Here is a 243,793-nt window from a genome sequence, read left to right as displayed (position 1 = left end):
TTGCCATTGATGGACCCATCCTCCATTAAATTTATCTAGTTCTTTTTCAACCTTATTGTAGTCATGGCCTTCACAACATCCTCTGGCAAGGAGTTCCACAGGTTGACTGTGCATTGTGTGAAGAAATACTTCCTTTTGTTTGTTTTAAACCTGCTGCCTATTAATTTCATTGGGTGACCCCTAGTTCTTGTGTTATGTGAAGGAATAAATAACACTTCCTTAATCACTTTCTCCACACCAGTCATGATTTTATAGACCTCTATAATATCCTCCTTTAGTCATCTCTTTTCCATGATTAAAAGTCCCAGTCTTATTAATTTCTACTCATATGGAAGCTAATCATTTTTGTTGCCCTTCTTTGTATCTTTTCCAATTCCAATATATCTTTTCTGAGATTGGGGCGACCAGATCCGCATGCAGTGTTCAAGGTGTGGGCGTACCATAGCTTTATATAAAGACATTATGATATTTTCTGTCTTATTATCTATCCCAGGAGTGGGCAAACTATGGCCTGTGGGTTGGATCCAACCCGTCAGGGCTTTGGATCCGGACCATGGGATTGCTGGCCCCGCGCCGCTGCTGGAAGAGGCCGGCACCACATCTCCGTGCACTGCCCTCACCTCCAGGCACTGCCCCCGCAGCTCTCATTGGCCGGGAACGGGGAACAGTGACCAATGGGACCTTCAGGGGAGGTACCTGCGGAGCCCTCTGCCCCCCCCCACCAGGGGCCACAGGGATGTGGGGCCGGCTGTGCCGTGGGGCTAGGGCAGGCAAGGAGCCTGTCTTAGACCTGCTGCCACCCTGGAACCACTCCAGATAAGCAGCCCTGGGCTGGAACCCACACTCCAAACTCCTCCTGCCCCCGCAACCCAACTGCCTGCCCTGAGCCCCCTGCTGCACTCCACATCCCCTCCTGCACCCCAACCCCCTGCCCTGAGCCCCCTTGTACACCCTGCACCCCTTCTGTGCCCCAACCTTCTGCCCTAAGCCCCTTCCTGCACACCCCACACTCCCTCGCACACCCCAACCCCCTGCCCTATATTCATGGGCCTGCATGCAATTTCCCCACCCAGCTGTGGCCCTCGGGCCAAAAAGTTTGCTCACCCCTGATCTATCCCTTTCTTAATGATTCACAACATTCTGTTAGCTTTTTTGATTGCCACTGCAAACTGAGAGGATATTTTCATAAAACTATCCACAGTGACTACAAGATCTGTTTCTTGAGTGGTAACAACTAATTTAGATGCCATCATTGTATATGTATAGTTAGGATTATGTTTTCCAATGTGCATTACTTTGCATTTATCAATATTAAATTTCATCCACCATTGTGTTGCCCAGTCACCCAGTTTTCTAAGATCCTTTTGTAACTCTTCACAATTTGCTTTGGACTTAGCTATCTTGAGTGGTTTTTTATATTAGCTGCAAATTTTGCCACCTCATGGACAAGGCATGACTTGCATAATTTCTGCAATGGTAAGTTTTGTTTTTTTTAAAATACATTGTAGTGACAGGTATTTCTAATGCAATAGTTTGTTCAACAGAAGGCTGGTTCTCTCTAAAGAGACAGTTTTAAAAAAAACATTAAAAAAAACAAATGAGATTTATCTGTGTTGAGGAGATCCCAATAGCAGCAGCATGGTTAAGATTGAACTGAGTTTTGAAGTTAAATGGCTTTAACCACCACTTTCGTTTTTGATAAAGACAAAAATGTTCATCACTGAATTTATACCATTTACTCTTGGGGTATGGATTTGACTATCTGAACAGTATGGAATTAATTCATTTCACATTTTTGGAGTTCAAAGCATTCCAAGAGAAAACTCCTTTTGAAAATTTTCCAAGGGCTGTCCGAATTTTCCGAGGGCTGTCCAACTTTTTTCCAAATTCCCCCAGCTCCACCATGGAGAAAGTCAGAGAGCTGAAGGAACATATTTATAGATGTTCACAGCATCTTATCCATGAGCTAGTTTTGAAATAGATCCAATAAGGAATTCATACAGATTTTTCATGATAAGTGTTTTGTATTTACATTATAGAAACTGATGATAAAAATATTCATCACAGAAGGAAGGTTTTACATATTTAATATATTATGGCCCATGTCCTGGATTATTTCTTGAGCAGAGAGCACTGGAAGCACCTCCACAAGGGAATCCCAAGTTCTATTATGTAGGCACCTTTACAAAAGTTTTACTCATTGAGAACATTAAGCATATATATGCACATATACACACAATTTATGTATCTCTACACATAAATATATGTGACCTCTTACACCTATTTTAGAAAATACCACTGAGGGGTATTAATATAATATCTGAAAGGTGTTGACTTTACTGAACTAAAACCATATCCAGGGGTCTAGGATTCAAAGAAATTAGATGAGGAATAGAAGGTTAAATTAACTCCTATGTGTAAGGTGTGCAGAAGATTCTGTACGATTAGCAACCCACAGTAGGGTTGCATCATGTCTGGGCACTGGGGGCCTGTGCATTCTGCAGAGGGTGTCGTTGGGATTTATACATAGGTTATTAAAACATATCTAAAATAATATTACATATTATAATAATGCTATTAGTATGTGCCTCATGGCTAATTTATCTTAATATAATTAAACAATTCAAAAGACAAGAGCAACCCTAGTCAGGACTGCGGTGCAGTCAGTAATCTGTTCCACGCTTGTCTAATCTGAGCCAGGGCTTAGATGCACCCTGGTGTACTAACACGCTGCAGAATATGGGGACAACAGTTTTGGTGTTTCGTTAACACGCAACCACATCTGGACCTGGGTCAAAATAAAAACTATTTAACTTACCAAACAGAATACCAAGGGGTTACATACATTTATTTTTTTCCATATAACAACTGATTAGTTTTGAAAAAATTCCCATTTTTAATATTTTTAATTCCACCTTTCATTTTAAAAAATCACTAAAAGGACAACCCACAAAAATACAATCTGTATCTGCTCTATATTTACAGATAACTGGTCACTATTAAGGCACAGCTTTAAAACTAACATTTTAATCTAGCAAGTCAAATATTTTGTGCATAATACAACACTGACAACACTGTATATTGCATTGTCATATTCCCTTCATGGAATTAAAAGAAGTGAGAAAAATGTTTTCCAGTGTGTGTGTTTTGTGTGCAGCCCTACTGAAAATAATGTTCTTACTGGGAAATTTTTCTTCACTTTGGTAATAGATGATATAAGCACTGCTCAGCAAAAGACCACATCAACTTAATATTGTAAGAATTTCAGCTTTCAGATGTAATACTGTCAAACTGCATGTTACGTATTTATGAAAAAAATGAAAGAATGCGACGTGGAGTTTTTGCGGAAGTAAAGTGTTTGAATTTAAAAAATTACACAAACTAAGCAGGCAAATGTCTAAGTGGATTTGCTAAAGGTTTAATCTACTTTTAAAATATTATGTAAAACTAAGCACACAAGTTCATATAAGACTTGATTTTCAAACCTAGGTCTTGCAAGCCCACGAGTGCTCAACTTTAAACAAGTAAGTAATCTCATGTCAATGGGACGACTCACAAGTATAAAAATAAGCAGAAGAATAATTATTCCCAGGATCAGCGCTTTATGCTTCCATAGTTGTTTGATAAAGTTGAACGTGCCTGAATTATACACACAAGTATCCAATATGTTCATAGACTTTGGGCACAACTTTGTTGCTTACAGCTCTGCGTTTGCAAACTGCATTGTCCTGCAATATTAAACACTGGAAGAGTTAGCTGCTATTTTATTTGCAGTGAAAGTTATTCCACTATACACCATTAAGTGGATATGGCTGAACCCCATACTGAGCAGTTAATTTTTGCTAATTGCAACAGGTCGTTTTATTACTGCTTCATCATCTAAGTCCTCAAAGCAATTACCTCTTAAAAATTCCCTTTGTGTGCAAATTTCTCATAAAACTGATTTTTTTCCTCACCTCAGAAGATGTATACATAGAAAGTGTCAAAACTATTTCTCACCCCATTTTTGCATAAAAACCAACTACTGTAAATGGTTATTCTGATGCCTTCTGTTAAGAGCACTTGACACTGGTTTATGTCCATCTTAAAAGGCTTGTACACTGAACATAAATAAGACATTACAGTACAAGTAAGTCACAATATTTCCTAAGGGAATGCTTTTCAACAAATTAATGTTTGGAAACTTCATATTTCATTGCAGAAAAAGAGGCACTTTATGATTTCCTTCATTATATGAGATCCCTTCATCAATCCATAACAAGACATCTGAAAAGACACAGAAATAGTATTGCCAGACTTTCACAGTATGAGAACGCAATAGTTAGCTCTAGCCATTTATAACATGGACTCTTTGTTGAATATAACTTCTTTCAGAAATAGTTCATCTTGGAGTTTTAAATACTTCCATAGCTGACCATCACAAATCTAAATTAAACAAAAGAGATGCTATTACAGCTATTTCATGAATGTTGCTTAATTGCTGCATGCATAGTCATGTAAGTAATATGCTTCACATAATAAATGGCAACAGTGCTGTCTTGTCAAATTAGATTAGTTGTCCATTTAATCAAACTGGTGGCCCAGAGCTCTAGTTTGATGAATGCCTTTCATTTTCTACCATAAATCTTTAGTCGATCTCAGTTTAAACTGATGCATATTGTAGGTGTATAGAATCTAAAAAGAAAAGTTTTATATAAATAAATGTCCTTTAGTGGCAGTATACTAAAAATAGCCCTTTGCTTTGAAAGAACCATTAAAATCAGTTTCAGCATTACAGGCAGCAGTTAAATATGACGACTGCAAAGGGTTAATATTGCAAGGTCCATTTTGGTCTTTCATTGCATCTGTTACAGTGAACTCGTTTCATTGTAAGCAGATCTAGGCTGCTTCATAAGGAGATAATAGGACTGGTCCACTTGCAAGTGGTTTGATTTTAGAACATTTCCTCAGATATCTATAGAAAAAAAATCTACATAAAGACTGATTCCTAGTACCATTATAGTGAGGAGACTTGAGGAGGAGGAGACTATTGCAGGATCACCTGACAAAATTTGATAAGTGCCAACACAATATTTTATATGGAAATGAAAGAGAAAATAAATTCCCACAGGATAAGAAAACAGAACATGTAAAGTGCAGAAAGACCTCAATAATTATTTTAAGCGGTACCAGAAAATTCCATCTTGATAAAACCAAAAGTTATGCTCTCTGGCATCCCAGCTCTTCATTTTTCCTTCATTCAACAAAGTAAAAATTCAGTGCATACATTATAGTTATAGGTAATAAAATACTAAACAAAGAACCCTATATTATTATTATTATTGCAAATGCTGTCCAATCTACAAGAGTAAAACATAATCCACATTTGGTGTTCTGAAAAATGATAGACAAGTGTCTTCTCTCTCTCTCTCTCTTTCTTTTTTTTTTGGCACAAGTACTTGTGCAGAAAAAATGCTTTGGTCCTTGATACCGCAACTCCCAAAGTGCAGAGGGTGGTGTGCAGTGAAAGCTGTCCACAGGATTGGCAAGTCCATCTTTACAATTCACTTTGTGAGCCACAATTTAGTGCTACCAGCGACCACTGACACTAGCAATGTCCGAGTGATACTGACGTGGCAGTCTTCCACTAGCTCCACCTTCCAGGAATGAGGCACGTACATTTGATGGATCAAATAGTTTTCTTCGGTTTTTATTCAGTTCTAGATGGAAAACAGCAGATTCGGATTTTAATATTTGGAGATGATTCAGGAGCAAAGCTACTCTGAATAATGCAATTTCATTATTACATTAGAAGAGGGGAACCATAGCTCCAACTGAAAACTGCAAAGGGAGTTTAGAGAAGCAGACATTACCCCAGTTAGTATTTGGTCAGGACACTAAGAATGCCGTGAAATTCTATCAATAATTATTGTTCAGGCTAAACACAGGGTACTAATTGTCATAATTTTCTGCAATTCTGAATTCAACGATGGTGCCATGCTAGTGCTTTGATGCAGAGGAGGGCCATATTTATTTCCGAGCAAGTTAAGTTTGAAATTAATCCTCTTATTTGAGGGGTTTCTAGGATTAAGCATAATGCCTGAAAAGATAATGTTTTGCCAAAATCTTTTGTATACCAATTCTAAACAAAAAGGCAAAACCATCCTAAAAATGATGAAATGATGCCAGCTGGAGTGCTTGAAAAAATCCTGTTCAAAGCCTGCAAATTCTTCACAAAAAGGAATGCCTTACGAGCACATCACACACTGAGCAGCATTGTGCACAACGTTATATAATCTGATGTGACAGACCATGATGTATACTAACTATAAATAACTGAAATTGGACATAATTATTTCCCCAGAGCACATTGGTCATTTTTTAACACATTACTAATGTTTTTATAATAATGACCTGCCACCTCCAATAAAACATAGGCGTAGGGGCTGTTATTCAGATCTATGTGTAAACCTCTCAGTAGAGCAGAGATGGGCAAACTACGGCCCGCGGGACCCTCTTGCCTGGCCCCTGAGGTCCTGGCCCCTCCCCTGCTGTCTCCCCTCCCCCACAGCCTCACCACTCCGTGCCACCAGCACAATGCTCGGGGCGGCGAGCTCCTGGTGCAGCACAGCTGCAGAGCCTGGCCTGACCCGGTGCTCTGTGCTGCACGGTGCATGGCTACCTCCAGCCACTGGTGCTCCAGGCAGCACGGTAAGGGGGCAGGGAGCGGTGGGGGTTGGATAGAGGGTGGGGAGTTCGGGGGGGACGTGGACAGGGGTCAGGGCAGTCAAAGGTGGGAAACGGGGGGGGGGGGGGGGTTGAATGGGGGTAGGGGTCCCGGGGGGGGTCAGGAAGGAAGGGGGTTTGGATGGGGCAGCGGGGGGGCAGTCAGCGACAGGGGTTTCCAGGGCAGTCAAGGGACAGGGAGAAGGGGGGGCTGAATGGGGGCAGGGGTCCTGGGGGGGGCAGTCAGGAAGGAGAGGAGGGGTTGGATGGGGTGGGAGGGCAGTCAGGAGCAGGAGTCTGGGGAGGGGCCATCAGGGAACGGGGGGTTTGGATGGGGCAGGAGTCTGGTGTGTGTGTGTGGGGGGCATGTCAGGAGGCAAGAAGCATGGGACGGTGAGATCCGGCACAGGGGCCAAGACATGCCTGGCTGTTTGGTGAGGCACAGCCTCCCCTAACCAGCCCTCCATACAATTTCCAAAACCCGATGCGGCCCTCAGGCCAAAAAGTTTGCCCGCCCCTGCAGTAGAGTCATCACTCATAGAAAGCACTTTTCCCAGTGCTTATTATTAAGATTATGTTAGTTAATGAAAATAGTGAACAATTTTCTCCATTACAGGTATAATCTTCGCTGCCAGTGATTCAGACAGACTTCTGATGAGTTCTACTGTTCATCTAAATACATTACTCATTTACCCTCTTTAAGCCATAATTTGAAATGCATTCATGAATGACATCAGCAAATTACGAAAAAAAAATCTGTCATGCTCCAGAAAATATCAGAATAAAACTTACAATCTTGGACTTAAAAAGATTCACTGTAAGGAAAACATAATTCTATGCAATATATGACATGAAATTTTATGCCATTCCAGATCCTTGAACAAGTTCAAGTTGGTCATTGCTATCCTATTGTGTATCTTCAAAAGTGGTACTTTGATTTTCCTTTATTGTAGTAAGATATAAAAGAAATTTTAATTACAGCTGGCTGGAAAAAAATCCAGCAAACCATTTTTTCCACCAGAATTTGTCCATTTGTTGAAATGGAAATGTTTCGTACAGATTGTTCAACTCAGCTGAAGTTCCAACAGACATTAGGACAGACCTGTCAGGCAGGTTTCCATCGCATACGTGCCTGTTTACCTACCAGCTCGCTTTCCTGGCTCCTCAGCAGCCAGCCTGGTGAGCTGATAGGGAATGAGAGCATGGAAGTCTTGGCTCTCAATCTTACTCTTGCTTGGTAGGCAGAGTTCCCATGATCCCTAGGTTCAGGACAGTGTGCCAGATGGACTGTCTTGGAGTCAGTGTTCCCAAGCTCTATTCCCTTTTGCAGGGAATTTTGAAAATTTTCTTTGAACTCCTTTGCAAAATGGAATTGCCTTTGTCTGCCCAGCTCTAAGTTTAATAGTACAATAGTAATAGTATTTAAATAGTAAAATAGTATTAAATAGAACAATACAACACTATGCAGCTGGAATCCCATTTGATGTGTGGAAGCTATACAGTCCTTACAGTCTCTCAAAATTTAAAAACTGCCTTTTTATTACGAGGAGTGGCTGGTAAGATCTGCTTTCTGTGGGTCAGATTCTCTGTCTGATACAGTTCCTTTAAGCTGCTCTAATGACCATTCAAACCAAAACAATTCAACTGACCAAAGGGAAAAAGTACAGTATATTTTTAGTACATTTTTAAATCATGACATTTATAATCATGTATATGTTAAATGCTTTTTATTCACCTGAGATTGCAAGCAGCATTTTCCGTCTGGCACCAAAAGTAGTAATTCCTAGCTCTTTCAAATCTTGATCTGTGAGGGTAAGGAAGGTCTGAAGATCAATCTATGAACAAAAACAAAGCAAATTAAAATGGGTAATTCACACAAACCCACAATCTATAGGCAACCATTTTTCTTCCTGTATTGAGAATTACTCCCCACAAAATATTAGCCATAAGCGTGGTGCAAGTAGCCTCTAAAAACAACGTTTCCTTTAACTTTTTTTTTTTTACATTTATTCTACAAACTCATTTTATTATGCCTATAACACCAACAACTACCAAATTCCAATCAATGACAGTTGGTTAAAGTTAAAATGGCAGAAAAATGAGGAAAAAATGGAAATAGGCATCAGATGTGTCATATATGTAGCAACCCTTGACTCCACAGATACCTTCTTGTTTTAGTACTCTTATTTAAGACACAGAGACTAAAAAGTAAAGGTATCATTTTTATAGAAGCATGTAAGATTATGTTGGTTAATGATACTTAATTGCACATTAAGAGTCTATTTTTCCCAAATTACTGTAAATGTAAATGGGAATCTTAGATCTAATCATCGATCTCTATGGAAGGAAAGTTAATATTAACAATTATGTTTGAAATAAACAGCAGTAACCATAACAGAATGTGTGCTAGCAGACCGTTGGTGAGTGTCCCCTTTAAGTGAATTCAAGGACATGGCCTTTCACAACACACCTGGTGTTTGCACAAATATCCTTATTAACAAACATCATGCTTAATATGTTATTAATATGTCAAGATAATTCAGTGGAAACCTGTTTAGTTAGGATTGAGTTATGGTTACTTAGTTACAAAGGACTGAGAATGGTCATTTCTAAATTCAAGGACTGAACAGCTTTGATAGAATGGTCAGTGAAAATACTGCAGCTAGGAGAGACAGCGATTTCACTCAGGAGATAGACAAAGGGTTGTAAAATATACAGCAAAAACTAAGATGCCTCTTAAAAAGACTGACCTCTTGTTGTTGGAATACATCAGTGTATTTGCCCAAACCGAGTTTACTGAACAGCTCAGGCAGATCAGACCCCTTAAACAAACTGTTCAGGTTACAGCCATTGCTTCCGGTCAGCGAGGAAATGCAATCCATGTAATTACTGCTGCTGAGATAATGTTCAGCTGAAAGGCAAAAAGGATGTACACTTGACGTTTCAATCACTTGAAACAGCATGTTTTAATTAAATGTTTTAACCGCCAAATTACCTCAAATTCTATTGTTTAGTGGAATATTCCATTCAGTTGTTTAATAGAACAGCAATCTGTAGAAACCAGCTGAATTTCAAATGAACTTTTTGTTAATGAAACTCTAGTGGCTGTTTTCAGAATATACCTTATTATTATTGATTAGGGCATGTAGGAGAATGAAAAGGACACAGGCTTCACCTTAATTAACTTTAATGGGGATGGGGCTCAGAGCTTAATATACATAAAGGCAGAGGGAGAATCAGGACTCTGTTCCCCCCCTCCCCAGTCTATCGAATGCTGGAGAAGGCAACTGCACATGCGCCTCCTCCCTGACTCCACGGCCCCCTATTCAAATGCAGGCAGCTCCTTTAGGTTTGACTGGGGATGGAATCCTGTGGCTTCTTCTGCTAAAGAGAGCCATGTGATCGAGCAACTACTCCACTTGTTTGTTTGTTTGTTTGTTTGTTTGTTAAAATAGTAGTTTTGGGAATATTTGGACTACCTGACTAAATATCACATCTCTCAAAACTACATTAAAAATCCATGAAGGTTGCTAAGTCAAGCACTCAAAACTTAGTAAATACCACAATTACAGTTGTACAAACTTAATGTGGTTCCCTTTGTGTACATGAATTATGATACAGTCTTTACATGCTAACATGCCATTTTTTCTACTCCTGCCTCATTCAGTGCACAGACTGGTCAGCTTTTTAATATTTCTTTTTGCTCTCATTATTCAGCATGCGGTCCATGGTGTCCCATCCAAATCCTACATTGAATGCGGAATTATTAATTTCTACCTGGGCTTTTCTATGATGGTTTCATTGTACCATCTTAGTGCTTTACAGACATTACCCCATGAGATGAAGTGGTTATATTATCCTCATTTTACACACAAGAAATAGGCAATGAAGACCCGAAGTGTGAACTAATTTTGCATGCCCAATTTGAGAAGCCTAATGCCTGATTTTTCAGCACAATTTTTAGTACTTTAAATGTTCAAAACACAGCTCTTCTCAACTTTAGCTGCTCCTGTGAGTGCTCAGCACTTCTGCAAATCAGAGCCTCAGGTGTCTCAAACTAGATAACCAGAAAATGAGAAAGACAAAATGGCCACATGCAGAAAATTGGGCAAGTCATGTAAACCAGAATTTTTATATTGTCACTTTGTTGCTCTCATTTTCTGGCTATCTAATTTCAGACACCTGAGATCTGATTTGCAGACATGCTGAGCACTCGAAACTGCAACCAAAGGGGACTGGAGCTGAGTTCTGAACATAACGGGTTATGAAAATTCCATCACGTGGAACTGTACTGACCCCCATATGGGTCATGAGCAGGGAGATCCACAGCATAGTCCTCTGCCACTTAAGCTGATATGAGTAACAGGAAGCAGTAGAAGGCTGTTATCTTCTATGTGGGCCTCCTACTAGAGGGCAATGAGACACATTGCCAGTGGCTTTCACAGCTATTTGCTAGATAGCAGAGGAATGATGAGACTCAAGAATCCTGTGTTCAGTTGTAAGTTCTGTAGGGAATATGTTAGTAATTATAGATCCTTCTGCCCAGGCCCTGCAGTACCTTCCTGGTTCTCTTCTGCTCTTATACCCTTACCTACCTGCTTGCGTCCATGGCCCCCACTATCCTGTCTCTGCTTACAGGTTCTATCCCCTTCTTTGCACCAACTTGGCTCCTGCCTCTATTCATCCCCTATGCTCCTACCTCTTTTAGTCTCTCACTTCCCACAGCTCCTGAGGCAAACGCCTGGCATGGAGAATTTCAGCCTGAACAATTTAAATTTGGCAAAGTTATAAACAATTGAAAACAAGGTCCATTAGTACCAGTGTTGCCTGTAACAAAGGAGCTGGAGCCATATGGTGCAGACTGTAGCACATAGTAGTATAGCTCACAAGCAAAGTGTGCAATCACATCCCCTTGCATTACCATAGTTATTTTTATATGCCATTAATTTCACTGAGCTGTTATCTCCGCAGGCCACAGGCCCTGCCCCCAGGACTGATGTTAGAGTGAGGAGAGTGAGATTAAATGACTCCCTCAGCTAGACTGGCTGCTGCCTCCTGAGGACTTACCTGGCTATAAAAAGTAGAACGCTTTAGCGCTCAGTGATTTGTTGTTTTCTTTTCTAAAATACATTAACGGTTCAGTAGATAAGGTAAACCTTGGAACCTTAGATAATTTTACTGGATAGGCCCAAGTTTTTGAAGAAGATTTGTACAATGTGTCAAAATTCTTCAATTCTATTAGTAAAAGTGAAGGATTAAAATTACATTTCAAGTTTGTAGATCTCAAACAGCACAATCTAGGACACACAGTTATTGTACCCTTTTTGTCACATATTGACCATAAAAGGCTTATCAGCCAAGTGTGGGGAAGAAAGGTTATTTTTTTTAATCAAAACAAAAAGTAGTACATTTTTGCAGATGTTTTAGGCTCTGAGAAAGAAGCTACTGCTTCTATGGACTGAGCAGCTTTTAGACTTTAAAGGCTACTGTCTTATTAAAGTTTAAGAAAGGATTAAAATGCATTTATTTTATAATTTTGATTACACTAGGACCTCCCTGTGTAAACAACTGACTTCAAGACACTACGGGGACTTGAAACTGAAGATAAGCTATTAAGCTTATTTTTATTATGTTCACTGTAGAAATACCATATGCAGTAATTCATCACTGCGTTAATACCATGTCAATGATTAAAAATGCTAGGAAAGAGCAACAACATTTCCCTCTTTAAGTTAAACTATTTTTTCTAAAAACGTGCAATTCTTACTGAATGTATCTGGGATTTAGGCTTTTTAGCACTGATTAAGAAAAACCATAATACAAAAATAGTTAAAACAAAGAACAGCAGAATATTTCTGTCCTCATCAACCCCACCCCGAAACACTAATGAAACCTATTATAAATCTAAATCTCCCATTCTTCACTTTCTTGCTCCACCCCTTCCTCTCTCCTGGCAAAAAAAAAAATAAGATCAATCTATTAATAAAAGACTGAGACTAGTTGCAAACTGCTTTTGAGTGTAAAACAATTTTCATAGAAAACTGGTTTAAAATCTGTTTAAAAAAATCTTTAAGATTTGCAGGCTGGATCCAAGGAAACAGGTGGCCAGTGTAACCTGCCAGGCCCTACCAAATGTATTGGTGGCCCTACTTAAAAATCAATATAATTATGCCTTAAAATTCATCAAAGGATGGCAGCTGGAAGAAGTCATAACTTTTGTCAGGAAGCCTCCATCAGATTCAGCTAGTATTTTGCAGTATCTGGAGAACACAGCAGAATCATGAGCGTCCAAGGATGAGCTCTTTTAAACTCTGTTTTCACAGAAACTTTCACAGAAAAGAAGATAGCAAGGCGCTTAAAAAAAAAAGTGGCTATACTGTATTATTTACCTTCAACGTTTTACATTTGAATTGCTTTTTTTTTTTTTTTTTTACATTTTGTGTGGTATTATACAGATTTTTATTTACTTTGTACTTTTTCAAACATAAAATTTTTTTAACACAATTAAGTATTTTCAATTCCTTAAGGTAAATACTTAACATTAGTTTTAAAAATTCAGGACCCCAGAATTAAATCAAAATTTAATCTCCCAAATCCCATGATTATATTCCCTGATGAAATGCATTGACAAGATATTACTTACTTGATTTGTTTTGTTTCCGCTTGGGGCTGCCAATTGACGAGACAAATTCACTATGAGCTGAGGGACCGATACCATTACGATCTCTCCAGTTATCAGATTCACTACTACTTCCCAAATGTTCCCGACTGCTGGAACGTGAGAGAGACATTGATGAACCCTGCAAGAGACCACAAGGAAAATTACTGCAGAAACAGATTTCAGAGTAGCAGCCGTGTTAGTCTGTATTCGCAAAAAGAAAAGGAGGACTTGTGGCACCTTAGAGACTAACCAATTTATTAGAGCATAAGCTTTCGTGAGCTACAGCTCACTTCCTCAGATGCATATCGTGGAAACTGCAGCAGGCTTTATATATACACAGAGAATATGAAACAATACCTATTCCCACCCCACTGTCCTGCTGGTGGGGTGGGAATAGGTATTGTTTCATATTCTCTGTGTATATATAAAGCCTGCTGCAGTTTCCACGATATGCATCTGAGGAAGTGAGCTGTAGCTCACGAAAGCTTATGCTCTAATAAATTGGTTAGTCTCTAAGGTGCCACAAGTCCTCCTTTTCTTTTTGCAGAAACAGAGGTGTTTAACTGTCAAATTGCAGTGTGTTTCTCTGAAGCAGCCCAGTTAAACACAACAGCTTTTCAACAATTTTAAATATGCTGCCTGCAGTTAAATATGAACCAACTAATTATTACAATTTATGCATTTAGACAGAACTGCTGTTTTTGTAATAAGTTTAAGCAGAAGTTACTTTTTAAAAAACACTAGCTTCATATCAAAATGCTCTAAATTCTTAACCTTTTGTCACAAAAATTTTTCTATGGTCTCTTCCTCTCACACAGCTATCTACCTAGCATCTCGAAGTAACATACAAGTAGCCCACATTACCTCAGTACTAATTGCAGTCTATACATTAAATTTGATTGTTTACATTAATAAGTCAGAAATTACCAACATTAACCACAAAAAGAAAAAGAGTACTTGTGGCACCTTAGAGACTAACACATTTATTTGAGCATAAGCTTTCGTGAGCTACAGCTCACTTCATCGGATGAATTCAGTGGAAAATACAGTGGGGAGATTGCATCCGATGAAGTGAGCTGCAGGTCAATAAAGCTTATGCTCAAATAAATGTGTTAGTCTCTAAGGTGCCACAAGTCCTCCTGTTCTTTTTGCGGATACAGACTAACACGGCTGCTACTCTGAAACCAACATTAACCAGACAGTAGAATCTGAGATGCTGCAGTTAATTCCTGTTACAGTATCTGGAATTGGATGGTATAAGGGCTGGTAAAGGCTGACGTTTTTGTGTTTGTTTTGTTTTACAGTAGCCAGAGTATACATGAACTATGCATGGGGTGAAGCCTGACTGGGGAAAAGGATACATTTCCACAAAGCTCCAGATGAAACCTTCTCTCTTGAGTTTATCTTTTATAGAGCTTCTCAGACAATAAACAGTGTGATGAGTGAATGAGTTAATTGGAACTGTAGATGAGAACAAGACCAAAGCAAAGAGTACATGTGACAAGTTACTATTGTGCAGTCTCACTCCTGTAAGCCTTCCAAACTAGCACTATTTTGCTTATTTCCACCAGCTTCACCAACCCTTTCTAACAAACAGTAGGAAGGATAGCAGGAGTTTAATAGAGCTGTTCCTTAATACATTTTAAATGACAGAGGATAACTGCCATCACTGGAAAGAAAAGAACTATTTTCCAGGTGGACAAATTAGGTTGGTGGACAGTGTGCTGAATATGGAGTGAAAGAAGGGACAGAATCCAAGTCTGTTTTAAAAGAAAATAAAGGACTATCTACAATATGTCTGACCAAGGTGGCGATTACAAGTTGTGATACAATAAAATGTGAGCTAGCAATGCTGGGAAATAAAACACAAAGTAAAATATCACAGGGAGAAACAAATGTGTCCAGTGAGCTTAGTTTGCAAATAGATTTCCCAAACGTTAGCACTGGATATCAAGACAATTGCTATTTACTGAAGAGCAGTTCTTCAGCATATCCCTTCTGGGCCACATCAAGAATGAAAATGTAAGGGGTAAAGTGACCAGCAGTGCTTTCTGATATGAATAACAAAGTCTTGAAAACTGCCAAAGGGAAGCAGGGAATATATTACAAGAGATGTAGGATTTTTATTTTCCCCAGATGTTTGCATAACAGCACATACCAAAATGGGAACTGGAGTCATTGTAAAAATAAGAGTTTAGCAGTTGAAAGAGCTGAGGATGTGGTTTGTGCCTGGTCAGACTCCAAGTGACTAAGGCCCAAAACCTTTTTCTTCTGGAATAATGTGTCTGCTAATAAACTTGTAGAAACAGTGAGCGTATAATGGTTTGGAGAAAATGGGAAACAGCTTAACAAATATACAAAGACAAATCAGTTGGATAGCTGAGAAGTAACGTTAGCAGTATATTTTATCAGAAAATTGGCACTGAGTTTTGCTTTACATTTTTCTTCTTCTGTGTTTCTGGCTTACACATTCAATACTGCAAACCTACCACATATATCTGAAAGACATATGTTAACTTTATGCATGCCAAAGGGGAAGCTCCATGCCACACCTTTATTGTGGTTTAATATGTGTACTGCGCCCAAAGTAGTATAGGAGGGTGCCTCCCAGGTCAAAGTCTCTGCCCAAGGAGCCCACCTACCTAGAATTTAGACAACATGAATGAGGGTGGAAATAAAGAAGAGGTAGGCTTTGGTAGGTCTGGACAGGGTTACAACAGCATAATGCAATGGAAAACAATGTCAGAATTACTACAAATAATGGAGTTTAAGCAGAGGACAGGGCCTTCTCTGACTTTAGGCTTCTAGTAAGCCCTCTGTGAAGTTTACAGCTGCTCTTTCCCAGCAGAGTCCCTAAGGGATGAGGTGCCACTCTCCTTGCACAGGAGTGAATCCCAGTGCAGCAACTCCCAGGGACAAAAGGAAGTTTGAACTGCACCCCCTGTAGTCACAAACGTCACTCTACTGACCAGCAGCAAGCTATATTACAGTTTACTTTCATACTAAAGGAATGTTTTGTTTTTTTCCTCATGAAACATAGCAACCAACCTAGGCTAGATTTCAACGAGTGGTGTAAGATACTGCTTCCCTTTTCTGATGCATTGAACCAAATCATCCCACTCCTGTGTTGTTCTTAATTTGTTCCACAAGAGCAATTGTTGGGAACAGATTTTTTTTAAAAACTGAAGATTAACAATGGAATTCCCATTATTCTATGGATGGACTTGATATTCCCAGCATTCCCAGATACAAGGAGCTTTTTGCTGGAAGAGATTATGCGGTATCTTCAAGCACTAATGCTGTTAAGAATCTTATTTACAAGATTGCCTTTTACAAACATATAAACATTGAAATTTAAGACATGCCTATGCAATTTACTGAAAACATATTTAAAATGTTCTGTAATTTTACATACTTCATACGTAGTGGTCATAGACGGCTTGTATGATACATGATTAGCTCTTCTTAGTTCCTTGATTGTTTCTGCAGGCATAGATTTGGAGAATCCTAGGCCACTCCATGTATTTGTTGGAGTTCTCACTTCTGTTACAACAGGCTTCTTTAACATAGCTTAAAAAATATGAAGAAAAAGACATTTATAAGCATTAAGCTCAGTGCATTGACAGATAAATGCATCTTTCAGGCCAAATACTGACATTCTGGACACAAATGGATCACATTAACCCACAGAACAGTACATTCTCAGCATCTCAGATCCCCAGTGGGGCCTGATTCCCACCCTTTCTTAAACCACTGTAAGACAGCAGTAAGTCTATTGAAGCTAGAGAGTAGTAAACACTGTACGGAAGGAAGTGAAGAGAATCAGGTCCATGATGTTTAAAGAAAAAAGCAACCATTTTCCAAATGAGTTGCAATGTGCTTGTTAAAATTAGTCTGATACTAATTTATCCCCAAGGTTATTACAAATACCAGAAGGTTTCAGATCTATAGAGTTACTAGCAGTCTATAAACTACTAATAATGTAACTACCATATAACTTCTGAATTTGTACTAATAATATTCTATAAACTAGTATCAAAATATCCACAAAATACATTTGACAGAAATACATTGAGTTCATTGTACTTATGAACTTTTCATTTTAGCTAAAAACATATAAAAACTGCAAAACTGAACCTCAGAAAAATCATTTGACCAGTGTACTGACAAATAGATGCATGTTAGAAGTCACTGTTTCTTCACATACCTTTGGTTGCTAATAGCTTCTTTTGTTCATAGTCAAATGCCTAAAAATTAAAGAGACAGAAAATGTCTTAATTGCTGCTCTAAGTAAATGTCATTCCTGTGCACAGCTCTTTCTAAAAACAAATATTCTGATCATGGTCCATGAATTCATCTAGGAAGAACGTTAAGCACCGCACAATAATGTAACAGTAGTCCAATGAAAGCCTGACATACATAAAACATTCATTCAAAACTAGCTAATTAGTACTGTAAATTATTCTCTCCCACTTTCATGTGAGTTGTAGCAGTATGTGAAGTCTGCATAGGTAGCGTTTTTACAAGGCATTACTTGAGATTTTTTTTTGAATTGTCTGTTGACGAAGTATTTAAAACTCTAGAGGAAACAAGTCAGAATTATAATAGGAAAACAATAATTAAACAAGTACACTAAGTAGTAATTTTCTGCACAAAGTTCTCTGGACTATACCCTTTGCAGATTAGATTCTTTTCCATCTTCATTTTAAATTCTCTTATTCAGATGAATATCTTGATGTAGTACAGGAAAACATGTCATTATACTGCTCATTATAATAAGAGTAATAAAAATGTTTCTAATTTTTGGATGCTAATTCTTTAGTAAATTACACTTGTTCTTTCCATTACAGAGCAGTAAATCTGTTCACACAAATATGCATTACAAAAGGTATTATTTTGCAGAGTCTGATTAGTAAGGGGATATCTGATGTTGTGCAGGGCTTTGGAATGATCCAAAGATATTTTTTCCCCTTGGAAGACTAGAACTTTGGTCATGGTAAAGGTGAACGCTTTGAATCTCAACCAGTGATTGACTATCTATTTGCCACAGAGGCCTATGTAAAGGGCTCATCTATAGAGAGAAATTTACCAGAAGAACTATACTGGTATGACAACACTGCTAACTTTATGCCAGTATAACCCCTGTGCGGACACAATTATTCTGGTATAAGACAGCTTTTTTCCATTTTGCCTTATACCACTTTCAAAGTGAAATAAACTAAACTGGAAAAAGACACTCTTATTCTGGAATAAGGGTGTCCACACAGGGAGTTACACAAGCATAACTATAACAGTATAATTATACCAATATAGCTCTGCTGGTGACCCTGTGTAGACAAAACACATGTACAATGACCCTGTGTAGACAAAAGCCACAGGCAAGACTTCACTAACAGACAAAGAAACAAATGCATGTTGACATGTCTTATGAAAAGTCTCAAGTAGCACTTCTATGAACAACATGTCTCTTCTCAAAGCCATAACATTTTTACATGCGTGTCCACACACACACAGCAAACAAGAGAGATTTAGCTTAGATATTAGGAAAATCTTTCTAACTGTCAAGATAGTTAATTATTGGAACAGATTATCTTGTGAGGTTGTACAATCCCTGTAACTGGATGTTTTAAAGAACAGGTTAGACAAGCATCTGTAGAGATGGTCTACATATACTTAATTCTTACTCAGCAAGGGATATGTACTAGATGACCTCCTCTTCATGTCTCTTCCAGACCCACATTTCTATGAAATTAAGTTTATTCCCTGCTTATATTTGTATTACATTTATTCTTTTCTTTCATCAGAATTTTTAAAAGAATGTTCAGGAGATTTTTGTGTTTGAATAGCAGGTTTTGTTGCTCTTTAATACTTCCTTTGGAGTGCATATACATGAATGTGATTGGATAAATCCAATTAGATAGGAAAGTTCTATAAAAGTCACAAATGTATTTGATTGCCTACTTGAGAAGGCTGCATAATTCTCTCCATCAAATCATGTCACAAAATATCTAAAATCCACACACGCCCAAAAAAGCCTAGAAACCTCCACAAGGAAAGTCTAAAGAACATTTTATACACATACAGTTTTTTGCTATTATCAGGCAATGCCTCTTATAATCAACTGGTAACTGGATTCAGCCTAAAAGAACTGAGAGAAGGGTTGGAGAGAAGAAAGATAACTTCAACTTCTGCCTCTTCTCATATTCCTAGATACAGTTTAATTTGTCTTTATCTAACATTAGATGTAAGCTCATATTTATGCTTTACATTATCAGTTTGCAAATGCACCATGCTGTGGGAGGAAATTGAAGGGGGTAACACTGTTCAATGCTTTTGTCTACAATCCAAACATTGACAAAGTCATGTAGCCAGGAAAGCCAGTCACTTCATTGCATTGGACATTTATCAATGGTAACAATGCATTAGATTTGGGTGTATCAATAGGTACCTGCATATTTACATATGACGACTGTGGAACAAGGCGCACTCTTTCAGAATTCTGTTGGGCAGCTGCTGCCCTCTCCGCTGCTCGTTCACTACCAGGAGCTTTTTTATCGGCAACGGGACTTTCAGAAGCACTCAGCTCAGAATCAGAAAGCAATCTCTCTGTGGTGCTGAAAAAGTAAAGGCAGTTGTTCTTCAGAATTATCTGTAATGGTTTCAATCACTACTCTTTGTTTTAAACAATGAGCATTCAGTGCAATGAATAAATGAACTACTCTCGCTAGAAAGTTGATAGTAAATCTGAAGAAAAACCAGTACACAAACATTACATTTTTAAGAAACTTTTTCTAAGGCATCAACTGTTCTTTTCAGACACACGTGTTGCTGTGTTAACTAAAGATAATGTGTCTTCACGCTCACTTCTTTATTTTCCATGGCTACATGTTTTTCTGGGATTTCATTAATAGTTTCCCCAGCAGATTCCATTTTTTCTCCAATTCAGATATTTTTGTTGATCTAACTCACCCTCAGTAGAATCAAAATTAAACTTGAAATTCCCTGAATTGCCAAAAAGAGAGAGTTTCAAGTGAAGCCTTAGAAAATGCTCCAAGTTCCGCCTTCTTCCTAGAAAACCGAAATGTCTTGCAGCTTATGGTCAATAAAGTGAATTGCGATAGGAAGCAAGGCAAGGGAAAACCACCTCTTTATAACTTCAGTCCCACTTACTTACAAAAGCATCTGGTATTATCAACTTTTCTCTACAAACTTCAGCTGTAGTCTTCCACTTACTTTGAGGAACACAAAAGCAATTGTACTTTAGATTTCTAAAGAATGCCTAATAAGAAAAGTACCCCAGATAGACTGCCTGGCTTCTGAATACTAAAACAAACAAACATTTATATTTAAAATTAGTAAGTCTAGATACTTGAATTTGATCAGGAGGAATTGTCCAGGAAGTTCCAAAGCTGTGTAACTAGAATGAGATATATATACTGAGACTACTGGGTGGAGGCAACTATCATTATAAATCAAAATAAATAAGCTGAGAAAATTAAAATTTAGGCTGAATGAGGGAATTATTTCGAGGGCTGTCAAGTGATTTAAAAAATTTATCGCAATGAATTGCACTGTTAATAATAGCTATCATTTACTTAAATATTTTTGGATGTTTTCTACATTGTCAAAATATATTGATTTCAATTACAATACAGAATATAAAGTGTACAGTGCTCACTTCATATTTATTTTTATTACAAATATTTGCACTGTAAAAAAACAAAATAGTATTTTTCAATTCACCTTATACAAGTACTGTAGTGCAATCTCTTTATCATGAAAGTTGAACTTACAAATGTAGAATTATGTACAAAAACCCCTGCATTAAAAAAATAAAACAATGTAAAACTTTAGAGCATACAAGTCCAATCAGTCCTACTTCTTGTTCAGCCAATCTCACAGACTAACAACTTTGGTTACAATTAGCAGGAGATAATGCTGCCCGCTTCTTGTTTACAATGTCACCTAAAAGGGAGAAAGGGCACTTGCATGGCACTGTTGCAGCTGGTATCGCAAAATATTTACATGCCAGATGCGCTAAAGATTCATATATCCCTTGATGCTTGAACCACCATTCCAGAAGAAATGCATCCATGCTGATGACAGGTTCTGCTCGATAACGATCCAAAGCAGTATGGGCTGACACATGTTCATTTTCATCATCTGAATCAGATGCCAGCAGAAGGTTGATTTTCTTTTTCGGTGGTTTGGGTTTTGTAGTTTCCGCACCAGAGTGTTGCTCTTTTAAGACTTCTGAAAGCATGGTCCTCACCCATCTCAGATTTTGAAAAGCACTTCAGATTCTTAAATCTTGGGTTGAGTGCTCTAGCTATCTTTAGAAATTTCACATTGGTATCTTTTTTGCATTTTGTCAAATTTACAGTGAAAGTGTTCATAAAATGAACAACATGTGCTGGGTCATCATCTGAGACTGTTATAACAGGAAATATATGGCAGAATGCAGATAAAACACAGCAGGAGACATACAATTCTCCCCTGAGGAGTTCAGTCACAAATTTTATTAATGCATTATTTTTTTAACGAGTGTCATCAGAATGGAAGCATGTCCTCTGGAACAATGGCTGAAGCATGAAGAGGCAAAAAATCTTTAATGCATTGGACATGTAAATATCTTGCAATGCCAGCTACAACATGTCCATGTGAACACCTGTTCTCACTTTCAGGTGACATTGTAATTAAGAAGTGGGCAGCATTATCTCCCATAAATTTAAACAAACTTGTTTCTCTTACCGAGTGGTTGAAAAAGAAGTAGGACTGAGTGGACTTGTAGGCTCTAAAGCAGTGCTTCTCAAGCTATCTGATGTGGGGGATCAGCAATTTTTTTCCCCAATGGGCGGGCAGACCGGCAGCCAATGGCTCGCGGACTGGCACCAGTCCGCAGACCACCATTTTGAGTAGCACTGCAAAAAAGTTTTACATTGCTTTGTTTTTGAGTGCAGTGATGTAACAAAAAAATACCCACCTACATTTGTAAGTTGCACTTTCACGATAAAGAGATTGCACTACAGTACTTATATGAGGTGAATTGAAAAATACTATTTCTTTTATCATTTTTACAGTGCAAATATTTGTAATAAAAATAATACAAAATGAGCACTGTATACTTTATATTCTGTGTTGTAACTGAAATCAATATAATTTGAAAAGCAGAAAAACATCCAAAAATATTTAATAAATTTCTATTGGTATTCTATTGTTTAACAGTGTGATTAATTTTTTTGAGTCAATTGCGTGAGTTAACTGCGATTAATCGGCAGCCCTAATTATTTCCTAACTGTGACGTCTATTATGACTAGATTCTAAAGAGAAGTGTTTGAAAACCCATTTAAGTAATTTAAAAATACACTGGAGAAAACACTAAACAATATACGGGTACTAAGGAATATTCCTGCATTGGAAAAATTATTCAAAAGATTTTTTCCATTGTTAATTTTCTGTTTTTAAACTTTGTCTTTATTCAAGCTTTTAAAATGTAACAGTATTTCCTGACGATTATTTTTTACTAAGAAAACAAATCTCAAGCACGGTATTTGTCACAGCAAATTAAAAAGTGAGCTATGAAAATCTATTGGTATTACAAAACACACACAAAATATTACAGAACTAAATGTACAAAAAGCTCCTCAGAGAAGCCAGTCTTCAAGAAAGCAAGGACTTCTGGTAGGCAGATGGAGAGGGAGGAATTCTTAGATGTCAAAAATGTTTACAATATCAACAACTTAAAGGGACTGTTATAAAACAAATAGTTTATTAAATTAAATATAGTTAAAAAATAAATCTGATTTAAACCAATTCTCCAATATTCATCAATGAATGAACCATGCATCTCAGCCCAAAGAACATGCTAAATATTATAGTCCATCTCTAAATTCTATGATTCTATACTCGTGAATGTAACATACTGTAAGTGAGAGTTTTTGGTTCCTTGCAGTAATTCTACTGTTTGCCTCTTAGTACAGGACTGTTTGGAAGAACTCATCATTTGCTTCAGATCACTGGCATTTGCTGAATGTGATGGACTTCTTGGCATGCCCACTTCTACAAAAGCATCATTGCAGCCTACAAGACCAAGAAAAAAGAGCTGTAAAATAAAACCCTTTCATATACCAATACCATTGCTGTACAGTATATTTAGAAAATCAGTAGCAATAATTTGCATAGAATTAAAACTATTTCACATGGAAAGGCATATAAAGGGCTAGCATTTAAAGATGTACTAATGTTCTCAAAGTTAGAAAGCACACAACTATACTTCATATATGCATAAAGAATTAGGAGCATACATTCACATAGTATGTGTACTATAAAACTAAGGGATATGTTTTCCAGTTACCTAAGGTTGAAAGTCACTAGTGATTTTGGATGACTTCAGTTTCTGGGACCAGTCTGAAACACCTTAAGGGGAATGATTTTCAGAAGCTGGATACTCACCACTTTCTAAAAATCCAGAAAGTTTTAAGGTATTTTGAGCTGGGCAATCAAAAATTGAGGCACCCAAAAATCACCAGTTACTATTTAAAATCTTAGCCCAAATGTCAAGTTGAAAATTTCTCCACTGGAAACTAGTACTGCTTTTGCAATGAACAACACACAAATATCTTGGGTTTAAATTCTCACTACTCAAATATTTTTCTTTTTTACTGGTGTATATACATTTTAAGTCAAGTCATTATTAGGATGACCATGAACCTAACAAAAGAGAACAGACTAGCTTTGCGTGACCTCAGTATTCACTGGAGAGAAATGTAGCCTGTCGCCACAATCTTGTTTAATAGCTTTTTTTTAAAGAGTGGATTTTTTTTTTAAATGGAAAGTTACTAAATTAATTTAGTAAGAACTAAAGAACTAAATTAATCAATTAAATCATTGAAACAGGAACAGCCAACTGGCCAGGATCTCTTGGGTCATCAAATCCAGTCTCTGTCCCCCACCACTATCACAAGTAACCCTGCCCTATAATCCTTGTCATGAATTTATCAAACTCTACCTTAACACTAATTAGGTTGTTCACCCCCCTACTACTATTGGAATTCTGTTCCAGAACCTCACTCCACTGATGGTTAGAAACTTTTTAATTTCTAGCCTAAATTTATTTATGGCCAGTTTATACATATTTATTCTTGTGCCAATATTTTCCATTAGCTGAAATAGCTATTCTCCCTTCCTAATGTTGCCCTCTTGAAGTATTTGGAAAGGGAAGTCATATCCCCTACCAGCCTTTGTTTTGCTAGGCTAAACAAGACAAGCTCTTTTATTCTCCTCTCTTAAGGTAGGCTCTCCACTCCCCGATCATCCCAGTAGCCCTGCACGTGTTCCAGTCTGAACTTATCCTTCTTGAACAGGCTTGACTGGAATCGTATGCAGCATTTCAAATGAGGTTTTACCAGACGCTCACACACAAAAAGTTCCATGATTCAATGTCTGTTAGGCCTAGTCTACAGAACAGTTTTAGTAATGGTAGAACTATGTAGGTTAAGGGGGTGAGTTTTTAACTGCTATGGTTATATCTGTGCATGGATGCACTTATACGACTACAAATGTGCTTACACTGACAGAGCTTATTCCCCTTCCCACATGGGAATAAACTATATATGGTGTAAGCCAATTTATACCAGTCTAGCTGCATCCACTCTAGCTTTAACTACCAGTATAGTTAAAGTGGTGCAACTATTATGTGCAGACAATACGTAATCCATTGGACAACATGTATTTGGGGAGGGGGCATGCTTTTCTCCAATGTGGCTGAGAATAAAATGCTGGCTCAAAAATTAATCTTACCTTTCACAATTTGTCTCTAAAATGCACAAACACTGTCAAACTAATACCATTACCAGCCAGAAGAACACAGGTCAAATGCTAAAACTTACCTTCCGCTGTATTTGACTTGGTGGTCACTTGTTCTGAGGTGCTATGACTATTTGTCTGCCTTGATGAATCACTGTGGTTTGTGCTCAACACATTTTCTCCTAGTGATGAGGCAGATAGTGCAGCATACTTGATATTTGATGTCTGAAATTATGAGAAGAACACGTTTAAATAAATCTTGGTTTCTGATTTATTTAAGGCAGGCGGAAGATTCTTATTTGGATCTAGGTGGGATAATTTGGCTTAATGTTTTTCAAGTTACATTTTATGAGCATTTTAATTACAATTTGAAATAAATGATCTTAAAGAGTCACAATGGCTGAAAGCAAAGTTTTTTTCCTAGAGTTTTTTCAGAGGAAGCTCATTGCAAACCGAGATCATCTTGTCCAGACCGAACATCACGCCACTTACCTTTACATGACCGTTTAAAGAAGTTGAACCCTTTTTGTTCTCAGATTGCATGCCATTGACATGAATGTCAACGGGAGTCAAGCCAGGGGGGGGTGATGGAGTGTTCTGACTATAATTAGGCACTCCAGATAGTAGAATACTAGTTAAAGCGGCTTGGGCAGTAGATGGTATCATCAGATGTGGTATAGCAGAAAAACCTGTAACAAAAATGAAGCCATATTCTGGTTCACTGACATATTGAGTACATCAGGCTGAATAAAAGCTGAATTTTATATAAAACCTTTGAATTACAATTATGTTGAAAATGACCAACCAAACCCAATTACTTAGTGCACGATCCAACACTTTGGATAAGATGTTTTCCCCATTTTTTTTTAAAAAACCTTCAAAGTTGCATGTGACATTATAAAAACATAGAATCATAGAATATCAGGGTTGGAACGGACCTCAGGAGGTCATCTAGTCCAACCCCCTGCTCAAAAGCAGGACCCATACCCAATTAAATCATCCCAGCCAGGGCTTTGTCAACCCTGACCTTAAAAACTTTTAAGGAAGGAGATTCCACCACCTCCCTAGGCAACGCATTCCAGTGTTTCACCACCCTCCTAGTGAAAAAGTTTTTCCTAATATCCAACCTAAACCTCCCACACTGCAACTTGAGACCATTACTCCTTGTCCTGTCCTCTTCCACCACTGAGAATAGTCTAGAACCATCCTCTCTGGAACTACCTCTCAGGTAGTTGAAAGCAGCTAGCAAATCCCCCCTCATTCTTCTCTTCTGCAGACTAAACAATCCCAGTTCCCTCAGCCTCTCCTCATAACTCATGTGTTCCCGACCCCTAATCATTTTTGTTGCCCTTTGCTGGACTCTCTCCAATTTATCCACAGCCTTCTTGTAGTGTGGGGCCCAAAACTGGACACAGTACTCCAGATTAGGCCTCACCAATGTCGAATAGAGGGAAACGATCACGTCCCTCGATCTGCTCGCTATGCCCCTACTTATACATCCCAAAATGCCATTGGCCTTCTTGGCAACAAGGGCACACTGCTGGCTCATATCCAGCTTCTCGTCCACTGTCACCCCTAGGTCCTTTTCCGCAGAACTGCTGCCTAGCCATTCGGTCCCTAGTCTGTAGCTGTGCATTGGGTTCTTCCATCCTAAGTGCAGGACCCTGCACTTATCCTTATTGAACCTCATCAGATTTCTTTTGGCCCAATCCTCCAATTCGTCTAGGTCCCTCTGTATCCTATCCCTGCCCTCCAGCGTATCTACCACTTCTCCCAGTTTAGTATCAACATAACATAATTATGGTAGTTTAAAAATCTTCATAGTATTTGGATATTTATGCATTTATAAGAAAATAGAAGAAAAGAATTATTCAGTGTAAGAGACTTTAAAGAATGAATGGGTCTGTCTTTTTCGGTTTTCTTTCTAGTGAAAAATTAAGAACTAATTTCATTTCTATTTAACTTCTACTGACCTGTGGCACTTGTGTTGGCAAGAGATGTTGCCCATAACGTAGGGCTGGGTGTGCCTGAACTTGGGCTCTGTAGAGGACTAACAGAACTATTAAGGGCATTCAAGAGAGAGTTTGGAGCAGCAGAGGTGTTGACAGATAAGGCAGTAGGACCTAAAAGACCTGTCAAAACAATTATATCCATTATGCATTTGTTTATATAGGAATTGTAAAGAACATTTTTTAAAGGTTATATTAAGTGTTGGTGTTGATTTTTAAAATACTTAAAAAGATTACAGTGCTATTTCTGCTGAGAGAGCATACACACAAATTAGGACAGGGATTTTTGAAGCATGCACATGCAAATAGGGCAAGGGGAATCACCAAAACCCAGTGGCTGCTAGGACCTGCAGGAGTAATCTAAACAAAAGGAAGGCAAATGTCTGCTCCTTCTATCAATCTGGCTCCCACCACTACAGTACTTAAGTGCCTCTGCCTGCTGCTGCTGCTCATACAGCCACCAAAAGCAGCTTCTCACTCTTTCCTTTCATGTCTCTCTGCTGTTTCTGGGAAGCATTGCTTAAGGGTGATGAGGAGGTAACAGCTACTTTACAGCCCTCCTCACAGCCAGCTCTTCACTGTCTTTAAGCTGTGCCTTCCTTGGAACACAGGGTGGTGCAAACGTGGAGGAGGAAGGAGAGAGGAAGGGGCCATACCCATGCTGCCTCCCTCCATCAGCAAACCTCATCACCCCTAAAAAAACATAACCATATCCAATATCCACAATTTATCCACAAAACTCCCCACATTTTGTAAATTTGTAAAAGGCTGGTATCATGGCATCAAAATGTAAACAGATGGCACAAGCCAAGACTCCAAGACACAAGCATGGATTCTAGGATGCAACCATAAAGGATTGCTGGATTGTGAGTCAAAAGAAAATAAGACTTGTTTGACCCCTTTCCTGTCAGTGATGGTCATGCATGGAGAAGGTTTGAGAACCCAAGTACGGGGGAAAAAAACATAATACATAAGCTTATACATATTTTTGGTGAACAAAGATCAAGCAGTTATAGCTTTTAAACACAAAAAGCTAATTTTCCTGGATTATTTATGGCACAATAATTCTCTTCTAGAAAGAGATGGAAAATATAAACACTCCTGGCTTAGGTTTTATACTGACAGACAAGTGCCAACAACATATGAGTGAAGAAATAGTTGTTTGCAGTGTTGTTGTAGCTGTGTCAGTCCCAGCATATTAGAGACATACGGTGGGTGAGGTAATATCTTGTATTGGACCAAGTGAAGTTGGTAACATAAAAGATATTACCTCATCCACCTTATCTCTGAAGAAACAGTGTCATTCAATATTTAGTTACTACAGTCAGAAACAAATATTACTAATACCTAAGGCTAATCTTTAACTAATGTTAAATGGCAGACTACTTACATGTAGTCAAGGAGTCTTTTCCCTGTTCACCGCTTAAGTTTCTATTTGACAAGTCATAATACCTCCAGGAGTAAGGGGGTTCATTTGGATAAGGGTTTCTCTCAAAGCCATAAATGGGGTGCCACACTTGACTTATAATCTCTCTCACGTTATTACCCTACCTGAAAAGGAGTACCTCCCTTTACCCATTCAACTTAATGTATAAAGAGTTTAGTTTTCAAATGTCTAAACTTCTCCATCTTTCAGAGGATACACTGAAATTATTCCCACTATCCATTACTAAAATATTGGAGGTTGTTTGTAATGACAAATACTTCTGAAATGTCAGGGGTGGGCCTTGAATTTCCCAACATCTAATGCTACTCATAATTGAAAAGTATAGCTGGTCCTGTACTTCCCAATATGTGTGAACTGTGTTTCAAACATTATAAAGCAAGAGTAAAGTATATACCAAGTCCAGTGAGTCCTAACCCTGCTGAGGGCAAGATGTCCAAACCAGGACACGAGAGGCCAACAGGGCATGAGATTGTAGATGGATTTGTTGCTATGGTGACTCCATTACTTTCAAGTCCCAGGAGACGTTTCCTTGCCTCATACATATTTAAGGCATTTCGTTCGACACTTTTTACAATCACAGACTGCAAAAAAGAAATGAAACATTGATATGAAGGTGTAATATAATTTCAAGAAATTATACAATCTTACAATAATGCTTCAGAGCCACAGGCTTGGTCTACACTGAAAAGTTATGTCAGCAGAGCTATGCTGGTCAGAGATATGAAAAACCACAACAGTGACCGACGTAGCTTTGCTGACATAACCCCCAGCGTAGGTGCCGGTATGTCAATGGAAGAGGGCTTCTGTCGACATAGCTAACTTTGTTTGGGGAGGTGGCTGTTCCTACACAGATAGATAACCCCTTCTCTGTCAGTGCTGGCTGCTTCTACACTATGGGGCTATGCCAGAACAATTATGCCAGTATAATCTACAAACAGTGTAGACACCCCCCCCAGTAAAGTCATAACACAACTTAAAATAGCAGAAACACAATATCCATTAGTGCTTTTTCAGGCATTCAGCAGTTTGTGGCAAGGTTAGAACATTTTTCTTAATGTTTTTGTTCATCTTTAAAAGTGAAAACAGTCTTCCCCAGGAATATTGTTCATTTTTTTAATTAAATGAAGCTAATAAAGTTAGGAAGCATAATTATGGCCTGACTAGGATGATGGACTGGCTCTTTCTAACAGCTACTGTAAGCGTCCAAGCTCTATAGAGGGTAGCCAAGAGAGATGGTTGTTAGATATAGGAGTCTCATGTTTGCTTCCCATTACATTTACAAGAAACATGCTTCATGCAACAAACAAAAAACATGTGTCTCTTCTATTTGCACTAAATGCTATCTATTGAAGTCAGTATAGGAGCCTAGGAGTATGAAATGAAAATGATTATTCCCTTTTATTGACTTGAAATGTTCCTACATTTAGAATGAAAGCTGCTGATACAATGGAACATTCACCTGACATTTTACAGTTTGTCGTCAAGCATTTATACATAATGGATTGATTGGACAAGGATCTGAAACTGATGAACTGGGTAGGTTTAAGGACAGGTGTCCTCAGTTTAAAAGGACAGGTGTCCTTAATTCAATCATTACGCGCTGTATAAAATGATATGAACCAAGACTTCTCTTTTGCCAATCAGAATAGGCCTAGAGATTGTTAAAAATAACAGGGAGTTGTGTGACTTAAGATTTAATCCTGTAAACCAACTCAAGAGCAATTTTAGTTGTGACTACTTCCGTTATCTTCTATGAAGGGTTTGCAGGATCAGTCACTTAGACAAATCAAAAAGAAAAGGAGTACTTGTGGCACTTTAGAGACTAACAAATTTATTTGAGCATAAGCTTTCGTGAGCTACAGCTCACAAATCAGATGATCCAAATTTTGTCAAATATTTAATACAAAAAAAACCTGCTGTAGAACAGAGCTAGTATAGTATGGAACACTCAACCTGAAGACATTTTTGTAATTCACTGAAAAAAGGCATTTTGATTAGAAACTACTCAGCTTAAAGCTAATGAGCCAAATTCTGCTCTTAATGTGTACAGCTTCACTGAAATCAAAAGGGGGCACCTCTTTGAACAGAACAGAATTTGGTCGTGTCACCAGTGAAGTACCAAAGTGAAGAAAAGACAAAACAGTGAATGGCTCCTTTAAATGCAATATCCAGGAATGAAGTGATCAATATTTCATATAGTGTTATGGGGGTTTTGTGTACAGAGAACATACCTCATAGTTTACAAAAAATAGGTTAGGTTTTCACCAACCTTGCTTGGTTGTTTTGGCTTTGGTTTAATGCTGATGAAGACATCTAATTGTTCCATTAGCTGAGTTATAATCTGTGGTTCTATTTCAATTTCTTCCTTCATATCAAACATCAGCACAAGAGGAAGGCAACCCTGGAAAGTTAAATTCAAATGATAAAGTACCCTTGTACCAAATACAACATCGGCTAAAACACAACAGTCAACATTTCCTTCCTATGTAGCTCAAGATCTTAGCAGATATGACTGAAATAGTAAGAATGAAATTCTACAAGATCAGTATTACCTCCTACAACTCCAACACTCAGAGAGCTTTCAGAGTAGCAGCCATGTTAGTCTGTATCCGCCAAAAGAACAGGTGTAGTTGTGGCATCTTAGAGACTAACCAATTTATTTGAGCATAAGCTTTTGTGGGCTACAGCCCACTTCATCGGATGCACAGAATGGAACATATAGTAAGAAGATATTTAATTATCCCCCTATAGTTGGTATGGCTACTTCCACCTTTTCATGTTCTCTGTATCTATCATCTTCTTACTATATGTTCCATTCTATGCATCCAATGAAGTGGGCTGTAGCTCACAAAAGCTTATGCTCAAATAAATTTGTTAGTCTCTACGGTGCCACAAGTACTTCTTTTCTTGTTCCTCAGAGGATGTGACCCTTTGTTGAGTAAGAATCTCACCACAGAGTGAACAAAGATTAACTCATGGGTTATATACATTCACTATCCAAAATTATAGGATGTTGGAAGGATCGACTTTTGAAAGTATGTACTGTCTAATTGCCACAAACTATTGTCAAGAGAAGAGTTAGCAGTACCATTATTTGGTCATATTGTTAATCTTCAAATCATATTTGGGGTGAGGGGATAAAAGAATGTTATAACTGTGAAAAAGAAAATCCCTCTGGATTGTAAAATCTTTAATAAAATTTCCCTTTGCCTCACCACTGAGTAGCTAAATCTGTATTTTCAGAGATTAAGCTGCAACACTTCTGCAATTCAAGAGGTTTTAAAATACAACAACACTGAGAAGAAAACAATTATCATGTAGAGAGTAGCAAATGCGTGCTGCATACTGTGCAAAAAAGGAAAGAAAACATGATTTGTCACCCCAACAATATCAGTTCTGCATAATCAAACATTTATATTTTCTTTCCAAAGGGTTTCAAAGTCTCCATAGACTGTACAAGAATCACTTCATCCACCAAGCAATGCAACCAGGAAAATAGCAGCAGTTCAACATAGTAAAATTACACTACTCAGCAGTTTAGAGCAGAAAGTGAAGGCGGAAGCAGGAAGCCAAGCCACTTATTTAGGTGTATAAATACGGAGAGCTCTTTCTGAAAATCTCGGCCATAGTATTTTGTCATATTTGACTCTTTTGCTTTACTACCTTTGCACTTCCCTACCAAACTACTTATACTCCATTCCCTTCATTTCCCTAAAACCTAGCCCTTCATTTATGAAAATATTATTTTGGTACCTGGTAGGTGCCCAGCACTTTTGAAACATCTGACTACTCACATAGGTGCTTGAATATGGACTTTGCAGCCCTGAATTTAGGCACCTATTTTTTTTAAAAAAACCCTGGCATATGTTTAATTTTTTTAAAGAGATTATATTCAGATAACTAACAACGTATAAAAGAAAATACCCTCCAAGTTCACCAAAGTTCAAAAGGGATATCGGGAGAAATGAAAAGCAGATAAGAGTGCTTCAAAATAATAATCCAAGATTGTCAAAAGTTACAGGTTGGTCCATATAACTAATTGAAGCTTAAGCTAACAGAAAACTACACTATTTTAGGGGACCAACTTTGGGAAGACTATGAAAAACAGATTGACTTCAGAAAGTCAACTTGGCTGAAGAAGCCATAGTCATGAATAACACATTCAAATCAATAATCCCCACTATAACCCATTTTGTTGTGGTAAGAAAAATGCTGAGCACATGTCATACTTGGATTTTCCAACAGTTTTTGTAAAGCCAAAAATGTAATTATTCAATAAGCATTTGAATAAACAAATTCAACTAAAAGTCAAGAAAACAAAACAGCCCAAAATTGAAATTTTACAATCTGGAAGTAAGTTTTAATAAGCGTGAAACATGATTTGGTGGCTGGACTATAGTTTTGTTATGTTTATAACACCTGGGGGATGGTATTGGAAAAAAGGAAAGAAAGCAAATATGCCCAACCAGAAGGAAGCCAATGCTAAATGGGAAGGCTTCCCCCCCAAAAAAGCAGGTTTTTTCATGGACCAGAGTGTTCTTTGAGGGACATTAAAGAAACAAAACTAACTTTTCAATATGAAAAATAAATTAATACTCTAATGTTATGAGCAAATGGATCATAAATAAAATTATTTTATGCAGTCATTGAAATTAAGTTTCTTGATCTACTGATTAGTGATACTAAATACTGAGAAAAAGACAGATGAATAGGAAAAACCAAACAAACCCCCCAGAAGACAACATGCTGAGCTTTTAACTGTTGACTTCTTTAAAAAAAACCAAAACAACTCTGTCAACTCAAGATAGCAATAAGTTTTTATTTTGAGTCACAATATAAACTTGCTTTTCTTTTATGGTTTGCCATTTACCAGTTTCTCATATGGACATTATCTTAACAGCCATATTTGGACACTATAGGTTCATGAAGATCAAAATGTGTAAGCTAGTGGCAAAGTGATATAGTTCTCTGATTAGCACACATCTGGAATGTGGAAGGTTTTCCAAGTCAGAATTTAAGGGCACCTGCAATTTATATATCAATATAAATCATGGCCTTTTCGGTGAGTAAATTTGTGTACAACTTGTGTTAATGTCAGGTTTATATTAACATTTACATTTAAGAATAATGCAAATTAACTTTTAATACACAAAATGTATGCATCTTATAAAAAGGAATGTAATACATGTTATTAAAATCTTGTTTGCCATGTTTGTGTCACATTAAATAATTAGTACATTGGACACATATGGGAATCAATATAAATAATTAGTTTACATCCACAATATTAGTTTCTCAATTTCATTTTGTGAGTGGTGAATTGCTTTTAAAAGTTATAAATATTACTGTGTAGTTTATCTAATCTTTATAGCCTAAAAGAAACATACATATCACCTACCCCAAAGGGTTGAGCATATTGATCTCTTCGTGGCTTTTGGAAGCTCATCCATCAGCCCGCACCGCTTCCCGCAGCCCCCATTGGCCTGCATTGGCGAACCGCAGCCTGTGGGAGCTGTGATCGGCCAAACCTGTGGATGCGGCAGGTAAACAAACCGGCCTGGCCCGCCAGGGGGCTTAACTTGGCATGTCAAAGGTTGCCGATCCCTTACAGTATCATGCACTTCAGAAGTTCACAGGAAGCTTGCTTAGGCTACCTATTTTGTCTTTGTTGATTTTAGGGAGCCATGTAAAGTTTGCTTATAGAAATTGTCAAGCTCAGAGAAGTGGCTACATGGGAAAACAGTTCACACTGTTGTATATTTTGCCATCAAATGATTTTTGTAATAATGGATGAGATAGTTTCATTGTCTAGCTCAGAGACAACATCAGCACCTATTTGGCCTGCTTCCAGGAAACATGGAAGCAGCCAATATTAAATCTGACTATAGCTAGACAGCTTCTGGTACCACAGAAGTCTCAAAAATATAGAAATTTGAGTCCACTGAAAGGAGCCAAAAAACACTGTGTTGAAATTTATTTTAGAAGATCCAAGGAATGAATGCAGCTATTTATGCCACGCAGCTGACCAGGTTAAATAAAGTAATTAAAAACTTTTAAGTTAGTAAATATCTCTTGCTACTAATTTTTAATCTCTCTCTCTCTCTATATATATAAAATGTGTGTGTATTTTTTTATATATATATATATATATATATATATATATACACATACATACACACATATTTTGTTAGTTTCTCCTTTTAAAAATATGTTCAGTTTTGTCATATCACCTAGCAAATATAGGGACTCTAGCATACTATTAAAAATGTCCATTTATTTTTTGTAACGCTTGCTTTTAAAAACATGTTATAGCTACAAAATTGGAACCATGAGTAAATATTTCAAAACATATGGAACAATGCCAGGTTGGACAAACTAAATCTCAATTTGTTCCTCAGTTTAGGTCAGTATACTTCTTAAGGGCTATAGATTTCCTGTAGCTCTGAGCACACAGAAATTAGTGGTGTTTTACCACCAGAAAGTTGAATTTTGCAATATTCTAAAAACCTTTCAATAGTTTCTGATGTTTCTTTCCTCCATGCAGCAAGGGTATTTGAAAATTTATATGTTATTCTTATTTATGTTTTGGGGCACTACTGTCTCCCCTATCTTCTTCAGCTTGAATGACAATGGGAGTAGCATACTTTGAAGCTCACTGATGATATACATAGAATAGCTGTCTCTCAATATTTATAAGCATGTCTGTTCAGGAATCAATACACTATTTTGATTATATTATTTATAATACAGACAACCATGTACACACATACACACACTCTCCCTCTGGAGGCTCTCTCAGTTCAGATGGAGTATGTATGTTGGGATGGTAAAGGAAGGACAAATAGCTCAAAACAGTACAGACATGGGGTTTTAGAAGTCAGTAATATAAGGGCTTGCAATACTTATGTGTCTAATACAAACTTAATTTTTTATTTTTATTCATTAATTGTATATATTTATCTAGTGCAATGAGGTTACATCTACAAGTGATATTCCTACGTTTTCTGTATGTTAGTCTTGATCATATGTTGATCTTGATCATTGGACAAATGACCAGGGAAGAGTATAAAAATGTTCCTCGGGCATGTAGGAATGAAATCAGGAGGGCCAAATCGCACCTGGAGCTGCAGCTAGCAAGAGATGTTAAGAGTAACAAGAAGGGTTTCTTCAGCTATGTTGGCAACAAGAAGAAAGCCAAAGAAAGTGTGGGCCCCTTACTGAATGAGGGAGGCAACCTAGTGACAGAGGATGTGGAAAAAGCTAATGTACTCAATGCTTTTTTTGCCTCTGTCTTCACGAACAAGGTCAGCTCCCAGACTGCTGCGCTGGGCAACACAGCATGGGGAGTAGGTGGCCAGCCCTCTGTGGAGAAAGAAGTGGTTAGGGACTATTTAGAAAAGCTGGACGTGCACAAGTCCATGGGGCCGGATGCGTTGCATCCGAGAGTGCTAAAGGAGTTGGTGGCTGTGATTGCAGAGCCATTGGCCATTATCTTTGAAAACTCACAGCGATCGGGGGAAGTCCCGGATGACTGGAAAAAGGCTAATGTAGTGCCCATCTTTAAAAAAGGGAAGGAGGAGGATCCTGGGAACTACAGGCCAGTCAGCCTCACCTCAGTCCCTGGAAAAATCATGGAGCATGTCCTCAAGGAATCAATCCTGAAGCACTTACACAAGAGGAAAGTGATCAGGAACAGTCAGCATGGATTCACCAAGGGAAGGTCATGCCTGACTAATCTAATCGCCTTCTATGATGAGATTACTGGTTCTGTGGATGAAGGGAAAGCAGTGGATGTATTGTTTATTGACTTTAGCAAAGCTTTTGACACGGTCTCCCACAGTATTCTTGTCAGTAAGTTAAAGAAGTATGGGCTGGATGAATGCACTATAAGGTGGGTAGAAAGTTGGCTAGATTGTCGGGCTCAACAGGTAGTGATCAATGGCTCCATGTCTAGATGGCAGCCACTATCAAGTGGAGTGCCCCAAGGGTCGGTCCTGGGCCCGGTTTTGTTCAATATCTTCATAAATGATCTGGAGGATGGTGTGGATTGCACTCTCAGCAAATTTGCGAATGATACTAAACTAGGAGGAGTGTAGATACGGTGGCAGGTAGGGATAGGATACAGAGGGACCTAGACAAATTGGAGGATTGGGCCAAAAGAAATCTGATGAGGTTCAACAAGGATAAGTGCAGGGTCCTGCACTTAGGACGGAAGAATCCAATGCACCGCTACAGACTAGGGACCAAATGGCTAGGCAGCAGTTCTGCGGAAAAGGACCTAGGGGTGACAGTGGACGAGAAGCTGGATATGAGTCAACAGTGTGCCCTTGTTGCCAAGAAGGCCAATGGCATTTTGGGATGTATAAGTAGGGGCATAGCGAGCAGATCGAGGGACGTGATCGTTTCCCTCTATTCGACATTGGTGAGGCCTAATCTGGAGTACTGTGTCCAGTTTTGGGCCCCACACTACAAGAAGGATGTGGATAAATTGGAGAGAGTCCAGCAAAGGGCAACAAAAATGATTAGGGGTCGGGAACACATGACTTATGAGGAGAGGCTGAGGTAACTGGGATTGTTTAGTCTGCAGAAGAGAAAAATGAGGGCAGATTTGATAGCTGCTTTCAACTACCTGAGAGGTGGTTCCAAAGAGGATGGTTCTAGACTGTTCTCAGTGGTAGAAGATGACAGGACAAGGAGTAATGGTCTCAAGTTGCAGTGTGGGAGGTTTAGGTTGGCTATTAGGAAAAACTTTTTCACTAGGAGGGTGGTGAAACACTGGAATGAGTTACCTAGGGAGGTGGTAGAATCTCCTTCCTTAGAATTTTTTAAGGTCAGGCTTGACAAAGCCCTGGCTGGGATGATTTAATTGGGGATTGGTCCTGCTTTGAGCAGGGGGTTGGACTAGATGACCTCCTGAGGTCCCTTCCAACCCTGATATTCTATGATATGGTAATTTTCTTTGTCACATGAGATAACAAACAAACTCCAATCATAATGCACCCAGTCTTGGCAGTCACAGCTCTAGATCATACCCCATACCTCTCCTAGAAGTCTCTATTAAACTCAGAAACTGTGACTAACGTAAAGATAAAGAATACTATACTACAGATTATGTTTACTATTAAAAGCTTAACATTCAAACCTTAAAACAAACTCACTAGTGATAGCTATAACTAATTGTAAAACTTGAAAACATTATGCAAAAAGTGGCTAAAGAGATTGTTATGATGTGGCTAGTTGAATCAGTTATTTCTTTTAAAAAAACCTAACCCATTTTATTCTCAGTGAGGTTTAACACAAATATGCCACTTGCAGAAATAATGATCAGTTACTAAACACCTTAACCAAATGTCTATTAATTACTTGAAATCCTCTTGTGTCACCGTATCAGAGTCCTAAGCCCCAACTGTCACTGTTATGAGACTAATACTGTTGTTCTTAGTATTACAAGACCACCTACAGGCCGCAGTCAGCCGCACTAGCGGCTCATTAAGATTGTACCTGTAAAAACAAAACAAATATCCCCCCCAATATGGTTAGCCTTGTTAAAGAAATAGTACTGCTAATTAGAACTGGCCAAAGCTCAGGGAGATTTGGTTTGCAAGGGATATTGTTATTCACAATATTGCTTTTGTTCTGATTTGGAAAAAAAACGGCAAATTTCTGGTGAACCAGAGATCCTCAATAATTTTGTTTAAAGAACACTGAAATATGTTGTTCCTGAAACAAAATAGAAAATTAACATTCCTGTCAATTTCACTTCGCTGCTCCATAACAGTGAGCCTGACTGGGTTCTCAGGATTGCTAGCCCTGAGAGTTCCAGCTCCAGACAGGGCTCTCCCAAGGATGCTGCTATGGAGCTTAGCAGCCCCAAGAATCCTTGCAGTAACCAGGGCTCCTGTTGTGGAGTAAAAAGTCCGCCACCTGCAGACTCCTGGCTCCAGGGGGTGGTAGGCTCCATGCCTCAGTGACAGGAGCTTGCCATCCCCCTGAGCTGCAAGGGAAGCCTGTCTATTTCTTTATGTGTAATGGATTCAGAAAAACACATTTTGGTCCAGCAAATTGGCATTTTCCAAAGAAACTGTTTCACTGGAAAATTTCTGACAGTTCTACTGCTAATGTAGTCCACAAAACTAAAGAATGTAGAACCTGCTAGGACGTAAGCAAGTGTCTCCAAGGTATCTGATCATCTCCTACTTCCAAGGAAACCTGCCCTAAAAAAGATCATTTGGTCCACCCATATGCCAAGCAACCTCTCTCACTGGCTCCAGAAAAGCTGCTCACTTATCACACTAACAAAACAATGGGAAAAAAAGAGGTGGTTGGACATTAATGGAAGAAAAGAACTGCTTATCTCAATTTCTGCCTTCTAATCGGTAACATCACCATCATAACCAATTTTAATTATGTCATTCATATTGGCAATGCATCTTTTATCATGATAGATAAATAACACATTTATTAAGAAAATCAGATAGAAGACAACTACAATTCATAGAAACCATTTCATAAGACACACTGTCAGAAGATGAGCGCTAATCTCAATCAGTATTCTGTTATGTAAATAAATATTATTTCTTCTGCTCCAGCACAGAAAGTCATTTGCATTTAAATCATAAATACACAAGAACTGGTGGTATTTTCTTTTAGTTATTTGACATTTTTCATACAGATGTCACTGAAATATTTACCATGAGATATTGTCTGGCAAGACAGACTGACTCAATAGTGCCCTGGAGGTAGACAGTAGATTTCTTTTGTGGGTTACTGGGGTCAGGGAAGTGGATCTGAGCACCAGTTCTCTGCATGATATGTTTGATGTTACTGCCATTTCGACCCATCATAAAGAGATGATGCTGTGCTGCAATATCTAGCTGCGTGCTCACAGGGATTGCAGAGGCCAGACTACCAGCCAGGTGTTCCAGAAGCATGGCTGTTCCTTCCTACAGACAAATAGGAGAAAATATATTATAGAGAAACAACCAAAACTGCATAGCGGTGAATACAAAATAAGAATTTCATCAGATTACATTTGATGTAGACACCACACATTTCATATTCCAGAATAAGTAAGCAGCAACATACAAAGGATTTACTAATGTTAAAAAAAAAAGCAATTTACTATTCTGTTTGAAATCAAGTTAACTTGTAATTCAGAAAGAGTTGGACTGTAGCTAACTTATCTTGAACTGCATCTGAACTCCACTGAACTCAAAGGAAGTTAGGTGTTTTGGAAAATCCCATGGGTACCTATCTGGATCTTTAGGCACCTAAATACCTTAAAAAAATCTAGCCTTTAATGTCTTGGCCTCAGTCCTGCCCCTGGTTCCACACAGGGGGAACCTGTGCCCACATGCAGTCATACTGAAGTCAATAGGGGTATATCTGAACAAATCTAGTTGCAAGATTTGACCCTTGTTTAGGTCTATGAAGCCCTAATTGACTTGAAACCTACCTACTTGACACCACCTTCTCTCTCTGTGCCATACTGCCACAGCATCCACAGAAGTACTCAAGCTGGAGCTCCCTTGCTTTTAGCTTAAAAGTCTGTTAACAACATGTCCTGAGTGATTGGCCCCTTCTATGTCTTTTGAATTCACTGTTTCCCCCTTTGTCTGAAATAGCCCAAATTTGTTGGCCTTTAGGGTATATTGCAAGTCTACCTATTTAACCAGGCATTTGGGGAGGGTTCAGGTATGTGGGGGTTAGGATTTGGTTTGTTCATTGGTTTACATTTTTTGCTTACTTGCTGTTTCTGGTGGTAGGTGAGATTGGCCCCTGCTCTGGTATAGCAGTTTTTAATTTTGGCTTGTGATATTAATAATTTCTCAGAGCGCCTAAAGCCTGACTAAGGTCTCTGATATATTTAAAATTTAAACTGAAGTAAACATATAAAATTAGGTTTCAAACTGAAAATGTTCTTCTGTACATACACAAATCCTATTTTATAAAAAAACCCAACACCCTAAAACATTTAAGATCAGTGCATCCAAATTGTTAAAAGCTATAATAATAAATGCCTTCCTGATCAACCAGGGTATTGCAACAAGACACCATTTAAGCAACTAAGTTTTTACACATTTAGGATATCTGGAATAACTTTCGTGAAATGTATTACCTTCACAGCACTAGTATTATTCTGTGACCCTCTGACAATGACAGTAGCACCGTACATTCGAGAACGTTGTTTAAAGGAAACTGAAATGTTATAAGTCTGTGATATATGCTGAATTGTGGGAGAATTGGGATCTGGGATGGGTTGGAGAATTCCAGCTATGGGTAATTCAAACATAAGTACCAACGGAAGCAGCTCCTAGAGTGAGATTGAGAAAAAAAAAATCACAGCATGTATTCGAAGCACAATCACATTTACTCAGCCTACCACAACTTTAATAAAAATTCAGAATTTTCTGTCACTCTGCTGTGATAACATTTAGAATATCTACAATCCCCCTGAGCTTTCTTTACAGAAACTTAAGTTTGGTGACATCATCCAAGGCAAGTTATTTGCTATCAGAAACAAAGAGAAAAAATTCATTACCTTGTTGGGGAAAAAGTGTGAATGTCATACTTGGTTAGAAAAATTGCAAAAATGCCACAGGTTTTTTTGCAAAGAAAGAAAGTAAAAAACAAAAACAAAAAAAAACCCATGGCATTCCCACACTCTTCTATAGTTACATACATATATTGAGCTACATTTGTGAAAATTCATGCAGGGATCTTGCTCCATAGTGGGATGGCTGGGGTTAGAAAAACAATGACTTTTTATGGAAAAGTCCTATAAGTCATGGTTTCTGTCACAACCATCATAGCCATCAAACATACAGCCTTAATGTATGTATAAGTATAGAACATTAAAACGTCCATAATGTGCCATATGGTTCAAAATACAGTTGTGTGAGATACATATAAAATCAAAAGAGATTGAGTATTATGATGGGGGAAATGAGTAGAGAATGCAATTGGTGGGGATGGATTTATTTTGCTACAGTCCATCACATTAGCTTTTTCTCCTACATATAACAGTTAAAATTCAATCAAAGGCAACTAAATTACCTCTGCAGAGGGAGAATTTACTACATAATTCTTAGTAAAAGGACTGCAAGATCAAATCTGGTTTATATAGCTGACACTAAATTCAGGCTTTAAATCAGTTTAGGTAACATAAGGTGACTAAACGAGAGTCACTTCAGTGTTTTGTAGTTTGTCCACATGAATGCTAACATTCTTAATATATTTTAACACATGTGTACATACAACTCATGAGCCCTTTATGTTTATTTTGTTTTATTATTTAAGATCTGCTAATTAAAAAGATTAAACAAATAAATGAATGTTCATCATGAATATTGCTGACATTTTCTTGCAATTTTGCGTTTTATGATATGATCTGCATAGGGACCACAACACAGAGCCAGTCAATCCTAGAATACTCAGAACTGAACCATCATTTCCCACTCCTATCCCTCAACTTCTTCTATCTCCAGTGTCTTTGAGATGTGAGTTACGGAAATACAAAGTTACCCAGGAAATACAAAGTTACCCGTATTCTAACTCTGGCAGACTCCACTCCAGCTGGCTGTCCTGCAATAGACACCTGAAAAAGTCAGAACACAGACAACATAGTATCAAGTTTTCATATAAAGTATCTGAAAAATTCTCCAAATATTTGTTATTTTTGATATGTATTGTACTTCTGTTGGTGTCTAAGGCATTTTTTAAAACAGTAGTTGAAAACTGAATCCCTCCAGTAAAGGGTTACTTTTGTATACTGATTTTTATGCTACAAAACTCTTACAATATTCTGAAAACTTCGAACAAATAATGGAAGAAACTATAATCAAAATTCAACATAGCCATAGACTTTTAAAAGACCTAAAAGTCACAATATTACAAAAAAAAAATTTCAAAAACAGACTCCAATGAGAGACTGCTGAATTGGAATTAATTTGCAAACTGGACACCATTAAATTAGGCTTGAATAAAGACTGGGAGTATATGGGTCATTACACAAAGTAAAACTATTTCCCCATGTTTATTTTTCCTGCCTACTGTTCCTCACATGTTCTTGTCAACTGCTGGAAATGGCCCATCTTGATCATCACTACAAAAGGGTTCTTCCTTCCACCCCGCTGGTAATAGCTCACCTTAACTGATCACTCTCGTTATAGTGTGTATGGTAACACCCATTGTTTCATGTTCTCTGTGTGTGTGTACACTGTATTTTCCACTGTATGCCTCAGATGAAGTGGGTTTTAGCCCACGAAAGCTCATGCTCAAATAAATTTGTTAGTCTCTAAGGTGCCACAAGTACTCCTCATCCTGCAACTGTATATTAGTCCTTAAGGTTGATATTGAACATGTAATATATATTTTTTTAAATGACATCCTAAGTTGCCACTGGAAGTTTTATTGAACATGCCACTTAAAAAAAGCCTGAATAAATTATTAGTATGCTACAATGACAGACTGAAAAGTAAAAATGATCTTTAAATTTGGTATTATAGAACAGCAAGGTTCTTTTTGATGTATTATAATTCAATGATCAACCTTCACTCTAATAACCACTATAAAGTTGAACTGCTTTCATCAGATATTTTTATTTGACATCTACAAACTTTAGTTTCTAAATAACTTTTAACATGCCAAAAACACCTAGAAATTTTAAAAATAAACAAACATCAGTAATCCAGATGCCCTGCTTCTCTACCACGTTCTTATACTGAATGATTGTCCTCTGAATATTTGAAAGAATTTGATAAACACAGGGACAATTGTCCCTATCTATTCATAAAGGAGAACCTTTTGCAAAAACAGATTTTCTTTCAGTCCACCTAGAATAATCCACTGATTTCCACATCCGATTTAGATATGAAGAGTTAATTTCCATAACCATCAATGTATACAAGCCAGGCAAAAAATAATTATATAATACCTTAAAAATGAAATAAGCAGCTTATATTAATAAGCATATATACTCAGTCTTTAAAGCCAGAATGGGACCATCATGATCATCTACTACTTTGCCTTGTCCCCTCAGAGTCAGTGACTCTTGTTCTTCTTCTCTGTACAGAGTGCAGCTGCCCTCCTGGCTCCTGCCTCTGCTAGGCCCAGATAAAGTCACTCAGAGACCCTTGGTTCTGAAACCACTGGTGCTTTTATTTACAAGTTTGTGCTCCTACCACCTTCTCACTCTACATCTCTGGGTTCCTTGTGTCTGAACCCAGGAGGGAAGGGCTTTCTCCCTGCCTGCACTCCCTCATTCTCCTCTGTCCCACCATGCCAGCTTCCTTCCTCCCAGCCTCTTATATAGCCCTCAGCTAATTGGGCTGGCAGCTGGCCCTCATTCCCCAATTAGGGCAGGTTCTTACCAGCCAGCTCCTCTTTATTCACCTAAATGGGGCTGGCATGGCAGGGGGCTGATTCGGCAGTCTTTCTAATCAGCATCCGATCAGTCTCCAAGCATTCTTGTCACGCGCATCTTCCAAGCTGACATCGACCTTCTTCATCATCCCCCCAAACCACCCTTTTCTGTGTCTTTCTCATGGTCTTTGTACTGTGATGACTAGCTATTGTACTTTCTGTTCAGCTTATCCCTTATCTCACACCATCCAGCCATCTCAGTAGATACTCCCTCAGCTTTCCTGTGATGAGGGCTTCTCGTATCATAGCTTGTATCATTTCATTGCATAATCTATCAGCTCTTGTCTTACCCAGAATCCATCTGAACATTCTCATTTTGGCAGTGGAAGAGGTTGTTCTTCTCTTCCTGATTGGCTAGCATTCTGACTAAAATGTCACAGCGGGCCTAATCATGATCTTACACATTTTGGTCTTTAGTTTATTTGGCATATTCTTATAGCAGAAAATTCCTGTCTACTCCCTTCATTTATACCACATGCTCTTCATGTGGGTCTGTGACAGAGCGCTGAAGCCTAACAGATGGAACAGCACTCTGATCACTGTGGCCTCAATTAGTTCCCTCCGGTTATGGTTGACTGAGTAAATAGGAAGGCTGGATGAGTTAAGGAACTAATTGGCTCATCAGATGACTAGCTTGATAAAAGGCAGGAGCAAAGTGTTGGGAAGTAAGGGGCAGGGAGGGAGAACTGGGCTAGCTGGCTGTGCCCAGTCTGAAGGAGATCCGAAGAAAGGGAGATCTCTTTTCCTCCCAGGGCACTGATAAACAGAGCTGAAGGAAATTAGGTCATAAGTATTAGATCTGTTGTATTGTACTGTACAGGAGTTGCTGGAGGGGACCTGAATAAATTATACAAAGAGGACACAAAAGAAGAGAGTCTGAGTGGTTTCTGTGGTGACCAAGGATGAGGAAGAATCTATGCCCCATTACAAGCTCCTAATCTCTGCATGCACATTCCCATCATGGCTCAACAACGGACTGAGGCTTCTAAATTGTTGAACAGATTAACTCTATACCACCTAATTTTACTGGCTTCTCATTGTCCCTCTCAAATGAAGCATCACATATTCTGTCTTTTGTTGGCTGATTCGTAAGCCATTTTTGTCTAATGCAGCCCTTCAGGGGCCTCCTTCTAAACCCCTTTCCAGTGTGTTATCTTCATGGAACAACATGCTATCTGCAGAAAGCAGGCTTTGTGGAGCCTCTCTCCTAATCTCCTACATTAAGGTGCACATTCTAATCACAAACATGAATAGTGATCCTTGATGTAGACCTACTCTCCCAGAGAATGACTCACTGTAGCCACAGTTGCTTCTCACTGCTGTTCTGCTACCCTCACACCTGTCCATGGTAGTCTGAAGATGCGTCTCCAGCAGATTGTCTGACTGCAGGCACCACCATAACAATTCTCTAGAAATATATACTGTAAAAATATAAATAAAATATGAAATACTTACTTGGTTGCTCTTTTCTGCTTGGTTATTTCTATTTGAGTCTGGAAAATGGATGTGACATCCTGTTTCTTCCATCACTTTTTTAATGTTATTGCCGCCTTTGCCAATCACATGAGAATGTTCTGTATGTGAAACATCCATCTTCAGGGTGACTCGATTACTCTAGAGGCCAAAACATCTATTTATTACTGGATTTTTCAGTGTGGAATAGTTAAACATTACTATTTTGCAGTAAATTACATTTATACAACTATATTATAGACAGTTAGGTCACCAGAATATTTTGACAATGGCTTATTGTCGACTGAATTAAGACTTGTTTAATACTGGAACTTTATATTTAATTGCTAAACCATGAATATTTTCTTTTCTTCCTGATAAGGAAATCAGTGTGGACCCAAATACATTAGACTCCTATAATACCTGTTTCACAAATGGCAAAACACTTTTAAAGAAAGGTGGATGAGAGTTGCACTAGACTAAGAAACATCAACAGAAGTATTGATGTGTGTCAGTTTACTCAAGGTAAGGTGTACTTTTTAGTTTTCAAACTTCCAGATTAAGAGTTAGAAAAATGGTGTTTTAATTCTCTTAAATTAAAACCTAGCTTTCAGATTTCAGGATTCTTATTATATGATTCTTTTTTGGTTGAATCTATAATTCTGCCATTTAAAATAAGGCATAAAGTAGTCTGATGCAAATAATTTTTTAAAGTCTAAATGCAAAGACAGGTCTCATTCTCGAGTAAGCAAAGTGTCTTAATGAAATAGTATGTTTTACTCTGAAGACCTCAGATTGGTGAACTCTAGGTCACCAGACATCTAGACAGAAATGACTGCCACCACACAGGAGAAGCCCATAACTAGAACAGTGCAAGTCTGGTGGTGCAGGAGGGGAGATTTAAGAAGTAGCTGGCCTCATACAGTATCTAGCTCCAGTTTATGTGGCTCAGACTATTAAAACTAACATTTTAAAAATAGAATATAACACAATAATAAATTCATGGTTTTTAAAAAGTGTTTAAAACAAGAATTGTTTTCTGGCCTTTCTGTGCAGCTGGACCACTGTTAAACATATATATTGGGGGGTATCAGGGTTATCCATTTGGCCTGGGGAGCATAAAAGAGGAAGACAAACTGGAGGTAGGGGGAAATCTGAGGAGTACAAGGTTCATTCCACAGCAGTTTAAAGTCTACTAGGTGTTCAGTGAACTAAAATCAATCCTTTGCTACAAATTCACATGCAGTATACTGTGCTACAGAAAGGTGGTATGTGCTAACAAATTAGCAATGTGAAACAGCTAGGTACACTCTTATTGGCCAATTCTCAAAGGGAGTTATTTCCCAACTTCTTTTTTGCTCAAAATATCAGAACAGCTATTTCTGATGCAACTGGTTGGAAATTGTAACTTACACAAACACACACTTCTCCCTCCCCAGGCAAAATGGGGAACTCCTTGTCTCCCAGGTGGGTCCCCACCTCCTGCTTCCCTGCTATATGGAAGAATGAATGTGTTTGAGCATGTAAAGCTGAGTTAATGGATTTTAGGTGTGGTCTTGAGATCAGCAGTCTTTCTCAAGCTACTGTGTGTATGTCTTTCTCATACTCCCACCAGACCCTGGCCTTCTATCCCACACTCTGACCAGCTAAAGTGAATCTTTCTCCTGACCTTGGCATGTGGTTCCCTGCTTGTCTCCCATCATGACCATACACAATTCAACACTCGAGCCCATATCTCATGGAAACCACTTTTAATAATTGAAATAATTTCAACACAAGGCCTCACCCAAAACTAATCAAAGGTTTGATGAGACCATCAAACTATACTAAAAATGGAGTTTCTGAGGCAAGTCATTTGAGAGTTACGACAGACAAACATAAAAAGGTAGGAAAGTGTTCAAATAGTGAGATCACCTCATGCTTTGAACCCTCACTTCTCCCAAGTACGTCTTCATATTTGCTTCATGCCATTGGTGTTGAGACTTAAGAAGAAGGTGACCCACTTAAAAGTCACCATGACTCAAAATGAGTGCCAATTCTAATAGGTACAATATAAGGAAATTTTCAACTCTACAATGAGCATCCAGCCTTTATATTTAGCTTTCATAAACCTATTTGGACTCGCTTTAAAATTGACAGAGGTAAGATAATGATCTCCACTGGACTTGTAATTTTAAACAGGATACGCAATTCTCTCCAGTATACTTGTGGTCACAGACCTGGGCCTAAAAGTCCCCAAATACCTATCTATCTCCTGGACCATCATGAAATGTTAAGCCCTACCGCATGTTTCAGTACAGAAAAGTCTTTGAAAAGATTTGCGGATAAGATTATCTCCATAAAATTAAAAATTACCCTACGAAATGAAAAGTTCTCGATCAGTTTGAGGTCAAGGCTTAACTCAACAGCCTATGTCCCACTACTAGGTTTGAAACGCTAGCAGCAGCACTGAGGATAAGGGAGAAAGAGGGGATTTAGACAAAGATGTCAAAACTGTCTTGCTGAATCTGTGCATTTTGAACCTGAATAATAAACTGACTCTTCTTTTTGGACTCAGTGAGATTAGTTTAGCTTTTTCTTTTGAGCATTACCTTGCATTTTTAATATCAATTCCACTTTCGAAATAACCTTTTAGTTCTCAGTTTGTTTTTCTGTTATATTAGTGTTTGTCCTACACCTAAGCATTTACATATAGAATGCTTAGATCACCAGAACATCTGAGTGCAGAGAGAATGACTTGTCAATTTATAATTTTGTCAAACACTTGATCTGTGAACATAAGAGACTCCCCCAGCCACTTATTTAGTAAGCCTCATTGTAGTCAAATTTCTGACACTCAACATTTCTGAAATATCATAAAATTAGGAAAACACACTATGCTTTCCACAATTCTGTACTACAAAATTGGCCACACAATCTACTACTTGCAGTGGAGTTTGACTGTATTTTTTTAAAAGAGAAAACTCAGTTCAAGTTTTTAGCCAATATGATAAGGAAAATCTCCCCCCAAACGTGAATGGAACGGAATCAGAAACAGTGTCGTCTTCTTAAGTCTGCACAAAACTGAAAAACAGTTTCAAACAGAAGTGTATTGAATTCAGTATCAACACACACACACCCCCCCCACCCAAGGGACACTTTACTAATCATATTATTCATTTTAATGTAAAATTTTAATAAAAGCATCTGCTTTTAAATTAACTCTAAGTTGCTGCAGAATTCAGCGTCACTATGGCATGGACATAGGGGCCTGCACACAGGATTTCGGCCCAGGACTCAATTTTTAAACTAATTTTCTTCTTACTTTTGTGTCCAAGACAGACATGATCTTCTCCTTAGCTTCTTTAACATTTTCTTTTTTTCCAGAGACTTTAATATGGGGATCTAAATAAAGAGAAAAAAAGATCAACAAACAAGGGACATGGGGAAAAATCTATCAAAATACTTACTCTTTCATGATCAAGCATTAAACAAATAACCTACTTTTAAATTTTAAAAAAAGCTTTTCATTGTTCCTTTTAAAAAGAAACAGCTACTTTAGATATGTTAAACTTTAGAGGTGTACTAGAGTACCAAACTCTTTTGGCATTGGCTAAATTACTCCAGCATGCTAATAATCAATTCATTCACTCTTCCCACGTGATTTATTGTGCTCCGTAATATCATAGTAATAAACTCAGTTTTAAAAAAATGCAAAATTACATATTACCACTGTGATATTACAAAGCAATCTACTGCAGTGTAGACATGTAACAAAACTACCAAAAACTTCTCTTGCTGAATGCTAGTAATGGGCAACCCATAGCCATTTGATGTCACAGTGTTTTTTTATATGCCAGTTTATGCTTCTTCTACACAGAACCTAATCTGTGGATGCTTACCAACTCTTAATTATGCAATTAACGTAGTTATGAGATCTCTATACTGTTGTTGTCAGCTTTACACTTAATCGCAAAGCATTGGAATGGACATAAAAAGCTCCTTCCCTTGGACCATTAGTAACAATTCATGCATGAACAAAATATATTTTACACATTTAGGAGGCATTCAATACTGAGTATCACCTTACTGAAGTTTTTGCTTAATCAGACCTAAAGTACTGGATGTAAAAACTTAGGTATTGACCATAAGAGTTTTTAATCATCAATGAAATATGAGATGATGATGTATCCCCAAAGAGTTATCAAGCAAAGTACAATGACAATTAAACAAAACCAGGGGGTTAAATTCTGAAACTCTTAATCAGTCAAAATGGTCATTGGAGAATCTGGCTCAAGGAAGTTAAACAGGACTTGGAACTAACCCCAGTGTCCATTAACTGAAAAGGACACCTTAAGTAGAAGAGCAGCACCATCTGGTGTCTGGAAATGTGAACTACCATAATCCAATATTCCCAAACAGAAATGGGCCCAAACCAAACCACCCTGAATTTTCAGGTGTTAGATCTGGATTTTGTAGTTTGGATCCAGTCTTGTCTCTTTTCTCCTAAAAATGAGACTGTATGCCTATTCACAGTGTAGTGTGGCCCTTCCCCCCATAGTGGAATTTGCACTTGCTCAAGGAACTTCTAAATCCACTGCTGCACAATGCATACTAATGTGATTACACCTGGTACTGCATTTTAACAAAAGCCATCCAACATTTTGTAATATGTATGGGCATTCAAATTTTCAGTGGGAGGGGAGAAACAGATATATCAACAGAATAAACCTACGTTTCTTCTATCTCCAGATATTTAAAACAGTCAATCATAACATCCTTTATTTTCAACTGAGTACAAAAGGTTTACAACTCAAAAGAGACAATTTGCAATGCTTGGATACTGTTATGTTCCAAAACAAGAGAGAGCAGGTTTTATCTCAACAAGTTTTGAAAAAGTTCAACTGAGGAGAAAGGAACTCTGGAGGCATAGATAATTTGCTGCCAAATTGCACAGAAATCACAAAAATGCAACATTTTGAGTTCTAATCAGACTTAAACAGGCATAGTTTTGTTTTATAATGGAAAACAGTCACAAGAATGTGGTGTGCACTCGTGGCATTTACAGAAGCTCAGAAATCCTGCTGTTCCAGACTTTCCACAACGGTGGTACTGAGCACCTCATCAATTTTTTAAAGGGCATTTTCTTTATTTTTTTCTCTTGTTTTATGTTTGGCATAACCCAAGTGGTTCAAATATATTTTAGCTCAAAATGTCTGAAAAAGCTGCTACAAGCAATGATTCTTAGAAGCAGAGATCCCAGCACATTATGAATGCTACAAGTATCCGCTTAGAGATGACATAAAAGGATACTTGTATGTTACTGAAAAGTGGATAAATAATTTTTAACAATATATTTCAACACACTTCTGATCAATGACAGAAGGTACTTGAGGCCACCATCTTGGTATCTCCTGAAACCTTGTGAAACCCAGATGAGCTAGTACTGTTCAACTGACAGTAAACAGAGACAGGCAGACACAGTACTAACGTCGAAAAATTAGGTGAGGATAGATTGGGGGAGGGGGGATCTCCATTTTTCATTTCCTTTGGCTTTTTAGATTTTGTTGGTGTTCTCAGACTCACAAATTTCTCAAGTTTATTATACTTTCAGCCTTTATTTTTGTACCCTAAAAAGAATAAAAACAAAGTATGTTACAGAATGTACTTAATTTTCTTCCAAAAAACAAGAAAACTCAACTAAGCCACCATTAGAGATTTTGAAACTCAATACCATTTTCACAGTCTATAAAATCTGTCAAGATTACAGTCTTAATCTCCTTTACAAGATTTTCCCACAATGACAATATAAGATTAAGAATGAGCATATGTTGCTAGTCTATAGAATTCACCCTTTCAGACTCAGCCCTCTCTTTCTTTCCATCAGGGAAGGGCACTTTATGGGAATGTCTTGCACCTGACTGCTGTAATTCTAATTCTTGTAACTATCATTCCTGAGACAGTTGTATAGGTACTGAAACTAAGAAGTTCAGTGAAAACCAATATCTGCCCTGTAACATTGAATCATTGAATACTGAAAAAAGTGGCAAGCTGAATTATCCAGGAACTGCTCAGGTAATTCATTCATAGATTCTGAGAGTTTAAACTCAGAACAGAGAAGATCATTAGATCTTCACCTAGTCTAGCCCCCTGTATATCACAGGTGATTAAATTTCACCGAGTTACTCCTGTATTGAGCCCAGTAATTTCTACTGATTACTGGATATCTTCCACAAAGACATCCAAGTCTTGATTTGAAGACAACAAGAAATGGAGAATCTATAAATTCCCTTGGTAGTTTGTCTAATCTAATGGTGAATCTCACTATTAAAAATGTGTGCCTATTTTCTAATTTGAATTTGTCAGTCTTCAGCTTTCAGTCACTGGTTCTTATTATTCCTTTCTTTGTTTGATTAAAGCGCTGCAATACCTGGTATTTTCTTCCCATGAACGTACTTAGTAATCAAATTTCCTGCCAATCTTTTTGATAAAATAAACAGATTGAGCTCTAAGTCTCTCACTGTGAGGAATCCAGCCCCTGAATAGTATTTATGGCTCTTTTCTGTACCCTCCCTAAATGTTCAACATCCTTTTTAAAATGTGGACATGAGAACTGGATGTAGTATTCCAGCACCATCACCAATGCTGTAAATAGAGGTAAAATCACCTTACTATTCTCCTGTATACACACCCAAGGATCTTATCAGCCCTATTTGCAACAGCACTGCATTTGGAATTCATGTTCAGTTGTTTATCCACTATGACCCCAAAATCAGTTTGAGTCACTGCTTTCTAGGGTACAGTTTCCCATTCTGTAGATTCGGTGTGCATTCCTTGTCCCTAGATGTATAACTTTGCATATTACTGTAGTAAAACTGATGTTTGAAGAGACCCAGCTTACCAAGCAATCCGGATCACTCTCTCTGACTGCCCTATCACCATCATTTTTACTGCTCTGCCAGCCTGCGTCATCTGTAAATTTTAATCAACAGTGATTTCTTCCAGATTGTTGGCAAAAATATTGAGTAGTGCGAAGTCTAGTTACGAAGTTGACACACATTGAAACAGTGGTGACACCAAACAAAAATACTGAACGAATTATTGCTTTTGGGGGAATGAGGGGAGGCAGGCAGAGTGCAACAAACAAGTACACAACGGTGAGTTAGTTAATGGTAGGAAAAGGAGTAAAGGCAAATAAGAATCGCTTTTGCAACGCCTTTGAGGAAACAAGAATTAAAGAGGAAATAAGCCCGTTAGTGAAGGAGGAGGGAGAATGAAACTAATGACTCCAATGGCAAATTTAACTTTTTTAAAAAGTGTCTTCAACAATAGAAATGAAGTTTGAATTGTCATTGCTGAAGAGCAGGTGAGGGAAAACTTGGATATTTTGAAAATATATATATCAGACAGTCCTAACAACAAGGTGGATGAGGTAATGTCTTTAATTGAACCAATTCTGTTGGTGGAAGATATAAGCTTTTGAGCTTCACAGATCTCAAGTGTGGAAAAGGTAACTAGAGTCTCACAGCTAAATACAAGGTGTGAAAGATTGTTAAACATAAGGGGTTAACACGTAGAAAGAAACCACTTAAAAATGAAGTGGGCAAATAATACCTCTACAGTCATAGGACAAAGGAGGGGTAATAGAGTCCATCACCCACATCTACCACATCCCCACCAAGAGTCATAAGAAAAAAGAATCATCTGACTGGCCACTTCCCAGTGGACAAAACCACACACTTGATTATGACATCAGTTACCTCCTGAAAACAATCGCCAGTGAAATCCTTAAACAGCACATCCACCACAATCTCTCCACCACTGAGAGGACAGCTATACAATCCCTGAAATCCAACCACTAGATACTGATCAAACCAGCAGACGAATGGGGTGCCATCACAGTTCTCAACCATGACGACTACATCAACAAAGCCAACCAACAACTCGCTGACAACACCCACTATAAAGAACTCAAAGAAGACGTGCCCGCCCCCCCACAACAATTCACACAAGAATTTAAGGATATCACGAAATCGTTCCCCAAACAACTCCAAGAGAAACTCTCATTTCCCACGTACTCACCCCACATACCTTCTACATACTTCCTAAGATATACAAACAAGAGAACCCAGGCAAACACACCATATCCGACCATGGCATTCTTCATGAAGGAATATCAGGACTCATAGAAACAATCCTCAAACCACTGACCAAACAAAGGGTCAGTTTCCTCCGGGACTCAACCAACTTCCTCCAGAAACTCAACAATATTAACGTTCTCCCTCAGAACATTATCCTTGCTACCATGGAGGTCATGTTCCAATACACCAATTTCCCTCAACATAACAGCATCACTGCATGCCTCAAATACCTACAAGATAATGGACAACACTCACATATTTACCTTCAACTATCCATTTCATTCTCACCCGTAACAACCACATCCTGAAAGAAATCTTTCACAAACCCCCTCTTGTGGCCTTCATTGCTCCCTCCCCACAACCTCACCAAACTTATCGTCAGAAGCAAGGTCCTTACAGACTAAGACTCACCAATGCAAAATGGCACCAGACTCTGCCAAAACAGATGCAAATCCTGCAGACATATCTCCACTGCTATGACGATCCATGCCTATCACAGAGTGTGCTGTACTCGGATCCGATGAAGTGAGCTGTAGCTCACGAAAGCTCATGCTCAAATAAATTGGTTAGTCTCTAAGGTGCCACAAGTACTCCTTTTCATTTTAAGTGGTTTCTTCCAACATCTGTCACACCTAATATTTAGGTGAGACACTCTAGTTACCTTTTTCAGACCTGAAGAGCTCTGTGAACCTCAAAAGCCTGTCTCATCCACCAACAGAAGTTGGTCCAATAAAAGATATTACCTCGCCCACTTTGTGTCTCGTATCCAGGGACCAACATGGCTACAACAGCACTGCAAACAAGTCCTGACAGCATGGATTCTGTGGTGTTAATGGAATTCAGCTCACAAGTTTACCCACTACTGAATTATTTTTCTTTTAAGAGAGTCCTGAAGAACTGGAAAAATTCTTCTGATTAAGGCCTATTCTACACTAGAAAATTAGGTCAGCATATCTCTGTTGCTCAGTGCCATGAAAAATCCACACTCCTGAGTTGCATAGTTAAGCAGACCTAAGTCCTCACATAGACAGACTGATGGAAGAATTCTTCTGTCAACCTAGCTCAGGGGTAGGCAAACTTTTTGGCCTGAGGGCCACATATGTGTATGGAAATTGTATGGCGGGCCATGAATGCTCATGAAATTGGGACTGGGGTGCAGGACGGGGTGAAGGCTCTGGAGTGGGGCCAGAAATGAGGAGTTGAGGTGCTGGAGGGCACTCCGGGCTGGGGCAGAGGTTGGGGGGAGGTGAGGGCTCTGACTGGGGGTGCAGGAGGTGCTCTGGGATGGGATAGAGGGGTTCGGAGGGTAGGAGGGCGATCAGGGCTCCGGCTGGAACAGCAGGCTCTGGGGTGGGGCTGGGGATGAGGTGTTTGGGGGTGATGAGGAGGGGATTCCGGGCTGGGACTGAGGGGTTTGGAGGGCGGGAGAGGGATCAGGGCAGGGGGTTGGAGTGCAGGAGGTGATCAGGGGTGCAGGCTCTGGGCAGTGCTTACTTCGAGCAGCTCCTGGAAGCAGTGGCATGTCCCCTCTCTCCGGCTCCTACGCAGAGGCACGGCCAGGTGGCTCTGGGCTCTGCCCCATTCACAGGGGTCGCTCCCGCTGGCTGCAGTTCCCAGCCAATGGGAGCTGTAGGGGCATCAATGATTTCCAGATCTAATGTGCTCAGTTTAAAAATTAATTTAAAAAACTGTCTCTCTCCATGCTAGTCCCAAACTCAAATTGTGAACTAAAATCAAGCTGGATTCTTTGCTTCTCATTCTTCATCACTACTATTGTTGATGAAATTCTTCCCTCATCATAAGTCTGCAATTCCAGTGTCTTCCAATTATTCTCTCAGTGACACCTGTGTAATCTCATTAGTTACACCTGTACAAAGCTACTGAAAGCGAGTTATTGAAACCTGGGAAAGAATGCTCTTGATTACGTACAAGGCAGAACAGAATCCAGTTCACATGTCTACTGCTATTTTTTGCTCTGCATTGCTAACAAAAAGCTTATTTTTACTAAATAAAGCCAACAGATATGAACAAGTAGAAGAAGTGAAGCTGCTGAATAAGAATATACTGTTCTTGCACAGTCACTTCACAGCATGCAATCCACATTCCTGAGACACATAGCTTTGACAACCTAATCCACAGTGTAGACAGCGCTAGGTTGATGGAAGTATTCTTCCATCAGCCTAGCTACTGCCCCTCAGAGACATGGAATAACTACGTCAATGGGAGAACACCTCCCATCATCAGTAGTGTCTGCACTAAAGAGCTGCAGCTGTGCTGCTGTAGTGGTTTGAGACACTCTCAAATATAACAGTAACATGTCTAAGAGTACCATATCTTTGCCCCTTTCACCATAATATAATAAAACTCATATCCAAAAATTAAAATGCACAACAGAGGTTTGCTACAATATCATTACCATACCAACCATGTAAAAAACACAACCAAACTACAAATCCAATCACATTAAATATGCTAGCTACAGGGGCTGTTTTAAAAATACGGATTAAAATTATATCTCCAACAGAAAAGTAACTTTTTTGAATATGTTACTGTAATTGTCAGTCTAGCAAGTGGAAAAATATTCCACTAGACTTCAGTGGAGTCAGGATTTCACCCCCAATTTCATCCTTCTATGTGGCTGTGCACATTTTATAGAAAACTCCCAAAACTGGACCATTTGCCCATTGGGACTGCTTTCAGAACTGCTCTATCACTGAATGGGAGTGAAAAAGAAGCATTTTTTCCTGAACAAAAAAATAGCATATGATAACAGATATGTTAAATGATTACTTCACACTCTCTCTCTCACACACACCTCCCCCTGTAGCCTTCAAATTGTTACCAATGAATACATGGTTTACTACACACTTTGTACAAAGCATTAATTACAAATTCAGTTGCTCTGCCTTTCTAAATGCTTTGGCAACTGCTGCCATCAACTAGGAGCCAATTCCTTTAAATCCTTGTTCCAAAGGAGTTGTTACTTTTTGGCACTACAAATATAAGATTGTCCATCAATTATAGATGACAAGGGATTCCCATTTGTTGTAGAAATTATGTCAGATACAGACTGCTGAATATAAACTGATTTTCATACAATAATTCACTAATTGTGATTCCTTTATTCATCCAATGGCTATAAAGCCCAGATTTAAATGTATATCAAAAAACAATCTTAACCTTAGAAAAAAATCTTAATTCATTGGACAAAGCTATGAATTATAGACACACAGAGTAATTTTTCTGTCAGGTGTAAGTGTACAACAGATGGAATTAGTATATTTGTAATGGTATACAACGTGCACAGGCATAATAAAGCCTTCACTGGATATCTGTAGATTCAACAGATCCTGATCCATCAAAGCACTTATGCGAAGTTGGATCAGGGCTATACCAATGATGCTGGTGTGTCCTGAGAAATGGATTGGTGCCCTACAGGAACATACGATTGTGACAGGATCCCCACGGTACAACCTGGAACTGGGGTACTGCTGTGTCCCCTTAACTCTCCAGCCTGGGCAGTCTCTCACAATGCTTTGCTAGTGACAAGCAGCAAACCCCTCCAGGCACTTATCACTCAGCGCAACAGTATGTGGAGCACCACAACCAGCTAGATTGCCTGAATCCTCCCAGAATCACTCATGAATCTCACAGAGAAAGGCACCAGCCAATTCTCCCCCGCTCCCCAGTCTTCTACCCGAGAGCTGTACCGTCTTGCCCTCGTCAGAAGCCTGATCACCCAGTCTGCCCCTCTCTCAATGCAGAGAGGACATACACCAGCCTTTGTAAACGGAGTTGAGATTTCCCAAGCACTACAACCAAAACACGCTCTTATGTAAAATATAAAACAGATTTATTACTACAGAAAGATAGATGAATATGGGGGCTACAGGGTGCTACTTTGAGATACAGTTTTTCACAATTATTCAAAAGAATTTCTATCACAAGGAACATCAATTGTGGGGATCCTACATTCTTATTGAAAAGGATCTCAGTTTAGACAATATGTTGCATGTTTTTGAGTATAAAGCTTTTAATCACATTGGAGTTAAGCAACCCAGTGTTATGATTCACACACTTGATGATTTTATGAGAAAAGCTTACCAGCTGCATGGAGATAATCTTAAACATAAGATACACGTTACAAAGCTGGGAAAGATTTTTCTTATGAAGTGTTCGATAATTGTAGTAAGACTTCCACCCTTTCCAAAATAAAGTAAAATGGGGCTTTCACTATGAACTATTTTAGGGGGGCTATTTTTCTTTCTGTCGAAAGTACTTAAAGGGTTAATCTAACGTCAGCAGCAGTTTTCCCTCCTGAAGAATGGGGGGTTTATGTCTAACAGAACTGCATATATTATTCAGTGAGCAGTCAAATTTATCACATGAAATAGTAGGAAGCTCCAGTAACATGAATGTAAGGATCACCTCAGGAAGTTGTTCACAACATTCTTCAGTTTGTTGCATTCCCTATTTGAAGTGGGTTGCTGTTGCTCCCACCCACCATTCTCTCCCCCTCCCCCCTTGCAGCTCTATGGGGATGGGTGGGGTTCATGTGCTCTTGTAGTTGAGCTGAGTCCAGGAGAATGTGACGTCTGGGCTAGCACTCTTCTGCCTGGCCCTGCAGCCTTGTATTTATGAGCCACTGCAATGGCTGGCTGTACTGGGGCATCTGTGGGAACAACATTGAAAGGATTTGCCCACAGATTGTTCATTAATGAGCACGGAACAGGGAGAATAGCAAAGTGGGCACAATTTACAGTGCTACACAAGTACAGACAAGAGTGTACAAGGCAAGTCAAGGCATTCCAACTGCCCCAGGCTCCCTCAGGGTTCAGAGAGCAGTGCTGGGAACTGGACCCAGCTACCTCCATCTCCCCTTAATCTACTTCAAGCAGGTGGGATTTGGAAAGCCCTAGCCCCTTCAGAACTCTTTTCCTCAAGCAGTCAGCAACAGTCACAGACAAGAAATAAGGTCCAAGTCAGGGCCCTCCTGCTGCCCTTTATCCCATTTGTAGACCATTGTAGCCTCCTGACACTTGTACTCAGCTCTGAAACTTGCACTTTGGGTACTGTTTTTTTTTTATTTGCTCCATTTGCTTCATTTGACATGGGGTTTTGTTTCCCACCTCTCCGACCATTAAGAAGCCTTTAATTGTCCAATACATTAATACTATCTATTGTGCTTGTTCTTCCTCCCCTTCTACTCCAACTTCCTCAGTTTACTTCTTTCTTTGCTCATTCCCATAATCCCTAGACTCCTTCTCACCAATCCTCTCCCCAATTCAGCCCCAGCAAGAGCCCAATCCAACAAAAGAACACAAACAAAACGCTTCACCCCTAAGACTAAGTTTCAATATATAAACAGAATAGCCTGCATGCACATCCCACATCCCTCCAGCTGAAGGGCAACCAGTTCCAGGAGCACCTATCACTACAAAGGTTCTTTCAGGGCAGCACTCCAAAGCCCTCGGCTCCCTCAGGGGTGCAGTACTAGCAAAAAATATCATACTGTTTCTCCTGCTCTACAGATACCAGAATCTATATGCTTTCAACAGAATAATGGTCCTTCCAGGACTCCAGTACCCATTAACAACAAGGTAATGATCTTATCTGAATCCTCATGTCTGTATTGCACCACTCTGCCTCCTGTTGTCTTCTCCATCCACAATGTTTCTCCTTTTTCCCATACATTTCCTCTTTCCTTCCATCCTCTCCTGCTTTGACATTACTCCTCCTCTATCACCCTTCTTACCTCATCTATATTCTCCCTTTAAAAAATACATTTAAAATTAATTTAATTAAAGTAAAATCTCTCTCTTGCTAATATTAAAGGCTCACACATGACAGACTTAACTCCCTAAGCTTTTTTGTAACCTTTGTACTCTCACCTTCTTGTATCCTATCTTAGGCCTGGTCTACACCAGAAAGCTTCGCACTGGTGTAGCTACACAGGTATAGCTATACTAGCAAACCCTCCTAGTACAGATGCAGATTACATTGTCAAAAAAGTGCTTTGGGCAGTATATCTTATGCCAGTTCAGCAACTGAATAAACTATTCCAGCAAAAGTATTTTTATGCCAGCAAACCACAGCTTCTGCCAATATAGAAACATCACAAATAATCACACCCCTAACTGACTAAAGTTTCTAACATAGATTTACATTTAGATTGCAAGCTCTTCAGAGCAAGGATTATGTATCATTTGTTTAGAGAAGAAACACTGAATGCTTTAAAAATAACATGTAGCTTAGTCATGACTATATGAGACTTGGAGGAACTCCGGAAGGTCCTGAAAAGCTAGACAATTGGGCTGCAAATGGTAGATGAAATTCAGTATTGAGAAATTCAAAGTAGTTTTCATTGTTTACATACAATTTGAACTACATATGCACATGTAGCTATTTAGGAAGAAACACTTAGGCATTCTCGAGGACAAAAACATCTTTCCAATGAAAACATCTGCTCAGTGATCAACAGTGGTCCAAACCAAACAGTATATTAAGGAGTATGAAGAACAAGACCATACTGAAAACAAACACTATTATGTAAATGGAAGGTATGCCCTCACCAGGAATGCTACTCAGTTATTATTTAAACATTTAATCTGCAGTAGCACCCAAAGACCACAGACAAAACTGAAGTTCTTCTTGTGTTTGTACAGTGCCTAACACAGAACATGGATGTCTCTATCCCACAGAATCATCCCATCTCATAAGAGCATACCAGAAATGGGATACAAATAATAGAAGAAAATATAAATATAAGAAAAAAGGAACATCAATGAAATTGAAAGGCAAGACATTTCAAAGGAAAAGTCTTTAAAAGTTAAAAAAAAAACAACCTGAATACAATATAGAGTTATCCCCGGATCTCACTGCCACAAGACATGACTGATTGGTGCCAAGTGCTTAATACAGTGGTTCTCAACAGGATTAGACATTTATATGGATGAGAACATCCATGGTTACATAAAATGTATATAGAGTGTAAAGAACACTCATGATTCACAGCAAAGGTCACCAAATAACTGATAAGAGTTAGGAAAAAGCATGCCTTTTGGGCAGCTTAGTCCATACTTATTCATTATGGGATTTCTTGACCCTTCCTCTAAAGCATTTGGTACTGGCCACTGTTGTTGGCCCTGATATCCGAGTCTATGCGCCACTGGTCTGATTCACTAGTTTCTATGTTAATATTTGCAATGTGGAATTCAACTAGCCAGAGATGTGGGACAACAAGCCGCCTTCATTTTCTCTCTTCTCCTCACTATTCCAATCCCCCAAATTGGTCTGGTGCCTTCCCAAGCTGAGAAACAGGAGCCTCAGGACCTTTCTGTGTTAGTGTTCTACTTTTCCCAAACACTATAGCACATTTTTTTTCTATTTTTAAAACAGTTCTATTATTCAAACTGAGGACTTATTCTCATTTACACTAAAGCTCCTTTATCCCACTCTGCACTGTAAAGTAGCCTTAGTGTAAATGGCAATAAGGCCCTGACTTTTTAAAACAGAATATACAATATAAAATCTTAGAAAAGAAGGCTGGTCTTGTGGTTAAGACACTGAAATGTGACTCGGGGGTTCTGCCTCTGACACAGATTTCCTGTGTGACCTCTGACAAATTGCTTAATCACATGGTGTCTTCGATCACAATCTGTTTAACCCCCTTCCCCTCCACCCCCGCCCAAAATAGAAGAACGCAGGCCTACCTCAGGGATATTGTGAGGAAAAATTCATTAATGTCTGTGAAGCACTCAATCTATGGTGACGGAGGATTTGCAAGTCTCTAGACAAATGTGATTACAATTTTTCGAGTTACACAGTTAAATTAAAAGTAAGGCTCACAGCTTTCAGATAGAAAAAGGTCCATTTATTGTGACTGAAGATTATGAAATGTACTACGTGAAGAACTCTAAACTCCAAGCAGGTGCCTGAGTGGATAAGAAAAATTAAATTTTGAAGGGCTGCATCCTACTCTCTCTCTCCCCTCATGTCTTTGGTATCTCCCTGCTTTCCCTCTTACTTGTCTCTCCTGCCAGAACATCCTCAGAAGAATATTTGTGCTGCTCCTGCAGGGAGCATCACAATGAAGCTGGGAAGGAAAAATAAATCCTTTTCCATTTGCTTCTGCCAGCATTTCATGGAAAACAGTGTAGGTGCAACCCCTCAATAAAGGATTTCCTTGCTTGGTCATTTGACCACCCTAAGAACATTAAACTCTGGAAGACATTGCATTACAACAATCCTGCACCCACTGAAGTCTGCTGTTTCCCGCCATTACACTATACACTGATCAGAGTATCATTCAGGTTCTTGCAAAGGAGACTGACTAGAACAACAGGAGAAATTGCTAAATACTGGACAAAATGCATTGTGGCATTTAGATTTGGGTAGCTAGTTGTCTAAAAATGATTTGGTGTTTGTCAAAACTTTCAACGTAGAAGTCACGTTAGATTTTTTTTTTTTTAAATGAATATTCAAAGAGCACACAAAATAATGTGGCTGTTTAATGTGATCATATTACTGAAAACAGTAACTGCATAATCAGCCCCTGTAAAAAGAGTAATAATTTTATTATAAAATATATTAGCAAATCCTACGTTCAGACCTGTCAATAGGCATGGAAATATCAAGGCAAAGCAACAAATTAGAGAAAAGTTTAGAATTCCAAAAAAGAATCAAAAAGACAGCCAGAAATATTAAGCAAGCTTAAACTGATTACCTGTATATTTTAGTATTTTTGGAGAGAAAACTATTGATGACTGGATTTCTGGATCCAGTGACAAGGAAAATGAAGTTGAAAAGACTTCTCTTAAAACACAGGCAGAGGTAAGACAAGAAATAGTTAACAGAACCTAAGACAACGGAAAGTAATATAAAAAGACAGTCAAAATGGCCAGATTTGAGGGGAGAAGAATGCGGCCAAGGTGGAGAAGGAGAAAACCTGAAAAGAAGAAAGAAGAATCAATTAATTGCAATCATTAAAGGGTTAGATTTTTAATTTCAATTTCTTTAGTTTATATAATTTTCAATTCAGAACAGTTTTTTAGCATAATGTTTAAAAAGCTCAAATTATTTATTACAACGTTTTTCCACAAATAATATTGACGGGGATACTTTATAATTGCATTAAGACCCTTGAGGGCATATGCCATGCTGAAATACTCCCACTTCTTGGATGATTACTCCTTTGCCTTGTGCCTGACAAACCACGCAAAGTGAGGCGATATCTTAGTACGATAAAAACCCTGTCATGTCTTGTTATCTAAGAATGGGAACAATGAATTCCAAATTCTTTACTTAAGGGTCAGTTGTCACCATATACCTCAAAACACAGGACTACAATGCAGGAAAGAGAAAATGTGAAGAAAAGATAACATTGCTATGGGATAAATTTAATAGAAAACAACATATTTAAAAAAACCAGCATTTTTAAGTAATGGAGAATGTCCCTTATGCAACTCACAATGGTTGTTATTTTCCATTACAGCCTTTTTCTTGGTGGATTATTTTTTGAACTCAAGATTTTGAGGTTTAAGCCTGCAAACTATTTTAATTTTAAATTTTATGTTTGCATTTGCAAAAAATCAGTGTAGCTGTATCTTGTTTAAAAAAAAAATCGGTAAAAATCAGTCACCTCCTATGACACCTCCTAAGCCGGGGTGGCCAACCTGAGCCTGTGAAGAAGTCAGAATTTACCAATATGCACTGCCAAGGAGCCACAGTAACATGTCAGCAGCTCCCGTCAGCAACCCCACCAGCCCCCAGTGTCTCCCACCTACCTGCAGCACCGCCAATCAGCACCTAACCCTCCATCCCTGCGCCTCCTGCCCTCCACGATCAGCTGTTTTGTGGTGTGCAGGAGGTGCAACAGACTTGGGGAAGGGGCGGGGGCCTTGGGAAACAGAGTGGCCTGGGGCAGAGCCAGGGGTTGAGCAGTGAGCACCCTGTAGCACATTGGAAAGTTGGCGCCTATGCAAGGAGCCGCATATTAACCTCCGAAGAGCGGCATGTGGCTCCGGAGCCCCAGGTTGGCCACCCTTGGTCTAAGTGACGTAGACCCCAACGGCTTCATAGCTGCTCCCATTATCTATCCCAAGAGCATTTAGTTTGAATCTTTATGCTTCCGACTCTGTTGCTATGCTTCCTATTGTCTTATTACTCCAGCGAACTGCATTCCAGTGTTTCTTCACTGCAAGGCATGACCAATACAGCTGAGCTTTGCTGACTGAATGATTATAATTAACCCTGTGTTAGTGCACAGAAAACAGGCTTTGGGAGAAATCATGAAGCAGAGAATATTGAAACCAATACAACTTAAGCTGTAACAAAACCAGACAGAACATGAAAAATATTAAAGTGGGAAATTCTTGGGTCTTCATTAGGCAGTTGGGTGGTTAATGCTACAGACGGACAATTTTTTGGTTTTATTTGAAAAAAAAACAACAATTTTCTTTGCCCTAATAGGCTTCCACTGGGCTTGGGACAGATATTTTTCAAAGTTTTATTTTCCCTTCCTGGAGATCTGCTTTTTCAATTTTATTATCCTTGAATTATCTGGTTAAAAAAAAAAAGTTGGATAGTAATTTTTTTTTGGAGCCTGCTTTTACCTATGCAGCCCAAAAAAGCCATTTCCTTAAGTAGACAATCTTGGATAAAAAAAGCTGAAAGCAAAATTCTATTCTAGATCTAGTCAAGTAGAAAAGGCTTTAAAATTCAATCCTCACAGCAAGCCACAGCAAAGTATCGCCAGTGGTTTTTGTTTCATCTCCAATATATGAATTCTGTTAAGCACATATTTATTATTCATTGGTTAAACAACAACAAAAATTATTTGACAGGCAGAAGATATACTATCTTCTGCACCGGTGGATAAATGAGGATCTAGATAACTTGTTCTAGAAACATGGTATCTATAGTCAGGCACTCAGGGTATGTCTACACTACAATTAAAAACCCATGGCTGGCCCATGCCAGCTGACTCAGCCTCATGTGGCTGGAGCTAAGGGGTTGTTTAATTGAGGTGAAGACATTCGGGCTTGGGCTGGGGCCCATGTTCTAGGACCCTGCGAGGTAGGAGGGTCCCAGAGCTTGGGCTGCAGCCTGAGCCGGAACGTCTACACCGCAATTAAACAACCCCTTTGTCTGAACCCCGGACCAGCTGTGGGTTTTTAATTGTAGGGTAGACGTACCCTTAGATACCACAGAATACGCTCCGGGGAGAAAGTCCATGATACATACCTTAACTCACTTAAAACAGCCTTCACAAAAAGGAGGTCACTCCACCACAGAAGTAAATCACAATATGGAACAGACCACCCAAATAACCCAAGAAAACCTGTTTCAGTACAGAATTAAAACTGCACATCCCTGGTTATCACCTTGCATCCAATACTGGAACTCATATGGAGTATTAACAAACAATTACAACCCATACTCAATGGGAAACACATCCTGAAAAAGTATCTTTCCAGAACCCGGTCTTCTGTCTTTTAAACAACCCCCCAGCTTCTCCAAACTCATCATGAGAAGCAGGCTCCCTGAAGACCAAGCCACACTAAGTCAAAGAGGCACCAGACCCCTCAAAATCTGTAGAAAATATCTCCGCTGCCACAATGACAACCTCCCCCCTCAACATACCTTTCAAGATCCATGCCGATCACAATATGTGCTATACCTCATCCAATCCACTAAATGCCCCCAGTAACAACTATATGGGTGAAATGAAATCATTACGCTGTTCATTGAACTCACACAGAAAAAATGGTAAAAGCCAAAACCACTACAAAAGCAATCACGCTATATCTTACCTCTGAGTCCTCATCTGCAACATCTTCAAAAGATGAGCCTGGGTGGGAGCTCACATTTATTACTCTGCTAGATACTAAAAATCATGGACTGAATACCTACTAACCTCCGCATCTTTTTTTCTCCCTTTTCCCACCATAAGCAGAGAGATGTTAACAGTCCTCTTCACCTTGAAACACGTGTTAACTACTTACAAGGTGGAGCAGATTGTTTAACGTATTTAGCTGTGACACTCTGGGATGTCTACACAGCAAAGAAAAACTTGCAGCTGTCCAGTGCCAGCTGACTCAGGGGCTGCGGAGCTGTTTCATTCTTGTGTAAATTTCTGGGCTTGGGCTGGAGCCCAAGCTCTGGGACCCTTCCACCCCAGAGGGAAATGAAAAGCCCCACAGCCTGAGCTCCGCAAGCCTGCTGGCACAGGCCAACCACGTGTTTTTCTTTGCTGTATAGACATACCCTCGGAGTATGTTTCCCAGACCTGAAGAAAAGCTTTGTGTAAGCTCAAAAGCTTGCATCTCTCACTAACAGAAATTGGTTCAATAAACTGTATTACCTCACATACCTGACAAAGCATACATCTAAATACCAGTATTATAGTGTGCTTTTCAATAAAAAGAAGACTTGATTTTGTCCCCTTATGTGCAAGGACTACGATCATGACAATTGCAATGTTACTTATCACTAGATTTAAAAAAAAAATCTAAGTGATTGGTATGTAGAGCAGAAGGTAATCCTGCATCTTGGCAGGGGTTAGACTACATGACTCTTCCAGTCCTTTCTATCTCTATGATTCTAAAAAAAGCTCAAACTTGATTTTCTCTGCTGTAATGCGCAAGAGTATCATCTTTTATAAAAGACTTCCTCAAAAGTCCAGTGAGAAAACTAGGCAAAACCCCATTTTTAAGCTATTTTTGCCATCTTTAGGGCAAGGAAAGTTATAACATGTGCTCCTGCTTCTGTTTAACATTGTACTGCAGTAAACCTCTTGGCTCATTACAGATACCTATCCCAACTCAAATGAGCTGAAGAGAAATAATCTAGTCAGCATAAGGCACTACATTAACCACCACTTCAATATCTAGCAAGTAGAGGGCTTCATAAATGCCAAGAGTACAGGAAGAGGATGCAACCCCATGAAGTCAGGAGACTTAGCAGAGAACCAAAGGCTTTGTGTGAGCAGTAAGCTGAGTAGCAGACAGCTCAACAGCTGGGTCAAGAAGCAGCTTGTTGCCTCTTGCGGCCAGGGGCTAGTAGCAGCAGAAAAATACAGGGCGGCAAGCAGGAGATGTGGGACAACTGCATGTATGAACAGCAGCAAAGAGGAGTCCATGGACAGAAGAATGGAGATCTGTCTAGAAGTCCTGCACCTCAGAGACTCATTACTTCCAGAAAGATAGAGTGGAGCTAATATTCCAGGCATTAGGGGCCTGAGGGGTCCCATGAGACATGGTTATCCTTAGACATTGTATTGGACTGCTCTTAGGGGCAGTTAGCAAGTGTTAGCTGAGCTTCCCTAGCATGCCCGAGTATTCACCCCATGGCAGTCCTAATAAAGTATCCTTGAAAGTGTTAATGGGGCCTCACCAAGGCCTAGAGTCATGGATCCTAGTGCGTGGAATGCCTACATTGTTTGCCTTTGAACTCCTGGTACACACAGAATACTATCAGACATCTAGAAGCAACTGATGTAGCACACAACTTGCAGAAGCACCCTGCAGTGGAGTCCATTATGGTATCATAACTGCTAACAGCAGATGAGCCAAAACCAATAATCAGTAATGTAATACCAGTCTTTTTGGAAGACTGTTTGGATTATTGTCTGGAAGAAAAACCAATCAACATGCTTCAATACAGGGAACACTTGTTCAGGAATTGACTAAATCTTTTGCTTCTGAACCTAGCAGAAACCAATTACATCACAGGTTTCAGAGTAGCAGCCATGTTAGTCTGTATCCACAAAAAGAAAAGGAGGACTTGTGGCACCTTAGAGACTAAAAAATAAATTTGTTAGTCTCTAAGGTGCCACAAGTCCTCCTTTTCTTTTTGGAATTACATCACAGATGATTGGCATTGGTTCCACATAAAAAGCCAATTTTTTTAAAAAAAATTGAATTCCTGGGTTTGTTTTGTTACATAGGTTGCTTTATGTTGGGTTTACTATTTTAAGAATTCTATATGAATTATGTATTCTAAAGTTAAGTGTCTAAAGTTTTTGAATAGTCACTTTGATACAAAGAAATAAAAAACTAAAATAATTACTGTCATGTGTATCTGATACTTCACGGAGCAGTACTACCTTTTATGTCAGAGGCTGCTGACTGTCTCCTTCACCTCCACTAGAGAGAGACCAAATTTTAAGATCAGCCTTGAGAAAAAACAGAATAACCTGTTTCCTCAAAATTAAAAAGTTGAATAAGAGCACTGCCTTCCAGACTAGCCCAATAGACAGAGAGATGTGGAAATAAACTACGTTCATATGATTGCACCATCACAAAAATAATCTACAATGTAATACAAAGAACTAAATTCAATTCATTAGCTTGTATTTTCCACATATGTCACAAATACATTTTCTGGAAGGCAGGAGATGGATAATATTTGACACCAAGTCCCAAGCATCTGGAGCTGGTTATTGGCAGAGAGTGTTGCAATAACTACAATTAAGGTTGCACAAGCATTTTCCTTTTTGTAGGTCATGTTTAGTTGTTTATAATGTTTAATCATTTGGGCTGAAATTTGACTGTTCTGTGCTCAGTCCAGAAGTGAGGTTTATGCATGAGTAAGTATTTAAGGAGGCATTTTCGAGAATAAAAGTAGTGGAAGGGAAATGTACGTTTTCCTGGTATAAAGAGCATTTTACAATCTGCTTATTGAATAGGTGTAGCCTCTCCTGGTTGGAGACAGAAACTTGAAATCTGGTAAGAAGATAGTCCATAGGCTACAGATGCGTTTCTCAGGCTTTGTCTGGACTAGAATTTAAAGGTGTGTTAGCTAACGTGTTTGTTAACTGGAGCCTAAGCTTTAATTTGACCAACTCGGAACAATAGACACTGCCTTTCCTTTACCAAACTCTTAGATACAATGTGACTTTAAAGTCTTGTCCAGGCAAAGCCTTGGGGAGCCTTGTTCATGATTCTTGAAGGCCACAAAGGCTACTCAAAGGAAACCTGCACATGCACACTGATTTTTGCATTGTATTCTCAATGGTTTGCCAGTGTTACACTGGTTGAATGCGTGAGCACAGTTTAGGAAAATTCAGCCTCATTCCCCACTATGAGCAATGGCATATACTAGTAAGCAGACCCCTGAAGAAGTCCTACCTTCTTTTAATATGAAGTGCAAATGTTGTATATCGGGGTCCCAGTAAAGTGCATGCCTGAATACCTTGTTAGCTGGGTACACTGCTCAGTGAGTTTTGCCCTGAAGAGTCTGTTGAACAGTTCAGCTGAAGAACAGAAACTCTGACCTCATTCTCCCTTTGTTTTCCCTTACAAGGAGAGGGTGGGAAGCCCAGATCAGAGCTACAGTTCCCAGTTCTGCCTGGCAGGTGCGAGGGGAGTGAAGATCCCACCTTGACTTCCAATCCCAGCTTGAGGGGACTGAAATAAGATCCATGAAGTTTTACTTATTTTGCTTTACAACCTTAACATTCCTTTCAAGTAGGTTTTCGCTTGGAATACATTAATGCAGAAGAGATACTTAGCCATGCTTTGACTGATGTAGTGAGAAGAAATTAACAATTTACAGAGACTACACAATGAAGAGTTTAAAAGATAATACTGTATAGTAAAGCAGCCAAGAGATAAAATTACTGAAATTAATTTCAATTTTTAGTACATGCTCATAAGCTGTTTTTCGATGTGTATATAGTTAATTATCAGTTGTGTTCATCAGTACCATGCTTTTGCACTACATATATGGTGTCTATCACTAATAGCCATAAAGCTAATTTTTCATTAAATAATTCCAAAAAAATCATCATCTCACTTAAATTTCATAACTGTCTGCTTATCCCCATCAAAAATGACTAGCTAGGTATGTGTAATACTGGCTATTATATAGTGTTATATACATGAAAAGTTCTGGACCTCAGCCCTGCAGAAAAATAGTCCTTAAATGTTTGACAATAGATAGGCACACATCTGTTTCTTTCAAATAGATATTTAGACAAGGCCAATACCAAAAATGGAGGACCCTAGCAAGGTACAGGTGAGTAGCCTGGTGGGAGGCTCAGAAGGTCACCTACTAAGGTAGGGGAAGTCTTGGGAGCTAAGTCTGTCCCAATCCCTGCCATTTTGCTCCAAGCAGGGTGCTCTCCTGTAATATACTCTCATTCCTGGCTTTGCCCATGTGTTTTACCAATAGGAAATGCATTTTCAACACAACCACTTTTTTTAAGCATATATATATATATATATAAAGTAAAGCATATGTGCATGTACAGTATATATGGCAATTGACTTGGTAAGTGATTTTGATACATTAAAACAGTTTCCCAAGTATACTTGTAGATTTGGCCAAGTACTGCAATTTCAGTCTAATAAGTATTATGTCAAACTTTAACATGAATAAAGAACAAAACTAGGAATAGAGTGTGTGTGTATATATATACACACACACACACACACGCTATACATACGCACATGCTAAATTTACTTATGCTTTTAGGATTTGCTTCAGCATACCAGTATGCAGATTTGACATCACCATGTAAAAGTCAACTGATTTCACAAGATATATATATATTTTGGAGAGCAGAATTTAAATTTAGTATCAAAAGTTCTATACTCTACTCTTTCTTCCCTTTATACACCGCATAAAAACAAAAAAACCCCAACCATTAAAGCTTTTCCTTAGGCTACACTGTTGGCCAGCATATACTATATTATGTATAATTTAAAACTTTTTGGACCTTGTATTTGGCAGAGACAATATATGATTTAGATGTTTTTGTTTCACTCAGCTATATCAGTACTCAATTACCTACTCCTACATTTCCTAAACGTTCTTGAACTTTTGCCTAAAGTTAGATAAATCATCTTGATCCCTGTTCATTAATTACACAGTGATTTCCTTCCATCCTGAATTTTACAGCCCTTGCATCTTGTCTGTTTATATTCAGCCAGAATTTTCGCTGTGACCAACTGCACCTTTCGGTTAAAAACAAAAACAAAACCCACCAAGAGTGGGTCAACAGCATTCATGGGGTGGGGGTATCAAAGCTTAATGTAATTTGCAAATTTTAAAAACCTCTTACAACTTCGGCTTGTCTGCTGATTCTGCACATATGAGAATGTGAGCACTGAGGAGTACTACTATAATATGGCACTAAAAGAAACCTATGGTCTGCTACAGTCATGTAGGAGCATTGAAAAACTATAACAATACAATAATTTCTGGTAAAAGAAAAGAGAACATGGTTTCCTAGGTCTTACTGTATAGCAGACATTCATCTCCAAGTCTGGATTCATCTGGATTCTCTCAGTAGCAGTTCTGCTCCCTGTACCTATTAGAAGTACAGCAAACTAACACGTCAGTTTTCTGGTTACCTGCACGTTTATCCATTGGCTAGAGCTCAGCAAGGGTTATGATGACCAAATCTGGTTGCAGGGTGCCATGTTTTTTCCAATCACCTTTACTTCTGATTTTGGAGAATCAACTTTGAAAAATGTATTTTGAACTACAATGAGCATTTCAAAATATTACCAGTTATAGATGGTTTTTAAATTACCGTTAGTTCAAAAGGTTAAGAAACTACAATTTACACAGAGGAAAATATAGGAAAATCTCTTTAGAAGAGACAAACTTAAAAATTATGCTGCTGTCTGAAAGTGGTTTATTTTACTATTGTTATTAGCAATACCTTAAATTACTATAATAAAAGTGGAAAATATTTCTCTATTGTTTCAGTTTGCTTACTTTGCACAGTTAATAGCAGGGGTCTCAAACTCAATTTACCTTAAGGCCAGTGCCAGTCCTCAAATCCGCCCAACGGGCCAATAATGTCACTGAAGATGGTGTTCAGAAAAGAAAATGTTTATATTGTATTTTTTATTTTGAATTTCTTAGAACTAATAAGACTGTCATACAACTTTATACAATTCTTCATCTGCCAGAGAGTTTTTAGTGTTTGCCAGACACCTGGCAACGCTTCAGTTCTGTCAGTTTGTTGATGTTTGGTGACTGAGCAGTTGAAACCTTCAGGACTGCAGCAAGATGTGCATCAGATAGTTGTGTTCAGTATTTTGACTTGTTTACATTCATTGTGGAAAAAAAGTGATGCTGCCTCCATGGCTGACTCTGCCTGGGAACTAATGATGGTATCTCTGTCCCTCTCTCCCAGTAGTGTGTCTGCCTGCATCTCTCCTCCGCGGGCCGCAGTGGGGAGGTTCTTGGGCCGAAGATGGCACGCGGGCTGGGACTTTGAGACCCCTGGTTAATAGCATTTTTTTTTTAAAAGGAAATACAGTTGTAAAAAAATCACAAAATTTGGAAGGGGACCACAGCATGTATGGTACCTGAAAATGCTTTAAACACATTTATTGAGACTGTCTAGATTTCAAGTTGATGGTCTCTCTTTGACAGTAATTCCCATAACTTAACTTTGGACATTTTAAAATTTAAACTCAGGGCATGGAGTCTCAGAACTACAATCACTTTGTGCTAAGTTAAATGGTACTGCTGTGAAAGCTTAGAAGGCATTTGCGTGCACCTAGGAGTTTGGAGAGTTTGTGTAGGAGAGGAATTACGTGCCTTAAATGCTGTATTGTCTAGTCTATGTAGTTTCTTATATTGCCTCATCATCACTATTAATGAGTGTAAGGTGCTCAGTAGCAGATTATCATCATCCCCATTAACAGAAGCACAGGGTAGATTAAGTGATTTGACCAAGGTCATGCAGAATCTGTGGCTCATCAGGAAAGAAATCAGGTCTCCTGCACCCCAATGGCCTAGCCACTAGAACATTATTTCCACCTTAAACTTTACATTTTTGGGGTTTCACTATTAGTCTCTCTAATGCACAATGTGCTATTTTCATTACACTGCATTTGTGCTCTGTGCTGTGCTTGCAAGGGCTTGGAGCAGAGTCAAGTGATTATTTGCATGATCATCAACATGAATTGTTCTGAACTCAGTTGGAGCCAGAGCCTCAAGTGCCACAGCAAACGTGTGTCTTCTAAATGTGAATCCTGTCCACAAGACACATTAAATGTAGACAGACTAAACCTGACATAAGTGTCCTTCTCAAAATGAATTATTTCCACCAGCACTTCCTTCTTTTTTCCCCCCCTTTTGCACTTCTGGAACAGCACATTTTATAATTTAGCTCATCTCAGAGAAGCTGATTGGTTACTGTGAATCAGTTTCAGCAATACCATTTTCTTAAATTGCTGTAGTGTATGCTTGAGAGTCTCAGAATTAAGTCTGGTCTTCCTACTAAAACTTAGGTCTACCTACTTAAAAATTTCATGGCCAGTGCACTGCAGTTCTGTCTGTCAAGCTACTGCCTCTCAAGGAGGTGGATTTACTACCACAGTGGAAAACCCCTTCCATCACTGTAGTACGTATCTTCACAACAGCGGCGCAGCTGCGGCCATGCTGCTGTAGCACGTGCAGTGTAGACATGTCTTCAGTTCAAGAGAATTTTAATGGGGGAGAATGGGTAAGACCAGTTCCTGGCTGTGTATGTGGAAGAATCCAATTGCAGATGGTGAGAGACTTAGGGATAGTCTACACTAGCAACATTAAAGCTCCTGCGCAGCAGCACTTCAACGTGGCTTGTGCAGTTGCGGCATAGTGCTGGGAGAGAGCTCGCCCAGCGCTCTAAATAACCACCTCCATGAGGGGTGTGGCTCCCAGCACTGGGGCACTGTTTACACTGGCGCTTCACAGCGCTGAAACTAGCTGTGCTCAGGGGGGTGTTTTTTCACACCCCTGAGTGAGAAAGTTGCAGCCCTGTTAAGTGCCAGAGTAGACAAGCCCAAGTCAGTTTGGGGAAAGCATGTGCTTACAACTGTATAGTAAGAGATCCTGCAGCAGCTGAAAGCCCCAGTTGCTAACAGAATTAACACTGGACAGTTGAGCTCAGCCTTGACTTGGCCAGGTTGCAGCCATCCTTCATGCTTCTTTCACCGGACCCTGTTTCCCAAGTACCTTAACCACAACGGTGTTTGTGCGTCACTCAAAGTTTTAGTTTCTACAATTTTAATGCCAAACTCTCTCTGGGTGTTAAGCCCCTCGTTCATTTCTGTTACAGAAAGTCTAAGTTTGCATTTCAGCTCTCCCCAGATTCCCCCTCCCGCCCCAATCTCCTGGCCTGAGAAACTAATAATTCAGTGCCATTCTTTCAAAAGCGAAGTTAGCTCTGCCCCATAGAATACAAGGAAAGCTGTCCAGTCCCCCTTTCCCGCTTAAATACAGGGTGACCAGACAAGAAATGTGAAAAATCGGAACAGGAGGTGGGGGGTAATAGGCGCCTATATAAGACAAAGTGCCAAATATCGGGACTGTCCCTATAAAATTGGGACATCTGGTCATCCTGCTTAAATAGCACAATGATCAGCTATAGCTCGTATAAATTCTCAAACATTCTGCTTTCTCTGGTTTCTCTGCCACGTTCTTAACTATAACTTGTTCATCTGCATTATTTCCCTGGAGTTCATCTCTACACGTCATTTAGAACCACACTGCTCTATACTATTTTCTTATAACTACATTTTCCCTGATTACTTACAAATAATCATAATGTATGACAGAAAAATAAGGGCTCATGGTGCTAGGTGTTGTATATACACAAACAGTGCCCTGTAACACAGTTTGCGGTGTAACAGGAGACAAGATGCAAGGAGTGAATGAAACAAATCAGAAGAAATAGGACTGTTCATTTCTGAAAGTAGTCACTTAATTGTCTCCTTCCCACTGCACCGTTATGTGTAAGGGAATTAAATGCTATCCTTTCAAATACCAGCCAAGGGTCACCTATGTAGAGGCTCAGGCAGCAGGCCCACTGAAGATTCATTTAACTTACGTTACCCGCTCCTAGCACGAATACATTTTGTGGATGGATGCACATCTGACTGCTCAGGACAGAAGTAAATCAGCATGGATTGGAGGGGCCAAGTCTTAAATCTTGGGCTCATCTTTCCTGTTTATTTCTTTTCATTTATGCTTTGCAAAATAGAGAGGGGGTTACCTATGCCTGTGGCAACTCTTCCAAAAAACAAAGCAACAAAAGCTTGTGATGGCAACACAACTGCTGTTTAATTTTTAAAACATATTAGGCTTTTTTGCAGACTAAAACATTGCTCTGATAGTTTCTTATTTAGAGAGAGACTTAACAAAAAGCAGATGTAGCTTATAATACAAAGGCTGCAATACATACTGTAATTCATCTGGCATTCCAAACAATAAACATGATGTCAGCGGGAGACTTGCTTTAAATTTTGATCTGCATTAGAGTAAGTACTGATGGCCTTAGTGACGCGTCGAGGAAAATATTTAGGGTTTTCAAACAGCTATTACAGAAAACAGAAGTTAAGATAGAAAATACTATATAATATGTAGTAGTTTGTAGGTCACCTCAAAACTTTGTTTTTTTTTAGATGAAATGGAAAGTGAACATTTGGAGCAATGATAATTGAAGTTAAAGTAGAGGGACAGAATCTTTGTTTACCCCCAAAAATGTGCACACACACTGCAGTAGACTTTTTCCAGCATTATGCCTCAGCTCTGACGTGAAGGACCACCCACTCCAGACAGAGATGAGATATTCTTTTTGCTCCCTGCAGTTTGGGGCATGTACACTGCAGAAGTTGTCAACCTTTGGCAAATTATGAGTAAAATATAGTAAACTGTAGAAGATTTTGGACTTCCTTCAGACAGAGAATACATCCACTTTAAAAAGACTTTTCTGCTTTACTAAAGAGATCCTAAGAGACTAAAGCATAACTTGGCTTTCTTCTTTTAAGTTCTACACCAATACTTAGAAGTAAAAACCTTCTGAAGTTAAATGTAAAGACTTGCCACTAAATATTTAAGCCAAAAGCCCACCATTTTTTCTTGTGGTAAGTAACTCCTAAATCACTGTGACCGTAAAATGAGAGGGGAAAAAAATCTCTATTTTCTCTCAATTTTTACAGTTCCACTGTTTCCCCAATATAGTCAGGTCTACTTCCCTGTGTGTGGCACACAGTAAAAAGATATAGAAGAAAAACATTTAAAAATAGGAACCAGTGACTGTAAAAAACACAACACTGGGAAGATGACTCAGGGGCATGGGTTCTCTGAGGGAAATTCTACTTTTAACTCACTTTGTGACACTGACCAGATTTCAAGATGATGGCTTTCTTTTAAAACACTGAACCTGCTGCAAAGGCTACAAACATATTTGCATATTGCCTGTCAGACAGAAAAAACATTTAACCATGCCAGTTATTTTTATATGCTTTGTACGAACAAAACATCATGCCTCCATGTCTTCCACCTGTCCCTCTTCCATTCCATGCAAAGATTACCAACCACAAATAATGTATTTGATATTTCTCCACCACTCACTGCTACATAACTTAATTTTTTTTTAAATAGTGTCCCTTTTTATTTTGCAGTTTACACAACTCTTGCATTGTCTGCATGACTTCTGTTTTCCTGCAAATGACTTCCCTTCCTATATTTCTTCTCTCAATCTTTTCCTCCCTAATTTTCTGTCCCCTTTTCATTTCACTCATTTCCATACCCACATTCTCCAAGTTTTCATTCCTGGCCTTCTTTCCCAGCTCTTTCCCCATATCACCCATGTTAATTTTTTTATGTCCCCTTTTTTATGTACTCCACTAAAGAGCACCTTAGGCAGTCATTTGCACCTGAGCCCCGTGAGTGCAATGTAAGAGTAAAATGATTCTAAATCAGAATTCGCCATTCACTCATTGTTGGCAGAATGACTATACAAGGCGCAAAACATGAAAAGTCATTCCCCAATCTCCCTTTTTTAATCCCTTTTCTTCATTACTGCACCCACCCTCCACATACTCTGTTCTCTCTAATCTTTCTCCCTTGCTCTTTCTTTGCCCTTGAGACTCTCCTTTCATATATAAATTTTCAAACTCTGCATTCTCTACATCCCCAGCCACTCTCAAACCATCTGTCTCCCTCTTAGCCATTGATCCTGTGCCTCTGTCCATCCCCGTTCAGACAGTTAACCCGATGCCTCCTCTAAATCCTCCCAAACAAATAATCCTGCACAGTTCTGCCCCACCTCAACAAATAGGTACTACAGTTCTCCCCGAAATAAGTCGATGAATGGCTCCTCACTCTTTGGCTCAGCAAATTCATAATGTGCATTGCAGGGTCTTTTCTAGGACGAGGACAGTGTGTATATTGGCCCTGCTTTAGCTCAGTGGAATACACCTATCCTCATCCACTCTGCAAGCTTCCTTTTGCACTCACAGCACAGCAGAGAAGCACCCAGTGCAACAGTCAAAATCTCCATCTCTCTCTGCTCCTGCACCTCTTTTCCTTGCAAGGCAGCAAGCAGCCAATGGGAGCACTGCTGAACAGCTGCTCAAAGTGCTCCTGACTCACAAAGGCAGTTGCACATGTGCTCTGTAGGAGCGTGAACAAGGATTTGTGGGCACTGCTTTACTGTAGTGAGGAACCCGGCAGGACCAGGACTAGGCACACACACAGTCTGAGTAAAATTCCTATTACTTGCTTACACATATCTGAGCACTGTTTGTGAGATAGCTGACAGTAGAACTGTGAAGTAGTACCGATACATATGGTTTGAGCTGTTTGAGAAGGGGGGTGGGGGGATAAAGAAACAAAAACAGCATCGAGAAAAAGATTCCCAACCTGTTAATTTTTTCTATGACAGTCCAGACACTTGTGTCATCGTTACTCCCAGCCAGCAGATGGCAACAGAACACTAAGGCCAACAGTTTCAAACATGGCTGAATAACTTTAGGCTCCTAAATAGTAGTGGCCTGGTCACCCAAAGGTGCTGAGCAATTGCAGCTTCCACTGAAGTCAACAGCAGCTGTACTTGTGATAGTTAGGCCATGTCAGCAGAAGTTATTGAAGAACAGTCTGGGATTCTTGCAGAGTCGACAACTGAAGGGTTAACTGCAGAGACTGATCACTTGAGAATGTCTTCCCTTTACTGATATCCTATTTAAACCACCAGTGCACTAAAGTATTTTTTTTAAATACATCAGCTGAACAGAAGTATCATCTTTCTTCAAACCTACTGTTATCCTGCCTTTACTTTCTTGTAATTTTTCTTAACCTATTCATAACTTCAACCACTGGAATTACCTATTCTGTTTTTTGCTTAAATGCTTAATTAACATGTTGCTATTCTCACCCTATAACTCATTTTACTTTTTAACCCTTCCTACAATAGCTTTTGTAGTTACTTTTTAAAATCTCATTTGTTGTTCTCCTTTGGAACGAGCCAAAAAAAGTCTTACTGGGAAAGATCAAGACGACTGTTCTCCCTTCCAGAGCACAAGTGCTCTTGTGCTCCCTCTCTGTCCCTGTAGATATATTTATAATTTATTTCCCTTTCCTCCAATCTCTATTCTACCTGGGTTACAAAAAATTTCATTTGACGGATATTTCTCAATTTATTTTTTAGGTAATCACTGAAAGTAGAATTCAGTTATAATTTCCTCTTTATTCTTAGCATCTTATGTTTCCTATCTTTCACCCTTAAACAAAAACAAACTAATTATTACATGGCAATCCTTGGTATAAATCTATAGTGCACCAGTTTGCCAAGCAGACACACTTGTGATCATTGCTATAGCACAAAGTCCCTGAGTACAGCTTAGTGTACTACTGGTTCGAAGGGCAGTACATGATGCCATATTCAGGACTTTTCACTTCAGTGTAGCAGTGACCACACGGGACATTACTGAGTGGCAAGCTTGGGCACTATAGATTTATACTCTGGATTGCTGTTCAGTAACTTGCATGTAGACATGCTCTCAGTGTGCAGAGCGCTATGTTCTAATATGTCCAAGGTAACAAATGTCTAACTCAGCTGTCACATACAATCATTTACAAAAGTAAAAACTGAAGGCAAATACTGGTTAAATACAAGTTTAAAACGGTGATAAAGGGTCTTCAAGGCTCCTGGTAAATTCAGGGGTCAGCATAACAAGCTAAAAGATTCTAGAAAATGGGAAGCAATGTAGGCAACCACCAATTTCTCAGCAGATCAGCAGAATTGTTAAAGTGGCTATTCTAGCATTCATTGTGCTTCCTAAACATGGTCAAGGAAAATTTTGCTGTAATTAGAATAAAACTGGATTTCAAAAGTTATGATAATGTTTTTAATGTAATTTTTAAGAGGGGGTTATGGTATCTTCCCTCAAGACATCACAACACCGAGAGAGAGAGTAAGAGAGACGTTTCTCCTTACAGCTCCTAAGATAAAGGGAATTAATGTCATGACATCACACATCACATGAAATTTCTTTCCAAAGAAGAAAAATACTGCTTCAGTGATTGGGCTTCCCAGTCTGCCATAACTTATCTGTGGGATAATTCCTTCTGTTGATAGACAGCCTGTCAACAACTGCTTAGCACACATATTGTACTCCGGTCTTCCAACAGCATACCACATTGGTTTGTGGGAGTGCCAACACTACCCTGGTTGGGAGCCACAGCCCATTATGCCTGTAATGCAGCCCCTGACTGAGAAGGACTACATAGCTGTTTTCTGGAAGTATTATGCCATTTTCAGCTGCAATTTTTCTTACCTACGCTGTTTGGTCTTAGCTCATGTAAACTGAGGAAACCTGTCTTCAAGACCAAAGGAAGGCAAACCAGGGAGGCTGCTTTGATCTCCTGTATAGACTCCATTCTTTGATCTACTATTTCAAAAACAGTTTCTAATATTTCATGATTAAGGCAACTTGACTACATCTGAAGCAGCTTCTCTAACTTTCTAAAGCCAATGCTTTAGACAGCAGGAGCAGTGCTGTACTTTGAAGTTATGGATGTAGTTTCTTTCACCAATGTAAATTTGCTGTAGGTATCATGTCAAAAGAAAGGCTTTCTGAAACCTAAGCATTCTGAAGTTCAAATATTCAGCCTAATGTCTTTTACAGGAGCTCATATAATCTACTGGTCAGAACAAAGAAAAGAAAGTGAACATCCTGGTTTCCAACTTCGAATCTAGGTCAGTCATTTTTGATTATGCAAAGTAACTTAACTTTTCTGGGCCTCATTCAACCTTGCTCAAAAACTGGGAAAAAAGCAAGTGTTCACTGAACAGCAGATGCTGCTTCTGAGCAGAGTTTTTCAGTATGAATAAATTACATTTTAAAAGTTTATATTTCTTTGTGAAGTGGCCACATCCATATTTCTCAATAGTTAAGTCTGCTTTTACAATTCTGCAACTGACAGCATGCCCAGAGTGCACAGAATGGACAGAAGAGGTTACTCACCTTGGGCAGTAACTGCAGTTTTTCGAGATGTGTCCCCCTATGGGTGCACTACTTCAGGTGCACATGCACCTCTTGATCCAAGATTTTTCCACTGGCAGTGCCCATTCAGCCCGAGCATGTGCCCTATGCCTCCTCATGTTGGACACTGAGGATATAGAGGGATGTGTGGGTAAACCACCCTGAGTTCCTTCTTCAGCCAAAGGTCTCCACAGAGAACAGTCTGAAGCAGAGGAGAACGAAGGACAGATAGTGGATCACCATAAGGGGAACACATCTCTAGGAACTGCAGTTACTGCACAAGGTGAATAACCTTTCATCCTTCTTTGAGTACTGTCCCTATAAGTGCTCCACTTCAGGTGACTTCCAAGAAGTTTATCCAAAGGGAGGAGGGAGCTCCAGAGACTGGGTCCAGAACTGAAGATATGCTGTAGTATCCAGAGACACACTGGATCTGACAGAATGGATTAAAGTGTAGTGCTTCGAAAATGTATGTGCTGAAACCTATGTAGTGGGTGTTTGTGACACAGTTTTAGTGGGATCTCGGAGCACCTTGTTGATGTGTAACGCCACCCTGGAGAATGATGCTGACTGGAGGATATCCAACAGCTTGTGCTGTGAATCCCTGACCTCTCTGAGTGGAATTTGTAGAGTATAAGCTACCCTTTCTTTATGAGGTCTTAAAATTGCCAAAAATCATCAGCAATCGAAGGTGATGGAGACATAACTGCTTCATCTAGAGATGAGGATGAAATGGGTGTTTGGGGGTGGCATCTTCATCTTCCCTGGCTTCCTGATCCTCAAACGTCTCCTCTTGTGGGGAGAGTGGGGTAGGAGAGAGAGGTAAGGAGCTGATTGGGGAGGAAAGGACTGAATAACCCTAGTCTCCCTTTGAGACAGTACCAGTAGCCTGGAGTATTGCTGTAGGTAAGCAGCCCAAGAATCCCAGTGTAGTCATTGTGGGGGCCCATATGGAAATGGGTTTGGCATGCAAGGTTGCTTCCACCACCCTTGGTGATGGTCGTGATCTTCCCTGTGACTGTCAAAGAATGAGTTCCTCACAGGATATGTTGGGGAACCCTGGACTGGAATAGAAGAGACTGACTGGAAGTCCCCTTCATCCTCCTCAACATCATTCAATGAGGAGCCCCCACAGAAAAAGATGGAGAGTCCTGAAGTATCAGAGGACAGCAGCAGCCTGGGACAGGTTTCAGTACCAAAAGACGCTTGATATCCATGAGGAGTGGGGATTCCAGCTCATCTGTTATGGACAGGTCCCTCATGCAGCTAAACTCTGGTGGTACTGAGTAGGGACCATCGCTACCAATGCAGTAACTGAAGCTGACAGTACCATCAATGGCAGGCATACTGACACAGGCGTCAATGTAATCTAGCACCCTTGCTTGGTACTGAGGGTGCTGAATGGGTAGGTGCCAATAGCAGGACCAAGCCGGACAGCACCAAACCAGGGTGCTTACGCTTGCCATCCTTATCCCTGGTAGAGAGTACCAAAGCTCTGTTGGAGCCATGTTTCTCCCGTGAGCTCTGGAACTTTCCAGCTCTGCTGGTACCGGAGGAGGAGTCCTTCAACTCAAACAGTACCAAGCCAAGAGGTCAAGGCTTTAGAGACCAAAGATCTTGCGGGGATGTGGACTTTTTCAGAGCAGGCTCCTTCAGACGCGAGTCCATACTCCTCTTTTTGGGAGCCCTCTCAGAAGCCTCCAACAACCTCCTCTTCTTAGGGGAAGCCTGTGACAAGGTGTAAGGAGCCCTGAACGTGCCCAGAGTCAGATATATGGCAGGAGGAGGCTCCTGACCTGACTCAGACACTGGTCAAGCAAGCGCTCCACCATTAACAGTCTAAGCTTAATCTCCCTTGTCTTCCAAGCCCTTGACTTGAGGACTAGGCAGATGCGTGACTCCCCCAGACAATGGACACACTCAGAGTGGCCATTGCTCACAGGCAGAGTTTCTTGGCAGGAGAGGCAATGTCTGAAGCCTGGCAAGCCAAGCATGCTCTGCCAGGAAGACAAGGCTCCCCAAGGAGAAAAAGAGAAGAAAAAAACCCCTATCCTTTCACTACTAGAGCTTACAATTAACTACACTAACTATAGGAAGAATACAAAATAGCTGAGGTGGGCACACTAGAGCTCCATGTCAGGCAAAGGCAGAGAGAGGGAACAGAGGGCTATTCATCCGTGCATCCCTATACAGCCTTGGTGTCCGGCCCAAGTTGGCACAGAATGCATGCTTGGGCCAACCGGGAACTCCTATAGGGGAAAAAAAATCTCCCATCAAGGGCTCAAGAGGTTCATGCGCACCTGAAGTGAAGCACCCATAGGGTGCTACTCAAAGGAGAAGTTGGGATTACAAAAATTGATATGATACAAGATGTGTTATATTTTTAACACCTCTGGAGATAGTAGCCACTAAAATCAGGTCTTAGTGGAAGTGAAAAGAGGAAATGCATGTTTAATTTTTTTTTTTAATTCTGATTCAAAAGGGCTAGAAAAAGATGGTATAATCACTGAAAATGTTCTGTTTCACAGAGATATGCAGTAGTTTTTTTTCCCTTGGGGATTCATTACATAGCATGCCACAAATTGTGCCTGTTTGTATTTGGCCATTTACCAAACAGGCCAGGATGCTTTCAGTATTCAATCCCAGTCATCCTAGGGCAGCTTGGTGCTGCCTACAATCTTCTCTCTCCATTTCATAAAACATATTGTTTGTTTTAATCAGCTCCCCACCCTTCTCCCTCTCACATCTACTACTTATTTTCCATTTATCTCCATACCATGTCTTCCCACATTCTATGCCTGCCTAATTCTATTATTTTTGCTTAGCTTTCCTCATTTCTCAAAAGCAGCATCTACTTTCCATTCACTCTCTCCTCTCTTGCTTTTCCTGTGCTTCACTGCTGAATCACTTTTTCCTCTCTTCTGAAGTCTCTTTCCTCTTACCAGCCTCAGAATTCCCCAGCACCTTTCAATGTGTGTTCCTTTTATTTCACTCCAACAGGTCTCCTCCCATTACCACCTGATCATATGCATATAAGGAATGTATCATCCCGCAGGCCTGATTTTCCCATCAGACACTCCCACTGATTACGCATGGGTTCATTCTGGTTCAGTCAGTTTCCTTCCTGGCAAAAGCATACTACCTCAGCCGTTTGAAAAGCAGTTATGCAGACTGAATGCAGGTTATGTCAGAATTATTAACTACATTTACCACAAAACAATAAATCATCATTTCCTTGCACCCAAAAACCTGCTTGTGATCATGTTTGTGTGTGTTCCTTAGCCCTGTGGATTCGGTTCTCTTTTTTGGCTTGTTTTACAGGAAAAGTTCATCCCACAAGAGAGAGTAAGACTCCAGTGCAGTTCATATCAATTTAGGATGCATTCATCAAAACTTCAGATAATTTTGCTTCCGAAAATCTATTCAGTGTGTGGTAATTTACATGGTATTCTCCCCTTTATTTTTATTGCTTTGTTCAGAGGATCATTTGATTAAAATCAGATTTTCCAGATGCAAGTCACTGAAGTGTCTATTTGTATTGATACTGGCTTATATGCTGATCTCTTGCCTTTGGTTCAGAGGTAGTGATAATTTCTGGGTTTCTATTCTATAACTAGGCAAAGTTATCATTTTTGTTCTTTACACAGCATCCATTTAGGCTAGGGACTAAAAATTAGAGTATTTTTCAATGAGTAAGACCATGAATTCAGCGTTGTTCTTCTCATAGAACACTGCAGAGTGATTTCCTCAACTTTTTTTTGTTGAAGTTACTCACATTTTAAATATTTTACATTATTTTACATATTTTAATTGTATTCCAATTCCAAACCGTTTGAGTATTTATTACGCTATAATTGAAATAGGATCTGTTTTGATTAGTTGCCACAGATCACAAGTCACATGGTATTGCTTCTGTTCCCTATTAGATGAGTTTAACCCCTATAATCAATAGAAAAATTTGAGGAAATCACTGAGGCTTTGAGTCTCTCTGTGGGAGGTAGATATTTTGACAGTGACAGTAGAAAAGCAGGAGTACAGAATTTTAGAATACTATAGACCTTTTCATTTACGGGCCATGTAGGCCTTGCCCTCATTCCTATAAAGTGCATAAGTTAAATACTGTCTTTTTAGATTCACAAGTAGTAATTGTGTGCACGTGCACTTTGTCTTAGTTGTGAAGAATGTGATGAAATATATATGTCTGGCTTGTTTAACCAAATCGCTACCATAGCTCTAGTAATCTATTGTGGGACCTCTGTTCTCCAGCTGTGTCAAGCAGTGTCCCCTCCAATACAAAATATAACAAGCATATTATATTTACGAACCTGGAAATTTATTATTACTAACTATAGTCAGTAACGAAGCAGATGACCAGGGGTATGACTCAAACAATGGTTTGTTTAAAACTTACTTTCTGTGAACACTCATGCATTTGAGTTTGCGTGAAAATTACAATTTTAAAACAAATGTTCACATGAAAAATATGATGAGATTTGTGGCAGAGTTTCTGAACTTCAAAATCCAGATTGAGAGTTCAAACCTAGCCTTACCTTCTTTGATCTGGACATGTGGAAATGTACTCAAATACATTCAGTGTGAAAATGGACAGTGTGAAAACAGGACATTGCCCATACATGGTAATACATAAAACTTAACTGCTGCTTCATAATTTTAGTAGGCCAACTCACTTCATATTAAATTATAAATTGACAAGTATTTCTGTTAAAAAGCATAAAACTAGTGAGATATTTTTATTAATTTTTCTTCAAAAATTACAGCAAATAAAATGAAGTTTGTGACTTATGTTACACCATGTTCAAGATGTGACCAAGTGTAAAACACAAAATATATTATACCACCTTTTTTTTACAAGCTATGTACTGATTCATTGCAGGGGTCATGTGTCCATAGTGCTTAGTTGAATTAACCTGAAAAATTATTGGCCATGTGAAAAACTAAGCAAAAATTTGTTCTGTATACGTAAGCATCTCCAACAATAAAGGACCAATAAAGCTCAGATGACAGTAACCACTTAACTTCAAATTTCTAACTCATATATTCACTAAAAAATCAAAATCGATTAAAGTTGATAGTACTGTGATTTAGATTTACACCAAACAAAAATTGTTAACTGTTAAAACAAAAATACAATACCAATGTCTGTTTACCTAGAAGCTGCTGAGTACTCAAACTCTAAATCCAGCAAAGCACTTATTTATTATTTTTATTCTGGTAGTAGCTAACGGCTACAACTAGGATCAGCAGCCCATTGTGCTGGGCATTGTGCATACAAGACTGGAAACTAGAGATGGCCAGGAAACCTAATTTTAGTTCTGGGAAAATTTCCAGCTTTTTCAGAAATATTTTCATCTCAAATCTGTATAATATACAAACTTGAACATTTTTGTGGAACTGAAATTCCACAATATTTATTTCAGAAACATCAAAACATAGTGTTTCCAAAATGAAAAATGCTCTCTGGGATCCCCGGCAGCCCACTAGGTAAGTCGCAGTAGAGCTGGGACCTTGGAAGCGACACTGAACTTGATATAATTCTTGTCATTTTCACTGCTGCCCATCACTGCACAGCAGTGTGAAACTGACCAGACTCTTGTTAACTTGACAATAAAATGATGGTCAGTTTTACCATTGCTATTCAGAGATGAGCAGCATTGAAACTGACAAGAACTATGTCAAGTTCAGTCCACAGCTACAAGGACCTCCAGTGTCCCTGACTCCATGGCAGGCAGCCAGCGAGCCTGGTAGGCTGCAGGGAGGACACAAGCCCTGGGAATGTTGACTCCCAACCTCCCAGGCTCCTGGCTCAGCAGGCTGCTGAGGAGCTGGGCAGTGAGCTGGCAGGAGACCACGAACAAACCATTCATGCAAAACATTTTGATTTTAACAAATCAGAAAATTGACAAAAAATGTTTTCAGAATTGTTCCAAACAGCACTAGAGAAGATGGTCCCATTGCAGAATCTAAAAAGACAACCACTATAACAAAGAAAAATACTTAAGCACATGCTCAAATAAGTCCCATTTATATCAATGGAATATAGACTTGCTTCAAGTTAAACAATGTGCTTAAGTGCTTTGCTGGATTAGAAGCAGAGTGCTCACCACCTTGCAGGATCGAGTCCCAAAACAATGCACATCTTATAAAATGAATGTTTCAAAAAGCCATTCTATACCAGCATTTACCACTCAGTGATTGACGTTTTTGGAAAATGGTTGGCTTTTTAAATTTGTTACCTTTTTATCAGTGTGGAAACCCAAGAAATTATAATTGTACCAGTAAAGAAAACCCAACGCTTAAAATTGTAAGTTGAATTTACACACTAAAGAACATGAACAATTATTTTAAGAAACCCACAGAAGTCTGCACCACCTCTTCTAACTGAGTTTTCGGTTTTATGCCTAACTGGCAAGATTTTTTTCTTCATGTGGTATTAGATTCTTTCAAGAGACGCCATAAACTGTGCCTGTTCTCGTCTATTCGTATACATACAAAAATATTACTGATTTAATAAAAAGTTTAATGTTTACATAATTTTAATGATAATTAAATACAAAATTATCAGACCATAAGACACCTTAAAATCAGAATGAATCCTTTTTTTGGTTTTTGTGAAGGGGGGACCCAAAAGAGAGCTGTAAAGGAATTTTGTTTCATGCATAATCTACAGCAAAACTGACACAGAATACCTACAGCAACAGTTCTGTTGTCATGGGGACCAATAAGGAAAAACCATTTAAATGCCAGGATTTTAAAAAACCCTTGCTGAACTGCTATAAAGTCAGATCTACACTTTATACCTTGGGAACCAAAACTAAACAGCTTTAAAAAATTCTGCTGACAAAAGAACACAGGCCTCAATAAACCAGTAGTCTTGAATTCCCCTTCCATTAGCGAGTTCTGACACCAGGGCATGCCAGGCTAGAGGATTCTGCTGCCTAGCAGGTAGCCATGGAGACTAAGAGACACACGTTAAGTATGCAGTAAAGCAAGAGAGATAAGACCACAACTGCAGTTTAGACTGTTTTCACAGCTGCTGACTCCTTGTTTTATTTCACTTATGTTAAAAGTAGTTAACAACATCCTTCCCTTTAGGTATGTTTGGAAATTGTACAACTGGAGCACAAAAATGTCAACATTAATAAATTATGGAATAAGATCTTAGACATATGGAAATCAAAAATCATGGGACATACCAATCTCATATGAAGTGGTCTCATTTTTAACTTTCTGTGATCCAATTTCACATAGCAATTGGAGGAACATGTGGAGTTAGTTTAAAAGTACCCTACAACAGCTGTATGCAGGCTTACATGTAATTAGTTGGTGGGCTCTGTTATAGCAGACAGATGCCTACTGCCCTAAAACAACACTCAAATTAATACTAATTGGAATCCTTAATGGCAGTCTCATTCAAAAGGACTGAATGTGTGTGGAGACTGACAACTTTCAACTTTATCCTATAAAGATGGTCCCTGCAGAAAAGAGAAGATATCTTATTGGGGTGATCTGGAGAAGCTTAAAATGATGTTTGAATTAATCTGTTCAGCAGATAGAGGACTTCCGTCTCTAGTTTTATCAGTTCTCACAACCACTATTTGCTTATAATTTTGAAAAGTTAAATTAGAGTACATAGTGTTACAAAACACAAAAAAACTATGTTAAAAGAACACTAGGGGTGCAAAGTCAAGTACTCAGAAGTTAGGAAAATCCAGAATTAAGCCTGTGCAACATTAATTTGGCCCCCTTGTGTATGTATATTGTAATACGCTCTTTAAGTAGATTTTCTCCACAGGACTCTTACCTCATTTAGTGCACAAGAAGGACCTACCCTGTGGAAGAATCAGAATTATGTAGAAAAGGAGGCTGTGGTCTATAAGACCTCTGTCTCATTTGTTGCAGAAGTGGGAAGTGAATGAGGCAGGGGCAAAACTGCAGGAAGAGAAAGGACGATCTCATGGTTAAGACTGCTAAATGATGTTCTTGAGAATTGGATTCTATCCCTGCCTCTGTCACAGAGTTCTTATATGATGCAAAGTAAGTCGCTTAAAACAAACTTTTCCAGAGATGGTCATTAATTGTGTCCCTAAAATGGGGATGAAGCCACCCCCTACATCAGAGATCTCGATAAATTAATATTTATGAAAAACAGATATTCTAGTGATGAGTGCCACAGAAAAGCCCAGGAGGAAATTAATAATTCTATTCTTGTAACTGGGTTTGAATAGTGTGCAGTAAATATAACATAGGACAACACATTGAACAATGGGGAAAAATATACCCTACAGGTGCACATTTATTGAGTACCATCCATTTTGTACACAGAATGAGGCAGGGGCTCTCTGGAAAAAATTAAGGGAAGAACTAAGGTCACACAAGTTGTGACGTGACTGATTATGCCCGGTGACAACTGAATCTTCTGAGATTTTAACTGTTTGGTCTCTCCTGAGCAAGCGTGAACTGTGATTTTTCACTTATACTTCGTCAAAATTTGGATGGATTTTCACAAGAACAGGAAGAGGCACGTTTCTGACATTAAGCCTCTGCTCCAAAGCATGAACTGTAGGGTTGCCAACCCTCCAGGATTGGCCTGGAGTCTCCAGGTATTAAAGAGTGTGTCATATGATGAAATCTCCAGGAATACATCCATCCAAAATTTGCAACCCTAAGTCCTAACGCATTTCAAAGAAAGTCTCAAATTTATTTAATTTTTACACAACCAGCAAAATGGATTTTTCCTTAACCTTGTCCTAGAAAAACAGCCAAACCATTGTGACTAAATTTTCCAGAAAGAAATTCAGCCTGAGAAGATGCCCAGCATATAAAATTTCAGCCCAAATGGTTAACGTTTGCCAAAGTTCTAAGAAACTGAAATTCGGATTTTAAAATGGAATACCTCAGGTTACTTTAATTGTAGCCCATGCTTCCAGCCCCACTTATAGTAATCAGTAAAATGATCAACGTGGAGTGTGGAGAGTTTCATGCATAATTCCCTTACCAGAATGAAGAAGTCAAGGCAAGAGTTGACTTGGACCATAGTTTCTTCTTTGGACATGGCAACTTGATTCATAACTCATTGTTTTGTGTCCAAAAAAGTTAGTTAATTGTGCAATATCATAAATACTTAAAAGCACTTTTGAGACTATGTAATGTATAAATATTCTGTTAGACAATTTGCCATCCTGTGGTCTTGCATAGCGACAAAACTGTATTGGAATGCCATGTCTTGCAAAATTTAAGATCATGAAATTATGTGATTTTCCATCCCAAAGAGGGCAGTCACATGTGCATAACAGAATAAATCTATTTTTATTCTTTACAGCCATCTAGAAGAGCTAAAAGGAGTCCAGCCACATCAACCAGAGTGAGCATTACACAAAACCACCAGATTTTGAAAAGCTGAAAAATCTACATAGTGCTAAGACTAGCTTGTGTTCACATCCAGCAAGTCATTCAATTGTTATAGATTAGCTGGGAAAGCACTGAAATCAGAGTTAAAGACATAATATCCAGTTCCTCAATAAGCAACGAGCCCAGACGAAGCAGGGAGCCACAAAGAAGCCAATCTTGGCAGCATTTCTGCACAGGAATCCCCTCTCCCGCATTCGAGGACAGTACACTCGATGTCTAGAGCCCAAAGGGACCAGAATGCACGACAGCAACTACACAAGCTGTCTGACAATGCCCCCTTCATCCTGGCCACACCCCTTGCCCTAGGAGCTGGGTAAACTGGCTCTAAGTCCATCCCAGGGAAAATGCCAGGTAGCTGATTACATATAAACCCAAGACGTGATGAAGATAAATGCAATTATTTATCACATGTTATCATACACTTCTGAATACCTTTTATCACCACCTTATTCCTCTCTGCTAGAACTACGTGTGACAATGCAAACTTTTGAGCAGCTTCAAACACCTTTGAGGTTTTATTTTTGGAAAAAGTATAAACACCTTCCCTCCTGGTTTTCCAAATACGCAATTTTCTTCTACCAAAAAAGTAAATTATTAAGATGCAGGATGATCAATATTCCATCCTGGAGAAGTTTCAGAAATCTGAAATGAAACACTAGTGATAAAAAAAATACAATTAAAACATTTCTAAAACACTTTTTTCGTAAGAAGTGTGTCAAATAAAAACATAATGGGGTCATGTAGCTGAAAGTTTTACTGGTACTGTTTGAGTAATGCATGAATAATTCTGCTATCCCAAACTCAGAAAGAGAAAAAAATTATGCCATATTATTCCTTTGTGTGTTTTGAACACGCTACATTATCTAAAATTTTTAGAAATATTTGCATGTTCTTAAAATTTTCATTGACTAGTTTTGTAACCTTCTATCTGTAAAGCTAGTGTATTAGTTACTTATGACCAACTGTTCTAACCCTAAGAAAAGACAAATTAAAAATAAAATTATAAAAGCAAATCACTGTTAAAAATACCTAAAATATGTAATGCAAACATTAACTGCAAAGTACAAAAATGAAGGATGTTCAAGGGCTTAGATACAAGTACTGTGTACCCCCATCATAAAGCAGGGGTGCTGTCCTTTCCTGTGGTATCAAGCTCCTCTTTCCTAGTTTTGACGGATCATGAGATACTGAAGTGGACACCAAACTAGTGCAGGACTGAATATTGCTCACCCTAGCAGCAGGTCAATGTAATTTTGGTATCAAATTCCACATTTGGGGAGGAAACATTTTTTGACCTGAGGTTTTTTTTGTTTTTTTTGAAGTTGCAACTTGGGAGGTTAGAATAAGGGTTAGTAAGCAGAGTCCTAGTCAAAGGTGAATTGTAAATGCAGTTTATCACATGGCTATCACCACCACAGCTAAGCAACGATTAAATATTTGTACTGGATACAACAGCTTGTTGGATGTTTCACATAATAGTAACCAAGAATACCTTCCCGTCCCAGAAGAAACTGATCTACGATGTAGAGATGATTCAACAAGACGAGGGAGATTAAAAAATGGGGGACAGAGAAGATAGGAGGAGATTACACAAACAAGCCTCCATACTTATAACCTTAAATTAGTAATTTTAAAAAACTTTGAATTTTAGTCAGTGCATTTCTTGTAAGCTTCACTTATATCACACACACGAACATCTCGTCAACACCGTAGAAATATCATGGACAATATAAAAATCACATACTGGTTTGGCTGGCATACACTGGAATGCTCCAGTCTCAGTTGAATTTAAGATCTGGCTATTTTATCTAAATTTAGTGAGCTATATGTCCCATATTTCCTGATTTTGATTCTACAAGATAAAACACATTCCTTGATAATAAGTGCCTAGTAGCTACCCGTGCTAAAAAGTATACAAACCATATCAGCTTGTAAGGATAAAAGAAACAACTGATTTAACAAGTGACTTCATTTATGCATTTCTTGTCCCATGCTTTTAACCAAAAAGGCTTTTATATTTAAAAAGGGATCAGTAAAACAGTTTTTCAAAAGTTCTCAATAGTCTCTCTTGTTCCATGACCTGCTAAATTAAGTGGAACCAGCACAAATCCTAACTGGCAAACACCACTTAGTTTTCTCTTACACTCAGACTGGACTGTTGATGTTTGTTGTTACTTTAAATCATAAACCTTTTCAAACCCAGTGGTGGACCAAATGATAAGCCTACTATGGATTTAATCACCACTTATAAATATCCAAAGATAAGAAAAAATTTGGTGTCTAAGGTTTAGAAAATGTATGTTTCAGGGATATTATTCACTGATCAGCTGACAGTCATATGTATAAAAAAAATGTTGGTCTTTTATAGGAACTAGCTTTAAACTTTGGTAGTTTGATTAGTAGTTCCATTCAGCCTTACCCAAAAATCTACCAGGAAACAGCACTGACGATTAAAACTTCATCATGTATTTGTATAAAAAGAAAAGGAGTACTAGTGGCACCTTAGAGACTAACTAATTTATTTGAGCATTATTATTTGAGTATAACGTTTGCTAACGAAAAAGTGCAAAATATTGAATACACTTTTGCAAGGTATTTAAGGCTTCCTAGTATTAAACAGTACCAGAGGGTTTTTTCCCCCACAGTAACTATATTGTCTTTAACTAGAGATTTATATGATGCAACAGCTTACGTGACTGTAAAAGTTGAAACCATGTGGCAAAATACGAAGTGAAAGAAGTTGGAAAAGTAGTCCTATATTCAGTTAACTTCCAGTCCAAAAGGAATGGAAGACATTCTAAAGAGAGTTGCCAACATTTTCCAAAGTGTCTATCTACAGATATCTGTGGATCATTTTTGTGGACTGGATGTGGATACAAATTTTGTTTCTAGAGGCCTGCAAATCTGCGGATATCTGCTTTATATCTGAAGATGAGGATATCCTCTGACCATTTTTACGGATTGGATGTGGACACAAATTTTGTAACCATGCAGGGCTCTAGAGATGTATTCTCTGTAACAGTAACTTGTAGGTCTCTCACACACATACTAAAACAAAACAAAAACAAAAACAAAAAGACTGTAAGATGCAGTTCAGAAATGCTCATATTACCCCCACCTTAACTCAAACATACCTGATGATGTATTGCAACCAGAAAGCACAACAAGCCTTTTAGCTTGCATGGCTATGCAGTCCAGCACTGCTGAATATCACAAGTCTTGCAGTGTTTGATGTTCTTCTTAAAGCTCTAGACCTTTTGCTACATGAATTCAGAAGAATCTCAGCTTTCATTTAAAAAGTTAATTTCTAGACCTCCTGGTTGAAGGTATGAACCCTAAAAGTGCACATCCCAGAAGACAAATAAAAAGCTCAAACATACTGTTTTAAAAATCTCATTAATCCAGTCTCATGATTTTTGAATGCTTGAGGCTGGCAATAATAGACTAATCAAACACTGTTCCAGTACATTTTTTTTTTTACATAAATTGGCAGTTAGAAAGAATTACAGCACTTCAGCCAAATAAGTCAGTTTGTTATCATTAACAAGTTAATCAATCAAGAGGTAAATCTTGTGTTATGCCACCGTCATATATGTCTGGCTATGTAAACTGAAATGATGTGACAAATATCCTAACTTCAGCATTATTGATATTTCCAAGGAAAACAGCAGAGACTTTGCTAGGCAGTTTCCATATGGCTAGAGTGTCTGGAATGTTTCCATATAGGCTCCTTCCTTGGTGACAATAAACTGAAATTCTAGTATTCTTGCTCTACAATATCATCATCTAATCTTCACAGGCAGACAAAATGTCTGCCTGGCATTTATAAGTCAAGCAAATTATGGATGCCCAAATTTGCACAAAAGACCTCGTACAGAAGTAAATTGCATTCTCTATTATTGCTGGATGGACATCTTTCTGTACTGTGCAAGATGGCTGTTTTCATCTACTTCTTGCTAGGAGGTTGTGGCCTTTTCTTTTTGCTACAGTTAATGCTTTTATTACTTCAAGATTAAACACCATTCAGTTGAGGCTGCACCTGAAGTCTTTTAAAAACTAAACCACTGACAACATATATGTTAAGCAGAGTATCTAGCCTGGTGTGGAGAAAGTAAACAAGGAACTGTTATTTACTCCTTCTCATAACACATAGGACTAGAGGTCACCAAATGAAATTAATAGGCAGCAGGTTTAAAACAAACAAAAGGAAGTATTTCTTCACAAAATGCAGAGTCGACCTGTGGAACTCTTTGCCAGAGGATATTGTGAAGGCCAAGACCTTAACAGGGTTCAAAAAAGAACTAGAAATGTTCATGGAGGATAGGTCCATCAATGGCTATTAGACAGGATGGAAAGGGATGTAAAACCATGCTCTGAAGTATCCCTAGCTTCTGTTTGCCAGAAGCTGGGAATGGGGACAGGGGATAGATCACTTGATGATTACCTGTTCTGTTCGTTCCCTCGGAAGCACCTGGCATTGGCCACTTTTGGAAGACAGGATACTGGTCTAGATTGGCCATTGGTCTGACCCGGTACAGCCGTTCTTATGTTCTAAACATATTCAACCAGTGTACAGTGATCTGTACTGGTTGGCTGTGGCTGAGTGGAGTTTCAGATATTAGTATTGACCTACAAATTCCCAAATTGCCTGGGACCTTCAGAAACTGCATCTCCCCACTGCCACAATTCCACAGATGAAATCCATGGAGGCACCTGATCAGGACCCCCACTTGGTATAAGAGAGAGGGGGCTGCCTATAGAAGGTTTTCAGTTCTCTCACTTGGATTTCTTTTTTTAAATATACTTGACAACCCTATAAATGATGATGGGAGCGTCCATATCCTACACTGAATTAATTGTTGCACATCTCATGTCTTGCTCCAGAGATCAAGTGTATCACATTTGTGATGTGCTAAACTTCACTGATCCAGAGAACCGCATTCTTTGGAATCTCTCATCAAACTGGTTCCTGCATGGAAGTGTAATTAGCAAATTTCTAACATGGTAACCATGTTATCACTCGTGCTCATGCTATTGAGAAATCAATGTAAATAAAAAATTCCATTTACAGAATTCCTATCAAATAATTAAGTGTTTCTGTAACTTCTGTCATGGTTTCTCATGCAAGTTTTCAACACCTCTGCCCTCTGCTAAGCCACATACAGTTCATGTGAAACAAACAGAACACTACAGAGGTATACAGTCTAACAGGGGGCCTATCCCAGTACCCCTTCACTGGTATCTTTGCAGCCCTCCCCAGACTCGGTCTCTAGAGAGTCCCACAACCCCTTCTGGGTTAGCCTTCAAATAGTTCCTCGACTCCGATATGGGGCTGGGTTCCCAGGGCTTCCTCCGTAGAGACTCTTCACCCTTTCTGGCCCCAGCTCTCCAGCTGGGCCAGTTAACAGTTCCGTTCCCCTTCCAGGGGTTGTCATAAATATAAAGGGAAGGGTAAACACCTTTAAAATCCCTCCTGGCCAGAGGAAAAATCCTTTCACCTGTAAAGGGTTAAGAAGCTGGGATAACCTTGCTGGCACCTGACCAATGAGGAGACAAGATACTTTCAAAAGTTGGGAGGAGGGAGAAAAACAAAGGGTCTGGATCTGTCTGTGTGATGCTTTTACCAGGGACAGAACAGTAATGGAGTCTTAGAACATAGTAAGTAATCTAGCCAGATATGCGTTAGATGATGATTTCTTTAAATGGCTGAGAAATTAAGTTGTGCTGAATAGAATGAATATTCCTGTCTGTGTGTCTTTTTGTAACTTAAGGTTTTGCCTAGAGGGATTCTCTACGTTTTGAATCTAATTACCCTGTAAGGTATTTACCAGCCTGATTTTACAGAGGTGATTCTTTTTACTGTTTCTTCTATTAAAATGTTTCTTTTCAAGAACTGAATGCTTTTTTCATTGTTTTAAGATCTAAGGGTTTGGGTCTGTGGTCACCTATGCAAATTGGTGAAGATTTTTACCAAACCTTCCCCAGGAGTGGGGTGCAAGGGTTGGGAGGATTTTGGGGGGAAAGACGTTTCCAAACAATGTTTTCCCAATAAACCCAGATAAACGTTTGGTGGTGGCAGTGGAAGTCCAAGGGCAAAGAGTAAAATAGTTTGTACCTTGGGGAAGTTTTAACCTAAGCTGGTAAAAAGGAAGCTTGGGGGGTTTTCATGCAGGTACCCACATCTGTAGCCTAGAGTTCAGGGTGGGGAAGGAACCTTGACAGGGGTGTATCCCAGTTCAACATTCAGACTACTTCCCGAAGGGCCCACCTTGATTATCACTACAAAAAGCCCTCCCCCCCGCTCTCCTGCTGGTAATAGCTCACCTTAAGTGATCACTCTGGTTACAGTGTGTATGGTAACACCCATTGTTTCGTGTTCTCTATGTATATAAATCTCCTCACTGTATTTTCCACTGAATGCATCCGATGAAGTGAGCTGTAGCTCACAAAAGCTTATGCTCAAATAAATTTGTTAGTCTCTAAGGTGCCACAAGTACTCCTTTTCTTTTTGCGAATACAGACTAACACGGCTGCTACTCTGAAACCTATAAATGCATTGCATATGGTATGTTCTGTACAATGCACGAAGAAGTAATCTGCAAGTAATCAGTGTTAAATTTAGCTATAAATAGACCATGCTAACTCCTTTTTACCCCCTTTTGAAAAAAATAGTAAACTTTTAATCTTAGAACAGCATAAAAATTGGAAAGTTGTTTTACAAATATTTTCACCCAGTTTCCAATTACATAGTACAACTGAGTCTTTAATTGGAAAATAATCTTCAATTTTAGTATATTTTCTTGTATCTTTTTTCTACTATTATACTCTTCAAACCACCACCACGTTGGGGCTCCCAGCTGTAAAATGATAATGCCCTCACATGACTGAAATGCAGTTCAGTCCCCTACACAAAGGAGGATCAGATCATGTTTAATTGCCAGGGAACTATTGTGTTGTAACTGGGTTTCCCCAACAGATGAGAATCTCCAGGGATGTGAAACAGAAAATTATTGGGGAGAGGAGGAGAGGAACAGCAAACTGAGGCAATTTGCCTTCTCTTTAAAGCAATAAATAGCCTAGTGATCTGATCAAGGCCGGTATGGAACTTTTAAAATTAACCACGGAGTACTGAGGTACCTTCTTTTTAAATAAAAGTTTTCCCAATGACCATAGAAAAAAGTTATTTTCTCTGTGATTTGTATTTATCAGAATCATTCTTATTATAAACAGTAAATCTCATTGATACCAAGAGATTTGCAGTGTTACAAACTGGACACAGATGTTTGTATAATGTTAGGGTCCCAGACTACTTAAATATTCCCTAGAGACATTTCTCATTGTGGCAAAATTTTCCTACACATCTGTTGCCACCTCACAGTCCTGTTTATCTAATTTTTTAAAAATAGAACTATCGCCAGACACCTTTTGTTGTGAACCTATTAGGTCTCAGCAGAGTTTGGCTGGTCCGTACTTTGAAAGGGGAACCAAGGAACACGCAGCAGAAAGTAGAGTTGGTGAATCAGTTGTTGGCTCTTTTCCGAGTCAGTTCTGAGGGAAGTTGAGATTCACTCCAGTTACCCACTAAAAAAACCCTATATTGCATAATGAGAAGGGATGCATTTTTTTCTTTTAAGAAATGATGTAATTTGTTAGTGGAACACGTGAGTAAGTTAAGAGGTGTTTGCACATGTGACGTTTAAAAACTGGCCAAGCTATCATGCTAAACTGCTGTTATGGAAGCCAGGCTTTTATATATGAAACTTCATTACAAACAGAATATCAAAAATATTAAAAATCACCAGTTTTGATATAATTGAAAATTCCTTGTTGTTTACAGTCTCTCTTTTTACATACAGTGATTGAAAAAATGATTAAGTACTTATTAGGAAAAAATACCTAGGAGAACTTTTCTGAACTACATTAAATTAGAGTTCAGCTATATTTGAAAATTATATCACAACAGCAGATGGTCAATTCACTCATATGCATTCAGATGTTTGCATATGTATAAAAAATCTCTTTGGAATAACTCAAATGAGAAGTTCTCGTTCAATATTTGAATTTAAGGGTTACAGAATTCAAACAAACCCTATTCCCTCCATTCATTCTAAATTCTAACTTATCAAGTTTCATGCAAATCAGACTTTAATTTTACAGTGTATTGCTTCTTCTATGATGAAAGAACTTTCCTGCATTTTAATATGAATTTTTCCTTGAAAAGCCAAGGGCCTGCTCACCTGACTTTTTGGGGACATCAGGGCATAAATGATGTTGAATTAATCTGTTCTGTGCATAAGCAAGAAGAAGAAATGTCTATGCTTGCTATTGTCAGGGCAATAACCAATCGAATCCTGTTCTGTACAGCTAATAATGGCAGTAGTATTTTTCTTAACTTGGCTAGAGTTGCTACTATACCTCTTAACAGATCAAAATCAAGTCAGCAACAAAAATGGCCATACTATATTTGGTCTGGGTCTTCCCTATGTGACCTTTAATCAATATAACCACAGAATGAAATCATCAGGCTAGTCAGCTGTCTAAGAGCTCTCTCTACAGTATCTAAGATTTAGGCCCTGAATGAAGAAAAAAAATCATCTACTAAAACTCAAACAACTGCAGGGATAGGAATGCCAGCATTGTTAACCCACAGTGATTCATTTCCCTCACTTATACCATCAGTGCAATTGTATTTTAGGTCCTCTCTTCCTCCTCATGTACTCCTCCAATACTTTACTTCATCAGACATACTACTTCTTGTGAGTGCTTCTTTCCTGACATCTCCTCTGCCTATGCACTAGGGCAATGGGTCTCAACCAGAGCCGAGCAGGTTTCAGGTGCTAGTCTAAACACCAGGCATGCCTAGAGTAACTACGTAGGGAAGAAAGCTGAAGCCCCACTGTGCAGGACTGCAGCCCAAGCCCCTGAGCACGACCATCCAGGACTGATGTCGAACCCTGGAGCAAATTAGCTTTGTGGGGCCCCCTGTGGTGTGGGGGCCCAGGCAATTGCCCTGCTTGCTACCCCTTAATGCTGGCCCTGACTTTTATATGCAGAAAAACAGTTGTGGCCCAGCTGGGCCATGGAGTTTTTATAGCCTGTTCAGTGGGCCTCAGAAAGAAAAAGGGTGAGAACCGCTGCACTAGGGTATACAAGTTTGCAGAAACCTTCTAATATTCTTAGGGTAGAAATCCACGTTATATTTACTATATCCCTCCACAAATAACTACCCAAGGCCTGCCCCTTTCTTCACAGAAACATGGCAGCAGCAGTTCTTTACGTACATTGGATTTAGGGTCATATGAGTCTTCCTTAATTCTTTTCCTCTTCGGAAAAGAGAACAACACTGGTGGTGGTGAGGAGAGAGGGCATTTTTGTTTTACTTCACTTTCTTTTTACATGAATTTTTCATTAACTGCTGGATTGACAACTGTGCCCGGGTTAACAAATTAGTTGTTTATCCATTAAACATACACAGCTCAAGCTGTAATAGTGCAAGCTTTCCTGAACTACACTTGTGCTTGGAGGGAAGTTCAATCACAAGATGTATTTAGTACTTTGGCTCTCTGCTTAGAATGCTAATGGAAGTGGTGGAGTTTGGGACTCACTCACTTCTAGAGAGTGAAGTCTTCAGTAGAGAAAATAAGTGGGGGAATAGGCAGAAATGAGAACAGGTAGGGGAAATAAGACACAGAAAGAGGACCAGAAACATTTTTCAAGATTTTTTTAAAAAAAATAAATGGCAGCATAAAAGTTTTGGAAAAATGGGGAAGATCTCAAATTAAAGGATGAAGGGGAATGAAACAGGAGGCGGCGAGAAGGCAGATACAGACTGAGAAAAGAAGCCATGGCAAGCTAAACAGAAGAAAGATGAGTGTGTGTATAATCTGAAGCTAAAGAAAAACTAGAGACTGAGATCTGTAGAAAAAGTGGAGGTGTTAGGCACATGCAACTCTTGCAATCGCAGGGGGCCCTGAGGCAGCAAGGGCTCCCTTGAAAGCCAGATCCAGCCTGCCAAGCATCAGCTGCTCCATCCTGCTCAACACTGAAAACAACGTCCTCCACACAGCATGACCTCACACATCGCGTACGGGAGATGCCAGTGGTAGGAGCTACTAGGGAACAACCACCACCACTGTGTGAAAGAAAAGTGTAGGGGGGCAAGGGGGAAATGGTAAGAAAATATTCACCAAATAAGGGAGAAAAAAAAGACTAGGAGTAACATTTTCAAACCCACTTCAGTGATTCAGGAGCCTAAGGGTTCATCTATATGGATAGTTACTGAGTGGCAAGCCAGGTTTGAATTTATACCACACCAGTCTGCCACACAGCAACATACCCCATGAATATTGCTACAGCATGCTAAAAATCCTAGTGTGCAGCTTGATGTACTACGCTTTCAAATAGTTGTGAGCTAAAGCTGAACTCTGGGAATTTCAGTACACTGCAGCAGTGTCCACACAGGACGTTACCGCATGGCGAGTTGGTGCACTGTAAATTCATACCCATACCATGCAGACAATACCTAAGTCTCATTTTCAAAAGTGATTTGGGCACTTAGAATCCCAAGTGTCACTGAAAGTCTTGGAACTTAGGCTCCAAAGTGCCTCAGTCACTTTTGAAAATAGGATATGGGTGCTTTTGAAAAATCTTATCCTAGAATTAAATATAAATCAACAACTCATATCACTCTTCACAATTACATTCACAAAGCATTCTTAAGGATGTATAAAATTACTTTTTCATTATTTTGAAGTTATGGAAGTGTGCTCTTAATTACGAATCTCATAATGCGGAGAAGAACTTTACACAATTTCAAATTCTCTTGCAAATTTGGCAGCACGGATGAAACAGTAGTGTGCTTGAATTACAAGAATCCAACTAAAATCACAATTTGCCTACTTAATGGATTTTGAACAAAGGAATTTAAATGACCATAAAAAAGTGGAAACACTCAAAAAGTCTATTTTCTGCTGCTGACACACAGGCAACTCCCTCTAACATTAATGGAAGTTTGTGTGCACATCAGTAAGAGTGCCAGTTCCAACAATTCAAATCATGGTGATATCCTCTGGCAAAAATCATGGTATTAGATTAATAATTGTGGCATATAATTAAATAATCTTTTGGGGCCATTATGGGAAGTTCTTGCCTCAACTTGGGAGTGACTTCAACTTTGAAAGTTTATATTCATACGATGTAAACACAAAAATGGAGGCTGGTCTCCCTATTGGATAGAAGGTTTAGAAATCCACTTTCCTCTCTTAAGTAACCACTAGGGTAGGGGAGCACGGTTAGAAGGCTGAACTGAAAGTAGGGTCTTTGGTGATCAGCAAGAGCTCTGGGCAGTGGGATGAGCTGGGGCAGGGCAAGAATGGAGAGAGGGAGCTGGCAGTAATATGGTCAGTGGGAGAGAGTAACTGATGAGCTGGCATAGCAGTTAGGGGAGTGAGGAGTACTCAGATCCCTCCCTGCACCCTGACTCTCCCCATACTCCCCCACTTTCTCTCATCACTTTTTCCCACTGGCTCACTGTTACCTGCCCCTTGACTCCTTAGTAAGAGGCATCTTCCTCCACCCTCATAGTGAGTGAGATTGACTAGTGAGATTGACTAGTCTCACCAGGTCAGAGGTTTAGATGCCCAAGCCCTACTGAATGTACTCTTCTTCAAGGCTCTTGCAAAAGTCACACTCAGAAAAGAAGCTTTGGTGTTCCTGTGTCACAAAGGACCACAAAGCTGGGGTGAAATTGCCAGTCTTGAAGAAGTCATGAGACTTGGAATGATCAAATTGTGATCATCAAAAATAAGTGCTTAGACTTTAAAAAAAAACAAAAAAAACCCCACAACCCACCAATCACATTACAGTTTCTTTATGAGTGCAGGATTTGTTCAGATACAAATAAAGTCACAAAAGAATTAGGGGAATGAAAAAGTAAAGAGAAGCGTTAAGAGCGTGGGTGAAATCCCATATTATGTATATAAATTAAGTTATTACCACTCAGGATTTAGAGTCCCAGCCTGAGTGGCACTGCTGAATCCAAGAATGGACTTCTTAAAAAAAAAAAAAAAAAAAGGGCACTTCTACAGAATACCACCGCATTAACGAAGGCAGGGAAAGCAGTAATACCTTCACAGATCTTTAACCACGCAATTAATAAAAACCTGAAACTTGTGAAATACCTGCTTCAAGAAAAGTAACTTGGTCTTAAGTACAAGAGCACATTTTTAGCTTCCTTGACTTAGACAAAACAATGTTCAAGAATACATCAGATTCTACCTCTATCATTCACTATCCCCAAAAATGTGCAAATAGAACATATGAATATACAAGAAAAAATTCTGCCCATTATATCCCCTAGTAGTGAGGGACTATGCAGCATCCTATCATTACGAATGTCTGTCACTCATTTCTCATTCTCTCTCAAAAACTTACAAATAACTACTTTTACGTGACAAAATCTGAACACATGGTTTCCCTCAAAACTTATTTTAATGTTTGGAAAATTTATATTTGTTTGGAAAACAAACACACACATGCATTTCAAAATGTTTTATCCTCAGCTCCTCTTCATAACAACACACACTAAAGCATCTGTTACTTGTTAGAGCAGGAAATTCCTCTGTTTTGATTTTATAGAACAGTTGAGAGTCAGTAATTAACTTGTGAATTCTGGCTTTTGTGAAGTCATACAGGATATTTTAACAAAATTGCTAAAAACAGGATCTTCAGTAGTTCCTTACATTCTGAACAGATGGAAGGTCCAAAAGTAAAATATTCTGTGAATCAATTATTTAGGGGGGTGTATATCAAGTTAGCTGTCATGTATTATTAAATTACCATCCTTAGTAATAATCATCTCATATGTAGCACTTTCTGACCATGGATCGCAAAGCTTTATCATCATTTCACAGCCTAAGAAGAAAGAGGTTAAGTGACTTACCCTTTTTCAGATCACTTAACCTTTGTGCATTGGTTTATCCCACATCACAATTTTCCTGCAGTACCAGAAAATATAACTGGGTCTCCTGACTCCTACTGCCATGCCCTATCTACTGAATCACGATGCATCCTATTATGTACACTTTGCATGACAAGTTTTAATGCTCATGTCTAATATATTAACAAGACGATATACAACCAGTCATTCCTGGAATAGCATTAATAACTGCTGATCATAAAAGCCAGATGATACAACATTAGTGAAAAAATACTGTCGTAAACCATAAATTGTTTTCATGCTAGATTGAAAAGCACGCAATATATGAACATTCAATAAGGAATTTGGATGTTTTCCTGATTATAGGGGTTTTTTTTTTTTAGATCACTAACAAAAGGCCACAAAATACATCCACCAAGTACTATCCTACCAAAATTTCAGGCCATCTTTACTAGTAAAAGTTACTAATTTGGTGATGGTGAAACATCGTCCTAGGATTTAGAGCATAAGATGCCCTGAACCACATTTATCTCCATTCAAAGTACTAAAAGTTTTCTGCCTGTCAGTCGCTGGATCAATAATTCTTTTCTATAAGCCTTACTTCTGTTCCTCCCCAACAAAGTGACTGCTAATTAGGTACTCATTTCCCAGTCAAGAAGATGGGCTACAGTCAGGTCTCAGAACATTGAGTCCGTTCACAGACAGTTGGCTGGTTACACTGTGCTGACTTTCCTTCTCTGTTGCAGCTGCTAAATTTTATGAAATGAAGTCAAGATACATCAAACACTTTGCCAGTATTATTTTCCGCATAAACAATTGCTGTGGCTGCAAATGGGCAGTTTATTCAAATGTAAATGGGATGGGAAACAGTGTGGACTATTAAAATGTGGGCCATCCTATCTAAAATTTAGGAACACAAGGGATATGATCTCTCCCTACATATTGTTGTAATGTACTATCTTGTGTGTATGTACACAACCTCCCACGTATACAATGACTGATCAGAGGATACAAGTCTTTAGCCCTGATGCTGCTCACAACCTGTAGCCCAAAACCCACACTAACCATTTTTAATGGTGTATCACATTGCAAAAATGTCTCATTTGCAATCTACCACCACCCTACGTTTCTTCTGGCATTAAGATTTTCCAAGTTTCTCATTCTCATTATGTGTGCATGCTTTGGACTATATTTCCTCAGTTGTATTAGTTTGCATTTTTCCAAGCTAGATTTCATTGTTATTTTCTGCTCATGTTTCTAATCTCTATGACCCTTTGTATTTCTCTTCTCTCAATGGCATTCAACCTTACTTCGAATTTAATGTCATAAGCAAACTTCATTAATGTACATTTTATTTCTTCTCCTAGTTCATTAATCAAGATGTTCAAGTCACCTACACTTAGCACTGTTCCCCATGTTATTATTTCGTATGGCTATTATCTGTGACTGTTTCCCTGTTCGATTGTGTGATATTACCCTATATGAATGAAGAGAGCTAAATCAAAGTTGTAAAGGGGTTGTTGAGCAGCCATGCAGGAAAGGCGCAATGACACAGATATGACAGCCTCTCAGTTACCCAGCTTCAACGGAGTTAAAATAACTGGACCATCAACTGGTGAGAGAATATATGGTACCTGGCTCCCATCAAGGCAGCAAGGACTTTTTGTTCTTTACTAAGCCTGGGATGAAAAAACTCAAAAGGCTCACAGACCTTAGAAAAAGGAGAATTTGGGGTAAGCTGAGAGTTGCTGGCCAGGAGGCGAGAGTGAAAAGGCTGAGAGTCAAACATTCAGAGATTAGGGACAAGGCGGAAGCATCTTAGGATGTTCCTCCCAACTCAGAGATGGAGAATAAGCCTGATATGCCTGAGATGTCTGTGGATGGAGAGGTTACGCTTAGGTAAGGAAGCATGTGTGCTTATTTTAGAATCAACTCCTCAAAGCACTGTGAACCTACCTGTTGTGCAAAATAAATCAGGCTTTGTTTTGAAGAAACTGTTTCCGTCTCACTGCAAATGTATGCTATTACAGGCTCCTGAAGAGAAACGCTTGCAGGGTCTAACCCGTTACACTTATGGAATTGTTACAGTTGGTAGCCAGGAGACTGTACCCAGGTCCTAGTTTGAAAATGGGTGAATTGCAGAATTCCACCCAGACAGGTAAAGGGCCTGATACATAATACCTGTAGGGCTCCACCCCAAGAAGGGACAGCAGTGCAGTTAGCTTGGTAACCATGACAACCCCAAACACAACCCAGAACTCAATACACTGCTATTGCTCTATCCTTTGTTTATGGCTTTCAGCCAGATTTCCACATAACGGTGTGGCTATCCAAGCAGATATGAATTAATTTTGCATGAAAGACTTCATAAGATATGACCCAATATCAAATATTTTATTAAAATCCAAACAGTATTACACGTACTGCTTTCCCTTTACTTTTTTTTTTTTTTAATTCTGTTATAAGAACTCCCTCTCTCCCTTCTTGTTTACAGCTCAGGCTATAGCAGGATCCAGGTGGAGAACAGGTCTTCATGGAGACTTTGCTTTTTACCACTGATTGTAAGCATTCTTTTCCTACCTATGTGATCCTCACCTGTCTGACTACCACTAAATAAATTTCTCCCTTATGCTTTCTATCTAGCTATTCTTTCCTCAAGCAGTATGCATTTCTAAACACATAGATGTGCTTTCTGTCTCCAGGCAGCATATGGGGAAAGGGGAAAAACTCTCTTAGGCTGGGTCTCTCTGGCTCGTAAAAAAATAGAGCCTGCACAATTATGAACAGACCTTTTCGTTCTCTCATGAGTTCTTCCCCTGTTTAAAAGGTTAAGGTAATATGACCATTTTGGTTTATGAAATGAAAGTTTAAGAGTCTACCATGTATCAGAGATTTTAAGAAGTTTGCAAGTGTGAGTGCCTAACTCCATTTTCTGATATCTTCTACTTTGCCACCATCAATTGCTTTTTGTGGTTATTTTATGTTTAACTAATTGTTTGCAACACTGAAAAAGTCCATCTGGATATTCTTATTCTTCCTTTTGACAAATATTTCCTTTACATTTCAAATAGATTTACGGACAATCCATCTTGGCTTTCTCATGTTTATCTTCATCTGTGCACCAGTGTCAACCAAAATACCCTCAGCACTGTGAAAGAGTTTTAATTCAAGTATTGCTTCAATAAGAAATCAGGTGACACACACACTCATCATTCCGACAACAGTTTGATTCCTTGAACTACTGATCTTAAACACAATCAGTATCCAGTTCCATAAAAAAACAGTCACACTGCTTATATTGTATTAATTTGGACTTTACAACTTTGTCTAAATTTGTAGACATAGCCATGATTACATTGACAGCCAGTCAAAAGCTTTGAACACATTTAGAGTTCTAGACTACTTTGTAATTTAAAATAGATTGCTACACAATGTCAGCTAAACTTCTAAAGCATACAAGACAATTCAAATGAGTAGAGAATCAACACTTACCCAAAAAAAATAAAAATATTATAAGAAATCACCTCATCTGTGATTAAATTAAATGCTGTTACTTCAGTGCTGTCTTTCACAAAAAAAATTTCAATCTTTTTAAAATATGAAAGTAAAACAAGCAAATATACCTTTTTTTGACTTTGCGCCAATCTTCAGCTTGGATGGCCAAGCAATCTGTGTGTTTGTTTCTTCCATAATCTATTAAAAGAAGAAAAAAAATAAAGTTAATTTAAAATGCAACTTTCCCCCCATCATTCTGTATGTATCCTCTAGTGTTCCTTTTTTGGTTAGATCATATTCATCTTTTTTACACATGCCCTAGTAAATACATTTGAAAAGTATAGTTAATTATAAGGGTATTCTGAGGAGGGTTTGTGTGTTTGTGAGGACAGGAGGTGGATGTCTCGTGATTCAAGACAGCCTAAAAGGTTGGAAGTAGGAATCAAGGAAGTCACACTTCAGTGGCCTCATCCAGCTGCCATTGGAGTCAAAAGAATGACCCCACTGACTTCAGTGGGAGTTTGATCAGGCCCATAGTGACAATTTCTTGGCTTTAAAATTAAATGAAAAAAATCTATTTTCTTCATTCAAGTATAAAAATATTTTTACATTTTATCAGGCTCATTTTGAATGCTTAAAGACTAAATTACTTCTGCTTGCATTCAGAATATATTGCCTAAGTTTGTTTCACTATTCATTAGTTATTTTAAATTTGAAGAAGAAATTTTATCCCTAGAACAGTTTATAGTCCAAAAAAATCTTTTGCGTATTGGATTTAGTAGCTCATGCATCCTTTTAAAGTGCTAGAATTCCTATTTTTCTGAAGTCAGCTGATGTGGCATGCAACTTGCCTATAAAATGTTCACACACTGAACATTAACAGAAAAATACAAGTTATCTTGCAAAAAAATTCCAATTCTTTGGGCCACATCCTCATCTGATGTGACTGCACTCACTTCAAAGGAACAACATCAATTTACTCCAGTAGAGGATTAGGCTATGTATTGTTCAGTAAGTGATTTGCTATTGTGCTCTCATGTCTTACTATTTAATAATATGTAATATTTCATATGGTTTTAATGGCTTTCTTTTCAATTATACTAATAGAAATATTTTTATAACTCAAACAATGCAACTTTACAGTAAGTGGTTTGAATACTTTTTTATACAAAAAGAATTTTTTAAAGTACTTATTTATTGAGCAAGATGTTTTGACAAGAAAAAATTCCAATCAGCAATTGGAAAAAAAATGCCAAACAGTACAACTGAATCAATCTTGGCATTGTCCACAATGAATATATATATATAAATTAAATTCCCAAAATAAATAACCAGACCACTGCAAAAAGGAAAACTAATATATTAAGAGAACCAGAAAACATTCCAACATTCATTGGTTCCGAATAGTAGTCACGTCCAGGACAGACACACTAATTTAAGAATTCCTAAGTGTATACTCTCTGCTGCCCAAATCAATAATAGAATTCCTCTACAGTCACAATTTCTAGATTAGCACACCATATGGAAAAAGTGAAGATGTTAGCCAGGACTCACTGTACTACACTTTGTATGTGTTTCAGCAACTATGGGATAATAAAATTCAGCTGGAGGACGACATTTCCAACAGAGTGAAATTCTATCAGGAATATATACATATTTCTGAGCAGACTCCAGTCCAGATGTGAAGAAATCCGCTGGTAAAAAATCTGAGTTATAGATCAACCAAAACTCTCACTCACATTGACTTCATGTGTATGCATTTCACTCCACAAAGGAAAGACTGAAGCACATAGCCATTTGAAATTTCAGTTGTTTGAAATCTCACTCATTATTTGAAGTGGTCATCACTTTTGGAACTACCAAAGAATGTACAAGTTTAAAAAAAAATGAACTAGCAGACCCTTTAAAAACATAGGCAAGTCTACTCAAGTAGAGAAGGGGAAACAATGATACTGTGCTATGCTCTTCCAGTCCCTCCCGATCTAGTGGAAGCCATTCTCTAGACGGACGATAAAATTCGGGATCTGAAGCCGAAGAGAGTCTAGAAAGGCCAACCACATTCTGCCACCTTCTCTTCAAAGGCAAATCAGCACTAACTTATATGAGTTCTGTTCAGTGTCCCTGTCTACCAACGGAGGGCTCTGCAGAGAGCGACCATCATGGGAGCCTCTGACAGCACAGCTGCACTGCAGACAATGTTAAAGCCGCTTAACTCGGAGTCAATGTAGAGACAAAAGGCCTCCATACAGACAGTGATGGCCAAGCCCTGTGCTTTTGGGGGGCAAGGAGGAAGGAGAACTTTACTCATCACAACAAAAAAAATCAGAAAAGTTTATTAATAAATTCATTTTTCAGTCCCTTAGATGAGTTATTTCAGGAAACTGGAGCCCATGACCACTGTGATGCAAGAACCTCATAATGCCAACTGGCAAGGGGGTGTAGAGTGGTTATAGGAATTTCCTTAATCTGGTATGTACATTCTGGTTCACCTAAGAATGTTATGTGAGGTCTCAAACAAAAGCTGGCATCACATCGGTCATCCAATATCACTGTGAAATGTATGTAAGGAGTCAGTATATGTTTTTTAAATCTGTATCGGGAGGTTGGTCACCAGCAAAAATAGGTTTTCTGTCAGACACAGTACGTTTATCCATCTATCTGTTTACATGTAAATTGAGTGTTCTCATTCACAATGGTTCTATCAATGGTCTGAACTGAAAGCAAATGAGAGATTACAAAAAAATAGTTCAGAAAGAATTTAACAAGAAGAAAAACACGGGGGGGAGGAGGGAAGAGGTAAACTTCAAAAATTTCTTCGATTATATTTGGGAGGCAAAGACGACATGGGCATCCCTCACTTAGGTAGTGAATGGACATCGGATTTGCTTCATGAAAGTGGGATCTCAGCCAGGCTTGGTCGAAAACACTGGAAACAGTTTTGGGTGAGAAACCTCTTTAGTTTAGTCTCTAGCAAGCCTGTTATGATTTTATAGTATTTGTTTCCAATACTATTACTCACTATCTCTTGAATCTTTCTTTGATAAGTTTATTCTTGTTTTCACTATATATGATTAGCTGGGAGGAAAGAGTTAAAAAGACACTAAAACAAGGAGGGTGGGATGCTAAAGAGAAAGATCAGCTATACAAGTGGCTGCCAGTGGGAGAAAAAAACTCATTGGAATAAACGCTACACACCACTATTCCCTTGTCTTCTCAATAAAAATTTGGAATCCTGTGTTTGGAACAATATCAGGAGGAAAATCCCTGTATATCTTTATGTCAGACTGTCATAACTATAAAGGGAAGGGTAACCACCTTTAAATCCCTCCTGGCCAGAGGCAAAACCCTTTCACCTGTAATGGGTTAAGAAGCTAAGATAACCTCGCTGGCACCTGACCAAAATGACCAATGAGACGACAAGATATTTTCCATGCTTGAGGGTGGGGGGCACGCGAAGCAAAGGGTCGGTCTGTCTGTGTGATGCTTTTGCTGGGAACAGATCAGGAATGCAGCTCAGAGCTCCTGTAAAAGGTTAGTAAGTAATCTAGCTAGAAATTAATTAGATTTTCTTTTGTTTAATGGCTGGTAAAATAGGCTGTGCTGAATGGAATGTATATTCCTGTTTTTGTGTCTTTTTGTAACTTAAAGGTTTTGCCTAGAGGGATCCTCTATGTTTTGAATCTGATTACCCTGTAAGGTATTTACCATCCTGATTTTACAGAGGTGATTCTTTTACCTTTTCTTTAATTAAAATTCTTCTTTTAAGAACGTGACTGCTTTTTCATTCTTCTTAAGATCCAAGGGTTTGGGTCTGTGTTCACCTATACAAATTGGTGAGATTTTTATCAAGCCTTCCCCAAGAGAGGGGGTGTAGGGTTTGGGGGGGAAGACTTCTCCAAGTGGGCTCTTTCCCTGTTCTTTGTTTAACAAGCTTGGTGGTGGCAGCATAGAGTCCAAGGACAAGGCAAAGTTTGTACCTTGGGAAGTTTTTAACTTAAGCTGGTAGGAAAAAGCTTAGGGGGTCTTTCATGCAGGTCCCCACGTCTGTACCCTAGAGTTCAGAGTGGGGAAGGAACCCTGACATGGTGGCAGAGCAGTGGGATCATTTTGAGATTTATTTTGAACTGGAAGCACAGCAGGATTTTAAAAGGTTTTGTAAATTCTATGTCTCTGCCTGGGGGGACAGAGCAGTAGGCATAACAAAAGGGATCTTTCTTTTTTGAGCTGGAGTTTTCTCTACCTAAAGGCAGAGTAGTTAACCTCCTGCAGGGAAATTCACAAGTTTTTCACAGACCTGAAGAGGTTTTTGTTTGTTTGATTTTTTAAGCTAACAGCAGCTGGAGGCTTTTTCTGTCTATTTGCCTGGAGACAGAGGTTTTTTAAAAGGATTTTTCTGTAGGCCGAGAATAGCTATCAGAGAACACAGGTATCAGATTACAGCACAGCAAAATTTTACAAGCCAGGTTTTTTGTTTGTTTCTTTTGTGGTTTTCTTTCTAATTCTCAGGTGTAAAGTTAGTTAAAAACAGAGAGGCTAAGATGACAGAAACCAAGGGACAACACAAACTGGAGTTAACCAGACTGGAGGCAGCAAACGAGGCAGAAAAAGCCCTAGAGGCTGCCCACAGGAGAGCTATGGAGGCAAAGGAAAAAAAGAGTGGAAGCATACACTGGTGATAAAGAGAGCAAAGGCTCAGCAGAATATATCGGATAACCCTAACAATCCTTACCCAACAATCTACAAATGGGAGTGACTATGTCCACAGTATGATGAATCCAGTGATATTGCTGAATATTTTCTCACCTTTGAGAGACTGTGCACACTCCAAAAAATTCCTGAAGCTCACAAGATGACCACATTGATAGCAAAATTGACTGGAAGAGCTCTGAACATATTCAATAAGATGCCTATTGATAAGACTTCTGACTATAATAAATTCAAGGATTTGGTTTTAAAGCAATTTCAGAAACTTCACCTGAAACTTACAGAGTAAAATTTAGAGCCCTTAAGAGAGGACCTGGACTAAGTAATGTGGCTTATCTAAACCAGATGAAGGGTCTGTTAGATAAATGGGTCAAAGGAAGGGGTGTAAACTAGCTTTGAGGGAATGTGTAATTTGATAGCTCAGGAGCAATTCCTGAATATGTACAGGGAAGAAATAAAACAGTGTTTATGGGATAAAAAAATGGACTCAGCAGAAAGTCTTGCTTCTTATGCTGATCAATACGAGCAGTCCCAGATCGGCCAGAGAGGCAGGGCACACCGGAACAAAACGGGTGGCAGGAGAAGAGAGAAACAACCCTGGTCGCAGCTGGAGCGGATACCAGAAGGACACCCTCAGGCCACACCCTACTACTGGGGGCAGCCCAAGGCCCCAACTACACACCAAGGAACATGCTTATTTATTGTACAGTTTTATCTCTTTCTTCGTTTTTGCAGCAATACACTCGTTCAGTTTCATATTTATTTTAGTCTTGTGAACTATTTTTACTACCTAAAAAGCTTCCTGTTTTCATTCGTTTCTTTCCAGAAATGACTGTGGGTTACTCCTAACAATCAGCTTTAAAAGAATTTAAATTACATTTCTTGATGTAATCATCCTGTAATCAAAAGTAAATTTCAAACACATACACCAGTCACCTACTTTAGTACAATTTAGTTCTTACAATCTGGAGAGTGAAACTGAGGTTGCATAAAAACAAATTATGAACGTTACATATTTTATGTTCTTTTGCTTTAATTTCTTTTAACTGAATTCTATAATAGAACTGCAAGAGCCTTACAGAATTTTAGAAAAAGGAAAGATGAAGATTTACTATTTATCAAGCATAAAGTAGTTAAATTCAGACTGATCCTAGAATTATGCCATAGTGAAATTCTGCCTCTTACATTACATTCTTTTGTTTTGGTTTCATGGTTGTCTCATATTTTAGAAGCTAAAATGCTAGCCATCTAGTGATACTTTTTTCTGAAACAAACTGAGAAGCAATCCACAAAAGCTCAGTCGCATGTGGCAATCAAAAGACAAGGTGGTTGAGGTAATATCTTTTATTGGACTGCTTCTACTAGTGAAGGAGACAAGCTTTTGAGTGGCACAGTTTTTCTTCTGGTCTTGGAAAGTCACAGCTAAAACAGGGTGGAACAGATTATTTAGCATAAATATTTAACACGTTCTAAGGGATCATTCAAAGTTAAGTGGCCAGTTAACACCTCTGCAGTCACAGGACCAAAAAAAAGAGGGGTTAGTAGGTTACAGATTGTTGTAATAAACCATAGATCCAGTGTCTTTCGTAAGATCAGGATTTTTACCGTTTATTATGCAAAGTTATGAATCTAAGGTATCAGACTCATCTTTGGAAGGTGTTGTGCAGGTTCCCTGTGAGGATAAGGCTTGAGAAGTTAAATATGGAGTGACCACTTTGTAAAAAGTGTTTGCCGCTGGGTGATATTGTATTTTTGTTTTATTTTTGTGTGAGAGTTCATTTGGGAGCACAGTGATTGTCAGGTTTCACCCACATAGTTGTTATTGGAGCACTTAGGCATGAGAACACTGCTGAAGCTGATTGTTGTGTCCAGGAAGTTAATGCTGGTGCAGGACTGTCCTCGGGAGAGGCTGATGGATGTGGCAATGGAAGGCTTTTATTGGGCAGGGATCAATATAGAGCTGCACACTACGCTGAAAACAAGCAAGAGAGAAGCAGGAATAGATTTCTAATTTAACCAGATCAGCCAAACACGGGCAAGTAATACATAATATGGGTATTTACTTGCATTTTAATTACACAAGTATTTAAATTACTAAACATATAGGGTCAAATTCAATACTTGTGTAAGCAAGTGCAACTCTAGAGAGGTCAATGGGTGTTTCACCCACTTACTACAAAGATGAATTGTTTTGGAAAAGTGTGGGTAGGGGAAGAGGATTCCTGCTTATCCGAATTATGTAAATTGGAAAACTGTCTGAGCCCCAAGCAGGGTAATTGTGCAGGCTGCAGGCAATTTGGTTGCAGGGCTACAGCTCTGCTTAGATTTCTTGCCTGTCAGATGATCAATTATTATGCCAAATAAACCAGGAAAGTGGTTTTCTTCAGGACAGTGTAAGAATTGATTGATTGGATGGGGCTTCACCAGGGGATGGAACAGATAATAGAAAACCTGGTCGGCTGGAAGAAGGATACCTCTGGACTGAGGACAAAGAGGTGCCTGAGCCCACCTGGATGCTGGACAGACCCAGATGGAGGGTTCTGAGACTTTCTATGCTTGAGGCCCTGAGAACTTCCTGTGCTGTGTTCAAACATACAATAAGCCCTTACATTTTACACTGGCTGAGCGTCAGGGGTTTCATTACTCCCTCGGGGTGTTGAGGCCCTGGGAGTCCAGAGCACGTAGACTCCCTGAGGGGGCTTACGGAGAGAGACAGGTGTGCTGCAGGCTCAGAGGTGCAGCCCCAGAAGGTGGAGGGGCCAAAGGGCATAACTCCAAAGAGCTAGAGCAACCATGGGGGAGGGCTGTCACATCAGAGGGGGCTAACTCCCAGGGACCAAGTGGAGCAGAGAGAGCATGGATCCTGTGAGTCTGTGACGACAACCCTGGCAGCTGAGAGCTGTGGGGCCCCCAATACCCCAGGGTGCCATGGAGGTTTCTGAAAGTCACAGAATCTGTGATCTGCATGACAAAATCTTATCCTTCTTGCGAACATAAGAAATAAGGGAACATTTCATGAAATTGAAAGGCCACAAATTTAAAACTGATAAAAGAACGTTTTTTAAAAAAAACACAAAAACAAAAAAAGCCACGGCAGACAGCCCTTGGAAGTTATTACACCAATATGTCACTGAGACTGGGAACTCAGCAGGATTCAAAACAGTATTTTGCATTTATGAGGCTGAAAAGAACATCTAGAGTTACAGTAGTAGGAATGAAGGAAAAAAAACCCCTGCCCTAGAAGTTTGGAAGAGATATAAACCCTCATATATCTGTCAGAATATAAGACAGCATTGGAATGGGGTTAGAAAGAAGTTTTCATTATGGGCAGGTTACTCCATAACTGCCCACATCAGAGTTTGTTGCACATTGCCTTTGGAGTATCAGGTGGTGGCCACTGTCAAAGACAGGTTACTGGATAAGAAGGACCACAGGTCTGTTATGGAAATTCCTATGTTCCTAAATTTGAAACCTAAGATTTCCTCTTCCTTCCCATCATCCCAAAGAAGGCCTCAGAGCCCAGCTTCCTCAGAATTGTCCCAGGATCATTTTCTCTTTTAAAGGTTGGGAATTATAGGACACTGACAAGCAGAATCCACCATTGCAAGACTCCACTCTACTCAACTGCTACTGCAAAGCATCCACTACTTAAAGGAAAACTCAAGGTTGATGGTCCAAAAATATATTGAAAGTAACTCACTGCATTTCTCATTGAAGAAAAATTATTATATTTGGTTCCTAAACTTGACTGACACCAGTGCAAACCATAATCACAGAGCACTTGATTTCTTTGCAAGCATGAGGATTTCCCACACTGTACTCCATTCCTGTGAGCAGAATCAGTAAGAAAGCTAAGAAAGCTGAATTGATCACAAAAAGCTAGAAAATTTAACCGTAATCTGATGAGCCTTTAAATCTTCTGCTCAGAAAACAAAGAAACACAGATTTGTTCAGATGGATAACAGAGTCTAGTACTTTGAGAAAGAATAGAAGAAGTTTTACTTAATAGCCCTATAATTTTAGTTGCAATCAGCAGAATTCAAGAAAATTTAAATAAATTCTTGGCAGAAATTTAGACAGCACTTAATGATGAAATAAAAAGTTGTTGGCCAAGATGTACAAAAGTGACTAGTAATCTTGAGATACCTAAAACTCAGACCCCTTAAAGATATTAAGTTGGGAGCCCAAGAAATGTAGTCCTCAAACACTAAATACTTTTTAAAATCTTATCCATAAAACAAAAAAAAAACCTTTAGTATATAGAAAAACACAGTAAAATAAAATATATTACTAAACAAGCAAAAGACAGAATTGAAAAATTTACAAAGCCATCAGAATAGTACATTGTAGTTTCACTGAAATTACAGTATTTGATTTGCTAAATATTTTGTATACAACTTCCACTGTTTCCTTTCAATTAACCTGGTCTCTCCCTGAATTACTACTGTCCTCTGAACATTGCCTCAAACAGTGGCGATTAAGCACTTTAGAAATCTCTTTATAGAAATCTCTATAAAGAAATCTCTATAAAGAAAGGAAAATGCAAAAAAGTGAAAAAAGGAGAGGATGTCTGCTTAACAACAGAGAATCTCACACATATTTGGAGTGGGCATAGATGATTATATACATCTACTCCATATATAAATTATATTAGACACAAGTTCAGGGTCTCAATAAGATTACTAAACATGAATCACCACTAGACACTAAAATATTCCTATTAGAACTCTTGGTGGACAACCCACAGTTTCTTAAGTTTAGGTAGGTAAGACCATACCAAGCTAGACATCCTATACACAGTTGTTTGAAGAAAGGCAATCACTTATTTTGGTATACCCTTACTTGGGACATTAACTGTATAAAAGTTCAAATCAGAAAGAGCAAAAAATATAGGGGTTTGTGTAGTAGTCCAACTATATTTTACTGAGTTTCCAGTAGCTAAACCTAATCTCCATTCATCCTTTGTTCATTGATTCAGGATTATGTCAGGTTTCAGAGTAACAGCCGTGTTAGTCTGTATTCACAAAAAGAAAAGGAGTACTTGTGGCACCTTAGAGACTAACCAATTTATTTGAGCATAAGCTTTCGTGAGCTACTTATGAAGTGAGCTGTAGCTCACGAAAGCTTATGCTCAAATAAATTGGTTAGTCTCTAAGGTGCCACAAGTACTCCTTTTCTTTTTTCAGGATTACATGTTGTTCAATATTCTTTTGTCAAGTATAGGCTTGCACCGTTTCCTGATATTAAGGATTCAGAGAAAATGTATCTTCTCTAAAGTTCTCATGCTTTCAATTATATGTATTTTAACTATGGAAAATTCAGTAATAAAGGGTTTTTTTAAAAAAACCTCAAATCATTAGGCCAAACAACATAAAACAGAAAAATCCTGCATCAAGACTGATCAAAGCCAGTTGTGTAATGAATCACTGTTTCTGTCACTCTCTCTGTCCTAACTAAGATCTGAAACAATTTTAACCACATAATGCAACCTCGGCGGAAGCAGCTAACTTCATCCCTGATGAGCCTATGATAGAATATCCAAGTCTGTGCTTTCTGATTCCCAGATATCTGCTCCGTGACTCTGAAATAAATACTGCAGTGGTTTCCCCATTCCTCAACTTCATCTTCCCTTTACCATTTTATTTTAAAAGAAAAATATAAATTTATCAATCTGTTGAAATTCATCGCCTCAATGGAAAGATTTTTTTTTATTAAAACATCTGCAGGGCATGTAGCCATACATCTATTGTCTACATGTTCAACTGACCACCAAGATTATTTTGTCCGGCCCTTCCTGGAAGGACACTGGCATCTACGCACCATGTAATTGCTGGTCTGGTCAATGGAAGCATGGCTCCAAAGAGAATGCCTTTTTCAGTTTTGAGGAGGAAGAGGGGAGACATTTCAAAGTGGGTAAGAGGCCCCCATGTATCTTCCCAACAGTAGTGTTTTCTAACAAAGATTAACCTTTTTTTAGCATAGTTGATATTTATTCTCAGGGTAATCCATTTCTACATTCATAAAGTCCTTATCTGCTCATACCACCACCATTTACGTAGAGTTTTCATTCAAGTGCTTCACAATAATTCCAACATACCCCTTTGTACAACTGATATAATTATTAAGACACAGGAAGTTAAGAGACTTGCATAAGATTACATAGAAAATCAGCAGCAGAGCCAAAGTCCAGTAACAGCAAAACAGCGTAGGAAAGAGCAATAAGTGACATCTTTATGGCCTTTAAAAACTAGGCAACTATGTTTTTTCATAAACAAATACTTTTACTGGAAGGGTTATTTTACTGTTATCCTAAATATTAGGTCTTTGTATGCAAGTCTGAAACACTGTCATCAAACAGGTGCATATTAACATTTGTAGGTGAAGAAATACAACCAAATAATCTACTTTATTTAGATAGCTTGGCACAATATGTATAATAAAACAAAGGTTCTTACTATTAACATTTGTAATTCCCTGTATACATGTTAAACGTCCAAAGATTCATTAGTTATATCTTTTTCCTTTCAAAAAGGTACATTTAAAACTTGTCATGAACAAAGCATTCCTAGTAGGTGCTGGTTAGCCTCTGCTGGAGCACAGTGACCAATTTTGATCAACAATGTATACAAAGGATGTAGAGGAACTGGAAAGGCTCCAGAGATGAGTGACAACAACGATCCAAGGGATGGAACACAAGCCATAGGAACAAAGACTGAAGGAACTGGGTATATTTAGTTTGGAAAAGAGGAGATTAAGGGGAGACAGGATAGTAGTCTTCAAATACTTGAAAGGCTTTTATCAAAAACGGAGAAAAGTTGTTCTCTTGCCAATGGGTTCAAACTACAGCATAGCAGATTTACATTAAATCTTAGAAAAAACTTTCTAACTGTAAGAACAGGAGGAGAATGGAACAGAACATATAATACCTGCATATAAAATACTTCATATCCCTGCTGATTGGTTTTTATGCCACTCATGTGGGGATGGTCATAACCTGTGGTTCTAAAGCAACATCAATGAACATCAACAATCAACATCAACAGAAATGGATGCAGGGTGGATGTTCTTGGCAACCACCACAGCTCAGGTGAGAAATCTATGATATAATACTATTTCTATGTCTGTGATGACTGTAGCATGGCCAAATAGCATGAAGTTTCACACTTCAAATGCTCATCTGTGGTGAAAAAGGTAAGATCAGGTCCTCATTAACTTCCTTAGGCCTGGTCTACACTACAGGATTAGGTTGATGCAACCTCCATCGTCTCGACCTGGCTGCGGAAATGTCTTCACTTAAATTTGGCTCCCCCCAACGTAAGTGCCATGCTATGCATATTTAATAACACAACCCTCCCCCCGAGTGGAATAGAGTCACAGTTGATTAAATTAGGTCGACGCAATGTCAGCACCAACACGATGTTGCTTATGTCAATTGTTAGTGGCTTTCAGGAGTTGTCCCACAATGCCTCACACTGACAATACAATCAATTCAAGCACTCCTAGTTAGGATGTACACTGCCAACACAAGGAGTCAAATGTGTACACACAAACAATTTAATAACTGCAATGGCTGCACACTGACATAAGTTAGTTTGACATAATTTTGTAGTGTAGACATGGCCTTATTGTAGTATAGCCACAAAATAGCCCACAATACACTGGCAACCAACACCACCTTCCAACATGGTGAAATAAACAAAAGAAAGCTGAAATACTTTCATCAAGCAATACTTCATCAGAATTTGTAGTTTGAAGCCAATGTGACTTGTGCCCCTAAATCACTGTGGTACTTTTAACAATATTAATCATAGGTGCCTAAATATGGACTTAGGAACTCATAACAAAACTTTCACCTATGTGCGTAAAAATTCACATGAATCCATTAAAGTATTGAAAATTTAAATAAATTTTCATTGTTAACACTGAAGCAATTTGCTTCAAAATGACAAAGATGACACCATAGAAATATTTAATAAAAATACTCATGCTTTTCTTATGCTGCAAAAAAATGCACACAATTAATTTAAGCACTACTCTAAGCCCAACAGGACTATTCATCTGAGTAAAGTTGCATCCCTGTTTAATTGTTTGAAAATTAAAGACCCTATTTCTGAAATGCTGTGTAGTGGGTTGTTTGTTTTTTTTTTGGTTGGTTGGTTGGTTTTATGCCTAACAGTTTTGTAAAATTCTAGTAAGACCTTACCTGGAGTGGCAATTTTAAAAAAGCAACATTTATAATTTAGTTCATTATCCATTTATAATCTAAAATTACAATATCACACATTGCAAAAAGTCATTTTACAAAACCTCAGCCTGATTTAAAATTAATGGTAAAAATACCCAAGTGATTAAAACGATGACTACAAACACTCCAACCTCACAGTCAATTAAATTTTATTCAATACTGAGTGCACCTAACATTGTTTACACACTATTAAACTATCTTAAGAGATCAGCCAAATTTGACTTAACTGTTTCCACATAGGCAGATCCTTCATACCAGCACTGATTGGCAATGCTTCTGATATCACCAGCTGTCTATTGTAGAATGTTGACAGGAGGACGCAGTAAGAATCAAAAGGTAAATCATGCAAATTAAGAATTTGGCGTAGCATCTAAATAGAAGTTAGGACATTCAGGTGCCTGTGGATTTTATAGCACTTAGTCTTAATCACCTTTAAAGATGAGGGATTTGGATTTTGCTTTTAGTTGTGTTTCAGTTTTTAACAATCCATTAGTGACAAAATAAAAATACGTAGCATAGAACTTTGTGGAACAGAACACAAATTCTGCTTATTAAACTATTTTATCCAACAATATATTAAACATTCAGTTCAAACACTAGAGCTGATCCGATTTCATGCCAGAATCATAAAATTTAAACTAAGAAAGCAGTTACTAAAGGTTACGTTATTTCAGTAAAGAAATATTTGTTTAGTTCACCTAGCAACTATTGGCAATTTTGAAAGGACATTTATATATTCAGTTGTCTGCCAACTTGCCAATATGCTTTTGATTGTAAAGTAACTTTTCATGTTTATAGTAAGCTATCAACCACCTTACTTTATTCTTGTACCATTTTTATTTACCCCTCTCTACTGTTAAAATGAACCCATTTGTTTTCCTTACATCCCAATAAATGGGTCTACATATAAATTAAATGTTTTTTGATTACAATGCATTTTTGTATTCTCTCTTTATACATATCTGTGTGTAACTGCAGTACCGCTCCTACGGTATCTGCATATTTCACATCTCTAAAAATCAATAATTAAAAATAATTCTATTATTTTCCCTTAAAGCCCTCAAGACTTGGCTGCAATGTTGTGTCTTTACACTGCTGTATAAAAATGTTTAGTCCAAGTAAGCTGAACTGATTTAACCTGTATTTTATTTTGAGATATGTCTACACTGCAATTAAAAACCCCCAGCAGGCCCATGCCAGCTGACTAGGGCTCAGGCTCAGGGGCTGTTTAATGGCAGCATAGACATTCGGGCTTGGGCTGAAGCTATAAAATCCTGTGAGAGGGGAGGGTCCTAGAGCCCAGACTTCACCCCAAACCTAAACATCTGCCCCTTCTACCCAGAGTGGTATGGGTAAGTCTTGTCTTCATGGGTGAAAGGGTTTCTTGTTTGTCCATCGCGTTACTGCCATCAGCTTAATACCACTGAATGACTGAAAAGCCCTGGCAAGATGGAAGCAAACATGCCTGAAGCCATGTTAGCTGGCCATGTTGTAGGCTAGGCTCCCTCCTCGGTTTCCATCTTCTAAATTAGAGGTAGTAGGTTTTGAGAAAGGATGTAAGGAGGATTGGGAGATTTACAGTGGAAGATAAAGAAGGAAATACTAGACCAATGTGAGGAAAGGATGCAGAAGGGGCAAACAGACAGATTGGTTTGAAGAAAGATCTTGGGAAGAGAGGGGAATAAAAGGAGACAAAGCCAGAGAGCCAGGAGTGAGTCAAGTTGTGGACGAATTTTAAAGGACAAAATCATGAGCTTGAGTTTTTATGCTAGAGACAGAAGAGGCAATGGAGAGACTGTAGGGCAGGCTGAATACAGTCACAGTGCTAGGTAAGAAATTATTTTTCAGAGGAATTTTGGATGGATTGGAGGTGGGGAAAATGGGTATCTGGCAATTCCAAATCTAAAACCAGCGACTGGAGCCCTGGGTCCTTTAAATCGCTCCTGAGCCCCAAGGCTCCCGGCTGGTTCTGCAGCTGGTAGCTCCGAGGGTGATTCAAAGGCCCTGGGGCCTTTAAATCAGCAAACCAGTCACTATCAAGCCTCCTTCAGGGTTTTTCCTCCAAATTAGTCAGTCATCAAAAATATAGAAGCACACATTTTCCTTCCTTTCTCAAGGAGTCTTTAGTAACCTACCCTCCACATATTTAATTTTGAGGATGGATATCTACCTGTAATAGCTAAGGCTCCATCCAAAATGAAGGAAAGTTTTATGCTTTGGATCTGCAAGGCATAACCTGCTCCTATTGTAAAGCAGAAAGAACAACAACTCCTGTTCCCACTGTCATCCACCACCCTAAAAAGCACACGACAGACATTCCAAAAAATGTGAGTTCCCTAGCTACAAACCAAGATCGTCATGGGACATACAATCAGTATAGTCAGGCCTGGGTAATAGGAGCAGAAGTGTCCTCTCCTCACTGCTAAAGTATCAGGGGAAGAGGATCTTCAACTCACCCCAAAACCTTTTTACCTACATTGGAGATAGGGCAGCAACCACTTTAAATACAGTACATGGGAAGGAGGGACAACCACTCAGTGCCACCTGAAGAGACCTGGTGTTTGAGAAGCCACATCAGTGGTATGAGAACAAAGATTCTGAGATCTGGTGGGGAAATATAAATGTAAGAATTACAGAGGAGCCAGTAAAACTCAGTCCAGAACTCAGCCCAAATCTGTGTTCTTTTTATAAAACTGGCCTGAGTTTTAGGGTCAGTAAGTGAACTCCCATTTCAAACCTAAGTTGACTTGAGTTTCTTTAGTAATGTTTTGCACAGCTCTTCTTATAGCCCTCCACATGAATATCGTTTTATATTTTTCTTTGCTTAAAAGGTGCTTTAAATAACTTTACAAGGAAGATTATTTTCACAAGCAACCAAATGCCCATTTAGTTTTACTGTGATAATTCTACATATTTCAGCAAGTCATTTGGGGGCAATGTGAGTTATATTTATTCTGCAAAGATCACAAACAAGCTAATTCTAAAGAGAAAAGCACTGCTATTTTATCTTTTACACACACCATCTCTCCACGACCCTCACCAGAGGAATACAGATGATCTGCAACTCCTAAAACAGAAGAAAGCCATTTTTTATCAGTGAAAGTGCTGAATACCTCCATTTGATATAGGAAATGTGATGTTATTGTAGCCATGTATAATCACCATAATAAAATCACCATTTTATAGTTACATTATAAACCCATATTAGAGGTGTTTTATCTGCAGCATAAAGTGTTTGCCTCCACATTTTAAGTATTATTTTGTCTCTCTAGGGAAAGAAAATTCAGAGTTCTAAGCATCAGTTATACTAGGTGGTCCCAAAGCATCCCCAAACTTTGCAAAGCTGAACCAAATTTACAAATTAATGCTTTTGTGTAGAAGAAACATACAATCTCCCAAATGGTGAAAAGGCAGAGTGACAAAGCACAAGTTAAGTGTTACATTATAAAATATAAAAGTGTGGATCCAATGATCCTCTGATAAAATTTTTAAAGCAATGACCCACAGAAAGAGTTAACTTTATGACAAAGATCCAGCTTTTCCCAGATGCCCCCCACATACCCCAACATAATCCAGGAAATCATCTTAGATAAATATTGTCCAATCTTTATTCAAGCTCCATTGGATTAGCAAATAAGCTGCTGTATCACTTGAAGTTCTATGAAAATTCTTGAGACACTCTACAAAGCCTTAGACACAAGAGAAAAGATTTAGCTCCCAATTCTGCAAATGCCTCTGCAGGAAGACCTCTGCATCACATATAGGGCACTAATGAAGATGGGGTTTCACTCAGGTGCAAGGGCCGTATGAATGCATGTCTTGCAGGGTTGAGGTCTTATTTCCCAAGTTATACTTAATTGTGATGCATACCAAACTATGAATCCCTCTGTTCATTCCCTTCCTTCATGGGCCATAGGGAGAACAAGATTGCCTGCATTGTCCTCAACACGTTCATAACAGTAGCAGCGCTGAATTAAGATAAAGACTATAATCAAACCTCATGCTTAAGGGCTTCAGCCTGCAGGAGTCAGAAAGAAATTTTTGCCCTGAGGTACAATTTTCTTAATGTTGTCTAGAGTGCTTTCCCCTCAACCCCTTTCCCTGAAGTGTCAGACTGGCAACGGTTGGACACAGTATTACAGATAATCCTCTTTCTTAATTCCTGGTTGGTGTCTCTTGTTCACGTGCTGAGGGTCACACTGACCTCCAATTAGGTCAAGAAGAAATTCCCCCCCAGGACAGAATTGCAGGGGCCTTTGGGGTTTTGTGAATTCCTCTGTAGCAAGGCGTGTGGTTCACTGGCTGGAATCAGGGCAACATCTCCCCTAATCAATTCCTTGCCACTGCAGGGGCTTAAGGAGTTAATACACCTTGGTCTCCCTTGCCCTCAACCTGTGGCACTGAATTCAGTCTTCTGAGGACTGCAATGTTTTAGTCTAACTAAAGCCTTTGGGCTCAGTATAAGGGTATCAGGATGCAATTTAGTGGCCTGTGTATACAAGGCAGACGAGATACCCTAATGGTCCCTTCTGGCCTTTAACTGCATGTAACTATGAAACTACTGGTTTGTGAGGAATTTATACACGAATACAGTAGAAGCTCAGAGTTACAAACACCACATTTACTAACTGACCGGTCAACCACACACCTCATTTGGAATTGAAGTACACAATCAGGCAGGAGCAGAAACCAAAAAGAAATAAGCAAGTACAACACAGTACTGTGTTAAATGTAAACTAAAAAAAAATAAAGGGAAAGTTTAAAAACTAAGGTTTGACAAGGTAAGGACACTCACTCTGTTCTGGTTTCATTTAAATTAAGATGGTTAAAAGCAACATTTTGTTTCTGTATAGTAATGTTTCAAAGCTGGACTAAGTCTATATACCGTTGTAAACTTTTGAAAGAACAACCATAACATTTTGTTCAGCGTCACAAACACTTCAGAGTTATGAACAATCTCGACTCCTGAGGTGTTTGTAACTCTGAGGGTCTACGGTATCTAGGATTTTTTTTTTTTAAATCTCAATCTATGTGAAGGACAATATTTAAATAAGCTACAGGCTACTCTATATGGCCTTTGATATGAACACGAATGAATATTAGCATAGCTTTAAAATAATGCTTTCTGAATACTTTTGAGGCAAAGCGTTTGCTTCAGTATTGTAGAAGCCAGACACAGATTTTCTTCAATCAGACCATTTGGCTTGTGTGCATACTAAAATAAGTTACTTATCCATTTTAAATTCTACAAACACAATGCCCATGGCATGTTAAACTGACAGTTTTCAGATGCCTGGCTCATCCACATCCACGTATTTAAGTTAACCATTATTTAAAAATGTGTAACATTTTCAGGATGAGCACTTCTATACTATTTCTAATTGAATTCAAAGCAAATACTGAGAATGTTTTCCCCTAAACTTCTCACCACAAATAAGAAACTATCATTTTGAAAATCTGAACTTTTAGTCCAGCGATTTTAAAGTGCACTGATGTAAGAGACTTGATGAAAGTAGCTTTATTCTACTATTGAAGCAAAAAGTGTCAATATGATGAAGGGGGGTAATTTTTTTCTATGTAATTTGGGATATCTGCCATTTGTTTTATGGGAGTAGTTACAATGTGATATTTCAGGGCACGATATAGCAGTACTTACGGAAATGATAATGAAAGACAACCAAGTTTCACTACATTGTTTAAACTGGTTATAGTTCTGATTTAAAAATAGAGTAAAAAATGGGAAATGCAGCAAAGAAAGTGAACCTATATCCATGGCTTTTAATTAAAAATATTAGACAGACTCATGAGTTGCAAGAATAAAAATAGGCAGATCATAAAATTAACCAAAGCAGGTGTTTTATATAGTACTTATTTTTTAAGGGCATCAATCACCATAATCCTTAAAAATGTCTACTAACAAGATCAGGGTATATAGGCAAAGAGAAATATAGTGTGATAGTCACACACAACACAAAGAAAACCAGAATCTTTGCTACGTCAAATTTTCTCAAAACTGTGGCATTCATTCAGAGCTCAGTTATATTACCAGGGATTAAGAAGAGATTATATTGGTCTAAACTAGATAGTGAAACTGATTAAATACCGGGCAATAACTGGAATCATCAACAATTATTGGACTGATCATGTGTCACAAAGTTAACTTACTTTCTATATTAAAATCAAAAAGATATCAAACAGGTTGCTTACACAACTTGAATACAAACTTTCAGATTATAAAATGTTCATCCCAATTACGGATTTATAAAATTATGTAACAGCACAGCAAAGAGAAATGAAGAAAGTTTCTCTGATACTACATTTGCTTAGTAGCACGCTCCCTTATTGTTAGGCTTCACATTATCTGAAGTGTATGCAGAGGAATGCTCCCAAATCCTGGACAATACAGACATCATATTTTAGGGGAGTAGGTACCCAAAGGTAGATGTTAATTTGTATCCAATTTTTAATATATCAGATAAGGAAGGAAGGAAGAGTACAAAAACTTCCGGGGTAGAGTTTACTTAAGAGGCCCATTTGCTTTGGTCAGATCCCTCCTTGTTTTAAATTTGCATTAACACAGACTATTTTTCTATCAAGTGTAATAAAGGGCAGTCTTCAATGTAGTTGTACTATTGTGAAAAAAAGAGTGCCCTCTCTAGTGAACTGTTGCTGTATGAGGAAAAATGTTGTGATACACCTGTTGTACAATGCTTCAAAATACAATTTCAGCACAAGGTTCAGAGATCCTGGTAGGTCCTAGAACAGAGGTGGGCAAACTACGGCCCATGGGACCTTCCTGCCTGGCCTCTGAGTTCCTGGCCCGGGAGGCTAGCCCCCATCCCCTGCAGCCTCAGCTTACTGGGCCACTGCCCAATGCTCTGGGCAGTGGGGCTGTGATCTCCTGGGGCAGTGCAGCCTGACCTGACCCAGTGCTCTGTGCTGCGCGGTGGCGTGGCTGGCTCCAGCCAGGCAGCGCGGCTGTAGCACCGCCAGCCACCGGTGCTCCAGGCAGCACGGTAAGGGGGCAGGAGGGGTTGGATAGAGGACAGGGGTGTGGATAGGGGTCAGGGCAGTCAGAGGGTGGGGAACAGGAGGGTTGAATAGGGGCAGAGGTCCTTGGGGGCAGTCAGGAAGGTGAGGGGGAGTTGGATGGGGTGGAGGGGGGCAGTCAAGGACAGAGGTTCCAGAGGCTGTGAGGGGACAGGGAGAATGGGTGGCTGGATGGGGCAGGAGTCCCGGGGGGGGCATCAAGGGGCAAGAAGCAGTGGGGGTTGGATAGGGGTCAGGGACTAGGCCACACCCGGCTGTTTGGAGAGGCACAGCCTCTCCTAACCAGCCCTCCATACAATTTTGGAAACCCAATGGAAACCCAGGCCAAAAAGTTTGCCCGCCCCTGTCCTAGAACCTACTCTATTTTGCAGTGAAACAACTTTGTATCCACTTCTCCAATGGATTTGCAGCTTTTCTTTTTTAAAAAATATATGTTACTATCCACATTAACATTGCTTTTTAACACTTAGGTTTAAATTTTTTCTGCCCTTTCCACTATGGCTTATAGATATTATCTCTAAAGAAAGCTAGTTCTTTCCACATTCTGTTTCCTAATTAAATACATTTTTAAAAATCATAAGATAAAGGTAATAAGATGACTCCTTCAGTGTGAACTGGTATGTTCAAAACAGATGATCACATTTGAAAAAATGTTTTACACATGAACTAAATACACACTAATTTTTATAAGACCATTATACGAGTAACAGTACTATTTTACAAGACAAAAACCAAAAAACATTATATTAATTTCCGTATCTTCTGTTGAGGCCCAAATCATCTATGGAAAGGTTTTTTTGGACCTTATTCCTCTACCATATTCCTATCCACTCCCTTCCCATTTTTTCTATGAGGCAAGAAAACCTACAGAGTGCAAATCTCAGCCTCCTGCTTCACAAAGTGGCCCTGGCTCTCGCTGGGATAGGATTCTCACAGCACAGACCTTGCAAAGGGAGCTGGTTAGGCTGCCTCCTAAGGACCCCCCTGAAGTCCTGGCACAGAAGAGACAGCTCCATCCCTGGAGTAACACTCTATGCTGTGGCCCAAAAGACAACCCTAGGAGGCTTTGAGGCAAAGCTCCACGACTGTCTGTGTAATGCCAGTGGCAATAAAGCCCAAACATTTGGAGGGCACAAAGTTATCTTAAGTGACCTAAACACTTTTCCTGGACTGAGTGTGTTTTGCTGCATCAAAGGCACAGCAAAAATAAATCTCAAGCACAATCTCTATTTAAGGTAGGATCGTTAGAGCAGGGGCCATATTTTAACACGTGTTTGTATAATGCTTACCACAATAGGGCCCCAATCCTGAGTGGGGTGTTCCTGTAAATTTAATACTTTAGTAGAACCTTTGTGAAAAAATATTCCCTTTAAAGGGTTTAGGCACTGAAAACTGAATATAACCATCAAGAACTTAAATTAAATCATCTTATATTTATTCTCAACATTCATTATGTCTAATAAGGTTTGAGCAATCTTGTGATCATGTATCATATTGGGTATCTGTGATGCTCTGTACCTCGAGGGAACACCCTACACTCCCATGTTCATCTTTTTAAAATGATTTTGCCATGCTCTCTCTTCCACCTACATCTACATACACCACCACCACGCGACAAACGCTGATTAAAGGAGAGAGTCTGACTGAAAAATAACCAGCCAGCCTGTGGTGAGAAGCATCTAAGTTTTTAAGGACACTGAAAGTGTTAAGATCAGCTTAGAATGAGTTTTGCTTTCATTTCATTTGACCAAATCTGACTTGTTATGCTTTGCCTTATAATCACTTAAAATCTATCATTATAGTTAATAAATCTGTTTGTTTATTTTACCTGAAGCAGTGTGTTTGGTTGGCAGTGTGTCAGACTCCCTTTGGGGTAACAAGCCTGGTACATATCAATTTCTTTGTTAAAATGATGAACTTATATAAGCTTGCAGCGTCCAGCATGCATAACTGGACACTGCAAGACAGAGGTTCCCTGGGTTGCGTCTGGAACCAGAGATACTGGCTATTGTCATTGGTTTGGAAGTAGCTGGGAGCAGCTGACATGCCAGAGGCTGTGCATGAATAGCCCAGGAGTGGGAGTTCTCACAGCAGAGCAGGGTAAGGCTGGCTCCCAGAGTCAAGGATTGGAGTGGCCTAGCAGATCACTGGTCCAGATAACACCAGAGGGGAACGCCACAGTATCAAACACAAAGATCCCCCCCGCCCCCCAAAAAAAAAAATTCGTACTATTTCGTTCTGGGAGAGGTTGTAAGCACTCAATTATTAGACTTCAAAATTATCTTCAAAATTACCCATCAAAATTACCCATCACTCTCAGAGATCTTGGGAGACAGGCCAGTCCTAGCTTACAGACAATCCCCCAACCTGAAGCAAATACTCACCAGCAACCACACACCAGAACCACTAACCCAGGAACCTATCCTTGCAACAAACCCGTTGCCAACTCTGTCCACATATCTATTCAGGAGACACCATCATAGGGCCTAATCACATCAGCCACACTATCAGAGATTCGTTCACCTGCACATCTACCAATGTGATGTATGCCATCATGTGCCAGCAATGCCCCTCTGCCATGTACATTGGCCAAACTGGACAGTCTCTATGTGAAAGAATAAATGGACACAAATCAGACGTCAAGAATTATAACATTCAAAAACCAGTCTGAGAACACTTCAATCTCTTTGGTCACTCGATTACAGACCTAAAAGTGTCAATTCTTCAACAAAAAAACTTCAAAAACAGACTCCAACGAGAGACTGCTGAATTGGAATTAATTTGCAAACTGGATACAATTAACTTAGGCTTGAATAGAGACTGGGAGTGGATGGGTCATTACACAAAGTAAAACTATTACCCCATGTTTATTTCCCTCCCTCCCCCGTTCCTCAGATGTTCTTGTCAACTGCTGGAAATGGCCCACCTTGTATCACTACAAAAGGTTCCACCCCCGACCCCCGCTGCTCTCCTGCTGGTAATAGCTCACCTTACCTGATCACTCTCCTTACAGCGTGTATGGTAACACCCATTGTTTCATGTGTATATAAATCTCCCCGCTGTATTTTCCACTGGATGCATCCGATGAAGTGAGCTGTAGCTCACGAAAGCTTATGCCCAAATAAATTTGTTAGTCTCTAAGGTGCCACAAGTCCTCATTTTCTTTTTGCGGATACAGACTAACATGGCTGCTACTCTGAAACCTATATTCAAGATGTGATTCACGCAGATTTCCTACAAGAATGGAGCCTTTCTGCCAGAGATCTCTTGGTGAAAAAGGCAGTAATATTGAATAGTGTGTCCCACTACCTACCTTCCTCCTTAAAGCAAATAGGTTCAGACCCCAAGAAAGAACGGCAGTCTAACAACTCATCCCCTTAGTTAGATGTGGTTTTATTAACAGAGAAATTAACCACCCGCCAAAATTCATCTCCAACCTTCTGGCCAGGCTGGTTGCTCCTAGGGTTTTTTTCCTTTAGGCTGTTTAGACGTAGACCCTCTATGTCTAGGGAGCTAGTCACCTCCTCTTTTATATTTGTCTGGGGTAATAAGTCACATGTATCTGAGTCAGCTGAACCCACTTGACATTCCCAGCAGGTCCAAAACCTGCTATCAGAGTGGGGTATTCCAAGTAAAGAAAAGTAACAGGCTGTTAGTATTTAATTGTTTATTGGGTTTCTGCATGTCAAATACATAAACGCTAACATACTTCTACACCTGTTGCATAAGTTGTGAAAGTTCTACACCAATGAAGTTCCCTTTACAGGACACCTCTTCTTTCCCCAAAAATGATTTTTAGAAGATCCTGACTTTCACTGGACCTTTCCTGGCCCAAAAGGTGGGATTTTCTCACTGTTCTGCTTTGGTTGGTAAGCCACTGTAACTGCAGTATAGGAAACGCTCCAGTGGTGGGTTAGTGCCGTAAGAGTCAAAATAATGGATGACTAAGGATGCCCCACTAGTCTTCTGACTAGCAGCAATGCAAATAGCCAAAGGAACAGATCCATGGCTGGGCTAATGCCATCAAGTAGGGAATATGGACAGGCAGCATTAGGAATAATATCTCTGCAAACAGGCAGTTTGTGAGAAGTCATGGGTAAAGCCAAAGAGGAAACCTTCACAAGTTACTAATGAATATAAGCTGTAAATGGCTGAAACTTCTCATCCTCTGGCCAATGATTAATATTTTGGTAAATTTGAAAAAAGAAAAGATATTCAGACATTAAATTCTGAGCAAATGATGCATGTCAGTTAAGGAAATTAATATGCTCTTTTTAACTTCTGAAACTAAAAGCTTTCCATTTCAAAAGCTTGACTCTTTCATGTGACAGATATGGTAACTTCCTGCAATATCCCTGAAAAACCTTATTGAATTAAGTTTAGGTATTTTTTGAGTCCCTTGTATTAAATGCAAACGTTATGAACTATGTGGGCCAGGATTGCACAGAACCTCTCTAGGGGAGAAATATCATATGAGGGCTGGGAGTTCAAAGCACTTGATTGAAAATGTGCCAGACAAGAATGGATTTCTGGGACATTAAGAGTTAAGATTTCCTGGAGAATGCATAGGGAAAGATTAATGCAAATTCCTCACCTCCCATTATGCAAAAACCTTGCTTTTTAAAGCTATGCCTGAGGACAGGATCTGTATGTGCTGATTACCTGTTCCAGTAGACTGGAGATCAAAGGCCCAAACTATATAAAGAAACAGGCTGATCTGCCCAGTCTTTGTTGTGGTTTTGAATCTGAAATATCAACTTGTAACCACAGAGAAAACATAGTTGTGAGTTTTGAACGACTGACACCTACTAGAGCCTGAGGATGGAGTTGCGGTTTACCTCTGGTATGTTTCTTAGGTAGGGTCTTCTATTGTTCTTAATATTCTGTTTCATAATGCTTTCACCTTTAAGAATAAATGTGCTTGCATAGAAAGAGCTGTGTGGTGACTTGTAACTGCAGGCTATTACACTGGTCATAGCCTTTGGAGAGAAACAAAAGCAGAGACACTGGCTTGCTTAGGAAGTCTGGCTTGCTGGGAATACCAGAGTCTAGGCAGGGAACTGTAGAACCTAGAAAAACCCTGGTCAGGAGGGAGTGAGATGCGGGTCTCTGCCCAAGAAAGGTGATGGCTGGAAGCCAGAAACTTTTAAGTGTGTGCCCTCAAGGGACCACAGAGAGGGAATACAGATGCAGTTACTCTGGAACTGTGAAAATGCATGTACATAGTCCTCACTGAGGACTGTTAGTCAGAAATACAGCTTTGTAATGTCTATATGTAAAGTTCAGACAGACTTTCACAAACGTCCAATGGAAAGTAAAGAACACTTTGGATTTCCTTCTCTGTGTATATAAAATTTCACCCTTAACTTTGCACTGACAAGCTCACTTCTCCCGCTTCTTCCTACCACATAAATTATATTTGTCATGTTGCTGTGGCAACAAATTAGTTTTCTGGGTTTGTAAGGTAACGTCATGGAAACCATTTGGTTCCTTACCTTTCACCACTTAAAGAGTCTCAGATCTAAGGTAAGCATATCTTTACACATTTTTCTTTTAGAAACACTTCAATAAGTGTTGCATTAAGTGTGTACAAGAAACACTGTCATAGCAGATACTGTATCAGAAAAGATAATTGAGTTTAAGGCCAAAAGGGACCACTGCAGCATGCTGTAGCACAAGGCCATAGAATTTCACTCAGTAATTCTTACATCAAGCTCAATAACTTGTGGTTAAACTAGACCATATCTTTTAGAAAGAACTGCAGTGTTGATTTCAAGATTTTGAGTGATGGAGAATCTGCCACATCCTTTGGGAGGTTGTTCCAACAGTTAACTATGTTTTTAAAAAAGTCACTATCATAAGTAATATTAAACTGAGTAATGTTGGTGTAACGCTTGCAATACCACAGGATTGGCCAAATCTTGATACAATGGAAAGGACCAACTCACCGTAGACACATGTCACTTGTGCTGATGGTTGAGTCTGGACAATCACTACAGCAACTCTAGAGACATGCCTTTTGCTGAATCCCCCACAAACTTGGGCTTCCCCCCTTTACTCTTTTCATGAAGCCATGACATAGAACAGCAAAAACATGCACCTTAGCCTAAATTAAGCATATTAGGAAATATTTAAGGGTTAGAGCAGCACATTTTGTTTATTTATTTTGGCATAATGTATAGAATTGTGCCTTCTCTGCACAGCTCTGAACCACTGTTGATGGGGGGAAAAAGGCTGGCATAAAACAATTTAAGCTTAATGAAACTGTTAATTTTTAGAGTAGCAGCCGTGTTAGTCTGTATTCGCAAAAAGAAAAGGAGTACTTGTGGCACCTTAGAGACTAACAAATTTATCTGAGCATAAGCTTTCGTGAGCTACAGCTTCATCCAATGAAGTGAGCTGTAGCTCACGAAAGCTTATGCTCAAATAAATTTGTTAGTCTCTAAGGTGCCACAAGTACTCCTTTTCTTTTTGTTGATTTTTAGTTTGTGAAGTTTCAGAAATTTTTATAAGCTACCCTGAAAGCAAAAAAGGTCAACTTTGAGGTTGATCTATTTTGTGTATACAGACAGCATAACATACTGCAGTTAATATATTTATACACATACATATCAAACAAGTGTATTTGCATATGCACATAGTAACTGCATTTTTCCATCTTACCATAACTCAAGAACAGATAAAGGGAATTTGCCCAAACTTATTTAAAAAGAGTTACCTCCAAAATAGAAAATCAGTCCCAAAGATCAATATTTTGGAAAGTTACAGCACTCTCTTTTACAGTGTTAATTAAAGAGTGTCAGACAGCTTCCATAATACTTTTGCTACTGCCCTCTGTACATAATTACTAAAGGCAACACACATAAAATAATATTTTTGCCCTAAATTACTGTTTATGGAAAACGTACTGAGCTAGGGACAATGTGATGAAAGATGTGATTAGGAATACTTATTTACTATTCACTCAAGTAACATTTCAATCACTACATTTTCTGTTAAACTGCTACTGTTTTTCCAACATTTGATTACAAACTGGTTTATGGAAAATACTTCTTGGAAAATACTGCTTCTAAAAGAGAAAGTCATAGGTAAGCCCTCTGATGTCCTTTTAATTATATTGTTATATATTACATTAACACAGTGGACAATATCCCGTCTTAAGCAACCACTTTGCAGCATTCTCAAAATTATGAGTGCAACCTTTGCCAACAACAGCTTTTTGCTTGGGTCTGGGTAGTTTCACAAAAAGAAAATCACAAATCATGTAAAACACTGAAGAATTTTTCTTTAGTTTCATTAACACTCTACTGCGATAAGTGTGAACAGCAAAGGAAAAAACCCACACCTTGGCATCCCAATGTCTAAGCCACTATAAGCAGATTTTTCCTCTATGGTTTTGAATACAGCATCTATATATATAATGCATACAAACCAGGGACATCATGCAGAATACCAATGGGACAATTAAATGGGTAAAATTTTAAAAAAGCTGAGTTAGCTGTTTTCTTACTCAGGTGGGATTTCAAATTTTCCAGTAATTGTGAAGTAAATATCTGGCACAAGAAAATGGATTAAGCATCTTTCTTTCACAATTATAATGGATGATGAACCCAGAAAGAAAAAACAAGCAATACAGAACACACCTGCCTTGAACCAGGATGGAATGAAAGAGTCATAATACCCCAAGAGAATTTGACCCACTGCTACATACAGAGGCTCTAAAATGTTTTTGAATGTCTGAAACACCACATGCAAGTTGGACCCTTGCAGTGAGGAGCATGTGGGATCCTGAAACATTTGATAGTCTGCTTGGAACTCAAAGAAAAGAGTCACTAGATGTCAACAGTTTCACTAAATACTACCCTGTCTTCAATTGCTCTATTGCTTTGCCCCCACAAAACCAACTCCTGTCTGTATGCTCTCATTTTGGATTGTAAGCTCTTGGATTGTAAAATCGGAAACATCACCCTCTTCACTCTATGAGAAGTGTCTTGCATATCTCTAGTACTACATAAATAATAAGCTTCTTGAAACAAAGACTGGACTTTTTCTGACCATTCATGTTTTATAAGGCCTGATCCAGATGCCATTGAAGTCAACAATAGACAGACTCCTATTGACTTCAGTGACATCTGGATCAGGCTCAAGGTGTGGAATAAATACGTAATACTGTGTATGCCAAGTTCCATAAACATCATTTACATGAGAAGTATATAGTGAAACACCAACCAATTTATGCCTATCTAGGACTTCATGGTTGTCACTGAGCTGCACATCAACAAGCATAGTAGTAGTTGCAGCAAGAGGGTGCTCAGATCATGAGGGAAATCTGTTACTTTACTCTATCGCATCCACCATCTACCTAGCTCTCTTCACATCATTATCAACGTTGAATGCCTCTCAACAAGGTCTAATCAAACTATGCAGATTAAGAATTATTGCTAACACTATGGTAACTTGAAAATGATTGAAGGTGCATTCTTTACTTCTTTTCTTACAAAGTAATGTTTTGATGGAAAAAACTCAGCAAATGTCACTCACAAACAGAATTTGTCAGAAGTTCTTGAACATAAAGGAACAGAGGATTAATGGATTGACTGACTTATTTTGCAGTTTTAACAGCCCGCAGACATAGTACAGAACAAAGCTCAATGGAAGGCATCTGGGGTATCATCCCAAAATGCATCCAACAAAGCTATCTGCATGGCCACAAGAACAAATATCACTAATATACCAGAACAAGTTGTTTTTATAAGTGGCTTATTTACAGAAAAATTAATAGCTGTAATGTACAAAGATTGTTTATTTTACATCCTCTCATATCTAATTAAGGATAGGAGGAAATTGAACTTAAACACAGCCTGTAACATGCCTGCTAGTAACATGGTAGTGGATGGCAACTTAGCTTGCTCTTTGTAGCCAAGTGAACGATGGTGGAGAGAGAATGGTAGCTTATTCTAGAAACACAAGGTCCATTACCAATACTATGATATTTCTGCTAAATTGCTCAACAGTGAAATAATTCCTGGTGTTTTTTAAATTGTCTGCATTAAGCCCCAGCGTTCAACCTTCAAGTTACAGTTGAATGGTGCAGTTCACACTTCTAAGAGCTACTGTTTCAGTAGGAAGATGGAGGAGGTCAGTGTTGAACTAGCTCACATTTGATAGATTACCCTCATAACCTCACTAGAAACTTCAGTTAAATTGAAAGAGTAAATTCTGCAGAAAATGATGGCCCATCAGGCCACACATTATATAACATAACATCTGCAGCTGACTCAGTTCAATCCCTGCCTGTTGAGTACGGGCGGCAAGTGAGCTCCCCATTCATGGCGGCTAGCCCCCAGCCCCGTCCCTTCCACCCGAGGCCCCTCTCCTTCTTCCCCCCACCACAGCCTGAGGAGCCCCGCCCCAGCTGCCCCAAGTCCCAGTCCAAATCCAAGGCTGCCGGCCGCCCCGCCCCAGCTGCCCCAGGCTGTTGGCCAGTTGCCCCAAGCCCCAGCCGGCCCAAACACCAGCCCGCCCCCTCTGATACCCACCGCCCATGCTGTTGAGCCCTGTCACAGGAGCTCATGGGTCTCCTAAAACCCGGCCAGCTATAGAAAAGAGGTTTGGTAGGGGTTCAACTAAAACCTCCAAGCAACAATCCATTAGCTGTTTGTTGGGCCATCTGCAAAAAATCAATGGTGTCTCACTCCCTCCACCACTGACCTCTTCTCTTCCCCTACATGCAATCCTCCATATCTGAAGCTCCTGACATCTGCAACAGCCCTTCTGTGTCTCTCACTCATTGTCTCAGTCGTTTCAGCACTCAGCTGAAATATCTTTCTCCCTTGCTTATTACCTCACTTTCTCTCCCCTTCCCACCCTTCTTATCTGTGTTTTGGAGAGTACAGTTTACATGAAAAAAAATCGTAAAAAACAAAGTTGCATTGTATTGTACACATGATAGACCCATCTGACCCTAACGTTACTACTCTAAGCTGCAGAGACAGGCACTTCCCTCCTCCACTCTTCACAAGGCCTATGCCAATATGCCCTATGAGAAAGTTCTTATTAAAGACATTTTTAAAAATGCATTACATGGGAACTACAGGCCAGTCAGCCTCACCTCAGTCCCTGGAAAAATCATGGAGCAGGTCCTCAAGGAATCAATTCTGAAGCACTTAGAGGAGAGGAAAGTGATCAGGAACAGTCAGCATGGATTCACAAAGGGCAAGTCATGCCTGACTAATCTAATTGCCTTCTATGATGAGATAACTGGCTCTGTGGATGAAGGGAAAAGCAGTGGACGTGCTGTTCCTTGACTTTAACAAAGCTTTTGACACTGTCCCCCACAGTATTCTTCTCAGCAAGTTAAAGAAGTATGGGCTGGATGAATGGACTATAAGGTGGATAGAAAAATGGCTAGATTGTCGGGCTCAACGGGTAGTGATCAATGGCTCCACGTCTAGTTGGCAGCCGGTATCAAGTGGAGTGCCCCAGGGGTCGGTCCTGGGGCCGGTTTTGTTCAATATCTTCATAAATGATCTGGAGGATGGTGTGGATTGCACTCTCAGCAAGTTTGCAGATGACACGAAACTGGGAGGAGTGGTAGATACGCTGGAGGGTAGGGATAGGATACAGAGGGCCCTAGACAAATTGGAGGATTTGGCCAAAAGAAATCTGATGAGGTTCAACAAGGATAAGTGCAGAGTCCTGCACTTAGGACGGAAGAATCCAATGTACCGCTACAGACTAGGGACCGAATGGCTTGGCAGCAGTTCTGCAGAAAAGGACCGAGGGGTGACAGTGGATGAGAAGTTGGATATGAGTCAACAGTGTGCCCTTGTTGCCAAGAAGGCCAATGGCATTTTGGGATGTATAAGTAGGGGCATTGCCAGCAGATCGAGGGACGTGATCGTTCCCCTCTATTCGACATTGGTGAGGCCTCATCTGGAGTACTGTGTCCAGTTTTGGGCCCCACACTACAAGAAGGATGTGGAAAAATTGGAAAGAGTCCAGCGGAGGGCAACAAAAATGATTAGGGGACTGGAACACATGACTTATGAGGAGAGGTTGAGGGAACTGCGGATGTTTAGTTTTCAGAAGAGAAGAATGAGGGGGGATTTGATAGCTGCTTTCAACTACCTGAAAGGGGGTTCCAAAGAGGATGGCTCTAGACTGTTCTCAGTGGTAGCAGATGACAGAACAAGGAGTAATGGTCTCAAGTTGCAGTGGGGGAGATTTAGATTGGATATTAGGAAAAACTTTTTCACTAAAAGGGTGGTGAAACACTGGAATGTGTTACCTAGGGAGGTGGTGGAATCTCTTTCCCTAGAAGTTTTTAAGGTCAGGCTTGACAAAGCCCTGGCTGGGATGATTTAGTTGGGGATCGGTCCTGCTTTGAGCAGGGGTTTGGACTAGATGACCTCCTGAGGTCCCTTCCAACCCTGATATTCTATGATTCTATGATATTACAGTTTTAAATTTATATTAAATAATTCTCAAAGTATCCTGAAGCCTTTGTATTGAAACATGTTGAAATGCCACTGATCACTTTCCTTCTCGACCCATATAACCTGAAGTACACGAGATACTTTACGTAACCCTCCACAAACTTGGCTTTATTGATGTCACATGAGAGAAAGGAAAAATGTGAAGACTAATGAAAGGAAACTGTACAGACAGTTAGTAAACCATGAACAACTGCCCAAAGAATTGTAAAAAAAAAACAAACAAACACTAACTCTGAAGATAGTTTCCATGTGTTTTGATTAGATACAGTATTGTGTGCAAGGAAACACACAAAATGTGTAATTTTTTTTAGTTAAACTTTTCTATAAGCCACAGAAGATAGACTGAATAAGCATATTATCAAAGTAGTCTCATCCTGCTATATGAATAATACCCACATTTTATAGGATGATTTATTAATATCCTTACATGCAGATCCTACATAATATGTACACACAGAGATAAATCAGGACACACTTCCTACTAGATGAACAATCTTGGTAATGTCTTAGAAACAAATCAAACATAACAACCAATGGCACCGACTACTGTACAATCACCATGAGGTTCATTACAATTACGGTACCCGTAGGCATGCTTTATTTATTTATTTTAAGACTGTGACTACCATATGGAAAGTATCCAAATACAAAAGTCAAATGTGTAATTCAATCAACCCCCCCCCAGGAAATAGTCTATGTATGGCTTCAGAGGCCGTAAGCTATTTTGTACAAGCAAAAACAAAAGTGTGGAAAAAACGAAGTGCTGTAAACTTAATGAAGTGTAAGATGAAGTGTGCATTACTGCAGCTTAGCTTTGTTTGCCGAGCTTAAAATAAAAAGAGGTAGGTTACTCAAGGAATAATATTCATTGCTGACACATAATTGTCCTTCATACACACTAATATTTTGAAGTGAAACTTGGAGACAAGGTGACAATCATGGTCCAGAGATCCCAAAGGGAGAGCAGAAGATTAAAACCCCCCAAATGAGCAGGCAAACCAACTGATTGTATTGTATTATTGTACTAGAAAAGTATCCCAAGTAAGGTCTTTAATGTTCTGTACTAGATGGTCTTTATGAGATATGTATGCAAACTGTAGTTATGAACCTATGTATGTATATATAAAACTGTGCTCATAACCCAACCACACCTCACAGAGGGATTCATAGATTCATAGATATTTAGGTCAGAAGGGACCATTATGATCATCTAGTCTGACCTCCCGCACAATGCAGGCCACACAATTTCACCCACCACTCCTGCAAAAAACCTCACACCTATATCTGTGCTATTGAAGTCCTCAAATCGTAGTTTAAAAACTTCAAGGAGCAGAGAATCCTCCAGCAAGTGACCTGTGCCCCATGCTACAGAGGAAGGCGAAAAACCTCCAGGCCCAGGAAACCAGCTCAAAGTAACTATCCATTGTTCGGTCCAGGAAAAGACAATGATGGGCCATTAGAGTTAATGGGGAGAGATTAAGACATCCAGCTATCAAACCAAGAGGAAATTTCCCTACTCTGAATAGTTATGAGTCATCATGGACAGAGAAAAAAGGAAAATACCTTTTAAAAGCAGGCTTCGAACAGAAAGTGCAAATCCAGACAATGAGGCCTGGTCTACACAACGAGTTTATGTCGGATTTAGCAGCGTTAAATCGAATTAACCCTGCACCCGTCCACACAAAGAAGCCATTTTTTTCGACATAAAGGGCTCTTAAAAATTATTTTTGTACTCTTCCCCGAGGGGATTAGCGCCGAAATCAACATCGCCGTTTCGAATTAGGGTTAGTGTGGACGCAATTCAAAGGTATTGGTCTCCGGGAGCTATCCCAGAGTGCACCTTTGTGACCGCTCTGGACAGTGCTCTGAACTCTGATGCACTGGCCAGGTGTACAGGAAAAGCCCCGGGAACTTCTGAATCTCATTTCCTGTTTGGCCAGGCGAGCTCATCAGCACAGGTGACCATGCAGTCCCAGAATCGAAAAAGAGCTCCAGCATAGACCACACGGGAGGTACTGGATCAGATCACTGTATGGGGAGAGGAATCCGTGCTATCAGAACTACGTTCCAAAAGACGAAATGCCAAAACATTTCAAAAGAATCTCCGAGGCCATGAGGGACAGAGGCTACAGCAGGGACGCAACACAGTGCCGCATGAAACTTAAGGAGCTCAGACAAGCGTACCAGAAAACCAAAGAATCAAACGGATGCTCCGGGACAGAGCCCCAGACATGCTGCTTCTATGCTGAGCTGCATGCAATTCCAGTGGGGGCCGCCACCACTACCTCACCCCGTCCGTGGACTCCGATGATGGGGTACTCTCCGCCAGGCCTGAGGATTTTGCGTACAGGGAAGATGAGTAGGAGGACAACGAGCTTGAGGAGAGCACACAGCACACCGTTCTCCCCGACAGCCAGGATCTTTTTCTCACCCTGACTGAAATACCCTCCCAACACAACAAAGCTGGAGAAGGGACCTCTGGTGAGTGTACCTTTTTAAATACAATACATGTTATAAAAGCAAGCGTTTTTTAATGATTAAGTAGCCCTGAGGACTTGGGATGCATTCGTGGCCAGTACAGCTACTGGAAAACTCTGTTAACGTGTCTAGGGATGGAGCAGAAATCCTCTAGCGACATCTTCATGAAGCTCTCCTGGAGGTACTCTAAAAGCCTTTGCAGAAGGTTTCTGGGAAGAGCAGCCTTATTCTCTCCTCCATGGTAGGACACTTTACCACGCCATGCTAGTAGCAAGTAATCTGGTATCATTGCATGACAAAGCCTGGCAGCGTATGGTCCCGGTGTTTGCTGGCATTCAAGCAACATCCGTTCTTTATCTCTCTGTGTTATCCTCAGGAGAGTCGTGATATTCATAGTAACCTGGTTGAAATAGGGGGATTTAATTAAGGGGACATTCAGAGGTGGCCATTCCTACTGGGCTGTTTCCCTGTGGCTGAAAAGAAATCCTCCCCGCAGTTAGCCACACGGTGGGAGGTGGGGGGCCACTGGTGCTGAGCTGTTCGCGTTTGGCTAGGAGGGATCGTCCCTGATATCAGCCACGTGGTGGGGTGAGGGGTAAAGCAATCATCCCAGAGAATTGGATGGGGTGGGGGTTAGTTTGGTTTCTGCTGCTGCACGTTAAACAGGAAACCTCAGCACTAAATGGCCAATTCAACGGGTTTTGTTTGTTATGGGAGAGGAGGGCACTACTGTTATGAAGGCTGCAGAAGCCAAAAGACTATGGCTTACCATGGCTGCCTGCAAGCCGAATTCTGTTGCCCGGCACTGCATGTGTGATCTCTAATACCAAAGCCACAGGCACTCAATATAAGATGCAAAATGCGATCTTGTACCAAAATCACATGTGTTATGTAATATGAATAGTGTTGTTCACCGTGAAAGCATATCCATTGTTCTGTAAAATGTATCTTTTTAAATACTTCACTCCCTTCTTTTTCCTCCAGCAGCTGCAAATGTTTCAAGCCTCCCGCCTCCATCCCAAAGGCTATCTCAGATAAGGCAGTGAAAAAAACACACGCGATGAAATGTTCTCTGAACTCATGCAGTCGTCTGGCACTGACAGGGTTCAGCAAAATGTGTAGAGAGACACAATAGCAAAGTACAGGAAAGTGGCCGATGAACGTGAGGAGAAGTGGCAGCAGGAAGATCAGAGGAGCCATGAGGCAACGCTGGGGCTACTGCAGGATCAAACTGACATGTTCCGGCGCCTGGTGGAGGTTCATGAACGGCAGCAGGATCACAGACTGCCGCTGCAGCCCCTGTCTAACCGCCCTCCCTCCTCCACAATTTCCACAGCCTCCTCACCCAGATGCCCAAGAACGCGGGGGAGGGGGGCGGGAAGGCGGCTCTGGGCAGCCAACCACTCCACCCCAGTGGACAGCCCAAGCAACAGAAGGCTGTCATTCAAGAAGTTTTAAAGTGGCCTTTTCCTTCCCTCCTCCCATAACTCACAAGATACCCCACCCAGGCTATCTCCCTATTTTTATAATCTATTAATAAAGAATACATATTTTTAAACGATAATGACTTTGCAAGAAAGCTGTGATTGAAGCACCGGGTGGCTTACAGGGAATTTAGAGGCAACCAAGGGGGCAGGTTTTCATCAAGGTGAAACAAACAGTATCCTGGCCAGTCATGAAACTGGTTTTCAAAGCTTCTCTGATGCGCGGTGCTTCCTGCCGTGCTCTCCTAATCGCCCTGGTATCTGGCTGTGCGTATTCAGCGGCCAAGAGATTTGCATCCATCTCCCACCCCGCCATAAACGTCTCCCCCTTACTCTCACAGATATTGTGGAGCACACAGCAAGCCGCAATAACAATGGGAATATTGGTTTTTCTGAGGTCTAACCGAGTCAGTAAACTGCGCCAGCGACCCTTTAAACATCCAAATACACATTCTACCGCCTTTCTGCAGTTGCTGAGCCGATAGTTGAACAGCTCCTTACTACTGTCCAGGGTGCCTGTGTATGGCTTCATGAGCCAGTGCATTAAGGGGTAGGCTGGGTCCCCAAGGATAACTATAGGCATTTCAACATGCCCAACAGTTATTTTCTGGTCTGGGAAGTAAATCCCTTCCTGCCGCCGTTTAAACAGACCAGAGTTCCTGAAGATGCGAGCGTCATGAACCTTTCCCAGCCATCCCACATTGATGTTGGTGAAACGTCCCTTGTGATCCACCAGTGCTTGCAGCACCATTGAAAAGTACCCCTTGCGGTTTATGTACTGGCTGCCCTGGTGGTCTGGTCCCAAGATAGGGATATGTGTTCCGTCTATCGCCCCACCACAGTTAGGGAGTCCCATTGCAGCAAAGCCATCCACTATGACCTGCACATTTCCCAGAGTCACTACCTTTGATAGCAGCAGCTCAATGATTGCATTGGCTACTTGCATCACAGCAACTCCCACAGTAGATTTGCCCACTCCAAATTGATTACCGACTGACCGGTAGCTGTCTGGCATTGCAAGCTTCCACAGGGCTATTGCCACTTGCTTGTGAACTGTGGCTGCTCTCATCTTGGTATTTTGTGCTTCAGGGCAGGGGAAAGCAAGTCACAAAGTTCCATGAAAGTGCCCTTATGCATGCGAAAGTTTCGCAGCCACTGGGAATCATCCCAGACCTGCAACACTATGTGGTCCCACCACTCTGTGATTGTTTCCCGGGTTCAGAATTGGCGTTCCACAGCATGAGCCTGCCTCAGTAACACCATGATCTCCAGATTGCTGGGGACCACGGTTTTAGAGAAAAGTGTGCTCATGTTCTCATCACCGTGCTGCAGTCACCTCCTCGCCTGGTTTTTCAGGTGCTGGTTCTACATAAACTGCACGATAATGTGTGAGGTGTTTACAATGGTCATAACTGCTGCTGTGAGCTGAACATGCTCCATGCTTGCTGTGCTATGGTGTCTGCTCAGGCAATCCAGGGAAAAGGACGCGAAATGATTGTCTGCTGTTGCTTTCATGGAGGGAGGGAGGGGAGGGAGGGTTGACTGACTACATTTACCCATAACCACCCACGACAAATTTTTGGCCCCCATCAGGCATTGGGAGCTCAGCCCAGAATTCCAATGGGCAGCAGGGACTGCGGGATAGCTACCCACAGTGAACCGCTCAGAATGTCGATGCTTGCCACAGTACTGTGGATGCACACTGCCGAATTAATGTGCTTAGCGTGGACGCATGCACTCGACTTTATACAATTTGTTCCCAAAAATCGACTTCTGTAAAATCGGAGTACTTTTGTAGTGTAGACGTGGCCTGAGGAACAGTCTCTATGTGGGAGGCTGTCCATGAACACTAAATCCCCACCACATTTGGGGGCAGGGTGACCATAGTTCCCTATGCTGAATATGGGACACCTGGTAAAATTACTGATATTTAAGCAAGTTCAACATCAATCAGAACTATGCAGTACAATTGTTCAAATTAACATCAAGGGACTGGGCCCCTGTTGAAAAGACATACTGCGTAGTTGGATTATTTTTATTTACCTATCTTTAAAGCTTTAGGGTTCACACAGGAGAGGTGACACACACGAATTCTCATACACATCTCTCACATGGGGAGGGAGGAAAGGGGTAGGAAGGGGAGAGACACAATGACGGACCTGACTCCCTGCATGGTGCTCTCCACCCTCTATGCCTGGCTGAGCCCCCAGGATGGACTCGCCTTTCCTGGAACCAGGTGCCATGTCTTCCCGAGGCAAGAGGGTCACATGACCCCCATGCCCCAGATTTCTGCCAGGGTTCACACCAGAATATGGCTCCCAGCCGCAGCCTTTTGGTACTGTGTGGGAGGGAAGGGACCTGCTTCCACCCGTGGCGAGGGAGGGGGAGGGATGACTTGACCCTGTGTCTGAAGAGTTCATCTCTTTCCCTCCCACCCCTCCATGGCTGGAAGCAGCTTGTCCCTTCCTGCTCACATACTGTTGAAAGGCAGCTAATACCTCCAGGCTGCTGCTGGCCACTGACATAACCCAGCTGCCTCCTGTCCCCTGGCTACATTGCAGGCATGAAGGGATTAAGCCCTAAGGATGCATTGTGCACCAGGGCCCAGGGAACCTGACTGCAGGGCAGGACGGATAAAAATCAATGACTTTAAAAGAAATTGGATTTTTATTTAAATAGGTTTTTTCCTCAAAAATGTGATCTAAAGATAGTTTTAATTAAGACACATTATAGCTCAAAGATATATCATCATGGAATAGGGATTATAAATACTAATTCTACAGTATGGGACACTATATTCATGTAGTATTTAAGAAAAGTTTTGTAAATGAGTTACAACAGTTCATGGATTAGGGAACCCAATCTTATGGGGTTCCCCAGGCTTCTGTACAGATTATTAAGGTTAATCTTTGTATCTACCCAATGGGACTCAGTGCTCAGTCTAGAAGATACCATCAGAGATGCTTAGTTTTGCAGTTCTCAAAGTGTGGAATTGTGTCTCCAGAGGAAACATGCTTGTTATAAATAAATAAACAAATAATATATAGAGGTGAGAAGCAACAGACATCAACTCTATCGTCCCTCTGTAAATTTGTGTACACAGAGTCAATCCCCTACCTCTCTCAAAGGGCAAAGTTTCAAAAAGTTCAATGAATAGAAGATTGTGGGGGGTGGAATAGATCTGGAAAAGGAGAAATCGTCTGGAGATAAATGTGAGAAATGAGGGACATGTGCTTGTTTTGTTAAAATATTATATGTTTGCTCTTGAAGAAAAAAATCCAGAATACTTAATGTTGTTGTTTTAGTTAAATAAAACAATTTAAATGTCTGTCTGGTGATGTTCTCCTCCTAGTACAGCATGGCAAGAAAATCTTCCAAATATTAATGATTAACCTGTTGAATTGGAGATATTTATGAAGTCATTGGGAGGTGAACTATCTGATTCAATTGCCTTTGGTAAATGAAATAACCAATCATTCATTCATTTCCTGATATAGCTGTGAAACTAATCTGAAGCGTTTTCAAAATAAATCACTCTTTAAAAACGTATAGTATGTACCTTCTAAAAATGAAACCTACATCTATCTCTGAATTGTGAAGAATATGTATTAAGGTTATAACAACCAACAAGAACGCACTTTTATGTAGAAAACCATGATTAAATCGAGTCTTCCTGATTAGTGATTTAAATCAATTTGATTTAAATCAAATCCACCCTGCTGCAGAGGCTTCAGCAAACCCGGGGAGAGAAGTGGCTCAGTAACAGAGGGTGCCTAGGGGACAGAGCAGCCACACGCTCCCTGGGGGCAGGACCTTGGGTGGGGGGGGGAGAGTGTGTCTAGCCCCTGCCTGGGGGGCTGCTGTGGAGCCTGCAGGGTTGGTGGGTTAACAGGCTGGAAATCGCTCCCCCCACCGCCACTCCAGAGCTAAGCTGAGGGGTAGAGAGGCTTCCCTGTGCCAGTACTATGCGGGACTTTGACACATGCAGGGTTTGGCTCCTCCTGGCCAGCACACCAGGCCCGAGGGTCTTGGGCTTTCCCGAGGCGCCAGCCCAGCCAGACGCAGTGGAGGAAGAAAGGAGCCTGCCAAACAGGCTGTTGATGAGCTGAGCGCAACAACCAGGGGCTGGTTCTCCGCTCAGTGATGGGAGAACTCTGCTCAGTGCCCCGCCAGGGAGGAACATCAAAGCTGAGAGGTGGGATGGGGCAAAGCAGGGAGAGGACAGCAAGAGGGGGAGCACATAAAGGCCAATGGGTGGGCAGCAGAGGCGACACGTAACCGCCACTGCCTGGCCCCTGCCTGCACTCACCAGCTGCCACAGCATGCAGCTACCACCGGCCGGAAACAAGACAGGGGCAAGGCCCTGCTGGCTGAGACCCAGCATGCAGCTGGGGCTGAGCTGACAGACCAGGCGGGGGAGCAGCCAGCCCCATCAGCAACTTTGCACACCCACCCCCATCGTAAGTCACTGGACCCTCCCACTCATTGCTGGTGGGCGGGCAACTGGTGAGCAGGGATCCGGCCAGCAGCAGGACCCATCAGTACTGATGAGTAGGGAAGGGGGAAGACAGAAAATATGGGACAAGTTGCCCATTTGTAAGAAAAAGTTGGGACTTAAATTCAGGACTGTCCCTTTAAAAAGGGTTGTCTGGTCACCCTATCTGGGGGTATGCAATTAAACTGTTCAAAGGCAATAGGTAAAACTTTTATTAAAAAAGTGATTTCATCTAATATGAAAGTGTAAAGCCTGAGATTGCTTCTTCATGTTTATTTTCTGTGTCACTTGTGTATGTTTGCTTTCCATTACGATTTCATCTCTGAACGTGTGGTTTTTCTGTTAAACAAACTTTGCTTATTTTTACCCCAAGCTGGTCTCTGGTGTGTAAACTATGTGAAGTGTGTGCACCAAAGTAAGCTGGAGGGCTAATTTCACTCCTTCAAAGTTGATGAAACAGAGGGAGACAGACAGTCCAAGTATCTGGTACTACAGAGCTCAGGGAGGAGGCTGGACAGAAGGGGCTGTTGGTGTCACCTTGATAGGAGAAACGATGCTGGTGCCAAGATGAGACTTTGTGCTTGTGAGCAGGCTACTGGTGTCAGGGAATTGAACCATAACTGAACAGCATAAAAGCCCCTAAGGTTACAGGGCACTGGTGACAGAACCCATTGATCCTTAAAATGTCACAGAGTGTAATTTATATTATTTCAGTGACAATCATGAAAATCTGTTCTTTCTGGCAAAATATGCACCTCAAATCACTAAGTTAACCGTGTGTATATTTGTAATCAAATTGCTACAGAATTTCAAAAGGAAGTTATATAGCTCAAACCATACTTAGCCCCAAAGAATCTTTACTCAATTTACATCCCATTCTTCCACATCTAAAGGAAAACATTCCTTACAAATTCTTTGTTCCTCTTTGTGATAGAAGTAGAAACAGAACATTGAAAATGTGGTGTTGGTTCCAGGATATTGAAGAGACGAGCTGAGTGTGGTAATATCTTTTACTGGACCAACTTCTGTTGGTGAGAGACACAAGCTTTTGATCTTACACAGAGCTCTTCCTCAAATCACTCTCTCACCAACAGATGTTGGTCCAAAAAAAGATATTACCTCATCTACCTTGTCTCTCATGGAAAATGTGTCATTCAAATAAAACAAAATATATATCTGCAAATGGAATATAATGAGGGGGGGAAGGGAAGAGAGTCACTGACGTAACTTGCTTTCTCCAAATGTATTGCCTTCACAGATCCATACTAAGATCACATGCCCTACCATGGAATGATTTCAAAACAGCCATTCTGAGAGCATGGCGAGGCCCTCCATTCTAGCATTCTAAAACAACATGAATAGATGCCCTTATTCGCTAACTGTCCCTTGGATCCTGTATAACCGTGACACAGCCTTTACATCTCCAGGGCAAAAGATCACGTCAATAGGTATCCATAAAGGTAGTAATACACGCAGAGAACAAAACTTACTTCAGTAAGTAACCTCTTTTCACCTTTATGATTCGGTCTTTACAGACTCCCACAAAAGAAACTAGCTAGCAATGACAAGGAGGTCTGGGTGGATTACTACTAATTGAAAAGTGAACAAATGTACTGCTCCCCTGCATGGAAAATCCAGTCTAATCTGGACTCAAAAGAATACTTTTGTAAAGGTAAAAAATGAATTCTAGACAGCAGCTTTGTCGAATCACTCAGCACACTGCAAAACGATTCTGCAGAAGCTACTGCTCAGTGTGGATAAAAATTGATAATTGTATTTAATAAAAACAGATTTTTTAATATAAATACAAGTTTATATTTAAAAGTGAACCTATTTAAAATTAAAATGTGAAATGGTGACAAGCTATATTAAGGCCTAAATTTACTATAAACTATACTATATATATATATTAAAATCATTTACATTAAATTTAAAGAGCAATATTAAGCAGTACATGTTTGCTGCTGAAGTTATAGAGTCAAACCACCAAAACGCTGGAAATGACTGGAACCAAAGGTGATGCGTGGGGAGGAGAGGAGGCTCACAGGGTCACATGCCCCTTGGCTTTTATTGAGCATGCTCACATGGACTGAGTATGCCCAGTAACACTGCTGAAGCTGGCTGCCCTCACTCTGTACCTCCGCCCCCAACTATCAGCAGGCACGGGTCATCTCTCCTTGGAACCAGATATTGTTGAAATCCTAAAACAGCTTTTGAGAACAGTAGTCTTTTCTGCATGTGCAGGGAGGATATTTTCTTTATTTTGGTTTATTTAACTAGTTCAGTTCAATGACTATTCATTCGAGCTAGTTCATACAAAATTAAGGAAGCAACTAGTTGTTAAAAATACAGGAAAGCTTGTTTTCATCTTCCAATCTATGAATAAAAAGTAGGCGTGAGAGCATAAGTCTGGACTGTACTAGTATTAAGGTTAAAACCCATTTCTGATCAAAGATTGTGTATGCATGGAATTTGTAAATAAAAGCTAAGGCTACCATTAATCTTTTGTTGCTGTCCATTAATTTTCACTCCTAAAACAAATAAACCAATTTCTTGAATCTATCATTCAGTAACTTCTCAGCAAGAGCTTCAAATTCTGGTATAATTTTTTAATCAGGTAGAACCAAGAAATCATAGAATATTTATATATCAACTGGTTGTATAAAAAACATCATAGACTAAACAAGCTCCAAGCAATTTCCAAATCAAAGACTGTTTGACACTACTTGTTCTCTACAGTACAGAGTACACAGCAAACTAAACCTAAAAGCATCAGGACATATAGACCTCAATTAAAATAACCTTCATAGAACTATTTACAACTGGTCTTGAAAAAGTATTTGCATAACTCGCTTTAACATTCATTTGCTACCAATATTTCTTCTCTTTGTGGTTCAAATGCTATCAGACAGTTTTTTTAATCTTCTATATTGTCTCTGCAACTGTCTAACCACATGCCTTCACTGTGAGACACGCAAATTTCCTTCTTAGAGATGCTCAACATATCTTATAAGAAAACTTGTTCCTAATCATCCTAGAATCTAAGTTCCAAGTCTTGTCAATGTTTGAAACTGCAATGAAACATTATACTAGTCTAACACTACTAATGCAACTTAAAGGTGGTTTCGGGGTTTTTTTTGTTTGTTTGTTTGTTTTTAAAACACACGTTAGACTTCACATCATCATCTAATAAAACTCTGGAATTATAAAATAGATTATGGTAATAATGTGTAGTATGTTTTGTATAACAAGCCAGAACATTGTTAAATCTGGATAGAATAATTTAAATCTGGAGTAGCTGGAGAGGACATGTTGATAGAAATGATCAAACACTCAACCATTCAAGTGACAATAAAGAAAAAAGTCTGCTATGCAGGACTCCAGTCACCTATTTCGTTCAGTAGTTTGATGGACCATTCCTGTTTCATGCGATAATACAGAAACCAAAAGGCATCTAAAAGGTTTAACACAGGGGTAGGCAACTAATGGCATGCACGCCGAACGTGGCACGCGAGCTGATTTTCAGTGGCACTCACACAGCCCGGGTCCTGGCCACCGGTCCCGGGGGCTCTGCATTTTAATTTAATTTAAATGAAGTTTCTTAAACATTTTAAAAACCTTATTTATTTTACATACAACAATAGTTTAGTTATATATTATAGACTTATAGAAAGAGACCTTCTAAAAACGTGAAAATGTATTACTGGCGAAACCTTAAATTAGAGTGAATAAATGAAGACTCGACACACCAATTCTGAAAGGTTGCTGACCCCTGGTCTAACAAATCCTGGCCGCACTGAAGAAGTCAGTGGCAAAACTCCCACTGGCCTCAGATGGGCCAAGATTTTATCCTTTCAATATTCAGAATAATTGTTGCCATTTCGTGGATGTTCAGTTATGCCTTTTGCTCTGGACACTCAAAAAGCTGGACTGAGACTGACAGTAACAAGGAAAAATATCTGTAATTTTGTTTCTTTGAAGGTATCTCACATGTTTGTCACTCAGGGGGTCATGCTGCCAGTTCAAGACGTGACCAAATTCACCTAACTAAAGATTGTTGACCCTAAAAGGAAAGCGTACAATCTTCTCCTGTCCTCACCCATGAAATACAAAGGCCAGTTTCACACCTCTAGATCACGCTGTCTCATCCTCTGGGAAGTTTCTCTAATTTCATGGGAAGCAGAAGCCTCCCAAAAACAAATCAGCTGATAAAAATGAACTATAAAAGACAAAAAGTTTTGGAATTCAAGAACATTTTGAAAGATTTAAGAAAGAAAAATATTACTTCCAGAAGAGGACTCCTCATGACTACCTGAGAATATACATTCTACAGCATATTTGGGAGGAAAGGGGCAATAACGTTCAGTTAGTTAGGTAGTCTTCTCTCAGGTTTATGTAACTCAATTGAAGAGGATTAAAAAAAAACAGACTTCTGTTCAAGACAACTTAATGTCTTCTGTATTGCAGCTGTTTGTTGGCCTTCATGTAATTTCATCTTCCCCTCATTATGTATGTACATCTATCTAACAATGGGCTCTGAAACAACATATTTACAATCAAACTTACTATACTGTTTACTTTGTGATACATACCCTGTAATAAACTGAGATTAAATATATTATATGTTATACATATGAAACCAAATATACATTCTACTAAAAAACTATGGTAACAATAAAAAAAAGTGTTAATAATCACCATGGTTAGGAAATTAAGGAATATTGTGGAAGTTACATCAAAATATTCATTAGAGCGCTAAACTAAACATCAATTTCACCATAATTTGGAGTATAATTCTTCCCACAATAATGTATCGAATTACTGTACTTATCAAATGTAGGATTGTAACAAAGGGGTTTCTTACCTTCTGAAAAAAATCTTCCCCACTTTTGCCTTTGCCCTCAGCAGCAGCTGTGAATAAAATGACATTTGTTAACAAAATAAATCTAAGAAATAGTTTTACAGCAGCAAACTTTTAATACTGTTTGACCAGAGTACTACTGAAAGGTAAATTCACACACATGCAAATGTATTTCACTTTAACGTTTTGCACTATTGTGAAATCATAACCAATCATTGTTCAACTACTCATTTTTCTTATTTAGTATGCAAATAGCTTTATAAAGAGGGACTAGTATCTAGAACAGAGGTGGGCAAACTTTTTGGCCCGAGGGCCACATCTAGGTAGGGAAATTGCTTGCAGGGCCGGGGCAGGAGGTTGGGGTGCGGGGGGGGGTGCGGTGTGCAGGAAGGGGCTCAGGGCAAGGGGTTGGGGCAGGGGAAGGATGTATGAGGGGGCTCATGGAAGGGGGTTAGGGTGCAGTAGGGGTGGGGAGTGCAGGAGGGGGCTCAGGTCAGGGGGTTGAGGTGCAGGAGTGGTGCGCGGTGCAGGAAGGGGCTCGGGGAGGGGGTTGGAGTACAGGAGGGATGCAGGGTGCAGGAGGGGGCTCAGCAGGGAGTTGGGGTGCAGAAGGGGTGCAGGATGTGGCCAGGGGCTTAGGGCAGGGAGTTGGGGTGCAGGAGGGGTTCAGGCTCTGGCCCAGCGAGGCTTACCTAGAGTGGCTCCGGGGCAGTAGCGGCGCACACCGGGGCCAGGGCAGGCTCCCTGCCTGCCTTCCCAGCCCCGCGCCACTCCGGGAAGCGGCTGGCACCACGTCCCTGCGCGGCCCCTGGAGTGGGGCACAGGGCTCCGTGTGTTTCACTCACCTGTGAGTACCTCCCCTCAAAACTCTCATTGGCTGCAGTAACCCGTTCCTGGCCAATGGGAGCTTTAGGGAAGGTACCCACAGGCAAGAGCAGCACGTGGAGCTCTCTGCCGCCACACCCCCACGAGCTGCAGTGACATGAAGTGGCCACTTCCCGGAGCGGCGCAGAGCCTGCAGCATTGGCAATCCAGCAGGCCGGATTCGGCCCGTAGTTTGCCCACCCCTGATCTAGGACAATGAGTTCATGCAATCCATTGTCTCTGGAAACTTAGGCTATGTCTACACTACCCATGGTAAGTCGACCTACGCTACGTGAGATCTATTGACGGTAAGTCGACGTACCTTAGGTCAAGTTACCGTGGGGTCTACACCATGGGGGGTCGACAAAAGAAACTCTCCCGTCGACCTACCTTACTCTTCTCGTGTGGGGTAGAGTACAGGAGTTGACTGGAGAGTGATCTGCTGTCAATTTGGTGGGTCTTCACTAGACCCGCTAAATCGACCGCCAGTGGATCAATCTCAGAGCATCGATCCCGGCTGTACTGTAGACATAGCCTGAGATTTAAGTTCTGGCAGAGGGCTGTATTTAGTTCCTATTGAAACTAATAAGAATGGGTTCAGGCTCTTAATTTAAAAGTGAAGATTTATTTTGTAGCCTCAGTCTAATCATTCATTCATATCATGCAAACAACAGTGATTGATTAATTGGTCATCTCTGCTCAAAAGTAGTCTAGGACCAGAAAGACACAGGATTTACAAATCAAGATTAGTAGCGAACTGCAAAGCAACAGTGACCATTAAGTTAAACCCTGAAACATGTTCAACAATACTACTAACTGGTTTTAAATTAACTATTTTTAAATGCTAACCTTAAAAGCTTTTATCTTAAATATTTTTATCCTTTATGTAATCCTCTTAGTACTTCCTGGCTCATTTAACTGTCAATGTATCACCACAAATACCAGAAGCCTTTTTGAATCCCATGCATAATTCATGGTATTTGTGCTGTGAATAAATGATGAAACAGCTATATTTATACAGTGAATTTCCAAGGTAAAAAATTTAATTAAGTATTTTTATTTAAGACTAAGACTTCAAGCTACAGATATATAAAGAGTTTTTATATTATTTGTGACTTATTTATGCTACAACTTCACACACAATTTAAAACACACTGGATATTCCAGAACAAAGTTAATTATTCCCAAACACTTAGTTAAGATGGAATTCCCACTGGAACTACATGCTCCTTAAACTTCATTACAGTGTTACAGCAAAAACTCTAAATGGTCATTCTGCTTTTCGTATGAGTACTGTTCACATAGAGAATGGAGATCCAATACTCCCACATCCTGCCCTTCGACTATGGAAGAGAAATTACAACATTTTTCATCTCTCTGCAGTATTCGGAGAACACTCTCCCACTACATGACAGAGAAACCAATCTACAAAATCATTACATATTGTATTATATACATTTCTTTCATCATCTCAAGTTGAGAAGGACACAACTCTGCAGATATAAACCAGACCCGTCTTTAAAAATTCAGGTTGCAGGTCTCAAAACAACAAGAGAATTAAGCCTCACTACTTCCCACAGACTAACAAACTGAACTCTATTGAAATCTATTTCATTTTCATTTGTGATTAAGGATGTGAAAAGTTTCTCAATGTATTGTAACACACCTAACATCAGCACCTAGTACTAAAAGCTTAGGCACATGAGAAATGCTCATGTGCTGATACAGAGTGCAAAATTAAGAGTGGGCGTGGTATAAGTTCTTCAACCACAGCTCACTGTTCAGTACCTTGACATTGTAAAGTACCTTGACAGACAGCTGCAGCAGCACAGGAACCAGCAAACAGAGCTGCAAACGGGAGTTTGAGTGGGAGTTCTGCTGGAGAAGACTAACAGGATTTAGGTGGGAAGGCTATGACAGATACAGAGGCAGCAGTGGGAGTGACCCAAGTAGTGGAAGACACAAAGAAGATGGCTGGATGTGGAAGCTGTGACACGTACATGATCCTGGAGGGGGTACCTGGAAAGAGAGTTTTGTCTGCATGAAGTGCCGCCTGATAGAGCTGATGGAAGAGAAGAGCAGAGGATTGGAGATGCAGGTGGTTGGTTGGAGCATAGCAGGGGGTTCGAGTGGATTATAGAGCAAAGACATGAGGCAGCTGAAGGGAAAAGCTCAGACTTGCAGATGGAAGGAGGACTGAAGAATTCTGAGGGGAGACTGCTTGGTGAAGAAAATGGACAGTGGAAGCATGTGACTAAGAGAACCAGGCAAAGGAAAAGACAGGCTAGTGAAGGAGAAATAGAGCTCAAGAACAGGTTTGAGGAGTTGGAAAATGAAGAAGGGGCACAGCAGGTGGTCACTGAAGGTGAGAGGGCAAGGAAGAAGAGAAGAGTAGCTAGTCCTATAGGAAGAGGGCAAGAGTCAATAGAGATAACACCACCAAATATGAGCCCCAGGAGGATACGGGATGGGTTGCAGAGGATCGCCAAGGACAGTAGGAATCAAGAGGACTTGCAGCCAGATGGAACAGGGGATAGACTGGAGAATCGCACCATTGCCAGGAAAAGGCAGATCTACGTGATTAGGGACTCATTACTGAGAAGACTAGACAGGCCTGTAACCAGAGATAATCCAGAGAACAGAAGGATGTGCTGTCTACTGGGTGCTAAGATACGGGATGTGGACCTGAGGCTGAGGAGGAACCTAACGAGAGCGGGAAGAATTCATTGATTATCTTTCATGTGGGAACAAATGATACGGATAGATTCTCACTGGAACGTATCAAGGGAGACTATGCCAGGCTGGGGAAGACGCTTAAGGAAATCGAGGCTCAGGTGATCTTCAGTGGGATTCTGCCTGTTCCTAGAGAAGGGAAACAAAGGTGTGACAAGATTATGATGTTCAACAGATAGCTCTGCAAGTGGTGCTATAAGGAGGGCTTTGGGATGTATGGTCACTGGGAGGCATTCATGGACAGAGGACAGTTCTCTTGGGATGGACTGCATCTGAGCAGGGAAGGAAATAGACTTCTAGGATACTGGCACAACTGATTCAGAGAGCTTTAAACTAGGAAACTGGGCGAGATGGTTGGGAGATGTCCAGGTAATCTCCACACCGGATTTTAGCATTGAGAGGGAAGAAAACAAAGTAAGAAAGGATACAGCCGTGGGTAGGAGAATGGCCATAAGGAAGGGTAGTGTGGACACCAGTCTAATAGGTCATGGCTATAGAATGTCTGTGTCTAATCAGGTAAAGAATGTGAACGAGGCCAAACAGCAAAAATTAAGATGTTTGTACACCAATGCGAGGAGCCTCGGTAACAAAATGGAGGAACTAGAGCTACTGGTGCAGGAAGTGAAACCAGATATTATAGGGATAACAGAAACATGGTGGAATAATAGTCATGACTGGACTTCAGCTATTGAAGGGTATGTTCTGTTTAGGAAAGACAGAAATAAAAGGAAAAGGTAGTGGAGTAGCATTCTATATCAATGATGAGGTAGACTGTAAAGAAGTAAGAAGTGATGGAATGGATAAGACAGAGTCTGTCTGCGCAAAAATCACATTGGGGAAGAAAACTACTAGATCCTCCCCTGTGATAGTACTTGGGGTGTGCTATAGACCATCGGGATCCAATTTGGGTATGAATAGAGCCCTCTTTAATGTTTTTAATCAAGTAAATACTAATGGAAATTGCGTGATCTTGGGAGACTGACTTCCCAGGTATAGACTGGAGGACAAGTGCTCGTAATAATAGGGCTCAGATTTTCCTGGATGCGACAGCTGATGGATTCCTTCATCAAGTAGTTGCTGAACCGACTAGCGGGGATGCCATTTTAGATTTGATTTTGGTGAGTAGTGAGGACCTCATAGAAGAAATGGTTGTAGGGGACAACCTTGGTGTGACGCAGCAGGGAGGGGCGAGTGTTGACCTGGGAATGTGGCAGGGGAGTTTCACTGGGGATGGGATACCAGAGAGCCTGTAACCTGAACCAGGAGGGGGAGGGGTAGGTAGCACCTCTGCCCAGGAAACTGGACAAAGGCTGCAGGAGAGAGCCTGCTGGGGAGGTTTTGGTTTTAGTTTGGTGCTGGGTGGTGGAACACAGGGAACCCCAGGGCTGGGGCCTGAGCTCCCTGCCCCCCAGAAGGACTTGACTGAGGGGTCCTGGTTGTACCCACAAGCTCTGTTTTAGACTATGTTCCTATTGTCCAATAAACCTTCCATTTTATTGGCTGGCTGAGAGTCACAGTGAATCCCAGGAAGAGGGGTGCAGCGCCAGGACTCCCCCACACTCCGTGACACTTGGTTCAAGTGATCATGAGCTAATTCAGTTCAAACTGAATGGAAGGATAAACAAAAATAAATCTGCAACTAGAGTTTTTGATTTCAAAAGGGCTGACTTTCAAAAATTAAGGAAATTAGTTAGGAAAGTAGATTAGACTGAAGAATTTATGGATCTAAAGGCAGAGGAGGCCTGGGATTACTTCAAGTCAAAGCTGCAGAAGCTATCTGAAGCCTGCATCCCAAGAAAGGGGAAAAAATCCATAGGTAGGAGTTGTAGACCAAGTTGGATGAGCAAGCATCTCAGAGAGGTGATTAAGAAAAAGCAGAAAGCATACAGGGGTGGAAGATGGGAGGCATCAGCAAGGAAAGCTACCTTATTGAGGTCAGAACATGTAGGGATAAAGTGAGACAGGCTAAAAGTCAAGTAGAATTGGACCTTGCAAAGCGAATTAAAACCAATAGTAAAAGGTTCTATAGCCATATAAAGAAGAAGAAAACGAAGAAAGAAGAAGTGGGACCGCTAAACACTGAGGATGGAGTGGAGGTTAAGGACAATCTAGGCATGGCCCAATATCTAAACAAATACTTTGCCTCAGTCTTTAATAAGGCTAAAGAGGATCTTAGGGATAATGGTAGCATGACAAATGGGAATGAGGTTATGGAGATAGATATTACCATATCTGAGATAGAAGGCAAACTCAAACAGTTTAATGGGACTAAATCAGGGGGCCCAGATAATCTTCATCCAAGATTATTAAAGGAATTGGCATATGAAATTGCAAGCCCATTAGTAAGAATTTTTAATGACTCTGTAAACTCAGGGGTTGTACCTTATGACTGGAGAATTGCTAACGTAGTTCCTATTTTTAAGAAAGAGAAAAAAAAAGTGATCCAGGTAACTACAGGCCTGTTAGTTTGAAATCTGCAGCATGCAAGATCTTGGAAAAAATTTTGAAGGAGAAAGTAGTTAAGGACATTGAGGTCTATGGTAAATGGGACAAAATACAACATGGTTTTACAAAAGGTAGATCGTGCCAAACCAACTTGATCTCCTTCTTTGAGAAGGTAACAGATTTTTAAGACAAAGGAAATGCAGTGGATATAATTTACTTAGATTTCAGTAAGGCGTTTGATACAGTGCCACATGGGGAATTATTAGTTAAATTGGAAAAGACAGGGATCAATATGAAAATTGAAAGGTGGATAAGGAATTGGTTAAAGGGAGACTACAGCGGGTCATACTGAAAGGTGAACTGTCAGACTGGAGGGAGGTTACCAGTGCAGTTCCTCAGGGATAGGTTTTGGGACCAAACTTATTTAATCTTTTTATTACTGACCTCGGCACAAAAAGTGGGAGTGTGCTAATAAAGTTTGCGGATGATACATAGCTGGGAGGTATTGCCAATTTAGAGAAGGACAGGGATATGATACAGGAGGATCTGGATGACCTTGTAAACTGGAATAAAAGTAATAAGATGACATTTAATAGTGAGAAGTGCAAGGTCATGCATTTAGGGATTAATAACAAGAATTTTAGTTATTACCTGGGAACGCATCAATTAGAAGTAACAGAGGAGGAGAAGGACCTTGGAGTATTGATTGACCACAGGATGACGATGAGCCGCCAATGTGATATGGCTGTGAAAAAAGCTAATGTGGCCTTGGGATGCATCAGGCGAGGTATTTCCAGTAGAGATAAGGAGGTGTTAGTACCATTATACAAGGCACTGGTGAGACCTCACCTGGAGTACTGTGTGCAGTTCTGGTCTCCCATGTTTAAGAAGGATGAATTCAAACTGGAACAGGTACAGAGAAGGGCTACTAGGATGATCCGAGGAATGGAAAACCGTCTTATGAAAGGAGACTCAAAGAGCTTGGCTTGTTTAGCCTAACTAAAAGAAGGTTGAGGGGAGGTATGATTGCTCTCTATAAATATATCAGAGGGGTAAATACCGGAGAGGGAGAGGAATTATTTAAGCTCATTACCAATGTGGATACAAGAACAAATGTATATAAACTGGCCATCAGGAAGTTAAACTTGAAATTAGACAAAGGTTTCTAACCATCAGAGGACTGAAGTTCTGGAATAGCCTTCCAAGGGAAGCAGTGAGGGCAAAAGACCTATCTGGCTTCAAGATTAAACTCAATAAGTTTATGGAGGAGATGGTCTGATGGGATAACATGATTTCGGCAATTAATTGGTCTTTAAATATTCATGGTAAATAGGCACAATGGCCTGTGATGGGATGTTAGATGGGGTGGGATCTGAGTTACTACAGAGAATTCTTTCCTGGGTATCTGGCTAGTGAATCTTGCCCACATGCTCAGGGTTCAGCTGATCGCCATATTTGGGGTCGGGAAGGAATTTTCCTCCAGGGCAGATTGGAAGAGGCCCTGGGGGTTTTCCGCCTTCCTCTGTAGCATAGGGCACGGGTCACTTGCTGGAGGATTCTCTGCACCTTGACATCTTTAAACCACGATTTGAGGACTTCAAGAGCTCAGACATAAAGTTAGGGGTTTGTTACAGGAGTTGGTGGGTGAAATTCCGTGGCTTGCGTTGTGCAGGAGGTCAGACTAGACGATCATAATAGTCACTTCTGACCTTAAAGTCTATGATTCTATGACATCCAGACAGAGGAAGAAGCTGAAGATTGCAAGACATTTTTTGAAGGAGAAATGGATGACCCTCCTGTCTTCTCAGTCTTTGCGAGGTATTGTTGAGTTTATTAAAGTGTTACAACATTTTCTATGTAAGTTAATACCCTACCAATAAGCAACACATACATTTATTTATATGTTTGGAAGGTGATATATTGTGACCCTAAGAGCCCCTTTATGCCAGCTGGCAAAGGGCACACCCAACTAACTGTCAGAATATTTACTCAATGTCTTGCAAGGTAGGCATATGTAAACTGGGCATACACAGGTCAAGAATATCATTGCGCAATGTACTTAAGGGCTGCAGATAAAAAGTTGGATATGAGTGCTGGAAATATATGTTCTTAAAGCATATTGTGGAAATAGTTGGTAAACTACTTGACAAAGGAATGTGGATCTCCCTTTCTGTAGTGATCAAGCTAACAGGCAGAGAGAAAACAGCATGACTTAATTTCAAGCAAAGGACAATGAGAGCACATTTGCATCTTAGGCAAACAAAGGGATCAGGCCAATCCAGAAAGCAAGTTGAGCAGAGGATGAAGAAGGGGCTTGATGTCTGCACCCGGAAGAACAAGAGCATGGAAGAGGAATTTTGTCTGGGTTAACTTTTCAAAGAATACATTTCAAAGGTTTTCTGGGCTTAAAAAATGGAAGAAAGGGGACGCCTGTGTTTTCCGTCACTGAGGGAACACTGGGTCAGCACCCTCTGATTCTGTGAACGGTGGATCCTCCTGCCTGAGGAGCTGGAGATGCTGATAGTTCAAAGTAAGAAAGAAAGCTGCTAAGCCAAAAAAAAATAGTCTGATAAAATCAAACTTTCGACACTAGAAAGCTTGTGGCTTTTGTTTTGTTTGCGACCATACCCGTCTCTTTTCTTCTTGCTTAGTATCACTTAAATCCATGTTCTTCATTAATAACCTTGTGCCTAGTTTTACTATAACCAATTCAGGGCTGTGTACTGAAGTAAAACATGGGCCCTCAGCTAAACTGACACGCTGGTGCGTGCAGTCTCTTTGGAGGCACCAGACTTGGTAATTTCTGTGAGCAGTCAGTGAAAAAGGGCTGGACACTGCAAAGAGACACCTCTGGGGAAGTGGGGTTCTCTGAATGTTACCTATAAGGCAAGGTTTAAACTGACCGAGAGTCTCGATGAGTTTGCTGGTGAGGCAGACAGACTGATGTGGCAGTAAAAGCTCCAGCAAAGCTCTCTTGCTGAGGCAGAAGGGTAACACAGTCGCTTACATTTCTGGTGCCCCAAGTGTATATCACATATATAAAACAACATTTTAATTTTTTTCTGATAAATAGCCTACTGTGTATCAGGAGATCTGGTCTTGATTCTCCCTGCTGTGTTATCACACATAGAAGATATGCACAACTGTGGCTCAAAACATTATTCTAACTCAGTAGTTCAAAGACAGATCTTGAATGGTTGAAACTATTCTTACAGGTAGAAGAGAACAAAATCCCTGAAGATAATCAAGGTGCAGAATCACAAGGACTAGCTGAGACAGGATGTTATGATAATTTCTTGTCCATATTTGATATCCCCAATCTGATTACTTTCTTGAAGTACTAACCTTTCCTTCCCTACAGATGTTACTTTATTTTTCTATTTAATTTCCTAGAGGTTCCTTGTTTGGTTTTGTGGAGAGGGAGGATTTTAAGAGAAAGGAAAAGGAAAGAAAAAAAACCCTGACCCTATCCATCTTACAGATATCACAAACTTCACTGGAGGGTTTATGAACTCCGTAAAGCTACTAGAGTTCACTTACACAAATCACAAAGTGATTTTGTTCGAACCCACTTTCTCTCTCAAAAGAGCCTCCCACCCTTTATAAGGAAGCAAGCAAGGAAAGTATTCCATAAAAATACAAATTTCTTAAAACAAGCAAGTAAAATGGAAACTTTTTGGAATCTTAACTGTAACTGTTTCAGCCAAGAGACCCCTATGGTCAAACAAGCGTTAATTAGTGTCTATAGGGGGAAAGTAGTTAGCTCACTGCAACCTAATCTACACAAATTCTAAAATAATTTTAACCCTTATATGTCCTGACTTTTGAGAAATAAAATTCAACTTTAAATACTGCAGTGTTAATCTCTCACTGCCCACTTCTTTTCAAGTGGCCTCCTACAACATGCATTACCTGTTATATTTAACAATCTCTCCCAACTTGTATTTAGTTCAGCCACTCTGATTTCCTTTGCTAGACCTGAAGAAGAGCTCTATGTAGCTTAAAAGATTGTACTTTCCACCAACAAAAGTTAGTTCAATAAAATATATTGTCACCTATCTTGTCACTAAAAAATGCTTTAGAATTTACTTCCCACAAATGTTCTTCCGACAGTAAACACTTTCTAATGTTAATCAAAAATACTGTCAACCTCATTTGCATTCAGAATATTCCTGAATTCCAGACCCAGGAATCCAAAGAGTGAGTTACTGTAGAAGACTTAAGCCAAGGAAACAAGAACAAAAACAAAACAAGTATGCCCTCCCCCACCCCCGCTGCTTTAGAGCCATGAGTTTCCCTGTTGGGGTGGAGCTAATCATCATGAACATTATTCCTGCGGAAAAGGAAAACAGTTCTATCTTTCTGCAACTCCAATGACAAGATACTACTCTATCTAGAATCAAAAGTTTTACCAGGTCAGTAGTAACACACTGGCCTAACCTAGCCTTATGTTGTAACTACATGAACAGCCCATGTTTTTAATAATAAACGTGAAGGCTTCCACGCAGTGAACTACTTTTGATTGATAAATTATTTAACTTACATATACACTTGTACCCCGATGTAATCTGGTCCTCGGGAGACAAAAAAAATTTCACCGCATTATAGGTGAGACCGCGTTGTATCGAACTTGCTTTGGCCCCCCTGTTGCTTGTTCCCTGACCGCCCCCTCCAGAGACCCCCATCCCTAATCACCCCCAGGACCCCACCCCCTACCCAACCCCCCCTGCTCCCTGTCCCCTGACTGCTCTGACCCCTATCCACACACCCGCCCCGTGACAGGCACTCACTGGCAGCGGCGGGAAGCGAAGCAATGCGGCCCCAGTCCACTCCACTACGCCAGCTCCCAGCCGTGGCACTCCGCTTCCCGCCGGTGAGTGTTAAAGCAGTTTTCATGTAACACAAAATGCCAGTAATAATTATCAAACTACTGAAACATGACTATTTAAATGTGCATAGTAAGCATTTCATACTTCGAGCAGTGCTACTATGTTTATTACAATTTCCCTATACCATGCAATATTTTAGATCATATTTTCCCTTTTCAAGAAATACAGGATCATAAATGTTCCGTCCAATAAAAACAGCAAGAAGTTGAACCAGGTGTTAACTATTATGGTAGACATGACCTACAGAGTTTTGTCTATTTAATTACTAAATCTTGAAAAAACACAATTGTAAATTCTCCCTATATCATATGGAAAAATGAATTTGAATGTCTACTTTAAATGTTATTTTAATTCTGAAGAGTTCTCTGTTACATTATAGATATGTTTTAAAGGAATAAAAACCAAGATACACAGATTAAATTTTAGTTTTGTTTAAATGTAGAGTTACCATAGATTTTCGGTCTATTTCAGCAGCTCATGTCATCTTCATTTTTAACCCTTGGATATCAGAAGTTGGAATTTCCAGCCCACAGCACTTAATGTAATATGCATTGATAGTAAAACTTCTGAATTTATCAGTAACCACGAGTTAAATTTCATTTAATTATTTTTCCTTTTTCTGCACTCTTATGGGAACAAAAATTATATAACTTATCTATGTCACTTGGAGGCAAGAATTTAGTGCAAGCAAAAAGAAAAGGAGTACTTGTGGCACCTTAGAGACTAACAAATGTATTTGAGTATAAGCTTTCGTAAGCTACAGCTCACTTCATCGGATGCATTCAGTGGAAAAAACAGTGGGGAGATTTTATATACACAGAGAACATGAAACAATGGGTGTTACCATACACACTATAACAAGAGTATCAGGTAACGTGAGCTACTACCAGCAGGAGAGCAGCGGGGGTGGGGGGAGGGGAACCTTTTGTAGTGATAATCAAGATGGGCCATTTCCAGCAGTTGACAAGAACATGTGAGGAACAGTACGGGGGGCAGGAAATAAACATGGGGAAATAGTTTTACTTTGTGTAATGACTCATCCACTCCCAGTCTCTATTCAAGCCTAAGTTAATTGTATCCAGTTTGCAAATTAATTCCAATTCAGCAGTCTCTCGTTGGAGTCCGTTTTTGAAGTTTTTTGTTGAAGAATTGACACTTTTAGGTCTGTAATCGAGTGATCAAAGAGATTGAAGTGTTCTCAGACTGGTTGGGTTTTGAATGTTATAATTCTTGACGTCTGATTTGCGTCCATTTATTCTTTTACATAGAGACTGTCTGGTTTGGCCAATGTACATGGCAGAGGGGCACTGCTGGCACATGATGGCGTATATCACATTGGTAGATGTGCAGGTGAACAAGCCTCTGACAGCGTGGCTGATGCGATTAGGTCCTATGATGGTGTCCTCTGAATAGATATGTGGACACAGATGGCAACGGGCTTTGTTGCAAGGATAGGTTCCTGGGTTAGTGGTTCTGTTGTGTGGTGTGTGGTTGCTGATGAGTATTTGCTTCAGGTTGGGGGACTGTCTGTAAGCAAGGACTGGCCTGTCTCCCAAGATCTGATACGTTGTAGATCCTTGATGATGTGTTGGAGAGATTTTAGTTGGGAGCTGAAGGTGATGGCTAGGGGCTCAAATTAAGACAGAACTCTTCAACAAAATTGTATCCATAGAAGTGGTAATAATCTAACTAGATGCTATCAACATATCAAGACAAACTAATCAATTTTATGAGGTTTGAAATAAACTATTTGTAGATATGTAATGGACTTTGACTTATTTTTGCCTTTCCTTTCCTCACGGAATGAAAGGATTCTGCAACACACAACCCCCATGCTACAGCCATATTGTGACACTCCTCATAATGAGATCCCTGACCTTTCTTCTAAAACTGCAAGAAGGGTGCCAACTATGTGGTGGTTTTTGTGATCTGTACACTCGTCCATAAGGAAAAGAAAAATGCAGGCATATTTCACAAAACAGATACCAGATGTTAACAACTTTTTATTAGGCACCTGGGCTGAAATAAAACCAGAAACCTCGAGACAAAATGGCTGTACGTGCAATTAACACAAGAGACCAAATATAACATGCAACACACTTCTTCAACCTTAAACCAAAGGACTAAAATAAAGTAACAATGAGTATCCAAAGCAGAACACTTGGCCACCCAAGCAAATGGAATGACAAAGCACACTGGTATAAAGTCACATGTGAGAAAAATCCAAAAAATGGTTGAGAACTTAAAAATTAGATGGTAACAGGCCATAAATCCCAATAATAATTTAACCTGGTGATATTCTTAAAAACAAACAAACACACACCACCACCAAGAAACCCCCCCACACCTCTCAGTCAGGTTTCTAGCTGTTTCCATTGCTTCAGACTGACTCAACAGATGTTTTAAGCTTTAGAATGATGTTTGGGATTATCCTGTGTACTGGTGTGATGGGTTGTGTGGATTTGCACAGATGGCCAATTAGGGGTCTGTGGTGTGACTCTGTGTATTTGGGGTTATTGTATATGCTGGTTGTTGGATACGTTATGTTGATTTGTGTCTGGTAGATGTGCTGCTATCAGAGGCTAGGTCTGTGCTTCATTATTGTGTGTGCTAGTTGTGTTGTTGTGTGGGTGCTTTTGAAGAGCTATGGCAATTCGGCCAAGTAATTCACCACCTCTGTAGTATTCCTCAGACAACCACTGAAATTAGGCGTAGAGTAAGGGTGGTGATTGGCAATGTTGTGTGTTAGTGTCTGTGGGTCTCCTGGACAGAAAAGGTCTAAGATAAATACTAAGGAAAGGGAGGGGACTTGGTGCAGTAGAACTGGGAAGTTACATAACAAAATGAAGCAAAAACATGACTGGGAAAAGGAAAGAAAGGGCTCAGTGAAGTTTGCGCTGTTGACAGAATACATTAAGAAGAATGGATATGATAAGAAACAAGTTTTAAGATGCAGGGTAGGTAGTAATATGTACAACTTTGAAAGCAAGGAAGAGAAATTTAAACTTGATAATGGTAGGCAGGAAAGAGGAAGATCTATCCAAAGAGAAGACAGACATACTCAGATTGAAGGTGAGGAAAATAATTTTTTTAGCTGCTGCATTTTTGAGCGTGTGGACAGAAATAATGTGAAGACCAAGAGAACAGAAGAAAACTGCAGTAATTATAGTCTGGAGGTGACCAGAGCCTGGATAAGCTTAACTTTCAGTGTATGGTGCCAGAAGCAGTAGTAAGCCTTAAAAGCTTCAACTCAGTGGGGGAAGAGGGGAATTAAAAGAGGACCTGATGAGAGTCCACAGTACTTGAAAATGTTGAGAGAACAAATAAGGAGCTTGAGCTGGCAGCAAGTAATACCGGATGACATACAGGAGACAGAGATGAGGGAATGGACACAGGGTCAGGTGTGACAAGTTAGATGTGAGAATCATTAGCATAGAGATTATTAGTGTGCATGGATTCAGCAGTCACAAAAAGAGATAAAAAGGGGAGTGAAAAGAGAAGAGACCAATGACAGATTCCCCAGGAAACTAGAACCCAGTATGGGAGAAATCACCAAAGTCTAAAGCAACGCTGAAAGCAGATTTGGAGCAACAGGAGAAAAAACAAAACAAGAGACAAGGGCCAATACAATCTTTACAGTGTTTGCTCCGCAAGCACAGAGAGAAATTCGTTTGTAAACAAAATTTCCACTTTTTCCACACTGAATTACCTTTGATCTCTTTCAAGACTTCATAATTTGGCAGCTATAATCAACCACCATGACCAAAAATAACCAATACAGTAAAGCCATATTATGGGCTATTGCCTTGTAGAATATTTTAAAAGTCAATTATTTTAGAGTTGTGTAACTGTAAAATACATCCAGAACCAATAATTTAACAGACACCACTTGTACTATGTAAACATATTCTAATATTTTTCTCATTTTGTAAAACAAATCCATCTCTAGCAAAGAAGCTTTCTGCCAAATTTCAGCATGGAGCAAATATTTACAGCCAAATTACAGATTGAAAACAGGCTGTGGGATTGGGGGTGCCTTCTCTCCTTTAAAGAGCCTATACAGGAATAACTCATTCTTGAGGCTATGGACCTGAATGCTTTATTTCCTGCCAGTTCAGATCATGTGTATAATACTCAGTGCATGTCTACATGGGGAAATAGACCAGTATAGTTAGAGTCCCATGAAATTCTTCTTCCTTTAAAATTTTTTTTCCTCTCCTCTATTTTTACGGAATTTTGTAATAATTGTATTTTCCCCTGCCTCCGAGGGGGATGAAGGCCCTGGGAGATGGGGAGATTACAGAGAAAGGTCATCCTACATTCACCTCACAGCAGCAGCTCTTGTCCTGCAGGGCTGGGCCTGGTTTCCCGGGCTGGGCATTGCACCTCAGCACACAGAGTCGTAGCACCACTGCCCAGGTTTGGCCTGGATGTCCTCCTATCACAACGGAGGGGCGGCCAGGCCAAATTTGAGTGAGTGGCACTATGACTCGTTGTGCTAAGTCACAATGGCTGGAGTAGGGGCCCAGCCCCGAAAGACAGGAGCCACAGCAGCTGCAGCAGCAGGGTGAGTTTTTCATTTTATGTCATTTTATTTTGTATTATTTCTCATTTGTGAAAACCATGGGATGGACTCCACCTATAGTTATGTCAAAATAGCGATGCAATAATTATCCAGGCACAGTTATACCAAAATAACTCCCTGTGTGGAAACCATTCTGGAATAAAAGTGACCCTATTCTGGAACAATGACTTGGCTTCCAATTTCCCTGGGAAGCCAAACCCTGATTACAAAAGGCCCTCCTAAGGTAGCATCTTTAAGCAATCATACTAAAGAGACATGCCCCTATCCAACGTAGCAAAGGTAATAAAGCATTTATGAAGATATTAAAAAGCACAGATTAGGAAGAGGTAAGTGAATACATCAGGCATGAAGATTTGGGTAGCTTATCCCAAATGTGTGCAAGGCAATTACTCTGTCCTATTAAATCTATGCTATTAAACAATTTCAGCTCTCTCTGTCTGTCTCCTACATAGTCATTCAGGTATGTTGAAGGATTTCAATTATCTGTGACGGATCACTTCCGAAGGAAATTTCCAGCTGGAACATCCTTTGCAGATGCAATGCCTGGAGAGGTTCTGGCCAATTAAAATTATGCTTCCTCAAATAGGCAGTTTCCCTATGCACACTAACAAAATTAAAGTGTGGGTAAAAGAGGTATTAGATCACGCAATTTTCTTCTCAATGGAAGTCCGTTTGGCTGGATCAATTCACAAGAAAAGCTGAGTGATGTGCTAAAAACGTATCTGAAAAGATCCTAGGTGATATGTAAAAAGGATCTGAAATTTCACAAGGAGCATCATTTTAATGGAATATTGAAGACGTATACCTCACCACTACTATGGGGAAACACGGTGTGACGTTATTGACATGAACTGTGACCACATAAATCATTGTTGCAACCAAAGTCCTATAGTACAAATCTTGTACAAAGGAGGTCAAGTAAGGTGTCTATGGAAAAGTTGTCAAGTATCAGAGGGGTAGCCTTGTTAGTCTGGATCTGTAAAAGTAGCAAAGAATCCTGTGGCACCTTATAGACGAACAGACATATTGGAGCATAAACTTTCGTGGGTGAATACCCAGTTCGTCGGATGCATGGAAAGGTTGTAATTTGCTGGTTATCATTATGCTGTCTATATGTGTGTAACATTTTTGTATTTGAAGTTATGAATATTGGCTATGTACTTGTATCTCAATGTGTTTGATTCTAAGGAGCATCAGCAAAGCAGCATTTGGTCAGCTTCTTGAGAAAGAACTATTCTGACTAAGTGCCCAATCAAGAAACACTTAACTGACAATGGACTTTGGGAGATGTCAATACACACCTCAGCTTTCCTGGGAATGTTCAAACTAACAAGTAAACAATGGCGTTGGCCTGCAAAAAGCTGAATCATTTATGGATATGTGACTTGCCCAGGTGGCTACAAACTCCATCTTGTTGCTGTGATTCTGCACAGAAGAATAAAGGGGTTTCCATCCACAAGAGAGAGAATATAAAAGGCCCTGGAAGCTGCTCCACTTTGTCTTCAGTGGGCTCAAGAGACGGCCTCTCCACCCCAAAGGGATGTCTGAAAGAAACTGGAACAAAGGACTGGAACTACGGGGGGTGTGAGTGATTGCTGGACCCAAGCCATAAACCACAACATTGATCTGAAAGGGATTGGGCCCAGACTAGGAAGGAGTCTAGTCTGTGAAAGAAGCTTATTGGAACATCTCCAAGGGTGAGATTTACCTGTATTCAGTTTCCTACTATATTAGGCTTAGACTTGCGTGTTGTTTTATTTTGCTTGGTAACTTACTTTTTTCTACCTGTTATTACTTGGAACCACTTAAATCCTACTTTTTATACTTAATAAAATCACTTTTGCTTATCAATTAACCCAGAATAAGTAATTACTATCTGTGGGAGCAAACAGCTGTGCATCAGTGATACAGATGGCGGACAATTTATGACTTTACCCTGTATAAGCTTTGTACAGAGTAAAACCAATTTATTGGGGGTTTAGGCTCTCAGAAAGACTGAATACTGGATGCTGGGAAAGTCCCTGTTAACTGTGAAGCCCCTGGGCTAGTTTCTGTGCACTGCAGGGGGGCGTGGCCCAACCTCTTGGTCTGTGCTATAGTTGACTGGAGTGTGTAACTCAGCAAGACGGCAGTGGAGGGAAGCCTTCTCTGACAGGGGGGTTTGCTCTCAATGGTATCCCAGCACATCTAGTGACAGTTTTGAGGGAGTTTCTTTGACCAAACCCATCACACACAGACCTTATGGGATATAGGAAAATCTACAGGTACAAAATCTTTCTCCATTACACTTGAGATTTCCACTATCCTTCATGTCACTCAGGCTTACAACCTTAGAGGTATTGTTGATTACTCCTCTCCTCTTCCCTACACTCTCACTAAGTCTTTCCGTTTTCTGATAAATTTCTAAAATTTGCCCTTGCCTCTTCCAAAACACTGGTTGACACCATGGTTCTCTCTGACTGGAACACTGTAATCTCTTCTCCAGTCTTTTAGGTTTTGTCTACACTGGCAAGTGAAAACCAAAACTTTTGTCATTTAGAGGTGTTAAAAAAAGCGCACACCACCCCGAAAGACAAGTTTTGTCGACGACAGCACTGGTGTGAACAGTGCTTTGTCAACAGGAGCGCTCTCTTGCTGACAGTGCTAACGCCGCTCTTGGGGGTGTAAGTTTTTTGTCGTCAGGAGAGCTCTCTCCCACCGTCAAACAGTAGCTTCACTGCACGCCTTTTAGCAGCACAGCTGTAGTGACATAGCTGTGTTGCTAAAAGCTGCGTAGTAGACATAGCCCTTGGCCCTCAAATCTGCAGTTCTCAATCTATCCAACATTCAAAAGCTAGTGTAAACTTCCTCTCCCACCAATGTGATCATGTAAATGTTTTCACCTCACCCATGTACTACAGTCTCTCCAGAGGCTATATCTTTCTACAGTGTTTAGTTTCATGCCAATTAGAAAATTTCTCAAAGATTCACATATCTACATAGTATTTAAGGTTGCAGCATAATAGGTTTTGGGACCCAGGGGAAGGAGCTTGAATGTGTATGCTTTTTTTGTAAATTAGGAAGAGCAGTAGTTGGGAGGCTCAGGTGAGTGATATCAGAAATTTTTTTCAGGTAAACAAACTGCTCTTCATCTGACAATTTTTTGCTGTGAATGAAGAATTGGACAGATGGGAACTGTTTCAACTGGAGCCACAAGCACCATACCAGACACTCCAGGCTATGAGTAATAGACTGGTTGCTGTTTCCCTCCCTCTTCCTTTTAATCCCTTTTTGTTGTTGTTGTTTATGTCCTTTAAGACATCTTGAGATAAACAAGAGACAAATCGGGAAGAAAGATCTAGATTCAATGGAGAATGGTTTTAGAAAGACCACACCCAAATCTATCTACTTTGCATTATAATTGGACTAACATTATTGCTGATTTATATTTCCTTAAAACTGATTTCAGCTGAAGAGCTCCAGAAACATTTACATCTATACATCAACACATTCATAATTCACTGTGAAGAAAGTTACTGCACTTCTATGTGTGTTGAAAGGTTACTGCGGAAGTGCAGTTCAAGAGGGTTTTTTTAAGTTTAGGTAAAGTTGTTACAAATCTTAGAAAACACACATGGACAGGAGAATCAAGCTATACTAAGGCATAAATTGTTCTCATTCAAAACCTCCAAACTTTTGGATAAAAGTTGAAATATTTAAAATTATTGTAATTGAATCCTTTAAAAAAAAAAGGAAAAAAAATAGCTGTTGGGATTTTTTAAAATAATTTAATGTACTAATTTCTACAGTCTAAACTGTCTTTGCCACTAAGTGATATTCTAAGAGCTTGTGTGATTAAATTGGAAATGAGAGCCGGATGTGCTTAAGTCTGACACAGAGCTAGATAAGGGTAACGTCTGGAGGAGGAATGAATTGCTCACCTCATGGTGATGGTCTTGGAGATTACTGGAAATTAGCTTAACCACAAAAAATCCAAAGAACACCTAAAGGGAAAGCTAAAGCAAATTCTTGTGAAACAGTAAGCGTCTTGGGCCATTGAAAGGCCTCCTTTTTTTATCTGTGAGCAGTGCTGTCCTGTGTTGCAGCTGCACACTACACATGGGGAGGTGGCTTAAGTATTGAAATCGATCAGTAGCACATGGTTTGGGACTTCATATCAATCTTATAAGGATTTTTATTTAAGTTTTACTATTAGTTCTTTATTTTCTATTCCCATAGACTCAAAAGGCTTTTGTTTAAATTCCAGTTACTGGAATCAAGTCATTATTTACATAAAAGTTATAAAGGTAAGCTACAAGACACCAATGTGCTGGAGACTATTTCTGTAGGAAAGTGGCACCTAGACTGTAAAATGAGGTCTTGGCCCACCCTGCACAGGGCCAAGCATTGGGAATTACTCAAATCTCACTTTACAGTGTTGAACAGTTGATTTCCCTCTATGAGGAATTCTGACTACTCAAATTTTGCAGTGGTTTTCTATTCCCTGGAAAGTAACGTAGGATTTTTAGCATGCCTAATCAGATGGCGCCTGGCTGATATACGCAGGCTCATTTATCTGGGTGCCTGCATTTTGGAGAGTGGGGGGGTATTTGTTCAGACATTCTTGCAAAGAATAATTTGGCCTAAAATTTTTATTTAGTCCTTTGAGAACACTCACTAAGTTTAAGTCTGCCTTTTCTAATTTAAGACACAAAAAAGACACTACTGTGTGAAAGAGCCTGTGGACTGTCAGTATCAACATAGCTCTTAATTATGACAGTACACATTTTATGTCTGGTCTCTCCTTAGCAACATTAATTTGTTTTTGATTCATTTTGTTGAAGTTCTCTAATATTTCCAATTTAAATTTAATTTCCCAATCCTTACCTGGTAATGGGAACAACATACATACATACATGATAAGCTGTACATTTTAACAAATTGTTTACAGTTGTATACAAGCAAACATGTACAAGGGATATGTATGAACCTCTCTCTGCCAAATTAGTGTGTGTACTGTATCTCCATGACAGATCATGTTTTTCCTTGCCAAATCCACTGAAAATTTAGCTTAACAGCTCATTAAAGAATAATCATCACATCAAATAAAGGTCTATCAGCTGATTAATGTGATTTTAAAATGTTAAGCCATTCATAAATAACGGCAGGCAGCATGGAATACTTGCATTTACTGAACATGCTGCAGCTGCACATGTTGTGACTGCCCACTACACATTTGGAGGTGGTCTAAGTATTGAAATCAATCAATAGCACATGGTTTGCGACTTTATAAGGATTTTTATTTAAAGAGCTATTACTCAAAACACAGCAAGCAAGAATTTCATGATGCAAGAACTGCATATTTCAGACTTTTTAAAGGACACAGGATTTACTCTTTTTTTTTTTTAACAGTGAAATAGCAAAAGAAAATGTGACAAGATGAAAACAATGAAAGACAGCACTCAGAGTAGAAATAGTCCGTCACCTCTCTAGGTGCATGTTGGTGTTTCAAAAGAGCAAATAGAAAGGGTAAAAAAAGTGTTTAAAACTATTCAGTATGGAGGAGCCAGGTATGACTCCAGTTAAGGTGGCATTCAATTTTACACTTTAAAGTAGGAAAAAGTATAATGTATCCTCCCCAAGATGAGAGCACTTACTCTGAGGATGAGAGTTCTGAGAATTTACAAGTACTTCCACTAATTAGCACAACTTAAAGCCATGACAAGATAGACAAGCTAACCGTTATGATGCAGAAGACAGACCCATAACAGTGATGTCAAATCCTGCCATTTTATTTGATAGATGGTATTTTTCTTAAAGCCCCAGCTACTGGAATCAAGTGATTAAATGAGATTCTCAGCTCTCACATTTTAAAAAAAAGTTTATTTGAGCATAAGCTTTCGTGAGCTACAGCTCACTTCATCGGATGCATACTGTGGAAAGTGTAGAAGATCTTTTTATATACACACAAAGCATGAAAAAATACCTCCTCCCACTCCACTCTCCTGCTGCTAATAGCTTATCTAAAGTGATCACTCTCCTTACAATGTGTATGATAATCAAGTTGGGCCATTTCCAGCACAAATCCAGGTTTTCTCACACACAAATCCAGGTTTTCTTGATCATCATACACATTGTAAGGAGAGTGATCACTTTAGATAAGCTATTAGCAGCAGGAGAGTGGGGTGGGAGGAGGTATTTTTTCATGCTTTGTGTGTATATAAAAAGACCTTCTACACTTTCCACAGTATGCATCCGATGAAGTGAGCTGTAGCTCACGAAAGCTTATGCTCCAATAAATTGGTTAGTCTCTAAGGTGCCACAAGTACTCCTTTTCTTTTTGCGAATACAGACTAACACGGCTGTTACTCTGAAACCTAAAAAAAGTTTCTAACCCTCATGCAGAGAATGATCCAAGCATCATTTAAAGGCCCAGAAGGCAAAGAAACAGACAACTTTTTTTGGGGGGGGGGGAAGGGGGGGAGATAAATCAATTTTTTTTGTATGGCTCATGATTTTTAAACACTCAGGGGTGGCAACAGAACAGCAGATGATATAACAAGCATGGGGGGCAGGGAGGAAGAATAATAGCTGGACAGTTCTCTCAAACATCTCCCTCCAACACAGAAGTGTGTCTTCAGGATGGTGACCCATCATTTTTGGGACTCAGAAGGTATGGAGGTACCTTTATAAGATTCAAGGTACAGAGCATCTTGACCTTTTTTACTGTTCCAAGCTGATCTGACAACTTTAAAAGGCCCTCTTTTAGCTGAGCATAGACAAACATGGCTTTTGAAAAAGGAAATCATGCCTTACCAATCTGTTAGAATTCATTGAGAGGATCAACAAAAAAGTGGACAATGGTGATTTAATGGATATAGTGCACTTGGATTTTCAGAAAGCCTTTGAAAAAAATCCCTCACCAAAGGTTCCTAAGCAACGTAAGGAGCTATGGGAAGGTCCTCTCATGGATCAGTCACTGTTTAAAAGATAGGAAACAAAGGGTAGGAATAAATGATCAATTTTCAAAATGGAGAGCGGTAAATAGTGGAGCCCCCAGGGATTGGTTCTGAGATCTCTGCTTTCCAACATATTCATAAATGATCTGGAAAAGGGGGTAAAACAATTTTTGGCAAAATTTGCAGATAATAAAAAATTACTCAAGATAATAAAGCTCAAAGCAGAGTGTGAAAAATTACAAAGGAATCTACAAAACTGGGTGACTGGGCAAGAAAATGGTAGATGAAATTCAATGTTGATAAGAGCAAAGTAATGCATATTGGAAAAAATGATCCCAAGTTTACATACAAAATGATGGGGTCTAAATTAGCTGTTACCACTCAAGAAAAATCTTGGAGTCTTTGGGGATAGTTCTCTGAAAACGTCTGTTCAATGTGCAGCAGCAGAGAAAAAAGCTAACTATGTTAGGAACTACCAGGAAAGGGATAGATAAAAGTCAGAAAATATTTAGGGCTGTTGACTAATTGCAGTTAACTCATGCTATTAACTAAAAATATTAATCACAATTAATCGCACTGTTAAACAATAGAATACCAACTGAAATTTATTAAATATTTTGGATGTTTGTCTATATTTTCATATATATATATATATATTTCAGTTAAACACAGAATACAAAGTGTACAGCGCTCACTGAATATTATTTTTGATTACAAATATTTGCACTGTAAAAATGATAAACAAAAGAAATAGTATTTTTCAATTCACCTCATAGAAGTACTGAAGTGCAAACTCTTTATCACGAAAGTGCAACTTACAAATGTAGGGTTTTTTGTTACATAACTGCACTCAAAAAAAACCCCCAATGTAATACTTTAGAGCCTATAAGTCCACTCACTCCTACTTCTCGTTCAGCCAATTGCTAAGAGAAATAAGTGTGTTTACATTTACGGGAGATAAAGCTACTCACTTATTAATTACAATGTCACCCGAAAGTGAGAACAGCAATGAAATGGCACTGTTTGTAGCTGGCGTTGCAAGATATTTATGTGCCAGATGTGATAAAGATTTGTATGCCTCTTCATACTTCAGCCACCATTCCATGCTTATGACGCTTGTTAAAAAAAATAATGCATTAATTAAATTTGACACTGAACGCCTTGGGAGAGACCTGTATGTCTCCTGCTCTGTTTTACCCGCATTCTGCCATATATTTCATGTTACAGAAGTCTCGAATGATGACCCAGCACATGTTGCTCATTTTAAGAACACTTTCAGTGCAAATCTGACAAAATGCAAAGAAGATATCAACGTGAAATTTCTAAAGATACCTGCAGCACTCGAACCAATTTTTTAATTGCACGATTAATCGTGATTAATTTTTTAATCGCTTGACAGCCCTAAAAATATTATAATGCCACTATATAAATTCAAGGTATGCCCACACCTTGAATACTTCATGCAGTTCTGGTCTCCATATCTCAAAAAAAAATTATTAGAATTGGAAAAGGTACAGAAAACAATAACAATAACAAGAATTATTAAGGGTATTGGACAGCTTCCATATGAGAAGAGATTATAAAGACTGGGACTTTTCAGCTTGGAAATCAGATGACTAAGGTGGGACATGATATAAGTCTATAAAATCATGAATGGTGTGGACAAAGTGAATAAGGAAATGTTATTTACTCCTTCACATAACGCAAGAACCAGGGGTCACCCAATGAAATTAATAGGCAGCGGGTTTAAAACAAACAAAAGAAAGTATTTCTTCACCCAAAGAAGAGTCACCTTGTGGAACTTGATGCCAGAGGATGTTGTGAAGGCCAAAACTGTACTTGGGTTCAAAAAAGAACTAGATATTCATGGAGGATAGGGTCCATCAGTGGCTACTGACCAAGATGGAAAGGGATGCAACCCCATGCTCTGCGTGTCCCTAGCCTATGATTGCCAGAAGCTCTGAGTGGACAACATGGGATAGCTCCCTGGGTGATTGCCTGTTCTGTTCACTCCCTCTGAAGCACATGGCATTGGCCACTGTTGGGAGACAGGGCTAGATGGGCCATTGGTCTGACCCCGTATGACCATGCTTATGTTCTCTCTGGAGTTAACACCCAAGAGTGCACAAGGGTATCTGTGGAACTCCCAGAGCATGCAAGATTCTCTCTTCTTCTGAACTGTCTGTCTCATGGGAATGGGAAACATACGGACTCTTGCACAATACTGGATTTCACAATATCAGTACACTCTTAGGTGTAAACTCTGAGGACATTTTATACGTCAAACAAGAGAGTATTATTCACCTCACCAAATAAATAAAGTGCCAGAATGAAGTAAGGTTGCTAAATTTTAAAATGTATGTATATTTAGCATCTTAATTTTAATCCCTTTTAAGGTCAAATCTGGTTCTAGATTTTCTATGCACTCCACCAGCGGTAAGGCAAGCAATATACTCAGCAGGAGGAGGAGCAGCAGCAGCACTTGCACAGATTGCTACTGCTCCAAAAAAAAAAAAAACCTCCCAAAAACGTTACTCACTTTCTCGTACCTGTTGTTCTTCGAGACGTGTTGTTCATGTCCATTCCAATCAGGTGTGTATGCGTGCACATGCAAGGTGGCCAGAAGATTTTTTCCATAGGAGTATCCATCAGGTCGGTCTGGGCCCCCCCCCTGCAGTTGTGCCTTCATGGTGCTCAAAATAGAGCCCTGCCGACCCACCATCCCTTCAGTTCAGTTCCTTCTTGCCGGCCTCTCTGACAGGTTAAGGAGGGTGGGTATTGGGTGGGCATCTCAAAGAACAGTTACGAGAAAGTGAGTAACCATTTTTTCTTCAAGTGCTTGTTCATGTCCACTCCAATCAGGTGATTCCCAAGCCCAAGTTCAGGAGGCGGGGTCAGAGTTGTCCACTGATTGGAGCACTGCTTGTCCAAAGGCCGCATCATCTCTGGTCTGCTGGGTAACCGCACAGTGCATGCCGAAAGTGTGTATGGAGGACCATGTCGCCGCTCTGCAGATTTCCTGAGTGGGAACCTGAGCCAGGAACACTGTAGATGAAGCCTGCGCCCCGGTGGAGTGTTCAGTGATCGGAGGTGCAGGAACACCGGCCAGGTTGTAGCACTCAGGAATACAGGACGCTATCCAAGATGAGATGTCTTGGGATAACACAACTGACCTTTCATCCTGTCTGCCACAAATAACTCGACCAATTTTCTGAACTGTTTCTTTCTCTCGATGTAAAAGGCCAGCGCCCCATGGAAATCCAGAGAGTAGAGTCTCTGCTCCTTGCTGCTGGAATGCAGCTTAGGGTAGAATACCAGGAGAAAGATGTCCTGGTTGATGTGAACCTTTGGGAGGAAAGCAGGATGAGGCCTGACCTGAACCTTGTCCTTTTAGAACACAGTGTAGGGAGGGTCTGATGTTAGGGCCTTGAGCTCAGCCACCCTCCTGGCTGAGGTTATTGCTACCAGGAAAGCCACCTGAGGTAGAGAGGTAGAGCAAGGAGCATGTTGCTAATGATTCAAAGGAGGGCCCTGTAGCCAGACAGCCGCCCCCCCCCCCCCCCTCAGACCAGCATTGCTGGAAACACAGGAGGAAGCAGGAACAGGGCACTTAACATATATTCCAGCACAGCCTTTGAAGCTGTGAAAGCACAGGTGTGCTGCTACAATGTGCCTCTGGGAACAGATACAACGATTAAGCTCACAGCAGGCAGAGGCCCTGTGACAGACATGGCTCTTAGCCCCAACTAAATAGCATGATGCACACACACCAACATCCTAGGTGGGAAAATATTTACCCTGATAAAAGAAATGTCCAGTAGTCGAAACGTATTGTTTCTCTCCTTTGCAAGTGTAAACTACTCTTGCGAAAGCTGGCGTCACCCCGACAGACCAGCTTCAATTTGGCATAAGAAAGGAGAAAGAGAATAAAGGAGTACAGAGGTATAAGTAGGGGACCTACAGCCCCATGATTTTTGAGTGCTTTTCACTATCTATCTGCTGGTCAGATAAGTGACAGCCTCCCAAGGCTTCTGCAGCTAAGAGGGTCCCTACGCCTTGTCCCTTATTCGTCTTTCCGCGGAATTGAGTGACCGATCCTGGCTTGGCACCGCTGGAATCGAGAGATGCAAGGCGTGTAAGACGCACCCACACCTGATCTCCTATCTTTAGTGTACACATATTTTGAAATAGAGCTCTATACTTTGTTTTCTTTCTTTGGGATTGTGGCTTCAGTTTTGTAACTTGTTTGTGTGTGTAACATCTCTACATTTAAATAAGTAGGCACTAGCAATTTTGTAACCACATGATTAGAATCTAGCTTAATAAATTTTGGTAACCATTTATGCATAAGCCTGACTTGTTTTCTCTGGTTTACTGTAAAGCAGCCAACACAATTAAAGAACCTCAGCCGTTTTGGCTCTAAAGCCTGGCCATTAGGTGAGAGTACTAAGAGCCTAGCGTTGAGTTGTGCCGCCTCCACGGGGCAAACTCTTGGGGCACCTGTCAGTCAATCCTGGTTGCCCGCTGCGAAGGAGCTCTGAGCTCTAGCAGTTAAAGTCACGGGTGGTTAGGACCTTGGGGCATCCGTCAGCCTAGCCCGGGCTGCCCGCCGCGAAGGGACAGTGCGTCCTAGCGGTTAAAGTCACGGATGGTATAAACGGGCATAGCTGGCACCTCACCAAACATCCTTGGCCGTCGGCTAACAGGCCCCCATAAGCCTAGAAAAAAACAAGTTAAGGTCCCAAGAAAGGGCAGGCTGATGAATTTTAGGATATAGCCTGTCAAGCCCTTTTAGGAATCTGCTGACCATGGGGTTGGCAAACACAGAGCGTCCCTGCACGCCTGGGTGGAAGGCCGAGATGGTGGCTAAGTACACCCTTATTGAAGGCAACAAGACCCCCTCCTGCTTCAGATGGAGGAGGTAGTCCAGAATGAGTGCACTGAAGCAAGCATCGGGGGCAAATGGTGCTGCACCAACCAGACTGAAAATCTCTTCCACTTGGTACGTGGCTTTTGTAGAAGGTTTCCTACCACCAAGGAGGACCTGTCTAACTGGGTCTGAGCAGGAAAGCTCCAACGGATTTAACCATGGAGCTTCCATGTCTTGAGATGAAGCGACTGGAGGTTCAGGTGTTGGAGATGTCTATGATCTTGAGTCAGAAGGTCTGGGAAGAGCAGCAAGGTAATTGGGGCTCCCATGGACATGTCTAGGAGAGATGTGTACCAGTGCTGATGAGGCCAGGCCGGTGCTGACAGTCTGACCTGAGCTCGATCTCTGCGAATCTTGAAGAATACCTTGTGAATGAGCGGAATGGGTAGAAAGGCATATAGGAGAGAACCTCCCCAATGGAGTAGAAATGCATCTGTGCTGGAGCCCGGGCTGTGATTCTGGAAGGAGCAGAACGGTTGGCATTTCCTGTTGTGTCACGTGGCAAGAGGTCTATCTGGGGAAAACTCCACCTCTGGAAGATTGAAATTGCGACATCCAGGCAAAGGGACCACTCGTGTCTGTGCAACAACCTGCTGAGGTGGCCCACCAGATTGTTCTGTACCCCGGGGAGGTACGATGCCTGCAGGTGTATTAAATGTTTGACACAGAAGTCCCACAGCATGAGTGCTTCCTGGCACAGGGGAGAGGAGCGTGCACCCCCATTTGTTGATATCAAACCTTGCTATTGTACTGTCCGTCACGACTGATACACATTGTCCGGTTAGGTAAGGACAGAATGTCTGACATGCTAGGCACGCTGATCTCAGCTCTCTGACATTGATGTGGAGACCCAGATCTGCTTGAGACCAGAGGCTTTGAGTTCTGTGATCTCCCAGATGAGCTCTCCAACCCAAGTCCGACGCATCTGTCACCAATGACAGAAACTGCTGTGGGCTGGCCAAGGGAACCCCTGAGCACACCTCCTGAGCGTCAATCCACAACCGGAGAGAGTCGAGCACCGGAAGAGGCAGGGTCACGATCCTGTCCAAGCTGTCCCGAGCTGGGCGATACACCGACACAAGCCACGACTGAAGTGGTTGAAGCCTGAGCCTGGCGTGCTGCACCACCTAGGTACAGGCAGCCATGTGCCCAAGAAGTTTTAGGCAGTTCCTCGCTGTAGTGGTGGGGAACTGCCTGAGGCCTTGGATTATATCGTTGTGGGCCTGAAACCTCACCGGCGGCAGATCTGCCTTGACTTGGGTTAAGTTCAACACCATCCCTATGAACTCTATCCTCTGGACAGGAGACAGAGTTGATTTCGCTTTGTTTAGGAGTACACCCAGGCTGTCGAAGGTGGCTCTGATGAATCTGACCTGAGCTTCCACTTGGGTCCTGCAGCGGCATTTGATCAGCCAGTCGTTGAGGTACAGAAATATCTGTACATGGTGCCTTCGCGAGAACGTGGTGACGACTGCCATGCACTTTGTGAAGACTCAAGGTGCTGCTGACAGGCTGAACAGGAGGACTGTGAATTGGTAGTGGGTACTGTTGACCACAAACCTGAGGTACTTCCTGTGGGGCTGAGTGATTGCGATATGAAAATAAGTGTCCTTCAAGCGAAGGGTGGCATACCAGTCTGCTGGATCTAGTGAGGCAATGATGGAGGCCAAGGAGACCATGTGGAACCTGAGTTTCTTTATGAACTTGAATTGTCGCAGGTCCAGGATAGGCCTGAGGCCCCCTTTGGCTTTCGGTATTAGGAAATACCAGGAATAGAAGCCCTCACCCCTTTGTTCCTGAGGAACCTCCTCCCCTGCCCCTAGCAATAGGAGTGATTGCACCTCGGGGATAAGGAGCTGCTTGTGAGAATGGTCCCTGAAGAGGAATGGGGGTTGAAGGGCAGGAGGGCACAGAATTGGACGGAGTATCCCCTCTCTACCATGCAGAACAGCCAGCAGTCCGAAGTGATATGGTATCACGCACGGTAGAAAGGGGTTAGCCAGGAGGAAAAGGTATGGTGGGGTAGATCCAGTCTCTGATCTGGTGTGCCGTCCTCGACCACATCTTCAAAAGGCCAATTTAGGGCCAGAAGGCAGCTTGGGCTGGCACAGCCCTGGCCTGAAGATGGATGTTGCCTCCTCCTGCCACTCCTGTTCCTCCTCCGAGAATCGTCATGGCAGTTCTGCTGATGGAATCTCGGAGGAAGCTGTGGTCTGAAATGTCTTTGATGTGTGGCGGGAGTGTGCAAGCCCAAAGACTTGAGGGTGGCTCATGAATCTTTCACGCTGTGTAGCCTCGTCTGTCTTTTCAGAGAAGAGAATCACCCTCAAATGGGAGGTCCTGAATAGCCTGTTGGACCTCATATGGGAGCGCCAAGAGTTGGAGCCAGGAGGCCCTTCTCAGGTCCACCCCAGGTGCCATGACCCTAGTGGCTGCAGACCCCCTGTAGAATAGACCTTTCTCCCGACAAGGTCTAGTCTCTTAGCCTCCCTGGAAACCGTGTCTCAGGCTGGTTAGCAGCATCTACAACAAGAGAGTCAGAGGGTGGGTGGGAGTATAAATGTTCGAACCCTCTGGAGGACATGAAATAATGCCTCTCATTGCGCTTGGCAGTGGGTGGCAAGGAAGCTGGGGTCTGCCACAGGGTCTTGGTACTGTCCTCAATAGTTTTAATCAATGGTAGGGCAATACGGGAAGGTTCTGAGGGGGCGAGGATGTCCACCATGGAATCAGCCTCCTTGACTACTTCCTCGGCCTTAATGCCCAGACCCTGAGAAGCCCTGCGCAGCAACTGCTGCAGCACCCTGTTGTCCTCAAGCACCGGGACTACGGCTGTACTCACCAATGCTTCATCGGGTGATGATGAAGAGGAAGTGCTTATAAGGAGCGGATGTCCCTGCCATCCGCCCCCAGGCGGACCCTCGACTCTTGGGGCAGCATTGGTGCCGATGGGGCACTTGGCGCTGGGGCTGTAAACGCCGAACCCGGTGTTGGCACCGCCACCAGAACGACCGGAGGAACAGTCCATTGAACTGGTGCCAATCCCCTTGTCGGCACTGACTAAGATGGTGGGCCCGTCGCCGGCATTGTCGGTGCCTGCACCTTACTCAGCATCAATAATGGTGCGTGCGTTGAAGTCGGGTGCATCAGCCAAGGCTGGTGTCGGCAACGGTACCGCTGCCAGAGGCATTGGTGTATGGGTAGGTGCCGAGGGAAGCTGCGTAGCCAATGGCAGGATGAAGGTGGCTGAGGCCACAGAAGATGCAGTGGAGCGGTGTCCTTGGGTCCCTCCCTGGCCTTGGTGAAAGGCCCAGGGGGTCCAGAATGGCCACTGTGGTGGATTCTGCCACTGCTGTGGCCGTGCTTGGGGCTCACTCCTGTCTCTCCCGGACTTTGATCTTCAGCTCCTACTTCTCCTACATTGATAAGAGTCAGACTCTGACTCTGAGGTCTCCAAGACTGAAGAACACGGAGGAGTCGAGCCTTGGTGTCTCGAGAGCTTGGGGAACAGGTAGGCTTTCTGAGTGGGCTGGTGCCAAGGCACATGGATAGGGGGAACACCTGGACACCATAGCCTGCTTCCCTCTTGACTGCATGGGAGGGGAGGAGGAGCAGGTCCACCAGCACTTGAGGTTCTTCCCTCCTCGGGGGTGAGAATGGCGTCGTAAGGTGCAGTAGGTCCCGAGCAGCTTCTAAAGCCTCCGGCATCGAAGGGAGCTGTAGCTACTGTGTAGGAACCGGTGACCATGGGGGACCTGGACTCAACTTCCTCGCCTGGGCAGGAGTCAACGTTGCCCCAGTAGCGGATCCAGAGCTGTGGTGATGGAAGTAAGGCAGGGTGAAAGACCTACGAGTGCAGATCTGGGCTGTTGGTAGTTCAAGCATCACCTGTCTGCACAAGTGTTGTCAGTTCTTGCTTACACTCCTGCTTATTTTATTCTTTTTAGAGCCAGCAAGAACAGGACAAAATTATATGAAGACTTAAAGGAACAACAAATCAAGTAGAAACATAAAATCTTCTAAACAGATCAAGTTCTCGCTATAATTCTGTCGCTCAATATTTTCCAAAGTGCATTCAATGAGGCTAGTTACACCTTAAAACGGCAAGCCAATTGGACCCAGAGAGAATGGCTTACTCGGCCCCACAAAATGTCTGGACACTGCCTCAAGATAGAGGACACACATCCATAAGCAGAAATAAGCTGACAATCTTCCAAAGGACAACATATAGTAGGATCTGGACATGCATTGTGGTAGGAAGCAGGCAGAATAGGCACCGGGGTTGGTGTGTGTCAAACATTTTAGATACTTGCATGGTTATCTGATGCTAAAATGTGAGACTGGCACACTTATATACATATGCAGATATACAAATATCAGAGGTTACAAGAAGTGACTACTACGCAAAATATCACTTTCAATTTTCAGCAACATATGGTGTTTAGAGAGCTGTTAAATTTCTGATTATAAATCTATACCTTCAATAAAGGGAGAGAGACATGGTCGGTAAGGTATTATCTTTTATTGGACCAATTTCTGTAGATCAGTTTTCTTTTTAAAAAGTTGTAACATGTATAGTGCTTGTTAGAATATTCTGTGTGGACAAATCAAGCGCATCAGTTTATGTCCTTGGTAGAGGTGCCTTTTTTTTTTTTTTTTTGGTAAGAACCAATATAAATCTAATACCTGTTTATAATTTTTCACTCAGACAGGTTCCTGATTTGCTAATATGAAAGCCCTTTTCATCCACAAACAAGAACATGTAAGTGTTTTTTTCAACACCAGGCAATGCATAAAGAGGGGTTTTAGGTCATACACTTTGGTACATCATAGGAAATATAGCACAGATTGTTTCTAGTTTATTTCAATAAAATCTTACTACACGGATTCAAAAAAGAATTAGGTAAGTTCATGAAGGATGGGTCCATCAATGGCTATTAGCCAAGATGATCAGGGACGCAACACCATGTTCTGCATGTCCCTAAACCTCTGACTGCCACAAGCTGACACTGGGCAGCAGGAGATGGATCACTTCATATTTGCCCTGTTCTATTCGTTCCCTCTGAAGCATCTGACACTGGCCACTGTCGGAAGACAGGATACAGGGCTAGCAGGACCATTGGATTGACCCAGTATGGACATTCTTAAGTTCTTACATATCAATAAGACAAATATATTCATCACACTTCCTCATATTTTACAAACTGATTACCAGACTGCAATTTGTGATAATGTAATTTTCTTAAGATATATTTGATACTCAACTTTAATTAATGTGCTTCTTTTATATTTTTATTTTCTTAAACAGTTCTATTTTCTCAGCTGCTATTTGCACTGTATTTACTTTGAATGGCTCTAACTCATTTTTTCCTTGTTAAGTGTAAAGGACTGAAATACTGAAAATGGAAAGTAGGTACATTATGTTATACCTTATGCAGATGAAATGGAAATTCATATCTAATTAGGCTTTGGAGGCATTTGATATGGCACAATAGTCCACTCCAGCCTCACATAATTGCAGACACAGATCCTGATCCTTCAAAGGTTTACACACACACACACACACACACACACACACACACACACAACTTCAGTGAGACTACTAAGAGCTTGTCTACACTTACAGCACTGCTGAACTGGTGCAGCTGACAAGATGCTGACTATTGAGGCTGACAAGAAAGCTTCTCCTGTCAGCATCGGTACTCCACCTCTCCAAGAGGCGGTAGGAGAAGCCCTCCCTTCAACCTACCACTGCCTAAACCAGGAGTTAGGGATTTTCCACACCCCGGAGAGACATAGTAATAATGAAATAAGTTGGTAGTGTACCAGGGCTAGGAGTATACAATTCTGCATTAAGTCTCTGGAGGATGGTGTCCTAGCGAGGTAAGACCATTACAAATTTTTGTAAAAAAGGTACTTGAATAATGCAGTCGATGTTTATCAAGTTAAAACAGTCTGCTACACAAATCCCCAATTACAATATACAGTATTTAAAATATTTGGTATTTGATGTTGCCTGGACACGACTGAGTAATTACTTGCAAGTAGCAAAGAAAAAATAAGCTTTAAAACATTTAAATCCACAAGATTATCAATTTTTCATGCAACCTGGAAGGCATAGGGCACCAAAAAACAAAACAACAACAAATAAGTCAGCAGAAAGTAACCAAGCAAAGCCTCCATCACCCTTTCACCTAAAGCTATCTCTTGTAGTAGCCGTGATATCCAGCTTAAAAGATTTTCTCAATGTATGCAGAAAGCTGAACAGCTGTTTTGCAGATTTCCTGTACAAAACCAATTCCCGGGTTTTCTTGCACACTACAAGAAAAACAACTTCATCTTACACAGAGCCTTCACGTTATTAAATACACTGATTCTAGATGTTTTAAGGTAAACAGACCAGTAAGTTACAAACTCTGTTTACACAACTATTTTAGGAAACCTCTAATAGAATACTTCTTAAAGATTTTGTTTAAGCTCTAATTATTTTTTAGACTTAACCTTCTCTCAGGAAAAAAAAGTTAAGGAAGCTCCAAGAAAGTCATTTCTGAATGAAATCTCAAACAATACATTTGTCTAACATCTAGTTAGCTAAACCAGATATTGAAAGAGAAACATTATGGCCAACATTTTAAAACTTGGGAGCATAAATTTAGACACCTAGATCAAAGCAGTCTAGTTTTCATGGGTTAAGTCAATGAAAGCTGAGGTTCTCAACTAAAAAAGTTGCAGGTGCTCAGTATCCAAGACAGAAAATTTTGGCCTATGATCTTAACACTTGCAATGCATAAGTTTTCAAGAAATCTCTCACAGAAGTGGAAAAGGTAATATCCCAATTTTCATGCTCCAAAAGTTCAATTTCTCATTTTACATCAAACTCATATAAGTGATATGGTAGCTAAGTGTGAATATTAAAATGGGAAAAACTTGAAGGAAAAGAAATCTCTTCTGAGTAGTGGTCCCAAATTGTCAGGGAGCTGCTACCTTTCTCTGTATGTGCCTCTTATAAAAATCACTAAGAGCTAACATTTCAGTGTATCTCAATACCTCTCAAATAGGTATATGTTTAACTGTAATTCTGGGATTGCTGGAGAATGTCTAGGAGACACTTAAATTCATTCCAAATTTTAGCAGTATTCCTAGTTCCAGAGATATTCTCTAATCTCAAAACGGAGAATAATGCTAGTACCACAACAAACTTTTTGTATGTGTCCATTGTACCTCATCTGGACATTTGATGGATATCCTAAGGCAGCCTTCATTGATTATGTACCTTGGTATCAGTTTTTGAAAGTAACTGGAACCCACAAACCCTTGGACCGTTGACTGGTACTTCTAGGCCTTCGTATAAAAGGAGGAAAGAGATGGCGAAAAAGAAAAGATGGCTACATTTTGGAATAACTGCAAGTTTACTGCAAGACTACTATAACATGAAATATATGGCAGAATGCGGGTAAAACAGGGCAGGAGACGTGCAATTCTCCTCCAAGAAGTTCAGTCACAAAGTTAATTAATGCACTATTTTTTAACAAGTGTCATCAGCATGGAAGCATGTCCCTCGAATGGTGGTCAAAGCATGAAGGGGCATACGAATGTTTAGCATATCTGCAACATAAATACCTTGCAATGTCAGCTACAAAAGTGCCATGCAAATGCCTGTTCTCACTTTCAGGTGCCATTGTAAACAAGAGGGCAGCATTATATCCTGTAAATGTAAACAAACTTGTTTGTCTTGGTGATTGGCTGAAGTAGCAGCAGCACTGAGCGGACTTGTAGGCTCTGAAGTTTTATGTTGTTTTGGTTTTGAGTGCAGTTATGTAACTAAAAAAATCAAATCTATATTTGTAAGTTGCACTTTCATGACAAAGATTGCACTATAGTACTTGTATGAGGTGAACTGAAAAATACTATTTATTTTGTCTATCATTTTTAGAGTGCAAATATTTGTAATAAAAAATACACACTTTGATTTCAGTTACCACACAGAAAACAACATATATGAAAAAGTAGAAAAAACACCAAAATATTTAATAAATTTCAATTGGTATTCTACTGTTTAACAGTACAATTAAAACAGTGCAATTAATTAACTCAAAAATTAATTTTTTGAGTTAATCACGTGAGTTAACTGTGATTAATCGACAGCCCTAATTATAATGTCTCTCCCATGCTCCATTTTATTACGTGCATAAATATGGGCATAAGGTTTAACAGCCGCCTATGGTTTTAGTTTCCAATTGTACTATTTTCCAGGCCTTTGAGGAATTTTTATTCACAGATTATATAGCTCATAAAATAAGATACTTCATAAAATATATGCAATGTAGGAGATAAAAAGAAAGCTCTGAAATTAAACCAGTTGTATTTCTCTAGCAAATTATGAGCCTCTCGGAGGCTAAACCTTCTATACCAACTATTTCAATTAAATGAACAAACAACTGGCCTTGATTAAAGGAGGCCTGCAAACAGTGGAATCTGAAACTGAACTAGTAACAGCAGTAAGTCAAAAAGCTCAGAATTTAGTCTGAAAATAGACATTTTGACATAATTCCATTTTCACAAAAAACATTCAAAAAAGTTTTGTTTTCGTTTCAATGCAGAGCAAATATAAAATTTGAAACCTCCAGAGGTGCTGTAAATTGTCCTCCTCTGATCAGCTATAATCTAAGGTTTATAAAAGTTCCACCTCTACCAAGACAGTGTAAGAGGCTGCCAGTGGGGCCTAGTGGCTCCAAGATAAAGTGTCCCACTGTACACTTTAGGTTTTGCAAGCTGGTAGTTTGACCACTTCTTATTTGACCCTGGTCAAATATTGTCCAATATTCAAGAAAGTATGTCCTGCTGTAGGCAGCGGCCTACCTTTTCGATTGCATCATAGTGCCATCTGTTAGCATGTCTACTTAAATGTCTTGATCACTCACTTTACTACGTGTTAATGCCACCTGATGGGAAAAAGGTAAAATAACTAAAAGCTGAGCATCTTGATCAGCTGGAATCACCTAGAACAAACTTTATACATACATTTATTCGTATACCAGGCCATCAACATACATGGCAGCTTAAACAACAAATTAAACAAGTTAAAAGACATGGTCTCTTCTCCCAAGAGCTGACAATATAAACTGATGAGTCAAACACACAAATTAACTCAGAAGGGAACCAGGGAGGAAAGGGAAGGTTCAGTCATTAATCCTCCTCCCCCAACACATAGAGAAAAGATGCAGAGCCACTAAGACTCTCCCCTAACAACAAAAGTATCACAGCTATTAGACCCCCTTAACACCTCCCCCACCCTTAAAGCTAACATCTCACATTACATGTCCACATAAATACTCCCTCCCCCCCCCATTTCTTCCCTCTCAACAAGAGTCCCCTTCATAACCACGCACACACACACACACACACAGCCACATCTTGCTGATGACTTCAAAAATTCTATGCTAATGAGGGAGAGGGTGACATCTTTGCAGAGGCACTTTACTTCCTGCTCTTTTCCTCCTCCCACTACTTATGATTCAATTGTTTGCACTTCAGGCCCCCATCCCTTCCATGTGATCTGGGAGTCTATAAAAGGTCCTTCCTAGAAGGGAGGGGGGCAACATACCCCAAAATCATTTTGATTGTCTGAAATTTTCTGGAACAATGACTATCAGAAACAGCACTGAATGGCTATTAGATTGAAATACAAGAGATCCTTCATACTGAAAGAGCATTGCAGAAGTAGTGAGTCATGAATAACAGTAATGATGCAGAGTCACGGAAAGCCAAAACATTTGTATGGAAAAATTTATTCATGAATATGGAAAAACTGTTAAAGCTAAGGGCAAGTTCTGTTCTTCTGTATATGCGACACATATAGACAGGATGGAGAAATATTTGTTGAATTTTTGAGATGTGTTCAGCTACTATCAAATACAGATTGCTGCAGTCCAATAGCATGAAGGGGATAATTGATCTGCATCAAAACTTCTTTTCTTCTGTGCATTTTCCTACTCATCTTCAGCAACAGCATCATGAAGCACTCAGTCTTTTGATGAGTAACATGAGTGACAATGAAAATGAAGCTAATTCCCTTTCTTCATCTACTAAAAGATTTTGCTACTCCATCCGCTTCAGCTTTGAAAACTTCTGCTCTCCTGGAAAGTCTTCACATGCTCATCAAATTGGTATTAAGAGGTTTTGGGATAGAATGTCCCATAGTAAGGAAAACCAAGGTAACCATACATTTGCTAGCGGTATTTATGCCAGCAATATATTTCATGCAGTCGAAAATCCTTATATGCTAGATATTTTTCATACACTGTGTTCAATTTACAAAGTACCAAGTTAGAAATGGCTTTCAGAAGCAGACAATGTGAAAAAGAATTGGTGTTCTTATTGCAGAAGCGCTTCTAGTGCCTGATGGATGAAGCAATATGCACAAGGAGGGTGTCATATGCTTCATGGAAACAACTCCATAAACAGTGTTTTATTCACTCCAATGTACAACTGAGCAACACCACACAACCCAATATATTGCTGAGTGGTTTAAAATTACAATCAAACATGTGGGTCCACCACAGGTTATTTTAGTTGTGACTCACCAACACAGCTAATATGAAACCTGCTTGAGCTTTGTTAATAAATTAGCACCCACACCTGGATGTGCTGCCCATTCAATTAATTTCACTGGTGATGCTCAATTTCACACACTCAGAATAAGTCTTGTGAGATACTCATTGAGTATCTTACATGGAGCTATCCTTAAATCATAAGGTTTTTTTAGATTTTCAAGGTCCACTCACCCTCTTATAACACAAACACACAAAATTAAGATCCCACCCACTCTATCATGCATTACATAATGTATAGACAGCCCCTATTCAATGTCTCAGTTATTCAAATATGCAATAAGGCTCTTCAGTAATCTGTTGTTGAAGACAAGGTGGCCAGATGTTGCCCACCAAGTAATCAGCAATGACTTGGCTTGATGATGTCTTTTGGATGAGAAAATAAAAATTAATTTTACTGCTTGAACCTTTAGCTCAATCCATTCAGAATATGGAAAATAATAGTTCTACATTGTCTAATGACGAGAACAAATTCCTGAATGTTAAACATTTGTGAGAATACTGAACACAGACCACTTACAAATGCTGAAGAGAAAATGATAATAGACAAAATAATATCAAGAAAAATAATCAAGTGATCGCACAATGCTGCTGCCTACCTTCTTGATCCATGCTCTAAGGCCCAAGACCCTTCTGATGATTAATTCAATTCAGATTGTAACTTTGTAGTTTGCCTCCTTTGGGGAGTTAGTCCCAATAATCCTGCTTTGGAAAGGGAGTGAAACTGAGCTCAAAGATTTTCCCAAGTGGCTAGCAATCTCCCTGATTTCAAAGAGGCTGGATTTATTGTCCCCCCTCCCCCATAGATGCCGTCTCTGCGTCTCTGGACTCATAAGAAGATCTGCTCCTCTTCTGCATGGGATTCACCTGGACCACATGGGTCTGAGTTTTCCTTGGAGGCCCCAGTCTGGAATATCAGTAGGGGAAATCCACGGCAGGCTGTTATTGAGGTGATAGCAGGGGAGAGTACTAGGCCTGAAGGCCCAAGTGCACTCTCTTATATTGGCAGCATCGATGCTGTGTCCACTGTCCCAAGGAGAAGCTGATGGGGAGGAGGCAGCTGAGCTCTGCAATCAAGAGAGTGGCTGCTGGTGCAAGCTCTAGGAACTTAGGTGGATATCTTCCAACTGGCACATAGCCCTTCTGCCATTGTTCCTTACATGGATATGGGAGAGAAGGAACCATTTACTCCTGCAATCAGTTTTTCCAACCCTGCCTACTTCCTTTCCTGCATAGGGAGAGAGGCCAGGGCACGCCACCTGGACTAGGCTGCTCAGACTGTACGTGCATTTTGCCCAGCAGAGCTGGCCTTTCTGATTCTGCCTGACTTCTTTCTTCCCACAGGAGATGGGCAGAAGTAACCTAGGCCAGAATGGGCTGTGAGGTGGAAAGAAAGCAGGCTGAGCTCCTTAACAAGGCACTCAATGAGGGGAGAGGTAGAAGACACAGACCCTTCCCTTTTTACCTCTGGCTTTGCTTGATGTAGCTATCCCTGTGAAATTTGCATAGACATTGATGCACGCATGCAGAGAGACACATTGACAAACCTCCACACCCAGGCCCCAGCACGCACCCACAGGCAGAAAGTACACAGCCGTACACACTCCTATGCATGTAATACACATCACCGCAAGTGTCTCAGAAAGCGAAGCAAAGCTGAGGGTACAATCTCCACAAAAAGCAAATATACATACGTGGGACACAGCTTGGAATCAAACAGATGAATTATTGAGTCACACTGTTAGAAATCTGAACTAAAATGTTTGGAGTTTTCCTCAGAAAAGCTCTGCAACAGGGAGGTCTGGTAGAGCCTCTGGACGCTCTGGAGGCGGACAAAACTGACGGGAACTTCAGGAGGCAAGACCTTTCCCTGCTGCGAGTGACAAGTCTGGTTCTGCCCCCAAGCTGCAAGCAGGCTGAAGTACCCATTGTAATGGCTCTGTGTCCCTTAGCATAATGAAGGCACACCTTGCTAGATACAAGGGAATATGTATTATTTCATAAGTAGTGCCCATGCACGGTCCATTGCAGTCAATTTCATGGTCATAGGATTTTTAAAATCATACATTTCATGATTTCAGATATTTAAATCTGAAATTTCACAGTGTTGTAATTGTAGGGGTCTTGACTCAAAACGGAGTTGTGGGAGGATACTAGTTTATTATAGGGGGTACTGTGCTACTGCTACCCTTACTTTCCCATTGCTGCTGGAGGCGGCACTGTCGTCAGAACTGGGTAGCCGGAGAGCGGCAGCTGCTGGCTAGGAGCCCAATTTCTGAAAGCAGATCTGCCACCAGCAGTAGTGCTGAAGTAAGGATGGCATGTTATGCTATGGTATGGCCACACTTACTTCTGCATTGCTGCTGGCTGGGCACCTGGCCAACTGCCACTGCTCTCCGGCCACCCAGCTCTGAAGACAGTGCAGAAGTAAGGGTGGAAATGCTGCAACATCCTTAAAATAACCTTGCATTCTGACACACACACACACACCCCTCCCTTTTGGGTCAGGATCCCCAATCTGAGAAACGCTGGTCTCCACCGTGAAATCTGTATAGTACAGGGTAAAAGCTCAGAAAAGACTTGATTTCACAGTCCATGGTGTGTTTTTCGTGGCCATGAATTTGATAGGGCCCTATTCATAAGTGTTCAAAGCAGAGAGGAGGAGAGAAAGAATTTTGACATTGATAACTGTCAAACACACCAAAGCTCTACTTGCAATAGAATGAGGACCGAGGGCATTCTTTCCATTTGTTTAGCGTTCAACCCTCTTCCAACGTCTAACCACGCATTTTTCTTGTATAAGCATACCAATAGATACTGTATGGTACGTTAATAGGAGAAAATGTGGCAAGGCTCTAATAAAAATTACACAGAAACTCTACAGCTTCAGCTAAAAACATACTCTTCTTTTCAGATAGCCCTGCTTGTTATGAGTCATTCACAGATGTGAAGTTAAAGGATAGGAGCCAAGTTCAGGTCAAAGACAATGTGTTACACAGCAACCAGTTTAAGTCTGTTTCTCTGCAGTTTACATGCTTTATGTTACAAAGAAAATTTTTCTGTCCCAACATTGAGACACTGTCAGAATGAACAACTGTCAAACTGACAAAACCGTCTTGCTGATTTCATGTGCGCCTTGATCTCTGACGGGAGAATTTTTTTAAAAAAAAGTCTACCCCCAAAAACTAGAGCTACAATCTTAAAATCCCAAATAAAATGGAGCAACAACACAAAACAAAAACACAAACACAGATTGAGAGAGAGCTTGTTGGGGTTATGGAGTTTGATATATTCACACTGCTCTTTGATAAGTAATCAGGGGAGTGACACTGACACGTCTCCTACTGTCCAAGCAATCCAGAAAGTACTTGCTTATGCAACATATTCATTTCTCTCTCACACACCCCAAAACAAAACCCCACAGCCTGCGGTTTCCATATTAGAGACTCCCCTCTGAAAAGATGGAGTATTAACACTGTTTGCAACTCATTTTGGCAGGCATATAGGTTCCCCCTGATCGTTAGTAGGAGGGAATGTATGAGTAGTTTAGATGTCAAATTTTTAACTTGAGAACTTCGGACAGTGACCTCATATTTAGTCCTAATCAACTGGATTGAAAACAGAAGGATCATCTCAGACAAATTAACTTTCCTAGAGATTGTTCAAATACATGGTGAAACACAGAAGTTACAGATTAAAAAGAACATTTTTGGTCATCTAGTCTCCATCCCACTTCAAATGCAGGATTCCTTACAGTCTATTTTCTGCTATTTGTCCAGTTTCAATGTTCTATATCTATTATAATTTTTCATATACAAAGCAATTCTAAATATAGTCACACAAATATACAAAATTTAAATATATATGCATACACCCCTTATCTCTTTCAATTAATGCTCTAAATGGTAAGCATATCTTTTCCCATTTTGATGTACTTATGTGGTACTCCCAAAATCTGTAGCTGCTGAGGTGTCTGATCATGCATTTGTAACATATTCTTTAATAAATTAATTAACTGGAATTTTAGTTTCCAAGTAGAGTGCAACACTCAGTCTAGATTGCATTTATAGTGCATCAGACAACTGAAATTCTTACTGAAACAAAGACCCCTCTAGCAGATATGCAAAATAAGTGACAGAGAAAGTAAATGGGGTGCTCCAATATGTCCTTTTATTAAATAAGAATGAGGAAATTGTCATTAAATTGAAAGGCAAAGAGATTTTAAACTGACTAAAGGAAATCTTTTATACAAAACATAACTAGGCCTGTGTCTATACTGCCCAACAGTTCAGACTACAGGGGTGTGAATAGCAATGTGCACCAAAGTGCTGCACTGAAACTCCTCTATGTAAGAGCTGCTAACATGCTTTGGAGCACTGATATTCACACACATCCTTATCTAAACTGCAGGGCAGAGCAGAGCAGACAAACTCAAACTGTGAAACTCACTGCTACAAAATATCAGAGGGCAAGTGGTGAGTAAAATTTACAACAACAAAAATTTAAACGTAAAGACCCCAATCCTGCAAATACTTACAAGGTTGAAGTGGAGTATGAGTAGTCCCACTGAACAAAGGACATACATAAGGATAATGAAAACATGCAGGGTTACATTATTATAAATTAAAAAATGGAAGGGATTATACAAATCCTTACACTTCAAGGTATAAACTGACCAATGGAACAGCGTAAAACTTCTTAATTTGTAATGTTCGTGATTTTAAAAATATAGGAAGTATTTTGTTCCAAATTGGCTAATTCCTGGATCTCACTGAGATTAAAGAATCTAACCAGGATTGAACAAAAATCAGCTAAATAAGTAAAGAATTCACAACATTTTAGTTCTGAATACGAAAGGATGTTTTGTGAAGCAGACTGAGTTCAAATGCCTGAACCAATTTCATGCAAACTTACAAACTGTAAAACAATTGTATAAAGAATGGGATGGGGGAGCATCAAAGTAGTACTTGAAAAGGTGCTGTGCCAAAGTACATCATTACTTAGTCCACCTCATTTTTAATACAGAACTTTTGTAATCTTGATGTCCAAGGTATCATAAATTCAGCGATGTAGCATACTGCAACTGAAATCAGTGTTAATTCCCCAGCCATTACCACATATATTGTAAACAAGTAACCCAAATAATTATTCGAACTACCTATTACTACAAAATCATAACATTATCAAGCTACTTTTTAAAGTTTATTCATGGTTATCAAGATCTTAATGCTTTCAAGAGACTGAGGAAATGAAGTCATTGTTTAGGTAAGAAGAACAAAGCACACCAGAAACACAGAGCATTCTGGTAAAGGTGAAGGAGTTATATTTTCACAGCTGTTTATATCTAAATGTTTTCAAAATCTACATCCATCTTTTCTTATTACCAGCTCCCATACTTAAAAAGAAGAGATAAAAAAAAAAACAGTGTACAGCTCCTTGATTCAGAATTAAACAGAACCACCAACAACTTTGTTTTTCTTTTATAAACATTAAAGTAAGATGCCAAGTTGTATAGTTAGGATTTCTAGATATGATTTAATGCAAAATAAAGTTTGCATTGTTTAAATTGTAATGGCAAAAGTAAGTAGTGACCCCATGCTAAGTGTCCATTTTTTAAGGTCAGATGACTATACAGAGAAATACACAGTGTTAACCTTTAAAGTGTATTGCTAGTATTTTCATTCCAGCGCTTCAGATTGTTTTGCACATTAAATGTCAGGATACAACTGCTGAGGATAGTTTTTTCAATCTCTCTTCTATCAAAAGTGTTCCAAATCTTAAAAGTTAAAGTGAATGTTGACTGAAACAGCTCCATTAATCTTACCTCTTAAATTCAATCCTTACTGTTTCAGAAATTCCATACCTCTTCTCACACAATGCTAGAAAGTCACTTACCGTACTGGAGAAGGCTAAGTGTCCTTTCTAGCTACCTTATCAAGAGATGCATATATTCTAAATTGAAAACAGAAACACAGAATACTAAGTATACTGCAGACAAGTTCTACTTGCAAAAGTTCAGCATCAAATTCTTAGTAGGTTGTCTTTTACTATTTTTATTAAAGCCTTGCCCATAAGAAGCCTTGGTCATCTTTCTCTACTTATGCAAGCACAGCAAAGTCCACTCGGCACTAGCACATCTCTCTGAATTTCATGTGAATGTTCAAGGAACGTCTTTTTCTGTGTGTTTATACCACCCTTCGACAGCAACTACTGAAAAAACATAGTAGCTTATTCTGCACAAATCCTTTTTCTATTTTAAAGAGTTATTATTCAAAACTTAGTTCTCAAAATACTTCAAATAAACTAGCTGGCAGAATCAATCATCAAATCATGACCTGTAGTAGACTACTGAAACGCTCCGGAATAAGAGCATCCATAAATAAGTTAATCAGGAATAGTTATTCTGCTTTAAAATTTATACCCTATATTGTTTTGGATTAGTTTTCATGCATAGACAACCCCTTAGGTATGTGCCCATCAGCATAAGTGGCTGGGTGCCAATGGTCTATGCAAGTCGTAGACATTTCTATAAATTTACAGCTTGGTTGGCAATTATTAGAACAGATCAGTAATTTATCAGTAATGGTAACTGCCTTTTTTCACATTTGTCTTGTTTACCAATCCAGGATGGTCGCTGTAGGAAAAGTGACAAATTGTACTTAGAAATGTAAACTCTCTGCCCCATACGGCAGCCCAAATAACTCAACAGTAAGAAAATGGTACATCCACTTTATTGCATATAGGAAGGATGTGGATGTCTCCAAGAAACCCACCTTACATCCTGATGGGTATTTGAGTGACAAGTCATCTTGTTGGAATGCCATTATAACCAACAATCAAAATACAGAAAGAGTAGTCACATAAGTGATTCAATTACACTGACATTTTATGAGAGGGAACTATTTAAGTCTTGGCTCCTAATCCTTCTTGACTCAAAAAAGCCATTTGGCCTCAAATGTTTACTTTTGTACTGAGGTAGAATTTAAAATTCTAAAATTTTTAAAAAAATTCTTAAGGACTGAAACATGAAAGAACCAAACAGTCCTTTCTATTAGAAAAATATTGAGACAAAAAACCTGGTAGAAATACTAAATATATGAAGAATTAGATGTACACACAGCACATTCCTCTAGCTATCAAAACAAGAATGAATTTTTCGTAAGGCTGTGTTTAAGGAAGCAGACAGCTGGCTTAGAGGCAGTAGAGGGTAAACTTTCGACAGCCAAAAACAATCTGATTTCAAGTCCATCTGCTACATGACTTTTCCAGAATGTAAGACACTAAGGCTCTGTCTACCACTGGGATTTGAATCATGTTTGAAAACAAGTATGAATTCTATTTAAACACAATTCTCTCTAAACAGGTTTCAAATATGGTGCAGCTGGCCAGTGCAAAAGGAGCCTGTTTTAAGATCAGCTTCAAAAGCCACGTATGTACCCATAGGACCTATCTAAAATGTATTTAAAATGATCAGCCAAATGGAAATCTTCTAATAATTCCATTCAGTTAACATAAATGTAAGCATAACCCCCCCCACCAAAGATGAAAGGTGTGTGAGAACCTGTCCCCGGGCTTCTGGATGAGTAGGTCGGTGTGGGAAGAGAAATCACAGAAACAGAGAACAGGTAAGAAAAGAGAGAGGGGGAAAGGCAAGAAAGCCAAGCAGGAACCTGTAAGCACAAGGTGACCCTGGAGAAAACTAGAGAGAGCGCTTCTGGGTCTGGTGTTGGCTAAAGAGATTTGGGGGCTGTAAGCTAAGGAATTCTTCCTTTTGTTCTTGGTTTCTTCTGCATTTAGAGGCACAGAACTTTGTACATTGCTTGTAAATAAAGAAAACCACTAAATTTCATCAATTTCTACTTTAAACTAGAACATTCTCAAGGCTCACAATTTTGCTTAGCTGCTCAGGTTGTACAGGGCAATAATGTAGATTTTATCAAATATGCCCTCACTGTAAGTGTATGTTGTTGTAAGTCTTTGAGGAATATTTTTTTAAAAGGGGAAAAATGGATGCAAATAGACGATCGGAACCTGTACCATATCTATATCCCCCCCCACACACACACACACAGAGTTTATTTCAGGAAAAACTCATGGGAGAGGGACCAAAAAAAAAAAATCCAGAAAACGCCATAGGTTTTACTTGAAAGAATTTCCTTTGATTATTCCCCTCCAGGAAAAAGAATTTGAGAAGCCAAAGCCTTCAAACTTTGTGATCTGTAGGGAAAGCATACAGTACTGCAATGTGCTGTCTCCTTCCCCTCCCACAGCAACAGAGCTTCCTCTAGAGTCATGCTACCTTTGGCCTCTCTGTCCAGACAACTCCTTTCCCACCCATCCCCATTTCACCTCTACAAAGAGGCAGGTGAAGTAGTGGAACTGGAGTTAGTACTTCATGGAGCACCATTAACTCCTGCTCTGATACGTGCATAAAAGGTTAACTTGTGGCACAGGAGGTTCTGTGGAATTGAAGGCGGGGAGCAGTGTTTTGCAGAGCCATTGTTCTTCCATTGTCTGTGCTCTCCAACCCAGGTTTCCCAGTGTCTTCTTTACTCATATACTTGTGAGCATAAAGAACCTGGTCATTTCTTTAACGTATAGGTTGGACAGTGAACGAAGAAAGTGTTTAAGGACAAGAGTCACAAGCTTACGTCTATTGTCTCTTATTTTGCTTTGCTACATGATGATTAAGAGAGTAAGGCTACATCTACCAACCAATTCTTGAAGGTGTCAATACTACAGGGAGGGAAATTATTTAGGATTGAACAAGCATGCAATGTATTTCAAAGACAATGATCTGAAAGAGGTGGCATGATACTCCCCAGGTGTCACATACATAATAGAGGGTTTTGTACACAAGTACAGTATTTTTTGCTATTTGGATGCATATCTTTTAACTCAAGTTTTGAGGGATGGGTGGCGGGAGGTAAGAGAATGTGTCATTGTTTATTTAAAACTGATCCCAAGGGAGGGCTAGAAGATTTGGTATATGGACATTTGAATCACTTTGATTCTTTGTCTATTAACTGGTTTCTGAAGACAGGGATAACCACAGAAACCTCTCATCCTAAATTGGTAGGTCTAAAGAGAGTTACCAGTGCTCAGACTGCTAATTATTCTGTTATATTATTACATTAGGTGCAAATCAACCATGTTAAGCATTTTATTTCTTAAAATGCATAGCAAAATTTGAGAATAAAGCCTTTTGTGTGATTTATATGCAACTAACGCAAACTTAAAATTATAGAATGAAAGTTGTCATTAAATCATCAGATGTCAGCTCTAGATTTAAATACTTCTGGAATATGATAGAATCTTTAGTGTAATAAAACTATAACCTATATGCTTGTGTAGTAATAATTTTAAGTCCACAAAACATTGTAAGTAGTCAAGCTTTTGAAAAAAACTGAAGTAATACAATCTTCCAGATTCTAGACTCTAATCAGGTCAAGTGAACTGTGTTCTTGCCTATAAAGACCAGGGCCGTAACAACCTTATAATATAGTTTAGCCCTTTCTACACAGGCAAGACCATGTCATAAACAGACTCCGCTTCTTCTCAACTGTCCTACTTCCCTTTCCCCTCAACAAACATAGTAAACTTTGTTGAATGAAAAACCATAGAGATTCATCTATCAAATAAATTGTGTTTCAGACATCACATGAAAACAATTAAGTCAAAAATACTGTAAAATTCTGTTTATACTAAGTTGTGATGCAAACCAGGATTACAAACTTTAATGAAAATTCACTACTTTCTCCAATTAATGATTGTGAGTAAACAAGAAGGCATAGTTTTGAAGCTAATCAATCTTAGTTAATCAACTGATTTATCTTGATGCCTTAGTGTTAAACATTTTTATATTCTAGTTCCTTATTTTTGTTTTTAAGCTTCAGGAGGGAAAAAACCCTCTAAAAATGCTGCTACAATATCAAAAACATTAAGTTCATACCAAATAAACTAGAATGAGCATTGTAAACTTAACGGATATAAAATATCAAGTGAAAAACTAAAACAAAGAATGTTTGATTTCTGCCAAAATCTGGAAAAACAACTGATAAAAAAAGTAAGGAATTAATTTTTGGCTTACTTCTGCCCCCAGTTCCTGTGTGGGAGCTCTAAGCCAAAGAACATTACATTTCTTCACACAAAAACATTGAACGGCAAGATGTAAAGTTAATGTGGATGTTTTAATAAAGTTTTGGTTTAAAAATAAATTTGCTTTACTGTCAAACAAACATGGTACCAAATTATTACTAGCAGCTCCGAGAATCTTTTAAAGGTGTTCACTAGAACATGTATTTTTCCTACATGTTTTGGCAACATTGATCATCTTGATTGCTTTTTTCAGAGTTTATACAGTACTAAAACAACATGAACTCAGGATAATTAGGAAACTGAATCAAACTCTAAGCTATATTAAGGGCTTGTCCACATTAGAAAATTTTATCGCATTAGAGCATGAATTTACAACACCAATTTTAAACACATCATTCCTCAGACAAAGATGTTTATGTTTAACATGTCAGCTGGTCAATGACAATGTGAACCATAGAGTGGGTCCTAGAATTAATGATGTCTAGTTGACATGTTAAACATGCAGAGTAGACAAGGACTTTCATGTCTTATGTTAAAAACATGTTGACATGTTTTATGTAATTTCCCACTATAAACAAAAATCTATAAAGCTGTGTGCTAAAGGTATAGTTAAAGACACTCAGTAAAACAAAAACACTGTGCTAAAGCAGAAAACTCCAACTAAAGTCACTAAGCCCTGGTCTACACTAGGACTTTAGGTCAAATTCAGCAGCATTAAATCGATGTAAACCTGCACCCGTCCACACGATGAAGCCCTTTATTTCGACTTAAAGGGCTCTTAAAATCGATTTCCTTACTCCACCCCTGACAAGTGGATTAGCGCCTAAATTGGCCTTGCCGGCTCGAATTTGGGGTACTGTGGACACAATTAGACGGTATTGGCCTCCGGGAGCTCCCAGAGTGCTCCATTGTGACCGCTCTGGACAGCACTCTCAACTCAGATGCACTGGCCAGGTAGACAGGAAAAGAACTGCGAACTTTTGAATCTCATTTCCTGTTTGGCCAGCATGGCAAGCTGCAGGTGACCATACAGAGCTCATCAGCAGAGGTGACCATGATGGAGTCCCAGAATCGCAAAAGAGCTCCAGCATGGACCGAACGGGAGGTACGGGATCTGATCGCTGTATGGGGAGAGGAATCCGTGCTATCAGAACTCCGTTCCAGTTTTCGAAATGCCAAAACCTTTGTCAAAATCTCCCAGGGCATGAAGGACAGAGGCCATAACAGGCACCCGAAGCAGTGCCGCGTGAAACTGAAGGAACTGAGGCAAGCCTACCAGAAAACCAGAGAGGTGAACGGCCGCTCCGGGTCAGAGCCCCAAACATGCCGCTTCTATGATGAGCTGCATGCCATTTTAGGGGGTTCAGCCACCACTACCCCAGCCATGTTGTTTGACTCCTTCAATGGAGATGGAGGCAATACAGAAGCAGGTTTTGGGGACGAAGAAGATGATGATGAAGAGGAGGAGGTTGTAGATAGCTCACAGCAAGCAAGCGGAGAAACCGGTTTTCCCGACAGCCAGGAACTGTTTCTCACCCTGGATCTGGAGCCAGTACCCCCCGAACCCACCCAAGGCTGCCTCCTGGACCCAGCAGGCGGAGAAGGGACCTCCGGTGAGTATACCTTTTAAAATACTATATATGGTTTAAAAGCAAGCATGTGAAATGATTACTTTGCCCTGGCATTCGCGGCTCTCCTGGATGTACTCCCAAAGCCTTTGCAAAAGGTTTCTAGGGAGGGCAGCCTTATTGCGTCCTTCATGGTAGGACACTTTACCAGTCCAGGCCAGTAACACGTACTCTGGAATCATTGTACAACAAAGCATTGCAGTGTATGTTTGCTGGCGTTCAAACAACATCTGTTCTTTATCTCTCTGTGTTATCCTCAGGAGAGAGATTAATTCATGGTCACCTAGTTGAAATAGAGTGCTTTTCTTCAGGGGACACTCAGAGGAGCCCATTCCTGCTGGGCTGTTTGCCTGTGGCTAAACAGAAATGTTCCCCGCTGTTAGCCACGGAGGGGAAAGGTTGAGGGGGTAGCCACGCGGTGGAGGGAGGCAAAATGCGACCTTGTAACGAAAGCACATGTGCTATGTATGTAATGTTAACAGCAAGGTTTACCCTGAAAGAGTGTAGCCACTGTTTTATAAAATGTGTCTTTTTAAATACCGCTGTCCCTTTTTTTTTCCTCCACCACCTGCATGTGTTTCAATGATCACAGGATCTTCTCCTTCCCAGAGGCTAGTGAAGATTAGAAAGAAAAAAAAACGCACTTGAGATGAAATGTTCTCCGAGCTCATGCTGTCCTCCCACACTGACAGAGCACAGACGAATGCGTGGAGGCAAATAATGTCAGAGTGCAGGAAAGCACAAAATGACCGGGAGGAGAGGTGGCGGGCTGAAGAGAGTAAGTGGCGGGCTGAAAACAGGGCTGAAGCTCAAATGTGGCGGCAGCGTGATGAGAGGAGGCAGGATTCAATGCTGAGGCTGCTGGAGGACCAAACCAGTATGCTCCAGTGTATGGTTGAGCTGCAGCAAAGGCAGCTGGAGCACAGACTGCCACTACAGCCCCTGTGTAACCAACCGCCCTCCTCCCCAAGTTCCATAGCCTCCACACCAAGACGCCCAAGATCGCGGTGGGGGGGGGGCCACCGGCCAACCAGCCACTCCGCCACAGAGGATTGTCCAAAAAAAGAAGGCTGGCATTCAATAAATTTTAAAGTTGTAAACTTGTAAAGTGCTGTGTGGCATTTTCCTTCCCTCCTCCACCACCCCTCCTGGGCTACCTTGGTAGTCATCCCCCTATTTGTGTGATGAATGAATAAAGAATGCATATATGTGAAGCATCAATGACTTTATTGCCTCTGCAAGCGGTGATTGAAGGGAGGAGGGGAGGGTGGTTAGCTTACAGGGAAGCAGAGTGAACCAAGGGGCAGGGGTTTTCATCAAGGAGAAACAAACAGAACTTTCACACCGTAGCCTGGCCAGTCATGAAACTGGTTTTCAAAGCTTCTCTGATGCGTACCGCGCCCTCCTGTGCTCTTCTAACTGCCCTGGTGTCTGGCTGCGCGTAAACAGCAGCCAGGCGATTTGCCTCAACCTCCCACCCCGCCATAAACGTCTCCCCCTTACTCTCACAGATATTGTGGAGCACACGGCAAGCAGTGATAACAGTGGGAATATTGGTTTCGCTGAGGTCTAAGCGAGTCAGTAAACTGCGCCAGCACACCTTTAAACGTCCAAATGCACGTTCTACCACCTTTCTGCACTTGCTCAGCCTGTAGTTGAACAGCTCCTGACTACTGTCCAGGCTGCCTGTGTACGGCTTCATGAGCCATGGCATTAAGGGGTAGGCTGGGTCCCCAAGGATACATATAGGCATTTCAACATCCTCAACAGTTATTTTCTGGTCTGGGAATAAAGTCCCTTCCTGCAGCTTTTGAAACAGACCAGAGTTCCTGAAGATGTGAGCGTCATGTACCTTTCCCGGCCATCCCACGTTGATGTTGGTGAAACGTCCCTTGTGATCCACCAGAGCTTGCAGCACTATCGAAAAGTACCCCTTGCGGTTTATGTACTCACCAGCTTGGTGCTCCGGTGCCAAGATAGGGATATGGGTTCCGTCTATGGCCCCACCACAGTTAGGGAATCCCATTGCAGCAAAGCCATCCACTATGACCTGCACATTTCCCAGGGTCACTACCCTTGATATCAGCAGATCTTTGATTGCGTGGGCTACTTGCGTCACAGCAGCCCCAACAGTAGATTTGCCCACTCCAAATTGATTCCCAACTGGCTGGTAGCTGTCTGGCGTTGCAAACTTCCACAGGGCTATCGCCACTCGCTTCTCAACTGTGAGGGCTGCTCTCATCTTGGTATTCATGCGCCTCAGGGCAGGGGAAAGCAAGTCACAAAGTTCCATGAAAGTGCCCTTACGCATGCGAAAGTTTTGCAGCCACTGGGAATCGTCCCAGACCTGCAACACTATGCGGTCCCACCAGTCTGTGCTTGTTTCCCGAGCCCAGAATCGACGTTCCACAGCATGAACCTGCCCCATTAGCACCATGATGCATGCAATGGCAGGGCCCATGCTTTCAGAGAAATCTGTGTCCATGTCCTGATCACTCACGTGACCGCGCTGACGTCGCCTCCTAGCCCGGTATCGCTTTGCCAGGTTCTGGTGCTGCATATACTGCTGGATAATGCGTGTGGTGTTTAATGTGCTCCTAATTGCCAAAGTGAGTTGAGCGGCCTCCATGCTTGCCTTGGTATGGAGTCCGCACAGAAAAAAAGCGCGGAACGATTCTCTGCCGTTGCTCTGACGGAGGGAGGGGCGACTGACGACATGGCTGACAGGGTTGGCTTCAGGGAGCTAAAATCTAAAAGGGGGTGGCTTTACATCTAGGAGTATTTCAGGCAGGACTTCACGGAGGGTTCCAATAAGAAATGGTGCACCTAAGTTATTGTTCTTATTGGAACAAGAAGGTTAGCCTGGCCTCTGATTGATACATGGCTAGATTTACCTCGCTGCACCTTCTCTGTGAGTGACTGCAGTGTGACCTAGAGGAATGAGTCCCCTAGACAGGGGAGAAGGCAAATGAGTACAAAACAAATCTGATCTATTTCTTGTTCTGATCCACTCCATCTATCTTTTACATCTTTGGCTGGCAGCAGACGGTGCAGAAGGACTGCATGTCATCCTCATCTCTTGCCTGCCCGGCAGAAGATGGTACAGTATGACTGCTAGCAATCCGTATCGCCTGCCTGTTCACCATAACGGTTCAATAGGACTGACTGCAGGACTAAAGAGAATGACCTGGTCAAGTCACTCCAAATTTAGTCCCTGCGCCCATGTCTGCCTAGGCGCTCCCGGCCGACGTGGCCAGGAGCACCTCAGACATGACGATGACGGCTACCAGTCGTATTGTACCATCTGCTGCCACAAGGCAAGGGGTTGCTGCTACTGGGTAGCAATGCCGTACCGCGTCTGCCAGCACCCAGGAGACATAGGGTGACGGTTACCTGAGCGGGCTCCATGCTTGCTGTGGTATGGCGTCTGCACAGATAACTCAGGAAAAAAGGCGCGAAACAATTGTCTGCCCTTGCTTTCACGGAGGGAGGGAGGCCTGACGATATGTACCCAGAACCACCCGCGACAATGTTTTAGCCCCATCAGGCATTGGGACCTCAACCCAGAATTCCAATGGGCAGCGGAGACTGCGGGAACTGTGGGATAGCTATCCACAGTGCAACGCTCCGGAAGTCGACTCTAGCCTCGGTACTGTGGAAGCACTCCGCCGAGTTAATGCACTTAGAGCATTTTCTGTGGGGACACACACACACTCGAATAAATAAAACCGATTTCTAAAAAACCGACTTCTATAAATTTGACCTTATTCCATAGTGTAGACATACCTTTAGAATCACATTCTGCCACCCTTACTAATGATGAGTATTACCTCACTCCTCAAGTGGGCTCATTGATATCAACAGGACACTTGCAAAGTGATGCACTACTCAGTGTAAGGGTTGCATGCCTTCAAGGGTTATACAGTACTAATACAACTTAAAGATAGAACGCATTAATTATTTATTAATATTAATGCAAATATTAATCATCACGAGAAGGCATTCCAATAGAAAAGCTGACGACCAATTAGAGAGAGAATTTTAAATCATGTTTCAGAACTTTAGACAGTATAGAACATGTGACCTGACATGCAGTATATGTTAAATTTCCTGCAAAATATCATGCCTTGGTAAATATCCTCCATATGTTTAATGCCTGCACAATGCCACTGTCAAAAAAGCCTGCTTTCTCCAAGAGACATAGAAATTACAGTATATTAATTTGGAAGGAATGTCAGTGACCCAATGACACAAGCCAAAAACTGCTTTTTACCACTATGGAGTTTGCCATACAACATTGCTCCCAATTTACATTCTTCAGACAAGTCAGTTAATTTCACATACATAGTCAGAGCTGTTTTAGTTAATTGTAACTCTGATTGACTCACTGCCAGCTCTTAAGATTTCTGCCATGGCCATTTTAAAATATATATTTATATATAATCAAGGAGGAGATACTACTATTATAAGTAACTTACAGAGAGTAAGACCACATCTATCTTTGGGGAAAGAGGGAAGAAAGAGATAAAAATATTCACAATAAACTGTTTTCCAGAAGGTTGCAAAGACAGAAGTGCCGTTCCAGCAGAAAAAGCTTGGCATCAGTTGACTACCAACAGCTAGAAACCATGTTTTCATTGACCAGGTACACAAGAATCAACAACAGTCTCTGAAAATGGGCAAGGCAATTACTAGTCTAGAACGAGGAGTACTTATGGCACCTTAGAAACTAACACATTTATGTGAGTATAAGCTTTCGTTGGCTAAAACCCACTTCATTGGATGCATTCAATGGAAAATACAGTAGGAAGATACATATATACACAGAGAACATGAAAAAATGGGTGTTGCCATACACACTGCAACAAGAGTGATCAATTAAGGTGAGCTATTATCAGCAGGAGAAAAAAATCTTTTGTAGTGATAATCAGGATGGCCGATTTTCAACAGCTGACAAGGAAGTGAGTGTAACCGTGGGGGGCGGGTGGGGGGAATAAGCCTAGGGAAATAGTTTTACTTTGTGTAATGACACATCCACTCACAGTCTTTAGTCAAGCCTAATTTAATGGTGTCCAGTTTGCAAATTAATTCCAATTCAGCAGTCTCTCGTTGGAGTCCGTTTTTGAAGTTTTTTTGTTGAAATATTGCGACTTTTAGGTCTGTAATCGAGTGACCGGGGAGATTGAAGTGTTCTCCGACTGATTTTTGAATGTTATAATTCTTGACGTCTGATTTGTGTCCATTTATTCTTTTACATAGAGACTGTCCGGTTTGGCCAATGTACTTGGCAGAGGCGCATTGCTGGCACATGATGGCATATATCACATTGGCAGATGTGCAGGTGAACAAGCCTCTGAAAATGTGGCTGATGTGATTAGGTCCTATGATGGTGTCCTCTGAATAGATATGTGGACAGAGTTGGCAACGGGCTTTGTTGCAAGGATAGGTTCCTGGGTTACTGTTTTTGTTGTGTGGTTGCTGGTGAGTATTTGTTTCAGGTTGGGGGCTGTTTGTAAGTAAGGACTGGCCTGTCTCCCAAGATCTGTGAGAGTGCGGGAACACCTATTTGATTTATGTCATCAGTCTTTGAAAAGTGAATCTAATTTCCCAAAACTATTGTAAAGACATACCCATCTAGGCAGACAATACCTCAAATACAAGGAGAGAAAAGAACTCAGGTTTGAAAGTTACCATGACAAAAATTTTGGAAGGCATCTTCATGCTTCAGGACTTAAACCACTTGCTATTAGCTATGAGGATGAGCCTTAATCTGGGGCGAGATTATCCCACATTTACCAACTACAGGATTATTTTAGCTCCTTCCTCTGAAGTACTTGGTACTGGCCACTGCCAGAGACAGGATGCTTACTAGACGGACATGAGGTCTGATCAAGTGTGACCATTTTTATGTTCATATCTGGTCTTGGAAACCAGTATGTCCAGCGCCAAAGAATGAGGTGTTGTTCAGGTACAAGGCCAAAAACTGCAGCCTTGTGAGAGCTTAGCTCTGCTAACACTGAGACAATGCAAGAATCAGAATGACATTTTCTCTTCCATCCCTGTATCACCTTAAAAGGCAGATCACATTGGTCTGGGAGTTTAAAATGCCTAATGTCCACACCACTTCACCTCTGAAAACAAAAATCACAAGAAAATGCAGGTAAACAGAAAAAATGACACATGGTTCATTACAGTTACAAACTGTTAACCAACTGTCTTCACTAATTTAAGAATAATACAGAATCTGCTTGGCAGTGTTGCCTCATCTGTGATCACTCACAATACAAGAGAAGAGGAGACTGAAGGGGCAATGAGAGTATCTGGAAAATAATGTGCAAGTTTCTGTAAACATCCTAAGGGTGCAGTACTTATTGAAAATATGTCACTGGCTCATATCAGCTTTTTAAATACAAAATTATCACTTCTGGGAGTTCTCTCACTTTAAAAGGTTAACTGAAGTCAGTCACACTACCTCAAAAAAACCTTCTGCTGAGACACTTCATTATAGACACTTCCGGTTTTTACCTTTTTGTTTATAAATTATGTGCTTTTGCTGCAGGACCATATCAAATATGTAACCTATTCAGAATAATCGTATTGATATTTAGTACATAGAAAACCCCAGAAGCAGAACCACATCTAATATTAGACAATATTTACAGTAGTTTACCAGTTGCTTAATTACAACCAAGCTCTAATCAGATATGAGTAATACAATAACCTATAATACCACAGATTTAAAATTTTAAAATATGTGCATTTTTGCATACATATAAGATCACCATGTAGGCACACATATGGGGTAAGACCCCCCATGTCCTGCATGGAGCTCTCCTCATTAATAGACCCTTGTGCCAATGCAGACTTTGCAGAGCTTCCTACAGCCAGGGGAGAAATCTGGGGGTGGGTCTGCCATGGCCCTGGATGCCATGCAGAGAAAGAGGAAGGCCTGTCCCCCGCAGCCCAGCTGGGACTAGCAGCTGAGCCCGGCGCAGGGAAGGAGCCACCAGCTGGGTTTTCCCCAGTACCGACCCTGCCCCACAGTGATTTACCTCTCTGCTGGCTGCCCTGGGCACCTGAAACATACTGCTGGGGAGGGTCACATGACCGTTCGTGGTTTCCCTTTGCTGCCCTGTCAGAAAATCATTCTTCTGGGGGGAAGCAGAGAAATCTGTGGGGGACATAAATTCTGTGCATGTGCAGTGGCGCAGAATTCCCCCAGGAGTACTATTTACATGCGTACATGTGTCCTGGATTGGGGCCTACATGCATGCTGGATTGGGGCCTAAATGCAGGAATTACTTCATCCATCACTGGAAAGTAGCCAGATCCACACTGGAACACAGCAATTATTCAACCACATAGCATCATTAAATATCTTTGGCCAAAAAGAAAAAAAGATACCATATCCAAATCAATAACAAAGGTAAAGTGTATGTAGTTAGAATGTCAGAATTTTTGAGGGGGAAGTCTCATGGGATCTTTACTGGCTACAGATGGTAAGGAACACTTTTATATTTCACCTGACAGACTAGGGTTTGAATCAGACTTTATATTCATATCCATTCATATCTTATTTGTTTGGGTTTGGTTACTGTCTCCCTAAATATTATTTAGTTGTTGGCTTTGTTACTGCATTTTTAAGTTTTTTTCTCTGAACTTCCTTGAGTATTTGTTTCTCAGATATGGGTATGATTTGCCTTTTGTTTTCACTCTCTATCAAACTTTCCTGTTTCATCATTTCATGTTTGTTCCCTTTTCAAAGCAGTGGTATATAAAAAAAAAAAAATCACTAAAAAGGATTAGGCTTATTTCAGGAAAAGTAGATATACTGCATCTTCATGCTACCCTTCTTTTCAAATTGCATTGCCATTCTGTACTACTTTTCTTGTTAGTCTGAAATCCATACAGGGGAATTCTTAACCACCCACCGCCTCCCATCCAGACTTAAAACTTCTGCTTTGTATAGAGTGAAAGCCTAAACTAGCTCTGCAACAGTAGTAACTACATTCCCAGTACAACTAGCCAACCAGAACATCCAAGGTGGGTGTCATTATTCAATTTTTGTAAATTTAAAAAAAAAAAAAAATCTCCCTGACACTTCTTCTCAGACTTCCACCAAGTCCCCCGAAACCAAGATCATCCAAGCTGGGCCAGCTTTAGGATTCTAGTATTCTCTGCAGGAGGACCCTACCCTCTCAAACTCTTCTCCTTACAATCTAAGTTCCTCTCCTCGACTGTTGTCCTGCACAAATTCCTTCTACCCCGCCTCCCAACCCCACAATTGCATTCCCACACTCAAGGACAGGAGAAACAAGAGGGCCAGCCAATGGAAATTGATCAGTCCTCTGTTACCTTTGTCTAACAGAGGCAAAGTCTAGCCTAATGATGATTAATGCCCTCAGATACCAGTAGGCCTCACAGTTATGTTAAATCTAGGATTGTCCCACAAATTGGGAGTGGTCCTATTGACTGCTAGTTTCACAGGGCCCAAATGCCGTCTCTGATCATAGGTTCTGAACAGGTCCAACTACCTTTGCTGTATCAGCCAGTGTCTTCAAATCCTACATGCTCCAAGAATCCCCCAAGAGCAGAAGACTATAAAGCTCCAGCCCACAGCATGCAAGATTTCAGAACAGTAGCCTTCTTAGCAGAGACGGCAAAGACTCGTTCAGTATTCACAAAGGTGGGTCATAAGATCTGCTATGAATTCAGAAGTGGAACACACTAACGAGTTCTGATTGAACCTTTAAAAATGGTTCTGATGTCACGTTGACATTTACTCAAAGTATTAATGTAACAAAAATAAACTAAACACATTCTGACCATCTTTACTTGTAGCCATCCAAAGTAAGGATATACAAAGCACTGAAGCAAAAATAAGCTTTTCAGAAAAGGTTCCTAACCTTCCATTTCAATTACAGCTTAATGGACTTCAAAATGTCCCACATAACATGAACTATAGATTTTTGTGGTGCAAACAACTGTAACTGAAAAAGGGTAGACTGTGTGTAAACAAAAACTGAACATATCCATGAAATTCTGTGTAGACAAACTGAATCAAAGAGCCTCCAATTGAAGTTGCTGTTCTAAGGAATCCCCTATGATAGTCTTGATACAGTTTTGTCATCTTACACCACAAATACCTGTTTCTAAAGCTTATGTTTCATAGGTGTTCAGTTACAGAATGTTGTTTTAAGCACATAAAATATTTGGAGAGGAAAATATTCTAGGGTGTAGAAAACTATACATTGACTAGCATGGGAGTCAGGAGACAACCAGAAACGTCAATACTTAAGCATTTTTTAAAGATAAGCTAGTACTTTTATTATACACATACTATGATGAGAATAGGTATATCACTTCTTAGACACAAAAGATACTTGTTCTACAAGAACTAGCTCTTGGAATCCTTGGAGGACCATGCATTAGATGTGATCTAATTCAGTGCTATTTTCTGAGATAGCATTCTAAGAGCATCTCTTCCTTCTCCACTATAATATTGGGGAAGGATAAGAATAATGCAAAGTACAGACACAACTGCTTATTAAACCCTGGATATTGAGTTCTTGGGGTTGATAAGCCTCCTGATTTGTTGGCACAGATGTGATGAGGATGGGTGAACACAGTTTTCTGTTCTGTTTTAATGGCCAGAAATCCCCCTTCTGGGTAGGTTTTACAGTTTTTAAAGTACAGTGTTTTTGCGTTATGCAGATAGTTAGCAGAAAAATTTAAGCCAAGCACTCCATAACCCAGAAACACCATTAAGTGGGGTAGGCCTGTGTTTTGGGTACTATACGGGAGTCGCCATAAAGATAGATATTGCAGGAGTTACACAGATGGAGCTTTAAGGCATGATACAGTCAGTTACACTGTACTTAGTATCCTTTAACTCAGTCACACCTACAAACAGTTTGAAGAGATTTCCCTCCAAAATTCTTGACCAAGTCCTATCACAAAGAGATTCACCCCAAAGGAGAATTCTTCCACATGCTAACTGCATTTGAAAATGGAATGTTACAATGAAAGTTCTCATCCAACTTTAATGAAAGCTTGTGCTAGTATGAAGGCTCTAATTACTAACATGTTTTACTTTAGCTTTAGTTAATGGTCTATAAACTCTTGACACAGTGTAAGTTTAGATGATCTAAGATGTCAAAAAGTTAACCAGGGAGCCTTTGCTTATTAAAATGAAAATGTACTAAAATGAACTTAAATTAAAAGGAGGACAATACTAGTTGACCTTTGTGAAGTGATGTGAGATCTACTGACAAAGAGCACTAGAGTTTGGTATTACCACCATATTATTATTATTGCTAAGATCAGATAGATTCTCCTTAAAATCAATTCCCCTTCCAACCGTCTTCCTATGATCAAAATAGCTTTCAGTGCACAAGCAGATGAATTCTCACAGCCCTGCCTTTTAATGGTAAGGTTAGGATGGCAACAATGCCATCTATTCTGTTGGATATTCACTCCCACTTTCACAGGAGCTAAAATAATTGTGCTTAAACTATGTCCTCAAATTGAAATGTATGGAATTCTCCAAAAGATGCAAATAAAGGGTCTGTCTTTTTGTTACCCTCTTCTGTTGGTTTTCAGATGTGATGATTCTCTCCAAGCCTTGCAAAAAAGCATTTCCAAGCCAAACATGAGCAGTTGCAAAGATGTAAATCAGTCATGTGCAACCCACAGCTGAGGGGCTGTAAACTGCAGATCTCCAGGGCAGATGTCTTAAGAAGAAAATCTGCATTGGATTAGGAATTGGGAATGTATTACTGGAGCCAGGACCGAAGTGCCACCATCAGCTCCATCGCTATGAGAGGAAGAGAGGAGCACCCCCACCTCAGCTGCCCTCCCACTGCTTCCCCTGCATCAGTGCTAATCAGTGATGGTCCCTTCCCTGCTACCCCCCACTCCCACACAATAGCTCCCCACTGGCCACCTGCTGTATGAGAGGGGAGAGCAAAAAGTAATTCTGGCGGCTCCACACCTGCTTCCTTGGCAGACTGTGGTAGCATCACAGAGAACAGAATAGGAATTCAACTAGTTTTACCTGAGCCTAGCTCAGTGCTTAGCTCTGGGAGGGGGGTCGGAGGTGCGGCGCCTACCTGAGGCTCCCAACTGGGGTGGGGGGCCTCCGCATGCTGCTGCCCCCAGGCACTGCCTCCACACCTTCCCATTGGCCCCGGGGTGCTTGGGGCTGGGGCAGCGTGGAGGCACAGCCCTGCCTCGGGGCCACAGGGAGGGGCCAGCAGCCACTGGAGCGAGCAGGCAGATGCTGCTTAGCTCTGCTGCACTCCCGGGGCCTCTGGTGGGGGCGGGAGGGGGAAGGAGTGCCCGGGGGCGGCAGGTGGGGCCAAGGTAGAGACCCGGCCCCAAAACTGCTGGAGCTCCATGGGCTACATTGGGGAGATTAGCGGGCGGCAGATGGCCCGCAGGCCGGGAGTTTGAGACCCCTGACATAGAGATTGTATGCCAGCTGGGGACAGCTGGAATACAATGTGCTCCCGCCAAGTCTCCACCCCCTGCATTCGGACTGTGGGGATGGAGACATAGGAGCAGCTATGCCAGCTCTACACCCACTGGAGAATTGCCAGTGGTTTTTGCCCCTTTACTCCTCTGAATGGTGCAAAAGGAGTGGAAGAGAACCATGAATCAGCCCCAAAATCCTGGTTGGGGCTCCTTTCTGAAATAATATGTTCAGCCTCCAGGCTGGGTCTCCCTACTCAGTTTACCCATAGGTCTGTTCTCTTGCCCTTACCTCCTGTCCTCTCTCCTTTCAGTCTTTCCTCTCCAGCTCCAAAACCTTAGTCTTCTCTCCCTGTTCCTCAACTCTCTGGCCTGTGCAGAGAAAGACGACTAGAGGCTGGGAGAAAAGAAAGCTCTCCCATCTCAAGAATTCCGAGTCTAATGCTGATACAGAAGAGGAAGAAGTTCTGCTGCATTGGGCTAGTGTAGTGCTTACCACGTTACATTTCCCCCCTCCCTGCCTACCCTGCCAGTGTGAGAAATCAAAGGATGCCCATGGGTGGGGAGGATGTAGATGCCACCCATTCACAAAAATGGTGAATTGGCAGACCTGTGACTCAGGATATTTCCCTCATAGGGCAGGGTAGTGTGGAAAACACAGCCCCTCACTTTATACAGAAGGCAAGAGCCTCCTGAAGTTTATTTCAGGAACAGGAAGAAGGCAGGAAGGAACCATTTCTCAGATGGCTCATTTTGCATACCAACAGCAGAATATTAGGGCTCCACTACTTTACACACTGGGGATGTGACTAGAAAGGTTCATGTCCTCATACAACTGCATACTCAGCAGAAGGTCCTCCTGGGTCTCTGGTTATGTCTACACTATCGCGGTAAGTCGACCTACACTATGCAACTCCAGCTATGTTGCTGGAGTCGACGTACCTTAGCTCGAGTTACCGCGTGGGGTCAACGGGAGAAAATCTCCCATCGACTTTCGTTACGCTTCTCGTCGGGGGTAGAGTACAGGGGTTGACTGAAGAGCCATCTGCTAGACTTCGGGGAAAGGGTTGGAATGGGGGCAGGGTGGGGGTGGGAAGAGGCAGGGCAGGAGTGGGGCCTCATGGAAGGGGTGGAGTGGGGGCAGGGCCGGGAGCAGCAAGGGGGGGTTGTCAGTGATGTAGCCCTCAGGCCAATGCACTAGTCCTCATGTGGACCTCATGGTCATTTGAGTTTGAGACCCCTGGTCTAAGCACAAAGCTCATCGGAACTCTCCACTGGATACACAAGCCTGGCTGTGTAGAGCCAAGTAGAGCCAAGTCTGACCACTTCACAGGAAAAGCAGCTTCCAATTATGTTTTAAAGTTTAGCAAGAGTTTATATTTGTGTGGCGTTTCTGTTTTTGTATGGTGGTTCTGCTAACAAAACAGTCATTCTGTCAACTCAGAACGTCAAAATGTCTCACTTGTCTACATTTCTTTTTAGACACATTACTCAGCTTCTCCTCAAACAAATTGTTATTTCTAATACAGTAGTATCAGAAGGCCCAGACTGTTGATCTGGATCCTATTGTGCTATGATTTGCATCCACAAAATAAAAATGAAAAGACCAGGCCCCGAAGAGTTCACATTCTGCCATGCTTGTGTGTGGACCCAAGATGGACATGCATCAACTGAGAGGAACAATTTTAGCACAGTACATTTTTTTAGTGTAGACAAGGTCAATTAGAATAAGTTTCACCTTGGGCATATATACCAATATTTAAACACATCTCCAAAGGGGAACTCATCGAATAGGTGTACTTGAATTGCCATCGCCACTTTATGTGGCTCTTTCTGGTGTTAAATCTCTCACAAGAAAGCAATACTCACTATAATATTCGACAGGATAGATGTATGGCTTTAAGTGCTTCGACACATATTTTCAAGAACAGAGAATAATTGTAAAGGTATGTTAAAAGTATTGGTTAATAAAGTATTCTGATTATATTTAAATATTTACAATAAGCTGACCTCACTTTTCATAGTTTTAAATTTAAATGATCCCTTATGTTTCAAACACTGGAATAACTTCCCATTTCTGCCAAGAAATCGTTCAATTATCTAGGGATGTCACCAAAGTAAGTGTGTGTGTGTGTGTGTGTGTGTGTGTGTGTGTGTTTTAAATTAAACAACACCTTAGTCCAAAAAATAGCATTTGCTGGCTGTTGCTAACGGACCTAGAAATAAACCCTCATATGTTAAACTGTTTATGACATTCCAAAATTTCAGTTACCCAGATATACATGCACACACACACTCTATAGGCTCTACAGTTGTTATATTTCAGTGTTCACAACAAAAATTCCAAAAAAAAAGTTCTGCATGTGTATATTCATATTTCAGAGGTTTGTTTACCAAGCCATAAAGATTTTGTAAAGTTCACTCAATGTTTCTGCACATGGACCTGATTAAGAACAGATTTTCTCTTATCTATTATTTACATATACTGCTAAAGAAATTTTTTCTAAGAAAAAAGTGTACCCACACGTATTGTATTTACAGTTTACCAGAAAAGCTATTTATTGGGATTCTCTCTGCCACATAAAAGTGTTTACAAATGTTTGCTCTATATCCAAAATTCCTATTGCCAGACACTTTAAACAGCACTAATTACAAACATACACACCCACAAAATATTTAACAAAAACAACAAATATTTTATCCTTAGAGCATTTTTCGTCCATGATTAGACAGCAAGTTGGAAAAATAACTCAACTTGATTTCCAGTTCATTCATTCATAGATTCCAAGGCCAGAAGGGAACAGTGTGATCATCTAGCCTGACCCCCTGTATAACACTGGCCACAGAACTTCCCCAAACTAATGCTTAGAGCAGATTTTTTAGACAAGCATCTAACCGAATTGATTAGCATCCAATGTTATAACCACTAGACCACACTACACCCCATAACATGAAAACTGTCACCTTCACAGATGAAATATGAACAAGTTTTCTTTGTCCTAGGACATATTTAATATAAATAATGTTTACATGTTTTAAAAGTGGCTGGAAGGAACAGAAGGCTTTGCAGCCACATGGCTTTATTATAATCTCAGCTTTCCAAACACTTGGAGCAGTGCTTAATTTGTAATGAAAGAGGTGTCCGGGCTTAAGCAATCAGGTGTCGGACTCAAGCAAATTTTTTTACATTCAGACCTGATGCAGCAAGCCCAGAGGTGCCGAGGCTATGAACTGCCAACCTAAAGGCACTCATTTGGCATTAGAAAGGAGAAATCACATGGTTTTCCTGAAAGCTCAATGGTGTGGAGGGGTGGGGAAACAGCAGCCAAAAAGAGGACATATGCACTCTCTCAGAAGACTAGGTTTTTGTAAAACCATTAATTTTAATTTATTTATTATAGTTTTGTATTAGAATGCAAATATTCTATTCACACTGTAGATCTGAAATGGCTTATGGCATCTATTTTGCAAACAGTTTTGCAGAGTACCAGTTTATGCTCCATCAAGCATCTCAATTACCTTAGCGTACAGGTCAGGAGCAGTATCTTCAGAATAAATCTCAGTCTACTAAAGTTTTCCATAACATTAAAATGCTTCAATGAACCACTTAATTGACCTAATATTAGTTTTATTTAGAAACTAAGGATTTCACTTTTTACATTTCTTAAGACTGTTGGCCTTAACTTTCCTATGTTCCTTAAATTTCCTATGTTCAACTGCCACAAATATATACACACACACTGTAAACAGAATACAGCCAGTAAAAACAGATATAATCAAAGCCTCCCATTCACATATTGTAATTAGAGAGTGAGGGAACACAGGTTAGATTATGCCATCAACTGTGGTTCACAGCAGACAATCCTAAAGACACTTGGTTAACACAATTTAAAAAATGTAAATATTTAGCAATATTGAAGCAACACAACTCTAAATTATGAAGAAGAATATGACAATTAAGTCTTTTTTAAAATAAATTATGGAAATATGTATCAATATTAACTTTGGAGTAACAATCTTAAACTTCACTACAGATACAGTATACAATAAAGATAAACCCTAAATCTCTATACAGTAGAAAGCTAACATGACAAAAAATTAAGTAGCCAAACCTGGATCTTTGACAGTTTCATTATTTCTGAAAGATTTTATTGGACTCTGTTACAGTCCATCTAAACAGGGTATTTTAAACTAAAAGAGGAGTTTCAGAACCAGTTCTATTTACTGATTTCATTTTGTGCTCTGTACCCACTTACTCAAATGCTATCTAATTCAGGCCAGATCTATCTGGCACACTTCTCAATTTCAAAGGTACTAGAATCACCTTTAATCTCAGATGACATATTTAAACAATCCTCGTTTTTTCAAGTGTTAATTGAAGCCCTCATTAAAAAAAGGTAAAAATCATCACTACCTTCCAACGACAAAATTTAACCAGCTGAATCCAGGGTGAATCCAGTTCTCTGATTCCCTACTCCACCAAGTAGGCAGCACAGAGAATCTGCAACATAAATCAGCATAAAAGGGTACCTTTTGCCATCTTTTGCCAGTCACCTTGTTGCTATGAAGAGCAGATAGTTCAACCTGCCACTGAATATTGCATAGATCAAATTTTTATAAAGGGGAATTAAGGGATGGTAAAAGAATTAGCTGTTATGCTTACATGTTTACTCAAATTAATACTTACTTAAATGTTTTAAAAATGGAAAAGAACTTTTCCTAATACCATCAGTCCAGTCATTTCACTATCATTTTAAAAAAAGCAAAGAAGTTATTTTTAAAAAGCTCCACTCCATTTTGCCACTTAGAATAACCCCACCCCCCAACTTTATAATGGTCATGAAGGAAAAATTAGGGTTAGCTTCACAGGATGATACATTTTACAGTACAACTAAAGGCATACTTCAACAGATACCCACTAACTTCTTAGAAAAAAATGTGAAGCACACACATACCAAATCTATTTGTGATGAAAAATACTGTAAAAAAAAAAAATCAACAGAACTAGAAACAGAGCCTTCAACATCTACACATTGTAATCTGATGAATAGAGCCCTACCAAATTCATGGTCCATTTTGGTCAATTTCACAGTCATAGGATTTTTAAAAATCATAAATTTTGTGATTTCAGTTATTTAAATCTGAAATTTCACTGTGTTGTAACTGTAGGAGTCCTAAGCCAAAAAGAAGTTGTGGGGATGGGGTCACAAGGTTATCGTAGGGGGTGTTGCGGTCTGCTGCCAATGTTCCCTTTAATTTTTGACAGGCCGTGAACGCAAAAAATTTCTTCTGTGCAAATTTTTGTGCGTGCGGTGTTTCGGATCTCTGTGCGCGCGCACACGCGTGCAGCTTAGAGGGAACAGTGACTACCCTTACTTCTGCGCTGCATCTGTCAGCGGCTCTGCCTTCAGAGCTGGGCAGCTGGAGAGCGGCGGCTGCTGGCCAGGAGCCCAGCTCTGAAGGCAGAGCCGCCGCCAGCAGCAGCACAGAAGTAAGGATGGCCTGGGATAGTATTGCCACCCTTAGTTCTGTACTGTTGCTTGTGGAGCTGGGCCCTCAGTCAGCAGCCACCGCTCTCCGGCTGCCCAGCTCTGAAGACAGCAGGGCAGAAGTAAGGGTGGCATGAGATGGTATTGCCACTATTACTTCTGCGCTGCTGCTGGTGGGGCGCTGACTTCAGAGCTGGGTGCCCGGCCAACAGCTGCCACTCTCCAGCCACCCAGCTCTGAAAGCAGCATAGTAGTAGGGATGGCAATACTGTGACCCCCCTAAAATAACCTTGTGACCCCCCTGCAACTCCCTTTTAGGTCAGGACCCCCAATTCGAGAAACACTGGTCTCCCCCGTAAAATCTGTATAGGATAGGGTAAAAGCACACAAAAGACCAGATTTCACAGGGGGAGACCAGATTTCATGGTCCATGATGTGTTTTTCATGGCCACGAATTTGGTCGGGCCCTACTGACGAATGAAAGTGTGCTAATTATTACGTACTTTTCATAGAACACAATTCTTACAAACATTCTATCATATCCTCTTAATGGGAAAGTGAAATGAGACTTCATGAAGACTCCAAGGCCTCATCTGTAAAGAAGCTTAGCAAAAGGAAAATGGAAGGCTCATGGTTAGCTTATGTCTACACGTGTTCCCAGCAGGCACACAGCTAAGAGAGAAATTGAGGCTTGGTATTTGCTTAAATGAACAGAGGGTTTTCTCTTAAACGTATGAGAATCTTGCATAGCAAACCTTACTATCCACAGCTGAGTGGTTATTTTTCAACAGAAAAATCTTCAACCAAATCCAATCATTTTTCAGTAATCATACATTCAACTTTTTATTTGTATTACAGCAGCACCTATAGATCAGGACCACATTGTGCCAGGCACAATACAGACACATGGTAAGAGAAACCTCACCCAGAAGATCTGACATTCTGAACATGCAAGACAGACAAAGGGTGGGAGATGAAGTGACCTGCTCAAGATCCTATCGTAGCAAGTCAGTGGCATGCCTGGGTTTCCTGGCTGGCTCTGACTCCCAGGCCACTAACCTATCCTTGCTAGACTGCATTTCCAATAAAAATTAGTATGCTATATTCCCAAATTTCACTGCAAGGTTGATACACATCACTTCAAAGCTAAAAAGCTACTCTTTGAAATGACACAAAAAATATCAACACCGATGTTTAAAGAATGCAAGAAGTTAACTGTTTACATTTTACCAGCATTTTTAAGGTAGGAGAAACAATCCAAGTCCTCAGCAAGATCCTAGCAGATGTTTCAAATTGCTCTGGGGACAGGCACCAACTCTCATACTGTACTGTAATATGACAACCCTATAGTATTGGTTCAGGCTATGAAGTGAAATTTTTACTTGCACTATAATCTTGCTGCCTACAAGCTCATCAAGTATTTAAGACCTAACTTAGGCCACTGAACATGGTTAAAATCAAAGTTAGAAAATACAAAAGGTAGTGATCCCAAATCAATGCTAAACCCAGCAACACCACACAGTCTCTACATGCATAACATTTTTCTTGCTTAACTCTAAAACCTCAAGCTACAAAAATAAAATGTACAAGACTAGAGAATGCCAGGTTGCACATGCATTGCAAAGTTATGTTTAATATAGGAACTTTTAAAATTTTAAATTAATAAAACATTTTTCCATGTTAAAAGTTGGCAAACCCTGAGTTTATGATTTTAAATGTACCCCCTTTTACATTCACAAACTTAAGCAAGTTCAGTGTTATGACCTAGTTTATTTTAAGAGGTATTTTTGTTTTAAGTATTGTACCAGTTCCTCCATGAAGCATGCACTCCTCAGCTGCGCCAATTGTACACCTGCACTCCAAGTGCACTCTTAAGAGGCATTAGTGGGATTTTTCCATGATCTGCACTGGCACTTCCATTGTCAGGTAAGGAGTAATTCCTGACCATCCAATGGGACAAAAGAGACCAAAAACCTGATGTGAGAGGCTCATCCACTCCACTTCCCAAGTCAGAAGTGACATGGGGAACTATTATGTAAGCACCTGTATTTCAAGATTCTCAGGAAATAGATTGTGTGCAAAAGTCCAAGAACCAAAAATCTAATGTGTACACATACCAATTTCTAAAACATGTAACCAACAACTTCAAGTATTTTACATCGTGTGTACCACTTGAGAACCAACTCAGCATATAGAAAACTGGATAATATACATTATACATACACAATCTATTTTCACAAATCTTCTGTAGGAATAGCTGTTCTCTGCTGCTATCATCACAGAGACCAAGAGCACCATGGTCATGAGTGTGCAGTGCTGCTATTGGGCCACGAAAGCGCATAGCTGATTCTCTTTTCCAGCCCAACATCCCATTCCTCACTTGAACACTCTAAGGTAAGCAACATCCAATGCCACTCACCCACCTCCAGCCTCCCACACTGACTAAGAGATAGACACCTCTACATTCCCTTGCGACCTACTCACCAGGCCTGACTCTTTCTACATACACACGGACACACACACCAGGATTATTTTTAAAAGTTGACAACCCTAACATAAGCATTATTGGACAATCTGGCACCACAATGCTGGCTGAATACTCAGATCCTTCACAGGAAGGATGAAAAAGGTGACAGTCACAGCACTACTGCTACCATCATGGCCACTTCCCTGTGCATTTAGCGATCTATTAAGATCACATCAGCAAGCAGGTGTTATCACACTAGAGCTGTGATGATGACAGTCACTTTTTAGAGATTCCCCTGTTGTTGTTGTTGTAAGTTGAACAGTGGTGTCTAAGGTCAAAGTTCCACTATACTCCATTGCCAAGTGAATAAGCATGTTACGTTTAAAATAAAAGAAGGTACTGCTGTTGATTGATTACTTCTGCCTTTACAAAAAAATACCTCCTGCAATTCCAACGAAGCCTCAATATAAAACCCAAACAGAAGGGTTTTTAGAACACATTATTGGGGAAAACATTCTATACTGACATTCTTTCCAAATGAAAACAAGATCATTGGTAAATCAGACCCACTTCATATAAATCAGTTATTCAAATCAATGCAGCACTGTATCTGGTCATTTTATTAACCCCACGTAAAATGGTCATCTTGATCTAAACTAGAAAAATTAACACCTGGGCATTACTATCAGATCTAACATGGAAGGAATGCTACTTTTATATAATATATTTCAGACTTCAAGAAACTAGCCAAGTGTTTAAGGGCCTGATCCAAAACCCATTGAAGTCAATGTAAAGATTGCTGCTGATTTCAATGGACTTTCGGTCCAGGGCCTGTAAGGGCCCTGATCCAGATGTCACACTGCATGTAAGAAGTTAATTATCCCACTAAAATAATTGTACATAGGGATCAAAATCAAAGTAATTACTGCATTCTAGTTCATTCTGTTCTATGAAACTTATAAATATACATCTCCCCTTTCAACTCATTCAACTGTTTCAACACAATCTAGTAGTTTTGCCCACTACAAATGTTCATAACTCCATGGCTTACACACAGGAGGTGGGAAACTTTGAAAAGGAAGGCTACTTCTCAAAGAAGCCACCTTTTAAGTTTGCACATTTAATCACACATATAATCACAATCCTGATACTACGTCAATTAACTGAATGCGACACACTCAGACTTTAGACAGCACATTAATTATGACTCTCACATATTGAGAGCTAGAAACTATTTTTTAATAAATTAAAATATTTCAGATATGATATTTAGAGGTACAGAGCATGCCCATCACTATTTTCTATGGTCAAGCATTTAAAGTGGATGTTTCACTATAGTTAAGACTCACTTCACAAATAATTCTACTACACAAAGATCTGAAAATAAGGAACAAGTATGTTTCACTGCTAAACAGCAGACAGGCACAAAGCCAAAGAGCCTGAAATAAGTACTCAAAACAGGGCATATTTTCCAATGGAGGTAAAGATTATAATATAACCAAAAGGAATGTGCAAGCCAGCAATACTTAACTCAGCAGTTCATGCCAAACCATGATAGCCTGTTGTACTACTTAAAAAACAGAGAAACTAGAGAAAGTGATATTATTACAATTGTTAACGGAATGCAAGAACATTTTTAAACGACAAGTCACCAAAACTCGTTTCATATAGATATAGGTATAGATATATAAAAATTATTTTATTTTATATTTTATTTTATTTTATAGAAAAATCTAGTAAGCCCATTTGGGATTTGAAAGCTAGAAAAATATTTAAAACCTTTTTGGCCACATGTATGTTAACACCAAAAGTAAATGCTTTTAGAAAGGTTCCAGTTACCACACTACTATGTCTTTATCCAGAAAACTTTTTATGCATTGGAAAGTAAAAACTACAAGAGTGAGAGGTTTTTAGTAGAAGAACTTTTTAAGCCTCTACAAAGAGAGATAGTATCTTGAATTTGATTCTTCTTAATGAGTTAGTGTGAGGTTCTCACTAGCAAAGACTATTACAGGGAAGACTGAGCCTTCTGCTCTGCACCCCTGCCCTCAACACTTGTATATTTGACATTTCAAATGTCACAACATTAAGTCAGTCAAATTCTAACTGCCCATGACTGAAATTACTAACATAGTACACCTTTCTTTATATTAAAGGATGGCAAAAATGTTCCTTTATACAGCATATTCTAGGTAGCAGATACCTATCATTATTATACATTTTTCTTAAGATTCTCATTGGTTTATGTGATAAATTTCTATCTTTGCCAATCACTGAAGCATCTTTGCACCTTATCTTAAAACAGTTCATTTCCAAATGAAAAATACTAAAAAGAAATTTTTAATAATCATTTTTATTGCACAATTTAAATCCAGCTTTTACAATATACATTTATAGATACTATACAATTTGCCAGCTCTACAAATACTATGACCTATAAAATCTGGCACCCACTATTCGAGTTTGATTGGCCAACAAAGCACCTACCTAGCACACGAACTACTAAACTCAGGTCTTGGATGAGTACTCTTCTGCTGTAAACCATGACTGTATTAAAGCAGAGGTTCTCAAACTGTGGTCCACAAGCTCCATTCATGTGGTTGCGCAGGCGTGGCTCCACTAACAAGGTGTTTGGACCTTGGAGAAGACGCACATATAAGGTGAGGTGGTGGCCTTTGGGGAAATAGAAGGTAATGGGAGAGGACAGTGGGGTGAGAAAAGGAGGTGGTGGGAATTTGGGGTGTGCAGGGCTGCAGCAGCCAGAGAAAGAGGCAACTTTCCCGAGCTCCAGGGCTGCGGCTGCCGGGGAGAGATGGCCCTCCTTCCCAGCCTCAGCTCTGCGGCTGCTGTGGCAGGGTAGAGATCCCCCCTCCTTCCCAGCCCCAGCTCAGAGGCTGCTGCGGTGGGGGAGAGAGGGCACATCCATCACATTAGACAGGTAAGACAACTGATATTAAAATATGAGTTGTGTGCTTTTATTTGTAGAACAAAAAAACGTTAATTATTATTAAGGGTTTTTTTATATAGCACTTTACAATAGTTAGCTAATGGTACAAACAGCATTTGGAAAGATCATTAAGTGGTCCGCCGAGACCCTCAGCAATTTTCAAGTGGTCCGTGAAAAAAAAAGTTCGAGAACCACTGAATTAAAGCATAAGGGCTGAGCACCAACACAGCTTTGCTGGGATTTTTGTAGTCTTAGTCTTTGTTCTCTTGGACATTCAATATTCCAGACAGCCAAACTTAAAGTATCACAGAAAAAATAAATAAAATCAAAATGGTAAAGGGAAAATTTATTAACAGATAATTCAGTATTATCCTGGCATCAGAACCAGACTCTGTTATAAGACTGTGGGTAGTATGAGAAGAAAACTTTCATACCTGTTTGTATAATTACTGAAAAGAGTGTATTTTCCTTATCCAATTACTGAAAGCTTTGCATGAAAGATAATTTGAGAATCAAAAACAAATATGGAAATGATCAAATACAGAATAACCAGGCCTTGTTTGAATTATTGCAGAAGTATATCAGACACAATCATCCACCAGCATAAATTCTGAACAAAGCAGTCTCAGGCATTTTATTTTCAGTAAAATATTAATTCAAAATGCAAAAGAAATATGATCATTAGACACTAACTTAGAAGCAACTTTATTAAGATGAACTGTTGAAAATATTAGAGCTACATAACTATTAAAGTTTTTGCTTTACCCCAGTCAGAAAAGACTGATATTTACTCTGGAGAAAGGTATTTCCAGTTTGTGAGCATTCATTCTTGCACGCAACAAACACTCTGTCAATCAGCCAGAGGATAAGCAATCAGATGAGAGGATCTAAGAAGAAAAACTGTGCCCATTGGGAGTTTGGAAAGAGGGAGGAGAATGAAAAAAAAGCTATGCAAAATTACCAAAAATTATTTGAGAGATCTGAAAAGACATTTCATATTAATTCTGAATGACATGTTATCATCAATGCCTAAAAATCAGTCAGTCAATAATGCCTTATCAATTACTTTTTACAAAGTCTGTATACAGTCAAATAAGGATTGCCTTTTTGAAAATTAATCAAGATAGACCACAATCTTGGGGAATCATCAGCATAGACAGGGACAAGTCATGTTCAACATTATACTAACTGGCCATGGGGACCAACTCAAAGAACCTCAACTACCTCAAGTCACGTTCTACCTCAACACAGTGTTCTATTGCAAGCAAACCCAAGGGGACCAATGGCAAATTTCTAGGGGCTTCAGGGTTCAAAGCTACAGTATTCTGCCTTTTCTGTACATGAGTACAAGGCAATGCACCAAACAGTGGCCTATCCAGACATAAAGTACTTCTGAACTGTTTCAACAGCAACACTGTTGACAACAAGGTGCATATTAAAAAGTGAGTATCTATTGGATCAAAAAGGAGTTCCGTCAAGTAGGACTGTGGCACAAAGGTGAGACCTTAAACATGAGAGGGTCTAGTTTTTGGTGTGTTTAGGTATTTTTGCTTGCTTGCGTTTTGTTTTTTAAAGAAGGTGGTAAATGGGATGTCTTGACAGAGACACATTCTAATATTTTCCCATACTGCAAGAGAGGAGAAGGAAAAATAAGTAGCATTATGATATCTACAGAATTTCCCTACTATACTTCTCTAAAAATGTAAATTTTTACTACTGTAATACTACAGTGTCAGACACATCATAAATATACAAAATATGTATATACTATATACCAATGGTTCTCAACCAGGGGTATGTGTACCCCTGGGGGTACTTAGAGGTCTTGCAGGGGGTACAATAACTCATCTAGATATTTGCCTCGTTTTATGCCAGACTACATAAAAAGCACTAGCGAAGTCAGTACAAACTACAATTTCATACAGACAATGACTTGTTTATACTGCTCTAGATACTATACACTGAAATGTAAGTATAATATTTATATTCCAATTGTTTTTTTATAATTATATGGTAAAAATGAGAAAGTAAGCAATTTTTCAGTAACAGTGTGCTGTGACGCTTTTGTATTTTTATGTCTAATTTTGTAAGCAAGTAGTTTTTAAGCAAGATGAAACTTGGGGGTAACGCAAGACAAATTAGACTGCTGAAAGAGGTACAGTAGTCTGGAAAGGTTAAGAACCATTGCTATATACCATGCACAGGTGTACAACATTCAAAACCTATTTTGAGGTATGACATAGAAAGCACATTAGACCTGTCATCGTATTAAAAAATGAGTAAGACACCTAATCTATTAATGTATGTTGGGGTTTGTTTGAGTTTTGTTTTTATTTATTTGTTTAATATTAAGGCCATCTTGTCTGTAGATCTATTCACAGCTGCTGCCTTATTCAGGCTACACTTTTTGGACAGCTTTCTGTACATTTTTGTAGTGCCCAGCTGTTATGATGATAGGCACACAAATTATTAAGAAAATCATTCCAAAATATTAATTTAATTGAGTGTTCACTAAGATTTAGTTTACAACAGCAACATCAAATGTATTATGAAAGATTTTCTTCCAATATGCCACTGCTGAAAGAATCATTGATATAGTGTTTGACTCCTTCTTCCTTTCTGCAAAAATAATCTGTCTAATGAGATTTGTTCACAGATCTACACTGAAAAATTTTCAACATAAAAAATCTGTACACTATGCTATGTAGAGTATATAGTAAAGTATGCATACAAAATAGAGTTTCACTAAATGTATATCATCATTAGGAGTACCAAGCAATAACACTGGACATAACAAAAAGGAAATCTGACCATATGAGCTATTTAATATGTTCCTATTGGGGTATTTCTAAGGCATTAGAGTAGTTCTGTTCCAAAGACCATTAGGAACCCTGGTAAGTTAAAGTTTATACTTTCACTGGATGGTCATCTCCAATACAAAAAAAAATAAAAAAATAAAGGCAATTCAATATTGTCTAGAAGCTGGATCATAGTCATGTGAACATAGATTTCTAGGTATTATTCCCAGCTCTACCGTTGACTTGCTGGGGCACTATGGCAAAGTCACTGTCTGTGTTTAACTTAATCATCTATAAAAGGAGCATAGCAGCATCCAGCAGGGTCAAGAGATTTTGTTCCTGTTTGTAAAGCTCTTTGAGATACTTCGGTGGAAGTGCTGTGAGTATAAACTGTCAATTTAAGATGTAACTTTATTCCATAGCATCTTTTCTGAATTTTTCCAACAAACTTAATTTTACCAATCTTCTATCTCTGATGGAAAAAGACTAATTTATTATTCTTGTCTCTTTATTCCATTTCCTAAGTCGTCTATTTTTTTCCTGCAACAATACCAATTTACTGGAAATTAATTCAATATGATGGAAGTCAGAGTTTTTACATTAAAAAAATCTTGTTCCTGTGAATTCAAAATACTATTGTTCAATACACTGCTGTGTGGGGGGATACAATTTAAACACTCTATGGCATGTGCATCCTAGGCTGAAATAACATACAATATCACAATTTTTTCTCTTAAGTTATACATATGCATTAACCACTGGATGACACAGCTATATAGTCAGTCTGGATTCTGTCTATGAGGTTTGTTTTACCCTCCCACACTTACCACCTCAGGCAGTAGAAAGACACAGGCTGTGGGATGAGGTAATGGAAGTTTATTTTACTGGTGGAGGAAAAGTGAAGAAAACCTTCAATTTTCCAATAGCACTTTTAACTTGTGACCTTTCTTCACGAATACCTCCTCTTTTGAGTGTCTATGTGCAATTTACAAAATTTAGTTTTAAGACATCTTTGATGAGCATTTAGAATTAATTCAGTTAGTTACAACAAAAAACTGTATGCTTCTCTGCACTCTTTATTACATAATGAGATTTCTCTACTAGTAACAAAATATTAACTGGTTAAAGATTAACCTACCCCCAAGAGAGAGAATCTCATTTGAAACAAATTCCAAACATTACAATCAGACAGTCATACCACAGTTTTTGGGCAGACAATCCAGTTTACCTAGTTACTTCATCTAGCATCCTCTCCCCCCGCTTCGGACCACCACCACTGGTCTTAAGAAATTTAAACAGAAGTTCCATGACAGTCATGATGAGTAAAACATTTTCAGGAAATTAACTGAACAATTTTAGCTGACAGATTCTTTAAAAAGCAAAAACAAAAAAACCCACACCTTTTATTTTTAGGACTTGGTTCACTACTGGCATAACTCTAGCTAAAATAAAATGTTTTCTCCAAAACATATAAAAAAAATTGTGCATTTACTTGGAATTCATTTCTTCCTTATCTCATCCTCAATCTCTACCATTTTTCCAACTTCAATTAATTATTTGAAATTACATAGTTCCAATTACATTGATTATAAACTATCATATTCAGGGAATGTGAATTATGGGACCAGATTTTGTTCTTCCATTTTGTTTTCCTGTTGTCAGATGATAATTTCTAACATTGCTTTAAATTACTGAGTGCACCTCCAAGTAATTCAGAAAGTAATAAAAAGCACTATGTTTACAGATTTAGAATGACTGCTCTCATGCACAAAAGCAAATATTTTCATTTGTGAAATAATACATAAATGATGAACAGCTATCAGTCTCCTGTTATGATTTTTGAAAAATGCAGCCTTAGCAGTCAAGTATACAGTATTTATACATCACACAATTATAAGTGGCCATAAAATTACGTGGCTTGTAGAGGCCATACTAAATGTATGCTAATAATGTACTCCAGTTCCTCCTCTCCACAAAAAAAAAAAAAAGCTAGATCAACTATCATGTGTCATTCTAAACATTTAAGAAAATAAAATGGCACTTTTAAAAAGTTCCATAATCGCTCTCATTCAATTCAAATATGCTTTATCCTCACTGAAATTTTAAAGGTAACAGTTTGCAACTCAGCTCCATTCTCACTGGAATAGAGTAAAAGGTATTAGAAAAGCTAAATAAATTACACAACTGTGAAGGATACCCTACCTGGTGTTACATCCACCTTTAAAACAATATTTTCTATTTATGTTAATACTTTTTCAAAACCTTTTTACTTAACTTTCACAGAGAGTGACATAATTCAAAACATGGTGGAACAAAACGCAAGAGATTTCATCACAAGAAACAATACAGACAAATGTATAACAAATCCTAACCCAAAAACACACATTGCTCAAATAAATTGGTTAGTCTCTAAGGTGCCACAAGTACTCCTTTTCTTTTTACTATTAGATGTATTATTTTAGTGATATGGTATGGATACCAGTTCAAAAAACTACACTGCAATACTCCTACTAAAATAGAAAAATATTAGAAAAATATATAGATTGACTTAGAATATAGTCATTATTTAAAGGACTCTGATATTCAAAAAAAACTCCAGAAATGGACTGTTTTCTTGGAATTCTGAACCCTTCCATTTTATGAAAGCTCACTTTGCTAAGTAGCAAAACACTGTCCTATTCCTGAAAAATCTGAAATGCTTTAGATGAGCTTAAAGCTCGTTTTTGTTTTTTTAAAGTATTTCCAGTAGCCCAGGAAATTCAAGATTACCTTGAAACCTATTACAACCTCTTTTACAGTTTTCACCGTAGAGCAAGGCTTTATTTCAATACCAGTGATGCTAATAGCGTTTACAGTTAGGATGCTGCTGGTGAAACCACAGAGCTGCGAAGTGATGTTAGGGGCAGAAGTTGACCCCTGTATTAGTAGTAACTGAGATTTTTACGAACTGAGGGTAACTTTTGCAAGAGGGTCGGATGAAAACACTAGAGCTCAGCCTCCACCGCTTTATGAAAGAATCCCTTCCCACCCCAAGAGGAGCTCGGTTTGCAAGCCCTGACATCTGCAGACAGCAGCGAGTTGATCCACATCTGGGACTGGAAGGGCTAGGGAACAGGAACGGGGAGGGGGTGGGGAGGACGAGTCAGAGTCAGCGCCAGGATATTTCAAGGGTTCTCTCTGGGGACTGTTCCTGACGCGGTCTCGGAGGGGCCGCTTTGAGGAGAAGCGCAGAACCTGGAACAGCCCAGCAGGAGCAGCCACGCTACGCCCCCCACCCCGGGGTCCAACAGCAAGTGCCCCGGCTCCTGGGGGGCCCTGCGGAGGCAGAGGCGAGTCCACAGCTGGACGCAGCCCTTCCCAGCAAGAGGGGCAGGCCCCGGGACAGCGGCTCCGCCAGGGGAGAGAGCAGCCGCCGCTCGCCAGGGGGACGGTGGAGGGGACGCGGCTCCCCCAGCGCCGCCAGCCCCCGCCCCTTCGCCCCGCGAGCCCGGCAGCCGGAGACAGCGCTCCCCTCCCGCGGCCCCAGCGCCGGCCCCGGCCCAGGGGCTCCCCCGCGCACCCCGCTCACCTTGCAGCATGGCCTCCAGTTTCTTCCTGTCCACCCGGAATCGCTCCTCGCCCCACTCGGGGCTGCGCAGGGGCCGCGGGCCGGCCGAGTCCTCCTCGGAGCCGGGCAGCGGGGAGTCGGCGCTCCGCTCGCTGTTGGAGCCCGGGTCGGAGAGCGGCTGCGGCAGGTAGCCGCTCAGCGGGTCGCACTGCGCCGCCATGGCGCGGCCGGGCGGCCCCCGCCTCTGCTCCGAGCCCCACTCGGCCGCTTCCCCGCGGGACGCTATCTGCCCCCACAGCCGCCCCCCCGCCTCATCCCAGCCGCTGCCTGCCAGAGTCCCGGCCCCGGCGCCGCTGCCTGCGCCCGCCTCTGCCTCCGGCTCCCCGCCGAGTGCGCCAGTCCCCGGGCCGGCCGCGGCTCTGCGGCGCCCCCACCCCGCCCGCAGTCCGCACAGCGCCTCCGCCTCCATTGGGCAGCCCGCGGCCCGCCGGGAGGGGCAGGGGATATCCCCGTGCCGGGGGAGGGGGCAGGGGATCCCGGGGGAGGGAGACCCCCCCCGGCATGGGGGTGGAGTGAGCCTGGCGGGGCCGGGATCGCGGTGAGGCGCACCCAGCACTGGCCACTGGGAGCCCCAGCGCCTCTTGGGAGCGCGGGGGGTCACCCCATCATCGGGGGCAGGAGATCCCCATCCCAGAGAGACCCCATTACCATGGGGGGCGTGGGGAACACGCTATAATGGGAGCACGGGATCTTCAACCCCAGGGAAGACACCCCATCGTTGAGGCAGAGAGATCCTTATCCTGGGGGGCACCCTTCATGGGGTGGGGGATCCCGGTCAGGGGGATCACCATCCCAGAGGGAGAACCCCATCATTAGAGCAGGGGGATCCTTATCCTGCATGGGAGACACACCCCATCATGGGGCAGAGGGATCCCCATTCTCTTGGGGTGGGTAGTCTACCATGGAGAGTAGAGTGAGCCTCCCCCCAGGGGAAGACACTTCATCCTGGGGCAGGGGGACCCCCAACCCGAGGGAAGACACCCCCTCATAAGGCAGATAGATCCCCAACCCTGGGTGCACTCCATCATGGGGATCCTTATCTTAAGGTGGACACTCCACAATGGACATAGAGGGATCCCTGTTGGGGGAGAAAAGAACCCATAATGAGAGTATGGACGATTCCCATCTCAGTGGGGAGATAGCCCATCAGGAGGGCACAGGGATCCCCATCCTGGAGGGAGACACCTGTGGCAGGGCTGCAAAGGGATCTTCATCTGAGGAGGAGGGGCAGGAGGATCCCAGCAAAAGTGGAGACACTCCATTATTAGGAAAGAGGAGATCTATATCCCCACCTGCTGAGATGCCTTATCATAGGGGCAAGCAAAAATAGGATATCTCCAGAGAAGTCAGTGAATAGGATTAGAAGCACAGGGTGTGGGGACTATACGTCAATACAATGATTGCAGGATTGGGGCCACAGGCTTCTCAAACAGTAAGCACACACTTAAAATGTTTGTAGGATCAGGGCTTATATGACTATATCTTTTAGGAAAAAGAAGAAAAAGAGCAGATATAATAAGATGATATAAAATTATAAACCGTGAAAAGGTCAACTGCCTGATCTCAATCTGCTCCAAAATACAAAAAAATTAAGTAATAATGTAATTAAAGGGATGTCACTTTAAAATTGGCCCCCAATCTAAACTTTTAAAACCTAAGCTCCATAAAAAATGTTCTTACATTACATTTGCAGTTTTGAAAACCCAAACAATGCAGAAGGTGTAACAAACAAACACCCTGAAATTGTCTTCACTGATTTTTCATTGTTGAAACTGAGAGAAGCGCAAAAAGTAAATAAAATGTATTAGTAGTGGGACATAAACTAAATTTTTAAATGCCTTTCACTTTTGATACTCTAACTTGTAGTAATATAAGTTAAGAAAAGTGTTTGTTTACAACACATGGGACATAGCAGGTGATGCAAATTAGCATAACTCCAGCTAAGAAACTGGCCCAGGATTTTTAAATTCAACATATCTCTTTAAGAGAATAACTTATCAAAGTTCAGTAAAATAATATGCATTTATATGCATAAGAATGTATCTGTGGTTACACTAGTTAGGATTAAAAAAAATAAGATTTATCAATCCTCAGACTTCAAGGCACAACTGATTGCCATCTAGATCAAGGAAAAAAGCTATACAATAATATACTCAGGGCTTGTCTACATGGAAAAGTTAGAACAGTAATAGGTAAACTGATTTAGTTTATGTCTTTTTGGAAGCAGTTTAACCAAAATGGGAAAAAAGCCATTCTTATTCTAGAATAAAAGTGTCCACACAGGGAGTTATACTGGTATAACTACAGAGATTTACCTATATTGGTATAATTATAGTAGTATAACTGGAAACATTTCCCATGTTGACAAGCCTTCAGCTGATGTATCTGCCCTCCCACAATGTGTATTGTGGACTCAATTCATTATATATCAGCAGGAGGAGAGAATGGATGACTTAAAATACTTTTCTGTCTTTTACATCTATGATTCAATGATATGATGGGAGATCATCACTGTGGTAATTGGCAATCATCAGTTGTAGATGCTGATGCTTTAAGATCTGACAGTAACTTCTGAAACCACCGAGTGTGAAGTTTTGCTATATTGATTGTTGTCCTTTAATGGTCTAGAGGACACTAATAGTGTTCTAGAGTGGTCCCTTTCTTTCTTATCTGAAGCATCCCATAGTGTGGTTCTGGGCATTTATGCCCTTGTTGCATCATGTCTGAAGGCTTGTCTACATGTAAAAGTTATTCCAGAAAAAAGTAGGGAGTGAAATTAATGTGAAATAGCTATTCTGGAATAATTCCACTTATAGACAAGCTCTGACACAAAGTGTATTCTGTCTGGGGCAGGACTGTTTTCTTTTACTTGTTTGTACAGGACATAATAGGGCCCTGATCCTTAAATTGGCTTCGTAGATGCTTGCATATAATAAATAATATATAATTACAATCAAAATAAACAATAATGCTAACAGTAATTCATAACTGCTCTTAGGTATCTCTGGTATGGAGTTCCTCAAGCCTCGGTTTTGCTACAGGTATGAGGAAGCATTAATGGAGATAGTAAGGCAATTGGGGCAATAGTGTCTTCAGTATGCAGATGAAACATAGCTCAAGTCATTTCCATCATATCTGGATAGTGCAGTGCCTATGCTTACATCACTGCAAGGCCGAGATTTAGACTGACAAAAGTAAACTGAAAGATGATCATTGCTGGGACGTGGGGAGAAAGATTTTGAGCTTTTGGCAGGGATAGTTCCGCTTCAGTTAATGGTGGTTTGCCTTTTCTCAAGGAGTGTACAGTTTAGGGGCTCTTCTTGACCCTTATCTCTTGCTGGAATCTTAGGTGCTGCCAATGCCAAAGAGTACCATATTTTATCTTGAACTCTGCAATGTTTGCAATCCTTCCTTTCAGTTTCGGACCTCATCATTGCAGTCCAGACCTTTGTGACTTCTAAATTGAATTACTATAATGCACTTTACAATAGTCTTCAAGGCAAGCTCAGAAGTTACAACTGATTTAGAAAGTGATTGCTCACCTGTTATCCACTGTTAGCTGTAATAAATGTGGAAAGTCACTTCTTCAGGAGCTGCATTTGTGTTCTAGTTGTCTCCAGGTGTGATTCAAGGTGTTGACTTTGATTTATAAAGCTCCACATGGGTTGGATTCTGGCTACTTGGGACACTACTTGTTTCCCCAGGCGCCATCCTGGCAGTATGTCTTTTAGAGCACTTAAGATTTAACATTTATTAAACATCCAGGTAGCAAAACATCAACTCTAGCACTTAAGTCCCAGTGATTTGACAGCATCTGAAACCCATCAGGACACAGTGTGATGCCCATATCTCTTACCAAGAATTTGCTTGTAGGATAGTTTGGAAGGATATTCATTGGAGAGGGAAATATCATTTTACTTCATGGTCAAGAGTCATACATTTTATGGTTGTATTCAGTACGCATTCAGAGAGGTAAAAAAAGGCATAAGGCATATTTTATAAATTAGTATAAATAAAGGGAAGTGATCAGTGTAGTTCTGATGTTACCCAAATCCCACTCTGTACCACACATGGGGAAGGGGTCAGTGCTCACATCAAATCAGCTTGAAGTTGAAAGGACTCTGATATTCTATCCCAGGTCATCAGCAGCCAAAGTAGATTCAATTTTTAGCTGCTATAGAGGCCGGGATATGCCTAGACGTACAGGTAGGCAATATGGGCCTGATTTTCAGAGTGAAATGTGTCTGTAATTCCTCTTGAAGTGAATGGCAGTTATGGTTGCTTAGCACCTCTGAAAGTTAGGCATATAGGTATTTTTACCCTGTCTGCCCCTGCTCCACAGAATTCATCCATAAGCTGGTGAAATGTGTAGTCCAAGATTCTCAATGTAGGAGTTCACCACCCTTGCATTTTCTCAAATCTTTCATCTAGAGTCAAGGAGCACTCCTACTTTTCCACATATCTGGCTATGGTACATATCATGCAGCATATTGTACAGCAGTATTTTTTTCATCAGCCATATAAACAATAAAAGAGATTATGGGTCTTTTTGAAAATGATTTATCCAATTTAGTTCCTAACCATTTCCCTTAAATTGGAAATAAACCCCCTTCATGATGTGGTTTTCTACTAAAAATACAAAGAAGACCCTTTGCTTCTTTATTTAAGGCCATGTAAATTGGCAAAAAACCCAAAACCCACCCAGTTTTGGTTATTACAATTTGTACTGATTATATATACAGCATAGTGTCATGCACTGTATAAAAGATTCTATTTCTCCCATATATTTCAACAGAGAGATAAAATGTAAGTTACAGAGAGAACTTAATCTAAGTAGAAAACCACATTCTTAATGGTTAAAACAATATTATATGTGGATACAACTGGGGAGAATGGGGGGAAGTTGGCAGATATTGGATCTGATGGCTAGAGAGAACATCAGTTGAAGTTGACTTTGGCACACAACTTATGCTGGCCATTTTTGTGTGGCTAGTAGCTTGATCAAAGAAAAGAATAACAGGATCTTTCTCATTTTGGCATATTGCTCCTATTTTCCTACATTCTTTCCTCCCTTTTTTCATTCTACTCTCTTTTCCTTACCACTTATATACATAATAGCTACACATCTCAGAAAAGCATAGCTATATAGATAAATAAAAGGGACCTTTGACATAGCTTTAATTTGACCTAACCTATATTGAAAGTCTATTGCATGATACACAAATGGGGGTGAAATGGATACCATGAAGGAAAAATTAAGCAGGATCCATGAATCCTGAGATATGATCTGAATCTCATGGAGCCACAAAATTTGGATCCATAGGGGATCACTGCTAGAGAGTGTTTGGGTCCAGTACTAGGCCTGAGGAAGGATTGGCAGGGCAGTGAGAACTACTAAATAGTGGATTTATGGCCTGTCTCATGGCAGCAGCTGCACTGTGAAGCAAAATACTGGCTGCACACAAAAGGGAGAACAATTGTGTTCCCCTCCTTTCCTTTTTCCTTCCCTTCCCCCTACTAAACCTAGTCTCCTGTTCACTTTGATTTGGCCATTTATGGCTTGAAGAGGATAACCTACTAGCCTGAGATTATGGTTGAAGACCCACTCAGATTACATTTAGGGGTCAAGTTCATGTCATGCTATCAGGAGTCAGGTAGGGTGCATAGGGTTCACCAGGCAGCAGCCAATCCAGTCTGCATGTAACTCAGCGAGGTGCATCAGGCACTTGCAGCATTTGCAAGGGCTGTCTATGCCTGCCATTTCCACATTCTACAAACCCAGGATGCTTCAGCCAATCATAGGAGGACTACTACCAGCCAAGAGGCACAGAAAATAGCCCCAGGGTTCTGAGATATGGGATGGAAGAAGAAAAGAGGGAATATTGAATTAAAAAATATATATATAAATATTTTTATGGGGGAAAATTAATGCTGGTTTTTGCTTATTTTAGGTGAAAAGTGTTTGTTGATGCTGGTTGTATACATATGTTATGGCTCTTTGTCCTGCCCTATTGTATTTATTTATTTGGATTTTTAAAACATAAATTAACACCCATACAAGCTCTGCAAAAGTAACAGGTGAAAATGGGCTGGACTTTTACTCACATTATTCCACTTCGTTTCAGTGCCTAAGGGGATCACAGTCTAGCCCAATATAAGGGAAAGCTCTTCTACACCTAGCTAAGATACCAGCAAATAAAAGCCCTCCCGAACAGATGTAAAACCCACCCAGCCCTCAGATTCCTGGGAGAAAAGATGGGCCTTTCCATGTGTTCTGAATGTGAACAAACCTAGACTCTGGCAAACCACAAGGGAGTAAATTCCAGACCCCAGTCCCTCTCATGGGGAATGCCCTCCTGGTGGCCTCCTCCCTTTTTCAGCTGCTCATCTCAGCTGAGACAGTAATGCCCAAGGGATGATCTTTTAGGTCACCTGGTACCAAACCACTTAAGGTAGGTTTGCCCAATCTGTGGCCCAGAAGATAGTTGTGTCCCTCAAAACTCTAAACTGTGGATTTGAGGGTAACTGTTTGGAAGAAGATGTGTATTTGTTTATAAGCTGGATGTGTGTTCTCTGAATCATGTCTTGTGATTCCCTATTGCTAAGGGGAAGAGGTAGGATGCATTGCTTTTCCCACAAACTCCCCTGAAAGCCTCACCTCTAAGGTGAGTTAGGAGTTCAAATATCTCTGTCAGAGTCTAGGGGAGTGCCTAGCAAAGGATGGATTCTCTTCCACACATGGTTACACTGGGCAACCCGGGCAAGGGGGTGGGGGAAAGGAGAAGTTGAGAAACAACATCAACTTGCAGCTCCCTGATTCTATCCCCAGCCCAAATTACAGTAACCCAGGACTATGCTCAAGCTGGTGCCAGCTGGAATTCAGCACATTCTGGCTACTTCCCACCTCTGACACACTCCTTGTGCTGTGGGGAGGGAAGCTTAGAAGGTGCCTGTACCAACTGTAGACCCCTCTGTGGACTCTGATGTCAGGGGAATCACCACAGGGGCCTTGCAGATAGTTTCCTTTTACATCCTCTGATTGGAGCAAAGGGAGTGGAACAGGACAGAGTGTCTGCCCCGAGATACTGATTGTGTCCTCTTGACCTGTTTGAAGAAACATGTTTGGCTGCCAGGCAAAAGAGATCAGACCCATTGCTTTAGGGCAGTGGTTCTTAATTAGGGGTACACGTATCCCTGGGGTTACTCAGAGGTCTTGCAGGGAGTACAATAACTCATCTAGATATTTGCCTCGTTTTACAACAGGCTATGTAAAAAGCACTAGCAAAGTCAGTACAAACTAAAATTTCATACAGACATTGACTTGTTTATACAGTTCTATATACTATACACTGAAATGTAAGTACAATATTTATATTCCAATAGATTTATTTTATAATTATATGGTAAAAATTAGAAAGTAAGCAATTTTTCAGTAATAGTGGGCTGTGATTCTTTTGTATTTTTTGTCTGATTTTGTAAGCAAGTCGTTTTTAAACAGAGGCTAGGGACACCATTCCTACACATCCTGGCTAATAGCCATTGATGGACCTATCCTCCATGAATTTATCTAGTTCTTTTTTGAACCCTGTTATGGTGTTGGCCTTCACAACATACTCTGGCAAGGAGTTCCACAGGTTGACTGTGTGTTATGTGAAGAAATACTTCCTTTTATTTGTTTTAAACCTGCTGCCTATTAATTTCATGTAGTGACCCCTAGTTCTTGTGTTATGAGAAGTAGTAAACAACACTTCCTTATCTACTTTCTCTACACCAGTCATGATTTTATAGACCTCAATCATACCTCCTCTTAGCCATCTCTTTTCCAAGCTGAAAAGTCCCAGTCTTATTAATCTCTCCTCATACAGATGCCTCTAATCATTTTTGTTGCTCTTTTCTGAACCTTTTTCAATTCCAATATATCTTTTTTGAGATGGGAAGACCACATCTGCACACAGTATTCAAGATGTGGGTGTACCATGGATTTCATAGAATCATAGAATATCAGGGTTGGAACGGACCTCAGGAGGTCATCTAGTCCAACCCCCTGCTCAAAGCAGGACCGATCCCCGACTAAATCATCCCAGCCTGGGCTTTGTCAAGCCTGACCTTAAAAACTTTCTAGGGACGGAGATTCCACCGCCTCCCTAGGTAACGCATTCCAGTGTTTCACCACCCTCCTAGTGAAAAAGTTTTTCCTAATATCCAACCTAAATCTCCCCCACTGCAACTTGAGACCATTACTCCTTGTTCTGTCATCTGCTACCACTGAGAACAGTCTAGAGCCATCCTCTTTGGAACCCCCTTTCAGGTAGTTGAAAGCAGCTATCAAATCCCCCCTCATTTTTCTCTTCTGAAGACTAAACATCCCCAGTTCCTCAGCCTCCCCTCATATGTCATGTGTTCCAGTCCCCTAATCATTTTTGTTGCCCTCCGCTGGACTCTTTCCAATTTTTCCACATTCTTCTTGTAGTGTGGGGCCCAAAACTGGACACAGTACTCCAGATGAGGCCTCACCAATGTCGAATAGAGGGGAATGATCACGTCCCTCAATCTGCTGGCAATGCCCATACTTATACATCCCAAAATGCCATTGGCCTTCTTGGCAACAAGGGCACACTGTTGACTCATATCCAGCTTCTCGTCCACTGTCACCCCTAGGTCCTTTTCTGCAGAACTGCTGCCGAGCCATTCGGTCCCTAGTCTGTATCCGTGCATTGGATTCTTCTGTCCTAAGTGCAGGACTCTGCACTTGTCCTTGTTGAACCTCATCAGATTTCTTTTGGCCCAATCCTCTAATTTGTCTAGGTCCCTCTGTATCCTATCCCTACCCTCCAGCACATGTACCTCTCCTCCCAGTTTAGTGTCATCTGTAAACTTGCTGAGGGTGCCATCCACACCATCCTCCAGATCATTTATGAAGATATTGAACAAAACCGGCCCCAGGACCGACCCCTGGGGCACTCCACTTGATACCGGCTGCCAACTAGACATGGAGCCATTGATCACTACCCGTTGAGCCCGACAATCTAGCCAGCTTTCTATCCACCTTATAGTCCATTCATCCAGCCCATACTTCTTTAACTTGCTGGCAAGAATACTGTGGGGGGCAGTGTCAAAAGCTTTGCTAAAGTCAAGGAACAACACGTCCACTGCTTTCCCTTCATCCACAGAGCCAGTTATCTCATCATAGAAGGCAATTAGATTAGTCAGGCATGACTTGCCCTTGGTGAATCCATGCTGACTGTTCCTGATCACTTTTCTCTCCTCTAAGTGCTTCAGAATTGATTCCTTGAGGACCTGCTCCATGATTTTTCCAGGGACTGAGGTGAGGCTGACTGGCCTGTGGTTCCCAGGGTCCTCCTTCTTTCCTTTTTTAAAGATGGGCACTACATTAGCCTTTTTCCAGTCATCTGGGACCTCCCCCGATCGCCATGAGTTTTCAAAGATAATGGCCAATGGCTCTGCAATCACATCCGCCAACTCCTTTAGCACTCTCGGATGCAACACATCCGGCCCCATGGACTTGTGCTCATCCAGCTTTTCTAAATAGTCCCGAACCACTTCTTTCTCCACAGAGGGCTGGTCACCTCCTCCCCATGCTATGCTGCCCAGTGCAGTAGTCTGGGAGCTGACCTTGTTCGTGAAGACAGAGGCAAAAAAAGTATTGAGTACATTAGCTTTTTCCACATCCTCTGTCACGAGGTTGCCTCCCTCATTCAGTAAGGGGCCCACACTTTCCTTGACTTTCTTCTTGTTGTTAACATACCTGAAGAAACCCTTCTTGTTACTCTTAACATCTCTTGCTAGCTGCAACTCCACGTGTGACTTGGCCTTCCTGATTTCACTCCTGCAAGCCCGAGCAATATTTTTATACTCATCCCTGGTCATTTGTCCAATCTTCCACTTCTTGTAGGCTTCTTTTTTGTATTTAAGAGCAGCAAGGATTTCACTGTTGAGCCAAGCTGGTCGCCTGCCATATTTACTATTCTTTCTGCACATCGGGATGGTTTGTCCCTGTAACCTCAATAAGGATTCTTTAAAATACAGCCAGCTCTCCTGGACTCCTTTCCCCCTCATGTTATTCTCCCAGGGGATCTTGCCCATCAGTACCCTGAGGGAGTCAAAGTCTGCTTTTCTGAAGTCCAGGGTCTGTATTCTGCTGCTCTCCTTTTTTCCTTGTGTCAGGATCCTGAACTCGACCATTTCATGGTCACTGCCTCCCAGGTTCCCATCCACTTTTGCTTCCCCTACTAATTCTTCCCGGTTTGTGAGCAGCAAGTCAAGAAGAGCTCTGCCCTTAGTTGGTTCCTCCAGCACTTGCACCAGGAAATTGTCCCCTACATTTTCCAAAAACTTCCTGGATTGTCTGTGCACCGCTGTATTGCTCTCCCAGCAGATATCAGGGTGATTGAAGTCTCCCATGAGAACCAGGGCCTGCGTTCTAGTAACTTCTGCAAGTTGCCGGAAGAAAGCCTCGTCCACCTCATCCCCCTGGTTTGGTGGTCTATAGTAGACTCCCACCACGACATCACCCTTGTTGCTCACACTTCTAAACTTAATCCAGAGACTCTCGGGTTTTTCTGCAGTTTCATACTTGAGCTCTGAGCAGTCATACTGCTCCCTTACATACAGTGCAACTCCCCAACCTTTTCTGCCCTTCCTGTCCTTCCTGAACAGTTTATATCCATCCATGACAGTACTCCAGTCATGTGAGTTATCTCACCAAGTCTCTGTTATTCCAATCACATCATAATTCCTTGACTGGTCCAGGACTTCCAGTTCTCCTTGCTTGTTTCCCAGGCTTCGTGCATTTGTATATAGGCACTTGAGGTAACCTGCTGATCACCCCTCTTTCTCAGTATGAGGCAGGAGCCCTCCTGTCTCATGCGCTCCTGCTCGTGCTTCCTCCCGGTATCCCACTTCCCCACTTACCTCAGGGCTTTGGTCTCCTTCCCCTGGTGAAACTAGTTTAAAGCCCTCCTCACTAGGGTAGCCAGCCTGCTTGCGAAGATGCTCTTTCCTCTCTTCGTTAGGTGGAGCCCATCTCTGCCTAGCACTCCTTCTTGGAACACCATCCCATGGTCAAAGAATTCAAAGCCTTCTCTCCGACACCACCTGCGTAGCCATTCGTTGACTTCCACGATTCGACGGTCTCTACCCAGGCCTTTTCCTTCCACGGGGAGGATGGACGAGAACACCACTTGCACCTCAAACTCCTTTATCCTTCTTCCCAGAGCCACGTAGTCCGCAGTGATCCGCTCAAGGTCATTCTTGGCAGTATCATTGGTGCCCATGTGAAGAAGCAGGAAGGGGTAGCGATCTGAGGGCTTGATGAGTCTCTGCAGTCTCTCCGTCACATCGCGAATCTTAGCTCCTGGCAAGCAGCAGACTTCTTGGTTTTCCCATTTTATATAAAGGCAACATGATATTTTCTGTCCTATTATCTATCCCTTTCTTAATTATTCCCAGCATTCTGTTCACTTTTTTGACTGCTGCACACTGAGTGGATGTTTTCAGAGAACTATCCACAATGACTCTAAGATCTCTTTCTTGAGTGGTAACAGCAAATTTAGACCCCATCATTTTATATGGATAATTGGGATTATGCTTTCCAATGTGCATTACTTTGCATTTATCAACATTAAATTTCATCTGCCATTTGTTTGCCCAGTCACCCAGTTTTGAGAGATCCTTTTGTAGCTGTTTACAGTCTGCCTGGGTCTTAACTATCCTTAGTAATTTTGATATATGCTGATCCCAGTAGTTGGGAGACTGTGTGCAACTTACTGAATTTGTTAACTTAGTAAATAAATAAGCAATTTTACAAAGGGCAATGTATTAGAAGCTACACTTGGTTCATTTATTTTGGCAACTGCAGTTTAGTTTTAATTACTTGAAATTATTTCAGAATATTCAACTAAAATGTACTTCTTGCAAAAATTATATTGTGGGTAATGTGAGATCTCACTACCACAGTCTGCTGTTATGTTTGCTAAGAAATAGGCAAAGGACATCATTTTTATGCAAATCATAAGATTTATGCTTAAGCAAAATCTGTGCTAATGAGATACTATTCAATGGGTCATATTCATCTTTGCCATAATATGGAGTTACACTAAGCAGAAAGTTATACATTTGGGAATTTTGTTTGGTAAATTCTATGTCTTTTTCTGAGTGATCAGGGTCTGTACAATAGTATTCTCTTCAAGATAAGTGGAAATCCCCAGATTCATTATGAAGTGGTATCTAGTGAGCACACCAAATATTGATGAGTAGATTGTAATGATTTTTTTTTCAAAAGTGAACCAAGAATTTTTCCTTTTCCTTAAATGTATATGTAAAAATTAGTTTGCAATGTATTCAGTGTTCAAGTCTTGCTTCCTCTCCTTGTGGATCAGTATAACAACAGTAATGGGAATCCATTTTGTAGTCCCTGATTCAGGAAACCATCTGTTTTCAGGAGGGGGATGTAAAAGATACTCAAAGGATCATTGAGCAGTCAAAGTGCATCTCAAGGAGACAATATTTAACATTTCTTCCTTACAGTTTAGTTGTGCAACCTTGTTTTTATTTTTTAAAGCCAAGGAAAACAGCCCTAGTAGTCAGCAAAGACTTTGTCTGTACAGTACTCTGATCAAACTTGACCCTCAGCTAGTATAAACTTCATTAAAATCAACAAAGTTTTGCTGTCAGTGGAGCTAGGATGATTTACGTCTGTTGACGATTTGGTCCCAAGTGTTTATTACATGAACTATAACAGGATACAAAAATGGTTCTAGTACCCAAAAGAATTAAAACCAAAGTGGAGAAGAGGATCATTGGCAATTACCTGCTTTCCTAAAATGCTGCAGCCAAAACAGCAAAAACCTAGGGAAATGACTCATAGTGCTCAAAAGAAAGAAAAACAGCCTTGTAATGGCAAGAAAAACTAGGATAATGTAGCCATACTGTTGAAGTAAATGTTACTAGTCCTCAGAGACAGAGATAGGAAGCACTGAAAATGACTGAATTACATTCCTGACACGAGCCTGCAGTATTGTTATCATCAGGTTATGGACTATAAATGGCCAAGAACTTTGATAGTTTTGAAGAGACAAGTGTTGCTCTCACTTATGTGCATGCAGCCCAATTGAAGTGAATGGGTTTGAACACATGTAAGATAGCAGAATTTGTCCCAATGATCTCACAGTCACAAGTATTCTTTGACTGTTTTTTGACAATGACTAGTATTGTGACACATGGTGTCCAGCTTATCCATTACATGCCTATCTCCCAGTTGTGACTTTGAGGATTTCAAGTGCTTAAGTGTTGTGTATCAATTGTGCCTTTTTTTAAAAAAATCACACTTAATATCAATAAATACATATTTATTGACCAGAGAAGAGGAAAAAATCCATATTACTCTGACCCAGCTTCCTTTGCAAAGGCCTATGAACTTCATACTGATGTATTAAACAAAACAACAGGCAGTAAAGTTAAACATATAGCTAACCCAGACTTATATTATAATTTAAAATATTGCACCTTGGCATGGAATCCATTTGAAAAAGAGAGCGTATTAGGTACAACAGTTATTTAGCATTTATTCAGAGTCATTAACAGTAGAATTTAATAATGATTCAGCTTCTGAATCCGTAGCATTACCTTCAGCCAAATCTCCCTTCCTACCATAGTTCCAGGGGTGCCTGAGCTAGAACCCCTCATCAGACCAGAGAGGGGCAATCTTTGTCAAGACTCTGGAACTTGTTCCCCTCCTTGCTCTGAAATAGCTGGAACTTGATGACCTTCCATGCACATTGCAAGGATATCTGTTTGATAGGCTCTGTGGAGCAGGGTTGAGGATATGCTTCCCATAGTGATAAAGGGTTGGAAAGGAGTTTCTGTTGAAACGATTACTTAAATGCTGCTAGGATTTTATTGTATCATTAATTATGATGGGCATCTATTATTTTAAATCTAAATACAGAAATATATTCAAATATCTTGTCACCTCCACAAAGTTGTCAGGACTTGATCCTTATCCCAAATGGTAAAAGAAAAGTTACTATTAAAGTGCAAAAAAAGAAAAAAAAAAGAGAAGTTGGGAGATATAGATAGAGGTGGTGTTTAATAGGGAATTGCATCAATTTTAACAATATGAAGCTGTGGATCAGTTTTTCCCCAGCTATCCTTTCTAATACAAACAATACAGAGCTAAGGAATTAGTCCTTTACAGACTGTGTAGCAATCATAATATGTCATTGTTTTCCTACATCTCAATACATTATGGTGCAATAATGTATTATCTTGGATAAAACTGCTCTTTAGAGACATTAGTCCTACGAAGAACTGGCAAATGGACATGGATAGAAAGTGAAGTACAACAGCAAAGTTATTGGTGGGAAAATCTGCATCAGAAGGGGCCAACATATTGATGTGAGTTAAATAGCAAAGAGAAGGAAACGAAGAGTTGGCATAGACTAGAAGAAATGGATATTTCCAGAGAATATTACCTAACGTCTATGCATGTTTGTAGCATAAAGAAACATAGTTTAACAGAAGTGTAGGTCTGGGGCTGCATATAATATAATGTAGACATGACCTCAAGGAAATAGTTATCTTTTGTAAACACACTTTCTGGAGTATCCTATTTTTTTGCTGAGCATTTTTCAGGAAAACAAAGAGACCAGAGATGTTTTTCTATAATGCTAAACTGGAGACAAGTTAGGTATTCTTG

General features: G+C 40.3%; 1 protein-coding gene across 1 annotated transcript; it reads right to left on the bottom strand.

Annotated features, from left to right (window-relative positions):
- Positions 1–2,010: 2,010 nt before the first annotated feature.
- BICC1 (BicC family RNA binding protein 1) lies at positions 2,011–229,313 on the bottom strand. Its single transcript, XM_084633781.1, has 21 exons — positions 229,039–229,313; positions 150,581–150,627; positions 105,891–105,960; positions 48,807–48,886; positions 45,506–45,664; positions 42,171–42,224; positions 40,746–40,940; positions 39,319–39,570; positions 30,897–31,028; positions 29,022–29,208; positions 27,145–27,303; positions 25,664–25,860; positions 25,255–25,396; positions 23,290–23,446; positions 19,815–19,980; positions 17,574–17,613; positions 16,782–16,936; positions 13,349–13,505; positions 9,456–9,616; positions 8,441–8,540; positions 2,011–5,699 (listed from the first exon to the last, which is right to left on the bottom strand). Exons 1-21 carry the CDS (start codon positions 229,235–229,237, stop codon positions 5,569–5,571), a joined length of 2,940 nt encoding a protein of 979 aa, XP_084489907.1. The 5' UTR covers positions 229,238–229,313; the 3' UTR covers positions 2,011–5,568.
- Positions 229,314–243,793: the final 14,480 nt, after the last annotated feature.

Source organism: Lepidochelys olivacea (genome assembly GCF_965140295.1).
Source record: "Lepidochelys olivacea isolate rLepOli2 genome assembly, chromosome: 7".
Lineage (NCBI taxonomy): Eukaryota > Metazoa > Chordata > Testudines > Cheloniidae > Lepidochelys > Lepidochelys olivacea.
Note: the sequence above shows the minus strand (reverse complement) of the source record. Positions and strands in the feature narration are given on the sequence as shown.

Bases quoted from the DNA above. Each gene is read 5' to 3' on its own strand.
- BICC1 (XM_084633781.1), bottom strand. From the start codon at position 229,237: ATGGCGGCGCAGTGCGACCCGCTGAGCGGCTACCTGCCGCAGCCGCTC. The intron at 45,665-48,806 runs GTAAGAAGAAAA...TTTGGCCTCTAG, and splicing joins TGTCTGTCTTGGACACAAAA to AGTAATCGAGTCACCCTGAA. The intron at 16,937-17,573 runs GTATGTGAAGAA...ATATTTTTTAAG, and splicing joins GAAGCTATTAGCAACCAAAG to CTATGTTAAAGAAGCCTGTT.